The sequence below is a fragment of the Moschus berezovskii genome, chromosome 14 (genome assembly GCF_049115385.1).
Source record: "Moschus berezovskii isolate FMDL1 chromosome 14, NW_MosBer_1.0, whole genome shotgun sequence".
In the NCBI taxonomy this organism is placed as follows: domain Eukaryota; kingdom Metazoa; phylum Chordata; class Mammalia; order Artiodactyla; family Moschidae; genus Moschus; species Moschus berezovskii.
The window spans coordinates 78061050-78299664 of NC_142473.1; the positions used below are offsets into that span (position 1 = coordinate 78061050).

Consider the following 238615-nt stretch of genomic DNA (forward strand, 5'->3'; position numbering starts at 1 on the left):
CGGGACTAGAACTCAACCAGAAACTTTATAATTTAGGACTTGAGAGCCTAGAACATTAACGTCTGAGTTGGAATGGTATTGGCTCCAAGGTTAAAAATAGAGGACCACGGTTTTATTGCCTGTGATTATGACATACTCTCCATGAATACTAGTAGGGCTCAAACATGTACTGAAGGCAGCCAAAGGGTAAATAAATTAACTGAAATGAATCAGAAAGCACCGAGGGAGCCAAGGTGTGTAGTCATAATAAGGGACTTTGTTCTTGAGAACAACCCTACTCAGAACTCAAGGAACAGAGCCTCGAAGAATTATAGCACTTAAATGAGTTTCATTTATAAGCTTTCTCCACAGACATGGAAAAGAATACACATATGATGACTTATTATTATGTTTGGAAGTTCTAGGCACTTATCAGACATTCAAGCCAATGCACTTTTCCTTTTAACCCAACAGAATACCTGAGTCATGTGTACTAAGAATGTTTCAAAACCTAGGAACTTTCCTGGCAGCCCAGTGGTTAAGACTTCACTCTTCCACTTCAGGGGTAACTGGTTCCATCCCTGGTGAAGGTACTAAGATCCCACATGTCGTGCATGGCAAAAAAAATAAAAAATAAATTTTTAAAAATAGATAAAATAAATAGAGTAAAATATATTGATGTAAAGACCTTGAGATTTTCTTCAATCCCTCTTGCCAGCTTACTGCTTGTAACAGCTTCCTGCTAAGGCAATGTGCTACTACTGAAGCTCATCTTTGTAGAATATTTTTTTCTCAGTGATTTGTCCGAACTTAACCTGGCTGCATTTTTCTGTGCCAGGACAAGACCTGGTTGTCCATTGTCTTTCATGAAGGCATCTATGGAAGGTTTTGAAGTCCACTGGTTAAGAGGAAAAAGTGCTTTCGTGTTTGATCAGTATGTAGGCAAAGGGTAGTTGGAAACAATGCTGAGTCACACTCAAAACAGCTGCATTTGCAAACAAAGTGAGAGGGCTCCATCTTAGGCTTTGAAGTCCCAAACCTGGGTTCTGGTGTTGGCTTCAATCAAGGGCACACCTCTCAATGACTCTCAGCTTCATTTACCTTTTGGTTAAATACCAACATTTATCGAGCACTTACTATATACTAAGCACTTTTAGTCATTTAAACCTCACGACAATCCTGTGGAGTAAGCATTATTTTCACCCCCATTTTACAGATAAGTAAACAGAGGCTCAGAGAGTCTATGAAGCTTGTTCAGTGTTACACAGCTAGAAAAATAAGAAGACCAAGATTCAAATTCTCATCAGTCTCATTTCAGAGTCTGAGCTTTTAGTCACCCTGAAATGGGTCTAATAACAACACTGTTCTTGACAGTGTGAGGATCAAATGAGATAATGTTTGAAAAAGCACCGAATTTATATACACATGGGAGGTATTAAAATTGTTAGAATGAGGTCATTTAAGAAAAGGGAAAACTAAGAAATAGTTATATGACACGGTTATGGAAAAATATTTTCAAATGCCTATAAACCAGAGCTTACTTGTTCCTTGTAAACCAGCTTAGAATTTCCTGACACATTATGTTTCTTGACAGCACCCCATCAAAATATGAAATATGATATGTTACATAAATCAGGTATAATGAATGACCATTCCACTTTATTTTTTGTTTTGTTTTTATTTTACATTTATTTTTTAATTGAAGGATAATTGCTTTATGGTATTGTTGATTTCTGCCAAACAGACCATTCCACTTTAGATTGTATCTGTTTTTGAAAGCTGGGCAAGCTGAAAGACAAAGAGAAGCAACTCTGATCCATTGTTAACTCTGAGCCAAGCTGCACTGGTTTGCTATTTTATTTAAGGTATGAACACATTTGCACAGAAATTTAGCTCAGACACCCGGGAATAATAACATAGGTTACCAGTATTCTAAAAAGTATTATTTGTTGCTTATAGGACAAAAGAGGATCAGAGTCTATGAGACGAAAACATAATGTTCCTTAAATCACTACCACAATCCTAAGATCTTTTACTTTCAAATAGAAATTTAAAAGGACCTCAACAAGCAGTAAATTCAGAAACACAATGATCAAGATGTTTTGTAGACAGATAGTTAAAAACAACCCAAACAAACAACAACACAAACCTCCAAGAATATTGAAATGATTTATTCGAGTTCCATATGCTCTTTCTCAGAAATATATAAAAGCCAAGTGTTTGGACTCCAAAGCCAAAATATACTTTCCCCTCCATGGAATCTGTAGGCTCCTCAGATCCACAAAGGACTCTGCTTTTGCTGCATGAGCCTGTCTTCTGTGGTTAGAACTCTGTTGACAGGTGTTGTATGAGATGGAAGAGAAGGCTCAGACCCTTGTTCCTTCCTTCTCTGTGTCAGGAACTCATCAAGAACCCTTCAGCCATCAGTAGAACAGTGATCATCAGTAGGGCATGGCCCAACTAGATGGAGTCTCTTGTGTGAACCACTTCTTAGAGTCCAACAACTGGCTTGCCTTTTCCTAGTTCCCATAGTACTGATGGAATTGATTAAAGTGATTGGTTATTTTAAGGTTATGTAGACAGATATGAATGTAGAATAATAGATAGATCAAGAGTAAAGGAACTGTGGTCACACATATGTCGCTAAATGAAAACAAAAACCCTCGTTACCAGATACTGCACCCTTTGGGGAGCCAAGGACTTAAAATTTACAATTCATATTTATATCCCTTGTAAAGAATTTTTCCCAAATTCTTAAGTTTGATGGTAACAGTAATTCCCCACATTTTTAGTTGGGGATATTTTACCTGATAGATGTCTTTTTTTTTCTGAATTATGAGTCCATAGATAGAAAATACCTTTCATGGCTGTAAATTTACATCACATTTAGTGCATGTCTAATAATTCATTTTTATTGAAAAGAATAGCAATTTATGAAATTGGGGCTACCCCAGAAAATCCACACTGAATGGTTTCCATAGTTATGGGTTATCCTAGCTGATCTCTATCTGCTGGGTTAAAAAGCTTTCTATTCTGAAAATCAAAGGTTTAGTTGAGTCACAGCACCAGTTATGTAGTTGGTGCTCCAATCTTACTCCTTTTGTCCAAAAATAGGAAAGGGTTTGCACCCTAAACAATTTGAAGTGGTTTTGTAAAGTTGCATGAGCTCTGTCTCTGGAGAAGGTAAACCAGAGATGGGTTATCCTAGGAAGGAAAAATCAGGATGAGGTAACTGAATGCCCTGTACAGTGTTTGAGGGACAGGGAATTTTACACTCTTACTGTTTTAATCCCTATTGAACCCTGTTAACTTCTCAGAGCCCTTGGCCACCAACTACCCTTTTATTATCTGAAGTTGGAACTTCACTCTCATTCTATCAGTGAGAATACTGAAAATCCATTGTAGGATAAATAGAAGAGGATATGTGAGAAAGGAGGTGATCAGATTTTATAAATGAAAGATTTGCAACTGACTGATGGAATCTGCAATGTTTTGAAAAGGTGCTATTCCAGACTTACTAGCCTAGTGTTCTTTCACCTTAATTTTACTAGTTCACGCACTTTGAAAAGAAAAGAGGGCATGAATAAGGAACCATCATATGACAAATGAAGACATGAATCCCCTTGAGAAAAAATTTTTTGGAGGAGAAAGACTTATAAAAATTTATCCAGGTACACCCAAACCAAAATGGCTTAATAAAGGACCATTTTGAAAAAGGCAGTCTCATGAATTTTAACATCAAGAGGGAATCAAACAGTTCTACAGGGTATGTGATTAAATCCTTTTCTGTTTTGAATTTTTTTTCCTTTTGGTTAGCTCAATTTGTTTAATAGTGAATAGATGCTATTTGTGGTGTCAAAGAGGTACTTTGTGGGTTTCAAAAATAGCAGTAAGGAAAAATAATATTGCGAGAGTCATGTTTTAAGATCAACTGATTAACAAAATTCAAGGCCTGTGTGGTTTTTGGATCTTGTGGCTACAGCTTTACTTTCCAAGTTCTATTCTGGAGCGAGAGTATAATTTACTTTAAATGGCTGAAAATAAAGAATTCCATGCAAGGTCTTGTTTTATCAACATAGCAATAGCAACTGTTGGAGCTGTAAGCTGACATTCATTTGAACTTCTGAATCCATCATATTTAAAAAATTTTTATTTCTTTTTACTATTTTCTTTTTCAGTTTTATTGAGATATAACTGACATACAGCACTCTATAAGTTTAAGGTGCACAGCATAATAACTTGACCTACATACACTGAAAAATCATTGACAGTTCAATGACGATAGTTATAAAAAATTTTTTCCTTGTGATGAGAAATTTTAGGATTTATTCCTTTAGCAACTTTCAAATATATTATACAGCAGTGTTAACTGTAGTCATTATGTTGTTCCTTACATCTCCAGTAATTATATATCTTATAACTGGAAGGTTGTATCTATTGACCACTTTCATTCAATCACATTTTAAACTCTTTCCAGTCATTATTAGCCATTTGAAAAAACGATGATTAAAGATTCAGATTTTTTTTGCACATTCTTCAAACATGATTTTTGTAAAGTAGCTTATTTTTTATCTTATGAAATGATCCATAATGTTTTCTAATACAGGGTTTCAGCAACGCATAATCGAACAAATCTGTGTCTAGCAAATTAAACCATTGCTGCATTGTTTCTTTTCTCAAAAAAACGAGTTATCTTTAAATAGTCTTTCAGCAATATGTTTTAAAAAACCACAAATACAGGCTTTTTCCTTTTATATAAAAGAGTAAAAACACTTTCATTTGTTCATGAAAACTGGGTGGGGGAGGAGAGATAATTTATATTTTCCTTCATTATAAGTGCCATATGAAGAAAATCTGAAGTGAATTTTTAGACGAGAAAAAGCAGAAGAGACCCTGGTAAGTTTTAAAACCACATATATATATAGGATGAACACTTAAACTTCACAAGATTTCTGGAAGGCCTCAAATGCAAGCATTCAGTGAAGTTACACATGGAAGATAGTAAGAATTACAACTCAAAATGCAGTCTCAAAAAATCACGATCCTTCCAAGCCTTATTCAATCTAGTTTCCTGTCTAGGCTTGCAAATTGAACTGGAGAGTTGAAGCAATTATTCAGATAATTCAAAGGAAAAAAATCCCCTCACTGAAAAAAAATTTTGAGGAGCCTAAACTATCTGAATTGTTTGTCCTCACTGATCAATTCACCAGATAATTGTACTTCAGTCTGAGAATTTGAAAAGGGCCTTAAGGTTTGAGTCAGTGAGAAATTTCATGAGCATTTTTTTTTCCTGTGCGTTCAAACTCAATAAAATGTGTATAATTTATAGGAAAAGAAAGGAAGCTCTCAGAGAATCCTCTTTCAAGAAAATTGGAAGCTATTTTAATGAGGGATAGAAAATCTTGTGTTTGTAATGACCCCCCTCTCCCTACTAAAAAGTTTTCTTAAGTCTAACCTTCTAAGTACCTTTCTTTTTCAGATGAGATGACAAGATTTAACCAGAAGACGAAAGAAACTCATTAAGCTATCTTCAGCTGGATGCCTATAGTTATGTTTACATGGTATTTGTATATTCTTGTGAATTACACTTTAAATAAAGAAAGGAATTATAACCAGTGTTTAGTAAACATTAGTATTTTTATTGATAGGTGCTAAAGTAACAGCCAAGCTATGAAATTGTAAAGGTTCAGAAGTTCAAAAGTAATTGCATTGATCCAATCAGATAAAAGTAGATAATATTAAAAAAAAATTTTTTTTAAACACATTATAAGTATACTTTAAAAATTTAAAGAAAATGTTCACATAAAACTGAACTGGACTGTAAATTGCAAAGTAAAAATTGAGTAGATTAATAGTCCATGAAATATATCAGATATTTAAATTATTTGAAATTTGAAACCCATTCATGCCATAAATTACTATTGCAAAGGCCTGTCATACACCCTATTAGAAAATTAGAAGCATAATCTTTAAACCAGGAATAGTTAAATAAGTATTAAAAGGAAGTTTATTATTTATCTCACTTTTTTCAAATATAGACTAATGGAATACATTCAACAGAATCACATTAATTCCGATACTGCTTTAAAGAAGGTTCAGGCACACAAAAAATTTAAAAGACAGTTCTTCTACAAACAAAAGCATCAAAACAATAATTCCAAATCATACATGAAATAGCTGTTGTCTGTTCACAAAAAGCCTAAACTTTATGAAGTTAGATTGATAACACATAAAAAGAAAGCAAAACCAAAAATTAAAACTTCCTCAGATTTAACTTTTAGGATCTTCCATTAAGTTTTGTCGTATTTGAAGATTTTTTTCAGGATGGCATGATTAAATATTTCAAACCTTTTTTATAAAGCTTTTATAAAGCCTGTGGCAAATACTGGCCTTAATCCCTAAATGTTAAACTAATAGTAACTGTTAAAACGATGTACATATTTTTTTTTAATTTTATGTATTTTCAGAATTAAAGTAAAAATAGATAATTCTAAAATAATCTGAAAAATTAAATTTTGTTTATTAACAGTTTGGCAATTGTTTTATAATTTAGAAAAAAAGAAGATAGGACTAAAATATATTTTGTTGGGAATCATGGCTTAGAAATATGTTGAAAGCATGTAAGACATTTTATCATGTGTTTACATGAACCTTATTTTAAAGGAAAGAACCAAACTATAGAAAGAAGATGTTATCCTTGTAAATTACATTGCTATAATTTTTGCCAAGTTGGAACATTTTTATGAAATCATAATTGATAACTATAGAAATTCACTGTCAACATAGTCCTGAAATCTGTCTTTAATAATTAAAAAAAATATTTTAAAAGATCAAAATTAACAAGTTTGGACTGATAGTTAACATATGATACTGTTAAAAAGCAATATGAATTTGTATTTTCTTCCATAAGAAATCATTGGTAATTTCTAAATGTTAATACAAATTATTTTTAATTCATAAACCTGTTAGTTTAGGAATAACATTATTGTAAATATTGAAAACTCTTCCTCTGCTTTTTAAAATTTTAAATTCTTGATATTTGAAATACTAATATTTGAAAGGAAGATGAGATAACTTCATTAAAGTTTTATTTCTATGAAAAGCAAGGAGTTGCCAAGAAAGTATTAACTGCTTAAGATTTTTTAATTTCAAGTTTTGAAAAACTGAAATTAAAAAAACTCTGCATTGTATCTATTTATAAAACAATGGGAAAGTATACATTCTGAATAGAAATTCTATTTAAAAACACTTACTAAATGCCAAAAGCAATTTTAACAATATATAAAAAATTTTTAATTGTTTTAGGCAAGCTCTTTTTAGATCTATAAAGCAGAATAACAAAGTTTTATTTTGCGTGCCAGATATTTAAGTAAGTTGATATTTTATTGGTCAGATTTTTGTAACCTTTAATTAGAGTATAAACCTTCTACTTTCTTCAATTTATTTATAAATTCTAAATATAAAGTATAAATTCTAGAATTCATCACATATTTATTTGTTTTTTTTAAATGCATATAAAAATAATGCATTTGTTTTCACAGATAAATGAACTAGCAAGAAACAGAAACCATATGGCATATTGAAGATTTCTTGCATTTTATTTTTTAAAATTTGCTAAAACAATAATTTCAGAAGAAAAGGTTATTTTCATTTTATCTGAGACCTGTAGTAAAATAAGTAACATTTTCAAAGGAAAATAATACCATTATTTTTCAGCTTTCTATTTTGCCAGTTCTTAGGCTTAAATGAAACAGATACAGCAGATTACAATTTTGATGCAAAGGGTAACTCAAAACATGGTTGATAATCTTATCTTACTAAACTAAGTATTTGCATTGCTATAAAAATAAATATTACATGTTCTATGGGGTGAAAATAATGATAAAATGGGTATTACACGGAATGTAGAAACTGCCACACAAAGAATCAGTAAGGAGGGAAATTTTAATACAGTTTCAGAACCTTCAAATCTATGGCTACCCAGTTGCATTTACTTTGCTTTACTTTCTTAATGAATTAATCTCACAATTTTGAAAGTTACAGAGGGATAGCTTGGTTTTAGAAGATGCACAAAGGTTAAACAACTCGGTTCTCAGCTACCTGACACTTACAAACATCCGGTTGTGAGGCTTCATGCAGGCAACAGAGTCCTGTGCAAATTTTTGGTTTTCATACAGAAATGCTGACATTATAAAAACACAATAACTGGTTTTATAGTAATTATATGGAGCTATACCAACATTAAGAAAAATATTAGGGATAAGCCCTATTATCTCCTGAATTTCTGTTTAAGTATTAGTCCTTGATTTGGAAACAAAATTGACTCAATTACAATGAACTGTATTTATAAAAAAATAATTTAGGTATGTTTTTGAGCTAAAATAACATGATTTAACAAAGTATTTATAATGATACAAAATAGGGACCATAGAGAAAATGAAAATGGCAATTAAAAAAAACCCTAAAATGTCATTTTACTATTTTATTATTTACTATTATGCCTTTATGAAATACGAAAACGTTTTAAAAATAGTAATGCTATATCTGGTTAGCATATAATTTTTAATTAGCTTAAAAATTTCATAGTATTAAAAAATCTGTATTCTGGTCTCAGAGTAATTGCCAATATCAATGAAAGCTTAATAAGTAAATTGCATCTCTTTCTAAAACATAATTTCAGATATTCTAAATGATATTCCTCTCTAGATTTTGATCAAAGAATTCTGACATAATTCTAACCTTTAGACTCTTGATCATGATAAATAAACCTTTAAAAAGTTTTTTAGAATTAATTTATTTTTAAATTGAAGGATAGTTGCTTTATAGAATTTTGTTGTTTTCTGTCAATAAATCTTTAAGAAGCTTTAATTTTGCCTAACGTTAAAAAAATCTTATCTGTATTTTCAAAGTATTATTAGAATGAATTGAAAAAGTGGCAAATTTTTCTTTTTGCCAGTTATAATATAGGTAATAATATTTTAAAACTCTCAATATTAGTCCAGAAGTTTTTGTCTTTATGATTTTTTTTACAAATACCACATAAGAAGAAATAAAACCATCAAAGATTTACTGTATAACACAGTGAATAATATTTAATACTTTATAATAACCTATAATGGAAATAATCTGAAAAAATAATATATGTATATATAACAGAAGCACTTTGCTGCACACTTAAAACAATATTATAAATCTACTTTTAAAAAAGAAGAAATGGTTTAAAATGTATGCAACCTACCACATAAGGTAAATATTACAAAGCAATGATTTTTTTAATTACTGGAGAAATTTGATCCCATTTCAATACAATTTTCTTTCCTTTTTAAAATAAAACATTTTAATTTTCTTTTTTTATTAGCTTCTCATGTTTTGTTTTTATAGTGATATCCCATTTTACTGAAGAACTTTCTGTTTGAAACTTACCCCAAATAAAATAGATTTGAGCATTCTCAGTGACATTATTGGTTCAAGCTTGGCAAACTATTGACTACATTTCTTTTGCTATCCACATGTTAATAAAAACAGCCACAAGTAAACCCTCTGGTCCTGAACACTCTTCACTATCACGATTGACTAGAATTTTAGAAGCATTTTTAATTCTCAAGATGTGTTAGGCATTCAGATGAACACTGGCTCACAACTCACAGATAAAAAAGAAATTGGCTACCCAAAAAGAATACATTGTGCAAATATAAATGTTAATAAAAGTGGACAAGAAGACCACTTCACCATCTTACATTTTTTCAGGCTTCAACTTAAAAACATCTTGTCCTAATACACATTTGGTTAGGTTAGAACTAATCTCCAGAGCAATGTTAACTTTCTAATCCACCCTCCTTTTTTTTTTTAAACCTGTATTATAACCATAACCCAAGAAATAAATGAATAAATACATGGAAGCATACATGTATATTCTTTTGGTTTTGTATATTTATTGTATTCATGGTAGTAACTAAACTGTGATACCACATTATGGCATCTATAGACTATCCCAAAGCTCTCTTAAAAAGCTCCAAGATTCATCTAAGTAATTTTCAAACAAGTATTGTAGACTTTTGCAATGCCGTTTAACTGGCTTAATCCAAAGTGTTGTGAGCTATCTAAATGAGTGCCTGAGAATGTCACTTATCTTTACGGATAATCTGTACCATTAATCTCATAATATTTCACCTGATGTCTGGGTTTACTGTTGCAAATGTTATAAAGTAGTTACTGGGCCAAACATGATCCAAGCCCCACTATTTTTTTTTTTTTTTAATGTTGATAGAATTGGAAGTTGACTTACCCAGGACTATTTTTCTGGATAAACACGGATAATGGGTGGAGGAGGATGGGAGGGAGGGGAAAGGAAGAAACGTCTTTATTCCTCTCTGTCTATGAACCTAGGAAGATCGAATAACTGCCAATTCTGACAAAGCCTATTTGCAGTCCCTTTGCATCGAACAAATGACCTAGACTTCTCAACAAAATATAGTAATTTTTATAATATTATAATTTTCCAAATGAGCAGTGTCAAGTGATTCTAATGGGGTCCTGTAACATCTTGGTAATTCAAATTATGATCCTATGTGGTTTTTTTTTTTTTGGTAACAGGAGTAAGTCTAGTTCATTATCTCTAAATGTACCTTGAGAAAGCTACTATTATATTTTTATTTGTCCTTCGTATTTGTTCAATTTTCTCTCTACATTTTTAAATCTATTAGGTCACCCTAACCAATATAAAATTATACTGTCCTCAGAAGAGTTGACCGGCAGAAGATCCGAACCCTTTGGGAGTCCTGTTCTTGGAGTTTGTGGCACCTGCCTGGTGCAGTTTCCTCCTTTTTCTTCCCTCTTCTCTCTTCCTTATCACTTTTCTCTACATCTGCTGAGAAGTAAAAGAATCTGTCTGCAATGCAGGAGACCTGGGTTTGATCCCTGGGTTAGGAAGATCCTCTGGAAAAGGGCATGGCAACCCACTCCAGTATTCTTGCCTGGAGAATCCCATGGACAGAGGAGCCGGGCGGGGGGCGGGGGGGCAGGGGGGCGGCTACGGTCTGTGGGGTCGCAGAGTTGGACATGACTGAGAGACTAACACTTTCATTTTTTCAGCATAGAAGGACATATTCTCTCACCCACATCCTCGATAGGCTTTATACAAGTTTACTTGGTGAATTCCTTGTGACTGCACGTTCTTTTCTGTATTAAAGTATCACTATAAAATAGGAAAGCCCATAGGGTTGGGTTTCCCAGCCATGGCAAAGCCTGCTGTGAGATCCAGAGGAAATTTACAAATCAATACATTCTCCATAACTGTTTAGTAGGGATGTGGTGTGTGAGTCGCTCAGTTGTGTCTGACTCTTTGCGACCCCATGGACTGTAACCCACCAGGCTCCTCTGTCCATGGGATTATCCAGGCAACAATACTGGAGTGGGTTGCCATTTCTTTCTCCAAGTAGGAATGTTGGAGTGTTGAAATTCTTTTTTTTTCAAGGGAATATTTGTATTTAGTCTGCTCTCCAATTCAAACAGGATTTTTTAAATCTTGTTAGCTATTTTTTAAAAATTGGAATACCAAAGAAAAATCATAATATGTGAAGTTCAAATGTAGACACTAAATAAACAGAAACTATTGCTTTCAGTTGTCAGTTAGGAGAGCATCTGATTCTGTGTCCAGGAGTGTTAGTCCATCAGTTGTGTCTGACTCTTTGAGACCCCATAAGGTTTCTCTGTCCATGGGATTCTCCAGGCAGGAATACAGGATTTCCTTCTCCAGTGTGTCTGGAAGATCTGACTTTAATTCTGAGTCTGGCAGTGACTCTCTGTGTAAACTTCTACAGTAATTTTTTTGTCTGGAAAATGGGGATAACTCTACAAGCCGCAGAGGTTTCCTTGCAGGATTGATTGAGGTAATGGATAATTAAACATTTTGGAAAGGTGAAATCCAGGGCATAGAAAAGAGAACCGCAGAGGAGGAAGACGTTCTGGATTTTTCAGCCTGTTGGTTGTGTCACTTAGGGTGCTTTCCTCTCCAATCCCAGCCTATTTATAAGATGTGAAAAGTGAGCTAGTTGACTTTAAGTCCTCTGGTTACTTTGACAACTTGTCTTTGGGGGTGATGAATGAACCTTAGGGCAAGTGTCTATTGACAAGACAGCAAGGGTCCGAATTACCCCAAAAGTGGGCGTTTCCAGAGTGCTTTTAATTTTTTTCAGCTCTCCTGTGTGCTTCTCATGCTTCCAATTTTATTAGGGGATACTGTCCTGGAGGGTATTAAAAATCACAAGAAGCCCCTGAGCACAAAGGTTATCTGTGACAAGCAGAAGCACTTTTGTCTAAATGCCCTGCACTGAAGTATCTTGCCGCAGAGTGGACTGTCGGGGAAGGTGGGCTATCTGGCCACCTCAACTTCTGTGTTTCTGTGAATTTCACCTCCTTGTAAGAACCTAACTGGATAGCTAACTGAAGGGGTGAAAAGGGATGAAGGTTTAAGATGGTTAAGTTTTTACTGCCTTAATTAATATATCACCTGTACTGAAGTTTCCCCAGCATTGGACTTAATGCCCGTAAATGAAATCTTAATCATCTAATAGCTTTATTTTCTTAAAAAAATGTTCCTTTGCCTTTCTAAAGTTGATTGCTTGGACACGACTGAGCCTACAAAGGAGGTTTAAGTTTTGGTGCAGGCAGCAAGTAGATGGTGGGTGGTCAGGCCAGGGGTAAAAAAAATAATAATAATAATAAAGTTTTTTTGAACAGATTGGGTGGGAAGTAAGGGAACTCAAGTGTCTCTTTATAACTATTTAATAAGAGAGCTCCAAGTCCTTTTGTATCAAGAGGACGTTCTAAAATATATTTTAGAAATAAACACAACTTACTTGTTAAGCTTTCATTGTTATTGGCAACTACTTTAAGAGACCAGAATATAGATTTTTAATACTACAAAAATTTCTAAGTTAATTAAAAATTACATGTTAACAGATACAGCATCACTATTTTTTTTTTTAAAGATCTTCCAAACATTTTCCCTCAAAATTCCTAAAGGCAGTTTCTAACTTGTCCAGAGAATGGTCAGTCCTAATAGGCACCAACCGAGCTCCTTTAGACCCATTCAGTAAAAGGAGATTATTAATATTAATACTGGGAAACAATAAGGTTCCGTATCAGGAGACTGAATGAAAAACAAAAAAAAAAAATGAGTTTTGTTTCTGTCTTCTTCCCCCTTCCTTTCTTTCATTGTAAGAATTGTTCTCTGTTAAACCCTGAGCTGCTCTGCTCTGTGGTACCCTGCAATGAGCTGTGGATTCTCAGAGAAATGAACTCCCTTATCAATATTTGATGGAGAGCTCAATCTGTAGGGATCCTGCCATTTTTCTGAAGCATGGTTTCAGCTGCGTCTTGGGTAGCCTCTATGTCCTACAGCCAGCATCCTGTCTTCCCTTCTCATCTCTCCCTCTCACCACACTGGGGGCTGGAGAGCGATCCGGAGGCAGTGGCTGATCACTCCACAGCATGGTGCTGGGGCTGGGAAGTGAGAAAGAAGGGATGAAGAAAACGACCAGAGCTTTTCCTTCTTCTGAAAGGTTGTCCGAAGGTACAATTCTTCTTCATCTTTTAGTTTTGCTAGCTGTTCTCTATTATGTCCCTGGCAGTTCCTTGTTTTGAGCTCTTTGCATCTACTGAGGAAGATAAACAGTTCAGAAAGCTGTATGACCTCGGTAAGTCATTTTACCTCTCTCATTTTTCTCTGTAGAGAGAAAAAACTGAATTAGATGATCTTTAAGGACCCTTTCAACTTCAAAGACCAATGTCTTATTACCAGGGATGCAGTGAGAATTAGTAACACTTATTAGATGAGTAAATGATGCTAACATCCTGTTTCTTGGACATGCTGTAAAGGATGGCATAATATAAGACTTCTACTGTAAACTGCACTTAGTTACTCTGTGCAGGGGAAAAAAACCACCTTTTTTGTGAGGCAATTAATGATTTTTGATGTGTGTTTTAAGGTTGTTTCTCGTAACATCCCATTGAATGAGGGTAGGAAGGTGTCGAATGTGACGATCACAGGGATAAGGATGGACGCACAGCCTGTCTGTCCATCCGCATATACACTGAGTGGCTCTGCAGACAATGTCACTGGTCAGGGACGGATTTCTGAGTTTTTAGATCTTTTAGATCCTTTACAGCATGGTTTTTTTTTTTTAAACTTCTTGCATAGTTTCCATTTTTCTTGCCTTTAAATTCAGAAGCGTGTAAGGGGAGGTAGACAACTATTAACTGATTTATTTTTCTGAAAAGATTTTTATGACTAAAGGAAAAAACAGAAGATTGTCTTTGGATTTTGGTTTCCCATACTGTCTGTTGGTCCCGTTTTGGACAGTAGTTCACTTTGGTTTCCTCCACCTAAATTATCATATCACATGTAAACATTTCTACACGTATATTTTTGTAAATGTACACGTGGGCATATTGGCATGTCTTTTTTTCCCCCTTGTTGGTTATCTGTTTTATTTTTGGTGTGTCTTTTAGAAGGAGGTTCTTGGGGGAGGCACATGGCTGAGTGTAGCTGAGCATGCCTTACTCAATTCTGATACTGTCAGTAAATCTTTTCTATTTCATATTTTTGCTGTAGTTCCCTTATTATAAAATAAAAAAGAGAGAGAAAGTATAATATGGTACAGTTTGGTTACAGGGAAGGGGAAGGTATTTTTACCTTTTCCTTACCCAGTTTTAACTCCGAGAACAAACTAAAATTTGTATTTCTTTAACTAGTTCGGTCATAGGTAAACCAAAAGAAAAAAAAACTAATTTAAAAAGAATAAGAGAACAACATTTTTAAGGTAGCCTTGTGGCTTCAGGGGGAAGGGGAAGATGCCAAAGGTAAAGGTTGAGAAAGGATGCAGTTTAGCTGTTAAAAGCAATGCTCTCACTGAGAATAGCATGGAAGAACAGCCTTCGAGTGTCAGAGCTTGCAAAACCCTGACTGACCATCTTCCTTTGTTTGCGTGAGTTTTTGAGAAACTAAGATATATAGATATGGATAAAAGACGTGATCATTTCTAGAAGAACAAATAGCTTGCTGATGGTAGAGAAAAGATAAACTTAGGTAGGTTTCTTATTTTCTTTATTCTTCTATGTCCTACAAAAGTACAAGAGAGGGCTTTTGCCCTAGTCTTTATGACAAAGCACAACTCAAAATTTATGTCAGGTTAATTTCCAGTCTCCTTCCTGAACCCTTCGAAAAGCCTCAATCCAAATAATCCAATTGCTCCATTCCCCTCATGGATTATTATAATTTTACTTTTACCGAATTAAAAGTAATTGAAGGAAAAGTGAATTTTTTCCTCTGAATTTCAGTGAATTTGACTGTATAGAAAATCACCACCTTAGCATCTTGTTTGGATGGGGCTATACGGACCTGTAGTGAATGATCAGGCAAAATAACCCCATTTTAAGCTACGTCACTATATTCAGGGTTTATGGTCCCTTGTCCCACTCTCTGTTTGCTCACCAGTGCCCACTGATTATTGAGGGGAGATACCTATTTGAAATTTCACAGAATCTTTTATCCAGTTCTCCCAGGGACGGGGGAGCCTGGTGGGCTTCCGTCTATGGGGTCACACAGAGTCGGACACGACTGAAGTGACTTAGCAGTTAGCATCAGTGTTTGATGTAACGTGACATCACCATCAGACAAAGGGAGACTAGATGGTGTCTGATGATCGGTCAGATAATGGGCGTGGAGCAGTCAGGGTAGGCATGGCTTTCCTAGCACAACTGGTTGGAATTAGCCTCTTCAGAGAGAGGGCTTTTAATTAAGAATGTATACACTTTCACTGATGACAGAATAAAGACTTAAAAGATAATATCAAGAAAATTATATTCCAAGTAGAGAAATTAGAATATGGCCTGGGTAATAGGGAGTTGTTGTTATTTTGGTGGGAGTGATAATGGCATTCTGATTATGTGGGGAAATATCCTTACTTTTTAGATGAACACAGTGAAGTATTTGGGAGTTAAATGCCACAATGTCTGTAATTTCCTTTAGAGTACCTCAGCAAAGAAAAAAGGGAGATGAAGCAAATAATGATTAAATGTTAATAGCTATTTAAATAGAAATGATATATGCATGCATATTTGTTATACTATTTCTACTTTTCTTTGAAATTTTTCATAGTAAATAATTGGAAACCCCCCAAAAAACCCTTTAGGGATTCAATATTTTGATGCCAAAAATACCACACATATTGATAAAATAAACTTTCACTGAGATAATATTTTTGTGCACATTTAAGAGGGAATCTCTGGTCTCAGGGCACATTTCAAGTTCTTGGTGATGCTTTAGTTCTTAAGAATATGATTAGTAACACATAAACTGGCATAAAAAGGAAATCCTATACGAAAATATTATTTAATGGTTTTTAAGTGCATTTAAAATCCTAGAATTGAAACTACAAGAAAAGCACAATAGACATTAAAAAATGAAGACACGTTCCTTTTTATTTACAAGAGCTAACTGATGAAAAGTTGGGGTTCTGACCTTGGGGCAAGGTGGAATGTTGCTTGAAGAAAGTCACAGGAATAAAAACTTGGATTCTCAGAAAAGAACTTGAGAGGAAATCAAGGTACTCAGTATCTGCAAATCTGATGTTGATGATATAAATTATGGAATTACAAATTGTACCAAGATATTTTATTTTACTTGTCTTTGGAATTGCCAGATTTATGTACTTCTTTAAAATGTTTCTTTTACCTTTTGAATAGTAATTACCACAATAGCTATGTTCTAACCAAGTAATGTAGTATTTTTATGGTATATAGTATATTAGTATATTTCTCACAAAATGTGTGTGTTTATTTATTGCCATGAGGACACAAACAGAAAATATATCTCCAGTAGTGAAGGGACTGTTTCTACATAAAATTCTAGATCGCGCAGCTCAGCTTCACCCGTGTTCATGTCAAGCTCTTTGAGTCTTTGCTGTACACAAATGCATGATGGAAACTACTGTTACCATATTTAATATGTCACATTGATTTAAAGATATAAATGGCCCCATTTTGTTTATACAGGTAAGGAGATCTTTCCTTTTGAACACCTTTTATCTTTTTTTTTTCAGTTAATACATATAAAATGGGCTCATTTTCAAGTATGGGGCTTCTGTGAGAAATACATTTCATCAAATCAGTATTACTATTTGAAAAAACTTTAAACCTGTCTTCAACATGGAGGCCACTTTTAATAGATGAGAAGGGTCTGGTAATCTTGCTCTTCCAAAAACAATCACTGCCGACGTTCAGGTTAACAAAGCTCAGCTGTGCGTCAGGAGATGAAGACAGGCAAATCTAGACTTGATGATTCCCTGGAATTTGCTTTTTAGCAAGAGCAGTGTGGTTCAATAGATAAAGTCCCGGACTAAGAAACACGAGGCATGGGATATTTTAAAGTCTTAAAATTTGTGTCTTTTAAGTTAGCCTTGCTTTAGTAAATAATATTTTTAAAAAGAAGAAGAAAAAGCGGATGTGTTACTCCTGGGTTCCAGTTGTAGATTTTTCCTCTGACTTCTGAACTTAGTGTGTTCATTAGCAAATTGAGAGCTCACCCATTAATAACTGCTGACATCTTCTCAAACTATTTACTCTGTGCTGGCCACTGTTTTGAGTGCTTTACATTAAATTTCTTTAATTCTCACAATCTTAAAGGAGATACTCTGATTATGCCTAATTCATCAATTAAGAGATTACATATTCTGAGGTAATCAAGTGCTGGGTAATCAGAGGATTTTAGAGGTGGGAGGGCCCATGGAAATCATTTAAGCAGAGAGGCAGTGCATCCTGGTGGTTAAGGGTACAAGCTCTGTCCCCACAATGCATGGTTTTCGAACTTGGATCCCTCACTCATTAGGAATACATCTTGGGCTAATGACTTCACCTTTGTTTGGCTCAATTTCCTCATCTGTAACATGGGGATGATAATAGGTCTGCATTAGAAGATTGATAGGTTAAATGAGCAGTGTTTAGTCATCTGCCATCTAGGAAACTATCATAAATGGTATAGATGAGGAGGAGGATGCTGTCAACAGTAGGGTAAGTAAACACTCTTGTTTTACTTAGAAGAATGTGTTACAGAGTTATTAAGAGATCCTCAACTAGGTCAGTAAAAGGCTGCTGGTGGCAGTGATGGTCTTGATGGGAAGGATGGACTTAACATTATCAGTGATATAGAAGGTTTCTTAAAGAAAGAAAATAAATAGTTTGAAGAAGCAAATTGAAGAGGGGACTGTTAGCCTAGAAAGGCAGGAAAAAATGTGTGTTATATTGTAATTGAGCAAAAAGTTTACAGAAACACAGTGACAGCAGTAACATAGAAATGAGGCCCCAATTTGGGTGCTCATGTGGAGTGAGTCCAGTTTCTCTGGATCATCACAGACACATATAGAAATGTTAGAGCTAAATGGGACCTTGGAGATTGTCCTGTACAACCCCCTCATTTTACATTTCTATGAGAACAGAGTTTGGAGAAATTTGGCCGGGATTACATTACAGCGATGCCAGGGAAATTTGTGGTATGTTTAAGAGAGATTTCAAGTAAGGATGAAGGAAAAGAGAGAGGAAGTTTCTTGGGTTTTAAAGTGATACCCAGGTAGGACAGCAGAGTAGAGAAGACAGTGAATTTTCCCAAATTAATTTTAAAAAAGAGGGAGAGAAGGAGGAAGAGAGAGAACTCTAATTTTATGCTAAACAATGTTCCATTGGGTTTGTGATTAATGTATAAAAGTCCATGATAAAGAAAATTCTTTTTTTTTTTTCTCAAATTATTTCTAGGAACTTGGCTTCTAAAATGAAAAGGAAGTTTGGGGGAGAGTCTGGCAGTGCCGATGGTTCCAGCAGATGAAGAATCAACCCCATTTGCAGCTGGTGTTGAAACTGGTAAGCAGTTAATCTGTTACTGTTTAGGATGAATATATCTTGGCTTCAAAAAAAAATCACTTTTAACTAAGTTTAAGCTTAGTGCTTTTTTTAAAATAATGAAGAATCTCAACAGGATTGAAAGAGATTAATTTGGCATGGAGTTCTGAACAGGGGAGGGGACAGAAATCCTCCTAAACACTAACAACACTTTGCTGAGTTTCCTTTGCAAGTCCCTGAGCCAGTGTTGGGTGGAGGGAGTTTCTCTGAGGGGTTTAAAGGCTCCTCACTGTGTTTGCTCCCCAGTTACAAAAGCATAGGGTTAGTGAGTGAGGACTAGTTTGTCTGTTTACATGGAGAAAAAGCCAGCAGCGCTGTGTTTTAGTCGCTCAGTCATGTCCGACTCCTTGCAACCCCATGACTGTGGCCCACCAGGCTCCTCTGTCCATGGGATTCTCCGAGCAAGAAGACTAGAGTGGGTTGCCAAGCCCTCCTCCAGGGGATCTTCCAGATGAATCCTGAATCATTCTTTACCATCTGAGCCACCAGGGAAGCCCAAAAACACAGGCTGAAGCAAAGATTTTTATGGCTCTGAACCCACTTGTGTATTCTTTTTTATAAAAAGCATTTACCTATCGTGTCAATATTTTAGTAAGAGGCTTTTAGTCTGGCTTGTATTATTATTATTATTAAAGAAAGAAAAACTTAGCTGTTATTTCTGGCCATATCACTGCCTGCACTGGTGTAGGGTTTGGAGATTTTGGAGGGTGTCCATTTCATTCCCTCAAGTTCACCCAATGCCACAGCCCACCTCCATTGCTGGGATGCTTCAGGAAAATGGGTGGAGTTGAGCGATAGACACCGGTTAGTTTAAGTTCCTCTGCTTCTGGCCTGTTGCTTCTGCCTTCACTGGTTACTCCCACATCAGCATCGGCTTGGTGTACTGAGTCAGAGAATGAAGTTTGAGATGAAGAAACTGAGGCACGGTGTAGTTGTATGCTTATTTTCAATCCCTCAGGAGCATATGACAGGCAAATTGAGAGGCAGAACTTAAGTGTCTAGTCTGGGTGGAGACCTTGGAGGTCAACGCGGCTTCTGTTGTAGGAACTGGTTGAGTCTGGGTGGCCAATGATCCTACCCTCAAAAGAAACCTTTGCTTTGTGTATGCAAATTATACCACAAAGCTCACATCCTTTGAAAATAATGGCTTAAGAAATCAAAGATAGCCTAGGGTCACATAAGGGAAAGGAATTTTTTAGTGCTTGTGCATATGAATGTTGAAACCTGTCCAGTATCAAGGTAGTTTACCTAAGATTCTTTCAGTGATGTGAATAGTGGTATCTGTGGTTGGCATTCTTTCTTGTGGATCTAACTCACCTGAGCTCTCCAACTTGATTCATCCATATGTGAACCCCACGTGGGACGTCCTGGTGAAGAACAAGAAATTTCTGTCTACTTAATGAAAGCCTACAAGTCTCTAGTGGGAAGCGCACTTCTTTGTACTTAGCGTATGAAGAGGTACCATCAGCCAGACTGTGAAACATGCATTAAAATGCAAAAGAGAAAATTAGAATATGCCCTCAAATGTTGGGGAAATAAATATTAGACAAATTGTGTTGGTGTTTTTTTAAAAAAAAAAGCTAAGTTGGAGTATGGTAGAATCTTACAGAAGGAAGAATGAAAAAACAGGTCTAGGAAAAGAATTTCAAGGGAGAAACAGCATAATTAATACTTAATTTGAAGTATGAATAGTAGATCCTTCTGTGAAATTAAGGGGAAATGTAAGGAATCTGAAAATTTTCCAAGAAGAAGGTAATTTTTCTTTGGAGAAAAGGCATGATGTGAGTTAATGAATATAATCCTGAATTAAAGTGGAGAAAAAATTATCAGCACAAAGAGGAAGAGGGAGGAGCAGGATAATTGTTTTTAAAAGTTCAGCCTAGATCTTACTCTTTCTTAAAGTATTAGTATTTTTACCTTAGAGTATATAGTGTTTTACACATCTCTTTTTGCGGAAATTGATTTGTAGTTAGAAAAAGGCTTTTGAAAGTTAGAAAGTTTAGGGTTTGGATTTTTTTTTCACATACTGATTTGATATTTAGACTATAGAAAATATATATAAAGGAGGCATTATTATGTATTAGAAAAATCTCAAAATACATAAAGATAGTTAATGGCTTCAATATATTGAAAGAGTATTAAAACAACTGAGCCATATACATAAGAACAGAATATATCGTGGCAGAATAACAGAACAAGTAAGGATAAGAAACTACTACCTTGTGATGGTTGTGTGATAAAATTTAAAGAGTAAAACAGGATGACTTTTTAATTGACAGCATCTATTTAATTAAATTATATTTAGGCCTTTCTGTCTAAAATTATGACTAAAAAGATTCAAATAGCCATCATCCTATAATGATTTTTTACAGAGTAGAAAGTGATCATATTCATTAACCTGTATCTTTTTCATTTCCATAGGAAAATCTAAAAAGTTTTATCTCCTGATGAACCATGAAGATTCTTTTTAAACGTGAAACGTATCACCTTTAGGTAAGGAAACATTTTCCATTGTTTATCCATCTGTTGAAGAGATGGCATTTTGATTAGAGAAAAGAAGTAACATGTACTTAAGCTTTGCTTATCCTAATTGATGCCAAACATTATGAAGAGAAGAGAAAGCAAGCTTTTTAAATTAAATAAAACAAATTAGTTGGAAAACTTTGATTTAAAAAGATCAGTTTCCCGGAAAAAAAGGAGACCCTTTTTTTGTACTTTCTCACAGACTGACGTGATAATAGAATTCCCATCATTACAGCTTTCCTAAGTATTTAGACATAAAGTTAAAATTATGTTTAGAACAATCAGAAACTACAGATGTTTCAGACAAGTAGAATATTCCTAAACATAAATGTAAGTGTATATGGAAATAAAAAGTAGACTATTTTGATAAATTTGAAAGACTGGTCACTGTTTTTAAAAGCAGGCCAATGAATTAAAGTTAATTAAGGTTTGAGAGAGAATCTTAAATTCTGGGATAGACTCAAAATATTGCTTTGTAGGGTCATAACGTAAATATAAACAATTTGTTTAAATCAGGCAAGAACTTGTCCTTTGTGTGTGACCTCTTTGCAGTTTTTGCTTGTGTAATACTGATAAAGTCAGAGAAGAAAAGACAGACTAACTTTTTGAGCATAATAGAATATTAGCAGCTCATTCTATTTTGGGGAGAAATTCTATTAGTGCAGTTTACTTGTATGAACAGTATAAATTACTTATATGAAAATCAGATGTTTTAAGGTAGATAAACTAAATATGCAATTAAAATGTCTAAACATTAAGAGATGCTTCGAAGTATTTTATGGGTTAAAAGAATAAAAGAAGTAGTTACTGAAATTATATATAGAATCTGTTGTAAGATCTGCAATCTATCTGTACATTCTAGCTTTGTCACCAATACCACATTTGGAAAAAGAAATAGATTGCATTGTTTGACTTCTATTAACATATATTCTCCAGAATAAACAAGATTTCTCCTAATTTTAAATAGGTTAATATAGTTATATGTGAATATTTTTAAAATCACAGTATAGAGATTTAGGTTTTTAAGAAATACACGTAAAAAATTCATGTGCAAAAACAGAACCTAAAAACTTTGGGAGAAAAATACTAAATTTTTGGTATGAATTTGAAGAATTTATTTCTAGAATATATTTGTTTCCTCCTTAGGAAGAAACTCATGTTAATATTATGTATATAGGTTAAGACTTACTTAAATTACTTAATTAGGATATACTAAACTGCTAAGTTATTTTTAAAAGAAGAATTATGGTAACTTGAAAAAAACAAAATTACTTCTATTGTAATCTTTAAATGCATCTTTCTAATGTACCAATTTTTAAATCTCATATTTTAAAGGATAAAAGAAAAGAAAAAATGACTAATCTCCTAATGGAAAATATGACCTCATAGCACTTAGAAGAGAGTTGTAAGCATGTAATACATATATGAGGAGAAAAGTTTCATTTCTGACTTCATTTTGAGTCTTTCTTATGAATCATATATTTTAACATCAGGAGAGTAATATATAAAATATGCATTAAATTCTTATGCTCTGGCAGTTATTAAAAATAGGAGGAAAAAAATGCAACTTCTTCTAGCTAAATTCTAACTAAAGTGTTAAGTGAAAATGAGAAAAATACAGAAGCTAAAATAGTATAATGAACTAAACTTCAAAATATCTATGTATGTATAATTTTTTATGTCTTGGTATGTGGCATTTATCTCAGTTGTTAATGAAACGACATAGTGTAACATGAGTGAAAAAAATAAATGGAGAAGTATTTTCTCATTGCCGTTTACTAGACCAAAACCTTTACTAATAAGCTAAATGTAATATGAAGAGACTCGTTTAAAATAGAATATTGTAGAATAGTTTTGCTGAGGACCTATCTTAACAAGGCTTTGGGGTTTTATGTATTAGGATTTCTGAGTTTTGTGATTCGAAATACATGATAGATTTTGAATGCCCTTTCAAATGGCAAAATGTTTCAATGAAAAAATCAGATATTGTGTACATTTTATTTTATATTTGAGTATGAGCAAAACGGCAGATACTTTAGGGGAATTCCAGTTGTTGTTTTACTGCATGCATCAAATACCAAGCAGTTATTTTGTCTGTCAGTCAGTTATAGGTCTGAACAAGTTCCTTTGTGTTAACTACAGCTTAGGCATTTAATTAATATTGATAATACAGTGATCTCTAGATGTGATTGTCATTTTTTTCTGAAATTATGGGCAATATACTTAAAAGAAATGTATTTTAAACCTCATTTTTAATTAAAATGGAAAGACTTTAAAGGAGTTTTTTCTTGAGTAAAAGATTTGCTGTACAGTTTTCTGAAAGAATGAAATCTTCGTTTATTTTTCAAATGATATTAAAATGTTTCTTTCCCTGTTGTTTGCTGATATTTTAAAGTCAGAAAGAAATAAAGCAACGGTTTAAGCTATATCTGATTATCAATATAGAAAAGGGAAAGCAAAGTATGTTGGCATATAAGGTTTTCCCTTAAAAAAATTACCTTGAAATTTAGAAGATATATTGCCCATAACTAATTTGTCTTATTAGGACTTATTTAGACTTGCATGAATTTTCTTAGTCAAATATTTGAGGAAATTCGTCTTCATAAAATAGAGAGATGCAGAACATTGTGGTCAGTTATAGGCTAGCCTTTCTTGTTGCTTCCCAGAACTTAGGAGACAGGTTTTAAACTAATAAAGTTGAGTACCAAAACCTCTAGGCTATAATAATTTAGAAAAATGCCAGAAAGTTATAGCGAAAGGGAAGATTAATTGAAGTCAAGTGTCCCCTTGATTGACAAAACATTTGGCACTGTGAGGAGAGCTCTGGAGATAACAAAAAGTTCTCTGTCAGGGATAATTTTCTGGGCAGTTGGCGTTGTTTGTGTGATAAAAGAAGGCGCTGAGATAGTGTAACTGTAGCTGCTTGACAAAACTTCCAAAGTTAGTTTCAGATTGTGAGGGTAAAAGTAGGTGCAACAACTAGGGGTTGGGATGGGCAGGAGAGCAGGGTTCGTCAGCCCCGGCGCCACGACAGGGTTAATCATGGCGCCGCCCGGTGCACTCTGGGAGTTGTAGGCCGCAGGCATTGTGGGAGTTGTCGTAAAAGCTCGCTTTCTTGCTGTGATGGCCGCCCCAGAAGCAGGAGTTTGGAATTTCTGCTGTTCCGGACGGCTTGGGGGGCTCTCTGTATCGTTAGAGGGCCCCCAGCAGCCCCCAGGTTGCTAAGGGCCTGTTAGTTGTGTGTTTGGGAGGTGGGAGAGCGGCCTGACGGGTTAATTTGGTGGCCTATTGTCGTTAGATTGGCCAGGGGGGCCTCTGGCGGCTACCGGCTCTGTGAGGGGGGGCCCCCAACCTGAAGGACCCTGGCTGTTTGGCCTTCTGCCTTTGAAATTTCGCTGTGGCTAGCGCCTGAGAGTTTTAGAGTCTGCTTTATTTTGTTGTGGTTTGTGCCCTGCGCCCCTCCCCCGTCTCTTACAGCGTTTCACCCTTTGTACTCGTTGATGCTTAGTACCCTGTTTGGGGTTAGGTTGGGCTCGTTTTCGTGGGTCTGGTGGGATTTATGCGCGAGCTGGGATTTTTGGAAAGGGTGGACAGCAGTAGCTTGGGTGTTGTCTCTTGTTTTAGGTGTAAGAAGTTGCATGAGTTGTGAGTCTGTCGGTGAATGTGTGATTCACTGTCTCTTGCTTGTGGTGAACTTTGCCTTTGTTTGCTAATGCTGCCAGGCATTGGCCGGCCGTTCCTGCTTGTGAAATGCTTTTCTGTTAGCTTAAATGTGTTGTTAAATCTTTGAAGCCTTCAGAGGAGTGTTTTGCAGTTGTTTGTAGGAAGGAATTGTATGCAAAAAATGGATATGACGCAAATGCTAGTATTACAAGTTACTTTAGTTCTAGGAAGCAAGCCCCTGTGGCTTCTTTGGTGTTCTGAAGTTGTTTGCAAAGTTTTATGGGAATCAGATTTACTTTTCCTTGTGTTAATGTTACTCTTGGCTCTTAAGATTCCTCTGCATGTTGGGACAGTTTGACCTTTGTTACTGGGTGTTTTCTCAGTATCAGGCAAAAGGAGACACTGTACACTGCCATCTAATTGCACCTGTTAACATCTCAGGATAACACCAGATTGCTAAGCAGGTCATCATCTGCCTTACCTACTGTGCAAACTTGGACCTCACTATTTCTGGTGTCTAGAAAGTTCTTTCAAGTTTGGTGAAGTAGGGGGTTTCCAATAATGTACAGTTGATGCTTTGGAAGTCAGGTATCAGTTTTTAGAGTGGAGGGACAGGCCACATTACAGAAATTATTTATAGAGAAAGTAAAAAAGTATGTTCCATTTTTTTCTTGGTATAATTGAAAGCATCTGAAACCTGTTTCTGTGTCATTGCATTACACCACTTCGTATATAATTGAAAAGCCCTTTGATGTTTTGTGATGAAGTGGATTTTCCTAATTTTGCTGTTGTCTGAGTTTGCTTAGTGCTTGACTAGTTGAGAGATACTAATGGTAGAAAAAGGGGGAGCAAAGCTAGATGGGTTTGTTTGTGTGTTTCTTTTGAAGCATGATTTCAGGTTTAAATTGGCAGACTGATATTGTTGGCTTGCTAATCAGGTAACTTAGGTTCTGCTGCTGATGTAATGTGTGTTTTGTAATCCATAAAGCCTATTTCTTTCCTCTGACCTTACCCCAGTGTGTCTCAGAATATTAGCTAACTTTCCATTTGTAAAAAGATTGAGACACTTATTTTTAAATGATCTGTATTGTCCTTATTAGTTATGTTTTGGTGATTTAATAGAATAATGAGTGAGTTAGTTTTGTATCTTAGGAAAACTGGATGGCTGGAAGTTATAGATTTGTAGAGTCATTCAGAATTAGTCAAAACCAAGCACAATTTTCTTTGAAAAATGATACATAAGTTTTAAACTGCCAAGTTACCTCTGGCTTGAGTTAAGCAGAACAAACAGTTCATAAAAAGGTGCTCTGAGAGTGGATGGGTGTGTGTAAGTTAGGGGATAAACTTAATGCATTTGCACAGAACCCTCGTTCTTGGGACATTTAACTTCACTAAATGGGGAGAGTTACCCAAGAATTCTAACATTTGGCCCCTGAGTTCTTTATTTTGTACTCTGATTTCCATCTCTACTACTCTAATTCTGCTGCTGATGTAAAATGTATTTTGTAATACATAAAGTCAACAGTAGTTTCAGAATAAAAATATATCAAAGTCCACTGCCAAGTGGGGAAGATAATCCCTAAGGTTTTGTATTGCCTCGTCTATGTGTCAAAATCTGTCCTTTTGAAATTTAGGTTTGCATGGGTTTGATAAACTTCTTTCAGTGAGACATAAGGCAAAGGGTAACTTTCTTGACTTAGGCATTAGAAGTTAAAGCCTTTGTTTCTGGTATTCATTCAGAAAGTTTCAGATACCAGCATACTTTGTTTTATTGTGCTTTACTTGTTGCACTTTGCAACTTTTGCATGTTATTTGTTTGCTTTTTCAAATTGAAGGTTTGTGGCGTCAGTACCATTTTTCCAATACCATTTGCTTACTCTGTGTCTTTGTGTCTCATATTTGTAATTCTCACACTATTTCAAACTTTTTCATTATTATTATATTTGTTGTGATCAGTGATCTTTGATGTTACTGCTGTGACTTGCTGAAGTTTCACATGAGGGGTAGCATTTTTTAGCAATTGAAAAAAAATTTGTTTTTCTTTTTTGGCCACACCTTGTGACGTGCAGCGTCTTGGTTCCCAGGCCAGGGATTGAACCTGCACCCCCTGCAGTGGAAGCATGGAGTCTTAACCACTGAACCACCAGGGAAGTCCTAATTAAACATTTTTTAGTTATAGGTCTCTGTGTTGTTTTTTGAGGCATAATGCTATTACACACTTAACAGACTACACCACAGTGTAAGCATTACTTTTATTTGCCCTGAGAAACCCCAAAATTTGCATCTCTTGCTTTATTGAGATATTTATTTTATCATGGTGTCCTGAGCTGAACCTGCAATATCTCTGACCTATGTGGCAATAGAATTGGGGAGATGATAAAAAATTGTTTTCACTTTAGATTGTACCCAAAATTTGGGAACACTTTTGGGGGGAGGAATTTGAGGCTTTTACTTGAGTCCTTTCTAATTCCATTTCCCTATATTGTTCACTTTGCTGAAAGTAAGCATCTCTTATTAATGTGTTGCTGTGTCTGTGAACATTCAGTTCAGTTCAGTCCAGTCGCTCAGTCGTGTCTGACTCTCCGCGACCCCATGAATCACAGCACGTCAGGCCTGTCTGTCCATCACCAACTCCCGGAGTTCACTCAAACTCATGTCCGTCGAGTCGGTGATGCCATCCAGCCATCTCATTCTCTGTTGTCCCCTTCTCCTTCTGCCCCCAGTCCCTCCCAGCATCAGAGTCTTTTCCAGTGAGTCAACTCTTCGCATGAGGTGGCCAAAGTATTGCAGTTTCAGCTTTAGCATCAGTCCTTCCAATGAACACCCAGGATTGATCTCCTCTAGAATGGACTGGTTGGATCTCCGTGCAGTCCAAGGGACTCTCAAGAGTCTTCTCCAGCACCACAGTTCAAAAGCGTCAATTCTTCAGCACTCAACTTTCTTCACAGTGCAACTCTCACATCCATACTGTGAACATTGGTGAGTGGCAAAACTGCGTATGTAAGACAACGCATCACCTGTTCAGAAGTTGGCCCTTGTTTTTTGTTTACATTGTTTGAAGAGGAGGAATTATTGACTCTGCACTTGTATGTGTATTTTGTCTTCAGTTTCATACATTTGTTTTTAGATTGCAGTACTCTTTAACCATGGGCTTCCCAGGTGGCTCAGTGTTGAATCTGCCTGCTAGTGTAGGAGATGCAAGTTTGACCCCTGGCTGGAGAAGATCCCCTGGAGGAGGAAATGGCAACCCACTCCAATATTCTTGCCTGAAATGTCCCATGGACAGAGGAGCCTGGTGGGCTACAGTCTATGGGATCACAAAGAGTTAGACATGACTGAGTGACTGAGCACAGCACAGTACTCCAATGCATGGAGTGTATTGCCACCACTCACCTCTGCCTTTCTGGGAGAAAGTGGAAAAGTATTTAAATTTTTTCCATGCTTGTCAATTTTATTTTCTGGTTTTTTTCTACATACATTTGTCAGATAACATATGTTATTTCTGCTCTGCTGGGCCTCACTGTTTGAAGTTAGAGTATTAGTCATATGCTTTTTATGGGCAAGACATAGCAAACCAAGTTACTTCAAAATACTCTGTCTAAAGTGAAAGACGTTAATTCATTTCCATCTGAAAGAAAGCAAGATCATTAGCACATATCCTGCACTTAAAGGATTCTAGCTGTATTTTAAAGGTTCAGAAGACCTTAAGAGATCATTTTGCTGTATATTTCTCCCTTCCTTATTTTTGGTTGACTTTCTTAGTGTGCCTTTGTGGTTCTAGAACTTAAATGACATTTTTGTTTAGTTTGGAATTTTGTTTTTCCAAGATAATGTGCTTCAACTTTTAAAACCATTTTTTTAATCTGAAATATTTGTGATAAGGACATTTTCTTAATAAAGGATTCTTGTCATGTTACAGTTTTATAGTTAAAATGCTATGCATACTATATTTCTGTATGCTGGGGAATATTATATTTCTATGTGGTAGGGAAAAATGCGGAGAAGGCAATGGCAAGCCACTCCAGTACTCTTGCCTGGAAAATCCCATGGATGGAGGAGCCTGGTGGGCTGCAGTCCGTGGGGTCGCTGGGGGTCGGACACGACTGAGCGACTTCACTTTCGCTTTTCACTTTCACACATTGGAGAAGGAAATGGCAACCCACTCCAGTGTTCTTGCCTGGAGAATCCCAGGGATGGGGGAGCCTGGTGGGCTTCCATCTATGGGGTCACACAGAGTCGGACACGACTGAAGTGACTTAGCAGCAGCAGCAGCAGCAGGGAAAAATGAGTTAATAATTACCTTAAACCTTAGCACAAAGTGCCAGAATTTGTCATCTAAAAAAATCCAGGGTATATAGCTTAGTTTGCTTTTCTGTTATTAGCAGTCTTTAGTTAAGGGACGAATGACTTGTCATTTTCAGACAAGTTTCACTTGAAGACAGTATTACTTCTTGCCCGATACTCTCATGAAATACATATATTTGAAAAGTTTTATTAAGAAAATATTAGAAGTCCTTAAATTCACATGATAGAAAAAAACAGTTCTGTGTGTGTTTACTAACCAAAAAAAATTATTTGTAAACTGCTTTTGTAGTTTGTTTTTTTAAACTCTCTAATAAATTTATGTTTCTGGGTTTTAAATTGTTTTTAAAGAAGTCTTTTTGAGGGTGTGAGGACCCTATTGTCATTGAAGTTGTTTGAAAAGAGTGGCCAACTTTTTCCTTTTTATTTTGGTGTTAACCAAAGGTGTAGAGTATGTGCAGTTTATGATGAGAAATAAAAGGCCCATTATATTAGAAAGTCAAAATGTAGACATCAGTAATTTTAAACTTTTTGTGCCACTCGTTATAATTGTATCATATAATTCGAATTTTTAATATTATGAGGTTAATTTAAAGATATCTGAAATGGCTTATTCTTTGATAAGATCCTGTAATGTATATCATTTGTTTTTTGAGATACATAGTGTTAAGTAATTTTCTCATCCTAATAAAAGATTTTTAGAAGGAAACTTAACAGTGAAGTAACTGGAACTGTCTTATATTCTTCTACCTTAGGAGAAAAACTTGTAAAAAGCATAATTTTTGTAAATGAAACATTTTGAGATATGTAATATAAGAAGTTTTTATAAATCAGTTGGAAAAGATGGAAAGACTAAGCCATGGTTTGATAATTCACAAAAGAAACAAATCAGTTAATAATGTGGCAGACTCTCTTTTCCCAAGTTGGCCACAACAGTATCTCCCAGCTCACATGTTCTGTAGAGTGTCATCAGCAGGTGGCATCTCTCCACTTCCTTAAATTTGGGTAAGGCTGCTTCCCTGGTAGCTCAGACAGTAGAGTGTCTGCCTACAATGCAGGAGACCCGGGTTCAATCCCTGGTCGGGAAGATCCCCTGGAGAAGGAAATGGCAACCCACTCCAGTATTCATGCCTGGAAAATCCCATGGACCGAGGAGTCTGGTGGGCTACAGTCCATGCGGTTGCAAAGAGTCGGACACGACTGAGCCATTTCACTTCACTTCACTTCACTTTGAGTACTTAGACCAAATGTGGTAGAGGTGCTGTGCTTAGTTGCTCAGTCGTGTCCGACTCTGTGCGACCCCTTGGACTGTAGCCCACCAGGCTCCTCTGTCCATGGGGATTCTCCAGGCAAGAATACTGGAGTGGGTTGCCATGTCCTCCTCCAGTGGAACTTCCCAACCCGGGGATCAAACCCAGGTCTCCCTCATTGCAGGTGGGTTCTTTACTGTTTGAGCCACCAGGGAAACCCATGGTAGAAGTGACGATGTGCATTTCCAGGTGTTGCTGTTAACTTGCCTGACAGCTTCTGCTTCCTGCCTCTTGGAAGCCAGCCACTAAATAAAAAATGCAATTCCCTGAAATCTCTATGTTGTAAGAAGCCCAAGATCATAAAAAGAGGCCTTGGAAGATGAGACAGCAAGTAGAGAGGTCAAGGAGTATCAAGGAACCAGAAGAAGTGAAGTGTAAGTGAAGAAGCCATTTTGGAAATGGATTCTCCAGCCCCAGCTGCCTTGGCTATTGCGGTGTAAATCAGGAGAACCACCCAGTGGTGCGTCTCCCAGGTTTTGACGAGCAAAATAAAATGATTTGTTTGCAGCTTGTGAGGTTTTGAGTGCTTCATTATTCAACAACTTATCACTGGAAAAAAGTCCTGAAAAAAAGATTTCATTAATTTATAGTAGATGACAGTATTGGAGAATATATTTTCATGTCCAAATCCAACAAGGAACTAGTACCTACAATACGATAAATACCTAGATCATCAAAAAAAAAAACAAGTTACCTATAGAAAAATGCACCAAGGTTATCATGCTCACAAAACAGAAAGATATGCTCAAACTCATTAGTAATCAGAAGGGTTCATATTAAAGCAACGGTATAATCTCTCTCTACTTAGTAGACTAACAAGCAGAAGGATGGGTAATATCAAGTGTTAGTGGGGATGAGGGGATACATACACTGGTCCTGAGAGTATAAAGTGGTAGAACCATTTTGGAGAGCAATCTGGTGGAATTTAGTTAAATGAATATAGATACTATTAATAAATTGTTTCTGGGGCTGTGTCCGCAAGAAGTCTTAAACAGGTCTCCAAAGAAACAAAAACAAGGATATTTATGTCATTTTTTTTTGGCAGTAGTTTAGAGTGAATCTGGGATTCTTTTTTTTTTTTTAATTTATTTATTGGCTGTGCAGAGTCTTAGTTGCAACATACGGGGTCTATAGTTGCAGCGCGTGAACTCTTGGTGTGGCATGTGGGATCTAGTACCCTGACCAGGGATTGAACCCGGCTCTGCTGCATTGGCAGCACAGAGTCTTAGCCACTGCACTACCAGGGAAGTTGGAACCTAGGATTCGTAATCCCTTTGGGAAGGTGGGGGGATAGGTAAAATACAGTGGAAACATATGTACAGTACTGTGCCTTACACAGAAGCAAAGGACTACATATACCGACCACATATGCATACATTTTAAAAAATGCAGTGTTTAGTGAAAGTAATAATGAAATTTATAATATAATACCATTTGTATACATTTTAAATACATGGACACAAAAATGTTTTAAAGAAAATACTCAAAAACATGTCAAATATAGGATGGTTTCCTTAGGACAAGAAGAAGATTGCCCATAGAGCAAAAAGTAGAACAGGAGCAGGAAATGAGGTAAAAAAGATATTAAAAGAACAGTGATGATGATGTGCTATAAACCAAGGCATATGATCAAACTTTCTTTGACTGAGATCCAACGATAAATCTTCCCAAGAAGAGAAAATCGTATCTGGAAGAAAAAAAGTTTAAATACAGGTACTTAGAAAAGTGTGGTCAGACAAGCATTCTCATGTTTTGTTAGATATACAAACTGGTATGACCTTCGTAAAGGACAGTGTTTACTAAGAACCTTAAAAATGCTCATCATAGCAACAATAATTGTAAATCGAAGTTAAGAAACAAAAACCATGTCAGCAGCACCAGTAAACAAGAAATACTGAAGGATATATTTAGCAAAGTATGTTCAAGACCTGTATTCTGAAATTGCTGAGAGAAACTAAAGGATCCCTAAATAATGAGAAAGATACCATGTTCAAGGATCAGAAGACAATATTGTTAAGATTTCACCTCTTCTCAACTTGATGTATTGATCTATCTGTAGTTCAACAGGCTAAAATTTATATGCAAATGCAAAGGCTCTAGAGTAGCCAAAATAAGAACAATGGGAATTACACTATCTGATTTTAAGACTTTATTTTTTAAAAAAAATTTTAGCTGTGCTGCATGACTTACAGAATCTTAGATCCCTGACCAGGGATTGGAAGTGCCAAGTTGTAAGCACTGGACTACCAGGGAATTCTCAAGACTTTAAAACGACAGAACCCTACATGTAATTTTAACAAAATGAGAAATCAGTGAGAAAAGCAAATGGAGGTGTGACTTTCAAAAAAGTGCCAGAGTAAATCAACAGGCAAAAATAATCTTTTCAACAAATGATGCTGGAACAGTTGGGTATCCATATGCAGAATGATGAGTCTTATTCCTAGCCTCATACAAAAAGATTAACTTGAAAATCTAAACATAAAGAGAGAAAACTAGAGTAAAACAAGAGATAAATCTCTATGATCTTGGGTAATGTAAAGACCCCGAGAGATGGGATGGGGAGGGAGGTGGGAGGGGGGTTTCAGGATCAGGAACACATGTATACCCATGGCTAAATTTTTAATAATTAAAAAAAATAAAAAATGATAAATTATATTTCATCAAAATTAAAAACTTCCTCATCAAAATACACTAAAAAAACCCAACAAAAAGTTAAGCTAAAGATTGGAAAAAAATATTTGCAACTTATCTCAATAATTGCATTTCTAAGAATTTAACATTTGGAGATGTGTATAAAAACATGCTAGTGCTTGTTTCAGCTTTATTTATATTAATAGCTAAATACCTGAAACAGCCTAAATACCTAAGAATAAAATGTTGTGTAAGTAAGTAAGAAAGTGTTAGTTGCTCAGTCGTGCCTGACTCTTTGTGACCCCGTGGACTGCAGCCCACCAGTCTCCTGTGTCATGAGATCTTCCAGGCAAGGATACTGGAGTGGGTTGCCCTTTCCTTCTGCAGGGGATCTTTCCAACCCAGGTATCGAACCCAGGTCTCCTGTACTGCAGGCAGATTCTTTACCAGCTGAGCTACAAGGGAATCCCCAAATGTTTAGAATCTATCTGTGATATATCTATACTTGGAATCTGTCAAGCCGTTAAAAATTATATAGAAAACATGACTTGGAAAACTGTTTACTATTTTAAGTACAAAAACAGATTACAGTGTAGTATGGTCTCTAGTTTTTTGCTTTTATGTTTATTTTGAAACTAGGTTAACAGAATATGTTGTTCACCATCATTGATAAATGAGGGGCAAGTGGGGTTTTTTGTGGTATTGTGCCAGTGAGATCTGAAAATCTGGCTACCTCCATATGTATTTTTTCATCTCATTAGAAATAGAAGAGATTAAAAATTTAGAGCAATGATCTTTAAGCTCCAAGGTAAACAAGTTCACCATTTCCTTTTACTATGAAACAGGGATTATACTCACTGTAAAAGGTATTGACTAATGTTCACTAATTCCCCAGTTGAACCTCTTAGGTTTGACTTATTAAAAATCTCCCTAAATTAGATTAAGAGGACACTTGTATCTCAAATCAGGTGAGAGTTGGAATGAGATTTCAACAAGGGCACAGTCATAACTAAGCATGGATCCTTAGTACATTCCCTGGGATATGGAAAGGGTCAGAATATCTCATCCCGTTTTACCTGTGTGTCAAATTTACCATCTGCTGGTTGAGCAGCCCCAGATCAGGAGTTCAGGATCACTTAAACTGTTGAATACTTCCACTTTGAGAAGGTAAAACAGATCATCTGATAGTGTTTGAATCAATATTAAATAGGGAATAAAGACTGTGAAGAAAGCTGATTGCCAAAGAATTGATGCTTTTGAACTGTGGTGCTGGAGAAGACTCTTGAGAGTCCCATGGACTGCAAGGAGATCTAACCAGTCCATTCTAAAGGAGATCAGTCCTGGGTGTTCATTGGAAGGACTGATGCTAAAGTTGAAACTCCAATACTTTGGCCACCTCATGCGAAGAGTTGACTCACTGGAAAAGACTCTGATGCTGGGAGGGACTGGGGGCAGGAGGAGAAGGGGACGAAAGAGAATGAGATGGCTGGACGGCATCACCGACTCGATGGACATGAGTTTGAGTGAACTCCGGGATTTGGTGATGGACAGGGAGGCCTGGCGTGCTGTGATTCATGGGATTGCAAAGATTCGGACACGACTGAGTGACTGAACTGAACTGAAAGAACCTACAGACTTCTTTGTTTAGTCTCTATCTTGGTGTCCCAAAGTTTTCATTTCATGATGAAAAGAATGAATGGATTAACTCTGAGATCTCCAACTTTGCGCCTCCAACTTTGACCAACCCTAAAACATCAAGGAAATATCAAAACAGAATAAATAACTATTAAAATAATTGTATATATATTTTCAGTATCAGTTAACTTTTTGAAAGTAAAGTAGAAAAATGTTAGTGGTAGTTTTCAACAATTTAAATCATGTCTTCTATATACTTGGAAAGCACATTCAAAAATTACAATCTTGTCCAAAAATTATTTTTTATGTTTTTTTTTAATGAATCATATATATTCTTAGCTTTGGAAATCATCTTTTTCACATTCCCATTTAAATGATTAAAATATTTCCTTCATGAAGTGATGACTGAGCAGTATTTCAGAAAGTTGTGAAAATATTAAAATTGAGCCCTTTGGTCTCTGCAGATTCAAACCAAAAAGAGACCTTTGTTACAAAACTTAGAAAGAGAGTGAGTATCATTCATATCTTCATTAAACACGCATACATATATGCAGGTATTATAAGGTGCCGAATGTCGTTACCAGGTGTTGCTGAAGGAAAAAGAGATGTCTAAGCAACAGTGTATGGATTTGAATAGAAAACAGGGCCCTAGGAAGTACTCATGTTTTGCGGAAAGGTTCCTCCTCAACAAAAACTTCATTTTCAAAGTTTTATTTTTAGACAGTTGATGTCAAAGAGCTATTGTCAACTGCATCCACATTTTTTCTTTCCCTCTGAATTTCATTTAATTCAGATAATGCTGTAACCAAGAGCATTGTTTTACTTTGTGTCAAGCTATGAAAATACTTCCTTTTTTAAAAAAACAAAACATTTGTTTATTTGGCTGGCCAGGTCTTCCGTTGCAGCCCATGGAATCTTTTAGTTGTGGCCTGCCAACTCTTAGTTGCATCATGTGGGATCTAATTCCCTGACCGAGGGTTGAACCCAGGCGCCCTGCATTGGGAACATGGGGTCTTACACACTGGAGCCCCAGGGAATTCTCAAGACAACTTGCTTTGTGCTCCAAGAAGAAGCTATTTCACCATTAGTGTTATTACATTTTTTTCCTCCCTTCGGGTATTGAGAAAGTGGAATGTTGCCAAAATTGACTTGATTTACACACGTTTCTGATGATTCATTTATTTGTGATAAATCTAGTTGCTGACTTTACATCTGTTTTTAGCTACTCGCTTCTAGTAGTTCTTTGTAAAGTTAGCTAGATACCCATTTTTGAAGATGACTTAAGCTTTTTTCCCATGTAATCCTACCTTTTGTTTTGCTTTTCCTGTTCATCAAGGTGTTCTCAAATTGATAAATCTTTCACATATGTATGTTTGAAACTTTAAGAGATTAAAAAAGGTATGTGGTGTGTGTTAGTGGTATTATAGTTTTAAAAAGTTTTGTCACTAAATGCAAGTTTGTGTGCCTAATTTCAGAATTTGAAGTAGAGAAAGGCTTATTTCAAGGGGCGTACAAGGAAAATGGGTGCTTTTGCTCAAAAATCCTGAACTCTCTAATGTTTTCTGGAGAGAAGTCTTACAGGCAAAATTTGGGTTGGTGGCTGCAGGGTGTGTGTGACTTTCTTCTGATTTTCTGGTGGTGAGATAACAGAGTGGTATTCCAGCATTGTGCTCAGCCTGAACTTACCATCATCCTCCTGTTTCAGCAGGAACTTCCAGTTTTATAACCAGTCAGTCAGAAGTATGCTTACAAACTGGATTTGCATTTGGTGCCTGAAGTGGGGACAGTCTTTTGGGACAGCCTGTGGGATCTGATGCTATCTCCAGTAGTGTCAACTGAGTTAATTTAATTGCTCATTGGTGTTGGCAAACACATTTGGAAATGAACTAAATAAACTTGCTTTTATTTTACTATGGCCCATTCTTGAAATCTTTTCTGCACAAAGCCACAGATCCTCGCTTGGTGGCCCACCCCATGAACTCCTCTGTGACCTGGGACATGAACATCCTCTTGTGCCCAGTTTTCCTACAACAGAACCATAAGACTTCTAGAAGAAAACATAGACATGTGTACTCTTTCACATTGGTCTTAATAATATTTTGGGGGGATATGTCACCTCAGGCAAAGAAAACCAAAGCAAAAATAAACAAATGGGACTACATCAAACAAAAATGCTTCAGCACAGCAAAAGAAATTATCAGAAACACAGGTTGTGTGATGATAAGTTTAAGGAATAAGGATTTTGAGAGAAGGAAGATTAGAAGGACTAATCTAATCACACAGTACCTTAAAATTATAGAACCTTTCAAAGTAGTCCACTGGAGAAGGGACCACTTCAGTATTCTTGTCTTGAGAACCCCATGAACAGTATGAGAAGGCAAAAAGATATTACACTGAAAGAAGAATTCCCCAGGTTGGTAGGTGCCCAATATGCTACTGGAGATCAGTGGAGAAATAACTCCAGAAAGAATGAAGAGACGGAGCCAAAGCAAAAACAACACCCAGCTGTGGATGTGACTGGTGATGGAAGTAAAGTCCGATGCTGTAAAGAGCAACATTGCATAGGAACCTGGAATGTTAGGTCTATGAATCAAGGCAAATTGGAGGTGATCAAACAGGAGATGGCAAGAGTAAACATTGACATTTTAGGAATCAGTGAACTAAAATGGACTGGAATGGGTGAATCTAACTCGGATGACCATTATATCTACTACTGTGGGTGAGAATCCCTTTGAAGAAATGGAGTAGCCATCATGGTCAACAAAAGAGTTTGAAATGCAGTACTTGGAGGCAATCTCAAAAACGACAGAATGATCTCTCTTCGTTTCCAAGGCAAACCATTCAATATCACAGTAATCCAAGTCTATGCCCCAACTATTAATTCTGAAGAAGCTGAAATTGGATGGTTCTATGAACTCCAGTACTGTTGCCTGGAAAATCCCATGGACAGAGGAGCCTGGTAGGCTGCAGTCCATGGGGTTGCTAGGAGTCAGACACGAATGAGCGACTTCACTTTCACTTTTCACTTTCACACATTGGAGAAGGAAATGGCAACCCACTCCAGTGTCCTTGCCTGGAGAATCCCAGGGACGGGAGAGCCAGGTGGGCTGCCATCTATGGGGTCACACAGAGTCGGACACTACTGAAGCAACTTATCAGCAGCATGAACACCTACAAGACCTTCTAGAACTAAAACCCAAAAAAGATATCCTTTTCATTATTGGGGACTGGAATGCAAAAGTAAGAAGTCAAGAAATAACTGGAGTAACAGGCAAATTTGGCCGTGGAGTACAGAATGAAGCAGGGCAAACTCTTAACAGAATTTTGCCAAGAGAACACACTAGTCATAGCAAACACTCTCTTCCAACAACACAAGAGAAGACTCTAAACATGGACACCACCAGATGGTCAATACCGAAATCAGATTGATTATTTTCTTTGCAGCCAAAGATGGAGAAGCTCTATACAATCAGCAAAAACAAGACTGGGAGGTGACTGTGGCTCAGATCATGAACTCCTTATAGCCAAATTCAGACTTAAGTTGAAGAAAGTATGGAAAACCACTAGACCATTCAGGTATGACCTAAATTAAAACCCTTACAACTATACAGTGAAAATGATAAATAGATTCAAGGGATTAGATCTGATAGACAGACTGCCTGAAGAACTATGGACGGAGGTCCGTGACATTGTACAGGAGGCAGTGATCAAGAACATCCCCAAGGAAAGCAAATGCAAAAGGGCAAAATGGTTGTCTGAGGAGGCCTTACAAACAGCTATGAAAAGAAGAGAAGCAGAAGGCAAAGGAGAAAAGGAAAGATATACCCATTTGAAAGCAGAGTTCCAAAGAATAGCAAGGAGAGATAAGAAAGCCTTCCTCAGTGATCAGTGCAAAAAATAGAGGAAAACATTACAGTGGGAAAGACTAGAGATCTCTTCAAGAAAATTAGAAATACCAAGGGAACATTTCATGCAAAGATGGGCATAATAAAGGACAGAAATGGTAGGGACCTAACAGAAGCAGAAGAGATTAAGAAGAGGTGGCAAGAATACACAGAAGAACTATACAAAAAAGATCTGCAGGACCCAGATAATCATGATGGTGTGATCACTCACCTAGAGCCAGACATCCTGGAATGTGAAGTCAAGTGGGCCTTAGGAAGCTTCACTACGAACAGAGCTAGTGAAGGTGATGGAATTCCAGTTGAGCTATTTCAAATCCTGAAAGATGATGCTGTGAAGGTGCTACATTGAATATGCCAGCAAATTTGGAAAACTCAGCAGTGGCCACAGGACTGGAAAAGGTCAGTCTTCATTCCAATCCCAAAGAAAGGCAATGCCAAAGAATGCTCAAACTACTGCACAATTGCACTTATCTCACACGCCAGCAAAGTAATGCTCAAAATTCTCCAAGCCAGGCTTCAGCAATACGTGAACCATGAACTTCCAGATGTTCAAGCTGGATTAGAAAAGGCAGAGGAACCAGAGATCAAATTGCCAACATCATCGAAAAAGCAAGAGAGTTCCAGAAAAATATCTGCTTTATTGGCTATGCAAAGCCTTTGACTGTGTGTATCACAATAAACTGGAAAATTCTGAAAGAGATGGGAATCCCAGACCACCTGACCTGCCTCTTGAGAAATCTGTATGCACGTCAGGAAGCAACAGTTAGAACTGGACATGGAACAACAGACTGGTTCCAAATACAAAAAGGAGTATGTCAAGGTTGTATATTGTCACCCTGCTTATTTAACTTATATGCAGAGTACATCATGAGAAATGCTGGGCTGGAAGAAGCACAAACTGGAATCAAGATTGCTGGGGAAATATCAATAACCTCAGATTCGCAGATGACACCACCCTTATGGCAGAAAGCTAAGAAGAACTAAAGAGCCTCTTGATGAAAGTGAAAGAGGAGAGTGAAAAAGTTGGCTTAAAGCACAATATTCAGAAAACTAAGATCATGGCATCTGGTCTCATCACTTCATAGCAAATAGATGGGGAAACAGTGGAAACAGTGGCAGAAATTTTTTTGGGCTCCAAAATCACTGCAGATGTTGACTGCAGCCATGAAATTAAAAGATGCTTGCTCCTTGGAAGGAAAGCCATGACCAACCTAAACAGCATATTAAAAAGCAGAGACATTACTTTGCCAACTAAGGTTCATCTAGTCAAGGCTATGGTTTTTCCAGTGGTCATGTATGGATGTGAGAGTTGGACTGTAAAGAAAGCTGAGCGCTGAAGAATTGATGCTTTTGAACTGTGGTATTGGAGAAGACTCTTGAGAGCCCCTTGGACTGCAAGGATATCCAATCAGTCAATCCTAAAGGAAATTAGTCCTGAATATTCATTGGAAGGACTGATGCAGGGCTGAGACTCCAATACTTTGCCCACCTGATGCGAAGAACTGATTCATTAGAAAAGACCCTGATGCTGGGATAGATTGAAGATGGGATGAGAAGGGGATGACAGAGGATGAAATGGTTGGATGGCATCACCAACTCAATGCACATGAGTTTGAGTAAACTCTGGGAGTTGGTGATGGACAGGGAGGCCTGGCGTGCTGCGGTTCATGGAACCGCACTTGTGTCCAAAGTGTCAGACACAACTAAGTGACTGAACTGAACTGAACTTCTCAACTTTGGTCAGAAAGAAAGATGTGACTGTGGAAGAATGGTCAGAAAGATTCAAGGATGCTGGCTTTGAAGATGTAGGAAGAGGAAGGGTTCCATGACCCAAAGAATTCCCGTAGCCTCTGGAAGCTGAAAAAGGTAAGGAATCAAACTCTTCCCTAGAGCCTCCAAAATGAACAGTTTGATTTTAGTCCAATAAGTCCCACGTTGTGATTCTAATCTAGAAAACTGTCAGAAAATAAGTGTGTGTTGCTAAAAGTCACCAATTTGTGGTAATTTATAATATCGACAATAGAAAACTCATACTATTTCTGCTTGTGTGCATGTGTCCTAAGGAAGCACACCTGGTTGCGGCCTCTCTCCTTCACTACACTCAAGTGATAAGGGCCTTCTCTAAAGTCCTCAAAAGCACAAAGATACATCTGATACCAGCCATACTTTAAGCACCGTAAAGGTCTATTCGTTGGAAAAGACCCTGATGCTGCGAAAGATTGACGGCAAAAGGAGAAGAGGGTGGCAGAGGATGAGATGGTGAGATAGCATTACCAACTTCAGTGGACGAACTCTGGCAAATTCAGGGAGATAGTGGAGGACAAGAAAGCCTGGTGTACTGCAGTCCATGGGATCTCAAAGGATTGGACATGAACACAACTAAACAACACCATAGTTCTAGTAAACATATAATAGCCTCTAAATTAGTAATCATTAAATGAATGAATGAATCATTATTGTAGAAGGAAAAATGTAAAATTTAATGGCAGGGAGCAATAACTTCCTGTTGAAAAGTAAAATCAGTCACATATTTTTAGCTATATAACTCATCTGTTGGTTCTACTTTTCTCTTTAAGTTATAACTCACAGGATTTTCCTTTATTAAACCAAGAATTGGAAAAAAGCTACACTTCTTTGTCTTACCTAGCCCAAATCATTTTTTTTAATTGTCTGCTGGAGGGGAAGCAAGCTGTTAAAGATAGTGTACAATTGGTTGGTTACTATTTGTTGTGCTTTTGGGGGCTCACCTGGTCAGTCTACCAACTTCATTGTCATCTCTTACTCAAGAATGATTGGGTCTTAGGAACACTGCCCCCTGTTACTCAGTTGACAGGGTGTGTTGAAAAATTGAAATGCTGGTTATGTGTCTGTGAAATAGATATTGCTAGCGAATCATGTTCACATATCGATATAAGGGATCTAAACGTATTTTCCTATCTCTAGCTCCCTTCTTTTTTTTTTTTTTTTTGTTTTGCAATAAGAGAATTTTAATAAGCCTCCTCAAAATCTTCTAAATAAGATAGGGAATGGAGAAATAAATAGCCCCTCCCCTACTTTCCAAGCGCCCAGGTTTGGAGGGAACTGAGGAGAGAGTATGTCTAAAGGCTGCGGGCTGAAGTGTTGAAGAAGGAAGGGAGAGGAGCTTGAGTGGCGTGCAAGGGAAGTGGGGCGGTCGAAGGTGAGGTCAGGCACCTGTTGGCTGCACTCAGCCGTAAAACCTCCTTGTTCTATGATAAAATGCATTTATTCCTCACTCCCACATCCATGAACCTGCTGGTGGCTCAGCAGTAAAGAAGCAACCGGCAATGGAGAAGACCTAGGTTCAATTCCTAGGTCTGGAAGATCCCCTGGAGAAAGAAATGACAACCCACTCCTGTATTCTTGCCTGGGAAATACCATGTACAGAGGAGCCTGGTGGGCTACAGTCCATGGGGCTGCAGAGTCAGACACGACCGAGTAGCTTCCACTTTCCCACATCCACGGATTGACTCAGTTTGGCTCCAGGCCATAGGCTGGACTTAGGTCTGCTCTGTTTCACAGTCATCTTGCATCACCCACGTCAGAGAACAACTCATTATCATGTATATTGCAAAGTATTTAAAAAACAGAATCTTCTCTTTGAATAGTATGAGGAAGAGAACAAGCCTGAAGTTTTGTGACCTTGGACAGCTTCCAGTATTTGGTTAGCTCCCATGTAAAGTGGGATGGCAAATAATGCCCCACCTTTCAGAGAAGACAGAGATAATAACTGAGCAATCTGAGAGGCCTGCTGGGTTTACACACCTACTAGTGGTGGATGTGTTGCAGGAAAATGGGGTGCAAGAGGATGGCCGTGTGCCCCAGTCTCTAGCAGCCAAGTGAAGGTCCTTGGCTTTGCACAGGAAAGAATGCAAGAACTGGCCCCAGTAAAATGAAAGCAGGTTTATTTAGAGAGGGACACATTCTATAGGCAGGATGTGGGCCATCTGAGAAGGCCCTGATATAAAGGGTGGTTAGCTTAGTTTTGTTTCTTTATAATTTTACATATGGACTTATGGCTGTGCTGAGTCTTCATTGCTGCACAGGCTTTCTCTAGTTGCAGCAAGCTGGAGATGCTCTCTAGCTGCAGTGTGTGGGCTTCTTGTGGTGGCTTTTCTTGTTGTGGAGCGCGGGCTCTAGGGTTTGTGGGCTCAGCAGTTGTGACTCCTGGGCTCTAGAGCGTTGGCTCAGTAGTTGTGGTGCAGGGGCTGAGCTGCTCCACGCCGTGTGGGATCTTCCTGGGTCAGGGATCGAACCCTTGTCTTCTGCATTGGCAGGCAAATTCTTTATCACTGGGCCACAAGGGTGGTTAGTTTTTATGGGCTGAGTAGTTTCATACACTAACAAGTGAGAGGGATATTCTAACTATTTCGGAGACCGGGAGGGGATATCCACTGCCCACTTTTTGACCTTTTCTGGTCTGCCTTTGGACTGGCATGGTGCCTGTGGGTGTGTTAGCTTATGCTGTTAGTGCACGCACAAATTACAGGGACTTCCCTAGTGGCTCAGTGGTAAATAATCTGCCTGCCAATGCAGGAGACACAGTTTGATCCCTGGGTTGGGAAGATCTCCTGGAGGAGGAAATGGCAAGTCACTCCAGTATTCTGGCCTGGGAAATCCCATGGACAGAACCTGGAGGGCTACAGTACATGGGGGTCACAAAAGAGTTGGACACGACTCAGTGACTAAACAACAACAACAAAAAGCAACATATATTAGATCGAGTGTATAAGGAGGTTCAAAGTCTACTGAAGTTGAATTTCTTGCTGTGTCAGGTCCAGTAGGTTTTAACCAGTTTCTGTTGTATCCTTAATGGCTAATGGTTGTGCACTGCCCCCTTCCCTCTTTTCTCGCTTTTAGACCTTAATGTTTAAGTCTTTAATCCATTTTGAGTTTATAGGGTATGAGAAAGTATTGCAGTATAATTCTTTCGCCTATAGCTCCATGGGGCTCAGCAGTGTGTTCCTCTAGTCATTAGAACTGTATGCCTTAGAGAAAGTGTAAGTCACTCAGTTGCGTCTGGCTCTTTGTGACCTCATGGACTGTAGCCCACCAAGCTCCTCTGCCCATGGAATTCTCCAGGCAAGAATACTGGAGTGGGTTGCTATTTCCATTTCTAGGGGAACTTCCTAAGGATTGAACTCGAGTTTCCTGTACTGCAGGTGGATTCTTTACCATCTGAGCCACCAGGGACACCCTTGGGGTACCCCCATGTGAGCTGGGCACACCCTCCTGTTGTGGTGGGGTTGACTACTGTGGGCTCTCCGGTAGGTGGGGCTGACCCCCAACCTTATTGGCTGCAAGGTCATGCTTTCTGCAATGAATATGGGCTTTCTGGAGCCTGGGGTAGTCTATTCTTGAGGCTGTGTGTTTGGCTCAGAGTTACTGGGCAGCTTCTGCTGCTGAGGGTGGGGCCAAATGCCTGGTGCTAATGGTCTGGCTGGAGGATTACACAATGGCACTTGCCACACCAGTGTTATTGTGGAAGAACGAGCTCCTCAAAATGACTGTCACCAATGTCTCTTTTCCCAGGGGGTGTTCCAGTTGCCTCCTGCCTCTCCTGGAGCCCCAGTAGGTCTGACCCAGGCTCTTTTCAAACTACTGTTCTGTGCTGGGGTTTGTGAGATTTTTGTGCACATTCTGTTTTTTTTTTTTTTTTTTATAAGGAGTAACTAATCACCTTGCTGATTGTTTTTTAATTGTATATGCTCATTACAAAAAAAAAAGCAAACATAAAAAAGCAGAAAATGACTCCAGATCTTACCACTCAGAAGTAACAAGTATTAATATTCTGTGGACATTATTTTAGACATGTGCATGTATAGATATACAGGCTGGAGAAAAGTGTCCTCAGTGAAGATCCTCCCACAGTCAGTACACACTTAAAAAAATCATTTATTTGTTTGGCTGAACTGGGTCTTAGTTGAGGCACATGGGAGCTTTCATCTTTGTTACAGCCTGTGGGATCTTTAGCTGTGGCATGTGAACTCCAGCTGAGGCATGTGGGGTCTAGTTCTCTGACCAGGGATTGAACCTGGCCCCCTGCGATGGGAGCCACTGGACCACTAGGGAAGTCCCTGTGCACCCTCTGAAGAGCAGAGTCTCTGTTTCCTATTGCTCTCCACCTCTTCCCAAACATAAGCCCTGCTGTTTTTCGAAGCCAAATGTTCTGGAGGCTCATTTTCCTGGAGCAGGAGGTGCGCAACCTTTGGGCTAGGGAGCCCAAAGTGGGGCAAGGGCCCTCGTGCTTCTGGGAGAGGCCCCCTATGATTGTGATGTTTCTGGTGAATTGCCCACTCAGGTGTGTCCTGACTATATTGCATTTCCATTCCTCCTACCTGTCTCATTGTGGGTTCTTCTTGATGTCTTCAGCTGTAAAAAAAATAATCTTTTCTACTAGTATTCAGGTCATTCAGATAGATAGTTGCTCTGTAAGTAGTTGCAGTTCTCATGGGTCCTTGGTAAGAGGTGAGTTCAGGGTCTTCCTCTTCCACAATCTTGGCTACTTTTTTTTTTAACTTAAAAAATGTATGTATGTTGTATACGTCATATAGCTTAATACTTACAGAGAAAAATAAATAGAAGATGTACTCCCAATTGCCAGCTACAATTAGTGGGAATAGGAAATGAGGTGGGATACTTTCTTATAGACTTCTGTGAGCTTTTGAAACTAAAAAACAAATATCAAAACTATATTTTTCAATCATTTGTTTCAAAATGACTGGTTTAGTTTAGTTTGTTTGTTTGTTTACAGAAGGTCTCATGAAGTGTATGTTCTCTTATAAAGTAAGTGATAAGAGTAGAAAAGAGCCCTGGGTGTTTAGAGAAGACCCGTTGGTTCTAGAAACAGACTTGCTGCACCAGAATAGTTCTTAGGCAAGAAGTTCATTTCAAGAAGTTGAACTTCTTGAGAGCTGGATAAGTAGTAGAAACTCATGCTGAAACACGAGAGTGCTAGTGTGATGTTTGAATGGATGATGTGAAGTCACTTTGGATGTGATAATGCAGAATTGAAGCTTGTACATGTTAACGCTCATATCTTACGGTAATATTGTTTGTTACAGTAAAGTTTTACTTTTTTGGAAACCTCCTAGTTTCTAACATTAAAGGCTTTTTTATCATGGCAGTATTTCTTTTTCAACCTAGAACTGAACACCTTCTCAACTGAACTTAAAGGAGAAATTAAGTGCAATATTTGGAATTACATTTAAATGAAGATGAGGGAGAAGACAGAACTGTTACAAGTATGTTAAGTTTTATTGTACAGACAAATGAAGGCTTCATCTCTGTTGTATTCTTAAAAATTCTTAGCTTCTATGTAATTCTCTAACTATAGAACCTTATTTCATTATGTTGAACTAGTCCTGATTTCACCATGAAAATCTGACCTGAAACTGTTTACAGAAATATTGAAAATGAATTTAAAATTAAATGTGAATATTGGTATATTAAGAGATACAATTGGGTTGATTCATATTTTTTCCATGTTAAAAATTATTCTGAGCTCTAAATATTTTAAATAAATGAGACTGAAATCCAATGTGGTTGTGTCTGACTATGTTATCTGTGTAACAACAAAATCTTTCTAGAGACTGTTCTTCATTAAGCATGTTTTAAATGCTGTAATTTAATTGGAGTGTAATTGATTTACAGTGTTGTGTTTCAGGTGAACAGCAAAGTGATTCAGTTGCACATATATTAATACATATATTAATTCTTTTTTAGATTCCTTTCTCCTATCAGTTATTACAGAATATTGAGTAGAGTTTCCTGTGTGGTATAGTAGGTCCTTGTTGGTTATCTATCTTATACATAGTAGTGTGTGCTCATCCCAAGTTCCTGATTTATTCCCTCCACCGCCCCCCACATTTCTCCTTTGGTAACCACAAATTTGTTCTTCATATCTGTAATTCTGTTTCTGCTTTGTAAATAAGTTCATTTGTAAATTTATTTTTAAAATTAGATTCCACATATGAAGGGAGAAGGAAATGGCAACCCGCTTCGGTATTCTTGCCTGGAGAATCCCATGGACAGAAGAGCCTGGTCAGCTAGAGTCCATGGGATCACAAAGAGTCGGACATGACTGAGTGACTCACACATGTCCACATGTGAATGATATGATATTTGTCTTTCTCTGACTTCACTTAGTATGATAATGTCTAGGTCCATCCATATCAGTGCAAATGGTGTTATTTCATTCTTTTTTATGGCTGAGTAATATTCCATTGTATGTTTGTACCACAACATTTAGGTTGCTTTCATGTCTTTGCTACTGTAAATAATGCTACAATGAATATTGGGTGTGTGCATGCTCAGTTGTGTCTAACTCTTTGTGACTCCATGGACTGTAGCCTGCCAGGCTCCTCTTGTCCATGGGATTTTTCAGGCAAGAATATTGGAGTGGGTTGGTATTTCCTGCTCCAGCAATGAACATTGGGGTACATGTATTCTTTTGGATTATGGTTTTCTCAACTACAGGTTTTTAATTGAAATTTCAATTCTACCTTAGCTTCTATATACCCATTAGAAAAGTTACTTAAATGTTGTAAGCCTCCCTTTCTTCATCTTTAAAATCAGGATAAGAGAAGTGCCAACCTCACTGAACACTTAGCATCTGTGCACCATTCATGCTTAAGCTGTATTTTGCCATTTTACAGATGTAGAATTCGAATGCTTAGTAGTTAAATCCACCCAAGATCATTCAGCTAGTAAGAAGTAGAAGTGGGATCTTGTCCCGGATATCCCAGATACTGAAGCCCCAAGTTTTATAGTATTGCTCCCTCTTTGGAGATCTTTTAATTATTTCATACGCTTGGAGGTATGGCTCTGCCAGTCTCGGGGAACTGTGGTCTACATTCAATTTGAGCACAGAATACTGCTGAACAGGAGTAGACCACCACAGGTTCCTGTATGTATCAGTGTTTTTAGTGGTTCACAAAGTTTATCCAAGGGCAAATAATTGTCGGTCAGTCCCCAAAGGGTATAGTCGTCTGAACTAGAAAGGGCTTAACTCTGACGTGTACCGCTTCACTCTGCGAAGTCTCTATTTTTTACTTTTAGTCAATAGAATAATTAATATTCCTTAAAGGAAGTTGTGGAGAAGGCAATGGCAAGCCACTCCAGTACTCTTGCCTAGAAAATCGCATGGACAGAGGAGCCTGGTGGGCTGCAGTCCATGGGGTCGCTACTAGTCGGACACGACTGAGCAACTTCACTTTCACTTTTCACTTTCACACATTGGAGAAGGAAATGGCAACCCACTCCAGTGTTCTTGCCTGGAGAATCCCAGGGACGGCGGAGCCTGGTCGGCTGCCATCTATGGGGTTACACAGAGTCGGCCACGACTGAAGCGACTTAGCAGCAGCAGCAGCAAAGGAAGTTGAGGTGATCAGAATAAATGTGTGCATTGTTAATAAAAATTGTTCCTGTTAACTGTGTGGGTCATGCCCAGATTTTACAGAGACAGAGAAAGAATGGAGACCAAAATGAGGTGGTTTCGATTTTCGATATTCCTTGATTTAAAATAACACTCACTGGAAAACACTTTGATGCTGGGAAGGATTGGGGGTGGGAGGGGAAGGGGACGACAGAGAATGAGATGGCTGGATGGCATCACCAACTCGATGGACATGAGTTTGAGTGAACTCCGGGAGTTGGAGATGGACAGGGAGGCCTGGCGTGCTGTGATTCATGGGGTCGCAAAGAGTCGGACACGACTGAGCGACTGAACTGAACTGAATGTGATTTCTAACAGCAATGGAAAGTATGTCTCTATAGTACTTGTCCTTATTTATTAAAAAAATCCAAAATTCCAAAATAAAAATTATTTTAACTGCATTTAATTTTATGTCAGGTGCTATGGGAGGTGCTAGGATATATGTGTTCTTCAAAACCACAGCAAAACCATTAACAGGTATTTGTTGCTCTTTCCTCTTCTCTACTCCACTCCACTCTTTGCCAAATTAATCTGTGCTTATTACAGTTTTTACTATATAATCAGTTGGAAGTTTGCTGGGTGTCTGTTTCTCCTGCTAGACTGTTTTCCTCCCTTCATCATTCACTCATTCAGCAGGTGTTTATTGAACATCTACTAAGTGCCAGGTGCTCTTAGATGCACGTCTGAGGTGAAGATATGACGTTAAACAGGAAAAGGTCACTGCCTCAAGAACTTACATTCTACTGGGAAGATGACAGAAATCAAATAGTCAGAGAATCTGAAAACATTGAGTGTTACAAGGTAAAGAAACTAGCGCTATGGGATAAACAGTGACAGCGCAAAGGACACAAGGCTATGTGGTTTATTTATGTAGGACAGTCAGTGAAAACCAGCCCTATATGGTGAAAAAAGTCTAAATAATGTCAAGGACTGAGTTTTAGGAAACAGGAGGTAAAAGGTTCCAGACTGGAATGAACTCGACTTATTTGAGAAACTGCAAAAGGTATGGCTGGGATCAAGTGGACGTAGGAGAGCCTGGTTGACACTGCCGGGGAGGTTGGGTGGATGAACTAATACTGGACGGTTTTCCTCTTAATGTGACATAAAGTTCGTGAAGGGATGTAAGCAAAAGAATGGTATCTGATTTGCTTAAAAGAAATTCTAGTTGCTTCATGGAGAACAAACCCCAAGACAGGCTTCAGGGAGACAAGTTAGGAGGGTATTGCCATATTCCAGCTAAGGAATGTTTGTCATTTGGATTAGGTCAGTAGTAGAAGCAGGGGAAGTAGTCTATCAAGTTATATTTTGGAGGTGGAATGAAAAAGACTTGCTGAAGAATTGGATATGGGAATGCAATGGAAAGGAAAACAAAATCAAGGTTGACCCTTAGATTTGGGGCTTTTGAAAGAGGGTGTATAATGGTGCTTTTAACAGGGGAAGGAAGGTGTTTGTGGATGGTGGGGGTAGAATTCTTGAACACGGTAAGTTTGAGTTGTCTATTTTTATTGTACATCTGAGTGGAGATGTTGAATAGGCTGGTGGAGATTATATGGGTGTGTGTATTTATATATATGCAGGTGAAAGTGTTGGTTGCTCAGTTGTGTCCAACTCTGTGACCCCATGGACTGTAGCCCTCCATGGAGTTCTCCAGGCAATTCTCCAGGGAATCTTCCTGACCCAGGGATTGGATCCAGGGATCAAACCCAGGTTTCCTGTATTGTAGGCCAATTCTTTACCATCTGAGCCATCAGGGCAGCCAAGATATATATATATATATATATATATATATATATATATATATATATATATATGGAGTCCAAGAAAAAAAATATATATACACACACTTATATTAATAAATGTCCAGGGACATTTGGAAGTTATCTGCTTACAGTTGATATTTATTAACAAGGGACCATGGAAGTTCCCTGGTGGCTTAGTGGTTAGTATTCAGTGCTTTCACCACTGTGGCCCAGGTTCAGTTTATGCCCCAAGCTGTGAGGCTTATCCGAGATCAAACAAAAACAAATAACCCTCTCCCTCCCCAAAAAAACAAGAGACTACATTAAATGTAGAGAAGTAAAGAGAGCTGGGAGCTAAGCCCAAGGGCATTGCATCATTTAGAGGGCAGCAAGAGCAAGGGAACACGCGTCTTTTAAATTCATGGCTGCAGTCACCATCTGCAGTGATTTTGGAGCCCAAGAAAATAAAATCTGTTACTGCTTCCACTCTTTCCCCTTCAAGTTTCCATGAAGTGATGGGACTGAATGCTGTGATCTTAGTTTTTAAATGTTGAGTTTTAAGCCAGCTTTTTCACTGTCCTCTTTGACACTCATCAGGAGTCTCTTTAGTCCCTCTTTGCTTTCTGCCATAAGAGTGGTGTTACCTGGGAGTCTCTTTAGTCCCTCTTTGCTTTCTGCCATAAGAGTGGTGTTACCTGCATATCTGAGGTTACAGATATTTCTCCCGGGAGTCTTACAGCTTGTGATTTATCCAGCCCGGCATTTTGAATGATGTACTCTGAATATATATATACTTTGCATAATTTAAATTAACTGTATACAGTGACAGTATACAGCCTTGACATACTCCTTTCCCAGTTTTGAACCAGTGTATTGTTCCATGTCTGGTTCTAACTATTGCTTCTTGTCCTGCATACAAATTTCTCAGGAAACAGATAAGGTGCTCTGGTATTCCCACTTCTTTAAGAATTTTCCACTGTTTGTTGTGATCCACACAGTCAAAAGCTTTAGTGTGGTCAATGAAGCAGATGTTTTTTCTGGAATTCCCTTGCTTTCTCTATGATCTAAAGAATGTTGGCAATTTAATCTCTGGTTCCTCTGCCTTTTCTAAACCCAGTTTCTGGAATTTCTCAATTCAGGTACTGCTAAAGCCAAGATTGAAGGATTTAGAGCATAACCTTTCTAGCATGTGACATGAGTGCAATTGTATGGGAGTCTGAACTTTCTTTGGCATTGATCTTCTTTGGGATTGGAATGAAGACTGAGCTTTTCCAGTCCTGTGGCCACTGCTGAGTTTTCCAAATTTGCTGACATATTAAGTGCAGCACTTTAATAGCATCATCTTTTAGGATTTTATACAGCACTACTGGAATTCTATCACCTCCACCTGCTTTGTTCTTAGTAATGCTTCCTAAGGCCCACTTGAGTTTACACTGCAGGATGTCTGGCTCTAGGTGAGTGACCACACAATCATGGTATTTTTGGTCATTAAGACCTTTTGTACAGTTGTTTTCTGTATTCCTGCCACCTCATCTTAATTTCTTCTTCTTCTGTTAGGTCCTTGTTGTTTCTGTCCTTCATTGTGCTCATCCTTGCATGAAATCTCCTTGCATGAAAACCTTGATATCTCCAGTTTTAAGAGATCTCTGCGTGCATGTGTGCTAAGTCGATTCAGTCGTGTCCAACTCTTTGCAACCCCATGGACTATAGCCTGCCAGGTTTCTCTGTCCATGGGATTTTCCAGGCGAGAATACTGGAGTGGGTTGCCATTTCCTCCTCCAGGGGATCTTCCCTACCCAGGGATCGAACCTGAGTCTCCTGTGGCTCCTGCATTGCAGGCAGATTCTTCACTGCTGAGTCACCAGGGAAGCTCCAAGAGATCTCTAGTCTTTCCCATTCTACTGTTTTATTTCTTTGCATTGTTCATTTAAGAAGACCTACTTATCTCTTCTTGCAGTTCTCTAGAACTCTGCATTCAGTTGGGTATATCTGTGTAAGTTATGACAAACCTAGTCATCATATTAAAAAGCAGAGATATCACTTCGCGTATAAAGGTCCATAGAGTCAAAGCTATGGTTTTTCCAGTAGTCATGTACGAATGTGAAAGTTGGACCACAAAGAATGCTGAGCGCTGAAGAATTGATGCTTTTGAACTGTGGTGCTGGAAAAGACTCGTGAGAGTCCCTTGGACTGCAAGGAGATCAAACTGGTCAATCCTAAACACTGGACTGCCAGGGAATTCCCAGAATAGTGTTTGTTGAATGAATGAATGTTTACCTCTACTTATCTGTTAGATAATTGAGTATCTCTAAGTTCCAGGTACTGTTCTGTGTCCTACAGATTCATAGTATAGTAGTCCCAATAATCATAAATTATACTGTAAGTTATATATGCATAAAATATATACATATATAAATGCAGCAAGATATGTATTTTTAGCTTATATAACTCTCTTCCCCTCCTTCTACCCTATTCTAAGAAGGATGGAATTGAATATGTGGAGGGCCCTTTGTTGGTGAGCAATGATGATTGGGATATATAAATCTGGGGCTATTCTGTAGGTAAAGGTTTTGACAAGAGAGAAAGACGAGGAAGGTAAGTTTGAAGGAGAGAGTGGTGAGACTTCAGCTGAACTGGACAGGCATCTCCAACCAAAGTTATCAGATTCAATTAAAATAAAATATGATGCCAGCTTATCTCACACTCTGTTGGGCAACTGACAGTTTATGAAGAACAGTAATTAATCCTGTAAGAGGGAGTGAAGAAATAATATATAATCCAGTGCAAGATTATATCTAATTAATCATACAAGAGGAGGAGGTGTTTTAGGGAGCAATAAGGTTCCTAAATATTACAAAATGATGACTTTAGCTTCCGGATATGTTGAACTGTTGACCTTTAGAATTATTAAGCTTAAGTCCCTGTCTTTTAAGAAACTCTCAAGTCTTCAATCAGCAGCCCCTACTGGTTAAGAGATAAAATAGACGTGGATTCAATCCCTTGGTCAGGAAGATCTCAGGAGGGCATGGCAACCTACTCCAGTATTCTTGCCTGGAGAATCCCATGGACAGAGGAGTCTGGAGGGCTACAATACATAGGATCCAAAGAGGCCACTGAAGGGACTTGGCACGCACTGGATCAGAAAACACTTCAGGTAGCTTATATGATTTCCAAATCCCTGACAGAAAAGGAAACAAAAATGCACGTGAATCACTGGACAGCATCACACAATTTCTTAAAACTTTGTAGTTCTACTCTGTAACTTCACCGAGGTGGTTTTCGTACCCCTCCTTAGACTGCACACTTTTTTTACGCCCTCCCCACTCCCTCCCATCTGTCTTCCCCACCCGCCCCCTCCCCCGGAAATACAAAAAGAACGTAAAAAAAAATCTCAACAGTCCTTCAAATCCTGTTAAAACATGGAGCATTTCCCCCCATCTCATTGTTCATCAATCCATGTTCCCATAATATTTTCATTCATTTTATGGTTCTCATGCCATTGTGTATTACGATCATTCGACTCCAAGACGTTTATTTGCCTTGAGCTTCATCCAGAACCCTGGGAACTTTGTGGTTTAATGTTGGGCGCGGGACGGAGGCCTGGCATTTAGAAGGCCCCTCACACACGGCTGTGTAACTGCAGCTCTGTGTCGTGCGGACGCACGGAAAGAGGAGAGGCAAGCGTTTATTCGGAAAAGCTTCCGGGAACAACGACAGCACATTTGACAATGATACCGAGTTGTTTACTAAAGATGTGAAAATAAAACCACGGCTCCGCGTCAACCTACTACTACAATCTTGTCATTCACGAGCGGCGTCTCTCGTTCCATTCAGTCCTCAAACCCGAGCTCAACCCAGACTGGGTCTGATTGGCCAATCGGAGCAACCTCCAGTAGTCGCGAGGACTCCTCCAGCCAATGAGAGACGTGGGCGATTTGGTGGGGCGAGAAGTCCTCCCCACCCCGCACCCGACGGAGGAATTCTGGGGGCGTGGTGACGCGTTGGGCGAGGCTGAAGTTTGATTGGCAATCAGCGATCAGCAGTCTTAGAACGGATACGCGGTCGGGTGGGAGAAGAGGAGGTCGTGGGCGGGGCAGTGGAGCTAGAGTCAGCCAATGACTGGCGCGCTGCTCGCAGAGCGAACGATAGGTCACCAATGGCGGCACGGACGTGGCCCTGTGGGCGGGGCTTAGGCTCAAAGCGGCTTGCTGGTGGCGAGGGGCCAGCGCCTATTACTGTCGTCCTCACCGTCACCGCCGGCGCCTCTTCCTGGATTCATTCATTCGTGGTTTTTCATTCACGAAGGTAGTGAGGCCTGGTTGAAAGCCATGGAGACCGTTTTGCCTGCCACCGGCTTCCTGTACTGGGTGGGCGCGGGCACCGTGGCCTACCTGGCCCTGCGTATCTCGTGCTTGCTCTTCACGGCCGTTCGGGTCTGGGGTTTGGGTAACGAGTCGGCGGTCGGACCGAGGCTCGGTGAATGGGCAGGTGAGTCGAATCCCGCGCCGCCCTCCGCCTGACTCCTGCTGCGGCTCGCGCGGCTCTGGGCCTGGCCTGGCTCGCGCTGACCCGTTACGGGCCCGGCGCTTGGCCTTCGCGTCCCCAGCTCCCCTCTCCTCCTTTCTGAGGCTCCTGCGCCTTGCGTACCCGCTTGTCCCCCATGCCATCGCCTGGCTTGCTTAGACATGTAGTAGAGTTTTTAAATACTAAACATACTGCTGGCTTAACTCAGCGAATCTAAAGTGCCACTTGGGTGCAGGAGGAATCTGGCCTCAACTCTCTGGGGCTTGTGCCTTTTAAGCCATTCGGGTCCAGGGAGTTAGTTATCTTGCTGGTTGCTTCCTCAGTCACAGGCTACCTCTTATGAGAGTTTTTGAAACAAAAAGTCTTTGACTTGAATACAGGCCCTGTGCTCAGGATGAAAAGCATTCTGTTGCCTTTTGGGGGGCGAGGGTGGAGAAAGGACAGAATTTCATAAGTCTTTCTGGTCTTTGGAACCTTGGATTCGGCCTATTTCATATAATTTACCAAAGCCTTTTTTTTTTTAAATTCTTGGCTAATCTGTCCTGGAGTCCTAATGACTGGCAAGAATTATTGTTTCTTCAAGATGGTAACTCTTCATGTAGAAGTCAGAAATGCCTTCTGCAGGAGATTTGCAGGAAAGAGTATTCCCACAGAGAGTGAATTCCCACTGCTGCTGCTAAGTCACTTCAGTCGTGTCCGACTCTGTGCGACCCCATAGACGGCAGCCCACCAGGCTCCTCCATCCCTGGGATTCTCCAGGCAAGAACACTGGAGTGGGTTGCCATTTCCTTCTCCAATGTGTGAAAGTGCAAAGTGAAAGTGAAGTCGCTCAGTCATGTCTGACTCATAGCGACCCCATGGACTGCAGCCTACCAGGCTCCTCCGTCCATGGGATTTTCTCGGCAAGAGTACTGGAGTGGCTTGCCAGTGCCTTCTCCGGAGAGTGAGCTAAACAAACCTAATCATAGTTACGGTGTCTGGTGTACAATTCTCTCTAGGCAAGAATTCTGAAGATGTAAGGGAAAGGTCAGATTAGAGAAGCTGGGAAAATTCCACAGGAAAGTTTTGTTTTTTCCATTTCTGCCTTTGTTGATTTTCTTTCCCTATGTTTTGTTTCTATTAGCTTTTTTTTTTTTAAAAACCAAGTGATATGTCATTCTCCGATTATACATTCTGCTGTTTTATAACTGATTTTTTAAATTATGATTGGTTTTATATACAATTCATAGAGCATTTTATTGAATTTTGGGCTGGTTAAGGGTTGCTTTCAGGCTAGGCCCAAATAAGGTATATAAATAATGTTACTCCATATTCTTAACTTTATTCACTTAGAAACATTTCAGCAACTTAGTAGGAAAAACATAAATTAACCTTTTGGAACTTCAACAAAAAACATCTCAAGTAGGAATGAATCAGCATCTATTAACATAAAAATATTTTAAAAACTTACTGTTTTTTCATTATTGAAAAAGCAAGTGACGTGCTCAACATTGTTATAATCAAGATTATAATTTCACTGTTGATAAGCCTGAGTTCTTGGTTGTCTGGTTTGGAAAACTTGTTGACTTTTGAAATAGTGGAATAAGACTCCAGTGTCTTACAAAAAATCATATATGAAGATGAATAAGTTTTATAGTTTGTAATTAAAGACTTATGGTAATAATTTTTTTAACTATATAAAATTGACGACAGTGGCTGGTAACTTAAATGATCTAAGTCATCTATATAATAATCCATAGTAAAAGCCAAGTGTTGTGACCTTGTCATTTCATGAGTAATATTTATATTGAAAAGATTTGACCTCAGAGGAAGGATTTTGATAAATTAAGGGCAGTGTTTAAAAGATTTAGAAATGAAATTTGAGCTCGAACACTGATAATCTAGCAGAGAGGATCATAAAGTGAAATGTTATCCAGTTTACTTGTTGGGAAATTTAAAAGTAGAAGAAATGAACAAGTTGTTATTTGTAACATTACTTACATGTGGTGGCCTGAATCTTAAAATACTTCGTCCTTTATCTCTCCAAATTCAGGGAGTCTTTGGAAAACAAAAACTAAAATGACTTGGAAAACAAAGCCGCAGAGATGATACTTGAGTAATTAGGGTTAAGTTGTAATTAAAAACAGGTAATTTGTTCAACCGAGTATTAGGGTAACCATGCCAGGGCTCCTGTGCCTGTGGCCCTGAAAGCCAAACTGACAGCTGGTGTTTGCAGCACAATAAAGGTTTATCTGGGGCTTCTCATGCAGTGCTGGCAGAAAGGAAACTGCCTGCCAATGCAGGAGGCGTAAGAGATGTGGGTTTGATCCCTGGGTCGGGAAGATCCCCTGGAGGAGGGCATAGCAACCCACTCCAGTATTCTTGCCTGGAGAATCCCATGGACAGAGGAGTCCAGCAGGCTTCAGTCCATAGAGTCACGAAGAATTGGAGGCGACTGAAGCAACTCAGTAAGCAAGCAGCAGACGGGTATGGGAGACAAGTCACAGATCCACTCTGACTTTGTGTTTAGAGTTTTTCTGTTTTTGGTTTCTTTTAAAAAGAGGCGTGATTAATCATCATCTAGTGACATTTCCATGACACTTACTAATCATAGTTTCGGGAGTCAGGGTGTCTGGTTTACAGTTCTCAGGCCACGTGGTCCTTGGCACAAGAGTCTGTGAGCTCTCCTTGCCCTGGAGGAACTTGAGTTTGTTCCTTAATGATATTGACAACAGCAGTTTCAGTATATTAATGATGTTAACAATAGCGATTGTAGTCTTCTGACTCTGGTTGATTGGTGTTTAGTTAGCACAGGATTGAGGTAGAAGGGACCAGAAAAGAAATAAAGTTTTGGATAAAGAGATTAATTATAAACTCAATAAGGGAGTTTGGTTTTAGGGGGTCTCCGTGTCATTAGGGAAGCATTGTCTGCTTTCTAATATTGACGTTTGTTTAACATCTTCCTCTCCTTAACCAATTATTTTAAGTATTATATAATAATGTGTGTTGAGTTGGTGGTATATTTTTATACTTTTCATGCTTAAGTCTCTGCATGTGAGTATGTTTAATTCCTAACCCCCTTCCCCGCACCCCCGCTGCCCTTAGATTTTAGAATCTGAGAAGCAGGGACTGTGGGTCCTCCTTTTTTGTTTTTTTCCCACAGTAACTGGCGCATTGATCAGATATCAGTTCTTCTAAACTTAAAAGCTTGGAAAATCCCTGAAATACAGTTGGACTTTGCAGTCCATAAAAGTACTCCAGACCATAGATTCCTTAGTCTAGGGGGTTTTTGAGACCGCCCATTACCTGGCCCATCCTCAGCAACTTATTTCCTTCGTCTCCTAATCAAGAGCTGGGTCATCCCTTCCTTCATCCTCTCCAGTTACAGTCCCACGCAAGTACATTACTCTGATTTTGCTAGGTTTCTAGCGGGTGAGTTTAGCCAGTTTAGTAGGTAAGTCTCTCTTGCCTGCCTCTGTCATTTGATACTTTCTGTATTCCTTCTAAGAACAAAGAGTCCTGTGAAAGTAGAGTTTCAAGTTGTTTGAAGATCTCTGTAGCAAGTAATGAAAGAAGATGGCTAACAACGGTGACCGGGTCTATCAGTTTCCTGAATGTCAACAGGGAGTTTATTACACTTAGCAAGCTGAACCTCCAGAGAGTCACTAAACCCATTTGAGAATGCTAGAGTGATAAACCTCACTCTTTGACCAGAGTGAAAATGAAAGTAGTGCTGGATATTTTTGTTTGTTTGTTTGTTTGTTTTTAGAGCAGGGCAGGTGGTAGAAGGCAGAGAAACAGATGAACTTGGTCATAAAAGTTCTTAAGAATATTTATTCATTCTGCATTTCAGCTCTGAAAAGGAAGTCTGTAACCTAAATAGGACAAAGTCTCCAGATTGGAGTTGGCAGTGTGCTGTGTGCTCAGCTGTGTCCGCCTCTTTGCCACCCCATGGACTGTAGCCTGCCAGACTCCTCTGTCCATGGGATTTTTCGGGCACGCATACTAGAGTGAGTTGCCATTTCCTTCTCCAGGGAATCTTCCCGACCCAGGGACTGAAAATACACCTCCTGTGTCTCTTACATTGCAGGCAGATTCTTTACCTGCTAAGCCCTCCAGGAAGCTCAGGGGCAACCTTAAAGCACTTGGGCTCGAGCTATGTAAGGATGGCAGGTGCAGCTGGAGGATGGGACCTAAAAGCATGCCCTAGTATTATTTGGAGGAAAAACCAGAGAGGATGGTTTCCTGGAATTAGAAATTCAGCCTCTGTACTCTGAGCTGTTTCCTCCAACCTTAAACCAGCCTCCATTGTCTCCTGCGTCATGTTTTTTTTTTTTTCCCCTTGTTCTTCCTTTCTGTGCACTATTAAGTTTCCTAAAAGGGTCAAACGTGAGACCTCAGAGACTAGACTTGGAGTCTAGCTCCTCCTCTGTATGGCAACCCACTCCAGTATTCTTGCCTGGAGAATCCCAGGGACGGGGGAGCCTGGTGGGAGTCTATGGGGTCGGAAACAACTGAGCAACTGAACTGAACTGAACTAGTAATACTGTTAACCTTAGCAGCATTATGTACCTATCACTTTGGCTAATTGACAATATAAGGCTTAGTAAGAAAAAATTAATAGCTGGCTGACTCCATCTTCAGAAAACTGAGATTACCTTTGCTACTGCAGTTGAGAGTGTTGAGCTTCAAAACTAATTTTCTGTTTATTTTTGTTGGTTGAGGAAATTTATTTCTTTCGGTTTCAGAAAAAAAAAATTATTGAAAAATTGAGTGAATAGAATATATAGGTAAGTGGATTTGAAGAAGTCAATTCCATTGTCTTTAAACTCATTTGTAGGTAAAGGAAGAGTTAAAAGAAATTTAATAGTGTGTCTTTGGGCTGCTATACCAAAATACTGTAGACTCAGTGGCTTAAACAACGAACATTTCACTCAATTCTGAAGGCTGGGAAGTCAGATCAAGGTACTGGCATGTGTCTGGTGAGGAACTGCTTCCTGGTTTATAGATAGCTGTCTTCTTGCTCTATCTTTCCATGACAGAAGGGGCCAGGGAACTCTCTGGGGTGTCTTGTAAGGGCACGGAGAGTATTTGTTAGGGCTCCACCCTCATGACCTAATTACCTCCCAAAGACCTCCACCCCCAATACCATCACATTCAGGGGTTAGGATTTCAACATATATATTTTGTCCCTAACATAGGAATTCCGGAGAAGGCAATGGCAAGCCACTCCAGTACTCTTGCCTAGAAAATTCCATGGATGGAGGAGCCTGGTAGGCTGCAGTACGTGGGGTCGCTAAGGGTCGGACTCGACTGAGCAACTTCACTTTCACTTTTCACTTTCACACATTGGAGAAGGAAATGGCAACCCACTCTAGTGTTCTTGCCTGGAGAATCCCAGGGATGGGGGAGCCTGGTGGGCTGCCGTCTATGAGGTCACACAGAGTCGGACACGACTGAAGTGACTTAGCAGCAGCAGCAGCAGCAGCAACATAGGAATTCAGTCTGTAGCATAGATCCTTCATTCCATTTCTCTCCTGCTCATCTATCATGAAAATAAAAATACTGAAATAGCAATTTGTATCTCTGCCTTCTGGAATCCGTTCCGTTCCGTCGCTCAGTCGTGTCCGACTCTATGCGACCCCGTGGACTGTAGCCTACCAGGCTTCTCCGTCCATGGGATTCTCCAGGCAAGAATACTGGAGTGGGTTACCGTTTCCTTCTCCAGGGGATCTTCCCGACCCGGGGATCAAACCCGGGTCTCCCGCATTGGAGGCAGACGCTTTCACCTCTGAGCCACCAGGGGAGCCCGCCTGCTGGAATAGATGGTGATTAAGGCAGGGAGGGTGGGTGGAGAGTGTGATCCAACACTATTCATTTGTCCATCCACTGCCCAAATCCTCTTGAGTTCTGGCCAGGGAACAGGGGGATGGCCAGCAGGAATGAAGAACAAACTGCCCTGTTAAGTGGTGGCAAAGCAGACGCACTCGGTTCTGTGGCAACTTGTGCAGGAAGGTCAGCGTGATGTCTGACCTGAGATCTGAAGGGAAGTGAAGAGTAGCAGACAGAGCAAGGGGATCAGCAGGTGCTAGGCTCCTGAGTTGAGAAAGAGCAGGGTCCCCATAAAATAAGACCTGAGTGCCTGGAGCCAAAAAAGCGTAGGTCTGATTTAAGATGGGAGTGGAGCAGGGTGAAGGGGCCAGGGACCAGGGCAGCTTAAGAACATGGAAAACAGTTGTGGGGATTTTAAGCAGAAGGGTAATGTTGAGTTGCAATTTTATTTTTTATTTATTTGGCTGTACAGGCCTTAGTTGTGGCACGTAGGATCTTCAGTTGCATGCAAACTGTCTGTTGCTGCATGTGGGATCTACTTTCCTAACCAGGGATCGAACCTGGGCCCCCTGCATTGGAAGCTTGGAGTCTTAGTCACTGAACCACTGGGGACATCCCTGAGTTGCAACATTTAAACAGAAATTTTTGCTTCTGTGATCTTTCCAAAGCTGTTGTATTGCCACAGAGATAGATTGATGCAAATTATTCAGATAATCTCCGTTAAAATTGCCTTTAAAAATGCAAAACCATACTTTATAGTCAGGGAGGCCATTTCTGTGCACTTTCTGGTTATCATCTTTCAAAGACTATTTCTCCCCAGGGGAAATCTAATCACTGTGGTGTGGGAAGTGCTACTCTTAATCAGGGACCGGATGATAAGGTTGTTGAATGAATCTGGAAACCAGGTCATTGCTTTCTCGAGGTCACTCCATAGAACTGAAACGTGATAGTTGAGAAGCCTACCTCAGGTCAGTCTCAGAGGGAATGCTTTGTTTTGTTATTGATTTTGTCTGGTGAAACAATGCGTTTGCTCAATCTAACTGCCTGTTCCAGGGAGACTATCCAGTTTCTGAAAAGTTATCCTTACTGCTGTTAAGTGAAGTTATTTCTAGTTAAATGATGTCGTCATTGCGGGAAAAGAGGAAAGGCAAGAAAAGAGGAAAGTCTTAAAAAAACAACAACAGATTTTGAGCCATTACTGCCTCTCAAGAGTGTGACAGTGGGTAACAGTAGCGCTGAGGGGAAGTTTGGCTTTGGGTTCAGTGCACTGTGAGCTCTGCTACTTGCTAAGCTGTTTGGGCAAAGATTGCTAACCTCTGAGCATAACTTCCTTCATCTATTAAACAGGGCCAATAACTTTTTGGGATTATTATGACAATAAGATGATAATGAGGGTCTCTTGTAACCTTTTGTGTGTTATTATGGGTATCAAGGAACACGTATTTAAGGCATCTTTATTTGTACACATTGTTCTTATTTGATAAAAGGTGATTGTTGAAACCACGAAGTACTGTAGTTCACTCAGCAGATAAACTGTTGGACATCTGAAACTGTGAATAGATCAGTTACAAGGTGATTCATGCTCCTGCAGGAGAATTCCTTGCTTTATGGAAAGATTTACCAAAATCTTGGTTTACCAATATATGGTTCCCATTAGTGAACCTAAGCTATGATGGACTTAGAAAAATCTGGTTCTATTCAACTTTTCAATGACATTTGTAAAAACCTGAGGTCATCAACTCTTCTTCTGGCACCCATGTACAGTCTGTAAGGAGACCTTGTTGACTTTAACTTCAAAATACCCAGAATCCAGTTTCTTCTATCACTCTGGTGTAAGCTACCGAAATCTCTTGCCTTCGTATAATAACAGCCTCCTGTCGCTGATTCCATCTTGCTTCCCCTATAATTGTATCTTAAAGAGCAGCCAGCGAACCTGAAAAGCTCTAGTCAGATCATGTGATCCTTTGCCCAGATCCCTCCAGTACCTTCAGATGAAAACGCAAACTCCTCCCTGTGGCTGACAAGGCTTTTGACCACCTGCCTCCTGCCTTATTTACGTCTCCCCTCTGCCCATGGTTTGTCTCCCTCTCCCTCCCTCCCTTCCAGCTGCACCCTCTTGCTCCTTGAACTCGATTCCTTAAACATGCTTGGCCTTGCTGCCTTGACCTTTGGTTATCCCTCTCTTCTTGAATGCTCTTCCCCAGATGTCCATTTGACTAAGCCTTCTTCCTTCCTTCTAGTGGTTACTCAGATATCACCTTCTCAACAAAACCTTTCCTTCTACCTTTAAACCAACAATCCAATCTCCTTCAGCCCTCTTCTGACCGCGTTGGCCGTCATAGCGTTTGTCACCATCCCCCATCCTGTAGATGTTCATTTTTGATGTTTCTTGTTTGTCTCCTCCCGTTAGAGTGGCAGCACCATGAAGACAGAGATCTTGTTTGTTCACGTTTGTATCTCCAGCACCTAGATCAGAGCCTGCACGTGAACACTAACACTTAGTTATTGAACGAATGAAAATATTCAGGTACTCCAGGATTTTTGAGGGATAACATATTTTTTTTGTGGGGGATTCTCTTCTCTCTCTACATTCTCTTTTAGTTATAAATCTAAGAGCTATCAGTGGTCTCCCCACCTCTAAAAGTGAGATTATTTAGTCTAAAAACAAAATATAGACTATAGGCTCAGGGAGATGTTCTCATGGTAGAGACCCTGGGATCAGACTGCCCAGAGTGACTTTCTGTGTCCCAGACACGCCTGTGCGGGCCCGCTTCTGTCTGCGTCTGTGTCCTTTTATTCGAGCGGAGACTCCAGTAGTTTCAGTGGTTGTTGAACGTTGTTCTCTGCCTGGAGTGATCTTTCTTCTGTGGTTCACTGTCCCTTACTTCTCCTGTTCATGAAGTTCTACCTACTTTTCTGAGTCCAGATTTTGAATGTTTCTGTGCAGCTGCCCAGATGGACGCCATCCTGTACTTTTGGAATTCTGGTAGCTCTTGTTTTACCCTTTCTTGTGGGCTTTTCCACACTTTAACTTTTTAGTTGTTGGTGTGTATGTGTGTGCACCTGTGCCTGCACGCATGACTTTGTTCTTAACTATAGACCTGTCAAGAGTGTCCAATAAATTATATATAGCGAATGAATATATTTTCTTTTCTTTGAATTGTATTTCGACGGGGATGGGATGTTTTCCATTTTGCGGGTTATATTTTGCAAAATAATTTGTACACCTTTTTTTCTCTTTGTTTTAAAACCTGAAGTGATGCCTTAAAAGCTGGTTGAAATTAAACCAAGGCTGACTAGACAAAGATGGGTTATTGAATTATTGCAGCAGAGCTGGGATAACAGTTTTGAAAGTGTGAAATGCAGTGAGAGCAAAAAGGTGGCTTTGTGTGTGTGTGTGGCACTCAGTTGATAAATCATGTCGGATTGTTGCGACCCCATGGTCTGTACCCCGCCAGGCTCCTCTGTCCGTGAAATTTTTCAGGCAAGAGTACTGGAATGGGCTGCCATTTCCTTCTGCAGGCGATCTTTCCGGTTCAGGGATCGAACTTGCATCTCCTGCATTGGCAGGTGGATTCGTTACCACTGACCCACCGGGGAAGCCCATCCTGTGTAGCATAGGTAATAAGCTAATCTTTTTTCATACATGTGTTATAAAACCAACCACTCTGCCAGATTTAATAAACATTTCAGTATTAATAAAAATTTGGTAATATAGTTATCATTTAAACCTAAGTTTTTTTTTTTTTTACCTCCTTTTGTCTGCACCACCTGGCTTGTGGGATCTTAGTTCCCCAACCAGGGATTGAACCCAGGCCCTCAAGTTCCAATCACTGGATCACCAGGAAAGACCCCTCAAGTCTTTAAAAATTGCTACAAGTAGACTTTCTTTTCATAAGAGATTCTTTCCCAATGAAGATTTTAGTAAAGTTTGCTAATTGGTAAAGCTGAGATGAATTAGTGAAAAAAATTGAATTCTAGGATGTATTGACCAAAATGTAGTTTTGTTATTTCAAAGGCCTGATAAAATGAACCCACACCTTCTAGAGCCTTCAGACCTTTTGGGGGACATTGGACTGAATTTTGTGGAATATCTCTTTGGTAGTAAAGGCATTGAGTGGTCAGTGTATAACTGGTAGAAAGTTAACCACAGAGCATTGAGTATATGCATTTTTTTCCTTCATGGAAAGAAATGAATCCTGCAGTTGGTTGATCATCTACAGAAGTTAAGTTGGCCATTTTCTGAGGAGCCTGAGAAAACTGAAAAATCATAAGAGACTAGTGAGAGAATGACAGAACTGGAAGGACCTCTTCAGTTGAACTATTAGGGAAGGAAGCTGGAAGAGGTGAGATGATGATGTAACCTTTTGTGTGTTTTTATGGGTTTTTCAGGGAACATGATAGAGAATATCTAGGCAAGAGGATCAGTGGCAAAGAGCAGAAAATGGGGGATGCATCAGTGGTGGGTTGATTAAAAGCAGTGGTAGGAGTGGGGCTTCCTAGTGGTCCAGTGGTATAAGGCTCCACTGCAGGGGGCGCAGGTTTGATTCTTGGTCAGGAAACTAAGATCTGACATGCCCAGCAGCCAAAAAACAAACAAAAAAGTATTTAAAAGAACAGTGGTAGGAGTGATGCGCAGCAGACTCTGACGGCAGAATAGATTTGTGAGGGATGAATTAGGAGAGGAAGACTAGTAAGGAGGGCCAGCAGAGGCGATGAGTGGAAACAGCAAGGACATTGGCAAGACTGAACTCCGTCGCACATTTCAACCGCTGGTGTGGGGTGTAAAGCCTTCTCTGTACAAGAGCCTGAATTCTGAAGAAATGCCACTTCTCTGTAGCCCCGAGGATACCACTATTTCCTGTTCTTGGTACATGCCTACATGGACATTAAGATTGGGGGACTTCCTCATTATATATGGTGCTTCAGGCCAAGTGGATCGATCCAGTATGTCTTATCTATAGCCTCGGCTGCACCTCTAGCCTTAACTCCAGATAACGTTGATGACACTAAATTGCCAAGGAAATATTATATAGGTTTTAGGATACGCTTCTCAAGATGACCAGGAAAGGGTACGTACAGTCTCCTTTAGAAATTTAAATTCTAGTTTTTAAAGTTCCCTTAACCCTCCTGGTATGTTTAAAAAAAAAACCCCTGATTCTCCAGATTGATTTCACTGTAATGCCTGGTGGTAAGTGCTCACTTCCAAGCTCACTTCCAGTGGAAATGTTGCCAAGCTTGCTTTAATGATCACTGAAACTCCCATCTTGTCACATCAACGGAGCTAATAAAGTAAACAAGTTCCCCTAATTTTGCACATTCAGTCTAATAATTTTGCTGTGGAACAGGGAGCAGCTGCTTATCTACGTGTTCCAATAGCTATCTTTGCCTGTCTTGAGAAAGGAGGGGATGATCTCCTTATAGATAAGGGGAAAAAAACCAACCCACAGCAGGTTAGAGAATGATGTTCACACATTCTGAATTAGAGGAGGCTGGATTAATGAAATTTTACCATAATGATGACATCTTAATTTACAAATTGCTTTTGCAAGTTTTCTCAGATGATTTCCATAACCATGTCCTATGCCAAGACCAGAGGGAGCTGCAGAGACTGTAAGGAGTGTTACACAGCTAGTAAATGACAGAAGAAACTGAATCCACGTGTTCTAACTCCAGACTTCTGCCAAAGCTCCTGATGAGGGTGATTTTAAGACAGTTTGCAGTACCTGGCCAAGAGCTTATATGTCCGAGACTTCCGCAAATGTTAGTGAAAGCGAAAGGTCTATTTCTACCATATTTTCGTCATGACAATATCCATGGGACATAAGAATCAATTGGATGTGCTTGTTAAAAATAGAGCCTAGGGCTTCCCTCCAGACCCATTCAGTGAAAATATCTAAGAAAAGAAGTTGGGGAAATATATTTTTGTTTTTAACAAATTAAGTTGATTCTTAAGCTCATGCATTTTGGGAAGCACTGGGCTGGGATCAGGCTAGTCTTGGAAGAAGGCAGTGGGTTATACACGCAGGCTTTTTAGCCAGATAGCTATTCTTAGTATCAGGACTTGGTTTATAATAGTGTTAAAACTTCCCAGTGATTTCTGTACTAAATATTTACATGTAATTTTGACAGTTAAATGGAGATTCTATTTTAGGCTACTTCTGTGTTTGTGCATTCAAAATAGATCAGGAAAAAACAAGCAAAACTTGAAACTTCTCTATGTTGCTATGCAATGAGAACTACAAGCAGTATAGTGAAGTCGCTCAGTCGTGTCCGACTCTCTGCAACCCTGTGGACTGAAGCCTTACAGGCTTCTCTGTCCATGGGATTCTCCAGGCAAGAATACTGGAGTGGGTTGCCATTTCCTTCTCCAGGGGATCTTCCCTACCCAGGGATCGAACCTGGGTCTCCTGTATTGGAGGCAGATGCTTTAACCTCTGAGCCACCAGGGAAGCCCACAAGCAGTTTACTAATTGGAGATCAGGTGAGGGTAGGGGGTCAATAAGAATGTGTTTTGGTAGATGCAAATAATGGAAATTTTACTTTCCTTTTGGGTAAGACCATAGGAGGAACAGCTGAAGACTCTGGAAGCTTCTTCACTATAAAGAATTGAGAGAACAGTATGTTCTTATTTTCTGTTTGCAATTTTTTTTGGTGGTCCCATCTTTTAGTTTATATTTATTGCATTTTTAGACAAAAACATTTTAAATCTTTCTTTTTTTAAAGGTGAGTTTTTACAAAATTGTCTATTGTGAAATTAATGTAAGTGATACTGATTGGGCCAATAGACAGGAGAGGATATTCATTTTCTTAAAAAAAAAAAAAAATTAAAGTCCTCCAAATGATGAAGCAGCAAAATGGGCTTAGGTTTAACTAGAAGAAATTCCGATTTTAGTGAGCCATCTGGATGACATTTGTAGTAACTAAACAGTGGAATCAGTTCGTTCATTCATTCAGCAGATAAACATGCAGTATGTGCTGACTGTATGCTAGGCATATAGCACTGGGTCTGGGGATTAGTAGGGAGTAAGATAGTGTTGGCCTGTACCTTCTTTGTTCTAGGAGAGGACACAGATCATTACAAAAGCAGCTCCAAAAAGTTTACTGGGAGCCAGCTATGGGGGCACCTCTTTAGAAGTTTAAAGGTTTTCTGGAAGAAGTAACATTTAATCCAACGTGTGGAAGGAAAAATGATGATGATAATGGTAATGGTTAATAATGGGAATAAGACAAAATGAAAAAACTTAAGCATGTACCAGATGCTCTTCTAAGTACCTCAGTTAATTCAGTTACTCCAGTCAGGTAGGTCTCATTAATACCCCCATTTTACTGAAAGAAAGCTAAGATAACAGCGTTGTTGTTGTTGTTGAGTTGCTAAATCGTGTCTGACTTTGCAGTCCCACAGACTCTAGATGCCAGGCTTCCCTGTTCTTTACTCTATCCCGGAGTTTGCTCCAATTCATGTCCATTGAGTCAGTGATGTCATCCAACCATCTCATCGTCTTTTGCTCTATTCTCCTCCTGCTTCAGTCTTTCGCAGCATCAGGGTCTTTTGTTGGCCCTTCTCATCAGATGGCCACAGTATTGGAGCTTTAGCTCCAATCTTTCCAATGAATATTCAGGTTGATTTCCTTTAGGATTGACTGGTTTGATCATCTTGCTGTCAAAGGGACTCTCAAGAATCTTCTCCAGCACCATTGTTCAAAAGCGTCAATTCTTTGGTGCTCAGCCTTCTTTATGGCCCAGCTCTTACATTGGTACTGTAAAACCATTGGTACTGGAAAAGCCATAGCTTTGACTATACAGACCTTTGTCAGCAAAGTGATGTCTCTGCTTTTTAATATGCTGTCTAGGTTTGTCAGAGCTTTCCTTTCAAGGAGCACAACCATCTTTTATTTTTTGTGGCTGCAGTCACTATCTGCAGTGATTTTATAGCCCAAGAAAATAAAATCTGTCACTGCTTCCACTTTTCTCCCATCTATTTGCCATGACGTGATGGGACTGGATGCCATGATCTTAGTTTTTTGGATATTGAGTTTTAAGCCAGCTTCTTCACTCTCCACTTTCACCCTCTTCAAGAGGCTCTTTAGTTTCTTTTTTGCCATTAGAGTGGCATTATCTGCATATCTGAGGTTATTGTTATTTCCCCCGGCAATCTTGATTTCAGTCTGTGGTTTATCCAGCCTGGCACTTCACATAATGTACTCTGCATATAAGTTAAATTAGCTGGATGACCATATACATTTTCGAAATACTCCTTGCCCAATTTTGAACCAGTCCATTGTTCCAGGTCTGGTTCTGCCTGTTGCTTCTTGACCTATATACAGGTTTCTCAGGAGACAGGTAAATTATCTGGTATTCCCATCTCTTTAAGAATTCTGCACAGTCTGTTGTGATTCACACAGTCGAGGCTTTAGCGTAGTCAATGAAGAAGAATTTGATTTTTTTTTTTGAATTCCCTTACTTTTTCTATGATCCAGTGGAAACAATAGAGAGGTCAAGTCTTTTGTCTGAAGTCACATAGCTAGTTACGTGGAGGAGCCCCTGGGGTTGGAACTCCTGTGACCTCTCTGCAGAGTGCACTGATGAATGCGGAGTCGGTGGGTAAGGGGAGTGGGAGAACGGGAGAGTTTTCCAGCTGAGAGAACACAGGGTGATGACCCTGGGGAAAGTGACAGCTTTCAGAAACTTTGGGCAGACGGTCCTTGGGAGAGGAGAGGCAAGAGATAAGACTTAGAGAAAGGGGCAGTGGGCCAGTCCTAAAGGACCTTGGACCCTGTGAAGGTTTTGTTTATCCCGAGGGCAATGGGGAGTCACTGAACGATTTCCAGCAGTAGACCTCACGATCAAGTGTGTATTTTGGACAGTTTACTGCGGCAGGTTGGAGACTGGCTGCGGAGGGAGCCACCCAGGAGATAGGGAGCCCAGCAGGAGACCGGGGGTGGTGTTGGTGGTCAGCCAGGCGCTGAACGATGGTGGTTTGGATCAAGGTCATGGGGGCAGGGACTGAGAGAGGGAGTCAGACAAGAGAGACACGGATACAAGTCCTGGGCCCTCACCATAGATGGGCTGTGGGGATGAAGGAGGAGGCAGAAACAAGGACTGTGGGCTGTCTGGGCAGATGGTGACGCTGACCTTGGAAACAAAGAAAAGGAGCAGGGTTGGGAGGAAAACAGTGATTGCTCTGTGGTTCTGTGCGGATGTCCAGCAGCCTTCCTGTGGATTAGCCCTGGACTGAGCCTGGGTAACTCAGCAGTCATTTGTAGTTGTCAGAAATTATGTGCCATTAATACAAGACTACGCCAAAGCCTTTCACTGTGTGGATCACAGTAAACTGTGGAAAACTCTGAAAGAGATGGGAATACCAGACCGCCTGACCTGCCTCTTGAGAAACCTGTATGCAGGTCAGGAAGCAACAGTTAGAACTGGACTTGGAACAATAGACTGGTTCCAAATAGGAAAAGGAGTGCGTCAAGGTTGTATATTGTCACCCTGCTTATTTAACTTATATGCAGAGTACATCATGAGGAACGCTGGGCTGGAAGAAGCACAAACTGGAATCAAGATTGCTGGGAGAAATATCAATGAACTTAGATATGCAGATGACAGCACCCTTATGGCAGCAAGTGAAGAGGAACTCAAAAGCCTCTTGATGAAAGTGAAAGAGGAGAGTGAAAAGGTTGGCTTGAAGCTCAGTATTCAGAAAACAAAGATCATGGCATCTGGTCCCATCACTTCATGGGAAATAGATGGGGAAACAGTGGAAGTAGTGTCAGACTTTATTGTTTTGGGCTCCAAAATCGCTGCGGATGCTGATTGCAGCCATGAAATTAAAAGACGCTTACTCCTTGGAAGGAAAGTTATGACCAACCTAGATAGTATATTAAAAAGCAGAAACATTACTTTGCCAACCAAGGTCCGTCTAGTCAAGGCTATGGTTTTTCCTGTCGTCATGTATGGATGTGAGAGTTGGACTGTGAAGAAAGCTGATCGCCGAAGAATTGATGCTTTTGAACTGTGGTGCTGGAGAAGACTCTTGAGAGTCCCTTAAACTGCAAGGAGATCCAACCAGTAACTAGATCCAACCAGATTCTAAAGGAGATCAATCCTGGGTGTTCATTGGAAGGACTGATGCTAAAGCTGAAACTCCAATACTTTGCCCACCTCATGCGACGAGTTGACTCACTGGAAAAGACTCTGATGCTGGGAGGGATTGGGGGTGGGAGGAGACGGGGACAACAGAGAATGAGATGGATGGATGACATCACCAACTCGATGGACATGAGTTTGAGTGAACTCCGGGAGTTGGTGATGGACAGGGAGGCCTGGCGTGCTGTGATTCATGGGGTCGTGAAGAGTCGGACACGACGGAGCGACTGAACTGAACTGAACTGAATATATCATGTATTTTACAGAAAATTTAGACGGACTTCTGTGGTGGTGCAATGGCTAAGACTCCATGTTCCCAATGCAGGGGGCCCAGATTCAGTCCCTGGTTAGGGAACTACATCCCACGTGCTGCAGCTAAGACCTGGCACAGCCAAATAAATAAACTGTAGAAACCATTATTAAAGAAAGGGAAATTTGGAGCCTCAGCATGTAATATTTTACGAAAAAGAAAACATTTTTGAGCCATTTGAGAGTATCCCATGTAGCACTTTGGGGCTTGGGTTGGTAAATGTTTTCCAGGATAAACAACACCCTCACAGGGTCTCAAGGTCTTTTAGGACTGGCCCGCTGCCCATTTTTCTGCCCTTTTTAGGCAGAAAAGACAGGAAGCAGACTGTCAGAAGACCTGAGTTCCTAGCCTACCTTCCCACCTTTGACACTTATTAGCTGTGGAATCATCAGTCAGCCATTCTGTTTATTTCTCCCATCATATATGTCTAAAAATACCCCCTTCGTCTATCTTCAGAGATACTGAGTCTCTGAATGTGTCTGGAAGCGCAGTACAAAGTACAAAGCATTATGTATAAACAGGGCATGGGGCTTTTCCCCCTTCTGTTTTCAGTTAGAAACCTAGAAACAGACTTGCCCCATGAGTTGATCAGATCCTTTATGTGAGGTTCAAATTGCTTCAGACATTTATTTTGGGATCTGTTACACCTTTGTCATCATCACCACCTAAGTCTCTATTAGTTTGATTATCTAATATATGTCAATTTTAGAAAGTACCTAAAACTTTTAAAAACAATTTTGTTAATGTAAGCTGGGTTTCTGAACTAAACTAATTCAACCACTAATGTGTTAATTTTAAATAAATAAACTTCAGCTTTTATTTTTAACTTATGCAAAAGCTGTGATTATGTATCAAGGATTAAGGCTATAGTTAAATTATTGGTATTGAAGTGTCATTTTAACTCTGATATAACTGGAAGATTCTCAAGTCTGACACAACTGCTTAAAGTTCCATTATTGTATTATAAGCATTACTGTAAGAGGTAATTATAAGTTCCTGTCATTTCTCATGCAATACCCCATTGTTTTTGTCTCCAGGTTTAAAGATATTCAGAGAGTACTTTTTCTTTAGTTAAAAGTTTTCTATTGCAACCTTCATTTAAGCTAGATTCTCATCAATTATGACATTGATGACATAACAGTGCTTTCTAGATCTCTATAGTGAAAATATTATCTTTAATATGAGGAAATAGTTTTCAGGTGTACTTTGAATCTAATTTTTAAAACTAAGCAAAGATTTGGACTATATATGAACATACAAATCTAAAAATATTTGCTTTAAAATGTATTACTTTTTAAAAAAATTGTGAATTCTTCTTTTGGGGGAAGCTTCTTAATACTTCTTCAAATGGAAACACTCACTTTTCTCTCCTTTTGCATTCCTGTCCTTGGGTTCTCCCAGAGGCAGATTCTGGCAGAGGCAGAGGCACGGAATCAAGTGCAATCAGTTTTTTGGAAGGTGATTCCAAGAAACACCAGTAGGGAGGGAGGCAGGAAAAGGAACACAGCCAGTACAGGGGGTATTGTCGAGGCTCTGTGATCACCTGGAGCTAGTATAGAACTCAAGTTTCAGGTTACTTCACCTGCAGGGTCTAGACACTCAGAGGTTTATACACCCATCGCCGTTAGTCACTGGTTGAGGGCTGTTGGTGAGGAGCATTAATCTGACAGCACTTAGGTCCATTGTGCACTTGCTGGCTTCAGCTACCAGATAAAGCAGTTGGGCACAGAGATATACGTGGTATGTGCTCTGCAGTGGTGTGGCCAGAGCGGATGTGGACAGGGCACCACCAGCTTAGCTCTGATTCCCATCAGTGTTTCCCCTTGGTTTCATTTTTTTTTAAGTTTTTTATTTTAAGGTCTTTGTTTTTTATGTGGACTTTTTTTTGGGTCTTTATTGAATTTGTCACAGTATTGTTTCTGTTTTATTGTTTTGACTCTGAGACACGTGGGATCTCAGCTCCCCGACCAGGGATCGAACCCATCCCCTGCATTGGAAGTCAGAGTCTTAACCACTGGACTGCCAGGGAAGCCCCTCATTTTCTATCAACAAAACAACAAATAAAGCCCAAGGAGGAGAAGCTATTTCCTGGAAATAATAAATACAATAGATGGGAGGCAGAAGCTGATTTATGTTAGACTCTTTCATTGTGGTTGGGGGTTTAGCTACCTCTCAGGGTGCTTGATGGATTGGCCTATTTTAAATGTTTCTACACTTTTTATAAATACAGATGACTGACTAAATATTGAATAAACCTCATAGGCTTATGGTTGCATTAAGGTATGACTTAATCTCTTCCTCTCCATAATTGAATTCTGATCTACTAAACCGGACATGGTTTCCCCAAGGTCAGTACAGAGTGAGGATAGCATTTGAGGGAGTTGTGGCAGATGTGGTTGGTTGCTTGTTGACAGAACGCCAGATTTATGTAGGTATCGGACACCCATACGCTTCAGAGGAGGTTGGGCCTCTCCTCAGCCCCAGGGGCCCCGTCTTGAGTAGTTTACGCTCGTCTTGATGATTCCCCTTTCCTTGCCACAAGTTGGGTTAGGAGTGGGCATGAGCACAGTTCTGGCCACTGAGATCTGGGGCATGTCCCGGCGGGAGGGCTTCTGAGAAGGCTTTCCTCCCCTTTCAGAAGAGGCAGAAAGAAGGGTATCGTTCTCTGAGGGTGTGATGCCTGTAGCCATCCTTGAGACCAGAGGGGACAAGCCAAGGAAAGAACCAGCACGCTGAGGTCTTCAAGCAGAAAGAAGAAAAGCATCTGGATCTTCGATTCTGTTCCTGAGCTGCTGAATTCACCCATTCTGGAGTGCCTGACACTTCCTGTTATTTTGAGATGATACATCCCATTTTTCTTAAAACTATTTCTGTTATTTGCAGCTGAAAGCATCCTCACCTACAGATTTGGTAGAAAAGGAGGGAGATTTTCTTCTGTGGAGTAAAAATTTTATGATTGATTTAAGGTCTTACAGACTTGGACAGGGCTTCCCTGGTGGCTCAGATGGTAAGGAATCTGCCAGTATGCAGGAGACCTGGGTTTAATCCCTGGGTCAGGAAGATCCCCCGGAGAAGGGAGTAAGCTACCCATGGAATTCTCCAGGCAAGAATACTGGAGTAGGTTGTCGTCCCCTCCTCTAGGGGAATCTTCCTGACTCAGGGATCGAACCTGCGTCTCCTGCATTGCAGGTAGGTTCTTTATCGTCTGAGCCACCGTTTGGTCTAAGTAACTGTTTCATTTTAGGGGTACCTAGTGATCTGAGGCAGAGAAGGCGATGGCACCCCATTCCAGTCCTCTTGCCTGGAGAATCCCATGGATGGAGGAGCCTGGTGGGCTGCAGTCCATGGGGTCGTGAAGAGTCGGACATGACTGAGCGACTTCACTTTCACTTTTCACTTTCATGTCTTGGAGAAGGAAATGGTAACCCACTCCAGTGTTCTTGCCTGGAGAATCCCAGGGACGGGGGAGCCTGGTGCCGTCTGTGGGGTCACACAAAGTCGGACACGACTGAAGCGACTTAGCAGCAGCAGCAGCAGTGATCTGAGGACTTTGACCCAGTGTGGTTCAACTGAATTGGAAAAAGATCAAGACAGAGGGTGAAGAAGTGAAGGTGGTTTGGGTGTGTGTGTGGATCTTCTGCTATCCTTCCTGCTTGTGTTGTGCTGTGCTTAGGCACTCAGTCATGTCCAACTCTTTGTGACCCCATGGGCTGAGGCTCCTCTGACAATGGGGATTCTTCAGGCAAGAATATTGGGGTGGGTTGCCATGCCCTCCTCCAGGGGGATCTTCCCAACCCAGGGATCGAACCCAGGCCTCCTGCGTCGCAGGCGGATTCTTTACTGACTGAGCCGCCAGGGAATCCCATCCTTAGTGCTATTTCTCTCTAATTGCATTCCATGCCAATGAGAAGTCAGCAGTATTCATCACCCTGGCAGTGTATTCTTAACTTTGCCATTTTCTCATATTGAGCTTCCCCTGTAGCTCAGCTGGTAAAGAAACTACCTGCAGTACAGGAGACCTGGGTTTGATTCTTGTTTTGGGAAGATCCCTTGGAGAAGGAAATGGCAACCCGCTCCAGTATTCTTGCCTGGAGAATCCCATGGACAGAGGAGCCTGGCAGGCTACATACAGTCCATGGGGTTGCAAGAGTCGGACACAACTTAGCGACTGACTAAACCACCACCATGTCATCCATTTCAGATATTCCTGATTTGGGACAGCAATCAAGTATAAGGTTGGAGATTCAGTGTTATGTAAATTCCCTTACTTTTAAAGTCTAGGGAACATTCCTGGCAGTCTAGTGGTTAAGACTTAGCCCTTCTATTGTGGGGGATGTAGGTTTGATCCCTGGTCCAGAAATTAAGATCTTGCATGCCACTTGTGGCCCCAAAAAGTTAAGATAAAAAAATATAATCCAAATGGGGAAATATGCCATCCAAGTCACTGAAAAGCTGGAGCAAAAATACAAGAAGCTTAGGAATGTGGATTCTGCTTTATACGCCAGGTGGGGATATGGCCTTACTGATGCTGAGTTTAAGAACCAGGAGAATCTGCTGTGTGAATCTAAATACTATTTTTAAAAGAAGGTATTGTTTGAGTTCATCTTGAATAGCAGTAGTGCGGAAACCAAGTCTAAAAGGACTGTAGTACAATAAGTAATTAAACCTCACAGGGCTGCCAAGACTCAGGTTGGCTCTGCACCACCTCCGGGGCTCAAGGGAAGCTGTGCTTCTTTGTGTGGGTATGTCCCTTCTGATAAGAGAGATTCAGTAAGGTACTCAAATCGTGCCCTGTGAATGAAGGGGTGTGTGTGTTCTTTTCCTGCCTTCCTCTTTCAGAGGTGGAAACACTCATAGGTTTTTGGAAAGATGACTATTTATTTTTTATTTTTTAAGGTAATATTTTATTGCTGATTAGTAAAAGAATCTGATTCTTTGATAATGGATCAAAGGCAAGTATTAGAAGGCTAGGACAGCTAGGTTTACTGATTTTAATTTCATAGTCTTTATGTCTCTTTTTCTTTCTTGTTACATTTTTATATTACCACTGTATCTGCTCCTTACTTGGTACTGGCACGCCATATCAGGCATAACAGATATCCTGGATATTGTATCGTCTGTTGTCCAGCTCTTTCCATACTCCCTTAATTATTCTTTTATTTAATTGATTCAACAAATATTTTATCATCTTCGGCATGCCAGATACCTCGCAATGTGCTGGGGGGGTTAGCAGTGAACAAGTCTTGACTTTCATGGAACTTGCATTTTAATAGGGAAGGATGGACAGTAAACAGATACTTGATAAGTCTTGTGATGAGATAGACTAAGAAGAAAAATAAAGCAAGGCGGATGATGGAGAATACCAGAGGAGCACGGAGAGCAAGTGTGTTGTGCCTGCTAGTTTATATAGGGTGGTTCAGTCAGTTCAGTTCAGTTGCTCAGTTGTATCTGACTCTTTGCAACCCCATGGACTGCAGCACGTCAGGCTTCCCTGTCCATCACCAGCTCCTGGAGTTCACTCAAACTCATGTCCATCGAGTCGGTGATGCCATCCAACCATCTCCATCCTCTGTCGTTCCTTTCTCCTCTTGCCTTCAGTCTTTCCCAGCATCAGAGTCTTTTCCAATGAGTCAGTTCCTTACATCAGATGGCCAAAGTATTGGAGTTTCAGCTTCAACATCAGTCCTCCCAATGAATATTCAGGACTGATTTCCTTTAGGATGGACTGGTTGGATCTCCTTGCAGTCCAAGGGACTCTCAGGAGTCTTCTCCAAGACAACAGCTCAAACGCACCAGTTCTTCAGTGCTCAGCTTTCTTTCTAGTCCAACTCTCACATCCATACATGACTACTGGAAAAACCATAGCTTGGACTAGATGGACCTTTGCTGACAAAGTAATGTCTCCGCTTTTTAATATGCTGTCTAGGTTTGTCATAGCTTTTCTTCCAAGGAGCAAGCATCTTTTAATTTCATGGCTGCAGTCACCATCTGCAGTGATTTTGCAGCCCCTCAAAATAAAGTCAGACACTGTTTCCACTGTTTCCCCATCTGTTTGTCATGAAGTGATGGGACTGGATGCCATGATCTTTGTTTTCTGAAAAAAGCCAACTTTTTCTCTCTTCCCTTTTCACTTTTATCAAGAGGCTCTTTAGTTCTTCTTCACTTTCTGTCATAAGGGTGGTGTCATCTGCATATCTGAGGTTATTGATATTTCTCCCGGCAGTCTTGATTCCAGCTTGTGCTTCATCCAGCCTGGCATTTCACATGATGTGTTCTGCATTTAAGTTAAATAATCAGGGTGACAATATACAGCCTTGATGTACTCCTTTCCCGATTTGGAACCAGTCTGTCATTCCATGTCCAGTTCTAACTGTTGCTTCTTGACCTGCATACAGGTTTCCCAGGAGACGGGTCAGGTGGTCTGGTTTTCCCATCTCTTGAAGAATTTTCCACAGTTTATTGTGATCCACATTGTCAAAGGCTTTGGCATAGTCAATAAAGCAGAAATAGATGTTTTTCTGGAACTCTCTTGCTTTTTCGATGATCCAACGGATGTCTGCAATTTGATATAGAGAGGTTAGGCAAGGTTTTCTCATGAGGTGACACTTGAACTCAGACCTGAATGGAATTGCCTGTCTCCACTGCAGCCTTGCTGGACTCCTGGCTGTTCCTTGTGCATCTACAGCACAAACTTAGAACTAACCTGTCCCTCTGCCTAGAATAGTCTTCATATGGAAAACCAGGATTTAAATAAATGGAGGAAGGGGTTTGGAGTGACCAAGTGTGTTGTCAGGCAAATGGAATTCTTCTTCTCTTAGAACTGAGGGGGATTGGTCTGGCTGCCACTGAATGGTGTAGAAGATCCTAACGGGAACTTTTAGATTTCTTTGGTGAAGCACTTAAAATAACATGAATAATTTGTTTAAATATACATGGTATTTAGATAATCTTTTGAAGACTTAATCCCACCCAAGTTATTTTGCCCCATTTGCAACTTAAAAAAAATTGAGTCTATCTATAATAAAAAAACTCGGTGATAATGCTTTGTCATTTGACCTAATAAAGTGTGACTCCCGAGGAGATACCCATGGTCTTCTATCACTTTACTTTCAACACAATAAAAGCTTAGAAAACTTACTGATAAGTTGAAGCCTAGCAAGTTTTATGCAAAAGCCATTTTTAAAATAACAAAGGACTGCTGTTTTATTAGCTCCTCTGAAAGCTGTCCATTTATTGAGTTTATCTAGAAGTGCAGTATTTATGTGTTTCTTTACTAATCTTTTTCCTAAACATATTGAAACTACACCCTTATGATTGATTAGGTCTGTAAAGAAAAGGCAGCTATAAATGAATTGCTGAATAGCATCCGCTGTGGGTTTATCTCTAAAATGATAATGCAAAAAATAGATAAAGAAAAACCTGTTTTTGCTGAGCATACGATTTATGTTATTGCAGAGTAACGGAGTGGTTCAGTACTACAGTGTCATGGCGATGCCTTGTTGGGACCCTTGTTTAGTCGCTGAGTCGTGCCCGACTATTTTGCAACGCCGTGGACTGTAGCCCACCAGGCTCCTCTGTCTGTGGGATTTCCCAGGCAAGAATACTGGAGTGGGTTGTCATTTCCTTCTCCAGGGGATCTTCCTAACCTGGGGATCAAACTGGCATCTCCTGCATTAGCAGGTGGGTTTTTTTTTTTTTAACCACTGAACCACCTGGGGAACCCAAGGGATTGTAGTAGTCATATATATGCTTATTAAAGAGGAGAATTTCTGTTTGCACTTACTCCTTGGATTACTCTGTGCCTGAAGTGGGCCATTTTCACCATTTCTAAAAATCATTCTTTTCTTTCCACCTCATCTTTTATTTATACATTATAGATAGTGGTGTTTTGGAATATATTTATTTCTTTTGGCTCTTAGCCAGTCAGTGATTATCTTTTATAATGGTTTTCAAGGAGAACAGAGATAAGTAAAATTCAGAAATATTACTGAAACATCCTTTCTGAGAGCAGCTTTGACCTCATTTCTCACCTATACTTTTTTTTTTTTCTGGAACTGTAGAACAGACCAAATTAGGTTTCACCAAATTTTCTTTTAGCTCACTGTGCCCTCCAGTGGAGAAAACACAGGGCAGTGAAATAGCCCAGGTAATAAGCAGCAGAGAGTTGATGTAACACATCCAGGTAAGAGCCAAGCTGTATAACTCATTCCTGCATAAAAGAAAGAGCTTGTTGTCACCCCCATAAGCAAGAATATGATGCATAAGTCCTCCTCTTCATGAGTTTGTCGAACATTCAAAGAGGAATTTATTCTTTGTGCTTTGACTTCATTCAGTTCAGTTCAGTTCAGTTCAGTCGCTCAGTCGTGTCCGACTCTCCGCGACCCCATGAATCACAGCACGCCAGGCCTCCCTGTCCATCACCAACTCCCGGAGTTCACTCAAACTCATGTCCACAGAATCGGTGATGCCATCCAGCCATCTCATTCTCCGTCGTCCCCTTCTCCTCCCGCCCCCAACCTTTCCCAGCATCAGAGTCTTTTCCAGTGAGTCAACTCGTCTCATGAGGTGGCCAAAGTATTGGAGTTTCAGCTTTAGCATCAGTCCATTGCTTTAAAAAAAAACAGTAGTTGATGCCAGGCTTTGCTGCCTTTTGTCTGTGCTGTGATGCCATATTGTTTATGAACCATCAGGCAAGTTTAGCAAAAATTGAGAGGAGGTAGTAACTGGAGATTTCGTCCTAGAATGAACTCAAACAATGACTTTTCCTTTTTTTCTTCCTTAATTTTTAAAGAAGACAAAGCCCAGAATTAATTTAGTGGATGTAAACAATAAACATCTTGTTGCTGTACGTACGTATGTTTAAGGCATTCAGAAAGTTGGGAACAGACCACTACTCCCCTCTTTTCTGAATAGAAGGGGCTGCTGCCTTATGCTCTGACTGCTGGCCTGAATGTGGTCTTTCGGCGTACAGGCTTCAGCAGCGGGCATGGTAACTGCACATGCCTGAGCTCCTGAGAGCATCGCAGAGGCGCATGCTCAGAACGTAGGCTGGTACACGTGTCGCTCTGGGCTAGCCGATCTCCAGCCTTCAGTTCAGTTCAGTTCAGTCGCTCAGTCGTGTCCGACTCTCCGCGACCCCATGAATCACAGCACGCCAGGCCTCCCTGTCCATCACCAACTCCCGGAGTTCACTCAAACTCCTGTCCACAGAGTCAGTGATGCCATCCAGCCATCTCATTCTCCGTCGTCCCCTTCTCCTCCCATCCCCAACCTTTCCCAGCATCAGACTCTTTTCCAGTGAGTCAACTCGTCGCATGAGGTGGCCAAAGTATTGCAGTTTCAGCTTCAGCATCAGTCCCTCCAGTGAACACCCAGGATCGATCTCCCTTAGAATGGACTGGTTGGATCTCCTTGCGGTACAAGGAACTCTCAAGAGTCTTCTCCAACACCACAGTTCAAAAGCCTTAGGGGGTGCTGAATTCTCCCGCCCGATGGACATACGGTGCCCGCAGGCTTCCTCCGTGTCTCTGCAGTTCTAGAGTCAGAGAACTGGATCGCTCACTTGATGGGGAAACATAAAAAGAGATTTGACGGTAGTTTTTGTGTTAGTGGTAATTTTAAGATATATTTCGCGAAAGTAAGTTAGTGGGTGATATCTAAGAAGTCGTAAACATGAGTTTTCTTTTCCTTAAAAAACCCGGGCCAATTGTCTTTATAGTGAATTTTCATTTAGTATTTTCAACATATTCAAGAAATATATGCTTCCTTTATCTTATTTTAATGGAGTATATATTATGTAAACTTTTTTTGCACAAGAGTGATTCTTAAAATTTAGGCATACGGAGGACAACTAGAAATAAAGGTTCAGTTCAGTTCAGTTCAGTCGCTCAGTCGTGTCCGACTCTCCGCGACCCCATGAATCACAGCACGCCAGGCCTCCCTGTCCATCACCAACTCCCGGAGTACACCCAAACTCATGTCCACAGAGTCGGTGATGCCATCCAGCCATCTCATTCTCCGTCGTCCCCTTCTCCTCCCGCCCCCAACCTTTCCCAGCATCAGTCTTTTCCAGTGTAGGTGACTTAAAAATCTTGACAGTTCAGGTCTCTGAGCAAGGATCTTTGCATACTGAAGTTCAAAAGGCGTGGTGTCTTTCACTTGAACTATCCTTTTGCCAAACAATATAAATATCTTAAAGAGACACTGCCAAACTGAACTCATTTTTTTTTTAAAGTATGTGTGGACTTTTAGAGGGGAATTTTGAAAATTTGGAGGGAAAATTTTGATATGACTGTGATATGATATGATATGACTGTGATTTAAGTTCTTTATTAAAAATTATGTTTATTTTATCCCTTTTATTTTAAATAATGAATTACCGTTTTAAGATCTGGTTCACTTTGAACTCTAATGGCTGACTCTAGAGGGCGCTGATGAGCACCAAACAGTTTCTGAAAATTTATATTGATTTTTATTAAAATGAAGTTTCCTTTGACTTTTAATCTAGTGCTTGAACATAAATATTTTGCCCCCCCACCAAGAGAGCCCAAAGCAAATATACTTGGTTTTTTAAAAACTGGGTAAATAATTTACCCTTTTACTTTGAAATTCTTTGAAAATTCCATCAAATTTGTGTGATTTCTGTAAACCACCTTTTCATACCATTTTTGAAAAGTTGTTTAATATTTCAGAAGAAAAGAGCCTAATTCATGGATATAAAGTACAAATCTTAGTACTGGATAAATTTGTCAACTTTTAAATTCAGATAAACTTGCAGAGATTTTGATACTTTAGAAAAAAGCTATTCCAAAAGTGTATCCTAACGTTAGAGTTTATGGAATTAATATTTAGCCGTTAGAGTCCAAATAAGATATGCTTTATGTATTTTAGGAGATAAAATACTTTAAAAGCATAGTATGATATATTTGGAGAAAATAATCACAGACTTTTAATGTTGGGAAAGCTTTTACAAGATTGCTACATTAACATTTGTATTTTCTCTGACTATGGAGAAATGATTTATTTCTTTTTTTCCTGACTACCCCTCTGTTTAACATTTCTTTGGAAATATCACACTGTTTTCATTACTGCAGGCAGAAAGCCATGTTGACAGAATTCTCTCAATAATTTGATATGACATTTTTTTTCTTGAGTGCTCAGTTGTGTCTAACTCTTTGCAACCCCATGGACTGTAGCCTGCTAGGCTCCCCTGTTCATGGAATTTCAGGCCAGAATACTGGAATTTTCTGTTTTTTGTTTTTTTTTTTCATGGAATTTCATGGTTTTTCAGGCCAGAATGCGGGAGTGGGTGGCCATTTCATTCTCCCAGGAATTGAACCCGTATCTCCTACATTGGCAGGCAGATTCTTTACCACTGCACCATCTGGGCGGTGTTGTTCAATGTAACTTTCCATGATGATGGGAATATTCTATATCTGCTCTGTACAGTTTGGTGGCCACCAACTGCGTGTGACTTTTGAGCACTTGAAATGTGGCTAGTGTGACTGAAGAAGTGAACTTTTAAATTTTATCTGATTAAAGTTAAATAGCCGTGTGGTTAGTGACTACTGTGGGGGACAGTGTAGATTTAAAGTGCTTCTCTTGGGTGACAGATACATCGGAGGCTGAATTACGACTGATGGTGTGAATGCATATTCAGGCAGTCCTCTGCATCATCATTGTCTTGCCTGAGATACTGTAATATGGAAACATCTGACTGTCAAATAACCACATTTGTGTAGAAACAAAAAAGAACTTTGTCCTGAAAACTAACTCAATGTGTCTGTTTAGGTGTCGAATTCTGTGACTCTTAAAAGCCACAAATTAAAGGTTTTGTGCCCTTTGACTATGAACCGTGAACGTTTTCTTCTCGGTAAATACAATCGCATGTTAAAATACAGATGCAGGGGATATGACAGCTGACTGCAAAGTGGAGTGACTGATTAAAGCGAAGCAAAAAAGCCCAACAAGCCAGAATTCACATGAACCTGCAGAGGAATCTGAGTATTAGAAGCAGGAAATTCGTGCTTCTATCTGGTAAACGATGTTAGAAAGTTTGAATGATGCTTCACAGTGTCTCAGGCCATTGCAGTTTTATCTCCTCCTTGGATTCATTTCAGTTCAGCAGCTCAGTCGTGTCCAACTCATTGTGACCCCGTGGACTGCAGCACTCCAGCTTTCCCCGTCCATCACCAACTCTCCGAGCTTGCTCAAACTCATGTCCATCGAGTCAGTGATGCCATCCAACCGTCTCATCCTCTGTCATCTCCTTCTCCTCCCACCTTCAGTCTTCCCCAGCATCAGGGTCTTTTCTAATGAGTCAGTTCTTCACATCAAATGGCCAAAGTATTGGAGCTTCAACTTCATCATCAATCCTTCCAATGAATATCCAGGACTGATTTCCTTTAGGATGGACTGGTTGGATCTCCTTGCAGTCCAAGGACTCTCAAGAGTCTTCTCCAACACCACAGTTCAAAAGCATCAATTCTTTGGCACTCAGCCTTCTTGGTGGTCCAACTCTCACATCCATACATGACTACTGGAAAAACCATAACTTTGACATTTGTTGGCAAATTAATGTCTCTGCTTTTTAATATGCTGTCTAGGTTTGTCATAGCTTTTCTTCCAAGGAGCAAGCTTCTTTTAATTTCATGGCTGCAGTCACCATCTGCAGTGAGTTTGGGGCCCCCCCAAAATAAAGTCTGTCGCTGTTTCCATTGTTTCCCCATCTATTTGCCATGATCTGATGGGACTAGATGCCATGATCTTAGTTTTTCAAATGTCTTGGAGTATTAGCCCCATTTTACAGGTCAGGGAGCCATTATTTATTCAAAGATTTAAGACTCATTCAACAGACATTTGGAGAAGGCAGAAGCACCCCACTCCAGTACTCTTTTGCCTGGAAAATCCTATGGACAGAGGAGCCTGATAGGCTGCAGTCCATGGGGTCGCTAAGAGTTGGACACAACTGAGCGACTTCACTTTCACTTTTCACTTTCATGCCTTGCATAAGGAAATGGCAACCCACTCCAGTGTTCTTGCCAGGAGAATCCCAGGGACAGTGGAGCCTGGTGGGCTGCCGTCTATGGGGTCGCACAGAGTTGGACATGACTGAAGTGACTTAGCAGCAGCAGTAGCAGTAGCAACAGACATTTATTGTTCATTTATGATGACATGTAGATTTCTAGTTTAAAAATAGAACAATCATTCTTCCCTGGAGGAATGAGCAATCTAATGGGAAAAATTAAATAGGAAATTATAATATGACATGTTTGATATATGCTGTATGTACGCAAAGGATGCAATGGAAGAGCTGGAGAAGCAGTGATTGCTAAGGGCGATGGGAGTCCTCCAGGTGAAGCATGTGGGGAAGGGCGGGAACAGAGGTGGGAGAATGTTTGTTATAATCAGGGAATATATTCAGTGCATTGAAGATATCTGAAAACTGAGGTGTACAAAAGTTACTAGTGGTATTACATCTTCTTGTCCTTGTTTTTTTCTCTCTCAGCCTGAAGGGCTGGGCTAAAAATAGCTCCTGGTACAGTGATAAAGCATCCTAGTAACAATTCCAAGGAGAAAGGTAAAACTAGATTTAGTTATTTGGCAAACACTAAATTACTTTATTGATATGCTAACTAGACATCATTTCCTTTATTAAAACAGGTCGATAGAGATCTGTCCTTGTTTCCCCTCACTTGTCCCCACTTTTACATCTTTGCTTCTGCTGTCTCCCTGGGGCTTTAATTCACTGCTGTCTTCCCAGGGCCTAGAGCAGTGCCTGTCGCATATTGGGTGCTCAGTAAATATTTGATGAAGGAAGAAGTGAATCCTAGGTTATTATCCTGCAAGTCACTGTGAGTGTTTAAAAGTATTAAAGGGTGTTTTTTCAACATTGAAAAAATTGAGAGATTTTTAGTATTCAGACTGGCCTTTTTTTTCTCCCCAGTGCTTCAGTTATCTGTTCTATGTAACCGGGGCTTGCTGCATTGCAAGCAGATTCTTTTAACCATTGAGCTTCCAGGGAATCTGCATTGCATATAACGCGCAGTCCTAAAACTCAGTGGTTTAAAAAAACAGCCAAGTATGTTATTGCTAATGATTGGTGGATCAGGAATTTGGGCAGGACCTAGTGGATGAAATTTTATTCCACATGGTAATGGCTGGGGCGACTCCGCTGGGGCTAGAATGTTCAAGATGGACTCTCCTCTGTGTCTGGGGCCTTGATACTCATTGAGGGGCCAGTTCTCCTCTGCGTGGCCTCTCTAGGTGGTCGCTTCTCATTCGCTAGACTGAGTAGAGCTTTCTTCCATGGCAGTGAGGTTACTGTTCCAAGCAGGTGAAAACAGAAGTTGCAAGGTATCTTAAAGCTTTGAGCTGGAATCCTGCAGTGCCACTCTTGCCACGTTCTGTTGGTCAGAACAAGCCATAGGACCCAGCCAGAATCAAGTAGAAAGGAAGAGATTCCACCGTTTGATGGACGAATGGCCGATTCTCCTAGCAAAGTGGCCCAAGATGGGAGGTATTGTTGCAGCCATCTTGGAAATGATCTGCTGTGGTCAGCCCTCTGAGCATAAGATCAGTTTACATTTCTTCCACATGCAAAATATATTTACCCCTCTCCCAGCGGTTTTGGAGAGGTTTTATCCCATTTCTTCAAGTTCAAGTTCAGGATCTTATTATTTAAATAAAGTGCAGATGCACGTGGAGTTTCTCAGGCACCTCTGCTCTGGTACAACTTCTTCTTAGAGGTCTGTGGCTCTGCACCCACCCATGCCCAACATACACTGGTGGGCCAGGGACAGGAAAACTGTGATAGGTGCTGCCATTTAGCAAAAGGAAGACTGCACAGGGAACTGTACTCAATATTTTGTGATAATCTATAGGAGAAAAGAATCTAAAAAAAGAGCGAACATTTGTATATGTATAGCTGTACACTCTGCTGTACACCTGAGACTTACCCAGTGTTGTTAATCAGCTATATAATAATCAACTTTTATTATAAAATAAAAATTAATAAAAATGAGAAGAACATAGCTATCTTAGCAGTTCTGAAATTCAGCTGGGCACTCCATTGCCAGTTTTCTTACTCCACGTTTTGAAAATATTCCATAATCTGTGCCCATTTTTGCTGCTTGGGAGTTGTCCTCTTAATACACTTTTCTGAGGCTGTTAGCTCTACCTTTGGGGTTTCTCTTGCTGCTTTTCTTATTCAGAAGAAATGGGTTATATTTGCAGCTGAGTAGCTTTGTCAACCTGTTTCCCATCTGTATGAAGTTGGGACCCCCAGACACTTTTTTTCATTTTGAACTGTTTTCTTTTTTCTCTTATAGTCCAAGATGGTAGTACTTTTAGCATTACAGTTTTCCTAAACGCGTTGAGGGTTTTCTGTGAATTTTATTGGGGGTTGATTCTAAGTCCCCAAAACTACATCCATAATTTTTTTCTAAGGCTGTCTTGTCTTTGGTTTCCATCTATAAGACAAGGGAGGTCCTTATGATTCTTACAAGTCCCTTTGTGTAGGTGAGAAGGGTCTATTAGATAATACTTTAAGTATTTCCAATATCTCAAAAGCTTTTAGGGGCAAACCCTTGACCTGATATTTACCTTAAGACCATTTCTTGGTTTGAGAATCTTTGACCAATCCTGTACCCTCTATGTCTTCTGTAAATTCTGCTTGGAAATTAAATAGGTCCTTATTTAGTTTATTTCTCTCTGGAAAATTTCATCTAGGAGGTTTTATATCTGACTTCTCTTGAACAAGAGTAAACAATTGTACTGGATCTGCATTTTCACATTTTCCCTTCTCCAAGGATCGTCCCAACCCAGGGATTGAACCTGGGTCTCTTGATTGTACAGATTCTTTACCATCTGAGTCACCTGGGAAACCCTGCTAACACTGCGTTTCTAACATTAGCTGGTAATCACCAGCTTTGCTCACTTATGGTACCTGTCTGGTTCCTTTGGAATTTGAGTTTGTATTCTTTGCTGCCGTAGATGATTGATTTATACTGTAGGTTTTTTAGAATAAAGAGGAGAGAAGTTAACTGGTATGCACGTGGTGTAGTGGTGGGGTGGGCAGGAAGGCCTCTCTGAAGGCATGATATTGAGTGCTATTAATGGTGACAAGAAGCCAATCTGGTGATGAGTAAGAGTGTTCCAGACAGAGGGAAAAGCACGTAAGACGACCCACAGGTGGGCCTGGGCTTCGTGGGCTTGAGAAAAGGGAAGGCCTTTGGCTGAGCTGTGTGACTAGGTGTGGCGTGTAAGGGGGAAATGGTATAGAAGAGGTAGGCATGGATGAGGCCATGAAAGATCCCGTAGGACCTGGAAAGGACTTTAGATTTTATTCACTGAGTATTGGGACATCATGGAGGAATTCAAGAGGAATGTTGATGTCCTGTGATGCCATTAGGTGTGATTACATGCCATGTGATTTCATAAAGGTGACTCTGGCCGCTGTGTGGTGAATAGATTGTAGTGGCCAAGGATGGAAGCTGGATGAGCTCTGAGGAGCCTTGCAGTCATCTAAGGGAGATGTGAATGGTGGTGCCTTGAACTGCAGTGTGGTGCTTTAGGGCAGAAGTCCCCGACCTCTGGAATCTAAGACCCGATGATCTGAGGTGGAGCTGATGTAATAATAAGAGAAATAAGTAGTGGTGCTCAGTCGCTCAGTGTGTCTGACTCTTTGCAACCCCATGGACTGCCGCCCGCCAGGCTCCTCTGTACATGGGATTCTCCAGGCAAGAATAACTGGAGCGGGTTGCCATTTCCTTCTCCAGGGCATCTTCCTGACCCAGGGGTCGAACCCGCGTCTCTTGCATCTCCTGCATTGGCAGGTGGGTTCTTTATCACTAGCACTACGTGGGAAGCCCGATAGAAATAAAGTGTACAATAAATGTAATGTGCTTGAATCATCCCCACACCATCCTCCTGCCTGCCGTCCATGGAACAGTTGTCTTCCACATGAACAGTCCCTGGTGTCAAAAAGGTTGGGGATCCCTGCTTTAGCGGGTGAGAAGTACTCGTGCATGGTCTGTATGTGAGAAATAGAATAGACAGGTCTTGTGGGTGGGTTGGATACAGGATGTGGGAAGGAGAATCAAAGCTGACTTCTGGGCTTTTGGCTTGAGCAGCTGAAGGGTGATCCCACGAGGAATCGGAAAAGAGGAGCAAGCCCGAAGTGGGCTTCAAGAGTTATTAAGTTTGTGATACCTACTATGAAAAAGAGATCGATGATAAAAACTAACAATGAAATTGTTTTTATCCCATGGCTGTTTGTGCTTTTTCCCTTTATTAATTAAGAAACTACCATTATCAGATTGAAATGCTAGTTTATAATGAAGCATATGGATGTGTATTGGAGGATATAGGTATTTTAGTCATTTACTGTGATGTGAGTAGCACAATCAAATACCTTCAAGAGTCAGGCATTGTTTGTTATTGTATGTTGTGAAAACTTCATTGGCCCCTGAGAAAGATACCCATTTTTCCCCCTATTTATCCCAAGTGGGTGTGGTTGTAAGGATCATGTGTCATTTGTCATTTGTATGTTATTGTTATGGAGAGTTCATTAATTTTTACTGTTAAAAATAGTGGCATGATAGTAATATTCTGGGAGAACCTTCCAGAGGTATGTAACTCTTCGCATTGAAAGCAGCGTTTAGCTGAGACCAGAATCCTGATGTCATAAGGCAGGAATCAGAAAGTTGAATGGCTTTGATAAATTAAAGTGCTGCTTGTGAAGGACAGTAACTTCACTTTTCTATTGAGCTAACAGCTCTTTATTGTAGAATTCCGATACAAAATGAGATAATAGGTTTTTCACCCCATCTTCAGAGTCACTTGAACATAGCATTTTGACTAGATCTGCCATTTAAGTCAGTGGCCTTAGAAATAATTCATGATTTTATTTTCAGATTGTGATTTTAGGCTATTATCACGAGATGGTCATGATGCCACTGTGTTTCACTATCACTGAGCTGGGAGGAAATAACCTTTTATATAAGATGAGTTAATGGTTTATTGCTATTACGATTGATTTTACCATTTTTAGTAAATGAGAATCATTTAAACTTAAATTCATATTCAACTGGATATGTTAAAGAGAATATAACTGATTGAAAACTATATAAAATATGTTCTCTTGCTAACAAAACGTTCAGTTTTTCCTTCTTTGTGAAAACCTGAGTCGAAATGAGCTAGTGAGTGAGGGTGTTTGTATTCCAGTGGTGTAGCTGAACCAGACAGGTCTGCAGCACAAGAGGTTATTTTTAGACACTGGGTTGCCATTTTTATCCTGCAGAAATATTCATCAGTGTCTTGCTGACAGGCCCTCAGTTTTATAAATGTGTCACACAGACCAGATTTTGTTCTTTGTCTCATTTTCCCTCCAACACTTTCCTTTTCCCTTTGTTTTGTTCATATAACCATTTGGAGGAGGAGAATGTTTTTTTTATTTCAATTCATGTATTAGATACTTCAATTCACAGATTTTCAGCACCACACAGTTCATTCATCTCTCTGCAGCTGCTTACGCATTTCTGCTTATTCTCTGTTATGGGCAAACTGTTGTAGATCACTGAGCTTGCAGACAAGAAAGAGAGGTGTGCACGCATTGGAAGCTCTCTTCGTGGGCCCGTTCAGCTTTCAGCTGCCTTCTCCAGAAGCGTTATCTTATGTGTGTATTTGTATGCAGTGTGTGTGTGTGTTTATTTACTTGTCTTATCCAACTAGGGGCTGGCATTATTTTGCATGAGCAATAGCTGCCTAAGGGCCTAGAGGTTACTCTATGTGGCAGAAAGCCTATTGGTGTCTGTTGAAAACAAGTCCATCATTATCTCTAAATATCATTTAACTTTTTAGGAGACCCTTTTTTTTAATTCTATATGGTTGAGTAGCAGATACAACCACAGCAGAAGGAGAATCCCTGAAATAAGAGAAAACAAGGGGCAACTCATAGTAAATTCATTTTTTAAAAAACAAAGTACGCTCATATCTCTCCTATTTAAAAAAGATTTGTTTATTTATTTGGCTGCACTGGATCTTTGTTGCGACACATGCAGTATTGAGTTGGGGCCTGCAGGATCTAGTTCCCTGACCAGGGATTGAACCTGGGCCCCCTGCACTGGGCCTGTGGTGTCTTAGCCACCAGACCACCAGGGTAGGTCTCATGTCTCAGTTTTATAAAAGTTTAGATTTATATCAAACATTGTTCTCAACAGTAATAATAATAAAATACAATGGCTGGCACATATAATGAGCACGTATAATGCTGATTATGTGCAAGGAACTGTTGTAAGGATTTGATCCCCATATTCATATCCTAATCTCTTGGCTAAGTGCTATTACTATTGCCATTTTATAGTAGAGGTTGTTGTGGAGCATCGACCAGGGTTATTTGTTTTTAAGAACAAGAGGCAACCAGAGAGACGCATCTCATTCTCTGGTCCAGAGGACTGCGTGGCTGAGTGTGGTGCTAATGGGGCGGAAATACTTATGTGGAATCCCTAAATCCTCAGCAAAGGAAGGAAGGAGAAATCTGGGGCATGAGGTGGGCCCGAGATGGCTTGTACGAACACTGGCACCCCATCTCTGGAGCTTGGTTTTACCGTTAGATGTGATTTGGTCCAGAATTCTCTCATGCTGCACAGACAGTCATCCCATGACTAAGCCTCGAGCGTATACCCTCTTCATCAGGTGCCATTAGGATCCTTTGCTCCTAGAGCGTGTGTGTGCTGCTTGCTCAGTCGTGCCCGATTCTGTGACCCCATGGACTGTAGCCCGCCAGGACAGGCTCCTCTGTCCAAGGCAAGGATTCTGGTGTGGGTTGCCATTTCCTCCTCCAGGGGATCTTTCTGACCCAGGGATTGAACCTTCATCTCCAACATCTCCTGCAGTGGCAGGCATTTTTGTTTTGTTCCGTTTTTTTCACTTAGTTATCTCTTAAATTAAATGAAAAATGATTTTCCTAGTTTCAGCATTGGCCATCTAATAGACTGAGTTTCCAAGATGAGGCACATTTAGATAGTGTCTGAATAGCTCTTTTCGAATAAATGTTATGACATTGCCATCTGGTTTCTTGTACACATGCTGTCCCAAATTAGAAGCTTGCTAATCTGTCAGAATACAGGTGTGGTCCACTCTTCAGAAAAAGAGAATATAAATTTACAAAAATTAACTGAAGTAGGAGGAGGGATGTTTGCATTCCAAAAATATTCTTAAGGCTTCTATTAAGTTAATTGGAGAGTTTGCTTCACATATGATTCAAAGAACAGATTGTATTTGTACGGTATATAAGTGTGAGACCACAGTTGTTACCTAAAGGTAAACTTACACATAGGCTATATGGAGGACTAGGTTATGATACAGTGTCTTGCTTATTCTCAGCGAAGGTGATGGATGTGTAATCAGGTGGCATATGAAGAGAAGACTGTAGCCCGTTAAAGGCCAAGAGGCAACAAGTTCAGTGTAAAATATCGCAGCAGGTCCTCAATTATTTTCAGTGGAGATGTTGCCATCATTATTCTTATGTTATATGGTATCAACTAACTCACCAGAAGTGGCTCTGTCTTTATTTAGTTTTTATTTTGGCCCTATTGTCTTTGAAATATGAGTAGACGGTTCCAGGGAAGATTCTGTTTAGAGGCAACTCTATGGGAACTTTGAGTCTATTTGAATCTTGAGCATGGCTAGGAAAGTAACTCCTGATTATAAAGTATTTTCTTGACATAAATTGTTGTTGTTGTTCAGTTGTCAAGTCGTGTCCAACTCTTCGCAACCCCATGGACTGCAGCGCGCCAGGCTCCCCTGTCCTCCAGTCTCCCGGAGTTTGCTCAGATTCATCTCCGTTGAGTTGGTGATGCCGTCCAACCATCTCATCCTCTGTCACCCTTTCTGCTTTTGCCTTCAGCCTTTCCCCATATCAGGATATTTTCCAGTGAGTCAGCTCTTCACATCAGGTGGCCAAAGGATTGGAACTTCCCTCATAGAATAAACCATCATCTTCTGATGCTGGATTTTACAACTCTCTTTCTCCGAGTTTTTGGTATTACAATAAACAGTAGAAAACCCGCAAAATTCTCCTCTCAATACGCTCCTGTCCTTTCTGGCCATTGATCAGTCCTGTTTCTCTGTTTGTCCCGCTGTACCTCTGGGCCTCAAGTTAGAAGAGAGAAACTGAAGCAGGGGGTGTACAGTGGGCATGGCTGTCCCATCTCCAGAAATGGTAGGATAGGTTCAGTTCTTTGTTTTGTTTCATTCCTAGAAAGCTTGAGTTTGTTAAGTGTTTTTCTATCCTGGGTTTTAAATGCTAACTGAATTAAACAGACCATCTTACTGTGGCAATAAGCACATAATAGAGTATAGTGACTTCCATAGTGTAATTCTGTGTAAGTTCAGTTCAGTTCAGTCGCTCAGTCAGTCATGTCTGACTCTCTGCGACCTCATGAATCACAGCACGCCAGGCCTCCCTGTCCATCACCAACTCCCGGAGTTCACTCAAACTCATGTCCATCGAGTCGGTGATGCCATCCAGCCATCTCATTCTCTGTCGTCCCCTCCTCCTCCCGCCCCCAATCCCTCCCAGCATCAGAGTCTTTTCCAGTGAGACAACTCGTCGCATGAGGTGGCCAAAGTATTGGAGTTTCAGCTTTAGCATCAGTCCTTCCAATGAACACCCAGGATTGATCTCCTTTAGAATGGACTGTTGGATCTCCTTGCAGTCCAAGGGACTCTCAAGAGTCTTCTCCAGCACCACAGTTCAAAAGCATCAATTCTTCGGTGCTCAGCTTTCTTCACAGTCCAACTCTCACATCCATACATAACCACTGGAAAAACCATAGCCTTGACTAGACAGACTTTGGTTGGCAAAGTAATGTCTCTGCTTTTTAATATACTATCTAGGTTGGTCATAACTTTCCTTCCAAGGAGTAAGCGTCTTTTAATTTCATGGCTGCAGTCAGCATCCGCAGTGATTTTGGAGTCCAAAAAAATAAAGTCTGACACTGTTTCCACTGTTTTTCCGTCTATTTCCCATGAAGTGATGGGACCAGATGCCATGATCTTTGTTTTCTGAATACTGAGCTTCAAGCCAACCTTTTCACTCTCCTCTTTCACTTTCATCAAGAGGCTTTTGAGCTCCTCTTCACTTTCTGCCATAAGGGTGGTGTCATCTGCATATCTGAGGTTATTGATATTTCTCCCGGCAATCTTGATTCCAGCTTGTGCTTCTTCCAGCCCAGCGTTCCTCATGATGTCCTCTGCATATAAGTTAAATAAGCAAGGTGACAATATACAACCTTGACATACTCCTTTTCCTATTTGGAACCACTCTGTTGTTCCATGTCCAGTTCTGACTGTTGCTTCCTGACCTGCATACAGGTTTCTCAAGAGGCAGGTCAGGTGGTAGCACCTACAGAATGTAATTTTATTTGAATTTTAAACTTTATAAAAGCATTATATAGGAAATACATTTAATTATTATAGAAAAATTAGAAAATGCAGCTAAGTAAAAAGAAAATAAAAATTACTTACAGCCCTCCACATAGAGACAACTACCATCAACTTCTTGGCCTACGTATGACCTTTTAGACTTTCAAGAATTTTTCCAACATACATATGAACATACACATATGTATGTGTAAAATTTTTTTTTTTTTATACAAAAGATAGTGATTGTACTTGTCATTCCTACTATTGGGAATTGACTTGTTTATAAGTTAGGGTTTTGATAAGCTTCTTCTGGCTCATCATTAGATAGTGGTCATTAGAAATTCCATCTAAGGGTCTTCAGGAGAAACGTTAAAACAAACATAGTCAATTTTGCTCTTCATGTTTTTTTCTCCATTTCACTTAGAAACATATAATAGACACCTTTCACTGTCAAAACCTGTTCTTTGGTGCTATAATTTTTGATAGCTGCATTGTATTTTCATTATATTGGTATATTATCATATATCATATAGATATTATTATAGTAGGCATATATATAGATATACTATGTATTATTATATATGCCATAATTATATACTGTATATAGTAAATATGCTATGTACCCTATATATATTCTTCAATTATATATTCTGTGTAATTTATTCGTTGTTGTTTTTGTTAAGTCAGTTGGTTACATCCGACTCTTTTGCGACCCTACAGACTGTAGCCCACTAGGCTCTTCTGTCTATGGGATTTCCCAGCAAAGAATACTGGAGTGGGTTGCCATTTCCTTCTCCAGGGGATCTTCCCAACCCAGAAATCAAACCCGCATCTCCTGCTTGGCAGAAGGATTGTTTACTGCTGAGCCCCTTGGGAAGTGATTTATTCAGTGGTCCTTTATTGTTAAATGGTTTTGATTTTGCTCTTGCAAACAGTGCTACAGTGTACCAGCGTCTTAAAGGTCATGTTCATTCTGAAAAACTAAAAAGGGAAGGCAATTGAGCATTAAGTTAGTTAGAGGCCAGCAGATGGCATGGAAAGGCGTGACATTTAAAGAATTGCCTCAGATGCCCTTGGTTCTTAAGGATCAATGACTAATTAAGAAAACCAAGGGCTACTGTCCATCTCTTAGAATCTAGTCTTTGAGTTGAGCAGTGAGGAATCCTAATCCTGTGAGGAACAGAAAGGATTTTCGAATCATTAAGTAGCAGGTGATACTTATCCTTCCAGCTTACCTGTAAGGTAGATAAGTCAAAACAACACAGCTTTTAACATTAGGCACCAGAGACCTTATTCTTTCTCTTTTCCAGCTCAGTTCAAACAATGAGACTTTATTAAATAATTTATATTTGAACAAGTTGTGGAAACTTTCACTAGAGATCAGTGAGTTTCCACGGGTCCTCTGCAGAATAAAAAGAGATTTAAGTAAACAAATGGGACTGCTGAAAAATACATGAGATTGCATGTTAGATCAGGCTTTTGTTAGAAGTTCTGTTTGTAGGAGGTAGCTTCTGGAAGGGAGGAGAGTATGTTTCCTTTGATTCCATAATGCTCTCGGACGGCTATACTTGCTACCTAATTGCATCTGAGACTAGGGCTTATCTGTGAACTTGAATGAAGCAGACTTCAAAGGACAAGCAGAAAATCATTTCACTGGTCTTTACCACTTCTGGAACCCCAGTGGTTCACAGGTGAAATAAAGTTATAAAACAAGCCTCAAGTTTTCTACTTTTCTTGTTAACTGTTTTTGGAAGAAAAATTAAAAGTTAGAAAGAGTTTTTGATTCATTTTCTCATGTTCTTTCTTTCTTGACTTCCTAAAGATGAGCTAGCTACAGGTTCTATTTTATTATTGTAAATCATAACTCTGACTTGATTTTTCCTGTTTCTAAAACTTGTGGATATGTGTTTGTTTCAGTAGTTAAAGGTGAGAAAGAAGTCATGACTACGTATTCATCATAGTCATGGAACCGTGGAGTCCTGGCTATTCATATAATATGTGACTGCAGTTAAAAAGGACCCTTGCTCCTTGGAAAAAAACTATGACAAACCTAAGCAGCATATTAAAAAACAGACATTACTTTGCCAGCAAAGGTCCATATAGTCAAAGCTGTAGTTTTTCCAGTAGTCATGTATGGATGTGAGAGTTTGACCGTAAAGAAGGCTGATTGCCGAAGAATTGATGCTTTTGAGCTGTGGTGTTGGAGAAGACTCTTGAGAGTCCCTTGGACTACAAGGAGATCAAACCAGTCAATCCTAAAGGAAATCAGTCCTGAATATTCACTGAAAGGACTGATGCCGAAGCTCCAATATTTTGGCCACCTTATGTGAAGAGCCGACTCATTAGAAAAGACCCTGATGCTGGGAAAGATTGAAGGCAGGAGGAGAAGGGGACAACAGAGGACAACATGGTTGGATGGCATCGCTGACTCAATGGACATGAGTTTGGGCAGGCTCCAGGAAATGATGAGGGACAGGGAGGCCTGGCCTGCTGAAGTCTATAAGGTCGCAAAGAGTTGGACACGACTGAGTGACTGAACAACAGCAACACTTAAACAGATGCTGAAACTCGGCTCAGAAGTCTTAACTAGTGGTCTGGATTCACTGAACTAACAGGGCTAGGGCTAGAACCAGGGTTTCCTTACTGCTAGTCAACACACCCCTATTTTATGTAGACCATGATCTCTGTAACTGAGGAGAATGGAGTTGGAGTATGTGAAGCTCTTTTGAAAAGATGAGATTGAAAATGTATCTCATTGAGTGTTCATTTTGAGAAGTGTGATAGTTGTTAACTTGCTTAGCATAATTTCCTTGGCAGTTTTGGGTTTTCCTAGACATTAGAAAGAGAATTCGTTAGATCTCTGATGGGAGGAAAGTGTACTTCCACGGTTTTGTCTCTATGGAGAAAAAAAAAAAAAACTGTTGGAGAGAATAAATTAGCATTCTTCACTTCCTTCCTCAAATTTGATGTTGATGCTTGCCAGTCTTCAAGATATATCATAAATTGTTTACCAAACTATCTTTTGGGGAAGTGGTTTTTAAGTTCTTTTTTATTTTTATTTTTTATGGAAATATAGTTGCTGGACAGTGTTTTGAAGTTCTTGACCAGGCTTGAGTCAGTATGAACTTGGTTTCTCCTAGGTGTAAAGGCCCTAGGGATGTGGTGAGGCCTCTTTGGCTGAAACATGAACACTTAGATTTGGGGAATTATTTAATCCTCGAAGTAGCAGAAATTATTCACTAGGAGACTCTGGCTCAAAATATGAGTTTATTGCAGTTACTGTGATAAACCCAGTTTGAAAGCAGCATAGCTGCTTAGTTGGGAGGGACTTAATTTATCAAAGTGACTAAAATTTGCAGTTGCTTTGTTTTGGAGGAATTTACCCATTTCTCATATGAAGAATATGGTTAAAAGCTTAAACTGGGGATTTTCCTGGCAATCCAGTGGTTAAGACTCCATGCCTCCAGTGCAAGGGGCACAGATTTGATCTTTGGCTGGTTGCCGACAAAGGTCCATCTAGTCAAAGCTATGGTTTTTCCAGTACTCATGTATGGATGTGAGAGTTCGACTGTAAAGAAAGCTGGGCACCGAAGAACTGATCCTTTTGAACTGTGGTGTTGGAGAAGACTTTTTTTTGTGTGTGTGTGCCTTATTTTTTTTAAATTTATTTATTTTAATTGGAGGCTAATTAGTTTGCATTATTGTATTGGTTTTGCCATACATTGACATGAATCTGCCCCGGGTATACATGTGTTCCCCATCTTGAACGCCCCCCCATCTCCCTCCCCCTCCCATCCCTCTTGAGAGTCCCTTGGACTGCAAGGAGATCAAACCATTCAATCCTAAAGGAAATCAGCCCTGAATATTTATTGGAAGCACTGATGCTGAAACCGAAACTCCAATACTTTGTCCACCTGATGCAAAGAAATGACTCATTTGAAAAGACCCTGATGCTGGGAAAGATTGAAGGCAGGAGGGAAAGGGGACGACAGAGGATGAGATGGTTGGATGGCATCACTGACTCGATGGATATGAGTTTGAGCAAGCTCCAGCAGTTGGTGATGGACAGGGAAGCCTGACGTGCTGCAGTCCATGGGGTCACAAAGGGTCGGACACAACTGAGCAACTGAACTGAACTTGGGAACTAAGATCCAGAGTGCCAGGGGGTCACCCCGTCCCCCAAAAAAAGTTAACCTGGATGAGTTAGGTTGAAATAACCAAATAGTCTACACTAGACTCTACACATACACACACACACACACACACACACACACACGTACCTTGGGTTGTAAAAATGCAGACCATTCAAAGAAGTTAATTATTGGAATTACCCAGTAGATTTCAGTATAACTTTCACTTTTATCAGGCCTTAGTTACATATTTAAAGAAAATTAATGTAGTAGACTCTTGAGAGTCCCTTGGACTGCAAGGAGATCCAACCAGTCCATTCTAAAGGAGATCAGTCCTGGGTGTTCATTGGAAGGACTGATGCTAAAGCTGAGACTCCAATACTTTGGCCACTTCATGTGACGAGTTGACTCACTGGAAAAGACTCTGATGCTGGGAGGGATTGGGGGTGGGACGAGACAGGGACAACAGAGAATGAGATGGCTGGATGGCATCACCGACTCAATGGACACGTATTTGAGTGAACTCCAGGAGTTGGTGATGGACAGGGAGGCCTGGCGTGCTGTGATTCATGGAGTCGCAAAGAGTCGGACACGACTGAGCAACTGAACTGAACTGAATGTAGTAGACACTATTGTCCTACAAGTGTACAGCTTATAAACTAAGAAAATGTTTGATTTTAGATAGTATTAAATGTGTATAATCATAAGATATGTCAAGACTAATATTTCTTATTTTGAGGTAAAGGACTGTTCCAGTTTGGACTTCTTGAAGTAACTTCAAGCATTGTAGGCATTTACAAGATGTTCGTTTCTTACATAGGCATAGAGGGAATATTATGGATTATGTTGAATATAAAATACTTACATAGATTGGACAGTTGTTGTCATTTGAATGTTACCTACTCCACATGAAGAAGAAAATGGAGCCAGGATTACATAACGTAATAGAGATAAGAATCTTGTAACTTTGCCATCAACTCATTCTTTTTCTTGCCTTATTTCTGTGCAGAATGTGAGGTCTTAGTTCCTTGACCAGGGATTGAACCCTGACCCTCAGTAGTGAAAGTGTGGAGTCCTAATTGCTGGACTGTTAAGGAGTTGCCTTCCTTGGCTTATTTTATGATCTAATTAATCATTAGTATTAGAAGCAGATAAAAAGTCAGAGAACTTCAGTCCTGTTTCTTTGCTTCAGTTTCTGTGAACTTGTGAACAGTATTTAGCCTCAAATAATAGATTATCAGGGCTTTGACATCCCAGAGGCTGCATAGTCAGCCAGATTTAATGATTGTTGTGGTCTGTAAAGCTTAGAAGTTCAGATTATTGGGTGGTGGCTGATTGGGGGTGGGGAGTGACTGGGACATGACATGTGGTCCATCCCCAGGCATGTTATGTTTGGGTAATACCAGACAAACTGCCTAGGGTTAAGGGGCTGGTTAGGAATAATGAAAAATAAAGTTGGGTTCTGTATCACCAGATTAATGAGGTGGAAGCTCTTTGGACTATTTGTGTGTGTGCCATGCATTGTTGCTAAATGTGACTGTTTTAATTAGTTCCAAGTGTGTAAGTCAGTGTTCTATTGTGTAATGGGTTCATGTTCTGGGGACAGATAATGTTGTCTTCACTTTATAGAGAAACTGAGACAATAGAGGTTAACTGTTGATAGCTTTGGGCTTCCTTGGTGGCTCAGCAGTAAAGAATCTGCCTGCATTGCAGGAGATGTGGGAGACGCAGGTTTGATCCCTGGGTCTGGAAGACCCCCTGAAGGAGGAAATGGCAACCTACTCCAGTTTTCCTGCAGGGAAAATCCCATGGGCAAAGGAGCCTGGTGAGCTACAGTCCATAGGATCGAAAAGAGTCCCGACACGACTGAGCGACTGAACACACACACACATTGGTAGCTTCTGATAGATGGCAGACTTGAACCTTGCTGCTCTGATTTTAGCACCCATGTTCTTAACCCATTCACTTATGCCCTTTGTACTTAAATGGCAAAAGCCTACAGGCTTTCCTTGGTGGTGTCTTACTAGGCCTGTAATTCCCAAGTAGTCACCGCTTTGTCTCCAGTCACAATTCGTACTCTCAACTCAGGAAGCCCCTTCCCTGTCACCCTCACATTTTGGGAAGTCCCAAAGGAAGCCATGGGAGAAGGCAATGGCAACCCACTCCAGTACTCTTGCCTGGAAAATCCCATGGGTGGAGGAGCCTGGTAGGCTGCAGTCCATGGTGCCGCTAAGAGTCGGACACGACTGAGCAACTTCCCTTTCACTTTTCACTTTCATGCATTGGAGAAGGAAATGGCAACCCACTCCAGTGTTCTTGCCTGGAGAATCCCAGGGACGGGGGAGCCCAGTGGGCTGCCATCTATGGGGTCGCACAGAGTCGGACACGACTGAAGTGACTTAGCAGCAGCAGCAGCAGCAGCAAAGGAAGCCATGAAGCAGTTTGAATCCACGAAATCATGCTGAAGCACACGGATTGATGGCCTTTTAATTCTTCTACGAGAGTTTGCATTTTTGAAGATGTGGCAGTAACTGAAATAAATCATTATCTGCGAAAGTTTTCAGTTAACCAAGTAAAGTGAAAGAATCAGGCAGAAGATATTTTGGGGTTTTGGTGCTACCAGAATGTATCACACGGTCTTGCCTGGAAGTCAGCCCAGGGGATTAACTGACTTAAGCGGATTCTGCTTTCTGCAGTTCCTTCATTTTCTCTATTCTGAACCTCTGGGTGCTTGGAGTCTTTTGTTCTCTTTTGGTTTTGTTTGCTCATATTTTGAGTGGCAAATTATAACTGTCTGCAGTATTTGGTTGGGTCAAGAGAAGAGAAGGGACAGGTAGGAGAGAGGCCTGTTCAGTAGGGAATCCAACAGGGCTTAGTGGGAGAGGGGCCTGTATAGACCTGGGATAGCATGTTTGTAAACTGGGCCTTTTCCTTCCATAGTAATAGACTGTGCTTGAGAAGAGATGTCTGTTTACCCAAACCATGAGGTTAGGGGAAATGCCCACAGTATCACGGTTGATGTATAATCTGATATTTTTTTCTATAAGGTTCTTTTTTGTTAAAATATGATGAGGAGAACAAGTTATAATTGTCCTTTCTTATTTTGCATAACTTTGACTGTTTCTCTTTAATGAAAAATGCAGGAAGTTGCTGCTGCTTTCTTAACTTGCAGGCGGCATGCCTCTCCTCTTTGTTCTTTGTTAAATATGAGCTGGCATGTGTTAGACCACGTTTGCATTTGCTCTTCAGGACTTCAGTGGTTTCTAAATTCGGCCCTGGCTAAGCCAGTTCTCTGTTTGCCTGAATCAATTGAGACTGCTATTTTTAGCAACAAAAGGGAATTGAAATAGCAATTTTCTTCCCGTGTAATAGATCCCCAAGAGGAATTCTGATGCAAGCTCTCTGTCATTTTCTATTCTCCCCACCCCGCAAAAGCACTCAGTGGAACTGCAGCTGTCATGGTTTGCGGCAGTATTAATCTTTAATCAATCCAGTGTTCTCTGCATTCAGGTGTTAGTAGGGGAGGGTGGGTAAGGGTCAGGAGAAGGAATTGGCCTAGAATAACTAAGCTCTTATGCGCGGGCCCTGCAGTCAGAATTGGGTGGGTAGTGGCAGAGAACAGAAAAAGCTAAAAATAGCATGTTTGCTTCCAGTGTTCCTCTAGTCTATTTTTGATGTTTGATATTGGTAAGGTTGATTGAATTCTTACTAAAAATATCTGTTCCTGGCAAGTTGAGGACAAAAAGAGTAGAGTATTTTTAACCTACACAAACTGCAGCATTTTTGTTGACTCTCTAAAATCTGGAGGCTGAACCCTGGTCAGTTGCCAGTATTTTATATAATCTGTAACAAGCAAGACACTTCTGGGTGCCAAGTTGGGATATTCTTTATAGTTGTCAGTTTCCATCTTCTCAAAGGCTTGCAAATTTGGTTTTGGGTGTTATATTTTTATATGAAAACAGAAGCCTTTTAAAATCTCCTTCCCCCAGACCGCCCCCACCTTCTTCCTCTTATTTCAGTTCTGCTCCTGGCCATCATAAAGACCCTCACAACCCATAGGGTTCTGGGTGATACCTGAGACCATTGGATTATGGGTGGGCGCTACCTGTAGCCTTATTCTGTGTATTGTTGAAAATTACCTACTTATTCATAGCAATATGGAATCCGAGAACACCAAGTGTTAATTGAAGAAGCCAATCTTAATGACAAGAACAGAGATCTGTCACAACTTTGGTAATTTGGCATGCTTTACTAAGCCCAAGTGATTCATCCCTCCTCCCCCTTCCCCTAATCTTGCCTTGGCTCTGTTCAGCTCACATCCTCCCTGGCACATTTTGAGTGAAGTAGTTCTCTCTAGCATTGAAAATCATCTCTTTTCAAAGACCCCCCACCCCCGCCTCAGAATCCTTTGAAAATGTGTGTCTATAGATTCATCATAAACTTAAGTTAAAGTTCTGAATGTGACATTTCTTAAATTTTATTTTAGATCACTGATCCTTGATAATGAGAGGGGTTGAAGAGTGCTGGGGATTGTGTGCGGTGGATGATTGGGCATTATTTCTGAAAAAAAAAAAAAAGTAGGTGAAGCTGTGGGGAATGCCACAGGAAGACGGTCCTTCATCCGTGGTCTCCTTTTATCATTCATCCATCTTGTGAAACATCATCTACTTTTTGCCAGACGCCATGCTGAAACTGAAACTTTGGCCACCTCATGCGACGAGCTGACTCACTGGAAAAGACTCTGATGCTGGGAGGGATTGGGGGCAGGAGGAGACGGGGACGACAGAGAATGAGATGGATGGATGGCATCACCGACTCGATGGACATGAGTTTGAGTGAACTCCGGGAGTTGGTGATGGACAGGGAGGCCTGGCGTGCGGTGATTCATGGGGTCGCGGAGAGTCGGACACGACTGAGCGACTGAACTGAACTGATGCTAGCCTTTAGACTGTGGTGACCCAGACCTTTATGGAAGTCTATATAATGAATGTCAAGTAGGGGAAGTACAGAATACCAAGGGGCCAGGGAGCTATGAGATCCTGCTGGTCTAGAGGTCAAGGAAGGTCTCAGGGAGAGGAAATGTTCCGGTGAAACCCTCAAGGATGGGAGAGAGAGAAACTGGTGGAAGTAATTTTGGGAGTAGTGGAAACAGCATTTGTGAAAAGAGAGCATGTTAACTTTGTAGGAATTAGAAGATTTTCAGCATGACCAGGGCAGTGGATGGTAGGGGGACAGTGATGGGAGGTAAGGTCAACTCATGGAAGACCTTGTAAAGAATTAAGGGCAGTGGGAGACCATTGACAGGTTTTTGGCAGGGAAGTGATGTCACGTTTGCCCAATGGACCAATCACTTTGGTTGCAGTGTGGAGAGTAATTTGGAGAGGAATAAGAAAGGGAGCAGGTGAGTGAGTTAGAAGTCTAGCAGGTGAGTGAGTTGCAGTAGGTCTTGTGGGAAATGAATTCTCATAGCCCAGGTGGTGGCAATGGGGAGACGTGAATAGATTTGTGTTCCAGGTTTTATATAATTGGCTGTAGACAAACATTGTCATTTCTTGATGGAAGAATGAGATCATAAAAATGGTGTTTGAGTCCATGGGACTCTCAAGAGTCTTCTCCAGCACCACAGTTCAAAAGCATCAATTCTTTAGTGCTCAGCCTTCTTTATGGTCCTATTCTCATGTCTGCACATGAACACTGGAAAAGCCATAGCTTTGATTATATGGACTTTTGTTGGCAAAGTGATGTCTCTGCTTTTTAATGTGCTCTCTAGATTTGTCATAGCTTTTCTTCCAAGGAGCAAGTGTCTTTTAATTTCATGGCTGTAGTCACCATCCACAGTGATTTTGGAGCCCAAGAAAATAAAGTCTGTCATTGCTTCCACTTCTTCTCCATCTTTTTGCCATGAAGTGATGGGACCAGATGCCATGATCTTAGTTTTTTGAATGTTGTGTTTTAAGCCAGCTGTAGCCACCACTTTTGAATTGGCTGGATAAAGGGCAGAAAGGAGCCTCTCCCTGCTGAGTCACTCCTTTAGCGCAGCCTTTCTCAAAGTCCCTCACAACACTGCTTGCATTTTATTTCCTGAATTTAGTCACGTGGCTGCATCTAGCTGCTGGGGAGGTTGTATTCCAGGCCACGATTGCTACCAAGAAGGAAAAGAAGGATGGGTACTGAGGAAGACAGTTTGCAGACTCTGGCCCCTATGTGTATATAATGTAGGAAGGATGGGTCCCCAGGGTTGTTTCTGCATATTTCATCTTCTTTTGGTGTGGCTGTATTTAATTTTTTTTGTTTTAAGAAAGCACCAAAAGCGAGCAGTACTTCTAATGTGGGTGCTTTGGAAGCAGGCCATTGTTTCATTTGGTTTTCATTGCAGAGTGGTAAAAGTATCAGGGTGATGGTGCTGAGGTGGTGTTTCCCAGAAGACCAAACAAGAGATGATCTTAGGTACTGCATTGATGAATACTTTAAAATTTTAATAGTTTTCTGTATACATATTTTATACTAATATTCTATTTATATTAATTGAAACTGGTGGTCTTTTACCAAATCAAGTAATCAAATAGGAATTCCATTTTCTATTAAATTTAATTTTTAAAAAATCAGTTTTAAGAAAGCATTAAGTAACCTTAGGAAACACTGATGTAAGTAATGCTACACTGATACTTCAGAAACTAGAATAGGTGGAGAATTTGTTGGATCAGTTTACACCATCTTTCTATTCCTGGTAGGAAAAGACTTCTTTTTTTGGAAAGGCAATACACGCACATGGTTAAAAAATACTGACAGTAAGAAGGGTAGAAAATAGTAACCTCTTTCCTGTATTTCCCCAATGTCCCAGAACAACTGCCAAAAGACTTTTGATTTAAGATGTGCTTTATTTAGCTTCCTAAAGTGAATGATGAAGAGTTGACTACCCAGACAATATGGAGCATCTAGTGAGACTCACACTATTATTTTATAAAATTTAAAAAAAGATTCAACTTGGGTTAAGGATTTTTTTTCTATCCAACCATGAGCTGCTATCTCTGCTACTACTGTTGCAAGATTTCTTTAGCTTTAAAGCAAAGAATATATCTTTAAAAGCAAAGACAGGACAATCCTTGTCCCCAGCCTCCCTGCCTTAAGTAGACAAATTTAATCTTTTTTTGGCATAAAGTAAACTTTTACAATTGACTTAAGTTTGACAGATGACTTGGTCATGTTTGTACATTATTTCAAGCATGTTACCTATCATGACTTAGAGAACTAAAGAATTTGTCATTTCCTTTGATGGGGAAATTATACTTGATCCCCCATTGCCTGGCCATTGTACATGACTGATTATTATAGGTCTGCAGTGGTGCTTATAGAGATGACTAAGAGAGGCTCTCAGTTTCCAGTTTTATTTTTTGTTTCTTTGTGCCATAAAAATAATTTTTATACTTTTCTATTTTTGCAGAAAAAAATATACTTGTGAGGTAGTGTCTGACGTATGTGTAACTATATAGTGCTGTATTTGGTTCAGAGAATTCTCTGAATATGGGAAAGTGATATTTTTTGTCTATCTAAAAAGATCAAAGGCTGAATTTTTAATACTTATGCAATTTAAAGTCATATCGTTTCTGCTTAATAGTTAAAGCCCTGACCACGAAATGGGTGGTTTATAGAATGCCTAATATCCACAGTGGGTCTTATGCATCATTGTAGCCTCTGTAGTCACACACATAATAGTTTCTAAAAACCGTTAATTTGATTTCAATTTGATAGTTAATAGGAGATGATAGGAAAAAAATGTTCTTGTCAGGAGCATGAAGTCAAATCTTTTTGAGAAGTATGTTTAGTGTCTTATTCTCAACTTAGTCTACTTTAATATGTTTAAGAGGGACCTTGGGGAACTTGCAGTTTTAAAATAGACAAGTAACAGTATTTTCTAGCCTTTTATTTCTTGGAATGTGTAGGAAATTATTTAGGAGAATATATTCTCCTAATAATTAGGAGAGTAAGAAATGGAAAGCACCATTTGGATGAACTGAGGGAACTTCTGAAATCCTTGATTCCCAGTCACAGAGAATAAAGTTGGAAGAGCGACAGCTTACTTCACAGAGCAGATGTCTAAGAGCTCACAGATGGACCACCACTGAGAATAAGCAGGTTTGCTATGGACCCTAGAAAAGCACAGGAATTGAAAAGACAAGGATGAGGAAGGGCACTGAACCAGATGTGCTTGTGAGTCCACAAAACTGGGCATGGAAGAGAGCAGAGGTGATATACCAGACTGAGAGCAGAGGGTAAGTGGTGAGTCCACAGACCAACAGCTGCCCAGCTACTCAGCAGCCAGAAGACTGGAATTTGGGAAATGAAGAGATATCCAAGAGTCCTAGAGAAAATACTGATACTGTTATCTGTGTTTGGAAGAGTCATTTTTGACTCTATGTTGGATCAGTGTTTTTGACTTTAACCTTTTGCTTTTTGTTTCTATTCTTATTATAATCATACATAATGGCCTGCCTCTGGTAACCCTGTCCCTCTGCTTGACTTAAACTGAAGTGTCTTTGTTCAGCTCACAGAGAGACAATCTGACGCAGCCCACCTGTGAATGGCTGCAAAAACAAGAAATTGACACCCTCCCACTGCCCTGCCCCCCACCTCCCACCACTGGCCATTCCAGGAGGTATTGGCAAGATTAATAGCCTTTTTACTTTATTTCCTTACCTCCTCCCACTCTCTATTCAGTAAAAGAATCTGGCATCCAGATCCCACAAGATGGTTATTTTGAGACATTAGCCTGCCATCTTCTCTTAGACGTATTCCTTCCCTCGACACCTCGTCTGTAGACTTTTTGGCCTGTCATATGGCGAGCAGAGCAAGCTTGGACTCAATAACAATACTAACTTGTGGGTCCCCTAAACAAAGAGCTGGTTTGCCCAGTGATTACCCTGTAGTAAGGGCCCCAATATAGTCATCCCACCCATGCACCCTCATTGCCATGTTATTGTCTCCAAGAGGAGACAAACCAAAACAATCAAAAATAGCTTAGCGGAAACAGAATAAAAGAGAAGAAGAAAGTATAAATATATAAACAAAGTCTAATTAATGTCCTCAGAGATAAGATAATGAATGTATAGTAAGAACAAGCTGCTGCTTTAAAAAGAGAGCAATCAGAATAGAGAAGAGCTCTTCAGTATTAAAAAATTGACAACCTAATTTTAAAAGTCAATACAAAATTTGGAAGATAAAAGTTGAAGAGATTGCCAGGAAAATAAATAAGGGAAGTAAAATTAATAAAGAAACTGTTATGTCCAAACTCTGGTTAATGGAAATTCTAGAGGACAATGTGAGGAAGAAATTATCAAATAATTAATGTTTAATACATAAGAAAATTGCCAGAATTGAAGACCATGAACTTAGAGTCCCATCAGTGCCTAGCACCCACCAATGAATGGAGAAGCACCCACTCCAAGTTCTGTTACCATCACAGAGTCCTAAAGATGAAGTAACAATCCTAAAAGCCCCAGTGACAAAAAAGCAGGTCATTTGCAAATTGTAACTAGAATGGGTGAAACATTCTTTTTAAGCAATACTGGTGCAGTGGAGGGTTGTTGTTAATTTTTTTGTTGATAACGATATCCTGTTTCGAATTCTAGTGTAAACTTTAAAAAAATGTACAACCAAAAATTTGAGAATTATGTTTTATTTGGCAGACATACTGAGGGCTTAAGCCCAGGAGACAGCCTCTAAGCTCTGAGTGACTATTCCAAAGAGGTAAGGGAGGAGCCAGGATATATGAGTTTTTGCAATGAAAAACAAATAATCAAAAGATTGCTGTTAATTAAAGAAAAGCAGACTTGTCAAGTTAATGAATTTAGTGCTTTTTCATGTATGGGAAGATGCCAGAGTCTGGGTTTTCTGAAGTCATTCCTTTGATATGCGCCCTAACAGGCCAGTATCCTGATTTTCTCCATCCTGAATCCCCTGAGGGTGTGCAGTTGGGGGCAGCTGCAGTGGCTGATGGCTTGATGACCTCAGCATCCTTTGTTTACTGGCAGGCTGCATTCTTTGTTCATACTAGTTGAACTATTACACATGAAGTTAGAATATACACTATATTTTTAAAGATGAAAAAGATAAAAAAAAAATTGCCTCTTAAACTGTCACATGAAGAGATGTGATAAATAAATTTAAAATTCTGGATGACATCCTAGAACAGAAGGACACTCAGTAACAAGATTGCCTGAAAAAAATATGAACTTTAGTTAATAATAATATATCATTATTGGTTCATTAATTGTGACAAATTTTCCATACTAATGTAAGATGTTAGTAATAAGAAGAACTAGCTTGGAGTTTGAGGAACACTCTGTATTATCTTCACATTTTTTTATTTTTGGATAAGTCATACTTAGCCATCTGATGCAAAGAGCTGGCTCATTGGAAAAGACTCTGATGCTGGGAAAAATAGAAGGCAGGAGGAGAGGGGATGACAGAGGATGAGATGGTTGGATGGCATCACCAACTCAATGGACATGTCTTTGAGCAATCTCTGGGAGATGGTGAAGGACAGGGAAACCTGGCGTGCTGCAGTCCATGGGGTCCCAAAGAGATGGACAGGACCGAGTGACTGAACATCAAAAGCTACTTTAAAATTTAATAATTACTTTTCAAAATGTTTAGAAAATGTATCTAAATGCCTCCTTGTTTGGTAACTTAGATGTGCTCCATAATGAGGGACTGGAACAAGATCTAAAAATACAAGAGCTTCAACCCCAGAGAGAGAGTCCGAGAGAATTCCCAAGATTAGGTTCTAGAGCCATAGCTGTGCCCACAGAGTGTCTATTCCAGGTTGGATTAGGATGAAAGTTGGAGTGCTCTGTGAAGGTGATCTTTAAGGGAAAGAAAACAAACAAAAAAAGAAGCATGGAACAAACTGATGGGGTTGATTGTGTGGAAAATTATACTGAGAGGCCTTTAGAGGCTGGGGGAACATTTAAAAGGAAAACTATGCAAATGCAAGAAAAAGGCCATTTTAACTCCAGGAAAAGAAAAATGTTGATTAGGAAAGAAAATGTAATTCTGCTATGCAGTTTGGTTCACTAGTGGATGATATATTTTTCTAGCCACAGTAATCGTTGAATAATAAAGGATTTGACAGACTTTGTTCCTGCTCTCTGATAGGGAGTATCTAAATCCTTGGAGTTTCCCAAGTGATAGGGGTGTCTTTGTTATTCATGGTCGGCTCTGATAATGTATGCTAGTGAGATTGCTCATGGTGGGGCTGTATGGAGAGCTTCAAGATGGGGGCTGGTCCTGCTGGAAATACCAACCTCGGGATTAGAAGATTGGCACCTTGAGCCGTGGGATACCAGCTGAACCTTCCAACCTCTACGGAGGGATGAGGAGGTTTGAGTCTGAGTTCAGTCCCGTTGCCGATGATTGAATCAACCACACCTTTGTAATGAGACCCAGTGAGAACTCCATATTCCCATGATGCTCTGTTCTCCTCAAGGAAAAATAGCCACTCCTATGGATTTATTCTCCATTCATACTGGATCACACTTGGAGAAGGAAATGTGGCCCAGAAGGAAACGCTGGCTCACACTCCAGTATTGTTGCCTGGAAAATCCCATGGACAGAGGGACTGGTGGACTACAGTCCATAGGGTCACAAAGAGTCCGACACGACTGAAGTGACTTAGCACTGGGTCACAAGCTAGTACATTGGCTATTTTACTTGCTTTAAAAAATATATCAATATTTCTAAAAGTCTGTGTAGTAGGGCTTGATTTCCTTCATCTATCAAAAGCAGCTGTGTTGTGTAAAAGTCTCAGAGGCAGTGCTGCTGTGTAAAATGATGATTTAAGTAACATTAAGCCCTTCTTCATGGGAAATAGATGGGGAAACAGTGGAGACAGTGTCAGACTTTATTTTTTTGGGCTCCAAAATCACTGCAGATGCTGATTGCAGCCATGAAATTAAAGTACGCTTACTCCTTGGAAGGAAAGTTATGACCAACCTTGATAGTATATTAAAAAGCAGAGACATTACTTTGCCAACAAAGGTCCGTCTAGTCAAGGCTATTGTTTTTCCCGTGGTCATGTATGGATGTGAGAGTTGGACTGTGAAGAAAGCTGATCGCCGAAGAATTGATGCTTTTGAACTGTGGTGTTGGAGAAGACTCTTGAGAGTCCCTTATACCGCAAGGAGATCCAACCAGTCCATTCTAAAGATCAGTTGGGTGTTCATTGGAAGGACTGATGCTAAAGCTGAAACTCCAATACTTTGGCCACCTCATGCGACAAGTTGACTCACTGGAAAAGACTCTGATGCTGGGAAAGGTTGGGGGCGGGAGGAGACGGGGACGACAGAGAATGAGATGGCTGGATGGCATCACCAACTCTGTGGACATGAGTTTGAGTGAACTGTGGGAGTTGGTGATGGACAGGGAGGCCTGGTGTGCTGTGATTCATGGGGTCGCGGAGAGTCGGACACGACTGAGCGACTGAACTGAATTGAACTGAAGCCCTTCTTACCCACTCCAGTACTCTTGCCTGGAAAATGCCATGGACGGAGAAGCCTGGTAGGCTGCAGTCCATGGGGTTGCTAAGAGTTGGACACAACTTCACTTTCACTTTTCACTTTCATGCATTGGAGAAGGAAATGGCAACCCACTCCAGTGTTCCTGCCTGGAGAATCCCGGGGATGGCAGAGCCTGGTGGGCTGCTGTCTACGGGGTTGCACAGAGTCGGACATGACTGAAGCGACTTAGCAGCAGCAGCAGCAGCAAGCCCTTCTTGCAAAAATCGTCTTGCAGCTCTTAGTGAGTGAACACACTGATGTGCTGGGGTGGGGCTGGAGGAGTGGCCTCCCCTTATTCAGAGAGGTCCTAGAAGCTCTACCTTGGGGACCCTCCTACACCTTGCCCTCTGTGGCTGTTCACTTGGTTGGTCCTGATTTGTATCCTTCATTATAAAGCTGTAATCATGAATTGTCTAAATTATCCTGAGTTCTGTGAGTCATTCTAGTGAATTCTTGAACCTGAGAAATTTTGAGAACCTGCACGTTGCAACCAACTAGTCACAAGTGTGGGTGGCCTAGGGATGCCTGAACTTGTGGCTGGTGCCTGCCTCGTGGCCAGTTTCACTATCTTTAACCTGTAGGATTTGCACTCACTCTGGGTTAATATCAGAATTGAGTTACAGTATTATAATAATGTAATGACTAACTGTTGGCAGAATCTTGTGACATAACTTCACGGGAAGGTTGGGGAAATTTAAAGGGGGTGAAGATTCTCTTCAACCCTAATGAGTCAAGTAATATAAAAATAAATGAATCAGGGAATTAGAGTATAACAAGATTTAGAACATGTAAAGACAAGGAGATGCAATTAAAAGCAGTGAAATTTGTTGTTTCTGGGGATAGAGTAGGAAGGTGCAGAAGGATACAGATAAAATCCCACTTTTTTTTTTTTTTTTTGTCTAAACCTCTTGAAACTGTTTTCTTTTTCAAGCTAAGTTACGTATTTCTTAGATTTAAGTAAAATCATTTTAAAAAGAAGGGAGCCTGACTTGTAGGCCCTCAGTAGTTAAGTGAGTAAGCAAAGGAAGCAGGGTAGGGCAGAGGGAGAAGTCAAACTGATGCTAGAGTTACGCTAGATCCCATGGGATCTATGTGGGATGGCCCATCAGAGATCTGGATCTTTGTGTGGACCGGTCATTAGGCATGTATTACCCAGAGGAGGGCTGTAACCTTGGGCGAGGCAGCTCCCTTTGACTGAGGATCATTCCTGGGAGATGCTCTCTTGTGCGCTGAGAGCAGATAACACTCCTGGTGAGAGGATTGCCTGAAGACCTCTGTACTGGAAGCGAGGATGTGGTTGGTACTCTTAACGGTGCCCAATGCCCACTACAAACTCCAGAAACTGTAGAGTCTGATAAAGTTTTGATACCCATCAGACAAATTTTATAATCTCTAATCCTGGTATATTCCAGGCTTCGCAGGACTATTTTTGAAGTATGGTATGCTAGAGCCTGCGGGCCAGTGCAGGAGACTTAAGAGACATGGATTTGATCCCTGGGTTGGGAAGATCCCATGGAGAAGGGAATGTCAACCCATTCCAGTATTCTTGCCTGGAGAATTCCATGGACAGAGGAGTCTGGTGGGCTTCCGTCCATGAGGTCACAAAGAGCTGGGCATGACTGAAGTGATTTACCAGCATGTATGGTTGAGGTCAGCCTGGAGTTGGCAGTTTTCATATACACACAAATACACACACACCAGAGTCATCTGTATGCTTTTGAAATATATATATTACAGCCAGAAATTCTAGATGCATTCAGTTCAGTTCAGTTCAGTCGCTCAGTCGTGTCCGACTCTCCGCAACCCCATGAATGCATTAGTTGGGGTGAATTTATTGTAGTTTAATTATTGAGCTTTTTCATATTAAGGGATTTAAAAATACCTAATCTGAGAAAGTCGGATGTTGCCATTGATTCAGTGCTGTAATCACATATAGGATTTGGTTGCTCCACAATTGTTGAGCATAAACAGAATAATCTAGGTACCAAAGGCTCTGAGGAGACAGGTTGAGTGGCAGACAGATTAGGAGAGTATAAGGTATTGTACTTGTATCATGAAGAACTTTGAGAAACCAGGTTCTCAGGGAAATCGTCTAAGTTGTGTTTTGTAGTTTGTAAGAGCAACTAAATGTGAGCATCATTCATGCATTCAGCAAATGTCTACTGAGCACCTCGTTTGTGCACCTCACATAGCAAGGAGCCTAGAATCCAGTAGAAGAATTAAGACGTGTAAGGAAATGCATTTCAAAGTAGAGAGTGGTAAGTGCTGTAAGAGAAGTGCATGTAAAGATGTGGAAGAAAGAAAGGATTCGTTTGACGTGATCTGAACAGGGGAGTTAGCTGGTGGAGTCTGAACAAGCTATGAAGAAAGAGGCATGGAGATGAGGTTCTGGGGATCTGGGAGAGAGCAGAAAAGTTTATCAGAGAGAAAAGGAAAAGGAGAGAATTGGAAACAATTAGAAAATGTTTATCCTTCTTGTGTGAAACGTTAGTGCATCAGTGACAGGAATACAGTGTAAAATTTGGGTCCCCATACTTCCAAAATACTCAGGAGATGAAAAGTTACAGAAATGTGCAACAGAGTTGATAATGAGTTTGGAGGAACTTTCATATGATACTTAATTTCCTATAGGTGGATTCCACTACAAATGTTTAAATGCATGAGTTAATAATGTTTCTTGTAAGAAAAATCACAATCATAAAAACACATGAGTTACCTTTGAAAGGCATCGGAGAACCAATTTATTTTGAAAACTGGTAAGTAAAGGAAAAGAATCCAACATTTATCTTGTGCTCCTGTGCAAACTCTGTATCATTTGTAATCAAGTAAGGAGTTGTTTCTCTATGGAAATATTCCAGCTAATAAATTAAGATGGGATGACAGGATTCAAGTATCAGTTGAGTTCAGTTCAGTCGCTCAGTTGTGACTGACTCATTGCAACCCCATGGACTGCAGCATGCCAGGCTTCTCTGTCCATCACCCTGTCCAACTCCTGAACCCTCCTGAAACTCATCTCCATCAAGTCGGTATTGCCATCCAACCATTTCATCCTCTGTTGTCCCCTTCTCCTCCTGTCTTCAATCTTTCCCAGCATCAGGGTCTTTAGTCGAGTCAGTTCTTCATATCAGGTGGCCAAAGTATTGGCATTTCAGCTTCAGCATCAGTCCTTCCAGTGAATATTCATGGACTGATTTTCTTTAGATTTGACTGGTTTAATATCCTTACAGTCCAAGGGACTCTCAAGTCTTCTCCAACACTACAGCTCAAAAGCATTAATTATTCAGCACTCAGCTTTCTTTACAGTTCAACTCTCACATCCATACATGACTACTGGAAAACACATATCTTTGACTAGACAGACCTTTGTTGGCAAAGTAACGTCTCTGCTTTTTAATATGCTGTCTAGGTTGGTCATCGGAGAAGGCAATGGCAAGCCACTCCAGTACTCTTGCCTAGAAAATCCCATGGACGGAGGAGCCTGGTAGACTGCAGTCCGTGGGGTCGCTAAGGGTCAGACACGACTGAGCGACTTTACTTTCACTTTTCACTTTCACACATTGGAGAAGGAAATGGCAACCCACTCCAGTGTTCTTGCCTGGAGAATCCCAGGGAAGGGGGAGCCTGGTGGGCTTCCGTCTATGGGGTCACACAGAGTCGGACACGACTGAAGTGACTTAGCAGCAGCAGCAGGTTGGTCATGGCTTTTCTTCCAAGGAGTAAGCGTCTTTTAATTTCATGGCTGCAGTCACCATCTGCAGTGATTTTGCAGCCCCCCAAAATAAAGTCTCTCACTGTTGCCATTGTTTCCCCATCTGTTTGCCATGAAGTGATGGGACCAGATGCCATGATCTTAGTTTTTGAATGTTGAGTTTTAAGCCAACTTTTCCACTCTCCTCTTTCACTTTCATCAAGAGGCTCTTTAGTTCTTCTTTGCTTTCTGCCATAAGGGTGGTGTCATCTGCGTATCTGAGGTTATTGATATTTCTCCCAGCAATCTTGATTCCTGCTTGTGGTTCATCCAGCGCAGCGTTTCTCATGATGTACCCTGCATATAAGTTAAATAATCAGGGTGACAATATACAGCCTTGACCTACTCCTTTTCCTGTTTGGAACCAGTCTATTGTTCCATGTCCAGTTCTAACTATTGCTTCTTGACCTGCATATAGATTTCCCAGGAGGCAGGTCAGGTGGTCTGGTATTCCCATCTCTTGAAGAATTTTCCACAGTTTGTTATGATCCACACAGTCAAAGGCTTTGGCATAGTCAATAAAGCAGAAGTAGATGTTTTTCCTGGAACTCTCTTGCTTTTTTGATGATCCAGTGGATGTTGGCAATTTGATCTCTGGTTCCTCTGCCTTTTCTAAATCCAGCTTGAACATCTGGAAGGTCATGGTTCACGTATTGTTGAACCCTGGCTTGGAGAATTTTGAGCATTATTTTGCTAGCATGTGAGATAGTGCAGTTGTGTGGTAGTTTGAGCATTCTTTGGCATTGCCTTTCTTTGGGATTGGAATGAAAACTGAACTCTTCCAGTCCTGTGGCCACTGCTGAGTTTTCCAAATTTGCTGGCATATTGAGTGCAGCACTTTCACAGCATCATCTTTTAGATTTGAAATAGCTCAACTGGAATTCATCACCTCCACTATCTTTGTTTGTAAGATGCTTCCTAAGGCCCAGGATGTCATTCCAGGATTGTCTGGCTCTAGGTGTGTGATCACACCATCGTGGTTATCTGGGTCGTGAAGATCTTTTTTGTATAGTTTTTCTGTGTATTGTTTCCACCTCTTCTTCATATCTCCTGCTTCTGTTAGGTCCTTACCATTTCTGTCCTTTATTGTGCCCATCTTTGCATGAGATGTTCTCTTGGTATCTCTAATTTTCTTGAATAGATCTTTAGTCTTTCCCATTCTATTGTTTTCCTTTATTTCTTTGCATTGATCACTGAGGAAGGCTTTCTTATCTCTCCTTGCTGTTGTTTGGAAGTCTGCATTCAAATGGGTATATCTTTCCTTTTCTCCTTTGCCTTTAGCTTCTCTTCTTTTCTCGGCTATTTGTAAGGCCTCCTCAGACAACCATTTTGCCTTTTTGCATTCTTTTTCTTGAGGATGGTCTTGATCACTGCTTCCTGTACAATGTCACAAACCTCCGTCCATAGTTCTTCAGGCAATCTATCAGATCTAATCCCTTGAATCTATTTTTCACTTCCACTGTATAATCATAAGGGATTTGATTTAGGTCATACCCGGTGGTTTTCCCTACTTTTTTCAATTTAAGTCTGAATTTGGCAATAAGGAGTTCATGATCTGAGCCAAAGTCAGCTCCTGGTCTTGTTTTTGCTGACTGTATAGAGCTTCTCCATCTTTGGCTGCAAAGAGTATAATCAATCTGGTTTCGGTATTGACCATCTGGTGATGTCCATGTATAGGGTCTTCTCTTATGTTGGTAGAGGGTGTTTGCCATGACCTGTGCACTCTCTGACAAAACTCTGTTAGCCTTTGCCCTGCTTCCTTTCATACTCAAAGGCCAAATTTGCCTGTTACTCTTGACTTCCTACTTTTTCATTCCAGTCCCCTGTAATGAAAAGGACATCTTTTTTGGGTGTTAGTTCTGGAAGGTCTTGTAGGGCTTCATACAACCGTTCAACTTCAGCTTCTTCAACATTACTGCTCGGGGCATAGACTTGGATTACTGTGTTTTGAATGGTTTGCCTTGGAAACAAATAGAGATCATTCTGTCGTTTTTGAGACTCTTTTGTTGACTGTGGTGGCTACTCCATTTCTTCCAGGGGATTCTTGCCCACAGTAATAGATATAATGGTCATCCGAGTTAGATTCACCCATTCCAGTCCATTTTAGTTCACTGATTCCTAAAGTGTCAGTATTCACTCTTGCCATATCCTGTTTGACCACTTTCAATTTGCCTTGATTCATGGACCTGACATTCCAGGTTCCTATGCAGTATTGCTCTTTACAGCATTGGACCCTGCTCCCATCACCAGTCACATCCACAGCTGTGTGTTGTTTTTGCTTTGGCTCCGTTTCTTCATTCTTTCTGGAGTTATTTCTCCACTGATCTCCAGTAGCATATCGGGCACCTACCAACCTGGGGAGTTCATCTTTCAGTGTACTATCTTTTTGCCTTTTCCTACTGTTCATGGGGTTCCCACGGCAAGAGTACTGAAGTGGTTTCCATTCCCTTCTCCAGTGGACCACATTCTGTCAGACCTCTCCACCATGACCCATCCGTCTTGGGGGCCCTACATGGCATGGCTCATAGTTTCATTGAGTTAGACAAGGCTGTGGTCCGTGTGATCAGTTTGTTTAGTTTTCTGTGATTGTGGTTTTCATTCTGTCTGCCCTCTGATGGAGAAGGACAAGAGGCTTATGAAGTATCACCATTTTGCAGTCTCTAATGAAATAATGTATCTCAGTGGTGAATGTCAATGGCTGCTGATATAACAAAAAGCAAAATTAGGAAACATATGCCTCCTGAGAGAAGTACGTACTATTGCTTATAAAGTATTCTTACCCAAAAAATTAAACCTGAATTTGATCACCTAACTATTAGTGGACAGAAGAACATGTTAAATGACATCAGGAGGATGCAATCAGCCAGTGACAGGCTGGTTAAGTTAAATGTACGATCTAATATATTCAACAAATGCCAGAGAGGGGAGAAGGAGGGAGGCAGAGGGAGAAAAAGAGAAGCCAATAGAGCAGATAGAAAATGGCAACCTACTCCAGTGTTCTTGCCTGGAGAATCCCATGGACGGAGGAGCCTGGTGGGCTACAGTCCATGGAGTTGCGAAGGGCTGGACATGACTGAGCTGCTAAGCTGGGGAGAGGCAGAGATGGAGACAGACATAGATATGATTTCACAACCTGTTTTATTATTTCATATTCTGTTATGATTATGAACGATATGACTAGGAAGAATTTAGATATGTGTGCCTTATTTCTGAATAGTAAAAGTAGGGAAAGTGTTAGTTGCTCAGTCATGTCCAACTCTGTGGCGCTGTGGACTGTAGACCACCAGGCTCCTCTGTCCATGGAATTCTTCAGGCAAGAATACTGGAGTGGGTAACCATTGCCTTCTCCAGGGGATCTTCCTGACCCCGGGATTAAGATCCAGGTCTCCTACACTGCAGGCAGATTCTTTACCATCTGAGCCACAGGGAAGCCCATTTTGGGATGCTATTCAAAAGCATGCTATGAATTTGTTGACAAGCATGACTCCAGTATTTTAGAGGCAAGATACCATGGTGCGGTCTGGCCCATTATTGTTGTCAAATGTTTATGCTACATAAGGTTTTAGAGCTTTAAAGAGAAATGTGCTTTCTCATAGAAGAAATAGATATTATTTGATTTCTACTACCTATATATATATTAAAGTTTTTAAATGTATAATAGGTATAGTGTGTACTTAATTGTACAGCTCCATGCATTTTTACATACACACATACACATCAAGATATAGAATATTTCCTACATCCTGAAGATTCCCTTAATGCCTTTTCCCTGTCATCTACCCCATTACCCAGGAGTAGCCAATATTCTAACTTCTATCGTTATAGATTAGTTTTTCCCTTTTTGAAATTGGATAAATAGAATCAAAACAGCTTGCACACTTTTATTTCAGGCTTTTTTGGCTCAGTATAATGTCTGAGAGATCTGTTCATCTTTTGCATGTATATTAATAGTTCCTTTATTAAAAAATTGCTATTTAGTATTCTGTTGTGTGCTGCTGCTGCTAAGTCACTTCAGTCGTGTCCGACTCTGTGTGACCCCCATAGACGGCAGCCCACCAGGCTCCCCTGTCCCTGGGATTCTCCAGGCAAGAACACTGGAGTGGGTTGCCATTTCCTTCTCCAATGTGTGAAAGTGAAAAGTGAAAGTGAAGTCACTCAGTCATGTCTGACTCATAGCGACCCCATGGACTGCAGCCTACCAGGATCCTCTGTCCATGGGATTTTCTAGGCAAGAGTGCTGGAGTGGCTTGCCATTGCCTTCTCCGAGATTCTGTTGTGTAAATATATCTTAATTTATTTACTCATTCTCTTGTAGTTTAATATTTGGACAACTGTGAATAAATAAAGCTACAGTGAACATTATTTTGATAGACATGATGTTTTATTACCTCTTGGGAATTGTTAGGTCATAGGTAGGCACGTTTATTTCTGGACATAAAGCAAAGTCATTTTTCCAAAATGATTATGTCAATTTATAGTGCCACCAGCATTGATTGAGAGTTCTAGCTGCTTCACATCCTTGTCAGCCCTTGGAAGTGCAGTTTTTTTATTTTTAGCTTTGGGCTGGGTATTCATTCCTAATATTGAACCATTGGTAATTGCTTCATCTTTTACATCAAAGTATAGTTGACCCATCAGCAGCATGGTCGGTTAGGGTCACGGACGCTGCTCCTCCATGCAGTTGAAAATCCAGGTGTAACCTGACAGTTGGCTCTCAGTACCTCGAGATTTTGCTTCTGAGGTTTCATATCTGTGGATTCAACCAACCTTGGATCATGCAGTACTGTACTGTGTATTTATTGGAAAAAAATCCGCATATACATGGACCCTTGGTGTTCAAAGTCATGTTGTTCAAGAATCAGGTGTATCACACAAGCCCTCTTGTGTCTAATTGGTGGGTCTTAACTATGATCGACTGAACTGAACTGAACTGAACTGAACTATGATCAGTTCTATATCCTGATTCTGAAACTAAATTGTTACTTTTTTCTTTTCTCAGTTGTCACTGGTGGTACTGATGGAATTGGAAAATCATATGCAGAAGAGGTAAGTAATTTTCAAGACTTTTCTTTTTGGTATAAAAATATAAGAACAAATATAGAATGCTCTCTTACAGTAATTTTGATTTTGAAGTTACAAGCACCAGTAGAGCATTATACAGTATAATAGAGGTACTTTGTTTCTACCTTGTTAGCAATACTATGCTTAAACACAACTTTAAAACAAGTTTTGGGGCATATGTGTGTAAAACGTTCTGTGGGGGTAAGTTGGAATTGTGAACATTTTAGTGTAATTTTATTTTGTATTGTGTAACTATGGACCATTCTCAGTCTTCAAAGTTAATTGCTTTGGATTATTTTCCAAAAGGTAGATAAATTATTAGAGAGCGATTAAATCTGCAGACTAGCCCATGTATCGTTTTCACAAGAAGGATTATGACTGACAGATATTGACAGACACCCTCAGAGGATTTCAGTTGTCTGTAATGTAAGTGAAGGGAGGACATCATAACACTTCAAACAAAACTGTACAGACCAGAAGCATTGGCGGTGCTCTTAAGGCCTGCAGTCCTGGTTCCACGGAGGCACCAGTAGCCTGAGATATTGTCTTTGATTGTGATGGAGATCCTTGCTGATCCATTGACTGTCTCATTTATCCTTTCAAAAGGGTTTTTTAAAAAAATCCTTTGATTTCTCAGCCTTCTGTTTTTAATACAAAATCTACAGAAAAGTTGCAAGAAGAATGCAGCAAGCACTCATACACCTTTCATCAGGATTCACCAGTTGTTAACATTTTGCCCTGTTTCACTTTATCATTATAATTTAGTGGGACCACTTGGGACTTAGAGGCATTGTAAGAATTCACCCTTAAAGATTTCAGCATGAAGCTTCTGAGAACTAGAACGTTCACTCTTGTAACCACAGTCCAGTGATCACACATGGGATAGGAAGTTTAACTTGACACCATACTACTGTACAATATACACTCCGAATGCAAGTTTCCCAGTTATCCCAATAATGTCTTTTATAGAGCTTTTTGTATTCCAGAATCCATTTAAAGATTATGCGTTGCATCTAGATGTCATATTTCTTGACTAGGAGAGTTCGCTAGCGCCCTTCCTTGCAGCCCCCCTCATCCCCCCAACTTTTTTGCCTTTTTTCTTTTGTAACAGTGGCATTTTGGCAAAAATCCAGGCCAGCTGTTTTGTAGATTGCTCAGTTTGGGTTTGTCTGATTGTTTCCTCGTGATTGTGTGCGTGTGTGCTCAGTTGCTCAGTTCCTCATGATTCGGTTCAAGTTAAATCTTTTTAGCAGAAATGCTGCACAGGTGATAAGCATTTTTTAGCAGGAATGCTACACAGGTGATACTGTATTCTTTTGAGTTTATCTTATCAGGAGCCACAAGAAGTCCATTCATTCCTTTATTGATTATGTTGAGATAAATCATTTATTAAGATACTCTGTACCATAGTTTTCTGTTATAAAAGTACCTTTTCCCCCTTTGTAATTAATGAAGAATCTGTAGGATGATTCTTTGTATGCATACCTCATTTCTCAACAATCTTCCACCCTAGCATCTGTTGCTGATTTTTGCCTAAATTAGTTATTGCTAGGGTAGTTTTTAAATGGTATCTTTCCTTTTACAATTATATTAGATGCCATTTTTCTATAGATAGGATCTTTTCCTTGTTCTTCCTCTCCCCATTAATTAAAAAAAAAAAAGATCGCTTGGTATATATGCATGGGTTTTTTATAGCGTTTTTATAAGAGATTAATTCAGCAAGTTATTACCAATCTTAATTATCTTTTATAAAAAAATGTTCTATGTCTTCTCATTTGCTGTACCACTTTTTACTTAATAAAAGCTGACTTTAGGATTTAGGACTGGAAAATTAGTTTACTACATTTATAGTTCAGAGCACGTAATTTATTCTCATTTATATACTGCCTGTAGTAGTTCACTAAAAATTCTGTGTATATCAGTGTTTTTTCCTCTGCCCCTTTATTTATGGGATGCTTTTGAACTGTGGTGTTGGAGAAGACTCTTGAGAGTCCCTTATACTGCAAGGAGATCCAACCAGTCCATTCTAAAGGAGATCAATCCTGGATGTTCATTGGAGGGACTGATGCTAAAGCTGAAACTGCAATACTTTGGCCACCTCATGCGACGAGTTGACTCACTGGAAAAGACTCTGATGCTGGGAAAGGTTGGGGGTGGGAGGAGAAGGGGACGACGGAGAATGAGATGGCTGGATGGCATCACCGACTCTGTGGACATGAGTTTGAGTGAACTCCGGGAGTTGGTGATGGACAGGGAGGCCTGGCGTGCTGTGATTCATGGGGTCGCGGAGAGTCGGACACGACTGAGCGACTGAACTGAACTGAACTGAACTGGGGGTAGAAAGCACATTGCCATAAATCTTATTCATTCTGTGATGTACTTACACAGCACTGGGGAAGTACACAGAAGGTACTCCTCAGGAAATTCTTTACTAAGTCATCCAATTAATTATCTTAGTTTGCCTTTGTAGTCCATAAAGTATAGTATTTAAATAAAAACTTTAAAATTGATTCTATTTTTATGAATTCCCAACATTTTAACTGTAGTTTCCTTTGCCAGTTCTACAGTCTTCATGTATCCAGTCTAAGACAAAAACTTTTAAAGCTAATTTTTAAATTAAAGAAGTAACAGATACTCATGAATAAAAAAATTAAATATGGACAGGTACAAAATAAAAGTCTTCCTTTTTCTAAAACCCATTCACTTTTATATACTAGCTTGACTGAGAAAGATAATTCTTTGGGGAATCTTTTTGTAAAGTCTTCATTTTGGTTTGCCCATTCATTACACTCGGGGGTGTATTTGTTTTTTAACTTGAATTATCATATGGGTCAGATTTTCTTAAAATGAGATTATATCTAATTTACATTTTAAAATGAAACAGAGATGTGATTCTGCTGTTCGGTGTCTTATTGTTTCAGTTAGCAAAGCGTGGAATGAAAATTGTCCTTATCAGCAGATCACAGGACAAACTGAACCAAGTTTCCAGTGAGATAAGTAAGTCCTCACGTCACCCTTCCCCTTATAATCACAAGAGGAGTACAGGTAGTCTAAATTTAATGTTTTCAAGCAGATATCTTGCATTAATGTATTTACTTATGTTCAGAAAGCTTCTTTTTTTTTTTTGCTGTTAATGGGGTGTTTCAAAGGTGGATCAGTTTTTTCAAATTAATATAGTGCCATTATAAGTTGCTTAAAATGTATTTTACTGACTCACTTGGGTTCTTCTGTGAAGAATCAGACTCTCTGATTATGTTCTCCTTAAACATCTGCATTCCTTTTCTGTTGCTCCTTTTAATGATTCTAACATTCTTTTTACTCTTTGATTTCAATGTCCTTATTTACTGGCCCTGCCATGCGGCATGTGGGGTCTTCGTTCCCCAACCAGGGATGGGGCCTGCTCGCCTGCAGTGGAAGTAGAGTCGTAACCACTGGACCGCCAGGGAAGTCCCTGACTTCGTTGTCTTTAAATGTGTATCATATGCGACTGAGGAAAACTGCAAAGGCTAGCACAGATACACGTGAGAGAGAAACTGTTTTGGACTTTCTTCTTAGACAGCTGTGCTTGAGACCTGAATTATAATATGGCAAAAACTCTTTTCATCTGACATCTCGTTAGCCAGCCATATGGTTAAACCAGTGCTGTGCGTTTCCTTGGTAAAACGTATTAGCTCATGTTCCTAATACGCTGTTTGTGGCTGGTAGGCGTCTCACTACGATGCTTGTGTGCTTTTATTCCAATGGGTCTAATGGCTTACCTGTTAACAGTCGGCTTTATTTGTTTCCAGACTGCCTTATGCCGGGTGCGTTTGTCACTCCGCCTTCTGCACACTGATGAGTTATTAGTGTAGAAGGGAGAGGACCGTAACCAAGTTGAATGCTCTGAAAAAAAGTGAGAAAAGCAAGCCCTTTTAGAAATTGGCTGTCAACTCAGGGGAAAACAAGAAAAACGCAAAATATTGGGGAAAAAACGGTTTCGACTGTTTCATATGTGTTGAAGTGTTTGCTGCATTAAGACACGAAACTGCAATTAGAGATAATGCGTTGTGGGTGCGGGGGTGTTGTGTATGTAAGAAAGACTGGAATTCCAGACTGCAGATCCAAATTCAGATAAGGACTTGGTTCCCTACACAGAGGACTGGTGAATGAATTTACTTACTCATGGCGTCAGTCAAAATGGTTATAATGTGTGCTTATCATTTTCTAGAATTCCTTGCTTTAACTGACTTCTCTGAGTATCCAGCTAAAAAACTGCCCTAATTCTTTCAGAGGAGAAAGGATTTCTACTGTATTTTTCTGTTTTCCCAGCTTTTTTGAGATATAATTGACACATAACATTATGTAAGTTTGTATATACTATATTATTATTAACATTGCTATCTACTACTAACATTTATGTAGTATGTTATTTATTTATTCTCTCACATATATCATCCTCTTTGATCCTTCAGGCAACCTTGTGAAGTGTATATTTTTTTATTATTTCTACTCAGACCATAGCTGGTCCTGTTGGACAGATTACACATTGAGACACTTTAGGTGAAAAACAGATCTTTGTAATATAAAGTATATTAAAAAAATTTTAAAACCCTGTTGAGGGCACAGATCTTTGCAAAAGTGAGATATCCAATACATCTTTGGTATTTAAGGATTTTAACTTTCAAAGTTTCAGCTATGTAAAAGCAACCTTGAAGGTCCAAGACATACAGTATCTTGCAGTTTTGCTCAGGCGTGAATTCGAATTAAGGAGTGCTCCTCTGACACTAAGGAGTCTGAGGTATGTACTTAATGCAGCAGGTGATGTTAACATATTGCCTGGATCTTAGTACTGTTTCTTACTTAGTTACTTGTAGTTAAATGTGTGTTTTAACTCTTAGAGTGATAAAAACATTGTGTGTGTTTGTGGGGAGTGTGTGTAAAACTGACTGTTAGTGAAAGCACTTAGTAGTTGCTAGAAATAAAGGTTCATAGGCTGAAAATAGAAGCTTTGATTAAGTGGAACATTGAATTTTGAAATGCTGTACTATGAATGACTCCACCCCCTATTTGATACAGAAGCAAGAAAAGCTTCCTCATGACACAGCAAGTGGTCCAGGCTGTACAAAAATTGCCCCATGAGTCAGAAGATATACTTTAATGGCATTTGAGAATTTTGTTAACTTGTGATATGAGGTGACACATGACTGTGGGCAGAAATGTTTCTGGAAAAAGACAGGATGCTGTTCAAATGTTTTTCATGCAGAAACAGATGGTGAAGGCACTGAAATGACCTTTATTATGAGAAAAAATTTTTTTTTAGTTCTTGAAAATTTTGAAAAATATTTTTCTGGGCATAATATAAATTTACTGGGAGAGGTGATATCAGCAAACCAGGTCGTCTGTTCTAGGCTGAAAAAATAAATACACAGAGGAGATTTATAAGTTGGTACAACAACTCAGATGTAAATCATCCGTGAGGGGATCATATTTTCCTGAACGTATATATTCCAGAAGAAGGAAGGACCAGAATTTAATGTTGGCAAAGACAGACTGACTCTGTTTATGCCTTCAGCAAATCTTTATTGAATGCCTGTGTACCAGGTACTATGTTAGGCAGTCAAGATACAGTAGTGAGCAAGATATATGCAGTCGTTGTTCTTGTGGAATGATATGTAAGTGGGGGATACAGAAAAAAAAAATAGGAAAAAAGGAAAAAAATAATAAACAAAACCAAAAAAAGACAAATAATTGCAGATTATGGTAAGTACCATGAAGGAAATAAATAAGAGGCTGCTGCTGCTAAGTCACTTCAGTTGTGTCCAACTCTGTGTGACCCCATAGACGGAAGCCCACCAGGCTCCCCCATCCCTGGGACTCTCCAGGCAAGAACACTGGAGTGGGTTGCCATTTCCTTCTCCAATGTGTGAAAGTGAAAAGTGAAAGTGAAGTTGCTCAGTCGTGTCCGACCCCCAGCGACCCCACGGACTGCAGCCTACCAGGCTCCTCCATCCATGGGATTTTCTAGGCAAGGAGTGGCTTGCCATTGCCTTCTCCAAAGTAAGGGGCTAGAGAAAGAAAATAGGGAGTTCTCATATGGTGCCAACACAGTGAATTTTATGACTGGCAGACTAATAAAGGGCTACACTAATGACCTCTTGCCCATATAATAGGCGAGTTGGTGCTTCAGTGAAGAGATGTCTGCTGGGCTCTCTTGGGGGTGTGGGGTGGAGGGATTGTGTGTGCAAATTGCATGGTAGATCCACTCCAACATTTCTACTTCCTTAAAGCTTTGGGTTCTTGACTCAACATTATGCCATGAGAAGTTGTGGCCTCTGTAGCTCAGATGGTAAAGAATCTGCCTGCCAAGCAGGAGACCAGGGTTTGATCCCTGGGTTGGGAAGATCCTCTGGAGAAGGGAATGGCAGTCCACTCCAGTATTCTTGCCTGGAGAGTCCCATGGACAGAGGAGCCTGGCGAGCTACAGTTCATGGGGTCACAAAGAGTTGGACACGACTGAGCGACCAACACTACTATTACTACTACTTTATTAGCTGAGCCGTTTAAAATCCTAAAAGATGATGCTGTGAAAGTGCTTCCCTCAGTATATCAGCAAGTTTGGAAAACTCAGCAGTGGCCACAGGACTGGAAAAGGTCAGTTCCATTCCAATCCCAAAGAAGGGCAATGCCAAAGAATGTTCAGACTCCATATAATTGTGCTCATTTCACTTGCTAGCAAGGTAATGCCCAAATCCTTTAAGCTAGGCTTCAGCAGTACATGAACTGAGAATTTCCAGATGTACAAGCAGGGTTTCTAAGAGACAGAGGAACCAGAGATCAAATTGACAGCTTTCCTTGGATCATGGAGAAAGCAAGGGAGTTCCAGAAAAACATCTCCTGCTTCACTGACTGCGAGAAAGCCTTTGGGTGTGTGCATCGTACCAAACTGTGGAATCTTCTTAATGAAGTGGGGCTATCAGACCACCTTACCTATCTCTTTAGAAACCTGTACACAGGACAAGAAGCAGCAGTTAGAACCTTGCATGGTACAACTGACTGGCTCAGAACTGGGAGAGAAGAATGACGAGGTTGTATACTGTCACCCTGCTTATTTAACTTCTGTGTGGGTCACATCATGTGAAGTGCCAGGCTGAATGAATCACAGGCTGGAACCAAGATTGCCGGGAGAAATGTCAGAAACCTCAGATACGTAGATGATATCACTCTAAAGGTAGAAAGTAAAGACGAACTAAAGAGGCTCTTGATGAGGGTGAAAGAGGAGAGTGAAAGCGCTGTCTTAAAACTCAACATTCAAAAAACTAGGATCATGGCATCAGGTCCCTTCAGTTCATGGCAAATAGAAGGGGGAAAATTGGAAACAGTGACAGATTTCATTTTCTTGGGCTCTAAAATAACTGCAGACAGTGACTGCAGCCTTGAAATTAAAAGATGTTTTTGCTTTTTGGGAGGAAAGCCATGACAAACCAAGACAGCATATTAAAAAGCAGAGACATCACTTTGCCTAAAAAAGTCCATCTACTCAAAGCTATGGTTTTTCCAGTGGTCATGTATGGATGTGAGAGCTGGACCATAAAGAAGGCTGAGTGCTGAAGAACTGATGCTTTCGAATTGTGGTGTTGGGAGAAGACTCTTGAGGATCCTTTGGACAGCAAGGTCAAACCCGTCAATCCTAAAGGAAATCATCCCTGAATATTCATTGGAAGGACTGATGCTGAAGCTGAAGCTCCAATACTTTGGCTCCCTGATGCCAAGAGCTGGCTAACTGGAAAAGAAGATTGAGGGCAGAAGAAGAAGGGGCGACAGAGGATGAGATGGTTGGATGGCATCACCGACTCGATGGACATGAGTTTGAGCAACTCCAGGAGAGAGTGGAGGACAGAGGAGCCTGGTGTGCTGCAGTTCATGTGATAGCAAAAAGTTGGCTACAACTTAGCAACTGAACAACAACAGCAATGTTGTTAAATGTGGACCATCATGGAGTCAAAGTTAATTCTTAGAGCTCTTTTCAGCTGTAGAAACTAACCTTTAAATCCTAAATCTTTCACAAGTGATTCATGTAACCGATCCCTGGGTTGGGACAACCCCCTGGAGAAAGGAATGGCTACCCACTCCAGTGTTCTTGCCTGGGAAATCCCATGGACAGAGGAGCCTAGTGGGCTATAGTCCTTGGGGTTGCAAGAGTCGGACATGACTTAGCGACTAAACCACCACCAGTCTGGTGTTATATTTTGTTTTCCTTAGCCTGATACTCATGGAATCTTTTCACACCCCAATTTTTCCAGATCTCTACCAGTACATTTTTCCATATTTCTACCAATACATACCAGATGCTATACCAATTGTATAAAAAAAACCAGTTCTGTTTGTGTATAAGTTACTACTTCATGGAGTAGACTTTGTACTTGTGCTCTCAGAGAATTTCAGGACCTATGTTATGGGTGGTGATAAGGGGTGTTCTGGATGGTAATAAGGCCTCCTCAGCTAGATCTTGAGTAGAAGAGGCATTCCGTTGCAAATGAATTACCCTTATATTTATGGTGAGGTTTTTACAGGATTTTCAAGCCAGGGAAAGCTAATCTCTTCAGAGACTCCTGGAAGGGCAAGCTCAGAGTAGCACTGCAGGGGCAGCGTGTGTGTCAAGACTCTCTAGCCTCAGCAGAGTCTGCACCGATATCCTCATCTCCAGTCTCAGGGTCTCACTCTCCCTCATTCTGCTTCACTTTTACCCATGAAATGTGGTGAGTCTGTGAAACTCAACTTCTATTGTTAATTCTGTAAATGACACACTCCAATCTGGGATGTTAGTGAAGCAAGCTCTGTGGCTAATAAGACATAAAAGTTTTTACTGGGGTTGCCATAAAAATTCTCTGGATCCAGATCATAAGTGTGATCTCGAAAGCTTAAAGACCCAAGCTTGTCATTTTCCTTTTGTTAGAGCCCCAGAGCACTCAGAAGAAGCCACATACCACAGTCTTTGTTTCTTATTGAAGTTATAGTTGATGGATGATGTTATATGTTAGGGGTATACAGTACAGTGATTTGCAGTTTTTAAAGGTTATACTGCATTTATGGTTATTATAAAATGCTGTCTGTATTCTTCGTGTTGTACAGTATATCGTTGTAGCTTATTTTATATACAGTAGTTTGTATGTCTTTATACCCCACCGCTATGTTGCCCCTTCCCTCTCCTGTCTCCCCACTAATAGCCATTAGTTTGTTCTCTTTATCTGTCTTGTTCTGTTTTGTTACATTCACTAGTTTGTTGTATTTTTTTTTAGGTTCCACATATAAATGATATCATACGGTATTTTCTCTCTCTGATTTATTTCACTTAGCATAATATCCTCCAAGTCCATGCATGTTGCTCCACGTAGCAAATTTTCATTATTTTTTATGGCTGAGTAGTATGTGTGTGTCGGAGAAGGCTGGCAAGCCACTCCAGTACTATTGCCTAGAAAATTCCATGGATGGAGGAGCCTGGTAGGCTGCAGTCCATGGGGTCGCTAAGGGTCCGACATGACTGAGTGACTTCACTTTCACTTTTCACTTTCGCACATTGGAGAGGGAAATGGCAACCCACTCCAGTGTTCTTGCCTGGAGAATCCCAGGGACGGGGGAGCCTGGTGGGCTTCCGTCTATGGGGTCGCACAGAGTCGGACACGACTGAAGTGACTTAGCAGCAGCAGCAGCGGTATGTGTGTATGTGTGTGTACTCCCTCTTTGTCCATTCACCTGTTGATAGACACTTAGGTTGCTTTTGTATCTTGGCAGTTGTAAATAATGCTATTGTGAACATTGGGGTACATGTATATTTTCAAATTGATTTTTTTCCCCGATATATACCCAGGAATGGAATTGCTGGGTCATCACGTAGTTCTGTTTTCAGTGTTTTGAGAATCCTCCATTGTGTTTTCCACAGTGACTATACCAATTTACATTCCCACCGACAGTTGAGGAGTGTTCCCTCTTCCCCACATCCTCACCCACATTTGTTACTTGTGTTCTCTTTGACGGTCGCCATTCTGACAGGTGTGAGATGATGCCTCCTTGTGGTTTTGCTTTGCTTCTCCAGTCTTTGTAGTCGTCATTCCTTCCAAACTGAGAGGTCTGTGCCGAGGAATGCTTGGTCTCTTAAGGCACTTCTCCAGCAGATACTCGGACGATGGGCAGCCACCGCTCATAGTGATGCTGCTGCATGAAATCAAGCCGACATGAAAGTCTCTTGAGGTCTGTATTTTGGGCTTCCACTCCTGATACCAATTTCTGTACAAGCCAGAGTTCAGTCCGGAGAAGGCAATGGCAAGCCACTCCAGTACTCTTGCCTGGAGAATCCCATGGATGGAGGAGCCTGGTAGGCTGCAGTCTGTGGGCTCGCTAAGGGTCGGACACAACTGAGCGACTTCACTTTCACTTTTACACACTGGAGAAGGAAATGGCAACCCACTCCAGTGTTCTTGCCTGGAGAATCCCAGGGACGGGGGAGCCTGGTGGGCTTCCGTCTATGGGGTCACAGAGTCGGACACGACTGAAGTGACTTAGCAGCAGTAGCAGAGTTCAGTCAGGAAACAGAAGTCAAGCAAGTTTGTTTAACTAGGCTAACTTGTCTCTCTTCACGCTCATGCTCAGCCGTGTCTGACTCTTGTGACCCCATGGACTGTAGCCCACCAGGCTCTTCTGTCCGTGGGATTTCCCAGGCAAGAATACTGGTTGTTGTTTAGTCGCTCAGTTGTGTCCGACTCTTGCAACTTCATGGACTGTGATCCACCAGGCTCCTCTGTCCATGGGATTTCCCAGGCAGGAATACTGGAGTGGATTGCCATTTCCTCCTCCAGGGGATACTGCCGACCTAGGGATCGAACCTGTGTCTCCTGCGTTTCCTGCATTGCAGGTGGATTCTTTACCACTGAGCCCTTGGGGAAGCCCTCTCTCACCAGCTTTTAAACTCACTGCAGTGGGTAGACTCATCCTTCTTCCTTCCCTGTCTCACTGGAGAAGTCTTTCCTGAAGACGGGAGAGGAGGAGACTGGAAAAGAAGCCAAGTGGAGAGAAATAGGGCTCCTCTTACCGTCTCAGTTTCTACCGTTATTATGTAAACTTGGGGCTCCGTGCCTTGAGATGGAACTGCTTGTGTACGTGGAGGACAGCCTACTCATCAAAGCTCTTCAGAAAAAAACTTAAAAGGATTATACATAATATTGTAGGGAACTAAATGTTTCGCCAACAGTGGTTAAATGCTTTCCCGGGATTGACTGCTTTGATGAAATTACAGTTCTTGGTAAGGATACCTGTCACTTGTTGAATTAAGACAAGCTGAAAGTCATCACACGTATAACAAGCTTATTTTATTAGCATTGTTAGCCAGGATTATGAATATATTAAGTATTTTTATTGACTTTGATTTGCCAAAGAAAAAAGACTCCTGGATAAATGTCACACTGTGCAGTAAAGCACAGTGCAAGAGAGACTGGCTTTCAGAGCAACCTAATGGCTCAATATAGAGAAGGAAATGTTCATAGTTCATATTTTCATACAGCAACCAATAATTCTCATTGCATACAGGTTAATCAACTTTGATTTCAAAAACACACATTTCTGTCTTTGATTAAAGAAAGTGAAGTCGCTCAGTTGTGTCCGACTTGTGGTGACCCCATGGCCTGTAGCTTGCCAGGCTCCTTCCATTTATGGGACTTTCCAGGCAAAAATACTGGAGTGGGTTGCTACTCCCTTCTCCAGCGGATCTTCCCAACCCAGGGATTGAACCCGGGTCACCCGCATTGCAGGCAGACTCCTTACCGTCTGAGTCATCACAAATATGATGTCGCTTTTGTGTGACTTATGTCAGGGTGAAAACCTTTAGGATGGCCCCAAATTTCATGACTTTATTTCTTCAAATGTAAAGCTTTTAGAAAACTTCTAGTAAATCTTCCTGGTAAATAGTCGACAGAGGAATAGGTTAAGGTGAATAATGTCAGTTTCACTTTTTTAGTCTTTACCTGTGATCGTATCTGTGCAGTTAAAGTGCAGGTTTGACCCAGCATGTTGGACCCATGTTTTTTTGATGCGCCATCAGCATTGTTAATATGGAGCTTTCCTGTATTTAGCTTTTTCATCTAGCTAAGGAATTTGAAATATTGTTGAACACATAAAGATTTTTTTGTTTTATCTTTAATAAAGCTAGAACCGTATGATTTTAGGAATAGAGTTAATCTCATGTGTCCTCGAGAATCACATATCTTTTTTATCACTTCTATAGTACCAAAAATATCTTTATTGCCCTTTGAGTTCACCTGTTTGAAGGTCATAAGCCTTCAGGAACCAAAAAGACCAGCTAGTATGCCTCTACCGATTTTGCCTATTTGTAAGATTGTATTACCTATAATCTTACTCCAAGTTCCCCAAGTAACTCAGTGTTGTTGGCCTTCAGAGAATGACATCCTGTGCTCCCTGTAAGACTCGCTTCAAGTCATAGAGGAGGTATCAGGATGGTTTACTGGGAGGTCTTTGAAACTCTGTTTTTCCCCATATCGGAGTGTAATCCTTGTTCCTTACTTGTGGGTTTGTCATGCCTAATTAAGTGAGATGTACTGTTAAATGAAACATTTCTGGCATGGTGATAGTTATAAATTTGTTTTAATGTAATTTATATCCTGGTAGGAGAAAGGTAGATTCCTCCTGAGCCTATGCAAATAATTACATCACTATGTAAAGTAAAAGGACTCAGGACTTCACTAGTGGTCCAGTGACTGGGACTCCATCATGCTCCCAAGGCAGGGGACCTGGGATCGATCCTTGGTCAGGGAACTGGGTCCCACGTGCAGCAACTCGGGACCCATGTTCCACAATGAAGATAGAAGGTCTTGTTTGTTGCAACCAAATAAATAAATAAATAAATATTTTTTTAAAAAAAAGAACTCAGTAAAGACATGTTGTGTAATACTTGACCATTATTCTGATTAGTTTTGCAGACAAGGCCAATGAGTATGTGTTGTATTTTCTATACGATTCCCATCTTTAAATTGACCTAACAAATTACTAGTTTATATTCAAGTAACTATTGCCACACAACGAACTACCCAAACTTACAAGTGTAAAATAGCCATTTGAGATGCTTACAACTTGTGCTGGTCAGGGGACAATTCTTTTACCCATCAGGGCATTATTGAGGTCACTCAGTGATGACTCAGTTGTCTGGTCTGGAAGATCTGAGACGGCTTCTCGCAGTTTGCTGCCGTGGCAGGATGTGACTGAAGACTAGACGTGGCTGGGACTGTTGACTTTAGTGCCTCCGTGTAGCTTCTCCAGCATGCTCATCTCAGGGGAGTTGGACTTCTTACGTGGTAGCTATCTTTCCCCAGGGTGCATGTCCTAAGAGAACTAGGCAGAAGCTGATGTCTTTTTGGTGACCTACTCTCATAATTCATACGGTGTTACTTTTGCTGCACTGTGTTGGTCAAAGCGATGGTGGGCCGTCTCAGATTCAGCCGAAGAAGAAAAGATGCCACATCTTGATGGGGGAGTGATGTGGTAACTTTGGAGAACATGTGGGAAGGGAGATGTTTTTTGAAAATAAAATCTTGATTTGGAAAATACAGTCTGCCGCATTTTATAAGCTATATGAAGATTTCTCAGAGAATGTTTTTCTCCCCCCCTGAATCCAGAGGGCTTGGTCGGAGCAATATATCATTCAAAGAATGTTTCATTTTAGTATGCCCAAGTATAGCCAGACACCATGAGAATTAGTGAGAAAGGGAGAAAGAGATTTTTTCAAAACCAATTAAATTTCCCTTGTGGGTTCCATTCAGTCTTGCAAAATTAATTCTTTTTCCATTGGATCTTGGGTTAGCAGCCTGGTTTTACAAGGTGTCTGATTTTTGAATAAGAGTCTTACAAATACAGACTTGGGTCCCTGGTGCGTTCTGTCTAAGAGTCTGCTTTTGGTGGTGCTGTTGGGTTATACTGGACAGGAAGCCTGACCCATGAGTCCATAATAGTCACAGGTACCAGCATAGGCCTTTATCAAGGCTTTATTGTTTGAGTGTTTCATCCGAGACCCAGTTTTCTCACCTCCAGCTTATGGCTTGGCCTTTCAGCATTCTTGAAGGAAAAGTAGAAACCACCTGTTAATAAGACTGATGATCTCCGGTTAATTTATCACAGCAGTTAACAGTGTCAGAATGGAATCCCCTATTGGAGTATAATATTCAGCCACTTAATGAGTCAGTCTGATTATCCTGAGGGCACAAGCCCTATGATGGATGCTAAAGGCATTGATAAATAAATCTCCAGGGACCTTTATAAAGTGTGTTTTAAACCTGCCACCAATTAACAAGAGTATTTAATACTTAGAAATCATATTGTTTGCATTGTTGTGCCAGTCCTTTTCACAAGGTCTTGAATATGTTCTGTCTACCCTGAAAAATGTGCAAGTGTTGAGCCATACTCATTGTTAGTTGCTTCATGGATCTGCCCATATTATGGGTTTAGTAAACAGGACAACTCTTATTTAGACTTAAGCTAAATTAAAGATACGGAGTATACACTTATATATCTGCTGCTGCTAAGTCACTTCAGTCTTGTCCGACTCTGTGTGACCCCATAGATGGAAGCCCACCAGGCTCCCCGTCCCTGGGATTCTTCAGGCAAGAACACCGGAGCGGGCTGCCATTTCCTTCTCCAGTGTGTGAAAGTGAAAAGTGAAAGTGAAGTCACTCAGTCGTGTCTGACCCTTAGCGACTCCACGGACTGCAGCCTACCAGGCTCCTCCATCCATGGGATTTTCTAGGCAAGAGTACTGGAGTGGCTTGCCATTGCCTTCTCCGTTCTTCCTAATAGCCCCCTTGCTCAATAGTGCTGCCCAGTGGCTATCTGGGAAATACCAGAGATAGTTTGGATATAAAATATATCTTAAATAATTTTATTATTTTTAATTTGAGACTTTTGTTTACACCGGCAGTATCATAACGAATTGCCAGGAGACCAGCAAAATATAAGCATAAGTCATAGGTGCCCAAGACAAGAAATGATTATTGTCCTGGTTTGGAGTGATAGTAATTCAAATAAAGCATAGCTGCAAGAAATAGTAATTATTATGAAATCTGGCCTTCTCAGATGCAAGAAACTTTTGTTAAAAAAATGTTTCAAGGGCACAACAAAAGTCAACACAAAAACTCAAAAAGTTAACTGGTTGTTCGGAAGTGAGAGTGTTCTGGGTAGATAAGGAACCTGGCCAGGTTAAGAACTGAAGGCACAGAATAGCTTGCTTTTAGAGTCTTCTTATTAAGAGAAGATTATATTATCAAAGATCAAGTTTCTTTGCAACAACTGGTTTCTGATGGCTTAATTCATAAGCTTTCTTTGTAGATTGTAATCTATTTTATAAGCCCATTTATATACAGGTATATGTGTGTGTGTATATATATATTTAGATGACAAATTAACACTTTCACCTGTAACTTAGAATATATTAACTGTATTCTCTTAGTGTAAGATGATGCACATAACCACACTGAACTTGATATCCTAATTAGAGTTTTCTTTAGGAATTCTTTAGTATTCAGAAATTGGCCAGTTAACCAAACATTCCTCATTAGTTAACTCACCATGATATTAGTATAGTATCTTAAGGCCAATTAAGAGTTTTAGAGGTTTATTTCCAATGACATCACAGAGCAATACAATCATTTTTGACACCAGGTTTGTCAGAGATGGTGTTTAAAAGTTTTACACAGGAGACAGGAAGAGTGATTAAGATAAGATGATTTGCAGCATTGTCTGTAATTTAGAAGAGCTAATAACCCTTTAATAAGGACATCAATTTTCATGGCTTTAAATTGTGTGTGTGGAAACAGTGATAATGCTTCTAGCTGGTAAAACCTGGGTAGAAAATTTAAACGCTAAAAGAATGAAATTTTACAGTGCATTATTTTTTGTACTATGATATGATCAGAAAGAAGACATATTTAAAAAACCAGTTCTAATTTGACCAACTGTTTACCTTAATTAGAGGTTTACAGAGAAATTGGGTTCTTACCAATTATAACAAATATTTCGTATTTTAAGTTTATATTAGTACAATTTTAAGTAACAGTTGAATATCTGTCTGACTTTTTAAACTGTCACTGCTTGGGCTGATCATTTCTTTGAGAATGATTTTTCTGGAATCCTCAGCATATGTAAAGCATTAGAAGTTTTGTCCTTGTTTGTTAATTGAGTTTTCTCAGATTTAACTGAGCACTTATGAGTCAGAGGAGAACAGGTGTTTTGAGATTTAAAACAGTTGCTTGATAGTGTTATTCTTTGCACTGAAATCTACTGTGTCCAACTTTATTTTGATTAGTGTTAGCTTGATATGTCTTTTTCTGGCTTTATTGTTAGTCTATATGTACTTTATATTTAGAATGGGTTTCTTATAGACAGCATAGCTTTAGTCTTATTTTTTATCCCATTTGATGATTTCTGCTGTTTAATTGGTATGCTCAGGCCATTAACTTTTAATGTTATTGTTGATATAATTGAATTGAAATTTACCACTTATTTCTTTGAATTTTTCCCATCTGTTCATTTGCTTTTTTGTTATTCTTTTTTTCCTGCCTGCTTTTGGATTAGTAGCCTGGTTTTTATCATTCCATATCATTTTCTCCCTTAGCTTATTGACTGTACCTCTTTTTTTGCTTGTTTTTAGTGACTGCTTTTGATTTTGTAGGGCACGCTAACTTAGCGCAGTGTCCTCCTTCACGTGTAGTTATGAACCTGAGGATCCTGTACTTCACTTCCGTACATTCTGTTCCTCTGTGTAACGTAGTACTTTTGCCTTAGTCAACTGTATTTTAAAGAGAATTGAATTTATTTTTAAAGCATTTTATATTTATACCAATATCACCATTCCTGATGCTCTTCATCCGTTCATGTAAATAGATTTCACTTGGGATTTTTTTCTGTTTTTCTGTCTGAAAGATGTCCTTTAACGTTCTCTTGTAGTGTTGGTTTGCTGGTGACATTCTTTTTGTGTGTCTGAAAAAAAACTTTTACTTCTGAAATATATTTTCCCTGGGTATAAAATTCTAAGTTGACAGATTCTTTTTTTCTCCCAGTACTTTAACTGTTTGTTTCACTGTTTGCAGTGTTTCTGACAAGAAGTCTGCTGTCGTTCTCTTGGCCGTTAGTTCACCAGGTGTTCTTTCCATCCCTCACCCTTCCTAGGACTTCCGTTACAGGACATTAAACTGACTGAAGTGGTCCCGCAACTCATGATAGTGTGCTCTTCTGTCTTTTTGAATCTCTTTTCTCTCTGTTTCATTTTGGATGGTGTCTCTTGCTATATCTTTACATTTGCTAACCTTTTTTCTGCAGTGTCTAATGTGCTGTTAATCCTGTTAGTGTATATTTTTTAATCCAGAAATTGTGTTTTTCTCTTTCTATAAAAATTTAGATCTTTTAAAATATCTTCCTTATCACTTTTTAAAATATTCACCCTCTAATTTCTAGCACGTGAAGATTACAGTACGTTCCCCCTCTCTTGAGAGAGAGCAGCACTGGTTTGAGCTGCTCGATGTGTACTACATGATCTGTAGATGCACGTGTGCAGATGTGGAGTGCTGCCTGTAAAGTTGTATGTTGATTTTCAGCTGCGCAGGGGTCAGTGCCCTGACCTCCGAGTCGTTGAAGGACCCACTGCATATATATATATATATATATATATATGCCTTACTGTGTTCTCACTCACTTTTTCTCTTCACTCTGCTGATTCTACAGACTCTGTGTTTCCCACGTGCTCAAGTCCGTTTCCTCAGCTCAGGGGACACTGAGTATCTACATGAGTTCTCTCTTCCTTCCAGTCCAGGAAACCTAACTGGGCAGTAAGCTAGGGCAACCATAAAGGTCACCTTATTTATTTCCCTTTTATTAGGTATTCCTCTCCTGAACTGCCTGTTGTCCAGTGTCTCAAAACCATTGTTTCATATATTTTATCGTTTTTTTTTAAAGTGGCGGAGTAAATCTGGTTTTTGTTACACCATCATGGCTATAAGCAGAAGACCACCTCCCCATTCCACCCCCCCCCCCCCCACCATTTTAGATCTCCTGGTAAGCATAATTACTATCTTTGCAGATATCTATAAATGTTTGGTCTGTATTAAACTTTGACGAGAAAAAAGGACTCTTCTTTTGCAAATGTTTGCATGGGGCCTGGCATGACTTAAGTGGGGGAATGCGTCCACCTAGCAAGTATTGTTTTGTTGGCTGAAGAGTCATTATGAAACCTCATCATATTCTTAATATTGCATAGATGCTTTTGACATTTAGCTGACGTTCCAATTATGGCACAAGTGTTTTTCTAAGCTAATGCAGGATCATGTTCTAAAGCTGTCCAACTAAACAATTTCACCAAATGTAGCTGATTTCAACTTTATTACTGTTTGTTACCAATCGTTTACTCCGGCAGAGAACAACATCTGTAATATGGGTGGATGTTTTGTTAGAAATGTAGCATACCTACCAATTAGCTGGCTCTGCCAAATTAGCATGTGTTGGTCTGCATCTCCAATTAAGGCAGCTGCTTGAATGTTGTTATTCTACAGCTGGCATTAGGCCTGTGGGAGTGCACTGCACCATGGCCAGACACTAGCTATACCTCTTAATTAAAATATTTGCTTATGTTTGTGTGATTTCTTTAAAACAGTAAGTGGTCTTTCCAATTGTGCTATTGAAGGTTCCATGACTTTTGTATGAAACAGTTTTCTTGGTTAGGGAAATGTGGGACCAAGGTGTTCTGAAATGGCTGCTATTTAAATAGATAATTGGTGTTTCTCCTCCCACTTCTAAATTGTTAGTTGTTGTTTTAAGTGGATAATTGTAATTTGGGGTACAGCCTTCAGCTTTAATAAAAGAATTTGTAGAAAGGCATATTCTTTAAAACATAAAGTTCAGTAGTCTTATATAGGGATTGCTTTCTTTTTCATCACAGAGAGAAAGTATTTTTGAAAGCTTTATGGAAAAGGTGCATTTTATCTTGATTTTTCTGGCAAGTGAAGTTCCATGTTTTCTTGTCAATTATCTGTTGTTTTAATAATCTCTTTATACCATCAGTTATTAAATGTATAATTTATGTTATATGCTGATCTTTAACTGCAAATCAAATTTAGATAATCTACTGCTGTATCTAATACTGAATCAAAAGAGATGAGTCCATTAAAACTGACAGGAAATTTCATAAATTTTGAATTACCTTATTCCTTTGTTATTAAAAACAATAGAATTAATATTTTATAGCATCAGCCTACTAGTAATAGAATATTGATATAGAGTCAGCTTTTATTATACATTCTTTCTGTTAATGCTATAGAGATGTATAAGATTAAAAATGCAATCACTTTTCAGTAACTGATTAAAATTGAAGCCACAAATATAAATATATTCACTTCTGTGGAATATACAGAATCATGTTTAGGTATATGTAGTTTGAAAAGCATACTCCACACTATTTTAAAAGGGCATCTCTGTTTAGGAACCACTGATGGATTAAAATCCTCATTTTATTAATATGGAGACCAAGCCTGAGAAGCCAAGCCATAGCTAATTAATGGCAGAGGTGGACAGGGTTCAGACCTTTGGCTTCTTGCACTGTGTTTTCCATTACCCCCATGTTCTTAAATATACTTTGAATGGTGTGGCTGATAACTGAATGATAACCTTTGGGGAGGTACGTTTCAAAAACTTAATGTCAGAATAACCTAGCATCAAGAGAACAAAGAACAGGCTAAGCTAAATTTGCATGATGACTATTTTTGAATGCAGTTGCCTATTACATTTGTTATCATTAAGGATGTGTGAGCATTTTGATTGAATGGATGTATTCTTTTTCTTTAAGATAAAGCCATGTTAGCTGTGTATTTAAGGAGGACTTTGAATTAGGAAAACCCTAACATAACTAAATAAAACTGTTGATATTAAAACAAGCTTTGACTAAAAGCAAATAGTCTTCTACTAATATCTGAGATATTTCCTGAGTAAGTAGTGAAATAACCATTCATAATTGATTCTTAGAACCATCATGAGGACAACCTACAAGCTTACCCAAGGTCACATAGTAGGCAGTGTGAATTTTAATTACCAACCAACTAACTGCAGATCTAGTTCTCTTTCCACTCCTAGGTGACACTTCTCATTATTCACCCCTTTTCCCCAAGTTATCCTTTATGGTATTAGCGTAGATTCTCAAGGTGTCTTGAGTATAGAGAGAATCCATGTTTTGGACTTCCATTTCTGAGTGGCATGGAAGATTCTAGAAGGCTATCATTCCTCTTTTGTGTGTCTTTAGTCGTGGTCTGTGGAGTTGGATATTGTACTTGCAGTAAGATAGGGGGCACCCTCATGGGTGGGACTCCAGCTTTCCTTCTGCTTCAGTGTTGGCCACTCTACTTTGATCGGTTTCATACATGGAGTTCTGTGGACTTTTTATAAAAGGGCCTGTTGAAAGTGAAGTTTGGAAACCATTGCTGGAAACCCACACCTTCTCTGCTGTTCTTTATTGTTTCCTTCTACCAAAGGACCCAATTACTCAGCACATGTCTCTATATATGTAGACTTTTATTCTCTTCAGAGGAGGAAATGTTTTCTTCCCTAGAAGTCAACCTTTTGCTGGTATCTTGGACCCCCGTCTGACATTTCTTGCTCGTACCATAGGGACTTGTTCCCATAATAGTCTTCTCTGCTATCTCCAACAGGTACCTTTTAGATGAGCTTTCTTGGGCTTCTTTTTCTTTGAAAGAATCAGTGCTTGTCACTTAGTTACATAAATTTTAATTTATGTCTTTGAAAATCCAAATGATCTATTAACCCTAGGCCCAGCATTTCTGTAGAGCAGCTGTCAGTTGGAGTTGTGACCTACTTGCCCTTTAGGTGGGGACTGCCCTGTCAAGTGTGTCCCATCCCCTCTGCACTCACACAGTGCGTGCATATGCACTTTACCAGGCACTCTTCACACAGCTGGGAAATGTTCTTGGTCCCTAAGGACGTTTTGAGTTTGCAGCCTCTATTATCCTTGACAGTCTTTCTAAGCAGCACATCTAGAGAGAAATTCTATTTCATTTGCAGGGTGTGGTAGAACATTTGTATCACTTGGATATGCCTTATCTTCAAAAAAAAATATACTTCTGGTATGATATAGGTATACTTTTATAAGTATTCTTAGGGCTTCCCCTGTGGCTCAGTGGTAAAGAATCTGCCTGCAATGCAGGAGACCCAGGTTTGATCCCTGGGTCAGGAAGATCCCCTGGAGAAGGAAATGGCAACCCATTAGTATTCTTGCCTGGAGAATCCCATGGAGAGGGGAGCCTTGCAGCCTACAGTTCACGGAGTCACAAAGAGCTGGATACGACCAAGCGACTAACACTATCACTTTCACATAGGTACACTTTATAAAAATTCATTAATTTTGCATTTGTCTTGTAATAGAAAAGTGAAAGTGAAAGTCGCTCAGTCGTGTTTGACTCTGCGACCCCATGGACTATACAGTCAGTGGAATTCTCCAGGCCAGAGTACGGGAGCGGGTAGCCTTTCCTTTCTCCAGGGGATCTTCCCGACCCAGGAATCTAACCCAGGTCTCCCGCATTGCAGGTGGATTCTTTACTAGCTGAGCTACAAGGGAAGCCTTGTAACAGAAACATACCTATAAATATTAATACTGAAAACAAATATAAACTTAGGATATAGAAAAAAACAGTAAAAATACTCACGTACATGTTAGTGAGTGAACACAAAGTTGAGGAGTCACATGCTCCCTCCCAATTATTACTCTTTCTTTCATCCCCCAAAGTAACCACTGTCTTAATTTCTAATATTATCATTTAGCTTTGACTTCTTTGGACTTTCTGTACATTGCATAATACAGTGTGTATTTTTTTGAATTTTGGCTTCTTCAACTCAGCATTATGCTTGGGAGTTTTGTCTGTATTTTTAAATGTAGCTATAGTTCATTTATTTTCATTCCTTTGTGAATATACCACAGTTTAGTTGTCTGTTCCATTGCTGATGGATATTTGGGTTGTTCCTATCAGTGATGTTACTGGGAACAATCCTGTGTATGTCTTTCGGAGCACATGTGCATGTGTGTGCATTTCTGTTGCATCTGTAGTATGAGTGAACTCATATTCTTGGTAGCTTCTTTGGCATACACATAGCACTGCTCTTTCTTTCAGGGTCTTTGATAAAGAGATATCAAGTATATTTCTTAAGATCATGTTGCAAATATTATACATTAGCAGATTCAGAAGTGGCACCTAAGCCCTTAATTCCTTCTGTGCCATTTTCAAAACAAAACACAACAAAGTAAAAAAAATAAAACACATCTAATGAGACTGCAAGCTACCTCTTTATTTTTATGTCTTAACTTTTAGTACTTTTTATGAATTTATGTATATAATTTATATGTATTATATATATATTGTTGAACATCTAATCTTTTACTGAAGTGCTTTAAAATTTTTCAGACTTAAAGATTTTATAAGTTGGTTCACCTGGCAGTTTTCTTTTGCTTGGCATGGCTCCAAGTTGTCAGAAGTTGTAGTGAGGAGACTTAAAGTACACTTTAAAGATCATGTTAATGGTAGTGGAGCCTGAATATGGTAGATTACTGCATTAAATGGGAAATAGATAGTGTAAGCTCCCCTATTGCACCCCACCCCTGTTTTCTTTTAAAAGTTCATTTTTAAAAATGTTACAGAACAGATACGTGTACTCATATAAGTTCACATGGCCCTTCCTAAGCAAATCATGTATTAAAATACATTTTGGCTTTCCCTCCTTTCCATCACCCTTTCACCCAGTTAAAATATTATTAATTGAGTTTTCTCTTGGCGTAACTACAAGATGATTTTTGCAAGAAGGGCTTAATGTTACTTAAATCATTATTTTACACAGCGGCATTGCCTCTGGGACTTTTACACAATGCAGCTGCTTTTGGTAGATGAAGAAAATCAAGTCCTACTGCACAGACTTTTAGAAATATTTATATATATTTAAAAGCAATTAAAATAGCCAATGTACTAGCTTGTGATCCAATGCTAAGTCACTTTAGTCATGTCCAACTTTTTGTGACCCTATGGACTGTAGTCTGCCAGTCCCTCTGTCCATGGGAGTCTCCAGGCAACAATACTGGAGTGTGATCTAGTGTTTCCTTCTGGGTCACATTTCCTTCTCCAAGTGTGATCCAGTATGATTGGAGAATAAATCCACAGGAGTGGTTACTTTTGCTTGAGGAGAACAGTGCATTGTGGGAATATGGGCTGTTTCTAAATCTTTTTTTGTGAATGGGTTTTACATTGTCAGATGCTTGTTTGGGGGGAAAGAAAATACTTTCAGGCCTTTTTGAAGATGTTTAGAAAAATTAAAGAATATTTTATGGAGAAGATTTTATCTTACTAGATTTAAAAATATTTTGTAGTTTGTTTTAAAGAATAAGCTTTATTCTTTAGAGGTGATTTTAGGTTGACAGCAAAATTGAGGGGAAGGTACATAGATTTCCTGTGTACACAGAGCATTCCGTGCTATCAAAATCTTGCACCGGAGTATTAGCATTCATTACAGCTGATGAATCTGGGTGTTAACACAGCATTATAACCAAAAATCTGTAGTGCAGGATGAATTTTTCATACTCTTGGAAGAAATACATTTAAATCTCAAGTTTGTTTTTGTTGTATACTGCTACAAAATGTGTCTTAGCTGTCTCTGTTTGGATTCCTTGGCTTATACTCTTTTGGCTTTAAAAAAAAATGGCATGGGAAGTAAAATTTTTGCTTTCCACCAGTTAAGTTTTTAAAGTTTATTTTTGTTTTCAAAAAATATGTTTTACTACATGCCTATCTTTTCTGTGTCTATATTGTTCACTGGACATAAGCTGAAAGGGATGAGTTTAGGTCTCAGGTTAGAAATGCATATGCTTCTAGAGACCAGCAGGTAACGAAAATGAATGGGCTAGAATGGGGCAGGAAGGAGTGGTCAGGTCTGGAGAGCCAGAGAGTCCTCGCCCTGTGTAAAGATGTTGGCTCTCGCCAAGAGTTACTATGTGGCAGTTCAAGCCTGACGGTACCACTATTTCTAGTTATTTTAAAAGGATTGTAAAAAGAGACCAGATGTCTTAAGTAAAACTTAGCAATTTTACATCAACTTAACTCTAATTGGGGCCAGATAAAATTGTGGAGGCCCCAGCAATCTATTGGCGAGTATTTTATTTCCTTTTATACAAGTATTATTGGCCATTCAGGTATGGCCTAATCAAATCTCTTATCATTACACAGCGAGGGTGACGAATAGATTCAAGGGATTAGATCTAGTAGACAGAATGCCTGAAGAACTATAGTCAGAGGTTCATAACATTATTATAGGAGGCAGTGACCAAAACCATCCCAAAGAAAAAGAAATGCAAGAAGACCAAGTGGTAGTCTGAGGAGACGTTACCAATAGCTGAGTTAAGAAGAGAAGCAAAAAGCAAGGGAGAAAGGGAAAGATATACCCAACAGAATGCAGAGTTCCAGAGAATAGCAAGGAGAAATAAAAAGGCCTTCTTCAATGAACAGTGCAAAGAAATAGAGGAAAACAATAGAATGGGAAAGACTAGAGATCTCTTCAAGAAGATTGGAGATAGCAAGGGAACATTTCATGCAAGGATGGGCACGATAAAGGACAGAAATGGTAAGGACCTAACAGAAGCAGAAGAGATTAAGAAAAGATGGTAAGAATACACAGAAGAACTATACAAAAAAGGTCTTAATGACCTGGATAACCACAACGATGTGGTCACTCCCTAGAGCCAGACATCCAAGATTTTGAAGTTGAGTGGGCCTTAGAAAGCATTACTACAAACAGAGCTAGTGGAGGTGATGGAATTCTAGCTGAATTATTTAAAATTTTAAAAGATGATGCTGTTAAAGTGCTACACTCATTATGTCAGCAAATTTGGAAAACTCAGCAGTGGCTGAGTTTTTTTTCCAGGCCACAGGACTGGAAAAGGTCAGTTTACATTCCAATCCCAAATAAGGGCCAAACCAAAGAATGTTCAAACTATTATATAATTGCACTCATTTCACATGGTAGGAAGGTTGTGCTCAAAATTCTGCAAGCTAGACTTCAATGGTACATGAACCGAGAATTTTCAGACTTACAAGCTGGATTTAGAAAAGACAGAGGAACCAGAGATCAAATTGCCAACATAGTTGGATCACAGAGAAAGCAAGGGAACCTCAGAAAAGCATCTACTTCTACTTCATTGACTATGAGAAAGCCTTTGACTTTGTGGATCACAACAAATTGGAAAATTCTTAAAGATATGGGAATACCAGACCTCCTTACCTGTCTCCTGAGAAACCTGTATGGAGGTCAGGAAGCAACAGTTAGATCCTTACATGGAACAGCTGACTGGTTCAAAATTAGGAAAGAATTATGACAAAGCTATATGTTGTCACTCTTTTTATTTAACTCATATGCAGAGTACATCATGTGAAAAGCTGGGCTGGATGAGTCACAAGCTGGAATCAAAACTGCTCGGAGAAATAGCAGTCTCATGCAGATGATACTACTCTAATGGCAAAAGCAAACAGGAACTAGAGAGCCTCTTGAGGGTGAAAGAGGAGAGTGAAAAAGTTGGCTTAAACTCAACATTAAAACAAACTAAGATCATGGCATCAGATCCCATCACTTCATGGCAAATAGATGGGGAAACAGTGAAGCACTAACAGATTTTCTTTTCTTGGGTTCCAAAATCACTGTGATTGCTGACTGCAGCCATGAAATTAGAAGATGTTTGCTCCTTGGAAGGAAAGCTGTGACAAACCTAGACAGCGTATTAAAAAGCGAAGACATCACTTTGCTGACAAAGGTCTGTATAATCAAAGTTATGGTTTTTCCAGTAGTCTTGTACGGATGTGAGAGCTGGACCATAAAAATTCAGCTGAGCCCCGAAGAATTGATCCTTTTGAATTATAGTGCTGGAGACTTGAGAGCCCCTTGAACTGCAGGGAGATCAAACCAGTCAATCCTAAAGGAAATCAACCCTGAATATTCGTTGGAAGGACTGATGCTTGAAGCTAAAGCTCCTATACTTTGGCCACCTGAGGCCAAGAGCCAATTCAATGGAAAAGACTCTGGTGCTGGAAAAAACTGAAGGCAAAAGGAGAAGGGGGCAGCAGAGGATGAGATGGTTGGATGGCCTCACCGACTCAGTGGACATGGATTTGAGCAGAGTCTGGGAGACAGTGAAGGACAGAGAAGCCTGGCATGCTGCTTGTCCATGGGGTTGCAGAAGTGGGGCACAGCTCAGCAACTGAACAAAAACAATTATTTCTCTGATCACTAAATGTGCTGGGGACTATTCTCAGAGCTTTATGGAAATCAACTCATTGAATCAAGCAGCACTGGGGTTGGTACTCTTGTTTTCCCCATTTGAAAGGGGATATAAGTCAGATACAGAGGGGTGACTGTGGTAAGCAGAATTTAAGATGCTCCTAAAGGTTCATGCACCACAGTGCACAGACACCATGGAATCCCCTCCCCTTGAGTGTAGGCAGGACATCTTGTAACTGGGTTACATTTTATGGCCAAGGTGAAGGGAATTAGCAGATGCAAATAAGGTCTCTCATCAGTTGACTTTGAGTTCTTCTGAAGGGAGATTATCTTTGATGGGCCTGACCTCATTAGGTGAGCTCTTTCCAAGCTGGCTCAAGCCTTCCCCGAGGTGAAGAGATTTGAAGTAGCAGAATTATTCTTTTGGCCTCAAAGAAGCAAACTACCTTGTTACAGGGAGGACCATGTGACAGGGAATGGCAAGTGGCCTCTAGGACCAGAGAGGCCAAGTTTTACAACTGCAAGGAGTGGTGTTCCGTCCAACAGCCAGTGAGCTTGAAAGCAGAGCCTGAACCTCAGGTGAGATCACAGACTTCTGAGATTCTAAGCAGAGGACTCAGCTATACCATGCCTAGATTCTTGACCTACAGAATGTGGGTGCTGATGAATGCCTGTTGTTCTAAAAAGACAAGTTTGTGGTCATTTAATGTGTACCAATAGGGAACTCGTATCTGTTCTCTGTTTCACATTACTGAGGTCACACTGCAGATCTGGGGTGTGGATCCTGGCAGCGCAGGTACAGAGTACACCACCCCATGTCACGAATGATCCTAAGAATGTATTTTTTAAAGCCTCCACTCTGTCCTTCATGGCCACAAGGTGTATATTCCACTATGATGTTTTCATAAATCCACTTTTGTGGGCAGCTCTGGAATTTATTACTCTAAGTTCTCTTTTTATCTTCCCCCCCTAAATTAAGAGGCTGTATAAATATATACATATAAAATTTATTTATGCATGGAAATATTCTTTACATAATATATTCAAATCAGTTTTTATTAAAAAGCAGTATTTTTTCTGTATTGTGAACTAGTGTTAACGTTTCTGATTTCTTTGGTATGAAACTGTAAAGAATGTGCATTTCAGGGTATGCAGATAAAGTATTTGCTGAAATCCCTTTGAGGTGTTGTAGAAAGTTTATTTTCATTGATTCAAAGTTTTAAAAGATGATGGAATATTTTGCAACTTGTAATTGAATTAATGACATTTATCCTGAACTTTCTGACCTTCAGAACTTAGTTTATCTCATATTTTAAAATTGTGAAATGGAGCTGATCATTTTTTACTTCACCTTCATGTACTTTTGAATATATGAAACTTGCCCAAAGTGGTGCAAAGTACATGGCATGGAATATAATCTACCATGTGGGCAATAAAAACTCACCAGTTCTTATTTTAGGTATTAATGATTAATGAATCTTAATTATTAAGGATTATCAAGGTTCTTAAATGAGCTGGAGTCCGTAGCTTTTAAAAAAATGTTCCAGTTTGGAATGTGCAATCAGTTGACAACATTGTTTTTAATCCAGAATGCTCTATTAAATACCAAGTACTGTTAACAGAACATGACTCTGTGACCATGGGTTAACTGTTAGGCGACCTGGCTCCATCTCTGTTCTTCCCCTCAGAGCCTCTGGTACCTAAGACACGGGGTTGTCTGTTGTACTTTGTGTTGGACAGATATATTCACATCTGTGATGTTGATAGTATCTGCTTTCTGTAACTTAGAGGATTATTGTAAGGCTCAAACAAGATAACATACTTGAGAAATTTCTGAATGTAAGGGGAAAGCCTAAATTTCAGTATTTGCCTTTCCCAGTATAGTCTGTTAATTACTTTCTTGGGCCCTAAGTGAGAAGTATAATTACTGTTGTCTTCCCTGGTGGCTCAGCAGTAAAGAATCTGCCTGCCAATGCAGGAGACACAGGTTGAATCCCTGGGTTGGGAAGATCCCCTGGAGAAGGAAATGGCAACCCACTCCAGTATTCTTGCCTGGAGAATTCCGTGGACAGAGGAGCCTGGCTGGCTACAGTCCATGGGGTCCCAAAGAGTCAGACACGACTGAGGGACTTTCAGTCACTAAGTCTTATTTGCTGGAGGCATTTGATAATGAGGAACAGGAGAGGATAAAAGGGAGGTAAAAGATCTCTTGCTTTTCAAGGTAACTCTTTCATGGCAGTGACGCTGTGGTCATTACTGAAGCTTATGAAGCAAAAAGGAAACGTTGCTGCAGAAGGATATTGGCTGAGGGCCCAGTTCTGTGACTGCCAGGGGTCTGCCTGAGTTTATTTCCTTTAGGATTCATGAATTGATTTCCTCAAAACGACCAGTGAGACTTCCTGAAAATTTGGTTGAAATACATATAGAGAGACATGGACTTTATTAATGATAGACACATTATGTTTTTATATTTTACATTAAAATGTATGACATTCGTCAGTTGGAAAAATTTAAAGTACTCATTTTTTGCTTAGAAATAATTGAAAAGTATAGTAAATACAAGTAAATAAAGTTTACTTCTTGAGGATCCAACATTCAGTCAGTTGTCTAATTCAGTCCATTAATTACCTGTGATACTACGATTTTGTCATAGACTAGGATGGGCATGGAATTTAAACAGTGTTGTATCAGTTTAACACATTAGGACTAGAATTTCTTAGCTTCAAAAAATAGTCTCGTTTTAAAAGAACTGTGGTTCAGTTATTCCCTGTCCCTCTCACCTTGCTTTTATTTTCCCCCCATGACGTTTATTACCAAATACAATGAATTATGTTTTTGTTTGTTTCTTTCCTGGTTCCCCCCGCCCTGCAATAAACTCAGAGCTCCAAGATAAGCAGATTAGTTGGGTCATGGCTAATATTCCCACATACAAAAGGCACTCAAGGAATATTTGTTTAATGAGTGAATGGATGTCCATAGTATTAGTTCAGTTGAGTTCAGTTCAGTCACTCAGTCAGGTCCGACTCTTTGCGACCCCATGAATCACATCTCTCCAGGCCTCCCTGTCCAACACCAATTCCCAGAGTTCACTCAAACTCGTGTCCATTGAGTCGGTGATGCCATCCAGCCATCTCATTCTCTGTCGTCCCCATCTCCTCCCGCCCCCCAATCCCTCCCATCATCAGAGTCTTTTCCAGTGAGTCAACTCTTCGCATGAGGTGGCCAAAGTATTGCAGTTTCAGCTTTAGCATCAGTCCTTCCAATGAACACCCAGGATTGATCTCCTTTAGAATGGACTGGTTGGATCTCCGTGCAGTCCAAGGGACTCTCCAGAGTCTTCTCCAGCACCACAGTTCAAAAGCATCAATTCTTCGGCGATCAGCTTTCTTCACAGTCCAACTCTCACATCCATACATGACCATGGGAAAAACCATAGCCTTGACTAGATGGACCTTGGTTGGCAAAGTAATGTCTCTGCTTTTTAATATGCTATCTCGGTTGGTTATAACTTTCCTTCCAAGGAGTAAGTGTCTTTTAATTTCCTGGCTACAATCAGCATCTGCAGTGATTTTGGAGCCCAAAAAAATAAAGTCTGACACTGTTTCCCCATCTATTTCCCATGAAGTGATGGGACCAGACGCCATGATCTTTGTTTTCTGAATGTTGAGCTTCAAGCCAACCTTTTCACTCTCCTCTTTCACTTTCATCAAGAGGCTTTTGAGTTCCTCTTCACTTTCTGCCATAAGGGTGGTGTCATCTGCATATCTGAGGTTATTGATATTTCTCCCAGCAATCTTGATTCCAGCTTGTGCTTCTTCCAGCCCAGCATTCCTCATGATGTACTCTGCATATAAGTTAAATAAGCAGGGTGACAATATACAACCTTGATGTACTCCTTTTCCTATTTGGAACCAGTCTGTTGTTCCATGTCCAGTTCTAACTGTTGCTTCCTGACCTGCATACAGGTTTCTCAAGAGGCAGGTCAGGTGGTCTGGTATTCCTATCTCTTTGAGAATTTTCCACAGTTTATTGTGATCCACACAGTCAAAGGCTTTGGCATAGTCAATGAAGCAGAAATAGATGCTTTTCTGGAACTCTCTGGCTTTCTCCATGATCCAGCAGATGTTGGCAATTTGATCTCCGGTGCCTCTGCCTTTTCTAAAACCTGCTTGGACATCTGGAAGTTGACGGTTCACATATTGCTGAAGCCTGGCTTGGAGAATTTTGAGCATGACTTTACTTGCGTGTGAGATGAGTGCAATTGTGTAGTAGTTTGAGCATTCTTTGGCATTGCCTTTCTTTGGGATTGGAATGAAGACTGACCTTTTCCAGTCCTGTGGCCACTGCTGAGTTTTCCAAATTTGCTGGCATACTGAGTGCAGCACTTTCACAGCATCATCTTTCAGGATTTGAAATAGCTCAGTTGGAATTCCATCACCTCCGCTAGCTTTGTTCGTAGTGATGCTCTCAAAGGCCCACTTGACTTCACATTCCAAGATGTCTGGCTCCAGGTGAGTGATCACGCCATCGTGACTATCTTGGTCATGAAGATCTTTTTTGTACAGTTCTTCTGTGTATTCTTGCCACCTCTTCTTAATATCTTCTGCTTCTGTTAGGTCCATACCATTTCTGTCCTTTATTGAGCCCATCTTTGCATGAAAAATTCCCTTGATATCTCTAATTTTCTTGAAGAGATCTCTAGTCTTTCCTATTCTGTTGTTTTCCTCTATTTCTTTGCATTGATCGCTGAGGAAGGCTTTCTTATCTCTCCTTGCTATTCTTTGGAACTCTGCATTCAGATGCTTATATCTTTCTTTTTCTCCTTTGCTTTTCGCTTCTCTTCTTTTCAAAGCTATTTGTAAGGCCTCCTCAAACAGCCATTTTGCTTTTTTGCATTTCTTTTCCATGGGGATGGTCTTGGTCCCTGTCTCCTGTACAGTGTCTCAAACCTCCGTCCATAGTTCATCAGGCACTCTATCTGTCAGATCTAACTGACTTATAAAGAGACTTTGGAGGATTTGCTTTATTTGTTTTTTAACTGGAATGTATAGTTAGTTTACAATGTTGGGTTAGTTTCTGCTGTACAGCCAAGTGAATCAGCTGTAAGTGTAGGTATATCCCTCATTGCCCCTCCCTCCCACCCCAGCTCCCCATCCCGTCCATGTCGGTCAACCACAGAGCACTGAGTTGAGCTCTCTGCACCATCCAGTAGGTTCTCATTAGCTATCTGCTTCACGCAGCTCAGATACCTCAGTCCCAATCTCCTAATTCTGGAAGGTGTGCTTTTTAGATGATTTAGCTCCCCAGATTTGAATGACATCATCAACAGGAGACTGGCTAAACTCAAGGTGTGGCGGGCCATATTTCCAGATAGTCATACACTGAGAGTTTTAAAAGTACACTGATGGGTGAAGTGTAGCAATAAACCTCAGCATGGCAAGAATCATCCTAAAGCTGGAAAAAAAAATGTTGTTATTTTGTTTCTCACAAAAAATGTGGATCTAAATGGAAGGCGTGGCAGCCTCAGTTAACCCGGAAACAGCGCCTGCCGCATCAAGAGGGAGTGGAAGCGGGCGTAAGAGGCCTTCTCCAGCGCTGCACCCCATCCGGCCTCTGACCGAACTTTCTGGCATCGGACGAGCTGTTTCACTTCAGTTTAAAATGGAGGCAGTCCTAGCACGGTGTTCTCGGGTTGTGGTGCGAATTCAATTACATGGTTCATGGAAAACCCTTGGCACAGTGCCTGGCACGTGGCAAGCACTCAGAGGTCGCCGTTGTGATTTTGTTGGAGGAGCGCTGTGAGATGAGAGAAATAGAACACGAGAGTTCCAGATTGTCAGAGGAACTTATTCAGCTGCGCTACTGAATATGGAATCGGGTTGTAGCCAGACCTCAGTGGCCAAGGGGCAGGGTCCCTGGAGTGGCCCGCAGCAATGTGTTCATGATTGCTGCCAAAACGTGCTGGCCAGGGTAGGGGGCAGAGAGAATCCATGTGCATGTGTGTCTAAGTCAGAAGGCTTGGGCTCAGTTCCAAAGGAAACTCTTGGAGAACTAACCCAAGATTTAGAAGCTGAAACCTGATTTTGTCTGAATATTCAGAGTAAATATGCCTTTCAAGGGTAAACTTGCATGAAATCAAGTTTAAGAGACCGGTAAACAAAAATGACAGAGGATGAGATAGTTAGATTTCATCACTGACCCAATGGACATGAGTTTGAGCCCACTATGTGAGATGGTGAAGGACAGGGAAGCCTGGCATGCTGCAGTCGCAAGGAGTCACACACAACTGAGCGACTGAACAACAGCAAAACAAAACTGAATGTCCAGTTTTATTTGTTAACTTTTTATAGGACGTATAAGTATTGTGGAGGCCAGCATACTTATCAGTGTCACTGCTTCCTGTAGATGTAGAGAGGAAGGCAAAATAAAGCCAGAAGTTCCCTTTGTGAGTGTGCCGTCTATTGCCCAGAGAGTCTGTGTGTTTAGGCGCATCAAGTGAAAAGTCCGGCATTTCCATTTCCACGAAGGGAGCAGCCTTGCCAGGATGCCTTGCATTTGCTGCCTCTGGCCAACCTCCCTCAGCCTGTGCTTGGGGAACCTTCCTGAAACTTGTCTCAGTGACTCTCATTTTCCTGCATGCAGGTCTCTCCAGCATTCCCCTCTCTTCTGCTCTACACTTTATTTCTTTTTATGGTATACTGCTTGCAGCTTGGCTTTCTTGATAGTTCTTGTAGACCTGGGAGCCAGTCTTGACCAAAGGAGTTATTTTTTTCTTTTAAAATGACAGAAATGCTTCTGGCTCTCTGAAATTCCTGAACTAATTAATTCAGAGTGTAAAAAAGCCAAAGTTGTGGAGAAGGAAATGGCAACCGACTCCAGTACTCTTGCCTGGAAAATCCTGTGGACAGAGGAGCCTGGTGGGCTACAGTCCATAGGGTTGCAAAGGGTCGGACATGACTGAGCGAGCAGCCGGTCATTTTGAGGGGAGGAAACAGTCCCAGAAAATTTGAGGCACTCGCCAAAGGCCCCAGAGCTTTTGATGGCAGAGCCAGAACTATGGCAGAGGACTCCCAGCTGCCAGGTCTCTTGATCCTGGCCTCTCTCACCAGATACCCAGGTGGAAAACTAGGATCTAAAGTATGCCTGAGGGCTTCCCTGGTGGCTCAGTGGTAGAGAATTCACCTGCCAGTGCAGAAGATGCAGGTTCCATCCCTGGTCCGGAAAGATCCCACATGCCTTGGAGCAGCTAAGCTACTGTGCCACAACTACTGAAGCCCAAGCACCCTCGAGCCCAAGCTCTGCAACGAGACACCACCAGTGAGAAGCCCACAGACCGCAAGAAGAGTAGCTCCTGCTTGGCACAACTAGAGGAAAGCCCACACAGCAGTGAAAACCCTGCACAGCCATAAATAAATAAAATCATGACAAAGAAAAATAAAAGCCGAAGTTGATACCTTTTTCTCCTGTACCCAATTTAAAAACTGGGAATTTATCTTACAGAAAGACTCAGGTAGCTAACTGCACAAAGATTTAGGTGCAGGATATTCAACACACGTTGTAGTCGTGAGATATGAGAAATGATCCACATGTCTGTCAGTGACTCCCTAATCCACTCTTCTGTTTGATTAGAGACAGGGCCCCGCCTCTCAGTGGAGATGGTAGGCCCTAGATGGTTCTGTGTTAACAGACCAGCTTAAACACAGGGCAATGGGAACATAAGCCACCTCTTCTTGGTCAGTGACTCCTTCCAGACCTTGATACTGATGATCAGAGCAGTGGTCATGCGATTTACTGCCTGTCTTGACCATAGTTCTAGAAGTAGAAAAGGTCACCAACATCCATAAATAGTGTTGAATGCTTTGACTCAGTAGGGCTCTTTGATGTGTTACTCAGGTTTTTTCTTTTATGACTTCACGCCTTTGTCTGTTGCCTGTGTTACAGTCCCAAATCTCACCCAGGCCATCCCCAAGGTGGCCTTGACTAGACTACAAATATCCTTGCCTTGGATTATGATTTATTCTACATACTTTGGTTGTGTATATATGTTTTTTACTCTTTTATTATCATGGCTTTGGCTTGGGGAAGGGTCTTGGAAGCTGGGGCGGGCATATGTGAGGGAGCACCCTTAGTTGCAGCCATCACTTCTTCTGGTCAAACTGTTTGGCTTTGGTGCTAACAAACATAAACATTCTGTAGTTTCTTAGGTCCTTATTTTGTCGCTCTTTTTTTTTTTTAAATGAAGCCTTGGTGACCTATAAAATTCCTCTGCCTTCGTTGGCTTCTCACATTCTGTTTCTGATAACTTGCCAGGTTACAATCCCCCTAAGACAATGAATTCTTCTTTAGATCTGTGCCCGCTCATACTGTTTTGAATGACTCATTAAATTATGGCCCAGAAATTCTGTGTAATTAAAAATGTCTCTCGGTAGGTACTGACCTGAAAGGCCATCTTTATTTAAAAAGCATTTAGAGAGTAACATATTTAGAGAAGGTCTGGTCTTACTGTTGATTTTTTTTAAAAAAACCCAGCCTGCCAATGCCACATATGTACAAATAAAAAAATAACAAAACTCAAGAACCAACTCTGTGTGTGTATATGTCTATATGCATCAAAAAAAGATCTATAGGATAACAGACCATTCACAGTGGTTATTTCTGGGGAGCTGTTAAACCAAAAACATTTATTCTTCTGAGGGTAATGACCACTTTGTGATTCCAAATAAAAAACCCTATTTCTATAAAGAATATGTACATATACAGAGTATTTTGCCTACAAATTTAGGGAGTTCAGGGACTCTTCTAATAATTTTTTGACTCAACCTGTGTGTTTTGGTATTATAGTCTAATATCCATCTTCAGTTCAGTTCAGTTCAGTCGCTCAGTCGTGTCCGACTCTTTGCGACCCCATGAATCACAGCACACCAGGCCTCCCTGTCCATCACCAACTCCCGGAGTTCACTCAAACTCATGTCCATAAAGTTGGTGATGCCATCCAGCCATCTCATCCTCTGTCGTCCCCTTCTCCTCCCGCCCCCAACCTTTCCCAGCATCAGAGTCTTTTCCAGTGAGTCAACTCTTCACATGAGGTGGCCAAAGTATTGCAGTTTCAGCTTTAGCATCAGTCCTTCCAATGAACACCCAGGATTGATCTCCTTTAGAATGGACTGGTTGGATCTCCTTGCAGTCCAAGGGACTCTCAAGAGTCTTCTCCAGCACCACAGTTCAAAAGCATCAATTCTTCGGCGATCAGCTTTCTTCACAGTCCAACTCTCACATCCATACATGACCACGGGAAAAACCATAGCCTTGACTAGACGGACCTTGGTTGGCAAAGTAATGTCTCTGCTTTTTAATATGCTATCTCGGTTGGTCATAACTTTCCTTCCAAGGAGTAAGCGTCTTTTAATTTCCTGGCTACAATCAGGATCTGCAGTGATTTTGGAGCCCAAAAAAGTAAAGTCTGACACTGTTTCCACTGTTACCCCATCTATTTCCCATGAAGTGATGGGACCAGATGCCATGATCTTTGTTTTCTGAATATCCATCTTAGTTGGTCTGTTTTTAAGTACTGAGAAAACACTTCATCTTTGCCTTTATGATATATACATTGTAATAATATGTATTGAACTTCTACTATATTGCTTTGTAGCAACCGTAAGGGTAATAGAAATGATATTGCCTCTGTCTGCTGCAGAGAAACTTGTTAATTAAAAGGTTTAACTCATACCTCCTTGGACTTTTTTTTAAAGGCCCATTCTATACAAATCATTCTAAAGTCTAGGAAGCCAGTTTTATTGTATATTAAGTGGGACCAACATGTTTTAAGACCAAATTTATGATATGATAGTTACATTTTTTACATGTTAAATACATACTTTATAGTAAATTGGGTCCTTAAAGCAATCAGTATTTGGGGGCATAATTTTGCTGTTTTAAATTATTATGGAGGCTAATGGTGTTATATGTTTGTATATTTATGTTACGTTATTGGGCTTAGCTATGATTGATTTTGGTACCAGAAATTCCAATTATAAAATTGTTTCTGTGGGCAAATGGGATCTATTTTTCAATATCTGTTTAGTGCACTTTCTGGAAATGCTTTGAGCAAAGTATGTGGAGTTGCTTATATGTTTTTAGCGTGAAACTCCATAGGTAACCAAGAGTCTGTTTTGCCCTTCACAGCTCAAATATTACTTCATACTTTAATATACCAAGCAAAGGCCCTAAATAAGGCTGCTACTGCTGCTGCTAAGTCACTTCAGTCGTGTCCGACTCTGCACGACCGCATAGACGGAAGCCCACCAGGCTCCCCCATCCCTGGGATTCTCCAGGCAAGAACACTGTAGTGGGTTGCCATTTCCTTCTCCAGTGCATTAAAGAGAAAAGTGAACATGAAGGTGCTCAGTCGTGTCCGACTCTTCGCAACCCCATGGACTGCAGCCTACCAGGCTCCTCCATCCATGGGATTTTCCAGGCAAAAGTACTGGAGTGGGGTGCCATTGCCTTCTCCGATAAAATAAGGCTACCCCTTCTTAAACTAGGACTTAAACTACAGTGTTTCATCAGCCTTTATTTCACATTACGTATCAAAGACGTTGTTTAGTTGTTAAGTTGTGTCTGACTCTTTTGGGATCCCATGAACCATATGGCCAGTCAGGCTCCTCTGTCCATGGGATTTCCCGGGCAAGGACACTGGAGTGGGTTGCCATTTCCTTCTACAGGGCATCTTCGCGACCCAGGAATTGCAGCTGCATCTCCTGCATTGGCAGGTGAATTATTTTCCACTGAACCACCTGGGAAACCTGTATCTAAGATACTTGGATACATTTACAATGTTCCAGGCTTTTGGGAGAAGAACCCAAGGCCTGCCTGCAGCACCTTTGGCTACTCTGTTGAAGTAGAGTAGTGTCTTTCAGTGGCATCTAAGTCCTCTGTGGGACACGCCCAGTATGTATTTGTATCATGCCTGTGACACCGTCAAGTTGGTTGCCAAAGCTTATATTCTTTTCTGGGAGCAGATCCACTCCAATCATAATGAGTAAACTCACCACTCATATCTTGGTTTCCAGATACTGTTTTCTAATAAAGGGTGCAGTGCTCCTTGGAGACATTGATAGTTCCAGGGCTAGGGCAGGGAAAATAGAAGGTGAGCCTGGAATATCTTATTGTGCCAGAACACAGGAAAGTGTTCAAAGAATAATGAGGATGCTTCAAAAAGACACAGAAACTAGTTTGAAGAGACTCCCTCCCATTAGTAAAATCTGGATAAATTGAACATTAAAATTAAAATGACAGACATAATTATTGAATAAAATAGGAATTTATGAACCTAGACTCATAATAATAATGCATAAATTGAAATTTTAATGAGAAAGGGAATTTTATGTAGTCTCAAAATCTCTCCCCACAAAAAACCCAAAATATTTGTAATTACGAAGGGGAAAATAGTAACTTTACAATGGAAGAGCCAAGCAGTTACCATTTTAATAAGAGATCAAACATATCTTCATGGGTAATAGGACAGTTGATAGGGTACAATGAGAAACACAGTTTCATGTCTATGATATTCCTGCCAAGGATGTACCGAATCTAATAATGAGGAAACATATAAACCTAAGTTGAGGGATGTTCTACAAAGTAATTGGCCTGTGATCTTCAACGTGTCAAAGTCATAAAGGTCAAGAAAAGACTGAATAACTGTTCCAGGTTGAAAGACTAAACAGACATGGCAGCTAAATGCAATGGGTGATTCTGGTTTGGATCCTTTTACTGTAAGGACATCGTTGTAGACAATGGATGAAATTTGAATAGATTCCAAGAATTACGGCAATACTGGATCAAGGTTAATTTCTTAATTTTGATGTTTATATAATATTTAGGAGACTGTGGGAATTAAACATGAAAGGAACATTCTTAAACTTTTTAGTCTCAGGACCCCTTTATACACTTAAAAATTTTGGAGAGCCCCTTAGAGCTTTCGTTTATGTAGAATACAGCTATCAATGTTTATTGTATTAGAAAGTCAAGCTAGCTAATTTTTTAAAATAATTTTGTAATTCATGTAAAAATAATAGCAATAAACCCATTCTATGTTAGTGTAATGTATTTTTAGTAAGTACAATAGCTATCTTCTGAAACAACAAGATTCAGTAAGAAGAGTGGCATTATTTTTTCATTTTTAAATCTCTCTTTGATATCTGACATAGAAGACAGTTGTGTTTGCAGATCTGTTTCTGCATTCATTATGTGAAGATATGTTCTTTTGGTTGAAGTTTTTTTAAAAAAAGGGCTTCCATGGTAGCTCAGCTGGTAAAGAATCCACCTGTTTGATTCCTGGGTCAGGAAGATCCCCTGGAGAAGGGATAGGCTACCCACTCCAGTATTCTTGGGCTTCCCTGGGGGCTCAGGTAAAGAATCTGCCTGCCATGCGGGAGACCTGGGTTTGATCCCTGGGTCGGAAATATCCCCTGGAAGAGAGCAAGGCAACCCACTCCAGTATTCTTGCCTGGAGAATCCCTATGGATGGCGGACTGGTGGTCCATGGGGTCACAAAGAGTCAGACACAACTGAGTAACTAAGCACAGCACAGCACATAAGAAGAAAATCTGGTTTACATGAATATGTAGTTGGAGAAGAGATAGTGATTTGGGTAGCCTCTTTAGATAATTGTGGGTTTTTTTTTTTTTTTTGGTTACTACGTCGACATTTCTTAAGTGGAAATTTCTTCAAGGTTAGTTGTGATATGGAATCTGAAAACATATCAATGAACTTTTCATACTCCATTACCTTAAAATCCATATGTCTGTCTCACACAATGAATAGGTCTTTTGTCCATCATGATTTTTTAACTTTATGATTGGTCTTTGGAAAATATTGGTTCCTGAGTTTTGTGAATCTTACAAATGTTGACACTGTTCCTCTCGCCCCCCGCCAAATTACAATTACTAATATCAGTCCTAATCTCATCAGAAAAAAAAAAAAAATCTTTTCTTTCAGTCTCAGGATGGTGGATGCAAGTTTTAGAGAATTCTAATTTTCATTTAAAATCTCCAACTTTACCATGAACAGTAAATCCTGTTGCTTTTCTTGAAGTGCCAGATTCGCTTCATCCGTTTTTAGGATATGTCTGCCAGATCTGAATAAGCATAGTTTTTCTGTCAGTTGTTCTTTAAAGTAAAATGATGCTGCCTGATAAAAGGGCAGCTAATTCAGCTCACGACTCAATTGTGCTTGCTTTTTCTCAGGACAGCCATTATACTGGGTACACAGAAAAAGTGCTTTATGTAGACTTCCCATTTTGTCACATGGAGCATTAAAAAGATGTATACACAAGGGTAGAGATTTAATAAAAATTATTTTACTGCTTCATCAGGAGCCATTCTTTAACGAAACTGACTCTTCTTTTTACTGCTGGTATGTGAAGAGCGCGGTGACTTTTAGCAATTAGGTTTCTTGCGAAGAGTCTAGCAGTTTCACTCACCATTACTTTTGTGCTGTGGGTGCCGTTATCACCAACTGGAAAAGGCAAGTAATGTCTCAGTAATTTTGACTCTAAAGAGCCATCAGGGTCATGGGTCACTGTTTGAGAATGGCTGCACTTGTGTTTATGGGTGATGGAATCTGAAGCAACTGGATGAAACATGGTTCAGGAAAAAAGTTCCTTGTATAGTATTTGCAACTTTGATTGAGATTATTTCAAAATTTAAGAAAACATAAATAAATGATAACCTTTCAAATGATGAAAACTGAAATTTATGATAATAGTCATTTGTGAGTTTCAGCAAGATACCAGTAAATTCTTCTGCAGATTAAATGGTATATGTCATTTAGTAAACTTTTGGCATCTAGTTGATTCTTAGTAAATGATAACTTTATGAATTATTACTGTAATAACTGTTATCAGGTATTACTCCTGTTTGGTTGGTAGACTATTAATTGCAGCCCTAAGCATTTTACATGGTACCTCTGAGTTCTTTAGGACATCCTAGAGTCTAGATGATTGGTGTCAGATCTGTATTCTTAGTTCCAGTAATATAGGAGGAGACTCTAAATCCGTACTTTTACTTTTACTTTGGTTTAATATGTAAAAACTGTGCTCCTTCTACTTTAAATGAAAAGTGTTGTTTTGTATTAATAGAAAAATGGTTCTACTCTTGGCAAAATGTTGAACTGTATTGATCTTCAGAGTAGTAATCGCCATAAAGTAGTTATTTAAATAGCTGATATTTTAATTTTATGGTAATTTTTTCAAAAGTTCCTGGATTGGTTTTGTTTTGACTTTAAAGAAATAAAAGCAACTGTTAAGCTTCCTTTTTCTAAATACCGAAGTGAGAGACCTAGATCTTGAAAAGAATACTTTTTCCTGTGGTGAGATTTCACAAAACCAGAATGGAATCTTGTAAGAACAAAGTGACAGGTTGAAATAAAAAGAGATCACTTAAAAACAAAAACAGCACAGTGAGCATTTTTAGAAGAAAGGTACTGTGTGATATTTGACTTCTAATTAATTCTAACTATCTTTTTATTTGAAAGAAGAGAGAAATGTTATGGAGGGTTACAAAAATATCCCTTTTGCTTTCGAACTTGATTTTTACTTCATGTATCCTGCATGGGAAATTGGTCAACTCTGGCCCAGATCTTACTGGTAGTACTCACTACCTCTGTGTTCATGAGTTCCACTTGGTGGATTAACCAACCCCAGAATCACGTGTTATGTTTACAATCCTGGGTTGGTAGAATTAGTGGATATGGTGGGCCGAATATGGGACTTGAGCCTCCGTGGATTTTTATATTCACAGGGTGTCCTAGAAATGAATACCAAGAGACGAGTTTATTTAATTTCATTTCTCAAGCCAACAAAGAGTGGTACCTCAAGAAAAAAAGTTGCTTTTCAAAAGAAAAAGCAAAAGTATTTTATGTGATTTTAAAAAAAAAAACAAAACGCTGAGACATAATTGGAGGAATTGTTATATGTCTTTATCCCACAGCCCTTAGGGTATTGATTTTAACTTATCACAGCTTCTACCTTGGAAGAAAGATAACAGACGCAGTCATGTCGTGGACCGTTGTGGCGGACAAGTATCAGGGTACTCAGAAGTATGTCTCCAAAGCTTCAGTGAAGTTCTTACTCTTCTCCAGTGCTGGGCTGTTGCTGAGTTGTAGACTCGTGGTTGTATGAAGAGGCTCGGGTAGGAGACATGGTGAACATGGAGATGAAGATTATGTTGTGGTGGCCACAAGGTTTGTTCAAACCTGAATATAATGGCCCCCACTTATGTTCTAGGTGCTTGTTGCATCCTTGTGCTCATGTTTGAAACAGAGGTTTCTTGTTCATCTGTGTTGGCGTCTGTTGGCAGGGCCAGATGAGAGTTGATAGGCTATGGAAAGCAGGGAGATGCCTTGATTTATTTCCACAGTTCCTTGGAAGCCAGCTGTCTCCCACCCCAGCCCTTCAGAACGTCTGTCATTATTCTCTTCTAGTGGCCTTGACCCAGAAAGCGGCATCTCCTGTCCTGTTTTTATGTACGTGCTTCTGTTTTCAACTCACATAGTGTGGTGGTGTTGGTTCAGGGGGGAAGTTCACGGAGTCCTCCAAGCTGGTCCACGGACCTGGTCAAAAGCATGCATAGCCCATAACCTCGGGAAAGGAAATGTGAGGCAAGACTCCTGGATTCTTCTGGGGGAGTTTTCCTCACTATAAAAGGGACCTAAACAGGATGTCCCGTTGTTGATTCTGAACATTGCCTGCATGGATGCTTGGAATGGCCAAGAGAAGAGCCAGTCTAGAGGAATAAGAGAAAGGGTAGAAAGACCCTGGAGCCTTTGTGACATTGTTGAGGAGAGTGAAAGGTTGACTTGAAGCTCAACATTCAGAAAACAAAGATCATGGCATCTGGTCCCATCACTTCATGGGAAATAGATGGAAAAACAGTGGAAACAGCGTCAGACTTTATTTTTTTGGGCTCCAAAATCACTGCGCATGCTGATAACAGCCATGAAATTAAAAGACGCTTACTCCTTGGAAGGAAAGTTATGACCAATCTTGATAATATATTAAAAAGCAGAGACATTACTTTGCCAACAAAGGTCCGTCTAGTCAAGGCTATGGTTTTTCCTGTGGTCATGTTTGGATGTGAGAGTTGGACTGTGAAGAAAACTGATCGCCGAAGAATTGATGCTTTTGAACTGTGGTGTTGGAGAAGACTCTTGAGAGTCCCTTGTACCGCAAGGAGATCCAACCAGTCCATTCTGAGGCAGATGAATCCTGGGTGTTCATTGGAGGGACTGATGCTGAAGCTGAAACTGCAATACTTTGGCCACCTCATGCGACGAGTTGACTCACTGGAAAAGACTCTGATGCTGGGAAAGGTTGGGGGCGGGAGGAGAAGGGGACGACAGAGGATGAGATGGCTGGATGGCATCACCGACTTTATGGACATGAGTTTGAGTGAACTCCGGGAGTTGGTGATGGACAGGGACGCCTGGCGTGCTATGATTCATGGGGTCGTGGAGAGTCGGACACGACTGAGCGACTGAACTGAACTGAACTGAGCAACTGAACAAAACAGATCCAAGTCCTTGTCCTCACAGGTTTAATTCTAGGGGGAGCAGACAACAGTAAACATGTACATTAACCAAGTACGTAGATTAGAGAGGGGTAAGCACAATGGAATGAAAAAAAGCAGAGAAGGGGGAGACGGAGTGCAGTAGAGGAGTAGCTGCATTTTTAAAGGCTCGTCAAGGAAGACTTCTCTGACCCAACAGAGACACGGGATCTGGAAGAGCATTCCAGACAGAGGGCATAGAAAGTGCAAAAGGCTGGAGTGTATTTGGAGAAGATTCTGTGTCTACAGAACTGCCAGGACCCCTGGGAACAAGGCTGAGGCGTGACCGGAGAGTTGGTGGGTAAAGATGAGTTTGGTACCAGGCTGTTGCTGAAGACTGTTTCTTACTGTATCTGAGATGGCACCCTTTGGAGGTTTGCAAGGAGGGAAGTGACAGGATCTGACCTATGTTTTAAAAAGAAGAAGAGCCCACAGTAGGGGCAGCTAAGAAAAGAGAAAGGAAACCGTGTTAACTGGACTAGTGCAGGATTCAGAGAAATTCAGGTAAAAGTTCAAATTTTTATGTATCTAGAAAAACTTGCATCAAAAGCCATTTTATTTATCCTAATGTGGCGACATAAGAAAACTTACTTATGCTGCACGTATATAAGGCTGTGCCATGTAAGTACATTCACCAAATCTTCTGAGATCTAAAAGTAAATTTGATTCAGTGGCTGTTAGGTGGCTTTTATTACTAGAGAGAAATTTTCCTAAATGTCAGCGTACAGTGCTAGTGTGGAAACAGACTTTGCTTTTCTTAAATAAATAGATAAATTTTATCTTATTTTGCCTCTGGAATAAAGTTTTACTTTCAATAAAAGATTTCCTTCAGCCTTTTGATTTTGGCCTTTTTTCTTGTGAATTGGTGGCTCTAATAAAGGCAAGAGTTCTTTACTTACTTGTGGTAAATTCTGTGAACCATTTGTGATGAGACACGTTGGACCAGCTATGGGGAAATTACAGCCCTGTATCTGGCTGTCCATTACATGAACACATATCATAACTCATTTATATTTGAATTGTAGGTGTACCTTTAACACTGGATAAGGTGTTTTCCAGGTCAATTATTATCCTCTCTAGTTTATTCATGGTTTCCTATCTAGGTTCGATAACTTTTCATTGAGTCTAACTAAGAATAAATCTGTTGTGAACCAGCTGTTTTAGTTTCAGACATAAATCCTTTTAGGTCAAGAACAGAAATCTCTGGATTAATGCTGTATATTCTGTGATGAGCCGGCATTGACTTCAGAAAAAGGACATTTTATTTTTGGAAGTAGGGTTTTTAAGTTAATTCTTTTGAATTCTCATCCAGTTCCAAAGAATAAACATTCTTAGAGACTTCATGGACTGCTTCCTGTATGCCAGTACCTAGTAGTATTGATAGTACTAAAGGTAATATTTTTATACTTTGTGTCGATAGTACTAATGAGTATCAGTACCTCCGTTTTCACAAGAGGGTGCAGAGGCCCATAGAGGGTATATGACTTGCTCAAAGTCATTTAAAAGTAAGTGTGGAAGTGAAACTGGGACCCATGTCTCGGTAACCTCACAGTTGACGCCATGTTCTCCGAGCAGCTCACTCGTGAAGGCAGAGGTCAATAGGACCTGTTCCTTCTCATGAGCATGCCCTCTCCAGCGTCTCACTCCTCAGTTTGCTATTTCCCTTAGCTCTGTTTGGACCTTAATAGTTCTGTGCAAAGTGGGACACAGGTCTTCTTGTGTCACTTCGTGACTCCATTACTGTGCATTTTATGTAGGCTTTTTAAATGTAACGACTATTTATTATTAACCAAGTTTCCAAATTCTAATATTATATTCTTTTTATTTCCAGATTAATAATATGGATTTTTTGTTTTAATGGATCACACTTTACAATATTTTGTGACATAGAGACTTCTTCCAGAAAGAATGAAGTTATGTTTGCAATTAAAATCATAAAGCCAGAGATGCTTAAAAAGTATATAGCATGATGATATGAACCATGTTTTATAGTTTGTACCTAAGGGTCTAAACAGTCATCATTATTGATTTATAGGAGAACTGATTAAGGAACATTCAGGCAGCTCTGTGATAACACTGGAATTTTTATTCCAGAACTATTGTACTGAATCTGTAGCATCTCTTTGATGGTCTCGTGATTGCTTAAAATTATCCTGATCTAAATGTCATTTCAAATCGGGGTGGGAAAGTGTTTGAAAGAGTAGTGTCATCAAATGCTTGAATCTTATTTGCCATACATTAATTTTCTTCTCTCCATTTGTGTTTTTTTTCCCTAGGAGAAAAATTCAAAGTGGAAACAAAGACCATTGCTGTTGACTTTACGTTAGAAGATATTTATGACAAAATTAAAACAAGCTTGGCAGGTCTTGAGATTGGTGTTTTAGGTTTGTATCTTTGTCACATTTATAGATTCTTCTTGCATCTATTGATTAGTACTGTTTTCATTTTGAATGTTAGGTATTCAACTGGTGGCCTAACTAGTGAAAAAAAAATTGTCTTGTTAATACAAATGATCATTAGATGATATTAATTTATATACGCATGAATCTTTATGTTTTGTGTTGTATTTTAATGACCACTACAATTTAGGTTGTTTTCTCGGCCTGCTTTATTTCCACTCTTTCATTCTCTCAGTATATATTTAAATATAGCTATATTGTTATAATCTTTGACAGCAGGTCATGCTGACCCATTTTTATAGTTGAGAAAATAAAGGCTTAGAGGGGTGTTTCTTAGCCTTTGTTCAGTATTACCGTCTCCCCAACAAGGAGTCTTTTTAGACATTATTTTCCCCTAGTCTTCCCTCCCATGAAATTTTAGTGCCACAGATACACTGTGTATCTTGTTCATCTGCTATACCTGTGCTTTATATTCAGAAAGGTTGAGAGCTCACACCACACCCCCAAAACAATTTTTGCCCACTGAGGGGAGCTATCCCCCCATTTGAGAAGATGTGACTCAGATGAATGACTTGCCTGAGGTCACACAGAGGCTGGAAACTGCACCTGAGTTTTAGCCACTACAGTAAGTCCCCTACGTGAAGACGTGTTCCATTCTGAGAGCGTGTTCCTACGTCCAGTTAGTAAGGCCACCAAAGTTAGCCTAGGTCCCAGATAACACAGCTGGCTAAATAATACTGTGCTGTAATCGGTTTATACTATTTTTCACACAAATAATACACAAAAACAAAGAACATGTTTTTAATCTTACACAGGACATGCAGTGCCTTGAAAGGCACTATTGAGCACTGTTGTACTTTTGCACTTGCAATAGTGTACTAATGATGCACCAGCCACATCACTGCTGCTTTAAGCTTGCTTCCGGACATCCCGGGCTTAAAATGAGGAGCTGCATGACTACACTCTATGCAGATGATGTTGTTGTTGTTAGTCGCCCAGTCGTATCTGACTCTTTGCAACCCCGTGCAACCCCCTAGCACGCCAGGCTTCGCTGTCCTTCACTGTCTCCTGGAGCTCGCTCAGACTCATGTCCATTGAGTCGGTGATGCCATCCAACCATCTCATCCTCTGTCATCCCCTTCTCCTCCCACCTTCAATCTTTCCCAGCATCAGGGTCTTTTCCAGTGAGTCAGCTGTTCGCATCAGGTGGACGAAGTATTGGAGCTTCAGCATCAGTCCTTCCAATGAATATTCAGGGTTGGTTTCCTTTAGGGCTGGAGTGTTATAAAAGGCTTTCTTCAGCTGTTCTTTCCTGACCCAGATATGGAAAGTCTACAGCATGAGTTTGGGCACAGCAGGTAGGTCTGTGAAGGACGAGGCACAGGGTACCCACTTCCAGAGTCCTGGGACTTGGGTCAGAACATCAGCATTAATATTTAGGCATAAGAGTGATCTTTCCCTGGGCCACCTATGCTAGTGGAACCACTGCTTTTGTAGCCCCGCCCCTTAGTAAATTGCAGCCCACGAGTCAGCAGTTTCCGCCCTTCTTTATTCATTCACCAGCCAGTGAACTGGAGATACAGCAATGAACAGGAAAGCACCTAACCTTACATAGCATAATGTTCTGAATGGAAGGACAACCCTGATCAAAAGTAGTTGTCTATGGGATAAGTGTTGAGACGGTGAAGGCAGGGTATAATAAAGAGCGTAAAAGGAATGGCAGAGTTGATGTGAGAAAAAATAACGGTGACTTGGCCTAGCCAGTCGGGTAGGAAAAAGGATGACTGCAGAAACACGAAGGGAGTGGAGGCAGCAGGATGCTGTGTGTGAGCGACGCAGGAGAGCTCTGGATGACCTTCAGGCTTCTGTCATGAGCATCTGTATCAGTAACACCGTCTAATAAAACGGGGAGTCCTAGAAAAGGAAGCTTTTTGGGAACGAGGGTCGTTTAAGTTTGGGGTTCTCGGATGCCCAAATGGGTTCTTTTTTAATTAATTTTTATTTGAGTATAGTTGCTTTACAATACCGTGTTAGTTTCTGCTGTGCAGCAAAGTGAATCAGCTATACGTATACCTGTATCTCCTCTGTTTTGGATTTCCTCCCCATTTCGGTCACCACAGAGCACTGAGCAGGGTTCCCTGCAGTATACAGTAGGTTCTCATTAGTTATCTCTTTTATATATAGTAGTGTATATATGGGCTTCCCTGATGGCTCAGTGGTAAAAAGTACGGCTGCCAATGCAGGAGATTACCTGTCAGTGCCAACCCAGGATTCGATCCCTGGGTCACGAAGATTCCCTGGAGAAGGAAATGGCAACCCACTCCAGTATTCTTGCCTGGGAAGTCCCATGGACAGAGGAGCCTGGTGGGCTATAGTCCATTGGGTGGAAAAAGAGTCAGATACAATTTAGCAACAAAAGCACCACAACAGAAGTGTATTTATGTCAATGCCAATCTCCAAATTCATCCCCTCCCCCCAGGTGGGGTTGTCAGGTTGATAGTTGGACATATGGGTCTAGTTTTCAGTAGAGCTCTGAACTAGAGACAGAGCTGAGAGGTCAGTCATCTCTGAACAGTCGTCTCATTGGAGAAAGAAGACTGGAGCTAATCCAAGGAGAATGGAGAGAAAGTGAAGAGGAAAATTGGAACAGAGCTCTGTGTCGTCACGGGCTGCCTGGAACTAGTGTGGAGGAGGGGTAGTTTTTTGCACAAGTTCAGCACTGTCCACTGGAAATATAATGCAAGCCAGGTATGTGATCTTAACCTGTCTTATAGCCACATTTTTAATAAATGAAAAGGAACAAAAGGAACTAATTTTAGTAAGGTATTTTGTTTTAACCCACTGTATCCAAAGTGTTATCACTTCACCAAGTAATCCACATAACATTTTTGGAAACATTTTATATTCTTTTTCTCATCTCAAGTCTTCAAGTCATAGGGTGTGTTTTACATTTATAACATTATCTCAGTTCAGACTAGCTACATTTTAAATGTTCGGTAGAAGGCAATGGCACCCCACTCCAGTACTCTTGCCTGGAAAATCCCATGGATGGAGGAGCCTGGTGGGCCACAGTCCATGGGGTCGCTAAGAGTCGGACACGACTGAGCGACTTCACTTTCACTTTTTACTTTCATGCATTGGAGAAGGAAATGGCAACCCACTCCAGTGTTCTTGCCTGGAGAATCCCAGGGACGGGGCAGCCTGGTGGACTGCCGTCTATAGGGTCACACAGAGTCGGACACGACTGAAGTGACTTAGCAGCAGCAGCAGCAGCCACCCATACCTAGTGAAAGTGTTAGTTGCTCAGTAGTGTCTGATTCTTTGCAATCCGGTGGACTCTATCCCGCCAGGCTTCTCTATCCATGGAGTTCTCCAGGCAAGAACACTGGAGTGGGTAGCCATTCCCTCCTCTCCAGGGGATCTTCCTGATCCAGGGATCGAACGCTGGTCTCTTGCATTGCATGCGGATTCTTTACCACCTGAGCCACACACGTGCCTAGTGATAGACATCTGTCTCCAGTTCTTCTTGGCTCTCTCTCATCCTCAGTTTGTGCGGGAGAGCCATGAGTATAACCATGAGGTTTTTCTTACGCTTTGACATGGCTTTTAACCCAGGCAATTTTGCAGTGTCTGGCAATATCCAGACACATTTCTGGTTGTCACAACTTGAGGAGAGAGGAGGAAGTTCTGTTGGTCCCTGTGCAGGGCGGGAGGGAATGGTGGTAGACATGCTCAAGTGCTCGGATAGATTCCCTCTGCAAAGAATGTTCAGGCTGAAATCCCAGCAGTGCTGAGGTTGAGGTTAAAATCTTAACAGTGTGGCTTTGAAGTTATACTATAATTAAACGATTTGATTGAATACTTACTTAGGCCCCCACACACATACACAGACAACTTAAGTTTTGATTTCTAGGTTGGTTGCTGCTGCTGCTGCTGCAAAGTCGCTTCAGTCGTGTCCGACTCTGTGTGACCCCAGCAATGGCAGCCCACCAGGCTCCCCCATCCCTGGGATTCTCCAGGCAAGGACACTGGAGTGGGTTGCCATTTCCTTCTCCAATGTGTGAAAGTAAAAAGTGAAAGTGAAGTCGCTCAGTCGTGTCTGACTCTTAGTGACCCCACGGACTGCAGCCTACCAGGCTCCTCCGTCCATAGGATTTTCCAGGCAAGAGTACTAGAGTGGGTTGCCATTGCCTTCTCCGTTCTAGGTTGGTTACAGCTCGATAATAAAAATAATTAGAGCTAGTGCTCCTTTAAAGTTTATATTAGCAGTTTCACATGCATTATACTGTTAATTGGCTATACACTTTGTCTTCTTCCTACTCTGTCAGAACTATCTCCTTAATCATAAGCTTTGTATAATTATTATTGACATTTATTAGCAGATATATTGCATTGTAATTTTAATTTGCCAAGAGTTTTGAGGAAAATATTAAAATGTCCTTGTGAGCTAAATTTTATCTTACTACTAGGTCATATTTCAGCCTAAATCTTATAGTTCTTTCTCTAGTGTGGGTGTAACCATCTAGAACTTGTGGGAGGGGTCTGGTGTTGATATTTTTATTATTATTATTACCTGAACATATAGCCCCTTCACTTTCTTCCCTCTTCCCCCCACCCCAGTCCAGATTCCATCACACCCCCACCTCTGTCTAAGAAGAGAAAATAATCTTAATTTATTCTCTTTCCTCCTCTGCTTAACATCAGTCTCACCTTTATAATATTACCTAAAATAACAAACATATACATTGATTTCTAGTAAGATTTAGCGATCAATCCATATTAAGTCATGAGAAAGATTTTTTTTCTACTGAAAAAATTTTTAATGAAACCAGTAATGATAAAAAGAAATAAAAATCACCAAGGTATATTCCATTTGTTTGAATAGCATTGACCACTAAAAGCATCAGTACAGTTCAGTCCAGTCGCTCAGTTGTGTCCGACTCTTTGTGACCCCATGAATCACAACATGCCAGGCCTCCCTGTCCATCACCAACTCCCAGAGTTCACTCAAACTCATGTCCATCGAGTCAGTGATGCCATCCAGCCATCTCATCCTCTGTCGTCCCCTTCTCTTCCTGCCCCCAATCCCTCCCAGCATCAGTCTTTTCCAGTGAATCAACTCTTCACATGAGGTGGCCAAAGTATTGGAGCTTCAGCTTTAGCTTCAGTCCTTCCAGTGAACACCCAGGACTGATTTCCTTTAGAATGGACTGGTTGGATTTCTTTGCAGTCCAGAGGACTCTCCAGAGTCGTCTTCAGCACCACAATTCAAAAGCATCAATTCTTCGACGATCAGCTTTCTTCACAGTCCAACTCTCACATCCATACATGACCACTGGAAAAACCATAGCCTTGACTAGACAGACTAAAAGCATGCTGCTGCTGCTGCTAAGTCACTTCAGTCGTGTCCGACTCTGTGTGACCCCATAGACGGAAGCCCACCAGGCTCCCCCGTCCCTGGGATTCTCCAGGCAAGAACAACTGGAGTGGGTTGCCATTTCCTTCTCCAATGTATGAAAGTGAAAAGTGAAAGTGAAGTCGCTCAGTCGTGTCCGACTCTTAGCGACCCCATGGACTGCAGCCTACCAGGCTCCTCCATCCATGGGATTTTCTAGGCAAGAGTACTGGAGTGGCTTGCCATTGCCTTCTCCGGACTAAAAGCATAGTCAGTGCTTAATAAAGATAATTTCTATTTTCAGGATTGCAATAGAAAATGCTATGTGTTAGGAAAGAAATATTAATTTTTCAATGAGATAAGTGGAAAAAAAAATGGCCATGAATTCTGTGAATTCGTACTGAAAGCTTGCCATAACTTGATCAGACTGCAGATGTGTAAGGCTGAGATGATGCACTCTTTACTCTGTTGTGTGAAATAAGCAAACATCTCCTGTCTTCTGTTAGGCAAATGCCAAGAAAAACAGATTTAAGAAAACCAAAAAAAAAAAACCCAAACTCCAGCTATTTAGAGAAAATGACATCAGTCCTGCTTTCAGTAAGGAAACAATTGGTTAACAGAATGTGACTGTTACAATGCTCACTTGATTCCTCAAGAGAGACTCTCATGTGTGTTCCAGATCAGTTTGGAGGACTTCATACAGTACATCACAGAAGGCGTAATTTATCAAGGCCAGGGGAGTAGACTTGGTTTTGAAGTATGCCGCAGACAATACTTTTTTCAAATTCCACTCTGACTTTTTTTTTACTTTTAAATAGTGGCATTCTTTATTCTAGAGGCAAAAATAGAAAGGTCCTTCTGGAAAAAGATGCTTAGTTTGTGATTCATTTAAAAAAAAAAATCAACTATAGCTTTTTTCAAGCTTTTAAATGTATCCTGGACCGAGAATTTCCCTATGCCAAGTGCTGTGAAGGTCTTTTCCACCCATATGTCATTATTTATGTAACTTGTAGAGTCCAGAAAAATCGGTTGGTGCTGGGTGTCGATCTGTAATGACTTAGTGTCTTAGACCTGTTGATTACCCATCAACTTTTTTCTGTCTGTACACAGTGCCCATAATTATATTAAGAGGCATCATTTAAATAACAACAGTATATATAGACAATAAAAGTCAGTTGATTGCAAAATCTGGGATAGACGTTATTCTCTTTTCTTCCTGTGTCCTTCATAAATAAATAATTGTTCTATTAATGTATTTGATGGGTTATTTTTTAATTGGTATCTTCCCTTCTCAGCTGAATGAAAAAATATCTCTTGATTATCCTTACCTATGCAGCGTTATAGATTATGGGGGAAACATCAGAAGCATTTATGTTCTCTTTTTCCCCCTATAACTTAGTATTTGTTCTGGGATGGAAAATAGTTGAGTGTTGGGAATTAAGTATCTTAAAAGATAGTTTGAGCAGAGATTAATAGTTGAGATCAGTCCTGTAACTCTGTAACTTTATACTTAATTTTCAAAGCTTCTTAACAAAAGACCAAAAATATTATTAGCTACTTGGGGGAAAGGACCAGTTAGCTTCAAAATGGCAAACTCCCAGGGAATTAGTTTGGTTGAGATCTCTAGAAGGCTTCGTTATAGTTCAGTCCCCAAAGTGTCAGAGGAAAAGGAAACAGATGGCTAAGAGTGGGAGCCACGGGGCTGTAGGAACTGGGCTGAGGAAAACTTTTCTAGGAACCCTGGGAGGGGAGAAATCTTAAGCACTTTGGGAAGTTATTATGTGGCTTCCCAGTCCCAGTTGATGAAGGAAATTACAAGTAGAAGAGTTGCTGCTTTTTCAGAGGGTTTTAAAATATGTAAAGCTACAGATGATCTTCTTGCCATTCTCCGGAACTTTACTATTTAGAAATTAGTTTTTAAAGTGCCTTCTTTTGAATGTAAATGTCTCTGAAAGAGCAGTGACATCTTCATTTACACCTTATTGGTATTAGTGTATTCAGTTTACTGTCTCCTTGCTGGATCAGTCACCTTGAGGAATGCTTATTTTAGTTCATGAAAGATGTGGAGAAATCATTTTGAAATGAAGAAGTGAGGCTTAAAAAGGAAACTGCAGTGGTAGGCTGATGAACAGTGGGGGTGCTTAGGTGGTGGTCATTTAACTGCCAAGTCGTGTCCAAGTCTTGTGACCCTATGGACTGTAGCCCACCAGGCTCCTTTGTCCATGGGATTTCCCAGGCAAGAACACTGGAGTGGGTTGTTGTTTTGTTCTCCAGGGGATCTTTCCAACCCAGGGATCAAACCTGGGTCTCCTGACTTATAGGTGGATTCTTACTGACAGAGCTACCAGGGAAGCCCAAGGGTGCCTAGAGAGGGGACGAAAAATAGAAGGGCAAGATAAGGTTAGTTGGGAGAGCACTTTGGATGTCTGGAAACACCTTTCTTCCTTTTCCTGTTTTTATTTTTTTTCCTTCCCCTGTAGCCCAGGTATAAAATGACTCTGGCTCAAAAAGGACAGAGGCTATTGTTTTAGTTTGCAAGAAAAGATTAGAGGAGCATGGTGGGATGGTAGGATGATAGTTTATAGAGAGGGTGAATTTACTCCATTATGCCAGAATATAATTTTCATGCCTTCTTGGAGTTTAGGACATTTCCAAAACTTCTCTTTTCTAATACAGTCAAGTTCTGTCCCAAACCACCAGAGTTAGTGTAGATCCCACAAGTATGATGACACAGTCCCCAAATAGACTGCCCTCACTTCAGACACGAGCTGTAAGTTTGAAGGTCCCCAGGCCACCTGCACTTCTGACCAGTTCAGTTCAGTCGCTCAGTCGTGTCCAACTCTCTGCGACCCCACAAATCACAGCACGCCAGGCCTCCCTGTCCATCACCAACTCCCGCAGTTCACCCAAACTCATGTCCATAGAGTCGGTGATGCCATCCAGCCATCTCATTCTCTGTCATCCCCTTCTCCTCCCGCCCCCAACCTTTCCCAGCATCAGAGTCTTTTCCAGTGAGTCAACTCGTCGCATGAGGTGGCCAAAGTATTGCAGTTTCAGCTTTAGCATCAGTCCCTCCAATGAACACCCAGGATTGATCTCCTTTAGAATGGACTGGTTGGATCTCCTTGCAGTCCAAGGGACTCTCAAGAGTGTTCTCCAGCACCACAGTTCAAAAGCATCAATTCTTCAGCCAACTGGCCACAAATTTGTGGTTTCCCGTGACCCTTTCAGGTTCAGCAACTTGCTATACTTAGAATTACAGTTTTCTTGTGAAGGATACAAATCAGGACCAGCCAAATGAAGAGACCCAAAGGGCAAAGTCCGAGAGGGGTCCAGACACAGAGTTTCTGTGCCGTTTCCTTGTGGGGTCAGGACTCATCACCCTTTCCACACATCTGCGTGTTCACCAACCAGGAAGCTCCATCGAGCTCAGGGTCCAGAGTTTTTATTGGGGTTTCATTATTTAGGCACGATTAATCAAAGCTTTGGCCAAGTGATTCAACTCAATTTCCAGCCCCCATCCCTTTTCCACAGGCGGGGCTGGCTCAAAGCCCCAGCTGTAGTCACCAGTGACTAACCCCAGGTTTTTTGTCTGGTTAACTTAAACTCAGATGTGATCCAAAGACCCCGCCATGAATAACAAAGACATTCCAAGGGTTTAGACATTTCCATTCAGGAATCTGGAACAAGGACCAGGCAAGCTATATTATACAGCATTCTTTATAATATAGCATTTTTTCTTTCTTAAATGTTTGTCTTCCTCTCCCACCCCACCCTCCCCACCCCCCGCTACAGGCAGAGCCTGTGTTTTAAAAACAATTGTATTTATTTATTTCTTTGTTCTGGGCTGCCCTGGGTCGTCTTGTTACCATGTGTATTATACAGCATTCTTTATAATACAGCATTTTTTCTTTCTTAACTGTTTGTCTTCCTCTCCCACCCCACCCTCCCCACCCCCCACTACAGGCAGAGCCTGTGTTTTAAAAACAGTTGTACTTATTTCTTTGTTTGTTCTGGGCTGCCCTGGGTCATCTTGTTGCAGACTTGTTCCAGCTGCGGTGAGCTCTTTGCTGTGGTGCTGCCCGTCACAGTGGCTCCCCCTCGTGCAGAGCACAGGCTCGAGGCGCACGGGCTTCCACAGTTGTGGCACGTGGGCTCAGTAGTTGTGGCTGACAGACGTGGTTACCCCACGGGATGTGGCGGCCTCCGGACCAGGGATTGAACCCTTGTCTCCGGCATTGGCAGGCGGAGCCCCATCCACTGTGTCATCAGGGAAGCCCCTTCCTATTTGTTGATAGTCGTACCCCAACTCATTCAACACGTAAAATTGCGGAGAGACAGCAGTAAGCAAAACTGATAACTGTTTTTGCTTTTGTGGAAGACAGCCACTGAGCAAGTACTTAGGAATATATTTCATGTAATGAAAGGGTAAATTGCTGAGAAGGCTAAGGGTGTCAGAGAGGATCTCTCCGAGAAAGTAATATTTAAGTTGAGACCTGAAAGCTGATTAATCCTGCAAGAAACGGTGTTTCCAGGTAGAAGAAACAGGATGTATAAAAACCCTGAGGTGAATGTACTTGGCACGTTTGAGGAGCTGACAGAAGGTCTATAAATCTAGAGCACAGATTGTAATGCTAGAGTCTAGAGATTAAGCAACGCCACAAAAGGCTTAGAAATCCAGGTTGATATGTTTGGACTTTCTTGGCAGGACAGTGTAGATATTGTAGAGTTGTGAGCAGTAAATTGATATCATTCTAGCATTTTAGATCATTCTGACTCCCGAGGAGAGGAGGCAAGAATTGATGCAAGGAGACTGATAAGGCTATTTCAGCAATAAAATGTAAGATGAGGGTGGCTTATATTAGCATGATGGCGGTGGGAATGGATAGAAGTGAGTTGACTGGAGAGATGTTTAAGTAGAAATAGGACTAATTTCTGATGAGGTCCTCATCAGAGGTCTTGCCTGACTAAGGAGTCAAGAACAGTAACAGTTTGCTTTTAATTATTATTGCCGAGATTCATTAAGTGTTTTTATATGCCATGTACCATGCTAATGAATATCATTCAATCTTCAACAATCCTATAAGATAGATATTACTATTTCTATCCCATTTAACAGACAAGAAACAGACTTCCAGTGATTAAATGCGTTGTCCAGGATTATTTTGTTGTTTAGTCGCTAAGTCATATCAGACTCTTTGTGACCCCATGGACTGCAGCACGCCAGGCTCCTCTGTCCTCCCCTGTCTCCTGGAGTTCGCTCACATTCGTGTCCATTGAGTCAGTGATGCTACGTGACCATCTCATCCTCTGTTCTCCCCTTCTTTTGCCTTCAGTCTTTCCCAGCATCAGTCTTGTCCAGTGAGTCAGCTCTTTGCATCAAGTAGCCAAAGTCATTCAAAAGCAGTCCAAGATTATGCAGTTACTAACGAGCAACTTTCAGGTCAACTTGAGTAGCTGGGGGCTGTTTCTCTAAGACAAGAGACCATGGACCAGGAGCAGGAGCAATTCTGTAGAAAACAATGATGATTTCATTTTGAGTTATGTTAAACTTACGAAGAAAGCTGATGGCTGAAGAATTGATGCTTTTGAACTGTGGTGCTGGAGAAGACTCTTGAGAGTCCCTTGGACTGCAAGGAGATCCAGCAAGTCCATTCTAGAGGAGATCAGTCCTCAGTGTTCATTGGAAGGACTGATGCTAAAGCTGAAACTGCAATACTTCGGCCACCTCATGCGTCGAGTTGACTCACTGAAAGAGTCTGATGCTTGTAAGAATTGGGGGTGGGAGGAGACGGGGACGACAGAGAATGAGATGGCTGGATGGCATCACCGACTCAATGGACATGAGTTTGAGTGAACTCTGGGAGTTGGTGATGGACAGGGAGGCCTGGCATGCTGTGATTCATGGGGTCGCAAAGAGTCGGACACGACTGACCGACTGAACTGAACTGAAACTTGCGAAAGCTGTGAGAAAGCAAAGTGGAGATTCAAGTAGACAGTGGGATCTGTTGTAAACACCCTCCTTTGGTCTGAATGAAGCAGAAGCCTGATGCAGCCAATCATGGCAAGTAGAACGGGTACATGGAATTTTTAGGAGACTCATCAAGAACGTTATTAGTATAGTGCCTTGTGGGCTTCCCTCGTAGCTCAATTGGTAAAGAATCTACCTGCAATGCAGGAGACCCCGGTTCGATTCCTGGATTGGGAAGATCCCGTGGAGAAGGGAATGGCAAGCTACTTCAGTGTTCGTGCCTGGAGAATCCCACAGACAGAGCAGCCTGGTGGGTACAGTCCATACGGTCCCAAAGAGTAGGACACGACTGAGTGACCTTCACTTTCATAGTGCCTTAGAGTTCCATCAAATGTATTGAACGAGATTTCTAAAGTGAGAATAAGGTTGAATTCAAATGTATTTCCTTTTACTCAAAACCCACTAGTGGTATTAATTAAAGCAAAACCTTTATCTTAAAACTGGGCAGTCATCTGTGATTTCAGAGATGTAAGCAGAACCATCATTCATGAAATTGACACACATTCCTCCCATTCACTGAGTTTTAACTACCAACCCTCTCCCATCCTCTGTCCTCATTCTCTCTTCCAACTTGATGGATGGCAAATCTTACATGGTTTAGTGATGAGCATCACGTAGCAGTTTGTAATTAAACAGTGGAGCTGAAACGTTCTGTTGTGTTGCTTCTGACTCAATCTTAATTTTTCAATTTCTGAGTAAAAGCGCTATAGATTTAAAGCCTTGTAAACTCTCTTTTATTTAGAAATTGCTACTCACAAGTGTAGGAAAACTGTAAAGTTTGCAAAATGTTTTACTTGCTGTTCCAAATATCATCTGTCAGAGTCTGAACATGTGCTAGCTACAGCAATATGTTAAATAAGGCAAAGAAAGAATTTTCTTTGCATCACTTTCCAAACTCCGCAGACTGTAAGATTAGATTACTTGAATGAAGTGACGAGGGTACAGGAGCAGTTAGGATAAATTCAATCCATGTAAAGTTATTCTGGTTAACTCTTGCCTACAGCTCTCTTTTAGACGGATCTTCCACTTCAGTGCTGGTTATTTACAATAAAAACAGAGACCTTGGCTATTGTGCTGCAGCCCCAGCACCTACCCTAGTGTTGGGTGCAAAATAGGAGTTCAGTCAACACTTGTTGAATAGGAGACCACACAGCAATAACAACTCTTTCTCCCCAATTATTAACACACTAATGTTAGTTGCTCACACAAGAGTTGTGTCCAACTCTTGAGACTCCATGGACTATAGGCTGCCAGGCTTCTCTGTCCTTGGAATTCTCCAGGCAAGAATACCACAGTGGGTTGCCATGCCCTCCTCCAGGGTATCTTCCTGACCCAGGGATCCAACCCAGGTCTCCTGCATTGCGGGCAAATTCTTTACCATCTGAGCCACGAGGGAAGCTACCAGGGAAGCCCACCACTGCCACACTTTTGAGGGATTTCACTTGGGATTCTCTGGTGGCTCAGATAGTAAGGAATCTGCTTGCAATGCAGGAGAGCTGGATTTGATCCCTGAGTCAGGAATATCTCCTGGAGAAGGGAATGGCTACCCACTGTAGTATGGGTGGTAACCTGGAGAATTCCATGGACAGAGTATGTTCCAGCCACTGGGTTAAACATTTTATGTGTATTATCCCATTTAATGCTTAAATTGTTATGCCTGTTTTATATATAAAGGTGATGAGGAAACTGAGGCTTACTGGAGTGAAATCACCTGCATCTCGTTAGGACCTGGTAGCTGCAGACTGAAATCTGGGTCTGTTGGACTCTGAGATCCATCCCCTCCTGGTTTGAAAGCTTAAAATAAGAGAAGTTCCTCTCCACTCATGGTGTTACTTGGGTCTACATTTTAAAAAATTCAGTATCTTTTGCAATAAAGTGAGATGGCAGCATTTTTTTAAAATTCATTTTTTTATGAATGAACTGCATTAGTGTATCCAACTACAAATGTGACCAAAATGTAAACTTAGTATCATATTTTCTAGTTTGATGTGATGAGAGAGAAAGAGAGAAGACTGCATTATTTGTTATGTATCAGGATCATTAGGCAGTGTGTTTTTAAACTACCTTAATGTCTTAGGTGTGATTAATCTGGAAGAGGCAGCAGGTTGAAGGTGGTCTGTGTGTGGTTACCCATATCTGTTATTATTGTGTTCGTTCAGATGAACTTTTATTCTCTAGGAATTTATTGTCATTTGCTCCTCCCTCATGCCCAACCCAGACGCCAGAAATCGAATTTCCTAATGACATCATTATCTCTACAGCAGCTGGTTTTGATAAAGGATTCTAAGTCCAGTCAAGGGCAGAAGCAGCAGAAAATGAATTCAGAAGAAACAAATCTTGTGTATGTTCTCACCATTTTTTAAAAGTATGATAGATGGAAATGATTTTTAAATAGCAGTGTGGTGTAATTTAGAATATTTATATAACATTCAGAAATACTCTGTGGATTTTCCAAGTCTTTAAAATACGATCCTTTCCGGTTTCAGTGTTTCTGAAGGTTCTGGGCGGCAGGCGTGGAGAGAGTGCTGTTGAGCGTGGCGCACGGACCGTCCCGTCTGCAGGGACCCACCGCCTCCTTCTCCTTCCGCTTATCTTGTCCTTGTTCTTGGTGTGTCTCCACCTCTCTTCTCCATCTGCCTCATCTCTTCCATTGAGCTCTTCCCAGTCTTAGAACTCCACTGAGAAATTGATGGGAAAGAGTTTCTGTCTGTTCATGGTCCTGTGATGACTGTTGGGGTAGTGCTCGGAATTCTGAGATTACATGTACATATAACACCTTGTTTTCTGAACGACATGGTGTGTCACATGAGTTAAAAGGGTTTTTCAGGTCATTGAACAAACATGTTCAGACTGCCTCTGGTGCCTGACTTGAAGAAGTCAAGGAAAGTCACTAATGAGCAGATATTTAATGCTAATTTAAAACACTACCGTTTAAAAGGGATTTTCAATTATCTGAATGATGTTGGAACAACTTGTGGCATTGTTTGGTTTGGCGAATCCTGTAATGAATCCTGTAATATAAGAAGATGGTATTGCATGTACCCATTCTTAATGAGATTAAATTATAATGGAAATATTTCCACCCTTCCCTCCTACCCAAAGCCTGTTATCTTCCTTTTCCAAGTCCCTGCTGTTTGGTTGCCTTTTCTGCCTGCTGTCTGGTTGTTGCTGCCACCTAACGTCTCAAAATAAAATTGCAATGAGTTTACTTTTTCCAAAAGATTCTCACCGTTGTGCAAGTTTATGGAAATAACATTTGAGAGCAACAGTTGTTTTTCTTGAACTCCAAAATAATATCACTCTGAAGTGATTACTTACTGTGGAGAGAATACAGGTAGCATATCTTCCACCAGCAAAAGGTCCGACTAATAAAATAGCAAGAGATTTAAGAGTAAAGGACCATTTGCCAGTGTGACCCTGGCATGTATTTCCCCTCATAAAGTCAAGCACAGTGCTCTGAAAGGTCTATTCCAGTTTTAACACTTTTTCCCCCCGTGTTTATTTTTATTATAAAAGCATAGCCCTTATACATAATACCATTTATTTCTTTGGATTAAAGGCCTCAGTGTTGACTGTGTTTTCTTTTAGAATTGTGTTGAATGGATGATCACATTTTCACCGCGTGAGTAGATAGCTGTGATATCTTTCCTTTGCTCAGTTAGTGAGACAGATCTGAAGGCTTTGTGTTGTATATACCGCCTTACCCAGAGTATCACTTCCTTGCTTAATTAGTTATATATGGGCATCCTTAGCTTGACTTTGGCCCTTGTAATGCAAGTTGCCAAGATGGCAAAGTTAATGGTGCTGCTTATAAAGTTCCTAGTTTTTTTTTTCCTTCTAAATCCAAATCCGGACTGTAAAAGATTTATAGTAACACTGTTCAATTTTCTTCAGCAGTTTGAAAAGGAACGTTAGTATTTCCATGGGCTAGAAAGAGACCTAGAATCTAGATCTAGATTCTAGATCCAGAGACCTACAGCTAGAAAGTTTTCTAGATACAAGAGAGTGAAGAGAGATGGACTTCACAGTATGTGATGGAATCTTCTTTCCCGAAGAACATTACAATTCGGCAAAAGCCTTTCCTTGAGGACTCCTGTAATCTTACACTGACTTTCTAAAGAATAGTTTAACATTTTAACAGATATTTTGGTTGTTGCTATTTCTCTGTAAATAAGTCATTCACCCTTTATAACCTTGTGGATGGTTAAGGCAAAGTCGAATGAACACAAACCCACACCTTCAACTAGTTTTGCTGATCTTTAAAGAATTGATTCCTAGAACCCCTGGTGGGTGGAGAACATTTGAATAAAATAAAAATGGATTTGAACCTGCTATTATTTTTCTGTTTAGATACTACCCCTATTCAGATGGTCATGAATCTTAATTAAATACAGTTTGCTTTGCTACTGTCCTTTGCTTACAGATTTTTCAGACAGGTTTCAGTGATCTTGTTCAAGCCATCCTGACCGAATTGTATCAGTAAAATCTTGAGATTCACAGCCTCAAGTGACTGGCTTACTGCTAAATATAGAACCTTTATTGAGTTCCTTTGAGCCACTAATTTTGTTAGTCTGTTGAAAAAGTTACTACTGTCAGGTTTATCTGGCATAATTCCTTATATGCTTGAGCAGAATGATCAGAATTTCATTATCTTTGTGCTCCTGAAACCTTTCTTTTCTGATACCTTACAGTTTTATTAAACATTGCTATCAGATTTCTGTTTATTATCCAATTATTACTGACATTTTTTTCCCTGAGCTGAATAAGGAATGAAATCATAGGATGGCTTTAAGTAGTGGTTAAGACACCTCTGAAGTCAAATATTCTCAGTTTGAATCCTAGCCTTACTTTGCTCTATGACCTTGCGCAAGTCATTTAACCTCTGTGAATGTCAAACCTTCCCTCACCTCCCAGACGAGGTCTGGGACAGGCTCCACGGCAATCTGTACTTTGTAATAAAATAATTGTTTAATTCTTATTGTTTAGTGTCTTTCTCTTTCTACTGGACAGTTTGCTCCATGATGCAAACTATTGTTTATGTTTTTCTGGTTCTTCACACGTGTCTTGCACACAAGTGAATGGCATGTTTTTGCTGAATGATTAAAACGCACCCTCATTTAAGAGGTGAAGACACTGAGATGCATACCATGCGTGACTTATCCCAGGTCACGTGTTTTCTGAAACAGCTGTAAGTAGCACTCAAGGCTTTAGTATCCTATATAACTGTATCCTCCGCTCTTTCTACTGTACTCTGAAAATTGAAGATCTAAAGAGAGATTGGGTTTCCCAGGTGGCTCAGAGGTGAAAAATCCACTTGCCAGTGTAGAAGCTGTGGGAGATACGGGTTCGATCCCCAGGTCAGGAAGATCCCCTGGAGGAGGAAATGGCAAGCCACTCCAGTATTCCTGCCAGGATGATCCCACGGACAAAGGAGCCTGGTGGGCTACAGTCCATGAGGTCACAAAGAGTCAGACACAACTGAACACACACACGGAGAGAGAGGTTAAGCAGAATCTACAGATGTATTACAGAGGCGGAATGTACACGTACTCCAATGGGCTATGGAAATTGGGAGGCCAGTAAAAAGTCGTTTTGCCAGGGGTTGGATACAGAAAGGCTTAGTGAAAGAGGAGACATTGGAACTGTTCGTACAGGTAGATTATGGACAGAGATCACTCAAGACATGAACAACATTATATGTAATTATATGTATCATCTTCAGCTCAGTTCAATTCAGCCACTCAGTCGTGTCCAACTCTTTGCGACCCCATGAATCACAGCACACCAGGCCTCCCTGTCCATCACCAACTCCCGGAGTTCACTCAACCTCATGTCCATAGAGTCGGTGATGCCATCCAGCTATCTCATTCTCTGTCATCCCTGTCTTCTCCTGCCCCCAATCCCTCCCAGCATCAGTCTTTTCCAGTGAGTCAACTCTTTGCATGAGGTGGCCAAAGTATTGGAGCTTCAGCTTTAGCATCAGTCCTTCCAATGAACACCCAGGACTGAGCTCCTTTAGAATGGACTGGTTGGATCTCATTGCAGTCCAAGGGACTCTCAAGAGTCTTCTCCAGCACCATAGTTCAAAAGCATCAATTCTTCAGTGATAGCTTTCTGCACAGTCCAACTCTCACATCCATACATAACCACGGGAAAAACCATAGCCTTGACTAGATGGACCTTTGTTGGCAAAGTAATGTCTCTGCTTTTTAATATGCAATCTAGGTTGGTCATAACTTTCCTTCCAAGGAGTAAGCATCTTTTAATTTCATGGCTGCAATCAGCATCCACAGTGATTTTGGAGCCCCCAAAAATAAAGTCTGACACTGTTTCCACTCTTTCTCCATCTATTTCCCATGAAGTGATGGGACCAGATGCCATGATCTTAGTTTTCCAAAGGTGGAGCTTTAAGCCAACTTTTTCACTCTCCTCTTTCACTTTCATCACAAGGCTTTTGAGTTCCTCTTCATTTTCTGCCATAAGGGTGGTGTCATCTGCATATCTGAGGTTATTGATATTTCTCCCGGCAATCTTGATTCCAGCTTGTGCTTCTTCCAGCCCAGCATTCCTCATGATGTACTCTGCATAGAAGTTAAATAAGCAGGGTGTCAATATACAGCTTGACGTATTCCTTTTCCTATTTGGAACCAGTCTGTTGTTCCATGTCCAGTTCTAACTGTTGCTTCCTGATCTGCATATAGGTTTCTCAAGAGGCAGGTCAGGTGGTCTGGTATTCCCATCTCTTTCAGAAGTTTCCACAGTTTATTGTGATCCACACAGTCAAAGGCTTTGGCATAGTCAATGAAGCAGAAATAGATGTTTTTCTGGAACTCTCTTGCTTCTTCCATGATCCAGTGGATGTTGGCAATTTGATCTCTGGTGCCTCTGCCTTTTCTAAAACCAGCTTGAACATCTGGAAGTTCACAGGTCTTGTATTGCTGAAGCCTGGCTTGGAGAATTTTGAGCCTGACTTTACTAGCATGTGAGATGAGTGCAATTATGCGGTAGTTTGAGCATTCTTTGGCATTGCCTTTCTTTGGGAATATATCATCTTAGTCTCATTATTTTTAATCTCTTTATGTCAAATCTACAAAATGTATACTAGCTAGCTAATGATCTTGTTTTATTTCAGTGAACAATGTGGGAATGTCATATGAGTATCCAGAATACTTTTTGGATGTTCCTGACTTGGACAATGTAAGTTGTTTTTTGTAGATTGTGGTCATAGAAAGAATGTGTGCAGGCATGGGTGAGGCAATATGGTATAATGTTGAGACTCTGAGCGCTGGAGTCCATCTAATAGCCGAGATTCACACCCTAGTCCTTCTACTCACTACCTGAGTTCCCCAGGGAATGACCCAACCATCCTTAGTCTCCGTTCCCTTGTCTATAATATAGGCAGCTTTACAGAGATGTTAGAAGGATTGAATGAGAAAATATTTATCATCTTATCTGCACAATACTAGGTTCAATAGTAGCTCCAGTTTTATTATTATCATTACATCAAAGCAGCTCTGTTTAAGTATCAGGATTCTAAACATCAATTTAAAAGCCATAATTATGTTGATAATATACAGCAATATGGTGGATTCAGGTAAACTAGCTCTACCAAAATGAAAGCTATATACCTGATGCATGTCTAATTATTTAATAAAAACTAGAAAACATATTATTGAAAGAATATGTAAATTTTTAAAAATTGTTGAAAATATTCGATTCAATAGTTTCTTCTTTCCATATTAGCAGAGAGGAAATTGCATATTTATTTTAGGTTTAGTGTGGGTTTTTTTGCTTGCAGATTTTACTTTGGATTTTGTATATTAGCATGAATTGCTGCATTTAGTTGAAAAATACTATAATACTGAGAGTAAAATATAATCTGCCTCTTTACCCCAAATCCTGTCAGCTTTCAAGGTCTATACAGTATCTGGGGAAACTTTCAGTGCATCTCTGGATTATTTATATATCTCTACCTATCTATCTTATATATAATATGGTTGCTTCCATGATCAAATCTGTATAAAATAATCAATATTTCTTTTGCAGGCCATCAAGAAACTGATAAATGTTAATGTCCTTTCTGTTTGCAAGGTAAGGAAACTTATAATAAATATGTCATCTTTATAAATAGCTTCTTTATAAATATGTCACCTTTTTCTGGATCTTTCTATTTAAAAACACTGAATCAGTTTGTTCACTTCAGTCAGCTCTTATTTTGATTCAAGTACGTATTCCTGATGAAATCAATTTATTTCCTTACGTTTTCAGGAAGTAGAAAGAACTAAATACCAAACAGATATCTATATAGTTCTCCTTTTTAGCAACTGAACATTTATTAAATGCCTCTTATATACAAACACTTCTGCAAAAACATAGCGAGTCCTGGGAATATGCAGACTAACTTAGGCAGAAGATTGATTCTTTTACAAAGCTTTCAGCTACGAATAATTCACTGCTAATCTACTGTTCCCAGTCTGTATCTCCTGTGGTCCACGTAAGCTGATGAGCTAAATGTTGTGGAAAAGCATTGTATGTAGGACCCCAGAGTAATGAGAATGGTTTTTATTAGCCACACATGAAAATTACTCTCATTTCTAGTTGCTAGACATGCATTATAGCCATATCACTTGTATGTGCCAACAAAAGACACCACAGCTAATACATGCTAAAAGGAAGAATAGCTAGCAAGTATGAGCATCTCAGAACCATCCCTCCCTACCTCTCCTAGGATGTGGAATCTTATTTTCCCAATCTGGGATCAAAGCTGTGCCCCCTGTAGTGGAAGCTTGGAGTCCTAACCACTGGACAACCAGAAAATTTCCATTTCCCCTTTTATTTTAACAGTAATACAGTGAGATAGCATACCTTGGTTATACATACCAGACCAGCAGAAAATACTGCTTAAGGCAGAATTTCCGTGCGTAATGTCAGGTAGTTTAAATCTGAACATACTGATGGAACAGCAAAATTATTGATACTTTCATTAGCTCATATACTAATTTAAGAAAACCAAAAAAAAAAAAAAAGCTCAAAACTATTTGGACTGACCAGATGAATATAAATAAGAATGTAATTATATATATGGCATAGTCTTTTTTTTTTAATTGTGAATATTCAAATAAAAGTTCTCCTTGGGTCTTCATGTCCTGAGAGATCATAACTCTTACACAGTTGATTTCAAACTCAAGGACCCTAAAATCTTATTCCAAGTTCAGAGACCCTAAAATCTTAATATGCCTTGTTCAGCTTTTCATATATGTATAGCTGTGCTTCTCCCTGTGTAATGTATATGTTGCTTTTAAAGTGTGTAGTCAATTTGGTCTTTATGTGATTTTAGCAATATAGTTGATTCAAGTAAAGCAGGTCTACCGAGAGGAAAGCCAAATCATTGATGCATGCACACCATGTGACATCTGGCAGCTTGTTACCTAAAGGCACCTCAGATGAATTACATTGTAAGATGACAAATGATTTTATAAAACAAATAGTTGCTCAACTTTTTTGTTGTGATTAACCAAGATTTTTTCTCAAGTAAGATTCAGTGTGAGGCAAACTACAAACAAATGGATCTGTGAGTAGCTTTGGCTCGAGACACACATGCACAAAATTAATGCTTGTAAAACATGGTTAATGTGCATATATCTGTATAGTCTTAAAGGTATTTCCCTTGGCATGCTATGCAAATGTAATCATTCTTCAATAATCTGTGTAAGGTTTCAAGTTAATTAAATAACTCCATCATTTACTAGTAAGATGGCCTTGAGTGAATTACTTACCCTCTGTGCTTCAGTTTTTCATCTATAAATTGAGGAGGGTAATTCTCTTTACCTTACAGAGTTGTTTTGGGAATTAAACAAGGTAATATGTGTAAATCTCTTAGAATAGTGCCCAGAGCATACTAAAGGCTCTAAAAAATGTTTCTACTACTTTGTTAAACTCAGAGGTGGTGAAGATTTTGAGTAAACGTATGCAGCTATTACTTTTTTAGCAAGCAAATTTTTTAATCAAAATTAAGATCACTTGTGGTCTATAATTTATTTTATGGTTTTTGCCTTTTGAAATGACTGTGTACTATGGTTTTGATAATCCTTTCTAATATATTTGGCCAAATGCTTAAAAATAATGAGAGTTAAAAAACAATGAGTGTTGGAGAGGCAGTCCTAAGATGGCAGAGGAATAGGACAGGGAGACAACTTTCTCCCCCACAAATTCAAAAGATCATTTGAATGCTGAGCAACTTCCACAAAACAACTTCTGAACACTGGCGGAGGACACCAGGCACCCAGAAAGGCAGCCCATTTCTTCGAAAGGAGGTAGGACAAAATATAAAAGACAAAAAGAGAAACAAAAGAGTTAGGGACGGAGACCATCTTGGGGAGGGAGTCTTGAAGGAGAAGTTTCCAAACACCAGGAAACACTCTCACTGGTGGGTCTGTGGGGAGTTTTGGAATCTCAGAGGACAACATAACTGGGAGGAAAAAAAAAAAACAACCCACAGAATACGCGCCTAACTGCAACTCCCAGACGCTTGCATCTGCCACCAGCGAGCAGGGCTGAACAGAGAGGTGCGGGTGGCATGCTTAGGGTGAGAACCGGGCCTGAATGCCCTGAGGACAATCTGAGGGAGCTAACGTGAGATAGCAATCCAAACTGTGGGATAGCCAGAGAGGAAAAAAAAAGAGAGAGAGAACTTTCCCACAGAAAGCTGTAACCTAAGGCACAGCCTGGCCTGCTCACAGAACAAACGACTGAGCGAAAACCAGAGGGGAGCTAGCCAGCTGCGGACTGGCACGTGTCCCCCACCCAGAGGCAGAGAGGCAGGCGGGCGACAGCCAGAGCCAGAAGGCGAAAGGCAATCTCGGCCCCAGAGACATCATCCTCTGCCAAACTGCGAGCAGGCTTCCAGTGGTTAACCACATCTTCCTGGGATCCTGGATGGTTGACATCTGCCTGGAGGGTTGCAGCCAGAGATCAGCTTCTCAGAGGACACACACAGCACACCTGAGATGGTGCTCTTGTGACGCACCCGGAAAACTGAGCAGGTGGGACTGGGGAGGTGATAAGATGCACAGACCACCTGGGACAGTGTGCTCACCAAGCACCTGGTCGCCTGAGCTGCTTGGACCTGGGAAGTGCACAAAACCCAGGGCCTACTTTGGACAGTTCCCCTGCAGAGCGACCTGGAGCCTGAGCAGTGTAGACTGGGAAAGCACATGCGTGGCGAGCAGGGGCAAACCCAGTGTGGTCCGTACACTGAGCACTCCCCACACATGCCAGTGATATTTGTTTGCAGTGTCCCTCCCTCCCCACAGCACAGCTGAACAAGGGAGCCTAAATAAGTGACCACCTTTGCCTCCTTGTGTCGGGGCGGAAATTAGACACTGAAGAGACTTACAAACAGGGGAAGCCAAAATAAACAAGAGGGAACCGCTTTGGAAGTGACAGGTGCAACAGATTAAAACCTGTAGTTAGCATTGATTAAGCATTGGAAGGGGCCTATTGGAAGGGGCCTTGAGAAGAAGTATAAGCTGGAACAAGGAACTATCTGAAACTGGACTGACCCCACACTACCCTAAACAGCTCCAGAGAAATTCCTAGATATGTTTGTTATCATTTTTTAATTCTTTTAATTTTTAAATTTTTAAGTTCTTTATTGCTCCTTTAATTTTCATTTTCATAACCTATTACCTTGCAAAAAAGACCTTATTTTTAAAACAAATTTCATATATATTTTAAAAATAATTTTTGTGATTTTGTTTTGTGTTTTTAATATTGTATTTTTGAGAGTCTAACCCCTACTCTAGATTTTTAATCTTTGCTTTTTGGTATTTGTTATCAATTTTGTACATTTAAGAATCTAATCTTCAGTACCTGTTTTTACATAGGGGTGTGATTACTGGCTTGATTGCTCTCTCCTTTTGACTCTCCTTTTTCTCCCCCAGGTCACCTCCATCTGCTCCCTCACCCTTCTCTTCTCTACCCAAATCTGTGAACCTCTCTGGGTGTTTCAGGCTGTGGAGAACACTTAGGGAACTGATTATTGGCTAGCTTGCTCTCTCCCCTTTGGAGTCCCCCTCTTCTCCTCCTGGCCACCCCTATCTCCCTCCTCCCTCTTCTCTTCTCCATGCAACTCTGTGAACCTCTCTGGGTGTCCCTCACTGTGGAGAATCTTTTCACCATTAACCTCGATGTTTTATTGTCGGTGCAGTATAGATGGAGAAGCCTTGAGGCTACTGTAAGAAAAAGACTGAAAGTCGGAGGCAGGAGGCTTAAATCCAAAACTTGAGAACACCAGAAAACTCCTGACTCCAGGGAACATTAATTGACAAGAGCTTATCCAAAAGCCTCCATACCTACACTGAAACCAAGTTCCACCCAAGAGCCAGCAAGTTTCAGAGCAAGACATACCATGCTGATTCTCTAGCAACACAGGAACATAACCCTGAGCATTAAAATTCAGGCGGCCAAAAGTCACACCAAACCCACAGACACCTCAAAACTCACTACTTAACACTCCATAGAGAAGAGATTCAGCTCCACCCACCAGAACACCGACACAAGCTTCCCTAACCAGGAAACCTTGACAAACCACTCGTCCAACCCCACCTACAGGGAGGAACCTCCACAGTAAAGAGGAACCACAAGCTTTCAGCATACAGAAGAGCCACCCCAAACACAGCAATCTAAACAAAATGAAAAGGCAGAGGAATATTCAGCAGGTATGATAAATGATACATGATAAATGCCCACCAAATCAAACAAAATAGGAGGAGATAGGGAGTCTACCTGAAAAAGAATCCAGAATAATGATAGTAAAGATGATCCAAAATCTTGAAAACAAAATGGAGTTACAGATGAATAGACTGGAGACAAGGATTGAGAAGATGCAAGAAATGTTTAACAAGGACCTGGAAGAAATAAGGAAGAGTCAATCAATAATGCGTAATGCAATAACTGAGATCAAAAGCACTCTGGAGGGAACCAACAGTAGAATAACTGAGGCAGAAGAGAGGATAAGTAAGGTGGAAGATAGAATGGTGGAAATAAGTGAAGCAGAGAAGAAAAAAGAAAAACCTAACCTAACTTTACACCTAGAAAAAGAAGAAATGAAGAACCCCAGGGTTAGTAAAAGCAAAGAAATCATAAAAATTAGGGCAGAAATAAATGAAAAAGAAACAAAGGAGACTATAGCAAAAATCAACAAAACTAAAAGCTGGTTCTTTGAGATGATAAATAAAGTAGATAAACCATTAGCCAGACTCATCAAGAAAAAAAGGGAGAAGACTCAAATCAACAAAATTAGAAATGAAAATGGAGAAATCACAACAGACAGCACAGAAATACAAAGGATCATGAGAGATTACTATCAGCAACTATATGCCAGTAAAATGGACAACTTGGAAGAAATGGACACATTCTTAGAAAAGTATAACCTTCCAAAACTGAACCAGGAAGAAATAGAAAATCTTATCAGACCCATCACAAGAATGAAAATTGAAACTGTAATAAATAATCTTCCAGCGAACAAAAGCCCAGGACCAGATGGCTTCACAGGTGAATTCTACCAAAAATTTAGAGAAGAGCTAACACCAATCCTACTCAAACTCTTCCAGAAAATTGCTGAGGAAGGGAAACTTCCAAACTCATTCTATGAGGCCACTATCACCCTAATACCAAAACCAGACAAAGATGCCACAAAAAAAAGAAAACTACAGGCCAATATCACTGAAGAACATAGATGCAAAAATCCTTAACGAAATTCTAGTAAACAGAATCCAACAACATATTAAAAAGATCATACATGATGACCAAGTGGGCTTTATCCCAGGGATGCAAGGATTCTTCAATATTTGCACATCAATCAATGTGATACACCACATTAACAAATTGAAAGATAAAAACCATATGATTTTTTCAGTAGATGCAAAGAAAGCCTTTGACAAAATTCAACATCCATTTATGAAAAAACCCTCCAGAAAGTAGGCATAGAAGGAACATACCTCAACATAATAAAAGCCATATATGATAATTCCACAGCACACATTATCCTCAATGGTGAAAAATTGAAAGCATTTCCCCTAAAGGCAGGAACAAAACAAGGGTGCCCACTCTCACCACTGCTATTCAACATAGTTTTGGAAGTTTTAGCCACAGCAGTCAGAGAAGAAAAATAAATAAAAGGAATCCAGATTGGAAAAGAAGGAGTAAAGCTCTCACTGTTTGCAGACGACATGGTCCTCTACATCAGTTCAGTTCAGTTCAGTCACTCAGTCGTGTCCGACTCTCCGCGACCCCATGAATTGCAGCACACCAGGCCTCTCTGTCCATCACCAACTCCCGGAGTTCACTCAACCTCATGTCCATCGAGTTGGTGATGCCATCCAGCCATAGAAAACCCTAAAGACTCCACCAGAAAATTACTAGAACTAATCAATGAATATAGTAAAGTTGCAGGATATAAAAGCAACACACAGAAGTCCCTTGCATTCCTATACACTAACAATGAGAAAACAGAGAAATTAAGGAAACAATTCCATTCACCATTGCAATGAAAAGGAAAAAGTACTTAGGAATAAATCTGTCTAAAGAAACACAAGACCTATATATAGAAAACTATAAAATACTGGTGAAAGAAATCAAAAAGGACACTAATAGATGGAGAAATATACCATGTTCATGGATCAGAAGAATCAACATAGTGAAAATGAGTATACTACCAAACAATCTATAGATTCAATGCAATCCCTATCAAGCTGCTGCTGCTGCTGCTGCGTCACTTCAGTCGTGTCCAACTCTGTGTGACCCCATAGACAGAAGCCCACCAGGGTCCCCCGTCTCTGGGATTCTCCAGGCAAGAACACTGGAGTGGGTTGCCATTTCCTTCTCCACCCTATCAAGCTGCCAATGGTATTTTTCAGAGAACTAGAACAAATAATTTCACAATTTGTATGGAAATACAAAAAACCTCGAATAGCCAAAGCAATCTTGAGAAAGAAGAATGGAACTGGAGGAATCAACCTGCCTGACTTCAGGCTCTACTACAAAGCCACAGTCATCAAGGCAGTATGGTACTGGAACAAAGACAGAAACATGGATCAATGGAACAAAATAGAAAGCCCAGAGATAAATCCACGCACCTATGGACACCTTATCTTTGACAAAGGAGGCAAGAATATACAATGGAGAAAAGATAGTCTCTTTAACAAGTGGTGCTGGGCAAACTGGTCAACCACTTGTAAAAGAATGAAACTAGAACATTTCTAACACCATGCACAGAAATGAACTCAAAATGGATTAAAGATCTAAATGTAAGACCAGAAACTATAGAAGTCCTAGAGAAAAACATACGCAAAACACTCTGACATAAATCACAGCAGGATCCTCTTTGACCCACCTCCCAGAGTAATGGAAATAAAAGCAAAAATAAACAAATGGGACCTAATTTAAAAGCTTAAAAGCTTTTGCACAATGAAGGAAACTATAAGCAAGGTGAAAAGACAGCCTTCAGAGTGGGAGAAAATAATAGCAAACGAAGCAACTGACAAAGAATTAATCTCAAAAATATACAAACAGCTCCTGCAGCTCAATTCCAGAAAAATAAACGACCCAATCAAAAAATGGGCCAAAGAACTAAACAGACATTTCTCCAAAGAAGACATCCAGATGGCTAACAAACACATGAAAAAATGCTCAACATCCCTCATAATCAGAGAAATGCAAATCTAAACCACAGTGAGGTACCATCTCACACCAGTCAGAATGGCCGCTATCCAAAAGTCTACAAACAGTAAATGCTGGAGAGGGTGTGGAGAAAAGGGAACCCTCTTACACTGTTGGTGGGAATGCAAACTAGTACAGCCACTGTGGAGGAGAGTGTGGAGATTCCTTAAAAAACTGGAAATAGAACTGCCATACGACCCAGCAGTCCCACTGCTGGGCATACGCACCGAGGAAACCAGAATTAAAAGAGACATGTGTACTCCAATGGTTATTGCAGCACTGTTTATAATAGCCAGGACATGGAAGCAACCTAGATGTCCATCTGCAGACGGATGGATAAGAAAGCTGTGGTACATATACACAATGGAGTATTACTCGGCAATTAAAAAGAATGCATTTGAATCAGTTCTAATGAGGTGGGTGAAACTGGAGCCTATTATGCTTAGTGAAGTAAGCCAGAAAGAAAAACACCAATACAGTATATTAACGCATATATATGGAATTTAGAAAGATGATAACAATGACCCTATATGTGAGACAGCAAAAGAGACAGAGATGTATAGAACAGACTTTTGGACTCTGTGGGAGAAGGCGAGGGTGGGATGATTTGAGAGAATAGCATTGAAACATGTATATTATCATATGTGGAATGGATTGCCAGTCCAGGTTCGATGCATGAGACAGGGTGCTCAAGGCCAGTGCCCTGGGATGACCCTGAGGGATGGGATGGGGAGGGAGGTGGGAGGAGGGGTTCAGAATGGGGAACACATATACACCCATAGCTGATTCATGTCAATGTATGGCAAAAACCACTACAATATTGGAAAGTAATTAGTGTCCGATTAAAGTAAGTTAATTAATTTAAAAAAATAATGAGTGTTATAGACATGTGTTTCATAACATATCGTAATGAAGAACGATGAGAAACATGTTCAAGTGTTTTTAAATTGTATTTTATAGAATTGTTAGTGCTAGCTCCACATTAGTCTCCTGATCATTTAAATTCCTCTGTCAGAGAAACAGTGTAAAGTTTTGCTCTATATCCATTAATTAGTATCTTCTCCGGCAGTCTCGATACAGACTGAAGTAAGTCAGAAAAACAAGTATCATGTATTAACCACATGTGTGTGGGATCTAGAAAAGCGGTGCAGATGAACCTAGTTCCCGAGCAGGGATCGAGACACAGTTGCAGAGCAGGGGCGTGTGGACACCGTGGAGGATGGGGAGGGTGGGCTGAACTGGGAGCCTCGGTTTGACATAAACACACCACGAGGTGTAAAGCAGACAGCTGGTGGGACGCTGCCATATAGCACAGCGAGCTATGTGATGACCTGCCTGTGATGCTCTGTGAGGACCTGGATGGGTGGGGTGACAGGACCTGGGGAAGGGAGGGAGACCCAAAAGAGAGGGGCTACATGTATACATGCAGCTGATTCACATCAGTGCACGGCAGAAACTAACATGGCATTGTAAAACAATTGTACTCCAAAATGAAAGAAAGAAAAAATTGTACAAAAAAAAGAAGAAACCCTGGCCTCCTCTGTCTCCCGAAGCATACACTTTGGGCTGGCAGTCTACGGAGTAGTAGTGATAAAGAGGCCAAGGTCCTGACCTTGGTCTCTGAGAACCGGTCAGCTTGCTGTGCTCTGTGGTCACACACCTCATCCGCTGAGCAGCATCTGAGCACCGATCAGCGTGCACTAGGGGTGGTCACCTCATGGCCCTGCTTACAGATGAGCAGTGCAGGGGTGGGAAGTGTGGGTGACACACCTCCAGTCCACCGCACTGCAGAGGAGCCTCAGATTTCTTTACTATAACGATGAAATAATAACAAGACCTCGGTCCTGGTATCTTGACAGATGATAAACTGCTCCTCCCACCTCTCCATTCTTCTTCTTCCACTTTGTTTTTTCCCATGGGCATAGATGCTTTTTCCCACAAAAGGAGTCAGTGGAGACAAATGCCAAGCTTACTAAACATACCCTGTATATCATACATACCCTATCATACTGTGAGCCATACTGACGAGAAGTATCACCAGCAGAAGAGATATATGCTTTAAAAGTTTGTCTGTTAACCTCTTTTTGCAAGTCAAATCCCATTTGCAAAGCACTAAGGGAGTTTGCTATTCCGAAACGCCTCTTCATTCAGCCAAAGAATGAAGAATCTTTTAATTTATCTTTCATGTAAACATGTATTTTTCTGTCCGTTTATGATGGGCGCTTTTAGTGGAAAAGCAGTTCAAAATGCTTGATTTATTTATCGTGGAATTAGTACCATCTATAGGACAGCCAGTCAGTTTTCATTGTACCGTAGGCGGGATCCGGGTCGTTTGTAGCACATTTGACTGACTGTTCAAGTATGGCAATAGTTTGACTCAAACAGCGGGAGATGAGTGGTGTGCAGTGGCTTACCAGAGACCAGGAAAGTAAGTTAGGACGTGATTGTTCAGGTCCTTGAGTGCTGTGCTCAAGAGGGCAGAGAGCCTTAAAGTAGAAATAAGGTGTGATCTGGTGTACGTTTTAGAAAGACAATTCTAGTGGCAGAGTGGCTTGGCAGTGTGTATTTAATGGCATGTGTACTGATCTTGTTTATACTGAGAAGGGGCATTCACTTTGATGGAGCTGTGTGTCTGGCGCGCCCAGGTTTAGTGTTCTTTCGTGCTGCTGTGATTTGCCCTGTAGTGTATCTTGATGAATTGTTTCTGTTGTCCTTCAGTTGACTGTGTTACGTTGCAGGTCCAGGACTACGTTTTCAGTAGCAGTGGCTGTTGGGAGCTCCACGTTAACTTAGAAGGAGATGAAAATTGGTCTAGAATCTTGTACGGTTTTCTGGTGATTGGACATCAGGGGACCCAGGGCATGGATGTCTATGGCCTAATGCCTTAATAAGTGTGTTGAAAAAGGCTTATATACGAAAGAGAATGACATCTTCTGTCCATCAGGGTTGGTTCAAGTTTTATCTCCTCAGCAAACCACATGCTAAGGGCTGACTGGCTAAGAAGCGTGCTAGAAAAGTTTGGAGAGATGAGCTTGCCCTGTGACCTTGGGTTTGTGCCCCTGATTTGGAGATATTTGCTGGGTAGGTCCCAGCATCTGGTTGGAAGTCTTATGCAGTATCATGGGCGTTGAATGACCTGGCTTGACATTCCAGGATTAGTGCCTGATCCATGTGTTCCTGTCTCTGTATCAGTAGGTCAGATGATGATAAATATCATCGAAGTCCCCCATTCCAACAGAGGAATAATAAAACTGCAATATCCTGGCCAAAGGATTTACAGGTCATCACTGGGTGAAGTGGTGATGAGTGGTCCACAGTATATGGAGGAAGAAATGTTAACAAGAATAGTGGTGTCTCTAGACCCCTGATGTTCAGTTGAAGAGGCCAGATCAGCTCTCCCAGGCCTTTATCTCTCCAGTCCCATCTGATCGTTTCACTTTTCATCTTATTCAATAATTTAGAATTATTCCTTTTTTTCTCTCTCAGTGACTTGCTTAACTGGGCTTTCCCTTTACCAGGTTAGTGGAGGTAATCCAAGAGGTATTTAGAAGCCTCGTTGCCTTGTAGTTTTGCTCTTAGTACCTTCAAGGTTAAATTCAGTCTTGTTCTTATTCCCTGCAGAGCAGGTAAGTGCCAAAGTCAGGAGAGCAGTGGTGTGAAAATTTTGCATAAAGGTGACTGATAGGGCCAATAGATCAGCCTTCACCTGGAAGAAAGGTCCTCCTGGCCAGGGCTTTCTTGTGATTTCAGATGTTCTGTGACTAAAGTCTAAGGTTAAGGCTCATTTCTCCTCAAGATCAATGACCTTCAGACCAGAAATGGTAGAGTTTAGAGATCATTAAACCTCCAGATATTAAACCACACACTTCTACAGTAGTTTGGGTTTTATGCCTGGAGGGGCTTCCCTGGTGGCTCAGATGGTAAAGAATCCACCTGCAATGCAGGAGACCTGGTTTCGATCCCTGGGTTGGCAAGATCCACTGGAGAAGGGGAACGTCTACCAGCTCCATTTTTCTTGCCTGAAGAATTCTTTGGATAGAGGAGCTGGGCAGACTACAGTCCGTCCACGGGGTCACAAAGAGTCGGACGTGACTGAGCGACTTTCACTTCACTATGCCTGGAAGAAGTTTCCATCTCGGAATACTGAAAGAGTTTGCAGATGAAATTGTGGTATTGCTATTGGTTATTATTAGAGAAATGATAGAAAAGGGGGAACGCGGGAACACGCCACAACTCAGAGGCAGGTATATATCGATCCAAGTCCACTTTCAGTCAGGTAGCACACTCAGCACCAAATCCAAAGACTAGTTCCGAGATGGATCTTCTCTGTGCTGTTTGTCACTGATTTGAGATAACTTGTCTGCTAAACTGAGAATTGCCTTCCTTCTGGAGGCCTGATGGTTCTTTGATTCCTTTAATGACAGTATAAGAAACTCAAGGACACCATAGACTCTTCACTCCTTTTCAAATGAACACAACCCAAGACCTTTCCATAGCTTATCTAAGAATGGGAAAGCCATCCCTTCTGAAGGTGCTGGGCCCTGAAGCTGCTACTGGACTTGGTGCATATGCTGGACAATAGGGAGTGGCCCTACCTATACTCACATCCCTTAGGAAATTTCCAGACTACCATTCTGACAAATAGAGGGGCTGTTCTACTTTCTTTATTACCTTTCTCAGAGCAGAAAAATAGGTGGGTGGGGATCCAAGGTAAAATTTATTAACAGTTTCCACTTACAATGAAGTACCACTCAGTCTTGTTTTGTTTGGGAATGGGGAGGAAGAGTCTTAAGCAGGGGATCAGAATTTAATTCTTCCTTCATCAGATAATCAGCCAAAGTGGAGTAGTTGAAAGAAGTAGAGATGTTTAGCGTGGAGAAGGGAAGCATGACATCACACACACACACATGCACGCACACACAATCAAGATGAGTTACCTCAACCTGTTTTATAAATCAGCTCACTCAATGATTTCTTCCAGACATCACACACGCACACGCACACACACACACACAATCAAGGCCAGTTAGCTCAGCCTCCTAACTGTTGTGCAAATCAACTCACCCAGTGATTTGTTCCAGATTCCAAGCGCCTTACCTTTCTCAGTGAGAACCACTCAAGTGGCCTAACCAGCCAGCTTATCTTTCTCCAGTCCAGTCTCCGTGCTGCAGCCAAAGTGTTATGACTGTACTCTGGGTCGTGTCACACCACTGTTAAACCCCTCCGTGACTTCTTTCCCCCAAGTCCAGAACCCTTAACGTGACCTGTTGGGAAGGGCGCACGTTGGCTCCTTCCCACGTCTCCCTTTCAACTCCGGTCTCCCTCCTCCAAGTGCCGAGTTCAGTCTCTTGAAGTAGTCTCAGTCTAGTGTCCCCTCGGGCTGTGCCCTCTGCATAGAAGACGCGCTCGTCTCCCGCTTTACTCATTCTGCTCACTCTCCAGTTCTCAGCTAAAGCGTTACACACTTAGCGGTGGGGAAAGGGCAGGGAGCGTCCCAGGCTGGATGAAGTCTCTCAGCTGTGCTGTTTCATCGCGCACTGTGTGTTTCCCTTTCCCTTAGCATTTCGTTCTTCGTCAAGTGTCTCTAGAGGTGAAAGGTCTGGGACCGGCTCCTTTTCGTTCTCTGGCATTTCCCAGCCCTAGCTTTCACATATGGCCAGTGTACAGCAAATGCTTTTTGAATAAATCAGTGGATAAATTTAAAAACAGAAAATTCTAGTCCTTTGGAAGTAAGGATCACTCTTACTTTGTGGGGCTCTGCAAGGTTGGCCTTAGATCAGTTGCTGATATTTACCCTGAAATGAGTGTGAGAACTTCCTAAGCTTTGGATCTGCCAGAAGGGGAGTGGGTGGAAGGTGAGTTCCTTCTGATTCTGGGTCAGAGGTTAAAATTCCGTAGTCTGTGGGCTGGATGTGGGCTACTAATATATTTTGGGTGGCTCCAGCAGTGTGTTCAAAATTAGGACATTTCCCAACTTTCTAGCTTTTCTTGGGAAAACTTTGAAATGAGGGTGATACAGACGTGAACTGCTGCTTGGCTGCGAGTGATCAGAGCTGAGTAACAGCGGAACGTGCTCAGTGGTAGGGCCTGTACTCTCCAGATCACCGCAGTCCCCACTTGCCCCTATTGTCTGACCCACTGCACTGTTCTGTGTCACCCACTTGGCCCTCTTAGGCGTTTGAGTTCATGGTCCCCCCAGTTCAGTAACTCCAAGTATTCAGCCTACTCAGACTGAATCATTGCTTGCTTGGAGGACTTGAAGAATGAATGGCTTTGACTTAAATCCATCTCTTCCATCCCTATGAGTGTCTGAAATCAAATCACTTGGAGTAAGAGACCCTTTGCCTGCTTTTGAAAAGCCAATTTTTTTTCTCATGATACAACTATGTATTCACTGTATATCTCTTTAGCCATATGCTATGTCCTACCCATGGAGTAGATAATAGTAATAAATGTTTGGATGGATGGACAGATGAAAACCCACAAGAAAAATATTTGTTTACTTTTTTAAAAAACATGGATTTGCCTCTGGCATGTCACATAGTACCAGTAGGGGGAGCCCTTTATTAATTTGGAAATCCATCAGGAGCCTGTTCAGCAGTCTGAAGTGAAGTAAAGTGAAGTCGCTCAGTTGTGTCTGACTCTTTATGACCCCATGGACTGTAGCCCACCACGCTCCTCCATCCATGGGATTTTCCAGGCAAGAGTACTGGTGTGGGTTGCCATTTGCTTCTCCAGGGGATCTTCCTGACCCAGGGATCGAACCCAGGTCTCCTGCATTGTAGGCAGACGCTTTACCCTCTGAGCCACCAGGGAAGTCTGTTTAGCAGTCTAGTTGCATTTAATTTAGAGATTATGCTAAGAAGTTATCCTCCGACTCTGCCCCAAGAATTCAAGTTAACACAATAGGAAATTAATCAGTTGTAGAAAGGAGAGTATGCTTCTCACCACTGCCCCTGCCCAGGGCTTTTCAGAAGAAACACATTCCAGGTTAATATCTAGAGCCTTTAAATCCATTTGAAGGCAGTTATCATTAAGCTCTTAACAATTTCCAAATTGGGGAGTATATTTAGCCCTAAAAGTCTCAGAGTAATGGGCTGCTTCAGGCACAAATACAAAATGATGGGTTTGCCAAAATACAGGACCACCACTCTTTCCACAATTTTCATCTTTAAAAAATGAGGGAGTAGTTGGAGATTCCAAGGTTCTTTGTAGCTCCAAGTAAAGCTTGTTTAAAGAAGAAATGCATTATAAATGAGTGAACGTGTAAAAATCTCTGTGAGAAACTTAGGGCTTCTTTTCTCCTCCAAATCTGTCACTTTTGGAGAAATCAGCTTATTTGGAGAAAAGCTAAGTGATAGAAACTGTCAGTATATTGGTTGAATAGTATCACCAACTCAATGGAGATGAGTTTGAGCAAATTCCGGGAGATATTGAAGGACAGGGAAGCCTGGTGACCTGCAGTCCATTGGGTCACAGAGAGTTGGACACGACTTAATGACTGAACAACAAACTTGGAAAAACAGCGTGTGATGGTATGTAATGTTTTTATTTTCATTGTTGTTTAGAGTTTAAACATTATGGCTTTATAGTATGGGGTTGAATTTCAAGTTCAGTAATATGGAATGGGGGAAATGGCAAAGAGGGTTGATAACTTTGACAAGAAGGACTAATAACCTTCACAAAGGCCTGAACATTGGTAGAGGAGAGGCAAATAATACTCAGATCTCAAAGCCGTCTAAAAACTTAGTCTCATTAAACTTCTCAGCCCCTGCGCGGTAAGTATTCTGTTAGCCATACGTATGAGATTCTAAGAATTTATAATTAAATTGTATTCTTGGTACCAGAGCTCAAATTATACATTTCATCAAAGGAAATGTGTGCTGTGTCATTCTAGTATGACTTCCAGTGGAGTTACCACCAAATTTCTCCAAAACAGGCATTGTGTAACCTCGTTGTTATTTTATGTAATTCTTTGCACTATTATACTGTGGTTTTAAAAAGTTATTGTTAATGATTCCAACTGAAAATTTGCTTCAGGCATTTGTATCTATTTCCTTTTCATTTGTGTGGGTTCATTTTTCAGTGGCTTGAATTCAGCTCCTGTTTACTCCGTGCAGGTTTCTCTAGGGTAGAGGGCAGGGCAGCAGTGGACAAAGTATCTATTTGTGGTGTCCTATTTGTACGAGAAGCCTGGGTTCCTGGGGCTTTGCCCAGACTCCAGAGCAAGTTGTGCTTTACCTCCTATTTGTATATAATGATTGCACAGGTGTCAATATTGTTTTCTTATTTTAACTAAAGTATCTTGAATTTTAATCTTTTCATTTCGGTTTTTAGTTATCTCTTTGAGCATTATGCAGTAATGTTCTCTCCAAAAAAATGATGAAACACAAGAGGTTACATGATACAAAAATAATTTGCTTGTAAAATAATATGCATGATTCACTTGTGTAGGCATTGGCTTTCATACCAAATTTAAAAAGTGGGAAACTTGGATTGGCTTTTGAGTATAAAATAAGATTCTTTCTACAAATTCTTGATTACTGATGCCAGAGAAGTGAAAAAGAAAAAAATTTATTTGTGTTAATTTCTTTTAGAAAAAACATTAGTTGTGGGGGCTCTTCTGATTGCAAAAGCAATGCAAGCAGTTGCCAAAAATAGAAGAAATATTTCAGAATACTAAGATGGATACATTTTAATGTAACATTTTAAAGGACTTTCTAGGTCAGCCAGTGCATTTTTGAGGCAGGTTATCTCAACTAAATAATCTAATAATACTGATTTTGATTTTTGTATGAGCTACATCATCCTGTTACTTATTTCCCAGCCGGAACATACATAGCTGTGGCAGTAAATATGTAACTCTTGAAATGTAATATGTGGTGTCCCCAGAGGAATTCTCAGTTGAGCTATCCTTGGTAAAGACTATGCCAGGCTTGCATACAAAGTGATATAACATCTTGGTGTGAAATAGCATGTATCAACCTTTCTCCCTTTGATTTAGGCTTCTAGGACTTCTTTGTGGTAAGGATTGATGAAACTGTCCCTAAAAAATCTCTCTGTAAATAGGAAACTTTTGTTTTTTTCCTGCAAGAATTTGAAGCTGCCATTGTCATAGAGGTGCTATTATAGGACTTCTATTTACTTTTGAGGAAATAATTAACTTTGTATCGTCTGCTGTATACTTTTGGAAATAAGCTTAACATAGAAGAAAACAAGTATCGAAGTCATGTTTACTACTATTTTTGATATTTTTAACCACTGAACTTACAAGTTATGGTAACCTTATTTTAGCAGTATCTTAAGAGGAACAAAATTTTTCCTGGTACAGCAATTATCACCTGCAGATGGCCTAAAATTAGGATATTGAGTTAACTCCAGAAACAGCTTGTAAGCTGTGAGATGGAGTTCAGATATTGAGATTTCACAGAAACACTTGGTATATGGTATAAATAACCAGCCATCAAGATACCAATTGATGCATATAAAGTAAAATGAGACTGCTAATAGCTTAATTTAAATATCCGATGTAAGACTTGACGTTAAAGAGAATTTAATTTGTTGTTAACGTAGTGAAGCCTCTCTACTTACACACAGAATATTAAGAATTATTTGAATGCACATGCCCCAACACAGAACGCTTGAAATTGAATTTATTATGACGTGTATTCTGAGTAGAAAGAAAGATAATTTAAATATAGACGAAGGCATTAATCAGCCTTATAAAAGCCTAACTCTTCCCAGGCTTTTCAGTGTTGTTATATCTGACAGATCCAAGAAGATACTCTATTTCATGGCAAGGAGAAATAATTTAGAAACAGAATTTAAGAGGAGAAGCCAATGACCAATACAAAAGAATTTAACCTTTTCATGCATGAATTTCCATCTTTGATGATGAGTCATTTGTTCAAATGAGGATGGCAACAAGTATTTCTGGCCCTTTAATAGCCAGGCATTGAAAACACTGCTTCTTCCTTTGTGTTATTAAAATTTCTTGAGTTTTAATTCGCTTGTATAAAGACTATGGAGAAGGAAGTAGCTTCCCATCCCAGTATTCTTGCCTGGAAAATCCCAGGGACCGAGGAGCCTGATTGGCCATAGCCCACAGGGTCGGACACAACTTAGTGACTGAATAACAAGAACAGAAAGACTTATTTCAGGGCTCATTTCAGCAGCAGAGATACTTGAATTGGAATGACACCGAGAAGATTAGCCTGGCCCCTATGCAAGGGTGACAAGCAGATAGTAAAGCATTCTGTATTTTTGATGTTGACTAAACTTTTTTGTGGTAATAATCTTACAATATATACATATATCCTTATGATGTGTACTTTCAGTTCAGTTCATTTCAGTCGCTCAGTTGTGTCTGACTCTTGGCAACCCCATGGACTGCAGCATGCCAGGCCTCCCTGTCCATCACCAACTCCTGGAGCTTGCTCAAATTCATGTCCATCGAGTCAGTGATGCCATCCAACCATCTCATCCTCTGTCGTCCCCTTCTCTTCCTGCCTTCAATCTTTCCCAGCATCAGGGTCTTTTTTAAGGAGTTAGTTCTTCGCATATCAGGTGGCCTAAGTATTGGAATTTCAGCTTTAGCATTAGTCCTTCCAGTGAATATTCAGGACTGATTTCCTTTAGGATTGACTGGTTTGATCTCCATGCTGTCCAAGGGACTCACAAGAGTCTTCTCCAACACCACAGTTCAAAAGCATCAATTCTTTCGCGCTCAGCTTTCTTTATGGTCCAAATCTCACATCCATACATGACTACTGGAAAAACCATAGCTGACTAGACGGACTTTTGTTGGCAAAGTAATGTCTCTGCTTTTTAATATGCTGCCTGGGTTTGTCATACCTTTTCTTCCAAGGAACAAGCATCTTTTAATTTCATGGCTGCAGTTACCATCTGCAGTGATTTTGGAGCCCACAAAAATAAAGCATGTCACTGTTTCCCCATCTATTTGCCATGAAGTGATGGGACTGGATGCCATGATCTTCGTTTTTTGAATGTTGAGTTTTAAGCCACTTTTTTCCCACTCCTCCTTCACTTTCATAATGTGTACCTTAGGCTAGTAAAAAAGTTATGTAGATTATGTCTCAAATCAAACTGGGAGAAAAAGTGAATATATTTTGAAGCTATCCACACATTAACAACCATCAGGACTGACTGAATGTTTAGCATGCTGTTGGTATAATTTTGTAAATAAGATAATATCTTACCAGGTTTTATTTTGTCTCTGATCATTTCCTGGATAATTTTTACCATTCAGAAAGGAGATATTTCATAGATGACATGCACACAATATAAGGAAAAAATAACTCCCAAAGTGTGCCTTTGTATTTCCTTAATAGCCCAGCTTAAAGTGCTGTTTCTTATTGGACTGTATTTAAATGTGTACATATATGTCTTGGGGAAAAGACATACATAATGGCATGCATGTTGTTTTTACTTCTTTCTACACCCAGTCAATAACAAGTTCTTTTAGTGCATTGATTCTATAGCATACATTGTAAGTTTCTCTTTCTAGTTCCTTGATTAGAATTTTTTTTTCTGCCTAGGGAACTCATTCATTCTTTCAGAATGTAACTGAACCATAAACTGTGAAGCTCTGCCTGTTTCCCCAGACGTAACTAGCCCCTCTCCCAAGTGTTGATGCCCTGTGTCCTTAACCCTACTGTCTCCCTTGTAACACTGTCTGGTAAGGATTTATTTACATAAATACCTGTTCTCCTACTCCATCGTGAGCTCCCATCACCCAGCCCTGATCAGGTAGTTGGAAGAAACTAACGTGCCCTCTACCGAGTGGAAGAATGCCTGTTTTTTTACTTCGTGTTGCTCCAGGCCGTGAGCTGATATGCATAGAGCGTTTTGAGAGCTCTTTTAGTTCTTGTGTTTAATAAAGTTACACCAAATGTATTTTGTGATTCTACTTCTTTAACTCTTATCCATATGATTATTAAGATTTGCTTTAAAAAACAGCTTTATTGAGGGATAATTTATACACTTTACGATTTGTTCATTTTACGTGTATAGTTGAATGGTTTTTAGCGAATTTACACAGTCCTACAGTCATCATGACACTCTAATTTTAGAACAGTTCTTTTTACCCTAAGAAGCTCCCAGTTGAGGTACTTGACAATATTGCTGGAACTGTCCGGAAACTTCTGTATGGTGAGTTGAAGTGGATGACCTCAAACTGTGTTACCGTTTTTTGCTCTCAGCTGTCAGGCACAGCAAGCTTAAGGGGGGCCTGGGTACTTAGTGGTGCTGTGTCCTGAAAGAAGAGTACACTCTGGCAACAAGGGAGAGTTTCATTTCAGGCCTGCTCTGCGCTGGCTGTCTGTGCTAGGTTCATTATGTTTATCACCTTATATGAGATTGCAGTCCCTTGGACTGCACGGAGATCCAACCAGTCGATCCTGAAGGGAATCAATCCTGAATATTCATTGGAAGGACTGATGCTGAAGCTGAAACTCCAAAACTTTGGCCACCTGATGTGAAGAGCTGACTCATTTGAAAAGACCCTGATGCTGGGAAAGATTGAAGGCAGGAAGAGAAGGGGATGACAGAGGATGAGATGGTTGGATGGCATCCCTGACTCGATGGACATGAGTTTGAGCAAGCTCCGGGAGTTGGTGATGGACAGGGAAGCTTGGCGTGCTGCAGTCCATGGGGTCACAAAGAGTCAGACACGACTGAGCGACTGAACTGAACTATATGAGATTACGGCATTACAGAAGGAGGAAGATTGGAGATGCTTCAGGCCAAACTCTTTTCTTACAGTGTCTCCTTTCTTTTACCTGGAAGAGTTGGCCACATCAGATACTTCTGTTGAAACGATCCCCCTAGGCTTTGAAGACACCACTTTGTCTGTTTAGAAGTTGGCAGTGTGTTCTCCTGTTATGACATGGTGTCAGTTCAAATTCACATCTTTCCTGGAAAAGTGAGTGCGGCAGCTCCAAAGTTGACCTCTGAGTTGAGAGTTCTGCAGAACAGGTTCTATGTGGGGGAAGCCTGGATGCATTTTCTTTCTTAAAAGTGTTTCTAGGAAAAAAACGCTCTCTTTGTCAGAATGCTATGTTAATTAAGACATAATGTTATTCAAGATAGAAAGCTTGAGATTCCTGTGCCTGGCATGCATGCAAACTTCTCTGTAACAAAACAGCATTTGTTTCTTTGTGAACTGATGGTATGCAGGAGTCCAGAGTTCATGTTCCAACTTCGGTGCTTAACTGTGATATGGCCTTGACTAAATCAGCGGATGTCTTAACTTTTCTGAGTTAATAATATCTTAAAACAGAGTGTAGAAGTATTAATAGTTTCTCTCTCCATAGTATATATATTTAGGCAACAGTCATGAAGTCCTTTAAAAATGAGGGTGTCCATGGAATTCCTTGGTAGTCCAGCATTTAGGACTCTGCTTCCACAGCAGAGGGCCAAGGTTCAAGCCCTGGTTGGGGAACTAAGATTCTGCATATTGCTTGGCTCCGCCAATAGAAAATAAAAATGCTGGTGCCCCTTTTTTCATTGTTGGTTACTTAAGATGACAGATAACATCAACTTTCTTTAAGGATGCATTTTACTCACAATTAGCTTCAGCAAGAGAAGAAATACGTGTGAAGATAGACTTAATATTTGCCTACATGTCACTTTATGGCATTCTCCTATAGGTTTTTTGATAGGAAAAAAATTATTTGATCTGTTAGGATTAGAAAGCTTAAGTAAGTTTGGTAGGCAGGATATTTCTTGTAACATATGCAATTTACTGAGAATGTATTTTGGGAGACATGGATTTCACCATAATTCCTTCCTTATTTGAAGGTCTCCAGGCCAGTAGTACATTTCGGGCAAGACTGATTTTAGCCGGGCTCGCTGAAAGTGTCTCCGGGGTTCCCTCAAGTGGTCCCTCTGGCCCCTCTGTATGCGCTCTTGCCGACGTTCAGTCAGGGCCGTTCTCACCCTCTGTGCCTGACCGTGCTTCTGTGCGGTGTGTTTCCCCCAAGGTCGCTCTTGCCTACTGCATGGCCCATACTCTGTCTGTGGAGTGTGTTTCTCTGTAAATAAATCCATCTCTTATCTATCAAAAAAAAAGTGTTCATTCAGGTTTTTCCATAAGAAGGTATGGCGAAACCCAATTGAAATTTTTGGCCAACCCAATATATAAAGTCTATAAAATAAACTGCTGTCTGTAGAAGTGGCGAGCAGCTCAGTGACTCCCCCCTCGCTTGTTTGGGCAACTTCTCTCCACTCTCCGTGGCCTGCATCCTCAGTCACCATGGATGTTTTGTTTTTCTCTTTCACAGATGACACGGCTGGTCCTGCCTGGCATGGTGGAAAGGTGAGTCATAAGCTCACACACAAACACTCAAGCTCATGATTATTTATAGGGAGAATCCTTTCTTTGAAAATTTCATTAAAGTGACTAATGAACCTCTCCCCTATGTCTTGGTGACAGAGTAATGTGCCAGGCAAGTCACACGGTAGGGCGTGAGTCATCCGGTGGTGGAGGCCTTTTCCCCTGGATTCCCTTTTTATTTCCCTCACCAGGGTGGTGGTGGTTCCTTTACATCAGGATTAAAAAGCCTGCCTGAGTCACCATCACTAACTCAATTGCCTGCTCTTCTGAGGGGGTGGATAGAGTTCCTGGGATATTCCCGGGAATGCCTCCTTAAAGCGGTATGCTGTCAGAGCCCAGCTCAGTGGAGTTTCGTGAAGTGAGACCCCCCCATCCTCTAGCTTTTCGTTATGGGAGAAAGGATGTATGAGGAACTTAGGCATGTTATAAAGTGATCTTAAGGGGTCAACTTCCCTTACTCCTGCCCATGGAGGAAAAAGGCTGTGTCCTCTAGCTTCAGCTGTATTTGTATTGGGTTCCACTAGGATTTGCTAGATGTCTTCATTTCTCTCGAGAAATGTGTTGCTACGTCCTTACGTTAGGAATAGCAGGAAGTATAAGATGGGAATTAAATTCTGTTCCTCCCTTGGAGAAGTCTGAGTGATGGCTAAGCTTTCAAAGCAAACCTGTGGCAAAGGGATGGGCTTGCTTGGTCATTTGCTAAATTTAGGGTTTCACAGTCATCCTTGCTGTGCAAAGTGGCTTTGAGTTTGGGAGAGATCCACAGGAATCACAGCTTTGCAAAGAGCCAGGGACCCTACTTCCATGAAGGAGTCTACATGACCAGCTTCAGGCAAGGATTTACAGCTTATGTTTATCGATTACGTATTCTTTGCCAGGTGTCAGACTGAGAACCTGATAAGTGTTTGCTTATATAACTTTGATAGCCTCCCACCATTGTACAGATGAGGAAACTGAAGTTCGGAATCCATTTTGGTTGGTAGCTACTTTTTAGTAAGGCTCTTTGTTTGTAATTGCATTTTATGTGTGATTTTTAATGTCTCAATTGCTTTATTTTAGTAAAATTTCCCTTTAAAACCTTTTAACTACTTACTGATGGTTGAGCGTGCCCCTCATGGTGATGATATGAGAGTGAAGATTGTCAAACCAGATCAGAATCCTGAAAGATTATAGAGAATTAGGGCAGACAGAGTAGAACTCAAGACAAATGAAATTTGGGTCATCAGCTTAATTCTAGTTTGCCTATCTACAAGTGACACAGTATAAATTCAGGGTAGTATTCTACCCATTAAAAAAGAAATACTTAACATTCCACAGAGGAATTTTTAAGTGTGTTGTTAAAAACCATATCCAAAGAGATACTGGTTATGACAAATCAGACTTGAAGGATCATGGAATTTCAGTACTTTAATTGAAACCAGTCCCCTCTCATTTGACATAAAAAGTGAGATCCAAAGAACCTGAGTGCCATGAAGCTACATAATTAGTTAATACATGATACAAAGTGCTCACACGTCTCTGTAGACCTAGGAGCCACCATCACAGTTGTAGCTGAAGTCTTAGATAAAGAATGCAAAGGAAAGGATCCATCCATTTCACTGAGTAAAGTTTATCCTATGGAAGATTAATTGGATCCTTGTCTTTAAGAAGTCAAACTGATTTTACACCGAGGTTGTGAAATGATCTGGTGGAAAGCGAACACGGGCTGAAGAACTAGTCAGAAATGTAAGGGGGTTTTATGAACTGGTACTCTGGGGATAGGAGAAGGAACAGGTCTGTCTGAATTAAAGGAGTTACTTGCATTAGTCAAGGCAGGCTAACTGCTCTAACAGACCACCCCAGAATCTCAATGACTTAAAATTCTAAAGGTTGATCCTCCCCTCACATCACAGTCCAGTGTGGGTCAGTGGTCAGGACTCTGCTCTACACAGTCAATCCAGGGATCTCAGGCTCCTTCCATCTGGAGTTCAGGGGGGACTACTCTTCCCTTGGGTTTCCCTGGTGGCTCAGACGGTAAATAATCTGCCTGCAATGCAGGAGACCAAGGTTAGATCCCTGGGTGGGGAAGATCCCCTGGAGGAGGGCATGGCAGTCCACTCCAGTATTCTTGCCCAGAGAATCCCATGGACAGAGGAGCCTGGCGGGGTACAGTCCATGGAGTCACATAGAGTTGAACACAACTGAGCAACTAAGCACGGCATGGTACTCTTTCCATAGGCCTTGCAGTTCTCTGCAGAAATATCTGCACCCAGCCAGCAAATGAGGGAAGAAACAGTAAGGATGATTTTATGGAGGGTTTCATGGGTCAGGCCTGCAAGTGGTGTCCCTGACTTCTGCCATCATTCCATGGTCTAGAACTCAGTCACAGGCTACAGCTAACTGCAGGGGAGACCAGAAGCGTTGTCAGCTGTGTGCCCAAGAGGGAAGAAAGACTCCAAGTTCACAGATCATCTCAAAGCCTTCTTACTTACACATTATAAGTGATTTGATCATAGCCTGCCCTGTGAGCCATCCCCAAATGATCTATTTCCTATGGTTGGTTGCTGTAGGTTTTGTATCTCCATTGAAGAAAAGCAGAGTTCTTTGTTGTGGTAGGTTTTTTTTTTTTTCCTTTCACTGATTCTACTTCTGATGTATGTGGCTTCCCACAGTCTCTAGAACTATAACCTAGGGCCAACTGACTATCACCAAACAAGTCTCTATAATCAAACTAAGGTATTATTATTACCATAGAAGTAGAAAGTACATAATTATGTTATGGAGGAAACTTGCTCTTTCCACTTCCCTGGAATTATAAACATTGTGTACAGCTGGAGCCAGGAGGTGGTTGCCATAACAACCATGGAAAGCTAAAAATAGCCCCTTTCATACTGTATTACTTAAGGTGGAATTATGACATGTTATGGTGTTTTAGGGCAGGCAGTTCTCTTTCATATGGGAAATGTTTGCAAACTTTCTTCAACAAAGCAATATTTGTATAATGTATTTGGATCGCTGGTTCTGATTATATACCTGACCCCTGTGATCCAGGATTCTTTTCTGACATGGAACTCTGTTTTGATATGTTTCTCAGTCTTTTTGAGAACCTGTCAGAGAACTGTCTGTACCAATATTCAGTTTTACATTTCAGCTTTAAAAATAAAAGAGTAATGACCCTCCAAGAGCAGACTTTAGTACTCCCTGATAAGAAGTGAAAAGATGAAGAACCGGGAGATAGTCTTTTTTGCACAGCCCTCCTTTTTCTGCCATCACTCTCTGTATCCTGTAAGCTGTCCGCATTAGGACCAACCCTGTGTTCCAGTGCTTCTTAGCAATATGTAAGCCTCCCTCCTCACCTGCAGCGTGGAGCAATGATGAGAGTCCCAAGGAAGGTGGAAATCAGAGACTTATTTCATGGGAGACCTGCACTTCCTCCATCACAATACTGTTTAAGAGCTGTGCACAAGGATACTACAGCTATCTGATAGAATCGTGGGGCGTGTGTGGAAGAGAAGAGGCTTGGTAACTCTTTCATGCAAGTGATCATTAAGGAGTTTTCCAATTGGGAATTTTGCTCAACTTAGGAAATTCTAGCAAGCACAATGATAGAAGGCTATAAGTGCAAGGCACTAAATTTCATAGGGTTATATGTGTTTAATGTCTGGCTTGTGGGAGGGCTAGTCATTGAAGAGAATATTTTTAGATGAAAAAGTGCTTCCTTATCAGCAGTGGTGGTTTCCGCTTTGTCTTTGCAGTATTTTAATTCTAGTAGATCCTCAATAACTTACGCCACTGAGACACCATCGTGTGGCTGTTAGCAAGTAAGCAGCATGATGAATTAAGAAGGTTGTATCACAGAAAATATTACTGGACTTGTTTATTTGGATATTTGTCATAACGGACTGGAAATGTTCAGAAATATGAGCATCAGGAGTCTTCACTACAGAACTTCGGCAAATATTCTTAATGTACCTTCCAATCTTAGAATTGTTCCCCAAGTCCCTGGAAAATGAGAGATTAGCCAGGGTTTGGTTTTATGTTTGTTTCTGTGTGCAATTAAGCGCAGCCCATTTTGTCCTTCTGCTTGATATAACAGAGTTGTCATGAGTCTGGCTGTGCCATGGAAACTAGTTTGACGTCACTAATTCTGCTTAGATGGGGGATTAGCACTAGATAGAGTAGTTGATTTTAGAGGCTGGTCCTTTGTATGTCTCAGTCCCAAATGTTCATCCCCATCTCTACGTAAAGAATAGATACTGTATACAGTACAGAGAGTAAGACAGCTCTGCAAAGGTGTTATTTGTGATCCAGACAATCCTTGGAGAGAAAGAGAGACTTGAGTGTGAGAGGGTTTTTGCGAGACAAACAAATAACGTGTGCTGCTTTGCAGCACAGTGTTTTTGTGGAAAGGGTTTTTTTTTTTTTTCTCTGCTGTCATTTTGGTCCAATGATAAATGCTGTCCATTTCGTGTTTACTTAGATCTAGTTCATTCTCTCTTTATACTTTTTAATGCATTTTAGAGTGCAGATATTGTGTTTTGAATAAAGTATCTTTCAATTCCAACATTTCACTTAAGTCAAACTAACTCTACCCCCTGGAAGTTTTTAAATTAAGGTAGAATATTTGAGAAACAAAAATCTCACTTGCCTCAAGGAGTAAACAATTCAAAGCACATGCTTGCATAATTGTGGCAGACTATATTTGACTATTGGTCTGTGTTAATTTTGCAAGCAGGAACAAGGTTTTTATTATCTTGCAATGAACTTTCCTGTATTGAAATCATCGCTTTGGTGAGTGGCATTTTAGGAATCTGTTTTGGTGAGGTCAAGATTTCCTTTAAAAAAATTTTTTTTTAATATTCATTTATTTGGCTGCATGGGTCTTAGTTGCAGCACACAGGATCTCCAGTCTTCATGGCAGCATGTGGGATCTAGTTCCCTGGGCAGGAATTGAACCCCAGGCTCCCTGCATTAGGAGCTCATAGTCTTAGCCACTGGACCATGGGCAAGTCCTTGAAAATGTTTTTAATAAATTTTAAGCTTTAACTTTTGGAAGACTTTTCAATTGTATTTCACTTGTGAGAAAGGAAAGAAACGGAATGGAAGACTTTTGTTCGAGGGCACATGCCGCCCTTTTAGCCAAATTGAGTATTGTATTATCTAGCCCAGAATCCCACTGATTAAACCATCAGTGATCAGCTACAGTGAAAAAGATCATCTTCTACAACTGCTTGAGAATGGGTTTTCTTCACTTGCTGTGACGAGTGAGGATATAGTAATTCCTGGTTATATGAGAAAATGTTAAAACACCACCTAAACTTACTTGGGTGCTTGGGGCTCAGGACAGGGTTCTAAGATTTGGGCTTATTCTCAGAAAGCAGACTGCATTGCAGGAGATAGCTTCTACTTGACTGGGATCTGCTTTTAGCTTAAAGGTAACACATTCCAATAAATTATAAATATATTTCACTCTCTTTATATTATAGATTTGTTGAGATATATTTCACATGTCCTAAAATCCACTCATTTAAAGTATACAATTTGGTGGTTTCTAGTATATTTACCCGGAGAAGGCAATGGCAAGCCACTCCAGTACTCTTGCCTAGAAAATCCCATGGATGGAGGAGCCTGGTAGGCTGCAGTCCGTGGGGTCACTAAGGGTCGGACACGACTGAGCGACTTCACTTTCACACATTGGAGAAGGAAATGGCAACCCACTCCAGTGTTCTTGCCTGGAGAATCCCAGGGAAGGGGGAGCCTGGTAGGCTTCCGTCTATGGGGTCACACAGAGTCAGACACGACTGAAGTGACTTAGCAGCAGCAGCAGTATATTTACCGGAGAAGGCAATGGCACCCCACTCCAGTACTCTTGCCTGGAAAATCCCATGGATGGAAGAGCCTGGTAGGCTGCAGTCCATGAGGTCACTAAGAGTCAGACACGACTGAGCGACTTCACTTTCACTGTTCACTTTCATGCACTGGAGAAGGAAAGGGCAACCCACTCCAGTGTTCTTGCCTGTAGAATCCCAGGGACGGGGCATTAGGAGGCCGTCTGTGGAGTCACACAGAGTCGGACACGACTGAAGCGACTTAGCAGCAGCAGCAGCAGTATATTTACAGAGTGTATCACCACAGTCTAATTTCAGAACATTTTTAACACCCTAAAAAGACAAAGATATTTAAACATCATAAATTAATACTGTATTAAAAGTCTCAGTAACAAAGGTGGTTTTTAACCCCTTTTAATCAAAGGAATTTCTCACAAATATAGATGAAATGAAATTACTAGATAACTAATTGCTAACTCGCCTGTTTTTACCTCAGAATAATTGGGTTCTGTCCTGATAGACATTCTTACTCTAAAAATTTAAAAAGAAAAGCCTTTTCTGTCTGTGTGAGAGACACAGGCAGAACCCACAAGAATGGTATAATTAATACGTTGACCAAATATTTCGGACTTTCTTCAGAAAATTCAAGATTTGATTTCTATGTGCAACCTATTAATTGAGTCACCACTTAGGAAAGTGTATATTACTGATAAAGGCTTCAGTTCAAAAAACAGAAGCGAAAAAACCACTTATTTTCAGTGACTCATTAAGTGGAGAGTCCCGACTTCCATTTGATGGTTGAAGTGGCATCTCGCTTAGAGGCTGGCAGTTGGACTGAGTGACCTTTGGGGATTATTTCTTCTCAGATTTATGTCTAAAATGACTTAGAAGCCATTTGAACTTGTTTCTTTTATTATTTTGCATAAGAAGGGCCTATATAGTCCTTTAAAAAAAAAAAGGCCTTGGGAAGTAAATTCAAGCCACGAATAATGAGAAAGTCAGAGCTTCCCTGAACTGTACATGGAACAACCGACTGGTTCCAAATAGGAAAAGGAGTGCATCAAGGCTGTATATTGTCACCTTGCTTATTTAACTTATATGCAGAGTACATCATGAGGAACGCTGGGCTGGAAGAAGCACAAGCTGGAATCAAGATTGCTGGGAGAAATATCAATAATCTCAGATATGCAGATGACACTACCCTTATGGCAGAAAGTGAAGAGGAGCTCAAAAGCCTCTTGATGAAAGTGAAAGAGGAGAGTGAAAAGGTTGGCTTGAAGCTCAACATTCAGAAAACAAAGATCATGGCATCTGGTCCCATCACTTCATGGGAAATAGATGGAAAAACAGTGGAAACAGTGTCAGACTTTATTTTTTGGGGCTCCAAAATCACTGCAGATGCTGATTGCAGCCATGAAATTAAAAGACACTTACTTCTTGGAAGGAAAGTTATGACCAACCTTGATAATATATTAAAAAGCAGAGACATTACTTTGCCAACAAAGGTCCGTCTAGTCAAGGCAATGGTTTTTCCCGTGGTCATGTATGGATGTGAGAGTTGGATTTTGAAGAAAGCTGAGCACCGAAGAATTGATGCTTTTGAACTGTGGTGTTGGAGAAGACTCTTGAGAGTCCCTTGTACCACAAGGAGATCCAAACAGTCCATTCTAAGGGAGATCGATCCTGGGTGTTCATTGGAAGGACTGATGCTAAAGCTGAAACTGCAATACTTTGGCCACCTCATGCGACGAGTTGACTCACTGGAAAAGACTGATGCTGGGAAAGGTTGGGGGCAGGAGGAGAAGGGGACGACCGAGAATGAAATGGCTGGATGGCATCACCGACTCTGTGGACATGGGTTTGAGTGAACTCCAGGAGTTGGTGTTGGACAGGGAGGCCTGGCGTGCTGTGATTCATGGGGTCGCGGAGAGTCGGACACGACTGAGTGACTGAACTGAACTGAACTGAACTGAAGAGCTTCCCTGATAGCTCAGTTGGTAAAGAATCCGTCTGCAATGCAGGAGACCCCGGTTCTATTCCTGAGTAGGAAAGATCCCCTGGAGAAGGGATAGGCTACTCACTCCAGTATTCTGGGGCTTCCCTTGTGGCTCAGCTGGTAAAGAACCCACCCGCAATGAGGGAGACCTGGGTTCGATCTCTGGGCTGGGAAGATCCCCTGGAAAAGGGAAAGGCTACCTACTCCAGTATTCTGGCCCGGAGAATTCCATGGACGGTATAGTCCATGGGGTCGCAAAGAGTTGGACAAGACTGAGCAACTTTCATCTTCACGTTGAAAGAAAGGCTTCCCAGGTAGTGCAGTGGTAAAAAAATCCATCTGCCAACTCAAGAGATGCAAGAGACCCGGGTTTGATCCCTGGGTAGGGAAGATCCCCTGTGAAGGAAATAGCAACCCACTCCAGTATTCTTGCCTGGAGAATCCCATGGACAGAGGAGCCTGGTGGGCTACAGTCCATGGGGTCACACAGAGTTGGACACAGCTGAGCAACTGAGCATGAAAGATGAAGGAAAGGAACCTGATCTAGAGGGCAGGGGACAGGTAGGGTCAGGTTGAAGCAGCTGAATAAGGGGACCAACTCCGCTGAGAAGAATGGGTTTGAGGACCAAAAGTTGGTTGTTAATTCTGTCTAAAATTCCTAAAACCCTAATTTCACACTTTACCCAAGCCATACACAACTGCTAACAACATGTGTATTTGCAGCATTGCTTTTCTCAAACTAATTTTTACTGATTTGTAGAACGAGTCATTCCTGGTAACTTTCTAACTCTGAAATCTCACTAGTTTCTGAAAGTTACAGTAGAAATTGAGCTTTGCCTGTTGGCAAAAGAGTATGATTTGGTGCACTATGGAGTAGCATGGCTTTAGTGTCAGCTCTTCATTTAGCACCTGAATGCCTGCCACCGGGGGAAGGTAAGAAGGTGGGGCCTAACTCTTCATTCATGTAAGTACCTGTTACATGCTTGCCACAGGCAGAGTATTTTGAGGAGAAGTATAAGTTAAGAGCTATGATGTCCAGAAGCTGATGGGTTTTATGAGGGATAAAAATGTTGATAATCATAGAGTGATTAAATGCTTCAGCACGATAGTATGTGATAATGTGCCAAATTAATGCCAGGAGTATGAGAGTGTTTTTAAGAGTGATAATTCTTGGTGCTATGGCCAGAGAAGACCTCAGAGGATAGAAATCAAGTCGAGAAGACTGCAGATCTAATCCAGTCATGCCCCAGATTACTGAGACTGAGAAGTGAGCTGATCTAATCCGGTCATGCCCCAGATTACTGAGACTGAGAAGCAAGCTGACTGCAAAGAAGAGCTGTTTTTAGTTGATTGAGTTATGCCTCACTCACTGAGCAAGCACAGCACATGCTGATGAAGGTCGAAGAGAGAGCTGGGTTAGAGAAACAGCCAAGTTATTCTATTTCAAATAGGTTTATATATCTCAGTCTGTAACTTACAGTTGTATATTTGATTTCACTGTTTACTCGCATCTTCGTTTTTTAGATCTAAAGGGGTGATTCTGAACATCTCCTCTGCCAGTGGCATGTACCCAACTCCACTGCTGACCATCTACTCTGCAACCAAGGTAAACAATTTTTTAGTAAATGGTGTCAGAAGAGGAATAAAGAATAGTTTTCAGTTTGAAAAATAAGAGATGGACTTTCTTGAAGTTCTATCTTTAGCCATTTTCAAATGGACTGAGAAGAAAAGGAAAATAGCCAACCCTAGTTTCAGAAGAGCCGGAGCTGGAGATAGACTGATTGGTATCAACTTTACAGCCGAACCGAGGCACCAAGATCTCAGATCCACAGATGATTTTTTTTTCCTCACAGTTCACTGGTTTTAAAATTGGTATTTGTACTTTCCAATAGAGAGTTGGTCTGGGCCAGTTAGCTCAGCTGATCAGAACATGGTGTTAATGAGTCTAAGACTGGGGATTTGGTTCATGAATGACTCAGCATACAGCTCAAGTGCCAAATCCGCAGAACTGAATAGGATTGCAGCTAGTCAGCACATAGGTAAGCACAGCAGACGTAAGATGGAAGGGGAAACTGTGGATGTTTGGCAACATTGTTCAAAATTCATAGGTGTTTACTGCCACTTCTGGAGTGAGATAAGAATTTCCAGAGCTCTCTGTAAGACTCCATAATTCCATACCACATCACCATTCACCTCTTCACACTGCTACCAAGACAGTGATTTAGAATGCATTTTATACTGCCTGCAGGTCAATAGCATTATTCTCAAATACATTGTTGAAGCATAGGATACATCTCTGAAGTAAAGGTAACCACTGAGACACTGCTTTTAGGGGAAAATGAGCAAAATAAAATGCACAGTAAGAACTTGCATTGTGCAGGGGGAGAAAAGGAGCAAAATACCTGCCCTCTTTTCCCTTGCCTTTTGGCCCCTGGAAAAACTGAAAAGCAATGTATTTTGAAAAAGCTTGGCCCCGCCCGCCACCCTGGAATCTACCTGCTTTCTATATCTCTGAAACATACAGTAGGCGTGTTTAAAATGAACACCATGTTTCTTAAAGTGATTGGTGAACTTCTTGCCTGTTTTGCTCCACAGACACAAGACTGTTAATATTGTTACAGGGACTCTAGTAGAGTCATCATTGATACATTTCAAGCCTGAGGTTGAGTCCACATTTGGAAAAATGGTATATTTTACAAATAGATTTAGAGTTGTTCTACTGGAAGAAGATGGGCTGTCACGTTCATCTCTGCACTTCTTGGATCTTGCCATCCCAAAGGACAAAGAGAATGCTTGCTCTTTTCTTCTCTTTACTGACAACAAAATCCCCGTAGAACAGACTTGAATAGAATTCGTACCGTGTTTCTGTTCGAATGGCAGGTGGGGAAGAGGAATGTATCCTTTGTTATATAATAAGAGGTTTTTTCTTGGAAAGTAATTTTCTGAAAACAGAAAAGATAAGAGCCTTTTCCAGTTCAATCAGAATTTGATTTAGATATTATATTTGGTGAAAGAATACTTAATTAAGTGGCAGATAAAGAAAACGTGAGGTTTTGAGGGTTGTTTTTTTTTTTTAAGGTCTCGTCTTCATTTGAAGTGAAAAGAATGATTAGAAACTATAGTGTTAAATGGTTAGTTGATTATTTTTGTTTCCGTGGCTACAGATCAGGCCGATGGATGTAATCTGTGTGTTCTCACCCCCACCCGCTCCCAGGCTTTTGTAGATTTCTTCTCTCAATGCCTCCATGAGGAATATAAGAGCAAGGGCATCTTCGTGCAGGTGAGCAGAGTTCGTTTCGGTTAAGTATCCCTGTTTTGTGTGGTTTCCACAGCAACTGTTGCTGTCTTGGCAACGAAAGAAAATCATATTCCCAAGTAAGTGAATGTGACGTTAGCACACCACTAAAGACATGGTTTCTTTTCCTTTATGCCCTTAAGTCTAGATTTTAAACAGTTATTCTCTAGAATTTTAAAGCAATGACCCCTGAAGTAGAACTATGAAGCATAAACAGTTGGTGCATAGTAATTGTAAGTGCTTATGATTTTATTTTGATTAGACCATCCGTATCTCTTAGCTGCCAAGTATGCAAGGAGTGCCACAGTTTGTTAATGATAGGAGAGGAAAGTGCTGTATAAAGCTAACTTTTACTAAAGTGGGCATGACTGCCTTTACCAGGTTGATATAGGTGTGGTAGTGATTTTTTTACTTTTTTTAAATTGTGGTAAAATATACACCATAAACACCATTTCTGTCGCTTTTAAGTATTCAGTTCAGTGCCATTAAGTGCATTCACGTTGTCTACAGCCATCACTACCGTCCATCTCCAGGATTTTTTGCAGTTGTCCAAAACTGAAACTCTGTGTCCTTTAAACAGTCACTTTCCATTTACCCTCCCTCAGCCTCTGACAACCACCATTCTACTTCTTGTCTCTGAGTTTGACTACACCAGGTACTTCATAGGAGTGGAATCCTACAGTATTTGTCTTTTTGTGACCGGCTTATTTCACTTAACATGATGTCTTCAGGGTTCATCCATGTTACAGCGTGTGTCCGAATTTCCTTTTTAAGGCTTAATGTAATTCTGTTACTGGTATATGTCACATGTGTTTATCCATTCACCTGTTGGGTGGTCATTGGGTCGCTTCCACCTCTTGGCTACTGTGAATAATGCTGCTTTGAACATGGGTTTACACCCATCTTTTTGAGACCCTACTTTCAGTTCTTTTGGATATGTACGCAGATGGAATTGCTGGATCATATGATAATTCTTTTTTGGAAGAATCACCTTCCTGTTTTCCACAGTATAATAGCTGCCATATTTTATATTCCTACCAGCAATGCATAAGGGTTCCAATTTCTCCACATCCTCACCAATATTTGGTATTTTATTTTCATTTGTTTTTAATAATAGCCATTCTTATGAGCGCGTCCCAGGTGGCACTGTGGTAAGGAATCTGCCTGCCAATGCAGGAGACCCAAGGGACATGGGTTCGATCCCTGGGCCTGGAAGATCCTCTGGTTGAGGAAATGGCAACTCGGTCCAGTACTATTGCCTGGAGAATTCCATGGACAGAGGAGCCTGGTGGGCTATAGTCCATGGGGTCGCAGATTCAGACATGACCGAGTGACTGATCTGAGCTGATGCTTTTGCTTATGGAGTGGTATCACATTGTGGTTTTGATTTTGATTTGCATTTCCTTAAGGATTAATGATGTTGAGCATCTTTTCAAGTGTGTACCGGCCATTTGTCTGTTTTCTTTGGAGAAGTATCTGTTCAAGTTCTCCACCCATTTTTTCATTGGATTGTTTGCTTTTTTGTTTTTGAATTGTAGGAGTTCTAGATATATTCTGGACATTACCCTTTACTAGATATATGATTTACGAACATTTTCTCCCAGAATGTGGGTTACCTTTTCAATCTATGGGTAGTCTCCTTTGATGCTCAAAAGTTTTAAAGTTTGATGCAGTCCATTTTATTTTGTTGCTGTTACCTGTTCTCTTGGTAGTATAGCTAAGAAACCATTGCCAAATCAAATGTCATGAGGCTTTCCCCCTAGGTTTTTAAAAAAAAAATTATTGAAGCATAGTTGATTTTCCCCTCTATGTTTTCATCTAAGAGTTTTATAGTTTTAGCTCTAATATTTAGGCTTTTGATCATTTTGACTTAATTTTTAGAGAGACCTTTGATTTTATTATGTAGATAATAGATACAATGCTGTGAAAATACAATACAAAATGAATCCAGTGAAGGGGCTTTTACGGGCATCAGTCTCAGATCAGCTATTACTCAACACAAAGAAATGATGACTCACAGTATTTCCATGGTTAGGCACATTTTTATCAGTGTCTCGGGAGAGACTGCAATCCTTATCTCTTTCCTGCTCCTGCCCATGACCTGCGCCCACCTCTTCACACGTCCAGTATTCATTATGGTTTCCATTCTGTGAGCCCAGTATTTTCCTTTTTGCACCCTGAAGCCCCAGATGATCAATCACAATACAAATAGCTAATGTTAGAGGGAATACTTTTCAGGCATCGTGCTAGGCACTTCATTTGTTTCTGTGTGTTTCATGGCATCTCCTAATGATCTTAGTCACTCATTCGTGTTTGACTCTTTGTGACCCTACAGACTGGAGTCTGCCCGGCTCCTCTGTCCATGGAATTCTCCAGGCAGAAGTACTAGAGTGTGTTGCCATGCCCTCCTCCAGGGGGTCTGCCTCACCCAGGGATTGAACCCACATCTCTTATGTCTCCTGCATTGCAGGAAGGTTCTTTACCACTAGCACCACCTGGGAAGCCCACTGAACATGTCTTGGATCCATCTGGTCAGGCAGGAGGTGCTGGATGGTTTAGTTCCATTTCCTCCCTTATATCTTTAGGGTAAATATTTCCTCATCTTCCAGGGTCAGTTTAGAGCCTGTTCCTCTAAATGTCTCCCCCAAGGGATCCTTTGAAAGGATCCGTATCATATCCCTTTGGTGTTACTCCAGTCTGCAGCTCCCCACGAATACAGCGTACCCTGGGAGGTCAGGGTTTTCAAGATCCCTGAATTTTATATGGAGCTACTATATGCTCCTCGCTTCCCCATCTCTTGACATCGGTTATTTTAATGCTAATAGTCTGAACCTGCTACACAGAATGTGTTGTGTTTTGGTAACAGGAGATCAGTAAAGCACTCAGGGAGGTCAGCCCTCACGTGCCACACTGTGGCATGCCATCTTCCCATTCTGATCAATCACTTATATTCAAGCTAATAACTCAGAATTTTTAACTAATAATTTTTAAACACTATGGAGACCCAGTAGGAATCTTAGAGGTCCATTGGTGAGTGACCTGGAGGCAGTGTGACCAGAAGCTGCCAAGTGTTTCAGTGACAAAAGGGAGTCTTAGGCCTTGTAAGTGCAGATGAGCAATTTCCAAAATTCCATGAACAGACAAGGCTGTTTCTTCTCTCATTTCCAGGTCTGATTTCCCTCAAAGATCTTTTCTGCATATTCTCTGCCCGTTGATCTGTGGTGACCAGCAGCTACTATAGAAACACATTAGCATTTGTTTCGGAAATATTTTACTTTGATACGCGTTTCTTTTTCCTAAAGATGAATTATCAATGATGTGATTTCTTTGATCCCTGTGTTCCTTCATGGGCAGTCACTCAAAGTTTAGACTTAAAACCGCAGTGTTTGTAAGGAAAAGTAGTCATTTCTGCATGAACACATCAGAGAGCTGAAGCAAAAGAGACTCTCGTGTTCACTTTGACCAAAGGGTTTTGGAAAAAAAAAATCCTGTCTAAATGCAGCTCCATACAGAGTATTGGTTTTTCTCTGGTGGTGTGTGGTCTGCACAGTCTTTTGGGTGAGGAGTATTCATCAGCTGGTTTCCCTTCCACTCCTTCCCACATGCCGTTTCCTGGGTGATCTGATTCAAAACAACCGAGATGGGTAGCCTTCCTTCAGAGGCCTCCGGGGGCTGCCCATCAGTTCAGGATTGGATTCAGACCCCATGGAGCCATCGCCTCTGACCGCTCCATCATCTCACCCTAAATTCCAGCCAGAGCAGACCCTGTCCTGTCTGGCACACGCTGTGCCCTCAGCGGTGCCCGTGACTGGCTCCTCCTCTGCCAGCACGCCCTCACCCCCACTCCTCTGCCAGTCTCCCCTTCACACCTCCTCCCTGCCCCGTTCGCCCCACAGCCCGCGGTCCCTGCCCATCTTTCAGGGCTTCAGCGTCACTTTACCTGGGAAACCTTATCTCAGCTGCTGGGCACACGTGGTTCCACCTTCCCTTTTGCTGTCTTCTTTCTTTCTTTTTTTAAAAATGGATTTATTTGGCTGTCCTGGGTCCCTGCTGATGTGTGGGCTTCCCTCTCACTGTGATGAGCAGGGGCCGGTCTCTCGCTGCGGAGCATGGGCTCTAGAACATTTGGGCTCCTCAGTAGGTGTGGCCCCTGGGCGCTGGAGCACAGGCTGTATCGTTGCAGTGCACGGGCTTAGTTGCTCTGCAGCATGCAGGACCTTCCTGGTCTGGGCGTGGAACCCATGTCTCCTGCGTTGGCAGGTGGAGTCTTTACCCCTGAGCCACCAGGGAAGCCCCTCTCTCATTTATTATTACATACCTGTGTCTGATACTCTCTGGCCCAAAGCTCCCCCATCCCCTCCCAACCAGTGTTTTCTTGGATACACTGTATCCAGGACTTCGGGCTTTTTATCCTGTCTGTCTCTGTTACTCGGGGCACACCAGAGAGCTGCCCTCTGCTGGCCTCGTGCAGGACCCTGGCTGTGCTGGCTGTGCATGGTGATACACAGCCCTCTGTTTTTAAGGCCTGAGCTGCTTCTGTTGCTCGCATAGGCCTCTGGTCTTGAATTTTCAAATTCTCTATCTAGAGGGTTTCCAGGCTAAGGCTGCAACATCACATTTCCATTTCTTCTCATCTTTGGAAGACAAGCGCGCTTTCTAGGTCTGTGTCCACGCAGAGATAACGACAGACTGCTCTTCGGGGAGAGGGAGAGAGAATGTTTTTCAGATTCTGACTTGTTTTATATTCATTCCTTTGTTATATTTTTTTCTTTGCTTTGCTCTCCTACTCTTTCCTTCAACTTCTTTCCTATAATTTTGTAAGAGCATTTACCATTTCCTTCATAAATTCAGATTTGGCAAAGCATTTCCTGGAAACAAAACAGTAGCGACAAAAAGTGATAAGAAACATCTTAGAGGTGCATTTTGACTCTGTTGACGTTAGAATGCTGCTGCTAAGTCGCTTCAGTCGTGTCCAACTCTGTGCGACCCCATAGACGGCAGCCGACCAGGCTCCGCCGTCCCTGGGATTCTCCAGGCAAGAACACTGGAGTGGGTTGCCATTTCCTTCTCCAATGACGTTAGAATAGAGGCTAAGAAATACATTCTTGTAGATCTCATTGAAAGTTGCTCTGTCAGTAAGAATGATCTGTTCTCATTATTACCCTATAACTAAATCTCAGTCAAAATTATACTTAACTCTTTCAGAGGGCAAAGTCGTAAGTGATCTGACTGGCTAGTTGGTGGGCCCCAGTGCCAGGCTCCATCTCTTAATGCCAAGCAAGTAAGAAAGAGCTGAGACTAAGATGACCTCCTTAAACTATACTTCTTGAACTCTTATTCTCTAAAACTTTCACAGGCTCTCTTGTGTGTGTGTGTTTTTAATTTGGAAATAATTTCAAATCTGTAGAAAGCTTGTAAGAATAGTACAAAGAACACCCCAATATTCTTTATGCAGATTCACTTGTGATTAATATTTCACTCCATTTGTTTTATCATTGAGAGGTGAGCTGCGTGTATCACATTTCTTTACCTCCAGATCCTTCAATGTATTTTCAAAGAATAAGGATACCCTTATAACTAATCACAATACAGTTACCAACTTTACAGTTAACATTGATGTAGTATTTTTATCTAACCTACCACTTGCATTCTTAATTTTGACCTCACAGTATCTCTCATCTTGGCTGAGCTGTATGGCTTACAGGATCTGAATTCCCCGAGCAGGAACTAAACCCGGGCAGCGAAAGCCCAAAATCCTAACCATTAGGCCATCAGGGAACTCTTTCTCATAATATTACTCTCAAAATACTGAGAGGGAACTTCTGGGGAGGTGGGGCTACCAAGGCAAAAAGACAGATGGAGCTCCTGCTGTGGCCAAGTTTATATTTAGCGGGAAGGAGACGGACAATAAGCAAGCAAACACACACATGAATGAGACGATTTCACATAGTGGTCCATTCTATGAAGACTCTTTAGGAGGATGCTGTGTTGGGGGCGTGGGGAAGGTATAGGGAGTTTAGGAATTTCCCCATCCAGAGTGGTCACATGGGTTTGAGTAATGCCAAGGTCTGAGCTCTTTCTGCCAGGCCCCCATGCTTCTCCCTGGGGTGTTATCCTGCACCACAGTTTTCTTGCTTGGAGCTGGAAGGCCAGGTCTCTGGAGATGTCCTCAGCACGGGGATCATTTGCTGACTGAAACCACCCATCGGTTCAGTTTGAAAGGGAAAGCGTCCGTTGCTCAATCACCTCCGACTCTTTGCAATCCCATCGTTTCCTCTGTCCAGGGAATTACCAGCCAAGAGTCCTGGAGTGGGTTGCCATTCCCTTCTCCAGGGGAATCTTCCCAACCCAAGGATCGAACCAGAGTCTCCCTCATTGCAGGTGGATTCTTTACCGTCTGAGCCACCAGGGAAGCCCAGGTTTAGTTTACCTGACTCTTTACCAGAGGAAAGGTGAGGATGCAGGTAGAGACCATCCAGACCCAAAGAAGGTAGGTGTAGGTTTCAGTCGGTCTGGCCTAAAAACGAGGGAGGGGCTTGTCACACTTAGCACAAGATTACAAAAGAATGCTCCATTTAAATGTGAACTTATCATAATGGAGAAAATCTCGGGGCTCCATTCTCTTAGAGTCCTACCTTCCAGTTCTTTGTTTCTCCTCGGTGATGAGAGTTAGCAGTTTTGTTAATTCTTTTAAAAGCGTAGTTTTTAGAATAAATTTAGAAAACAAGTCAAACAAATTGAAGTGAGGGAGCAAACAAGATTCCAGTTTATTTTTTTAATGAAAGAAGATATTCTTCGTGTATATTTTGTTAAAGCATTTTATTGCCTAGTGTAATCGGACAGATCTACGAGGCTTCAACGAGCTAAAAAGCTCAACGTGGAGAAATAGGTGTTGGGAATGAAAATGTAAGTCCTCATACATTCTTCTTGTTAATTGCCAATGACAATAAAAGAAGGCAGTGGTGTGTGTCTTTAGTGCAAATGGAGTCTAAATACAGAGAACCATGAAGCGGCAGAAAGATTCTCACAGGAGATGGTTATATCTGGACAACTGCACCAACTTTGAGAAATGTCTTTAAGAATAGTAAAATTAGTCCTGTTGGGATCTTTGGACCAGACCTCTTCCAACTAGGTGAATCCTTATTTTTGTCAGTGATAATGGCTGTTTTTCCTTGACTTTTTTAGTAATATTGCATCACAAGAGCTAAAAACCTAAAGAGTCCTTTAGAGATAGTGTTAGTCACTCAGTCGTGTCTGACTCTTTGAGACCCCGTGGACCGTAGCCCGCCAGGTTCCTCTGTCCATGGGATTCTCCAGGCAAGAATACTGGAGTGGGATGCCATGTCCTTCTCCTGGGGATCTTCCTGACCCAGGGATTGAAACCTGGTCTCGCGCATTGTAGACAGAGTCTTTACCACCTGAGTCACCAGGGAAGCGCTTCTTCAAACACATTAAATCTGTATCCATAAAGGACTCAGCTATCCAGGTGGTTATCGGAGTCATTTTTCCATAGCAAATGGTGTTCTTATACCTCTTACAGGATATAAAATGTTAGCTAAGCTTTTCTTTCTAAACCCATTCTGAAAAATATAAATATTAGAAAACTTGGAAAATAATTGCTGATACATACGAGAGTCCCACACTCTCTGACAATGTTTTATTTAATCCTTGTAATAATGCAATAAGGAAGATGCTGTATACAGAAGAAACCAAAGCTCAATGTTTTGCTCAAAATCACACAACTAGTAAGTGGTCAAGCGGAATTTGAATCCAGGTCTATTGATTTCAGAGCTGATGTTCTGCCCCCTGTATCTAGCTGATTCTTTCTTTTACACCCAAAATTCCATCCATCAGGAAATCTTCCTGACTGTGGTTGATCCTTTAAACACATCCACTACCTGACCACTTCTCATGACCCACCATGATCTCTCGGCTGGACCTTTTACAGTATCTTCCTGTGTTGCCTCCCCACTCCCACCCCTGCCAGCCCCCATAGTCTGCTCCTGCAGAATAATCTCTTTAAAGCATAATCCAGGTCGCTTTACTCCTCTGCTCAAAATTGTCCTGTGGTTTTTCATCTTTCAGAGTAAAATCATGAGTTCTTATGACCTACCTTGCTCTGATTGCAAGCATTTTGCATTACTTCGCCCCCACCCCTGCTATTTCTCCTGCCTCCCTGCAGTTCCTCAAACACTCCAAACACACTCACACCGCAGGACCTTTGCACTTGCTGTTCTTCCGGTCTAAGGCTCTTTATCCAGGTATCCTTTTGGCTCGCTCTCTCCCTTCGTTGTAATCTTTGTTTATATGTGATTGTATCACATATATGTTACCATATCACAGAGGGCCTGCTTGATTACCTGCAGTAACAGCCCCCGTCACCTCCATCCTTCACTCAGGTTTATTTCCCTTCTTCCTTTTTTTATCCTCACCTGCCGATCTTACAGACATTCTTTTACCGTCTGTTTGCAGATTGTGTGCACCAGGGTCCCCCTCCCCCAACTCAGTTCGGTAAGGTCAGGGATTCTGTCTTTGTTTATAACTGAACTCCGAGTGCCTGAATCAGTGTTCCGGTAGGTGCTTAGGAAGTACTTGTTGAATACATGCTTTTTGTGGGTGAGATTACACTGTTTGTCCTTTGGTTCTCTGAATTTTAATGTACAGATTCCACATATATGGAAGTAGGTCACTTGTAAGATTATCAGCCAGCCAGTGTGGATCAAGGATCATCTTTGTGCAGAGCACAACACTTCAACTCCTTTATTTTGTGCTTAGGTCCTTTGTAACTAATGTTACTGTGGGGCTTTGCTCATTGCCGTGGAATCAGGGATCTCTGCACCATCAGAATGATTCCTTTTTCCTAACATTTTCTATAAAGTTCAAGGATTTGTTTCTACCAGTGAGATAATCAAGGGCCCTTTGGTGAAAATGCTCATCTCATGGTCTGCAAGTGAAATAACCCAATCTCAGACAGCAAAGAGTCTGCCTGCAGTGCGGAAGACCTAGGTTCGATCCCTGGGTCAGGAAGATCCCCTGGAGAAGAAAATTGCAACCCACTCCAGTATACTTGCCTGGAGAATCCCATGGACGGAGGAGCCTGGCAGGCTGCAGTCCATGGAGTCGCAAAGAGTCAGACACGACCAAGCGACTTCACTTTCCTTTCCAAAAGTAGGATCTAGGTATGTGATCATTCAGATTTTCTGGAGGATATCAGATCCCGTGATGGAGGATGAGTATACAGACTTAAGGGAAGAGGTTCCCTGAAATGCCTCCTAGGAGCTGCAGCCCCTGCCTTGAGAATGTGTGCCAGCTTCCCTGGTAAATGTAATGCTCGTAAAAGGCAGATCACACCCCATGTTGAGAATTCCATATTGTACAAACAGACTGGAACCTGGTGTTCTCTGGATCCTTGTATCCCAAAGCATGGTTGGGGGTTGTTGTGGTCATCTTTAAATTTGAGAAGCCATGTTCAGTACGCAGATGACAATATGAAAGATCACTACCATGTGAAGTTAGCAGGTTTGGTGTTTGATTCTTGAACGCTTGCCGTGCAGAGCTGGGCATCCATCTTTCTCCTATTCTATGACATTAAGTTGTAGTTAAACTTCCAGTTCTGAATCGAGGGCCCCCTAAACTGTTCCCTAAAGACCAGATACCTCAGCAAGCTACTAAGAGGGTGAGAAAAAGGATACAAAATTTATCTCCAGGGATTTTTTTTTTTTAATAGGCTGACGCAAGGATAAAACATCAACAGCTTTGCTTTATGGCCTAGTTAATGAGTTTTGGTTTGAAGACCAGGGCATGTGCCTGCATCTGTAGCTGTCAAGGGTCAAGCTGTTTCCAGGCTGACTGTATTTATCACAGCAAATTGTTGAGCTTAAGCAACTTTTGAAATTTGTTGTGTTCTGCCCAGAATACCTCCTATCAAAGTATGGGTATCTTCTTGACCTGTTCACTCTAGTGTTTCCTTGCATAGATAGGAAAGACAGGAAAGGTGGATTAATGATCATTTATTGGGTTTTAGTTTAACTGTTTGATGACATTTCCTTGTTGTTGTTCAGTCACTCAGTCGTGTCCAACTCTTTGCAACCCCGTGGACTGTGGCACGCCAGGCTGCATCCTTCACTATCTCCTGGAGTTTACTCAGACTCATGCCCATTGAGCCGGTGACGCCATCCATCCAGCTCATCCTCTGTCGTCCCCTTCTCCTCTTGCCTTCAGTCTTTCCCAGCATCAGGGTTTTTTCCAATGAGTCGACTCTTCTCATCAGATGGCCAGGGTATTGGAGCTTCAGCTTCAGCATCAGTCCTTCCAGTGAATATTCAGGGTTGATTTCCTTTAGGTACTTCCTTATACTGTCCTATGCTTAGTCACCTGTTGTGTCTGATTCCTTGCGACCCCATGGACTGTAGCCCGCCAGGCTTCTCTGTCCATGGAATTCTCCAGGCAAGAATCGTGGAGTGGGTTGTCATGATCTCCTCCAGGGGATCTTCCCAACCCAGGGATCAAACCCAGGTCTCCCGCATTGCGGGCGGATTCTTTACCATCTGAACTACCAGGGAAACTTTTACATGACTTGAAATACTGCTCTTTAAACGCTAGATGAGCTATAGCAGAAGCTGTCTGTTTGCTTTTGTTTAGATGGATAGATAATCCTAAGTGTCAGAATATCTAAAGTTGTGGTTTAAAATCTCGTATCATGTTGTCAGCTTCTGGTGTCATTCATTCTCTGGACTGCAGCAGTAGACAGGGACCCCTGTAGTATGTTCAGGGCTGTCCCGAGAGCTCTGTTGCGGATTCATTCAGTAGATCTTCTTGGCACTCTTAGCACGTGCGCGGCAGTGGCGCTGGCTAAGCCTGTAATGGTGAATAAGACCGTGCCATCACAGAACTTCCGCTCTGGAGATCAACACCGTCAGTGATTGGACTTAGTCTTCTGTACTCTTTAGCCTTCCTCCTGCCACTGCTTTGTGCCCTTCTGATGCGTGGGCTGTAGTGAACTGTTGCAGGTCCCTGGGAACATCCTGCTCCCTGTGTCTCCTTTTCTTTTCTCCTGCTGTTTCCATTACCCAAAATGTTCTTCCCTTATTTGTTTACCTGACCGACTCCCATCTCTGAATCCTTTCCATCCTCTGCTAGGCCATGTGAACTGCTTCGATTTTACACCTTTGTAAAAATAAGTACCCTTCCCAGAGTAGAATTTGTATGTGTCTCTTGTCCCCGCCTCCAGAGCCAGGACCTCCTCTAGACACCGCTGGAGGTTTACCTGAACGATGAGTCAACATTTGGCACCATCAAGTGGTTCAGCCAGGCAGTGCGACTTAATTTAAGCATCAGAACAGTCTGATTTATGCTGCCCCAAGAAGGAGGGAGGCAGGAAGGATTAGAATAGAATAATGTAATTGGAACGCATCCTTAGTAGATCACCTGTATACTGAGAGGCTCGAAACTTCACTCTTGATAGGCTTGTGATCTGTAGATGAGAAAGGTTTTTTGTTTTTGTTTTTTAATCTTTCCGTTTTTGTAACCAAGAAACCCAAGGCACAGAGGTGTGACGGCGCTTGCTTGAGGTCCTTCACTGTTGAGTCAGAGTACACGCATACATTCTCTCTGCTGTTTGCTACTCAGCTTGACGAACAAGCTTTCTTTCCCGACCCATTGTCAGAGCCTTGTGATCTCTGCATATCACACTGCGTGTTAGCCTGAGATCGCTCTTTGGTTTGTACTGTCATATACTGGATCCTTCTAGCAACATCGTGTTAAAAATAAGGACCCATTTGACCAAAAAAAAAAAAAAAGCTTTTTAAGTGAAGAATAAGTGCAGAGTAATAATTCCAGTAAGTGTGTATGTTTATCACTCAGTCGTGTCCGACTCTTTGTGACCCCATGGACTGTGGCCCACCAGGCTCCTCTGTCCATGGAATTATCCAGGCAAGAATACTGCAGTGGGTAGCCATTCCCTTCTCCAGGGGGTCTTCCTGATTCAGGGGTTGAACCTAGGCTTCCTGCACTGCAACCAGATTCTTTACTATCCGAGCCACCAAGAAAGCCCAGTTCCAGTAAACAAACTGTCAAACACCAAGAAGTCGCCTGATCCAAGTTGGCCCAGGTAGTGACATCCTTTGGGGAAGTTAGTTCCCTTAGTGTAAGGTTTGTGACTGCAGGGAGTCAGAAACAGCTGGAGAGTGGCAGTGGTTAGGCCCTTGGCTTCATGGTTCTATTAGGTGGGTTGCAGTTTCAGCTCACCTGTTAAGGAGGGTGACTCATACTTGGGAATGACAAAAAATAGCAAAACGAAAGAGAGATATGGGAACTCCCCGCTCTTAGCAGGAAGAAAAAATCTATAGACTGGAGCACATTTCAGTTTTATTTCTGCCTTTAGTAATGACGTTTTTTATTTTGACCACCATGTGTCGAAATAGATCCACTTCCTTAATAGAAGTTTCATTGTAATTTATACCCTTTCCTTTCACACACTTCAGATAAAGAGTACATTCACTCCTTGGTATACAAGCATGCCAAGTGATTTCAAAGTATAGAAGGGACCTCTTGTGCCATGACTCAGGAGTCATTGTAGTAGGGTTTCCTTGCGTTCTGTGTTGAAGCATATCTAAAATATAGCAAGCATCAGAAAGAATTAATTCCCCTAAATAATGAATAATAATAAATAGTTAATTCTCCTAAAAGGTAATGTCCAGGTTTGTCATCCCACACTAGTGCTGTCAAGTGTCTATTAGTTACCCAAGCTGTTCCCATAATGTTATCCTGTCTCCCCCACCACAAAGGAAAAAGAAAGAAACAAAGATGGGTGGTGGTCCTAGCGCATCAACAGCCAAGTCTGTAAAACTCAGAAGCAGAATGGTAAGAAACTAGGGGGGAAAAGTGGGTAGCCCAAAGCTGAGAGTGTGAAATGTCTTTTATTTTAGATGGGCCAAAGCTGATAGAACAAGCTTAGTAACAGTAAAGTAGGGAGAAAATTAATATTATCTCTATAGGGGCATAAAATGTCCAGAACCTCCTATGTGGTGGTTCTGTAACCATGCTGTTTAATCAGAGTAGAAAGCATCCTATTCCAAATCTCTGCTCTAGATTTGTATAATGCTTCTTTTTAAAGACCCAAAAAGGTGTGTTTCTGCTTATTTTTTAATACTTTCTCTAAGTCTCAAACTCTGTTGTATTGATCAGTCAGTTCAGCTCAGTCGCTCAGTCGTATACAACTCTTTGTGACCCCATGGACTTGGGCGCACACGGCAATGAAGAAATTTTTCTTTTTTTTAGGGAAGGGTTTTTAAAAAAAAATATTTGTTTTATTTATTTATTTGTGCTCGGTCTTCATTGCCACGCTCGGGCTTTCTCGAGCTGCAGTGAGCAGGGGCTACTCTTCACTGCAGCATCCAGGCTTCACTGCTGTGGCTCCTCTCGTGGAGCACAGGCTCCAGGCGCTTGGACTTCGGTCGGGGTGTGTGGGCCGGTGGTTGCGGCTCCCAGGCTCTGCAGTGCAGGCTCAGTAGTTACGGTTCACGGGCTTTGTTGCTCTGCAGCTTTTTGTGTCCCCTGCACTGGCAGGCGGATTCTTATCCACTGCGCCACCAGGGAAGTGATAGATTTTGTTTTGTTTTTTAAACTTGTTTTATGCAGTCATTTTTTCTATCAGGGTAGCTTTAGATAGCTGCTTCTCTTTTTCTTCTGTCTCTCTCTAAAGATACAAACTTTATACTTTTTCAGAATGTTTCTGCCACTAAGAGCTATCAAGCATCACAGTGAATCCTGAGTTTATGGCCTTGCTAACCAATGGCGTGTTTTTTGTGGGGTATATTGCCTTTCTAGAGTGTCCTGCCCTTCTATGTTGCAACCAAACTGGCTAAAATTCGAAAGCCAACTTTGGATAAGCCCTCTTCGGAGACGTTTGTGAAGTCTGCCATTAAAACCATCGGTATGCAATCCCGGACCAATGGATACTTCATCCATTCTCTTATGGTATGTCGATTTTTAAGTCCCGAATTAGTACTTTGGTTTGGGGTTTTCTTTCCCTTTGAGTCACAAAATTAGTATGTGATACATTAGCATATATACATTGTCTAGACTTACTAGCAAGGCTTCTGTGTTTTCCACCGTACATCCAAGAACTCTTAAATCTATCTATAAATAAAACAGTAATATAGTAAAACATAAGATCCTATGTGTCCAATGAATTCAGATTGCAGGCCTTAATTGCGTATCTCTCCGTTTCTTTCCCTAGGCCTCAGTATTCTCAATCCTGCCTTCCTGGTTGTTTCTTAAAGTGAACATGCATGTGAACAAATCCTTCCGGGCTCGCTATTTGAAAAAAATGAAGAAGAACTGAGCACTGGTAACACCTTTGAGTAACTCGGCAGATGCGCCAGCCTAAGCGTGTTTGCTGCAAGGCACCCGCCATTTCCAGATCTTCAGTTGTCATGCTTATTAACAGTTACTGATAAAGCTAAATGTTGTCATAATTAGGAGGAAAACAGGTTGCTTTCAGGAGTTCCTAACATATATTCTGGATGCCACCGGGAGTTATTTTGAAGTTTAACATAAATGCTTATATCAAATGGATATAGAACTAACATTAGCAAGAACTGCTTACTATTAACAGAAGGAACATGATTATAGCAAATCAGTGAATGATAGAGTCAGACATAACGCTAAACAGTTTCATCTGGTCCAAAATACCAGTGATGATTATTCCTGTATTTGCACTGAAATGTACTTTTAAAAAGTAATGGCCAGCTACTTTTTTGTTTTGTTTTGTTTTTAACTTTTTAAGGGAGTGGGGATTCATTGATACGGGAAGACACACTGCAATCTGCAGAGCACGCTGTAAGGTTTTCTAAAAGTGTTTGTACACTTATGTAGAACTTTCCTTTCTCAAGGGTAGCTAATGACGTAAAAATAATGGAGTTACTTTTGACACATGATGCCCACTGAAATACGCTTTCCTCTAACACAGGTGTCTTCTCAGTTTAAATGTATGTAAACACTGAATGCTCTGTGGTATGATTTCTAAAGATAAACAGGCCAAAATGTACCCTGATGGGCAGTCCTCAGTGCCGCTAAACCCTGACCCAGCAAGACGGCCTTCTTGGACCCCAGGTTCTTCGTTTCTGCACTGCACCAATACTGCTCACCTGGGTGACACCAGGCCACTCCTGGGACAATGATGATATTAGGGAAGTGGTATTACACTCTTAAATAGGTGCCCTATAGGTACTGATACAATTAGTTTTAATAAAAGATGATATAACCATGATGTTGATTGAAAATGTATTTCTTTGGTGCTTGAAATTAAGGCCATTTTTGCACTGGTTTAATATAAATTAAGACTATTTTTCCTGCTACATACATAACTTGTTTGGGGAACTTGCTAAGAAATTAATTCAGTGTTGTGGAATATGCGAGAAGGCAGATCTTTACCTACGCTGTGGTTCCCAGATTCTTGAGTTTTAAGCACCAGGAAATTTGCAAAACAAAACAAACATCCATTTTAATTGGCATATTTAAAAGTGTTTCTAGCTTTTAAACTTGCCAGCCAAGGACACTGAAAAAAAAACAAAACAGAAAAACCCAAATCACCATCTGCCATTGGCATCATTATATAAAAGTGAAGAAACTTTAGTACCCTTAAAATAGGAAGAACATAATCTCAGAATAAAAAATAGTCATTTAAATGGGATAAATTTAGCTTTACAAAAAACACTGTGCCTTTCTCTCTCTCTCTTTTTTTGTAGAAATGGTGATGTCACAATGACCTGGGCAATATATTATTTGCTTTCACGCATTTGTTGGTTGATGGTGGTGGTGGTGGTTTCGGTAGAGAGTTGGTAGAGAGGGGAAGGGATTGGTTTGCAAGTATGCAAAATGCTGCTTCTTTTACCCCATCGAGAAAATAGTTGTAATCTGGCTGGGAAATCCCATAGCAGTCTCAAAACTTCTCAGCTATGGCTCTGATTCCTTCAACTCAGTAAGTATCCTCTTGTATTTGACACTCAAGGCTGAAAATGATGACATGAAAGGCTGCTTCCAGGCACATGAAAGAGAAAGTATGCTAAGAGAGAAACCAGTGTTCTCAGAACCCTTCAAAACAGTGAAGCATAATTTTTAGACTTCATTTTATAGTGACTTAACTTTATAGTCTGATGTGTGCTAGATAAGGTTTGAAGCCAGAAAGAGTAGAAGGTAATATTTATTGTTTATGTAGAATCAGCTCACCTCATGACATAGAAAACTGGATTTTAACTTACTGGTCCTTCACTGTCCTTTCAGTACCATAGCATGGTGGGGTGGTCGCCGGGGGAGGTATTGCCCACATTGCACACAGAGTGATGTAAGCTGTTTTGATTTGTCCTTATATCAGGCACATGTGCCCTGGGAATAAAGATACTAATCAGTTTCCATTTCCTCAAATGTGGTCCCAGTCTAAAGAGATGAATTCTTGAGTTCTCATTGATATTTATTGCATCAAAATACAATGGAAGTGAACGTTATATAAAGTGAACATCAGTTCTAACATCAATACAAATGCTGCTGATTCAGTGTAAAAGAGGAGAGTTTTGGGGTTAATAATACAAGTATAAAATGAGCTTGTGTGCATGCTTAGTCACTCAGTCATGTCCGACTCCGCTATCCCATGGAGCCTGCCAGGCTCCTCTGTCCATGGGATTTCCCAGGTAAGAATACTGGGGTGCATTGTTATTCCCTTCTCATGGGGATCTTCCCGACTCAGGGATCAAACCTGGGTCTCCTGCATTTCAGGTGGATTGTTTGCCATCTGGAACTGTATAGCCACCAGGTACTATAATTTCTGAAGTCTGTTGATACCAAAAATTACCTGAGACTTTGGTGGTCCTGGGTTGTGCTACTTTGCTCTTTAGCTTATCAGGATCAAAAGATACCAAAACACTTTATTTAATATGTTGGATAAAAACATTAAAAAAATTTCAAGGACTCACTACTTTGTGACATTCTAATATTTTTAGATTAGCAGATTTATGTCACTCGTGATGTAAAACATATAAATATGGACAAAATTAAAATTCCCTTGTGGAAATGTCATTCTTCCTATTGAAATTTATATGGAAACATCTAGGAATGAAACATTAGCATGAACACAAACTTAATAGATGGAAAAGTTTTAACGTGATGAATGGTAATACCACAACTTTGTCCCCTTTCCTTACCTGTGTCATTGAAAAGCAAGCAAAATGGGCACTACAGACAGTAATCCTAAAAGGATAGAAAGCTAGCTTGTCTTCCTTGTTACAAAAGCTTCTAGACAAACTGCTGTGTGAATTTATTGAATGCCAGCCATGTCCATTTACGCTTCTGGAAGCTGGAGAAACTGCCCTGTCAAGCTAACCCTTGAGCTTGGGGATGGGGGAGAGCCCAGGGAGGGAGCAAAGAAAGGACAGGTAATAAACAAAAGGAATAAACACAGTGCGGAGGGGAAAATGAAACAGAGTTAAGGAGGATGGGGAATCAGTGCTTCTGGGGTAGCGGTGGGAGGCTTGTGCTGTTGAATAAGGTACTCATGGTAGGCCTAGAGAGGTGGTGTTTGAACTGTCTTGAGCAAGGCTTTTAGTTGTCTAGGAGAAGAGCATTTCAGGCAGACCAGCCTGTGCATAGAGCCCAAGGAGACAGCATACCTGGTGTGTTCCTGGAATAGCCAGGAGTACATACATATTGAAGCACATACTAGGTGACTGATTTCTGGACGATTTCAGAGATCTGGCTTTAGTTTAGTTATGACTTTCTAGTGTTAAATCACCTTTACATTCTCGATCTTATCTCACTCCCTTTATTCACTGCATAATTCAGTTTGCTTGTATTTTAGTTGGATTTCTGCATCTATATTTAAGAAATAGGCTTGCAATTTTTCTTTCTCATATTTGTATGGTTTTCATGTCAGTATTATAACCTCATTGGGAAATCCCTGGCAGTCCAGTGGTTTGGACTCAGCACTTTCACTGCTGGGACCGTGGTTTGGTCGCTGGTCAGGGAACTAAGATCCTGCAAGCTTCAAAAAAATACAAAAAACAAAAAAAAAATGTTTATAACTTCATTAAATGAGCTTGGGAATGCTGCCTATTTTACTGTGCTCTAGAAGAATCTGTAAAAGATTGAGACAATAATAAAGTGTTTCTTTGAAAAAAAATAATAAAGCATTTCTTTGAAAGTTAACAAAACCAGTCTGGCCCTAGTATTTATTTGTAGGAAGATTGTAACATCTACTTATCTTGTTGCTTTAAAGATAAGACTAGTCAGGGTTTCTGTTTTTTTCTTGAGTCAATTTTGAAAACTTTTTTCTAAGTATATACTCATCTCCACCCTCCTCCAAATTTATTAGCATAAGAAACTTGAGGAACTTTCTTATTTTTTTAAACCTCTGCTAGATAAGTATCTATTTCCTTCCCCAGTATTGTCTGTCTTCTCACTTTTTTCCTTGACCAGTTTGCTAGAAGTTTGTCTATTTTATTAGTTTTTAAAAGAACTGATTTTTGGCTTTGTTGAGTCTGCCTTTATTTCTTTTTAATCCTTTTCTGCTTTCTAGAGGTTTACTCTTATTTATCTTCTTTCATAAATTGAAGATTTAATTGTTTCATGTTCAATGTGTTTTTTTTACTCTTATATAAACATCTAAGGCTCTAAGTTTATCTTTTACTACATCCCACAATTTGTGTGTGTGTGTATGCACAAATATGTATATACACAAAAGTATTATTCAGTGATAATGTTAAAGCTTTACATTAGGATTTCTATGACCTATGAATTTTTTAGAAATGTTTTTAAAGACATGAATTTAAGTAAATGTATTTCCTTTTAAAAAAAAACTTATTTTCTTGTCAACAATTAATTTTACATTATGTACATTCTGATATGATGGACTAAAGATACAGCATCACTTATGGTGGTATTCCTAGCAAAAATGTATAAACTGGATGTAATCAAAAAGAAATATTTTTTAAAAAACTAAATTAAAGGATATTCTACTAAATAACCACCTTATACTTGTCAAAGATTTCAGATTAAAGAACACTAAAGAAACATGCAAAACACATGATCTTGGGTTGGATCCTGGTTGAGACAATTTTTTTTTCTTCCACAAAGAACAATTTTGAGACAATTTGTGAGATTTGAGTAGTCTGAAGATGAGATAGTAGCATTGTATCAGTGATAATTTCCCGAGTTTGATCATTGCACTGTGGTTACTTCAGAAAAAGTTCTTGTTTTTTAGGAAATACACATTAGAGTATTTATGGATAATGGGACATTATATATGCAACTTAATCAAAAAAGATTCAGAAAAAATATGTATACAGAAAATGATAAAGCAAATGCGTTAGTATGTTGACATTTGGAGACTCCAAGTGAAAGGCAAATGGGAATTCTTTGTGCTATTTTGCAAATTTTCTGTAAATCTAAAGTTATTTCAAAATAGTTAAATCTTTTATTGTTGATTTCTAAATAATTGCACTGTAATCAAAGAACATGTGACTATGGCATAGTTTCAATCTTTCTCCACTTCAGTTTTGCGTTCTGAAAAATGGGAATAACAGTAGTGCCTATCTCATAGATTGTTTTGAGCACAAATTAATATTTTTAAAGTGCTCAGAATCCAGCCTAGCATAAGAATCCAGCCTATATAGCCTTAACATGTATATATATATGTCCAAATCATGTCCATTGAGCTGGTGATGCTGTCTAACCATCTCATCCCCTGCTGCCCCCTTCTCCTTTTGCCTTCAGTCTCTCCCAGCATCAGGGTCTTTTTCTAGTGAGTCACCTCTTCCCACCAGGTGGCTAAAGCATTGGAGCTTCAGCTTCAGAATCAGTCCTTCCAATGAATATTCAGGGTTGATTTCCTTTAGGATTGACTGGTTTGATCTCCTTGCTGTCCAAGGGAATCTTAAGAGTCTTCTGCAGCACAATTCAAAAGCATCAATTCTTTGGCACTCAGCCTTCTTTGTGGTCCAGCTCTCACATCTGGAGTCAGGCAGAACTGAGCAAGTAACAATTTTTGATTACATAGACCTTTGAAGGCAAAGTGATGTCTCTGCTTTTTAATATGCTGTCTAGTTTTGTCTTCCAAGGAGCAAGTGTATGATAAAGAATGGTACCCAAAGATATCAGGTCTTAATCCCTGTATCTGTAAGTGTTACCTTATATGGAAAAGGGGCAGGTATGATTAAGTTAGGGATCTTGAGATTTTCTTCGAATATCCAGATGAACCCTAAATGGAATCACAATATTCTTAATAAGAGAGAAGCAGAGAAAGATTACTCAAGTAGGAGATGGCAACCCACTCCAGTATTCTTGCCTGGAAAATTCCATGGACAGACGAGCCTGGCAGGCTGCAGTCCATGGGGTCACAGAGTTGGACACGACTGAGCGCACACACAACCAGACGAGAAAGCAATGTGGCCACGAACACAGAGATTGGAATAATGCAGCCACAAGCCAAGGAATGCCATCAGCCACCACATGTTCCTAGGAGCCGGGACTGGATTCTCCCCTAGAGGTTCTGGAAGATGCAGGGCCCAGTCTTTAGATTATAACTGAATTTGGACTTCTGGCCTCCTGAACTGTGAGAGGATAGCCTTAATCTAAGCCACTGAGTTTGTTATAGCGACCGTAGGAAACTAATCCCTAACAAATGTAAACTTGTTACCTAGTCTCAGAAATTTTTGAGACTTACGTCTAGGTATAGCCAATACTTTAAATGTGCCAAGGATGCTTAAGAAGAATGTCTATTTTCTAATTGTTATTTTTCAATATATGTCCTTTAAGTTGTTAATTATATTCAAATCTTCCATCTCTTTACGAACTTTTATCTGCCTGATCTGTCAGTAATTGAGAGAAGTGTTTTGAATTCGCTCACTGTAATGAATTCGTCAAATTCCCCTGTTTTATCCATTTTTATTTTATACGTTTTGAGGCTATCTTTTTAGATGAATAAATTTTAGAATTTTGACTTTCTGGTGAGTTGAACTCTTTTGTCATGTACTGACATCCTTATTGCTAATGCTTCTGCCTTAAAATCTCTTTTCTGTGATATCAAATTAGGTACCTGTATCTTTCTACATATTTATGTTTTGTAAGCAAAGTAAACCTGGGTTGGGAGGCATAGTTTTTTTTTATTTTGGTAGTTTCTGCTTTTCAGAGGCAAGTTTATTTCATGTATAATTTATGACTCTTAAAACATGAAGACTTCTTTCTATAATGTTATTTTGTTCTCTTTGCTTCTTTTATGCTTCTTTTTTTTCCTCACTTTTTGATTGGCTAAATTTTTTTTTCTTTAACTTCATTTTTCCTCCTGTACTAGTTTGGAAGTTTTACATTCTTTATCTTTCTTGTCTTTACTCCTGAACATTTTCAGTACATGCACAATACAATTTAAAGTTATCTGGAGGGATTTCCCTGGTGGCCCAGTGGCTAAGACTCAACACTTTCACTGCAGTGAGTGTGGGTTCGATCCCTGGTCTTGGAATTAACATCCCACATGCTACCCAGTACAGCCAAATTATATGTATTATTATACATATGTGTATATATATCCCCTCTTATTAACATGCTGCATCAGTGTGGTTAGTTTTTCGCAACTGATGAACCAATATTGTTACATTTGATTATCAACTAAAGCCCACAATTCACATTAGGGTTTCCCGGACCTTTTAACAAATGTGTGTGATGTGACCGTCACTACAGTATCATAAAGAACAGTTTCACTGCCCTAAAAACCCCATGCTTCGCTTATTTATCCCTCCCTTTTCCCCCACCTCCAGACCCCTGCATCCATGATCTTTGTCTCTATAGTTTTACCTTTTCCAGAATTCTATAGTTGGAATCACTATTGTACATA

General features: G+C 40.5%; 1 protein-coding gene and 1 non-coding gene across 3 annotated transcripts; both read left to right on the forward strand.

Moving 5' to 3' along the window:
• The first annotated feature begins 54292 nt into the window (after nucleotides 1-54292).
• Nucleotides 54293-232458, forward strand: HSD17B12 (hydroxysteroid 17-beta dehydrogenase 12). 2 transcript variants are annotated; one of them, XM_055423868.2, is made up of 11 exons: nucleotides 54293-54580; nucleotides 118746-118792; nucleotides 121729-121804; nucleotides 164016-164123; nucleotides 182697-182761; nucleotides 183611-183655; nucleotides 205588-205622; nucleotides 214968-215049; nucleotides 216658-216723; nucleotides 230566-230715; nucleotides 230978-232458. In XM_055423868.2, the coding sequence occupies exons 1-11, from the start codon at nucleotides 54421-54423 to the stop codon at nucleotides 231080-231082; spliced, it is 939 nt and encodes a 312-aa protein (XP_055279843.1). In that variant the 5' UTR covers nucleotides 54293-54420; the 3' UTR covers nucleotides 231083-232458. The 2 variants fall into 2 exon arrangements, with proteins under 2 accessions (XP_055279843.1, XP_088699390.1); XM_088843264.1 differs by lacking the exon at nucleotides 216658-216723.
• Nucleotides 201447-201549, forward strand: LOC129554966 (U6 spliceosomal RNA). Its single transcript, XR_008685688.1, has one exon. It is a non-coding gene; the product is annotated as a U6 spliceosomal RNA (small nuclear RNA).
• Nucleotides 232459-238615: the final 6157 nt, after the last annotated feature.

Bases quoted from the DNA above. Each gene is read 5' to 3' on its own strand.
- HSD17B12 (XM_055423868.2), top strand. From the start codon at position 54,421: ATGGAGACCGTTTTGCCTGCCACCGGCTTCCTGTACTGGGTGGGCGCG. The intron at 121,805-164,015 runs GTAAGTCCTCAC...TTTTTTCCCTAG, and splicing joins CCAAGTTTCCAGTGAGATAA to GAGAAAAATTCAAAGTGGAA. The intron at 216,724-230,565 runs GTGAGCAGAGTT...TTGCCTTTCTAG, and splicing joins GCAAGGGCATCTTCGTGCAG to AGTGTCCTGCCCTTCTATGT.